This window comes from Aythya ferina (genome assembly GCF_964211825.1).
Source record: "Aythya ferina genome assembly, chromosome: 11".
NCBI lineage: Eukaryota > Metazoa > Chordata > Aves > Anseriformes > Anatidae > Aythya > Aythya ferina.
The window spans coordinates 7,656,812-7,928,240 of NC_140307.1; the positions used below are offsets into that span (position 1 = coordinate 7,656,812).

The following is a 271,429-nucleotide window of genomic DNA, read 5'->3' on the forward strand; positions in this document are numbered from 1 at the left end:
TATTTCAGTCCGATATCTCAATATGTATGGCAACAGGTAAATGAAAAGCCAATTTTAGGGTAGCTGCAAAGCAGAGACTTAATAGCTCTGATATGAGAAATTTAGGAGTAATGAATTTGTTCTTTTGAAAATAGCATCTATTTTTAGTTCTCAAAGAGGGTTGTTTTCTAGGGATCAGTGACAGGCTGTGCTGCCAAGGTGTGTAGGTTGATTTTGGAGAAGCATCCAGCCAGCTTGCATGGGGGTTGATGTCTTGCAAACTCCCGAGAGCACACTGGCACACGAGACTTCCTATTAGACTTGTGCTATAAAAGCTGTAGCTGAACTGTTCCTTTTAACAGATAGTACTAATCCAGCCAGCTAGAAGGGAGTGACAACTCTGGAGGAATCCAAGATGCCTTGGCTTCCCTTCTCAGAGGCAAACAGTGTGCTTCCCTCCTAGAGCACTGCTGCAAGCTATGCAGGGCATCTTAACAGCAGCACTGATGGGCTATTTATGTGCAAAACAAAAGAAAAGGAGGTGGGATTTTTTTTTATCTCCATTTCAAGTTCCATTGATCGTCAGCAGAATCTGTAACCTTTTAGGCCATGAACTGACTGGCAAGAGCCACAATCTCTTGTGGCTCACATGGGACTGAGATTCAAACACCCAGAATGTCACAGAATCAGATTTGGGCATCAAATCTGAGCCTCTGGCAGGGAGATGTCAAATTCTGGGCTGAGCCTCTTCTTGTTTGTTAGTTCCTGAGCTCAAAATGACAGACTGCTCCTACAGCAAACAAACTGCTGCTTCAAGAGAAGAGATCAGTGGGAGCAGTAGAGTATTGATGAGCAAAGGCTGGGAGCCTGCTCCACGATGTTTAGGTCTTTGTGATAATAATTAGATCTTAAAATGTGTCAGTTCTGCATGAGGCAAATCATCAGCGTAGGCCAGGAGCATGTTTCCATGGGAGTGTGTCTGTGTCTGTGTGATTTGCGTAAGAGCTGTCTAATACAGCTGTGACCCTGCATAGCTGTATCTCAGCTTGAAGGCTAAGGGAATGGAACAGAAATGACTGGAAAAGGAAGAACTCTTGCTACCTCATAATTTCCACTGTCTTCACCACTTTTGACTTTCATAAAACCTTCCCCCATGGAGCTGCAACCAGTGTTGCTGCTGTAAAGGCAGTAAGGAATACAGCCAGGGTCCAAGGGTATTCAGATAACAGCTTTCTTTTCCAGTCAGAAAAGCTGTTGCCTATAAATTACCATTTGAATGTTTTGAGAGAACATCTCTGCTTCTGTTTCTGCCACTTCTCCTTCAGTCTCAAAGGTTTTCATGTTCTGAGGAAGGCTGAAGCTGTTCTTGAATCTGTGTTCAAGAGGCTGAAGAGGAGAATTTGCTGACATGTTTGGTTTTCTTCTGGATCTATAGCATGAAATTGCAACTTGTATTCAAGACCACTACCATTTTACGTTTTATACTCCTCTCTTCCATTCCAGCCTTCTCACTATTGCCTACATGGAGTATATATAACCCTTTCAGCTTTTTCCCCTTTTGTTATTTCCCCATGCTTGATAGAAGTTGACTTGGAATATGTTTCTTGTCCGTTTAGAGCCTGGATGGGAGTTTGTGGAAGGACTCACATCCTGTTTTATTAGGAAATACATGTAGGTAGGAGCTTGTTGAAGACCTGGACATGGGTTCTGCACTCTGCTCCTCTGAACAGGATGATTGCTACTGCCTGAAAAATGGGGAGGATCATGCAGGGTCTGTTGCTGCTGGCTGTGAGCCCAACATTGCCAGTACTCAGGCCTGTCTCTCTTGAAGGAATCGACATTACTACCAGTCTTTATCCCCCTTTTCAAAGCCTGTAGTTTCAGACTAACCTTTCAAAGGAAAGAGCAGTGCAGTTGCTCTTGCACAGCCCCTGATCCACCAGCATGACCTCATTGAGAATTAGGTCAAAGCTAATGCAAAATAGGTGAAGCCTTGCAGAGCAGAGAATACCCAGGGGGACTCCAGACTCAGAGAGCAAACTGCTTTGTCACCATATTAAATCAAATCCACAACACAGCTAGTTTCTGCTAACATGCAGTCTGCAGAGGCTCTGGAGGATGGGGGAGTGAGGTGAGAAGGGATCTGAGGAGCTATTCATTTTATTTGTGTGCAGTAAGTCTTTTTTTCCTACCCCTGTAGGGAAAGATAAATGCATGCAGCTTCTGGAGCCTGAGGTTGCTGAATTCCACATGGATTTGAATGGTTGCATCATAATTGTGTCTTGGGAGCTCATCAGGCCTCACAACAGAAACAAACCTGATGATATGCAGTGCTGGAGAAGTCAACAGAGAAAACAAGCATCCCACAGAAACAATGGCTGTAACTTACCTGGCCACTGCCACAGCAGTGCCAGGATTACTACTTCCACATGGAAGCTGAGTCCAATATGTGTGGAGGGAACCCAGTAAGCCAGTGAGGGAAGTCCTGGAAGTCCTTTCAGCATCAGGGCTGGATGCAAAGCAGATAATCTTGTTCTGTCATTCAGAATGCCTGCTTTGTTGCTTTTATTTATGAGGGCTACTGTTTTCTCCTGGCACCCAAACTGCTTTGGAGGTTTTGCTGGTCTCCACTGACCACCAATTTCCAATACTGGAGGTAGGTGAATTTCAAAGATGAAAGGAATTACTTCGTGAGCTTATTGTGAGATGTCTCTGGCTAAAACCCTGGAAAACAATTTTCTTATGATACTAGTATTCAGTGACAGTGGACTGTTTTATGCTGCCACAGCTTCCTCCACATGCTTGTCTTTAAATGACACAGTGACACAGCTCAACTGATTGGGAGGGGGAGAGAATACAAAACAAACAAACACAAAAACACTACTGATCTACATTGCTGCTGCTGGCAAAGGCTGGTGCCCTGCATGGGGCCCCCCAAGAGGGACAAGAATCTATCTTGAGGTTGAGCCTGATTTAATTCTTCTTACAAAGCATCCTGGCAGCTCTCTACAACTGACAGATTGTTAATAAGACTTTCCCTCAATGCAAAAGGGAAAGTAATTTACATTGGCTTCACACCTCTGGCAAGCAGAAAAGATCCTGCCCCACCTTAGCATGAATGGGGAGCAGGCAGGAGAACAAGAGCAGGCAGCACAGGGGGAATGGAGGAGGGCTTGCTCCGTGCTCAAGCAAGCACAAAGAAAATGCCATTTGGAAAATTCCGATGGGTGAAAGAGCTGGGCAGAGAACCAGCGTGCTGTCCATGGCAGTGCTTCGGAGCAGCTTTCCAGCCACATCCTGAAGGATCACTCTTGCAAGGAGCAGCAGCGCTGCCTGATTTTGTTTTGCTCCATTTAGCCCAATGCTTCTGCTGACACACTGCTCACTTTGCCTTGCTACCAGCACCAAGCTGCCCTATGATTTTTTTTTATTTTTTTTTTTTATCATTTGGTTCATAATAAGCTGTTAGTTACTACAGAAGGACTGTGACACTTATTGCATGGTCAAGGCCTCTCCAAGAGGTGCAAGAATGCAATTACCCAGCCTACAACTGTCCTGCTACCTGAGCAGGCACAGCCATCCCTGAGAGGTCTGGCAAGCCAAGACTTCATCTGCATTATATTCCACCTTAAACCTGCTGTCACACTCATTCTGACTTTAGCTGAGTGCTCAGCAGCTCTCTGCTGGTGTCCTGGCCTCCAAGAGGAATCGTGGAGAGGCACTTGGCCACTTCTCCATGCTTCATGCACTGGTCCTGCTGCTCCTTAATGCACTGCCAAGGGTGGTAACAGCCCCGGGGTGTGTACTGGAATCCTCAGGTGAAAGCTTGCTAACATGGTGCCATGGCCTCCAGGGAAATGAGAAGTGGCAGGATCTGTTCTTCAAAGCCCGCTAGTCCCTGCCCTTTCTGTCACAACTGAGTTGAAGAATGGTGGGGAGGGGAGAATTGGAATTATGTCAAAACAAAGCGGGTGGTGAAAGCATCTTGTTTGCTTGTTCCCTGACCACTGGGATCATACAGAGGATTTGTTTTGCTAGTATTCTAGTGTTCTGCTCTTTCTCCTGGAGTGCTTTCTATTTCAGAAAGGATTTTAGAGTAACTGGAGAGGAAGGACACCTGGTTGCTGAGTGTTCTCAGCTGGGGCAGTGCAGGCTGGGAGACACCTGAGAGCCTTTCAGTGCCCTGGCCAACATCTGTAGAAGAAGAAAGAGGGTTTTTGTACTTTGTGTCTCTTTTTGTTTGTTTGTTTGTTTTTGTAATCCATATTGATGCTGAAAGATGCTGGACATCAGAACAGAAGAGGACCTTGTGTTGCAAGGACACCATGACCACAAGGTAGTTTTGTTTTTTGACTCCTTATTTAATCTGTCTTTAAAAGAAATCCATGTCAGAGATTGTGTTAGTGTATGAGAGCTTCAGATAATATCATGCAGTGGTTTGGCAGAAATTGGAGGTCCTACCTGAAAGCTGTGGCTGATTTGGATGTTGGTAGGGGTGAGGAACCTGCCACGGCATAGGGAAAGAAGTGTTGTGCGGTGGATGGGAAGGGTTTTGCTCCTGCAGATAATGTTTGAAGGGCACATCTTGTGGTAGGTTGTTAGACAATGCCATTGTAGAAGATTGCTCAGGAGGAAGGTACACGAGTTCTTCTAGGAAAAGTTGTTTCTAATAATCAGGACTATGAGAACTTAACCCAAATGTTAATTAGAAGAGTCACTTATTTTGATGTGAAATTGCATCCACGTCCTAGTTGAGCTGTGCTGAAGAGCAGTGTGCTTCTTCAATGGGTGCATTCTACCCCTGTTCTCTGGAGGTCTTAAACACTACCTGTCATTGTGGCAGGTAAATATGGGACCTTGCTAAAAAGGCTGAGCATTTACAACAGCCTTTACAAATGAAGGATCTTGCCTGAATGCAAGAGAGATGAAATTAAGACAAGTGCAAAGCGCTCCTTTTAGATAGGCAAAACACAATGCAAAACGGGGAATAGGTGATGAGGCAGAGGTATGGCAGGAGAGGACCTCGGGGTTGCACTGGTTCACAAGTAGAATACGAATCAACCCCGCGATGCTGCTGCAAAACAACTCTTTGTATCCAACACTGTATTAACAAGAGTGCTCTTTGCCAGATATGAGAGGCAATTATTACAATCTGCTCAGGGATGGCAGAGCTTCAGCCAAGTGTGGGTGTCTGGAACTGATGTGAAACTTTGTCTACACCCATTAAAAATTTTTGGAGGGATAGTCCAGCAGGGGGAGAGAAAAAAAAAGTGAATGATAAGAGGTTGGGCAAGCAAGTCTTATAAACAATGATTAAAGACACGGCATTTGTTTATTTTAGGAGAGAAGAGATGGAAATGGGATGCAGAAAGTTGTCTTACACATAAATAGTGCTTATAAAAAGGCTGTTGATGAGGTGTTTTCCATAGTCACTGGCGTACAAAAAAGAAATTGCTTGATTTTATAGTGAGGATGATTTAAGATGTTTAGGAAAGCCCTTCTAATTCCTGGAGGAGTAAAAGCACTAAAGCAGGCTGCATAGGGAAGCCGTAGCAATCTCTTTCTCAGTGGAGTTTAGGAGTGGGTTAGACAAACAACTATTAGGACAAATACTTTTTTAAGTATACTCGATCCTGCCTCTGATGATCCCATGAAATGCCTTTCTGCCATACATTTCTATAATTAAGCACAATATAAAAACACAGCCTCTTCCTTGAGGAGTTAAAAATCCATCTATAATTAGATAAAGTCTTTATCTTTTAATGATAAAACTAGGTTAAACGTGCCTTATGTGACAGTTCAGGTAATGTATCGTTGTGGAACAAACATCAGGAGGGAAGGAAACTCTTTAAACTAAAGAATGGCACTGGTGTAACAACATGAGTATAAAACTGGCCAGGCATAAATTAGGCAGAAAATTGAAAGAAAGTTTCAGACTGTCAGAACAACGATGTTCTAAAAAAGCCTTTCATAACGGGAATGCTGGGGGCAAAAATCAGAACGTGTTTTTTAAAATAGAGCTTGCTAAATTAATTCTGGGGATTATACAGAGCTACTGCCTGTCATAGTGGAGCCCGGGACTAGGAGATCCCTTTTGTTGCTGCATTTTGGGAGCTGAGGGGAACAGAAGTATTTTTATGCCTGTGGGGCTGTTTTTTTTTTTTTTTTTTGCTGTGTATTGACACAATTGTACCTCTTTCATCCCTGTGCTTTTTTCATGTGCAAAGCAGTTAATGATATTCCTTTTAAGAGATGAAGGTCACAGCTCAGTTTAAAATTGCATAATTGCGCTGCCATGAAGGAAGGAATTCCAACTTCTCCATCCTTCTTGAAGTGGGCTGCAAATCCTCAGGTGCTGCAAATCTTCCTGACTTTTCCAAGGCTGCAAACACTTCCTGCAGATTGCGGAGAGTGTCATTTGGGGTTAATACAAGCAGCTGGGAGAACTGCCTCAGGGAAGAGCTGAGCCACTGTAGTGTGCTAAGCTGGAGCTGGATGTTCATGTCCCAGGTGGTCACTGCTTGGCAGCTGTGGGGGGGACAAGGTGAGGTGTCAGAGTGGGGCAGGAAACTGCTGCAATGCAATGCTGTGTGCCAAATATAGCTAATAGGACAGCGCGGGCTCAGTGCCAGGAGAGGAACTGAACTTCTTTGCTGACAAATGAAACAAAGATGTGATTGGAAGTGCCATGCTTTGGAGGCATGAGCAATTTCCCTATAATCAATCATCCAAACCAAATTGTTTTCATTTTGTTGCATTATTTAGCAGCCTTTTGATGGCAGGCAATATGAGCTGGATTTTGATTTTCACCTGTTCCTTATGTTGATGTGATTTGTAGGCTTTGGCAGTGGGATGCTGGGGTGAAGGAAAGCTGAACTGGATTTCTATGTTTAAAAAAAAAAAAAAAAAAAAAAAAAAAAACAAAGAAAAACTTGTCAAAGATTATGTCTATGGTTATCAGCTAATCATTCAGACATAGACATTGTTTGTCTGCTCTCATTAGGTTTGTACAGTATCTGGCTATGCAAAGCTGACAGCGAAGCACCTACAGAAGAGGATGTCAGGAGCAAGAGGGAGGGAATGAGGAGGTGATAAGGTAGAGCTGAGTTTGATAAGAGCCTCTGGCTCCTCCAGTAATAGCAAGGAAGGTGAGACATATTAAACCTCTCAGCTCTCCTGGGTGTCGCTAGTTACATGAAGCTACTGACATGGCTAGAGACCATGCAGAAATGGATAAACAGGGCAGGAGGGCTGGTTCCTATATCCTGGGCTGACCCATGTTGAACAATTCCTATTCTTCTCCTAGGGGTAATTGCACCTCTCAGATCTCAAGGGGTTCATTTCACTTTGCCTTGGGCAATGTGTGTGAGAAGGGAGAGGAAGGGTAAGTTTGGGAAGCATGTGCTAAGGTAATTCCAGTGACTAGTTTGTTTCCTAACATGGATTCCATAGCTCAGACATTTTCCAGCATTTCGTGGTACTGGGTCAGGCTGAGAGAGCTGCTTGATGCAAATCTAATAGAGGAGAAAATTGTGGGGAGATATAGCAAGAATAATGCCTACTCTGGAGCACGTGCTTTTCATCCCTCTTGAGTCTGACGACTTCGGCCACACTTCAAGTCGCGACCTGTTTGCACCATGCTATAAGTCAGCTAGAGCCTGGTTTATAGAGGGGCACCCTGCACATGCTGAATAACACCCTGTGTCCCTAGCTGAGACAAGAAAGTCTTTTTCCTCAGGCAGGTGATTCGCTGAGCAGGACAATCTGGTGCAGTAAATTTAAAGCTGCCCTTAAGCTGTTCTGTATGCCTCAGCAGGCTGCATCCCACTTTGTAGCCAAGATGCAAATATCACTGCATGCATATCAGGCCAGGTGTGCATGACCTGTGCTGCAGCAAATGGCCTGAGACATCTGCCTAAAGATCCTGTCCAGCTGTGCAATGCTCCCCAGGGGACTCTTGGATTGGGACCTCCTGGTCCCGCAGCAGGGAGCTGGGAGGTGGCACTGCTGGAAAATCTCCACTCAGCATGTCCTAGGACTCTGGTTTTGTTGCCCATCAGGGCAGGATGCAAGACTTCTCTTCTAAAGAGAGCTTTAGGACAGACAGAATTGGAGATCAGCTTAAGGATCCATTTAGCTTTGGCTCAATAGCTTGAATATTTGTTTAAATATCACTGGTGTGTTTTGTTTTTCATTTAGCTGGCTTTCCAACACTTCCCAGCGGTGTGGCATGTGTGGGAGAGGTGATGGTGGGGTTCTTCTCGCTGTCAAATCTGAACAACGACCAGGCTGGGAGCCTGTGCAGTTAACACTGGGAATCACAAAGGCATCAGGACCTCCTAGCACGTATCTGTAAACAAGAAGGGCATGTTGACTGCATCACTGGCACAGCAGATTAGCTCTAAGTACACGCTTACCTCTCTGTGGTTTAGCCTCTTGTAAAAAAAAGTGGGGATAATGCTACTTTTCCTCCTGCCTTTGTCCATGCTGCCTGTTTGGCTGGTTGCTCACGAAACGAGGAGTATTTCTTATTTAGGATTTCTATGGTTCTTTGTACAACGCACCCCTGATCACAGCAGGGAGCTTTCAAGTGCTGCTGTGTTAGTGAGCACAGAAATGTCTGAACCTGGTGGATGCAGCAGCCTGCGTAGCACTAACGAAGGTTATAGATGAGGCATGCGCTTGTCAGGCTGTAACAGCTGAAATTCACTGTAGGAAATTCTGCTTGTAACAAAGCTCCGTTTACAGACATCCCAACAGTAAGAACCATTATTTTTCCATTGCTAATTGGTTCTCCTTGATGGAACAAATGCGTACAGGAGGTTGAATGGATGCAATGATCTTTGTCTTCTTGCTTTCCCCAAGGTGTGCTGTACTTAGCCCACATGGGTATATCTTCCCTTCTTCTTCATGTCTTTATTTTCCTTTTAAAGTGCCATTTAAATGTTGAGCAGCGCACAGCATCAAAGCGCTGCATATTTATGGACAATTCAAATGGAGTGTTTTTCTTCATTATTCAGAGGTGGTGAATTGCCCTCTCCTTTTATAGGGACTATCGAGATATAATGAAAATTTAGTCAGGGCTCTTGATGGCCACTTTGTGCAATACCAAAGGCCTTTATCTTTTCTTTCACTTCCTTCATCCTCTTTCTCCTGATCTTTAGAAAATAATAAAGCCACCTCTTGATCGTGGTGGTTGATGTTTCGAAGTTGTTTTAATTAAGCATGTTTTCCCTTCATTCCTCTCAACCCCATCTTATCAGTCCTCTCTGAGGTCAGAATTGATGGAAGCAGAAACTGCTTCAGACTTCAGGATTTATTCAGGTGAGACCAGCAGAAGCTACTGGCTCTTCAGAAAACTGCTTGTTTGCTTGGTGAGGAGTTAGAGGGCAGGAGAAAGAGCAAAAGCCCTCTAATTCATCTAAGTAGAATAAAAGTCAGTCTTCCACAGGCAAGCAAGGGATGAAGCTAGCTTAAACACTTAAATAACATTTGGAATAATGTTTGTCCGCCATTTGAAACTCTGAGCCTAGCTCTATTTTAAAAGTGCACTAAATATTTCCCTTGAGCACCATCCTTTTCCCTGAACTGTCCTCAGTGTGTCACTGCTTAATGATTCCAGCCCAGAATCTGTCTCCCTTCCTGCCCTCAAAGCCTGCCCCAGTGGTGAGGGGCGGTTTGGGGAAACACTGTAGTAATCATGAAAGGGACTTTTCATTTGTCTCTGAGCTATTGGTGAAGGCTGTTTTTTGGGTGGAGGTAACAAACAAATAGCTCTTTTTGCTTGGCCGGGCTGGTGAAAGAAGCCATGCTGTTGGTGCTTTTACTATCAAACTGTGTAAAATTATGCAGTCAATAGGTTTTTAGTGTCTCTGGGATGTGGAGAGGTTTAACCTTTTGTTTGGCTCCAATTTCACTGCTGTCCTGTTGCCTTCCTTGGTTCACAGTTTACTTTCCCTTACTTTCTTCCTGCTGGAGAGACCTGGGAAGTACCTGCTGGGGGGAGGAATGTTGTTGTTTGCTTTTGTTTTGCTTTTTTTTTTTTTTTTTTTTTGCTGTGCCTTGTTAGCACCAGTAGCATGTACCAGCTGCTTCATGAGGGTCATTAATCTCTAGAACAAAACCTTCCATGCCGCAGCAACTGTTGAACCTGAAGAGGAAAAGTGGTAGCAAAATACTCCGTACTGTCTTTCTGCTGTCATATTATCCTGTGTTTGATGGCTCTTTGCTCGCAGAAGTAGAGCAGTACTTAAACACTGAGCTCAAGTCAACCTAATGGCCTCAACCTTCACTTGAATAGGAGGGACAGAAAGCTAAGAAGTGACTCAGCATGTGCTGTACACTTATTTGTGTGTTTGCATGTGCTCAGGGAGGCTTGTTGGGTATGCAGGCAGACTAAAATTACCAGCTTTGCTCATTCCCTTTTCTTCTCCTTTTCCAGTGACTGACCCTTAGTAACCACCAGAGCCAACACGCAGGTATAGGTCCTTGAGATTCATTTCCCTTAGATGAAGGGGCAAAAAATTCCACCAGCTATGGGTGGTAGCTGTTAAAACCTGGCCACCACAATCTGAGCACCTTTGCCCCCGATGTCAGCCCGTGAATACATGGCAGAGATGGAAGGTTTAGTCATAGCAGCAGGTCTCCAAGAAACCTCATGTGGGAGAACGTTGCCTTGAGGCAGCAGACAGCATTATCAAAAGGGACGTATGCAAAAAATGGGAGTTTAATTGCAGTATTTCCCCTTTATCTTGGTGTAATTAACAAGCTGGTGTCTCTGCAGCTTTAGTTGAAGGGAACCCTTAGAAGTATGTTGTGGATGTGTTAAGGAACAGGGGAGCTGTGTTACTGGGTTAGTGTTTATGAAGTCCTAGTGGCTCCTCGCACAAAATCAGCAGACATTTCAAACTCTTGAAGAAGGATCCTTTTTTATAAAACATGACAGTGAAATCCAAGTCCTTGACACGCAGCATGGCTTAGCTGAGCATCCACTTGCAGGGAGAAATAGGCACTAACACTTCAGATGAGAGATGGACCAATATTCTCTGCATGGCTGAGGCCAGTAACTATCTGTGAACGGTGACTCACGATCCGGTCAGACGCACATCCACACAAGTGATGCCAGCAGCCTGGTCCCAGCGGGATGTACACCGAGTGGGATGAGTCAACCCTGCCGTCTGCAGTGCTGCATTCAGACTGCCCAGGAGGAGACACCTGCCGGTACCAAAAGGTGAGGGCTTGAGCTAAAATTTCCATTATGATTCAACTTAGTGTCATGTAAAAGCCTACTGGCTCTGACAACTTGTCTTGCATCTGGTGATCACAGAAGTCTGCTTGGTTTGCGCCTAGTGGCATTTTACTGAAAGACTGGGTTCTACCTCTTCCCTGTTTGTACGTCCTCGCTTTGCAGGCACGATGATGTGTAGTCACAGCAATGAGAAGAGAGCTCTGGAGTGTGAAAGCAAGCTTGGCTGAGCTTGGGTGCGAGTCGAGTTTGAGTGGGACTTATCTAAGGAGAAGGGACTGGCAATGGTTTTGAAGGCAATACACTCCAGGCCTTTTACATTTCCAGGCCTTATCGGGGATCTGGCTGTTTTATCTATAATGGCTTTTCATAAGGGATGCAGAAAGCTCCAGTATGTTACTCGTGCATCGAGTATGCAGAAATCATCCTGGTTTGTAGAATGATAGGTGGAATTGCAAAACTGAACTTAATGACTGAGTGACAGTCATCTCCACTACGTGCTCTCAATATGATATTATGAAGGATCATTTTTCTCCTGCCTGCGAGGCTGAAAGAAACCCAGGGGAGAGGATCTCTTGGGTTTATTTGCTTTGTTTTTAATTGATTTTCGAGATTAAAGCCTGAGTGAAAGTATCAGCTTGAAAGCCATGGATACAGAGAGCTGCTGTTTTTGTCAGAGGATGTGCAGAGCAAGCATATTGTCAGTCCGTCTGGGTCCTGACCTGATGCTGCTGGGACAGTGTTGGTTCATCCAAGTGATGTTGTTCTGGGTGCTGTGACACTTTTACAAGCCCAACAGGCTACAGAAGCTAAGTGCTTTAGCTAAAAAGCACTGTAAACCAGGAAAGCTCTGGTATAGGGGAGAGAGGGGGATCTGTATTTATGGCCTGATGATCTGTTCCAGGGTGTGTGGCAACTTTCTCCAGGTCTGAGAGAAGCCAAAGCTTGCTTCGTTCAGGTCTATGCTTTTTGTCCGAAGAAGGTGAGGGCACAGTTGCAGATTGTGCTCTGTAAATGGCCATCAGAAATTCTTCACCTGTAGGAATGGGTAGTTTCTTGTGAGGACAGTGATTCGTGTTCTCTGGTCTTGCTGGGCTCAGTACAAGATCTCATTCAGCATCCCCGCTGTGGCGGCACAAGGCATTAAAACCACAGAAGCCCCTTCACTGAGCTGCTGACAGGTCAAGCATTCAGTCCGATGGTTGTGCTGTTAATCTGAGATGGCAGGGGGCATACAGGCACAATTCTTTCTTTTGCATGACAGTTCCAGCCTGGGTAGCTGTCAGGGATTTTGATTAGGCTAAAGGGTGTGTGTGTGATGCTCTACGTAATTTCTTTTGGAATCTGGAAAGAAACTCTGGGTTCTCCTGTATTTTTCTGAAGGCCCTCTGCACTTTCATAATTAGAAAAGGTGCATGTGTGGATACAAATGGAAATCTTGTGCTTACAGAGCCACTGATTGCACGCTTGTAAGCATACATGCTCACCAATGCCCTAAATGCAGCCTTGCGAAATGTGGCCCTTGCCGTACTGAATTCATTCTCAACTTCTCTCATGTATCGCATTTCTCTCCTCTGCATATCTCCCAGCTGTGACACTGCTGCTGTTTTGGTGGATTGCTTCTTGTAATCTTTCTTTTTTCAAATGGTAAACTTGTTCCCGATGTAATTACTGTGATAAAGCTCTGTGGCATGACGGATCATCCTTAACAGCACTGTTGCTGTTGACTTCAGACAAGAGGATATTTTATTTCAATCCTTTCCTTTGTGGAAAATGTGGTAAACAGTAAACAAGTTTGTTTTCCCCGGCACCATCTTCCTCTGCATTAAGTCTGTCTGGCAGAGAAGATGGTCCCCAGGTCCATCTCCCACAGCCCTGAGGTTCCTGTGGGACTTCTGTGCAGCCTGGAATAATGCTGATATAATACTGCAAGGTGGGCAGCATCTTCTGCAGGAGGTGAATTTGGTCACCAGGACACATGGCCACCGTGCTGATGGCAGCCACTGATTGTCCCTCCCGTCAGTGCTCCCACTGAGGGTCAGTGCAAGCATGCTGGGCTCTGCAGTGAAACCTCCACCCAGCCCTGAAAAACAGGGCAAAAGAGGTAATATTGATTTTTTTTTCTTTTCCTCTTATAAACAGAGGAAAACAAATTTTAATCAAAACACACTTGCTGATCAGAATGCAGAAGAAGAACCTTATATGTACTCGTTGCCTGAATCCTGTTTGTCAAACTGTATGATCCAATGAATTTCTGAGTAAGGGGGAAAAATGATTTGGGGGCTAGTCTGGCAGCTCTTCTCTTCTTACAATACTCAGTGACCTATCTTGTCTTTTGCTATTAAAAAAAAATAAATAAAATCTACTCACTCTCTGAAACTCATTTTTACTATTTGCTTTCACAGTCTCAGTTGACAACTAAAAGATGTAGCAATTGCAGCTTTCCAGGTTCCATTGTACCGCATGCTGTATGCCATGGTGCCTCAGAACAATTTACAATAAATACAGGGATCCATGGGAAAGGGGGATAAAAACAGATGAGTTGTCAGCATGATATAGGAGCGGGGAATTTGCAGGGTTTCTGGAGGAACCTCACTGCAATGTATTGCTGGAACAAAGGGAGAAGATGGGATAAGAAAACAGCAGAGAGTGACAAATCCGTGGTGTGTAAAAGATTTACCTGCTTGGAGGAAGCGTTTGAAGGACACTAGGCTGTTAGAAGGACAATGGGGGAATGAGTGAGGCCAGCAGGGGTTATGCTGCTTTGCATCTGTACAGTGTGGTGTGAGATGTTTGGGTGTATACGTACAAGTCGTACGACTGCAGGTCATTTGGGGAGGCAGAATGGATGAGCTGGAGTCAGCATTGTCACCAGTTTTGAGTGTGGTGATATGAACCATGTCTGGGAACAGAAGCCGTGTTGTTTAAAGAGAAGTCAGCTCCAGAGAGTGAAATTTCCCCAGAGCCAAAGAGAAGCCAGGAGAAGGGTTTGTTGGTGCCTTTCCCTGTGACTGCTGTGGATGTTTTAGAGCTGGGGTTAGGAGCCTGAGCTGCTGTGAAGCCCAGGGAGCTGCTGGAGGCCAATTTCCATCACCTTGGTCCTTTGTGAGCCTGAGGGCTGACCTTGAGAGTTGCTATGAATCCAGATGGAGTAAGGAGAGCTGGAGTCAGGGGAGCCCTCTGGTTGTATTTCTCTGGTGACGCGGCTCTTCAGGCTCAAGGACAGTAGCTGAACATAATGTCCAAAGCCCAAACCAGTCTACAAATCCCAGTGCTGCGAACGGAGAACTTCAGAAGGGCTGCTTCCCTCATCTTATCTCTCACAGACAGTTACTGTGTTCTTGATGTAATTATAGTGATAAAACAATGTGACATAACTGCTGGCTTCTATCATGGTATCACTGCTGTTGACTTAAACGACAGGGTAATAATTTTATAAGAGACCTTTTATTTTTCTTTCCCTGGCAGCCACTAAGCATAGGAGCCGATATCTCCGATAAAGCACATTATGCACATTCCATGAGTCCTAAAACTTTTTATCGGTTTTATTTATGCGCTTTTCATCCAGGTGAAATTCTCATTTGTTCCTACAATATCTAGGCAGTGGCTCTCCCCAGCTAGCATGGGGACTGGTGTTTGCACAGCGGGACTGGAGCCGCAGCAGCAGCCAGCAGCCAGTCATGCTTGATGCTCAGAGAGGAGAGAGAAAAATACCCGTTTCTGCACAATTCCCTCACTTTTCAGATGTTGGTGCATTGCAGACATGCTGTTCCCCCCCACTCAGCTGGAGGAGATGTCCTTGTGATGGATCCTGTGAGAAAGCCTGGCTAAAAATGAGCCACATGAAGAGGATTAGAGAGTGGACTCGGGCACCTCCCTTTTTAATATATGAAAGCCCTGGCAGCATCAATCTGTTGCTTTAAATTAGCTGGAAAGCTGCAGCCTAGAGGCAGACTGTGTGAGGAAACTTTCAAGCCAATGGGAATCTAATCATATATATTTACGTCCCCACACTCCCTTGTCTCAGCTGTACGTGTATTGATGTAGCTTTCACGGGCGCACGGAGCCTTGCTGATCTATGCTGCTGTCTGACGCTGTCAGCCAAGCCTCGCTGTGCAGCACAGGCCACTGGGTAGGGAGGGACACGTGGTGCTTCTAGTCCATCTTAAAGCCCTCCAAAGCAACTACAGATACTTAGCAGTGCAATGCACAGATCTTCACAATGCCTCACAGATCCTGGAGAAGGGGCTGTTCTCCATAAACATTTCCAGGTGACATAAAGGGGCTGGATGCCTGGGGTCAGAATATCTGGTAGGACTGCTGGTGTGGCTGATATTTCCTTAACCAGCCAGTCTGGGTCTGAAAAACCCCCACAGGGCATCCCTGGGACTGGGCTGCACGGGTGGTATTTCCCTGCCCATTTTTCCTGGTTGCACTAGCCTAGGTGTATAATGCAGCAAGCAGGTGTGGCTGCTGAGAGCTGGAGCTGGGGACAGCCTTCAGAAGCTGTGCTTCACTGTGTGCAAAATCGGTTGTGCAAAACAGTAAAAATACATTTTATTTACCTGTATGGAGTTGTCAGGGAGGGTGATGAACTCAGACAATCTAGTTAGAGGTAGGCTTAGTGCTCGTTTGCAAGATTTTGGATATTCAGTTTTTTACTCTGACTTCCTTACTTTTTTTGTTCGTTACTAGACTCGAGAATATCTGGAAGAACTGATGTTTGCATTTGGTGGCAATCAAATAGAGGAAGGAATCACCCGAGAATATTAATGGGCAGCGAACCTTACAGGGTTTATAGTTTGAGCTTGTCAAAATGGCTCTGTGAGGAGTTTTGACAGTCTGCAGTTTTTGAACATGAAGAATTTTTCATTGCTTTAAACCAACCCCGAGTCTTCCATGTGAGAAACATGGGTTTTATTTTGAAGGTTCAGAATTTTCTAGGGTTTGCCTCTCCACCCAAGAAGTAAAAGAGGAGGGAAAAACCTCAAACTTGCATAGTGTAAAATCATTTTTCTGTCTTTGGTTTCTCTTGGAAAACAATACCAACAAGTTTCTGGGGGGTTAGACAGCTCTCTGGAGAGGCAAAATAGGATTTGAAAAATTTCTACCAGCTTTAATAGTTGTGGTTGGAAGCAAGCCCATGGAAGGTGAGGCCGTCATAATGTCTTTCCCATCACACAGAAGCGTACAAAAATGCCAAAGCAAACTTCCAGCAATTTCATTCCTTTTGCACTGGGAAAACATCCTTCCCCATGTTTTATCATCACCCTTAGGGGGAAAAAAAGGAGGACTCTGCCCGATGTAGGGGTGCTGGTAGCTGTGCCCTGCTCTGCACTGGGGGATTTCCTCACCAGCAGCATGTGGGGGGACCTGCACTGCTCTCTGCCTGTTCGTGCTGCTCTTCCCTGATGCTGTCTCCTGGGGCCGTCCCTAATGACAGCCTGAGAAGTTGAAACAGGCACCAGAGGTAGGAGAAGGATGTAACTGCTGTTTTAATGCCTCTTTTGTAGTCTTTTCCATCTGCATTGAAGGTGTCTGTTTAATACCAAGCGATGACTGCCCTGACTGTCGCTCTCCGGGAGATGCTGTGTTTAGGTGCCCTCCTGGGCTTTTCAGACGATCAAGCAGTGGCATATGGCTGCGATAAACAAATGCCTCTAAAAATTCTCCGCGTTGCTATTGAAGCACTGGTCCTGCTGGACGTGCGACCCGTCACACCGCAGAGCAGGGAGAGCTTTTCGCCCAGCGCTGTCACTCTCCCAGCTGGCAGCTTTTGTGTGGCTCAGAGCTGTGGTAGAGCCCCAGACAAAGGAGAAAAGGATGTTTTAATAATAACCCTTTCTGCTGCTGATGGGAGCTGCCAGAAATCACCCTGGGGCTCCAGGCTGGAAGGGGACTAGGTTTGCCCTGGCTCTTGGACTCACAGCAAGTGCTGCTCGTTGGAAGTGATGCTTGTCTGGGGATGGAAGAAGGTGGACATTGAAGAAGAGGGACAGGCCTGGGTTTTGGATTAATTAATATTGATCATAGAGGTGAGAGGGTACTGAACTTCTTTACCAGTTATCCAAATGGGCCATGATCCCCACATGGGAATGCCTGGCTGGTTGGACAGAGGGTAGATGGACAGAGACTTCTTGTCTGGGGACTTGTCTGTTGTGCAAAGGAAACACATGAGGTGGGATCCAGCTGGGGAAAATGTGGGTTTAGATGCTGGGCCATAACAAGAGCACATGGGAAGGCTTTTGTTTCTGCCTGGTTTTCTTCATTCAACATCTCACCTGTTTTCTTCTCTCTTCTCTACTGTCTCCTGGTTTCCTGTTTCTCACGTTAGTTAGCACTGCAGTTCTGAAGCCTCTCCCTCCTCTCCCCTCCCACCACCAGGACTTGTCCAAGAAAGCCCTGGAGCTCTGCATGGATTTTTGTGCTCTTCTCATCTTTGCTAGAGCCTCGGCTTGCCCGGGAGGTGGGCTGTGAAAGGACAGAACTCAGCAGTGCTTTCTTGTCCTGCCAGCGATGAATTTCCTTGTGCTTGATTTCCTCATTCTAAGGCACACATCAGCCTCAGGGCCAAGCTTTCCACTGGTGTACATGTGATAATTTTTGGAGTAAGCATTGACCATATGAGAGTGTTTAATGGCTTGTTGCAGTACTGGAAAGGGATCCCATTCCTTCTAGTCTTCCCCTTCAAAAGTCAATCTGGTCACATAGTCCTGCAGCTGAGGGGTTTGTGTGGCTCTAGGGGGGAGTGAAGGGGTCCTAGCCTGTGTATTTGTTGCATTATTTATTGCAGGCACACCTATGGGGCCATGCAGCCTCTCTACCTCTAGGTCAGGGCAATGATGTCCCAGGAAAACCACTGCGTGGAGGTCACTGAGGTACTTAGCGCTTAGGTTCTGCTCTCTTATTTATTTTCCAGATGAGTTGGTTCTGTAGCATGAGAATAAAAATATTAAAAGTGTTGAGGCACAGTGTATAGGTCGTGTTTTTACAGAAAGATCAGGTTTTGCCTTATTTGAATTCTTATTTTATTTTTAATAAAAATGAAATTCCAAATGACTTTACTTTCAAAGTGAATGTTTATTTCTTAACACTTATTTGGGGACAGTGGGTGAACATTTTGACTTTTGGAGCTTATGTGCCTTTTGATTTTTTTTCCCCAACTTCCTTCTTGGGCACTGTGTTCTTTGAAGAAAATCTCAGATTTTTCAGTGCCATCATTTTTCTGTAGATTCCATTATTATTTTTTTCATTTTTTTTTTCTCTTCATGGTGCCAAGGGAGAAAGAGAAGGGATTGCCTGTTTTAAAGTAAAATTAGTTCTGATTTCAAAATAACATTTTGTCAGTGTGGAAATGAAAAAGAAAATTTGCTTCCTTCTTTTGAGGTAGCTTTAATATTCTTTGGACAAGGGAGGAGGGAGAAGGGAGCGATGGAGTCAATCCCCTGTTTCAGCTAGTCCAAAGTAATCTCTCATTCTTATAAATATTTCAGCAGTTTTCAGTCACTCTTAAAGCATTATGTTTTGGCCAGGTAGTTCAGATTTATAAGGGATGTAACATAAATTAATTTGCAACCACAGTCATCTATATTATGTCACCTACTCAATCATAGGCACAGGAGAGATACTGACCCAGGGCTCCAGCAACTTCTTTCCAGGGCAAGTAAAAAAGTCATCTCTAAATCTTTCAAACTCCTTTCCTTTTCCTGTTGGTTGGGAGAATAACCTCATCTGTGCTGTGAGATCTCATTACGCTTCCAGGTAAGTGAAGTCTATGAAGCCAAGAGAGATGCAGTGCTTGGTCCGGTGCTTTTTATCAATTCATTTTTTATTTATTTATTTATTTTAAATAAGTAAATGAAATCAACCTCTGTGTAGAACAAGGTATAGGTAGGTAGATAGCTGGTGGAGGAGCTCAGCCGCTCATCCTTGGCTGAGGTGGTGTTGTCTGGGAGCTGGGCAGAGGGTCCTTGGGAGATGATATGGCTGATGAGTACGTGTTCTTGGAAGACTGGCACGTGTCCTGCCTGCAAACACAAAGCAAGGAGCAGTACTGTGAGCTGACCCAGCTCACAATACTTGCTGCAGACATAATGCTTGATTTACCATTTAGGTTTGTCTAGTTTTATCTTCTAGTTGCTGCTGGTTCTCGCTGTTCCTTCCTGTGTAAGCAGAAACCTGTCTAATGTTTGAGATCTTTGCTACTGGAAGTCGTTAAATTGCCGTCCCCCACGACTCACTTTTTTTGATAAAGTGACTTGTACTCCTCTTGGTCCCTCACAGCAAGGCATTTTCTCTGCTTCCTATGGTGGTTTTTGTAATTCTCTCCAGCATTATCTCCGAGTACTACTTAGGATCCTTTGAAAAATATATTTGTGAAAGCTGTTATCAGCATACTAGCATCAGTCTCACTAGTGCAGTCTGAAGTTGCAAGACAACTTCTCCATCCCTTTGCCTTTGACTAAAGACTGACTGCCTATATGATAGACACCACTGACTGTACCCTTCTCTGGGAGATCAGTTACTTCTTTATCAGAAAATAACTCTTTTTGGAGTGCTTTGCTTTCTTTGTTCTTTCTCATTGCAGAGACTCCCTCTCGCTTTTCCCTGCAGCCGTCCTCCCACAGCTGGTAGGTAGATCTGTCCTGATTTGTTTGTTCTTTGGTGCATACCTTTGTGTGTGCCTCTGTTAAAGTGTTTGGTTTGCACAGGCCCAGAGTACCAGGAGGTCTGCAAAGCTCTGTGGGACCTCCTGCTGAATTGCTGTCTGCTGCTCCGTCAGCCTTTGTGTTGCTTAGTCGCAGGAATTTTATTCTGCCTTCCTGAGCAGCACTGGAAACACTGACTGGTATCAGGTAATACCTGTCCCCCTGGAGCCCTACAACAAACAGCCTTTTTGGATGCTAATTCCCCATGCTTCCATCTGTCTAGTTCTGATTTCAGCTCTTTGACTTCTTCCCTCTTTTCTCAGTCTCAGATTGATGACTGCTTTCCAGCAGTTGTGGAAGAAGCAGGAGATGGTGTGAGAAGGTCTGGGGAATGAAAGGGGTGAATGGGAAAAATGTTGATTTTGCAGGTAGTAGGCATAGTATCTGTGTGTACACATATACATATTACAATGCGGAGCATAAAAGCATAAAGTCTCCTTTAGCACAGCCCATAATCCTATTAGAAGGACTACTCTGTTGTCCTAGGCTATCTGATCGTGGTAAGAACTCATTTAGGTCAGCTGTTTAGGAAATATACACACAAGAAAAAAAAAATTAAATAAGCCTCTTGCTGTATTTCAGAGGGATCGACGAGCTCCTTTCAGACATTCTCTGTGCTACTGATTACATCCTTGCTCTTGTAGTTTCTCTGCATCCCTCTTAAGCCCTTATGTAAATGACTTGCTTTCAGCTTTTTACTTCTGATGGCAGATGTTGGATAGACGGTGTGGTAGCTAGACCCCAGGTATTTCCAGACCTTGAAAGGATTAGAGTTTTAAATACTAAAGTACTTTGGTTTTTGCTCTCCCTCTGTGTGCTTGTGCACATTATAACTTTGAGAGTAAGGGTATGGGCAGGCCTGATTTGTGGGCAGAACTTAATGAAAGCTAAATCTTGTCTGGCAGGGCCCCAATCAGTTTAATCCCTGGTCTGCTGATTATCAGCAACGTTATAATTTAATTTGAAGCCTCTGTATTTTGAAGGTCAGTGAAGCACTCCCATGCTCTCATTTGTGGAGCACGGTGGCAGTTGGTTCAAGTGCCTGCCTTCCTCGGCACTCCAGCAGAGCCAGGTATTAAACAGAGGAATACTTAAAGCAGTTGACCAAACAAAGCAGCTGGACACAGAAACGTAATTACACAGCCAGGTAGGAAGCCCTTCACGTTAGGAAAAGCATGGTGGGAACCTTCACCTCCCAGTCTGGAATAAAGCCACATCTGTCCCAGGCTTCACATTGTATTTCACTGCCCCTATCCAAATCTTTACTGCAGAGCAGGGAGGGAGATGTGTACAAAAAAAATCTCACCTTTTGCTGCCAAAACACGGTCCAGTCACAAGGGACTCCATTCTGGTTGTTGGCTGAGTCTGCGTTGAGCAGTTGAGCTCTTTCTTTCCATCACACTGAGCTCTTTCTTTTCATCCAGAGGGACATGCTGTCAGTGCACACATACAGGTGTGAATCCCTGCATGTAAGGGATGTAGGACGTGAAGCTCTCCATCAATTGGAGGGTTCTGCCTGCAGCCCAGCAGGGCTTTGAGGAGATCCACACTGCTGTGTCTGTGCAGGAGCTCCAGATGTCTGGCAGGCCAATGTGGATTGTGTCTATCCAAGCTGCTGCACATACTGTAATCCTAATGTTTCTGCAGGAAGCAGCTAGATCAACTGTGCAACATGTGTCTGTAAGGTTGGGCCCTTCCAGAAAGCACCAGACATGGTGTGAATGTGCTACTGTGGATCAAACAGATGCTCTGCAGCAGCTCCGCTCCTCCACAGGCACTTTGCCCTTCTGAAAGTGAGCCTTGGCTTTGCCCAAAGTCTTCTCTTCTCCTGTGCTGGAATCTGAGCAACAAGATCTGAGATCTTGTTCTCTCATACTGGCCTGGGATGTTGAGATAGAAGAGTGTTTGGTGAGGTTATGGGAAGTGAAAGGCTTCCATGACCACAGAAATTAAAGTGTAACAGTAGACTTTCTTCATTGGGAGATATCAGATTATAGTGGCAGGTATTTCTCATTTGTATTGATAAGCAGGGCCCTTCCAGAAAGCCCTCAGGACATGTTGATACATTGGATGTGAAGGGGAAGGAGTGGGCTCCTACAAGCCACCATCAATTTTCTTTGACAGTTGTTAATGCTCATGGATTCTTGGATATCTGGGGAATTCTTACACCATCCTTGGTCTTGCTTTGTCGTCCAAGACAGGACAGCAATTTTTTCACCCTTTCCTTCACCTCTTCACTAAGGTCTCCTTTGCTGGATTCTGGCTCAATGATCCTTGTTAATTCATGCTCTGCCAACACTTCTTTTAGCTAACTGTGCTTTAAGAGAGGATGTTTTTACTGCCAGATACCTGCTCCCTCCTCTGCATTTCCAGTGGAGTGCTGGTGACATCCAGTGTCTAGTTTGGCTTATCACTGGCATGCGAATGTGTCCTATGCTCATATCCCCAGGGGATGATATAGATCTAAAGACTTGTTTTCCCCCTCAGCTAGTCTGTCTTTGAATGAGGAATCATGCACCATGTTGGAGGTGTTTGTGACATCTGTAATTCCACAAGAAGAAAAAGGAACCTCTGGGGCCAGAACTCCTAGGAAAAGCTGTCTTTAAAAGGAGAGGCAACTGTGTGCGAAGAGAAATGAGAACTGAGAAGCAAATCACAGCTTCCATTGGAGATAATGAGAATCTCAGATAGTAACACATGTAACTTACTGAGGCCAGAGCGGTCCCATCTCTCCGTTCCCCAGAGGGAGGCTTAGTGCTTTGTAATACTCGCAGGGTCACCGCTTTCTTCCCGTTTCTGAAAGCAGCACTGGCCCTGCAGGAAGGGGGCTGGAAAAAGGTGCACAAGAAATGCCAAGGGCCAGCAGCCCAGGCGGCTCTCCACTTGCTGCTCTGTGGCTGCCTGGGGCTCACACGGAGGGACTCTATTTTCACAGCCTGACAGGGAATGAGGACTGTCCCAAAAGCCCAGATACTGAGCTCTCAGTTGGGATTTGTGCTGGTGAGAAGGACTTTGCTGAAGCACTGCTGGTGGGAGGTCTGGTACAAGCCTGCCCCAAGTACTCCAGAGGGGTAGAGCAAGCTAAAGCCAATATTTATCCTCATCCCCACTTTCCACCCCATTTAGCTAACTGGGACAAACACAAGATTTCCTCCCATGGAGTTTCCTGAAGCTGTAGAGTCATTCCCTGAGAGAGTAAACAGAAGCCCTGGCTGCTTGGGTCATTAAACACAGGACAAAGCACAGGGGAGCGATCTGTCACTGGTGGGCTAGGAGAGAGAGCAAATGGACCTTTCCATCCCTAACTGCTGTGATTTTCTTCACTCCTCATTTCCTTTATGACATCCAGCCCTGAGTGTAGTTGCTGTTCCTGCAGCTGTGTGCCCAACCTCGGGGGCAGAACATGCTGCTGCTTTTGTTCCCAGCATCCTCACTCCCATTTCACACATCTTAGGAGAAAATAGCCTTTTCTCAGCAGGGCTCGAGAGTCCTGGCATGGTGTTGGGTGCAAGAGAAGCTTCTGAAATTCAGCTTTAGACTTCAGCAATTTACAGATACCTGAACTGTAAATGGCAGGCCTGGATGTAAAGAAATGGAAGTCTGCTGTACATTGACTAACTTGGGATGGGCTGTGCCTCTCCTTGCTTTGAAGAAAACTTGAGATGAAGGCAAGTGATTTCACCCCCGAGAGTGAAGGGGCCCTGGACTGTGCTGCTAAAACCTGTTGCAGCGGGACCTATTCTGTAGCTCCACATCCCAGGTCTCCAGGATCCATGCTGCTGCCAGAAGAGCAGAGGACTAATGCGTTAGCCTGCTCAAGACCAGAGCCAGCTGACTCCCAGCAGGATGGTTTCCCCATCTTTTAGCTCTGATGATCTTAGTTTATGCTGTTTGTTTTCCTTAATTGAATATTTTATAAATTAACATGATCTCTGCATAGTGTTTATCTTTCTCTCTGTGAGCCTTTATGGCCAAGATAGCCTGGAGTAGACTAATTAAAACACTGAACCATGACTGTACCCCCAGCCAAAGAGCAAGAAGACCATATAATGTATGTGGTGCTGATACAGATCTGGGAGCTGGCGAAGCAGAGCACCAGAAGATCTGTCCGCCCATCAGTCTTACTTAAGAAGCCTTTTCTATTCATTGCTGTGGAGGCCTGTCTCTTCTCCGCCTTAAGTGGATGGTAAGATTAGGAGCCTCTGGGTGAACATCATCCTCCCAGATACCAGTGCTGCCAACAATGCAGTCAGGTACTTCTGCAGATGTTAGTGGAAAGCGTGAGCAAAACTGCACACCGTTACTGCCTGGAAGGACTCTTTTTCTCTGCACTTTATTGGTGAGCACTGCCTTGAGAAGCAGATCAGGTTGTCTTCATTGCCCCATAAATGACATGTTCATGCTTATCTCACTAGCCAGAGACAAGCCTGAACTGCAGCTTTCCCAACCCTAGGTGCCTTGAGAGCTGCCACTGCGGGGCTGGAGGCGTAGGAGTTAATTCTCCTACATTCAGCTCGGAGGCAGTCTTAAAGGGACTTTTCAGAAGGCTGCCTCCTTCCTTTACAGGCCTTTTTTTCACTATTGTTCTCTCAAGATAAAGAACTTGGCTTGGTAACGGAGTAAGCCAAGCACTATTTTATTGCTACCAGCTGAATAGTAAAAAGCCAAGCATAACCTGTTTGCTATTGTGCAGTGGTTAAAATCCAGCTCCGTACTTTGCATTCCAAGACATTCTGCCTCATCCTTTTTCATAGATTCCCTTGCAAGCAGTAAAAATATCTTGCAAACGACTTACACCCAGCCACAGAAGCCCCCATGTAAATATGCTGGTGCTCAATTACAGAGGGGAAGTGACTGCACAGCAGCAGCTATAGGAATCTTTGTTTAATTTAAATGAAGCAATCTCTTTCCACATCCGTAAAGGCACTCTAAAGTTAACCTCAGACTGCAGGCTGGTTACCTGCACAAATGGAATCAGATCATAGCCATGTTGGTGTTAATGCCTTCGGTCTTAGCTGAACAAAAGCTTCCTCTGGGCATGGTCTTTTAAAATGTTTGTGGTTGCTGTCTGCACTCATATACATCTACAAGCATCTGGCCCCTTAGCTGTGTAACCAGAGGTAGGTTCCTGACTTGCTGGGTAGCAAAGCTCACTGGGGGAATTAGTTCTTTCCCATCTGTGGTCATTACACCATGTTACTGTGCTGAACCTTGTTGTTTTGGCAGCAAGTGCCTTCCTTTGTGGGATGGCAAAGTGTGTTCTGGAATTAAACTTGCACTGAGAACCTGCACAAACGAGACCTGGAGGAGGCTGGAAGTAGAAGCTCTGCAGGGAAACAAGGACACAGTCCTGGGCCAGCTGCCTTGAGCCTTGTTCCTGTAAGGCTGAAGTCTCATTACAGGAGGAACAGACCAAAGTTGTGATGGATGAAAGGCACCCAGTGAATTAGGGTGGTGAGAGCTGTGGTGCTTAAATTCATTCTTTGCCCTCCCCAATGTGCTTATAGTCTCTTCTGAAGACCCTCAACATAGATTGATGGGTACAAATCCTCTGCCCTGCATTATCCTCTTCTCCTTTGGCTTGATTTCCAGTACAAATGTGGCTTCTGACTCTCTTTTCCATTTACCAGGATTGACTATAAGTGAATCTTCTTGTAAGATCAGCTCCAGTCCACTTTCCTGCTTGTCCTTTCCCTCAACCATATTGCTGTTTGAGCTGAGCTTTTATTACTTCTGACAGCCAGGGTTGTAGTCTCTGCAGAATGGCTTCTCTAACACTTGCAAACTCTCTGCCAAAATTAGCTATTCACAGATTTAACCTCCAGTTCCAGACACAGATTTTCAGTATCCTTGGCCAATGCTCTTGTTCCTGCCATAGCTCACCTCATCAGCACCAGAAGCAGCCCAACTGGTCTTATTGCTTCAATCTGACCCCACTCCCTGCCTTTAAAACACAACAAACCAGAAACCTCCCCAGACACCACCAGTGCTGCCACTGATGAATGAAGCTACTGGTAAGGATTTTTATTTTTTTTTTCCTAGTAGGAGGAACTCATTGCATTTGTAGTTTTATAATTCACATAAAACAAAGTGGAAGAGCTGGAAGTATGGCTCCAAGCAGGGATTGAGCAGTTTGGCTTCTCATGGTCTGATCCCAGCAAGATGCATTTCTGACTCTCATTTTTTCTTCCAGAGACTCTGGGAACCATTGGAAAAGGGTTTGTAGGGCTGGATCCCTCCTGTGCTTGGAGGAGCACAGGAGAGGCATTCAGGATGTCTCCATAAGATGTATGGAGGTGACAACCGATGAAGCTTTCAGAGCTTATTCCACCCCAAGGTTTGGGCTGTGAGAGCTAAAGATGATGGTAAGATCCCAGGCTTTTTGGTGCTCACCGGTTCCTTATGTACATAGGGAAGGTTTGGGCAATCTTGCTGTGGCGCTGTCATTAGCACATTTTTGTTTCAAATTAATTAAAAGCAAAGATGAGATTCCCAAACTCATTTATCTTCTTAATCTTTGTTCTCCAGGGACTGACAGTGCAAAAAAAAAAAAAAAAAAAAAAACCAGCTGAGGACCCAATGTGTTCTTTAGAAAGGGATGAAACGCAGTTAATCCTGGTTATATCAAAGGAAAAGTAAATTCCCATTTGAAAAAAACTTTCCTTTTTCCCCTGTGCATTTTCCCCTCTCTCTTTTTGCATACAAGAACTTTCTTGTCCAGGCAGGTTGGGAGATATTTGTAGTCCTGATTGTTTAAATATTAATCTGTACTTTAAGATTTGTTTGTATGTGTGAAAGAGAGAGACAAGTGCGGTGGAATCTTACAAATGTGCTTTCTACCCACTGGATAGAGCTGCTGCAGAGTGTGCAGTGATGTTAGGCAAAGCCAGGGATGTGATATGCTTTGACAGGACCAGTCTATTATGGGTTTCAGAAGTACTAACCTGCAGCAGGCCCACGTTATTAGTTGGATGCATGGGGCCTGAGTTTACCTAAAATACATTCATTACTGTTCCTAACCTGGAAAAAAAAAAAAAAAAAATTCTTTTTTGAGCTGAAAGCCTTTGCAGAAGTGGTATCTGTGCTGCGTAAGGGAGGGTGCTTCGTCTGTAAAGGCAGAAAGCAGAGGGCAGGCTGAGAGGGTGGGCTTCCAGGGTGCTGGCTCTGAAGAGGCGTAGGCACATTTTATTCTGCAAGAGAAATGTGTGAGTTGAGTGGTATGTAAATCTAGATTAAAACTCTGCTTTTTCCCCCTCTCCAAATAGCCTTCCACGTAGCTGGTTATTATTTTGAAGCAATTTTGCTCTCTGATGATTCAGTGAGGGAAACTGCTGAAACAAAACAGAAGTGAATTGCAGAATAGTTAATATTGCAGAACGGTATAGGAGGCACACATCATCTCTGGTTTTTGGGTCTCAATCCTCGCTCAAGGCAGTTAACCCTCATCCAGCCAGGGAAAAGACTTGCAGCATCTGTGAACTAGCTGTTCACTCATGCTCGAGCACTGAACATGGAGGACATGTTATAAAATATTTGCAAACAAGCTCTAAGAAGTAAAAATTCATAAATGGTCTGGTGAAAACATTTGAATAATGTATAAATAAGATAGAGTGAGGACAATTTATGTAGAGGAAAAACAGGCGCAATTTTTCACTGCGCATTTATTTATCTTCCCTTAATTGGCGTTTTCCACTAAGGCAGAATATCAGGCTGGAAAAGAAAAGAAAAAAAAAAAAAAAAGAAAAAAGAGCCCCAAGACCTGAGATTTTTGATGCCATGGTAGCAGTGCTTTTGGGGACAGGGAGCTGACCAAGCCTAGTAGCACAGAGCGTGCTGCTCTGGTAACATTGGGCTGGTGCTGTGGGGTGTGCTGGAACTGCACTGGAGGATGTTTTCATAGCACCTGCCCACGGTCTGCTCAGCTACGTCCCACAGAAATCTTGCACTTTCACACACGCTTTTTGCGGGTATGCAGTTCTTCTAAGTAGACGTGAATGATGGAGGGAAGGAGCATTTTCTCAGAGAGCAGCAAGTTAATTAATGGCTCCAAAGGACGTTACTATAGCAAGGAGTTGATGCATTAGAAGTTGCTTCCAACCACTGACTGAAGGTTATATCAGTGTGCCGTGGACCTTGCATATATGCCCATGGTTTTCTTCATCTTTGGTGAACGTCTCAAGCTGAAATTGGAAGTCAGACCTTTAAAACAAGTGAGCACAGAAACCGCACTCCTGGAGCATTTGAAAGAAAACCTGCAGTTACTGCATCTGATCTGTACATCTAAATGGGTTCTGGCGAAGCCGTTAGAGCTCTGGAGAAGCCTTTCCAAATGGATATGAGTCATATACCACTTAATCATTTAGATACTAATGAAGATTGTTTGTTTGTGAGATCTTCTCCTTTTCTGTAAATTAAGTTGGCTTTTTTGGGAAAGGCAAGTGTTGGCTTTGCTGTGATATGTAGCTGGTCTGCAGCTGCTTGTTAAAACCAAGCTGTTCTTCTTTGTGTCTGTATCATTGAGAATCACCATCAGGCTTCCTGTGATGGAAGTGCCTTCCATTTAAGATGAGAAGTCATGAGGTGGAGGGGAGACTTCAAGGGGAGAGGAAAGGGAAAAGTAGAAAGGAAACGTCCTAATTTTGGCTGGGAGATGGGCTTATGCATCTGTTTGAATGAGAGCACAAATTTGCTGATCAGACTCACTGCACTAATTTAACTGCACCATTCTCCTGCTCAGCTATTGCATACTGCTGAGGGAGATGGGGAGGTATACGGGCATTGAGGAGGTGTACATCTCCTTTGCAGTGTTTGTGTTTCATTCTGCCTCATTTATGATATTTTCCTTGGAAATAAAGTTATTTCCACTGTGTAGGCTTTTGCTTTTGCTTTCTCTGTTTAACAAACATTAATTTTATACTCTGAATCCTATGGAGAATCACAGTCCACCTGAAATCAGAGATGACTTGAAAATTGTATTAATGAAGGCAATTGCCTTCCTTTTAGCTATGCAGCTAGAAATTCCAGGCAATTTCTTGATACCTGAACAAATCATGGTGCCTCATTCTACTTTATTCAAATAAAAATCAACTCCTTTTGCAATGCTAAAGAAGGTTTGGTTTACTCCCAAAAAATAAGAAGGAATAAATCTAACTAACACATAGGCTTCTGGATGGAGTAAGCTGAACTGGAAACATGCAGAAGAAGGGGAGGGCAAAGATGTGTTTAAGGCAGTGAGGTCAGCACAAAAATTGGCTGGTTGCCTCCTCCCACAGGCTTCCCCAGAAGGCAGGACTTCAGGAGAATCAGGCATACAGTAGCCACACTGCAATTAGAGGGAATCCTGTGCACCTGCTTGAGGCTCTAATGGGTGGATGACTTGTATCATGTGTCTTGGTTTTCATTTCTTGTGAGTAACATTTGCCATATGAAGGTTTTCATATCTTGGGATGAAGGCACCTGCAGTTTTAGACCTTCAGGACCTTCTGTACCTTTTATCTTCGATTTGATTTCATCTCATCTTTCTAGTAGCCTTTGATTTCCCAAGTGAATTAAAGTTCCAAATGTCATATTTCTGAGGATTGGCATAAAACGGGTTTTAAAGGGCTTATTCTGGAGCACTACGAACCACACGCATCCAGCATTGAACAGCTCCCAGATGTGGCAGCTTCATTTAATTGCTGAAATCAGAGATGTTGGGAATGGATTTCATCTGAAAGTCTGATCTCCTAAAGTAAAAGGCATAGGACAACATTTGCTCATCCCCTGGAGATGCTGCCAGAAGTCTGTCTCTGATTAGCAATGTTAATGGAGTATTAACATAAGCCATGCCAGGAAGGGAAACTGTAGAACACATTATCATCAGGAGAGCCAGCTGTGTATAGGCGTGTAAAGATGATGATGAATGTAGTTTGTGGCTTGGGAAGCCGGCTGCTGAACTGCTCCATCCCCTAATCCAGAAGAAACAAAGTGGGGTTGGACAGGCCAGCTTGCTCTTCTCCATGCCACTGCACTAAAGAGGGATGGAACAGGGAAAGAGTAGAACAGATGTTGTCTTCATAGGAACAGGGAGATGAAGGGGACTTCCCAGCTGAGTCAAGACTTCTGCTGTCACAAGTTGAATATTTTTTGGCCTAGCTCCAACTTTCAGCTGTTCAAGATCTTGCCTTTTGTTGCTTCTGTGGAAGGGTGATCCAGGGTCTAAATATTTTGATGGCTCTAAACATCTCCAGAAGTACTTTGTACTATTTATTCTAATTTTGTACGTTCTTTTCCTCCCACCCCTCCCACCCCCTTGGCTCAGAGCCTGTGAATGGTCTGAGAGCGAGGCTCAGAGGTATTGTAAAGATACTCATTTCCTTTATTCTTCGTAGGCAAATATGGGTCATACAAATCCTCACAGGCTTGCTCCACCACATCACAGAATCACAGAATGGTTTGGGTTGGAAGAGACCTTAAAACCCATCCAGTTCCAACCCCCTGCCATGGGCAGGGACAGCTCCCACTAGATCAGGTTGCCCAAAGCCCCATCCAGCCTGGCTTTGAACACCTTCAGAGATGGGGCATCCACAGCTTCCCTGGACAGCCTGTGCCTCACCACCCTCATAACAAAAATTTTTTCTTCCTTATATCTAATCTAAATTTATTCTTTTATTTTAAAGCTATTACCTCTTGTCCTATCACTACACTCTATTTCCTGCTTTCCTGTGGGTCTCCTCTAGGTACTGGAAGGCTGCTACAAGGTCTCCCCAGAGCCTTCTCTTCTCCAGGTTGAACACCCCCAATTACCTCAACCTCTCTTCACAGGAGAGGTTCCTCAGTCTTCTGATCATCCTCGTACATCTACATCCCTAACAGTCTCCGTATTGCCAGATGACACCATTTGTTTCTCTGGACTAGTGCTTGAAATCTGGAGCCTTCAAGCTGTTAAACTCAGTACATCAGCTCCATTGTTTATAAATTGTGTTTCTACTTCACCATGTGAAGAGAGCAGCGAGCTCTAGATCAGCAATACATAGAGCTCTGAAGCAAAGTACTTATGCTTTAATGTGGCAGAGCCAACAGGCACTTTGCAAGTGAGCAAGATAGTGCTAAACCCTACTGACACAAGCTTGTTTTCATGGCTTCCTGATGGAGCTACACATTTCACCCATTGACCTTTTTGACATTTTCCTGGTTTCCCTCCTGCAGGAGTACTTCAGCAGTAAAGTGCCATACTCTGCTGAACAAACTTGGCATCTCGTCAAGCTGACTTATTTGGTATGTATTTACACTTGTAGACTTTAGTACTCTCCTGGCAATTGAGCTTCCTTCCTGCCTACATAAATATGATTTCATTATTAGCTTTGTTTAGCTTTGTTTAGTTGTTGTTCTGCATCTGCGTGCTTTCCTTTTCAAAGCTGCCGAAGAGTTGCAGGTGTTGATCTTGATTTGTGCCCAAAGAATCCTGAACTCCATACCCCACCTGCTAGCTCTGATAATAAGCAGCACTCTTGACCTCTTACCTAAAACAAATCATAAAACCTCACCCTATTTTCTTTTCCTTTGAGGAGCCCATAACTTCTGTTAGAACTACAGCCTATGGTTTTGTTTCTTCTCAGAAAAAATGTATTCAGTGTCTCTCAAAGCTAATTTTCTGCCTTTTCTGTTTCCTATGTTCAGACCTGTATTTACAGAAGACAACCCAAGACAGGGAGGTTGACTTTGCACAAATGGTCCCAGAATACTTAGAATTCATCTTTTTTAAATTCTCATGAAGTGCAGGGAGAGATGTTATAAGCATAATCTGGAAAGAGATCAAAATCAAAGATGAAAACCTTATTTCCACTAGAAATGCTGTCTATTTGAGCAGGTTAGATGAAAGACGCAGGAACGTTCTCGCATGATTTGCTCATAACATTGTGCTGGCCCTCCAAAGGGCTGAGCAATCTCTGCTCCCATTGAAAGTAACATGTGTCTATGTTCATCAGGCTTTGTTGGGTACAGGCAATGGCATCCTAAATGTCTCCTAGAAGACGAGGTAACTTTGAGGAAAATTTTCCTGCATATTTCTTGGAACTAATTTCTACTTCAAATCCTAGAACGGTGTTTGAACTAAAGCATTTCTGCTAGGGGAGAAGAAAACAAAACAAAACAACAAGAACAAAAAAAAAAAAAAAAAAAAAAAAAGGCAACAGCGACACAACAACAACAAAAATTAAAAAATAAAACACCATAAATCTCACTTCACCAGGCTGGGACCTGGGTCTATAGCAGATGGAGCAGCTGCTGGAATAAGGGTAGATTTGTTTTTTTCTCCTGGGTGGGGGCTGACAGGAAAGGTTTCATGAGATGGAAGAGAGTCAAAGAAAGAAAGTGAAACCAAGCAGTCAATTTGCTAGCTGCAATCTTTGATCTGTGGCTGTCTGCAAACAGAATTGGAGCTCTGTGATTAGATGTACATGCTCATTATATGTTGTACTCTCCAAGCAGGCATTGTACATACAGCACAATGTATTCTGCTTCCTTCTGCCCAAATATCTTTTTTCATCTATATTGCATTAAGACCTTGAGGCCTATCATCGGGGAAAGAAAAAATACAATTTTCTTATTGTACAATGCATTTCATTCCCAGCTGCTGTATTAAATTTATTCTTATTTGAAGTGGTGTCTGTGAGTATAAATCATTTAAGTTTATATGTTTTTGTTGCTGCGGCAACAGTTTGACTAATTGAATTCCAAAGTGTCTCTCTCTATTTCAAAGCTATGATAAAGGGCACATACATTCTTAGCAGCAGAAGCCTGAAGCGAGAGGCAGGGGACAGACAGCCCTGACAAAATGACATGTCCTCCATCTCCCCTGCACGGGCTTACCGGTGCCACCCTTGGCAATCAGTGGGGAGGAGGGCGAGGGCTGCGGAGGAGTCACTGCTACCTGGAAGCTCCCACTGAATGCAATGCACAGAAATGCTGTCAGTGTCCTTAGCAGGATGGAGGAGGCATGGAAAAGAAGTGACTGAGGCTTTGGGAAGGTCACGATTTCTCTCTCTGTCTCACTGTTCCCTATCATTTATCAGTTCCCAATAGATCTGAAGTACTGGAGTACTTCGTGGTTTTAGACATGCCCATGTTATGTTAAGCCCATCTTCTTTCCATAGGGACATTGTTTGAGCTCCTGGGGCTTGTCTGCTAGCTGGGATCACACATGTTCCCATGGTATTTCTTGCCCCGTCAGTTTTTAGTAGGAAAATGCTCCTCATAGCTATGGCAGAGGGATAGGGAATATCCTGGGCAGCTCCAAATTTCCCCTGTGGGACTTGCAGGACAAATTCTACCCTGCTGTATGAATTTTTTCCAATTGTAAACTAGAGGTATGTGTTCCCCTAGACTGAGCCAGGAAGAGTGGAACACTAAAGATTGGCTCTTTGGAAGGGAATTTGTCCTGAGAGGATGGAAGAAAATTCCTTTCCAGGCAGAAATTTCCAGACATGAACCAGCCCCTCTGTGCTATTCCCAGCTTGTTCTGGCCACTTCTCGTAGCCTAGAGAGAGCTCGTTTTTTGTGTTAATTATGTAGGTGTTTATTACGGCCACAAAATGTTAATAGACAGCCTAATGGAAATCATGCTGGCTAATGAGGAGCTCCTGAATACCTGCTGCTTTTCTCTGGGAATAACGGCAGCCACAATTTAACAGGAAATAGCTCCCCCCACTCCTGCCCTGTGCTTTTACCTTCTGATTACATCGTGCTGTTAATTTTGTCTGGAGCTCTGCGACCTGGGGGAAGGCCAGGACCTCTCTCTTCCATCTGCCCAGAGGGGACGGAGGGGTCTGCTTCCCTCTCTGGCTTTCTAAAGGGTAATCTGTGAAGGGTTTTACAGAGCTTGAAAAGGTTATCTGCGTGTGCCTTAGCTGAGGGTGGCAGGAATGAAGTACAGGGAGCCCTGATGGACTCGCTCCTTCCTTTGCCTGCCTGCCCCTAGGGGATGCTGTCAGATGCGGGGCATATGCTGCAGACTGACAGCACTGTTGTAGGCAGCCTCAGCTGCTGTTTATTTTGGTGTGGTTTTATTCGCAGCCCCATTAGATGCTCCACCAGCCACTGCATGCTCCTGTAATCACCTCGGATAGACAAATAGCAGGAACCTGCAACAGGCACTGGAAGAGGGCAGAATGGGGTGATTCCTAGGTAGTTTGTTCAGATGGTAAGGGTTTTTTGTTTTCTTCTTTATTTGCTTTTTAATGAATTTCCAAAGATTTCTATTACATAAGTGCTTTAAATCAATAATAAAAGGAAACTTTGTCCATCAGGCTGGCTAGCCACAGCTAACGAGGTTAAAATGCAAACTGTCAGCCTCTGGTTTGTTTTGCTGATGTAGAGAAGGGAAAGGGAGCTGTCTGAGGAGGGGTGAGGCTGCAGCCTAAATGTGGGGCTCAGAAAGGAGCAGAAACAAATAACTAGTGTGGCATTTATAGAGAAAAGAGCAGGCTAAATCTGGGCTCTTGTTGAACAAGAACAGGAGCAGGCAGAAGAGTGGTGGGTGGGAGTATCAGGGTGTACGTGTACGTGCTGGGTTGGGAGGAGTGTTGCACTGGGAGGATGCTGGTGGGAAGATGCCTGTGTGGTGGGTTGGCATAGGATGTGTATTCTCATGGGGAAAAGGAGGCTTCATCCATTGGAGATACTGAAAAGCTGTATAGCTGAAGCTGTATAAAAAATAATAATAATAATAATAAAAACAAAAAAAGTAAAAAATAAGACTGTTCACCAGGCAATATAGGAACTCCCAACTGGGACAAAGTTTCACAGTTTTTCCCTTGTGGGCAGAAATTTTCTGCTTCTGTCTCTGCATGCCAAAAATAAAATATATAAAAAAATGCAGTCTCACTGCTGCTGAAAGAGCCAAACAGTTCTCTTGCAGGCCATGTTAGTGAACAGTTGTGAAAACATCACGTTTCCTTGTGAAGGTGGGATTTCTCAGTAGTGAAGAGCTGCAAATGAGGCAACTTGCAGGGGTCCATATGGAGTTGCTGATAGGAAACCAACACCAGGCTCTTGGAAGTGTTTCAGAAGGGGGCTTTCAGGAAACAGCAGAAAAGTAGTTCAAAAGGTTGGTTCTTGGTAATACATAATGCCATAAAAATTGCATCTGAACATCTTCTGTTACCTGGACACTGGTACCCGGATCCTGTCAAGTGATTTCTCCGGCATCCATTGTGCCTGCTTTGAGTATAACAGGTTGTGCAGATTATTTTATGATCAATAAATATCCAGGCAGACACTGTGAAATTCCAATCAGAAAAATTTACAGCATTAAGGCAGATATTGTATAGCAGGATATAAATAAATAGAAATTGTCAGTCAAATTCCTGGCAGCTAGAGTGTGGTGTCAGTTGCAGTAAATTAAGCGTTACTTCACAAATCACTGTTATGGTTTTGCCCAGTAAGTGTATCTGTGAAAAAGCTTTTTTTTTCAACTTGCAGTGGTAAAAAATCCTTTGCTCCTGGTTATTTCTGCATGAAACCAGTGTCAAGTCAAGGTGACAGTGGTGAATTGTGCCTTATTCCTCAATCTTGATTCCAGTCCCAAGATGTCCTCAGGGGCGTTGAGTTTAGGTGCTGAGCTCTCCAAGCAACAAAAACCAACAACACAAGGAAGTTACTGAATCCTTTTTAGGTTAAGGAGGGTGTTCTGCACTGTTGAGGGGGTTGCTTGATGTGGTGGTGTGGAGACCCACTGACAGAGGGGAGGAGCAGCGTGGACTCTGTCTTCTCTACCAGGATGAAGTGAGCTGTGAAGGCTGTACCTGGGGGCAGGTGCGAAGAATAAATCAGATCAATAGTCAGACCTTCAGTTGCTGCACTTTGGACAATATTTCACCTATGGATTATTGCATTTTGTTCTAAGTATTATACTCGTTGGCCTGACACAAGCTCTAAAGCATCATCTGGAGGTTCCTGTGCTGTCGGGATGGCTGGAAAATGTGTTAATTTTCAGCATAGACTTTTGTGAATTAAAGCCGAATGTTCAGCATGGAACAGAAAGGAGAGGAGGACCAGCTAGTGGTAGTTTTGTACTTTATTTGAGAAGAGAGAGCTACATAAACTATGTCAGGAGGGTACAGGTCTACACACAGTTTTATCAATCAATAAATGGAGTTGTCAACGTAACACTGAGGATATGATACTTTGAAGAAGACATAGACACATGACCAAGGAATATTTACAGCTCTAACATACAATATATTTATATTTGAGAGAGAGATTCGTGTGCATCTGTGCGCACAGATACCCCTGTGTACACGTGGTGCACGCACGCGCACACGTAAATAGGTATAAAAGGCTTTAAAAAAAAAAACTTACGTAATTCAAGAAATGAGTCTGCCTTTCATTTGCAGCAACTGACTATTTTTCAAGGTGGAAATGGTTCCAGTTTGTGGTGGTCTGGAGCGGAGGTTTCGCTTTGAAATCTCGGTTCTCCAGCGGTCGTTGGCTGAACCTGGAGCACGTCTTTGTGGTGTGGTGGTGGCAGGGGATGCGTGAGGTGCATGGAGGGGAGGGCAGCAGACATATGGGGAGGAGGGGGCGCATGGCCTCAGGGCTGGGGCAGTAAGGTGAAGATGAAAAAAATGACCTTTGGTGATGCAATTAAATCATCCTTTATACTAAACATAAATTATCGACACAGTTTTAAAAAAATAATTTTCTGTTTCATTTCAAGGCTGGGGGGAGAGGAAGGGACAATGCAGGGCAGAAGGGAAGGGAAGGTCTGGGGAGGGGAAATACCTCAGCACTTTAATAAAAGGTCCCTTGACCTCACTGCAAATCCTTAATTTTAAAAGTGTTCTTGTAAGTCTGACTAACACTGTATCAGTCGTCCCCTTCCATGGTGGCAGTGTACTCGATGCACGTGGCGTGGCAGGTAGAGGATGCCTCTTCCTCTGAACTGGGGCCAGTGGAGGTGGGCTGGGCAGGCAGAGGTTGTGACCACCTTGCTCTTGCCAGGTTCTCCCTTGAGGGGTAACCTGGGTTGTTCCCAGAAGGGGAGAAGGGTGAGTTGTGATTTGGAGAAGGGGAGACTGCAGGATGGAAAAGGTTGAGAACCAGCAATTCAGTTGGCAAATAGGATACAAAGGATGCCAAAAAAAAGCCCCAAACTAAGAAAACACATGGATTGGTACATGGGATAAAAATAAATAAATTAAAAAATAAATAGATAAAAAAAAATAGACCGTCAAAAAATCAATTCAGCAAGCATCACCAGAGGATTTGTTTTCTGCTCATGCAGACTTTCAGTGACATTAACAGAGATTAAAATAAGCTGGTTTAAATAATAGTAACAACAAAATCTCTACCAAAATATCTTTCCTCTGGGATCTAGCCCCATCCCCCTCTTGTTGCCAGCTCTCCTGCCAGAGTGAGCTGTGGATCAGCACCTTCTGGGGCCAAGCCTGCCTGTGTGGCCGAAGGGCAGGTCAGCTAGGTGTAGGAGCAGTTTCCTGCATGTTAAATATACCCATGGCATTTTTTAGAGAGTAGTGTTTCTCCTAGTGACAAGAGTGCCAGCATGGGAAATGCCTGAGGGTGTGTACCCTCGATTTTACCTGGGGAAACCTTGCCTCCTTACCCGACACACAAGAGGCAGAGGGAGCTGCAGCACTTGCTGAAAGCTAAATCAATGTCAGTTGTTTGCCTGCACAAAAATCCTTCATTTCTATTGAAATAACATATGTAAAGTAGCACTTTGTTAAGACAAGGTAGGGGAGAGGAAGGTTATTTAGAGTATTTATTTATTTATTTTTGTTCTGCTTTAAGCCTATCTATACGAAGCTCTCATGCAAGAAATTGCCTCCCAGTTTAGCTGAAAATTTAAAGGACACTTCTGGGAAAAAAAGAAAAAGGCAATTCTCTTTCACACAGGGAATTGGCTGGGTGTGGGGGCTGAGCAGGGCAAGTGAGGGATCTAAAACAAGACAGCCTGTTCATACTGAAACCAGAGCAATCCAAGAGCAGAATAAACCCAGTGGAAATCATAGTATTTTTAAGGGTTTGTAGCAGAAAAGGTGGGCCTTTGTTTCTCCAAACCTTCAGCACTCATTCAGATGAGTACATCATTTTGTAGTGACTGCTTCCTCACATCCATAGCACTCTCCTGGTCAGAACTCTCTACTGCCTTACCACAGTGCATATATGACTTTTACTACTCTCACTATGGCTGACCCCTTACTGAGATTTGAGTCCTTGCCTATTTGCTTCCTCTCCCAATGTCCCAGCAGGCTTCCTTTCTTCAGCACCATTTGCTCTCTGAGCCCCTTATTAAATCATCTTTGCAGTCCCCTGCAAGTTCTTCCTTCCTAGATGTCCCTAAGCATCAGAAAACTGGCCACAATTCCTTGCTTTCAGTATTGTTACTCACAAGTTTTGAGGTTCTGTGTCTCAGGCACCTCCCAGTCCTCACTTTCTCTGAGTGTCAGTCCAGATGTCCCATACTCATGACTGCAAATCACTGCTGGAGTATGTAGGGGAAAGGATATGGAGGAAGCTGTTTGTAGGAGAATATATGTGCTGGGGAGAGAGGAAGAGCCCATCTTTCTGGCTTACCTTTCTATCCTTTCTTCCTCACCTTATGTTTTTCAGGGATGGAATTGGACCTTCATGTCCCTGTGCAAAGCTTCTCTTAGTGAAATCCCAAGAATGCAGGCTGACCAAGGTGGATACTGAAGAACCTGCCTTCTCCTATACATGAGGCATAACTTATTTTCCATTCAGAGCCATGTCTGTTGATGCTTGCTCTTTCCTGCATAGCTTTTCATCTTTGGCTGACTCTTTTCTGACAGGTCTCCATTACACAGTAATGTGACTTTTTTATGGATTGATGTTGAAATGATTTTTAGGGGCTACAGTGTCATTTTTATGCCCCTTACTTTGAATTTTCCAGGAGATCTGTCTGTTGATTCGTTACAAACAGTAAATTTAGCTGATGGTCAAAGCTGGATCACATGAAATAAATACTCAATTTCTAAACTGCTAACGGTATAGTCTCTCTCTATATGTCAGGCTGTCCCAGTAGACTGGAAGATAAGAAAGTTTCACAGTCCAACTAAGAGACCGAATGTTCTCAGGTGGAACACAAGTGTGGGAAAAAAGCCAGGCAGAAGGTTTAATTCTAGCAGAAGAATTGTTCTTTTGTATCGGATTGATTGATTAGTGTTTTAACCCATCCTCCATCAATTGAAAACAGATACCAGTTGCCCATTTTGTGTAGGAGGAAGGATGGGAGGGGAGAGGGACGGGGTGAGGCTGGCGGCTGCTGTCCCTGGTGCTGATCCCAGTCAGTGGGTCCATGGAAATTCTCGTCCAGGCAGCTGGTTTTCTTGTTCTTGAGTATTGAACCAGTTTGTCCTCACTGGGAATAGTATGTGCATCGAAGAAAGAGGGGCGTTTTTTTGTTTGTTTGTTTGTTTTGTTTGTTTGTTTGTTTGTTTGTTTGTTTAAAAAAAAAGACACCATCCAGCAGGATCTGGTCTCTCTCTTCTCTTCCTCTCCCAAATCTGCCTTTTACCTTAATTTCAGATTTCAAGGAGGCCATAAGGCAGGATTTGTCTTGTATTAGCAGAAGGAGACAAAGGAAATTAAAAGTGAGGGGAGGTTTGTAGGACAGAGATCTGCTCTTGTCTTGATGGCCAATGTTCTTTGTTGCCAGGGTGAATATTCTGATTCTTTTCTCACGTACAGCGGTGGATTTTCTTGTACTATAAACCAACCAATCTCTTTTCATATGTTGTGAGTTTTTTTTGTTTTGTTTTGTTTTTTGTTTTTCTTGTAGAATTTCTCTTCTTCTCTCCTGACATCCTGTTCCTAACATTACAGCGATCATCAGTATCCATGGCCTTCACTGACTTCAGACACAGTTGTGGGTGTTCAACCCCTTCAAGGTTTAGCCGGCTGTTGCACAGGAAGGTTTAGTTACACAGCAACAACAAATCACTCCTTTTCTGATTATTTCTATTGTTTCAGTCTAGCTACATGAGAAGAAGTCTGGACTCGAACAGATCCCAGCCGGAATCAATCCCAACCATCTCTCCAGCAATCAGAACAACCTGCTGGGGGCTGAGTAACAGCTGAATTCTTGGTGAGAGAAATTACAGGCATAAAAACAAAATCAAATAGACTCCTTGTGCTCATTCAACATTTCAAGGCATATTTATAGGTACTGCTGCATGGCATCTTAAATATCTCAGTTTAAAAAGAAACTGCATTACTCCTGTTGGGGAAAATAATTTTTCTGTTCTGTCACTTTCACTGTCTTTGCCCCGATGAAAAAAAAAAAAAAGAGTAGAAATGCACTGAATTAAATACCCATTCAGACCTTGCCGTCTCCTCTTTGAACTGTCTGGATACCCCAGAGATAGATCTGTGAAGATGAGAAGATCTGAAGGTCATCCGAAGGCCATCAAAACTGGTGTAGGAACATGAGAGCTGAACAATAAGCTGCTAATTAAAAGCTGGGGTTTTCTTGCTCTATGAAGGTAGGAAGGGCTTGGTATAGGCAAAGAGGTGACCTTGCAGTCCAGCTCCTAGTTGGGTCACTTCCTTAGACTCCTGCATTGCATCCCTCTCTACCTGTTCCCAAGTCTCACTGTCAGTGGAAAGAAAAGCCCAAGAGAAATTTTACCACTGATGAAGATCCCTGCATAAGGGAGAGAAATCCACCCTATTCCACTTTTACTTTCAAGACAGAGAGACCCTAATTCTCATACTAGGTAAGCAGGAGGGAAAACCACACAAGCCACAGCTTTGAGCTCCCTGCTGAGTGCATCAAAGTAGAAACAAGTTAACAGGACAGACTGATAGACAGCTTTTCCCTCTAGCCCATCGAAATTCTTTGAAAAGGTATAAACAAAAAAATAGTGTAAAAATTGGGGAGGGTGCTTTTTTACACTTTAAGAAGGAGAATATTCTTCCAAAATGTTCACAGGACTATTGAACAATGGATCAGCTTTCGTTATAGACATCTGAGGCAGAAGGTAGATGGCTGACAAAGTTTGTGCTCTGTAATGGTCTGGGAGAAAAAAAAACATTTAGCAGATAATAGTATTTGCCTTGGGAACAGGAGTCAGGGAGCCTCAAGTGGGGAGGACTTTAGATACCGAACTAAAGCAGCAAACTTGCCATTGGTCAAGGACTTGAGGGAGCTAAACTCCTCTATCACATGCCTGAGACTCAAGTGCTCTGTAATCTCTGTGGCATAGACATCTAGGCACCATTGTGGACAGCACATGGCTGCTGAATGGTGAAAGCAGATGACTGGGCAGAGCAAAACCAGAAGGCCTCAAATCACAATCACAAAAGTCAGCTCTTGAGATTAAATTGAGATTAAATCAACCCAGCCACCAGAAGGGTGTCACACAGCATTGCAGAAACACAACTTACTACCAGACACAGGAGGGCTCTTGTAAAAAACTCCATGCTCCCACTTCCCCCATGCCCCTTCCCACCTCTGCACACACATACACACTCTTCCATATATAGCAAAAAATATCAAGGTTATGTGTTTCCTGAAATAAGGTTGACTGAATAGATACACTTACAGAGAATTCTTTGTAAAGCTATAGCAAAATGAGTAAGAGTGCATCACTACCATGGGAAATAAAAAGAAAAGTAACCCAACTGCAATTCAGCCAGAATCATTCCAAACCCCAAAGGTTGGCCTCTTTTTTTTTTTTTTTCTTTAATGTGTCTGACATTTTATGGCATCAATAATGCAAACAAAGAGGAAATCATATTTGCAGAACACTAATGCACGGATGTCTAAAGCGAAATACAATACTGATTACTTTTTAAATGAAGCCACCAGGTTTTGATGTGCTGTGGCGGTTAAATTGGTCCATCAAATTCCTTCCCCAGTCCAAAGCAACAGCTTGACCTTCTCTATAACCTTGGATAGCCTTCTCAGCTGCATTCTGATTGGGAATGGTAAATGTTAGTTTGAAGTGATCTTCCTTATGGTCCTGATTTCAGAAGTACCAGGAGCACACATCTGAAGCTGAGAGGAACGTCAGGCATGTCACCACTTCATAGTCTATTCAATGACTTTGACAAACATAACAATAAACCTACTACTAAGACCTGCTGGTGAAAGGATGGATAGGCTCTGAAAGAGATTTCCAGACGTACTAGTGAGATTTTGCCCTTATGGTTAGTGACTAATCTATTCTGCACCTGATAGCTGGTCTCTTGCTTAGACCTTTCTGCAGATGATTGCAGAGGAATGCCTGAGTTTGAAAATAAGTGTATGAATAAGAAGGTGTGGCAAAAACAAATACTTTCCTTTCCTCTTCCAGTTTTTTTAGATGTTAGTGGTTTGATTTTTTTCATGAAAAAGTGGATTTCAGAGATACATCTTGAATACCACAGGCAGGATTTTCTCTACACATAAGAGAGTGAAGAAGCTGTTGGGCTCCTGCCTCTTGCTGCTCATCCCACTCTTCCAGCAAAAGACAAAAGGGCTTGGTTCTGGCCTCCGCTTCCAACCTAACAGTGGGAGCACTGAGTTCAGGAGTCAGGAGATTTATTTTGTAATGTCCTCTGACTTGCACTGAGTGAGCAGTGTGAACTTCTTTAATTTATGCAGTTCTGGTTTGGTAGACAGAGTTAATAGTGTGCCTGTGGGCTAGTGGGTAGGGTTGGATGCCATCGACTCTCATCAGCTGGGAGTTTGTCTGCCATTCAGTCCTGGATGAGGTCTGATCAGTGCACTGTGGGGATTGCATGCTTTGGAGTTAATCAGTGCAAGCAGCTAATTGCCACTGGTTAACTAGTGCCATTTAATTAGGTCTGGGTTGTTGGATGGATTTGTGAAGGGAGCTGTTTATCACTAGCAAAAAAAGTCAGCCTTGTGATGCAAACCTCTTTAGGGAATTAAAAAAAAAAAAAAAAAAGCCAAGCTGGAGCTACTGTCACTATGGCAGGGTAGAAAATCAAAATCAGTTTCAGCAGAACTGGCCTGGATGAGGTTAGAGTCACGCTCTGCTGGGGTCAAAAATGATAGCGGCTGCTCCCCGACCCTTTCTTCTGTGCAGAAGGGTGGGACACCGTGGGCTTCAGCTGGGATTTACAGGAGATACCCCACATGCATTACAATGAGCTTTGCTGTAAAATTCACTGCACAGAGGTTAATCTAGATGTCAACATTGCCTGACAGCAGTGAAATTACTCCGGGGCAGTGCTCCTTCTGAAGTCTTAATATAACAGTCAATTCCATCCTGCCTGCAGGAAATGAAAGTTTTCTGCTTTGTGTGCGGAATCATTCGGCGCCAATTTTCTCACTGTTTGAAGTCCAAACTGTTTGTGGTCTCGGGATTCACCTCACATTAAGACTTTCGCTTCATTTAAAAACTCTGCTAGTCAAGTCCTGAGAACTGCAAGGACAGGAGCTGCATACGGAGAAAAAGAAGAGGGCAGGGGGAGAAATCTTATCTCTCCTACCACATCCAAATCAAACAGCTTCACCAGCCCTCTGTGCTCTGAACGCAGTGAATGCAGCAACTCAGCTATCTAAATATCAAGCAACAAAGATTGGGGAGGTTGGAAACCAGCAGAGAGAGAGAGAAAGCATGCGAGAAAATATCCGGACCTCCCAGAGCTATGATTTTCTTTAGAGGTATTTCAGTCCTTCCCTGCTGGGACCTTGTCCTAAGAAGCCAGTAGTTCAGCAGTTAAACACCCCGACAGAACAACTGCTCAAGTTTTTAGCTGTAGGATCAGTCACTTGTGCCGGGCGGGAGATCAGTTCCCACAGAGGATTCCTGATGGTGTGGGGAAGTGATGGTTAGATTTGTTGTGCCTCTTTTCTCCTTGGAGAGATGCTACTATTGCAGGGTTAGCAGGAAAGAGGAGAAATGTTGGTCACTCCTCCAGTCTAAAAAGACTGGTCAGATTGGGTTTGTGAGAAGTAAAGACATTGAGATGAAAACAACCTATCAGCTCACTTAGTTCAGCCCCAGAAAAAAAGAAAAAAAAAAAAAAAAAGCAGTAAGATTGTTTTCTTCTTTGGTCTCTTTGGTCTCTTATCTCTTTCCTTGGTTCAGTTTGTCATAGTTGCAGGCAATGGGCCTCCTATCACTTCTCTGAGGGAGCTGTTTCATTGCTCAGTAGTGTACTGGGAGGGAATAAGAGACATGGGAGAGCCCAAATGCTCCGGTTTTCATATTTGAGCAATGACTGACAGCTCTGTTTGTGTCATATATGACACAGCCATCCAGAATGAATGTTTGAAAAAACCTATTTTCTCCAGGCTTGAAATTCAATATCTCACTTGCAAAGGAGACACTCATTTTGGGGGACTTAACAGCTTAACAGCTACTTGAAGAAACCTTAAATGTGTACTGATGCAAGAGCCTGATGGGGAGCACCTTAGTGTTGAGCAAGTTTGGCCACTCCTGGAAAACACTGCTGAGAGGGGAAATTTCTCTTTTTATATTCTTGATACTCATTTGGAGCCTAGCTCCACTCCTATTCCTTGCCAGAAAACCAGGAAACAAGGACAGAGACGATGCACCACAAATTCAGCTACTTGCTTTGCCATTTCATTAACCACTGGGATTCAGTGGGGCAAAGGATGTGGGCACTCCCTGGAGAGGAAAATTGAGCAAGATTTAATGCACCTTTTGAAGATCACATTGCCAAATGGAACATGGTCTCCACCCAGAAATGTACATGAATGACTGATGATCAAGTGTCCAGAACTACTTACGGTTTTGTGGGCTTGCAGTGACCCAGGTCTGCATTCTTTGATCCATAGCCTGAATTCAGGGAAACTCATGCACTTGATTTTGGGGAAGTAAGAGCCCTTCATGTGGAAGGAACCAGCTCATGTAATCCTATTATAATCCTGTCTGTGGCCCAGAAAAACTTAACTTTGTCATTCCTTGTAACAGTTGTATTTTCTTATAGGGGAAAAAAAAAAAAAAAAAAAAAAAAACAACAACAAAAAAAAACTAATGAACACAAACCGTGCCTATTTTTTTCCTGCCTGGATAAATGGTCCCTTGCTTTTATTGATATATGTCTCCTTTTTAAACCAGTATTTTTCCAGTATAACGTCTTGAATTTCCTAGTGTCATAGTATGTTTCTATTTTCCTTCTTTTTTTTTTTTTATTTGCTTGTATACACTGTGGTACTTAAAATTCTATGCCACACTCCCGAAACCAGTCTCAATTTCCCAACCCAAGATCCTCACTTGCCTTCTACAACCAGCCCTTCCTTTTCCTTGGCTTTTTTATTTCCCCACATATTTTACCACCTTGTTCCGCCCACTCCTGGGGACAAGCAGACGGCTCAAAGCTAATGATGTCTCTCAACCAAGCAGCCTCTCCAAAGGCATTCCAGACTTTTCACATTTGTCTGTGCAGCACGTGCTCCCAGAGCCACCTGTCTGCAATTCAACACCCCATGGGCAGAGACACAGGCCTGAAATGAGGCAGCCCAGGCTCTTTTTCACCCCTAAAATACATGCCTCAAGGGATATTTAGATCAATATGCAATTTTTTGTGGGAGACAGGGTGGGCTTCCAATCTGTCAGATCGTTGCAAGTCTTCCCTTTTAGCCACATTTCAGCTTTCAACTTGGAAGCTGCCAGACCATGATGGAAGGAAAAATAATGGCTGGGAAAGACAAGACAGGCCACAGATGAGCCCGTAAGGCTAGAGCCAAATTTACTGCCCACACTTTGCAGCCCTGGCATCAAATTGCCATCTGTATCATGCACTAAATAGTGCCTTCCCCACCGGGACAGCATCAAGTCAGTGACACCCTTAAGGGACTGAGTTGGTGCTCACATTTGCAGTGCTCAGGAGCAGAATGCTGCTCGGATGGGCACCATGGCCTCTTGTCAGCAGTGCCCAGAGCAGCATTCCTCCCAGCTCCCTTTCAGGAAGCCCCTTCAGAAAACTGCTGATAGTGGAGGTCAGGTGCTGGGAACAAGGTCTGGCCTGCCCTGGACCTGGATGAGACCTGTTGGTGCTCCCATGCCACAGGGATTGCTCTCCTCTCTTAGCAGAGGCTGGGGCAATGGGATGTCACTATCTTGGAAATGGAGAAGGAGCACAAACTCATTTCTCTTTGCCTCCAAATGTTGCCCACACTGAGACTTATGGCACTCCGTGAGGGTTTCCCCCAAATCTGCTCTTCCTCCTCCCTTCACATGCAGTGGGGCAGTGGCAGGATCCCCTCAAGAGCCCCTCATCCCACAGGGAAGGCGCCACCATCCATGCTGATGGGCTGCTCCTCTTCTGGCCCAGGGAAGGTTCTTCTGGAAATGAGGTCTCAGGGTGTTCACCAGGAACTCGGCACAGATGCTTTCTCTCTTCCTCTCCAAAACCAGGCCTCTCTTCCCCTCCTGACCAGGCCTGTCATACCGAAAAGGGACGCAGCAGTTTCAATCACGTCTCCAAAATACAACACAGCCCCTTCTTCCCCGCCAACAAACCTCCATCCAGCACCACCAGGCCAAGGGGCACAGGGAAGCAGCAGCAGACAGGGAGATGTCACTACAGCTTGTCCTGTTCTTCTGAGCAATTGCTCACAACTGGCTTTGACAAAAGGGCCTTTTTCTGAGGCAGTCACTGCACTCAGTGGGGCTAACAGCAAAGCAGACAGCCTGAACCTTGGTCTGAGCCAGTTCACATCTTCTGGGGGCCCATCCCCTTGCCTCTTACAGGCTTATTTCTCACCACATGGCCCCGAAGCCTGGTGAGATGCTCAGCTCCTGTGCTTGCCTCACTGTCGTGACCATACAAATAGCTGGCACAAGGGACAGGGCGGTGGTGGTGGGGAGGAGAGGAAGGAGGAAAGAAGGAAGAAAGGAAGATATAGCTATTACGCATAATGGTTCTAGGGGAGTAACGGCTATGGGAACACAGTGTCTTTAGGTAATTTGTTGTGTGAAGGCCCATGAAAGTGGTAAAAAGAGAAATGAGAGCCAGAGAGGAGGGTGGACAAAATGGTGGCCTGGCACAGGCCAGCACCGTGCCTGGGAGCCACGAGAGCAGGAGGCCTTTTGGGGCATGGGGCAGGCAGCCCCAGAGAAGGGATTCCTTTTGGAGGCACTGGGCTATGAGCAGCCACCACTTCTTCTCCCTGCGTACACTCTCCAGTCCTGTCAGCCAAGCAGCCTGCATACAAAGAGAGCCATGCCAGGGCTAGCAACCCTTCAACCAGTTTTTTTCACTTCCAAAGATGAACCTTAGCTGGTGGGTGAGGAAAAAGGCTGTGTCCTTATTCCCATATGGTTACTGCCACCCATCCCCTCACCCAAGCACAAACTGAACCCATGGACACTGCTGCCACCACAAACTTCCTTGGAGAATTGTCTCCTGCCTCATTTGAAACCATAAGGTCAGAGCCATGAGTGGGAGGTAGAGAAGGGCAAGAGACGAGGAGGATGAGGAGAGGATGCAAAGCCTTCCCTTTCAGTAGCTGGCCATAACCAGGTCTCAGCCAGTCTCACCCATCTCCTCTTGCATCCTGGCCCTGAACACCACTCTGGCTTTGGGAAGGAGTCAAAATCACTTCTCTGTCTCCTCTTCCCCTATCTGCATTCCCTTCCAGACAAGCACCACATCCGAGCAGGCTATTTTTGTGCTGGCGATTGTCGCCTTCTCAAAATTGCCTTGACAATGCCTGTGGCGTCCGCTCCCTGCCTCCTGAGAGCGGCTGCCAAGCTGAGGTTCCCCCTCATCCTCCACTACTGGAGGAAAAATAAAAAAGCAACCCAGGAAGGTTTTGTTTTCTCAGCCCAGTCTGGATGGGCAGGATTCAGCGTCTGACTCAGCCGTTCCCCAGATAGGGATAATTTCCTGCTCCAGGGAGGTGGGCTGTAGGGAGGATGCTGCTGTCTCTCCCTGGCTGTCCCCAGCACCCCCTGTCGCTGCTGTCAGCCCTTTATCCTCATTGAGATGCAAGGCTGGCCACTGCGGCCATCCGCTGAGCTGTCTGCTCCTGAAGGCACCTTCCCTTCCTTCCCCCCTCCTCCCGGGGCTGCCTGTGGAGCTATTCTTCAGCCTCTGCATTTCACAACAGCTCAAAGGCAGATGCATCAATCCTTTCAGGGGATGGGGACGTGAGGAGAATGGCAAGGGGGCCGCAGGCAGGTGTTGGTAGGTTCCCAGCCATCTCACAAGCCTTGTCCCCCTCCCTTGCACCCACTGGCTTGTGCCCAAGGCTTGGACTGAGGCATGGGGCAGGGATGGGGAAGGGAAGAGGATAGGGAGGGAGAGCACTGGGATATGCTGACCCCATAGGCACGCTCAGCTGGCATGCAAGCGATTCCCAGCTGGTCTGCTCACTGCAGCCTTCCCCCGTGCATGAAACAAGGGATGCAACCCTGTCTGCTGAGGGTCTACACCAATATAGCTGTGGTGTGGACAGCTGAGGCAGGGGAACAATCCCATGGCCTCAACGAAAGTGAAGGGTGAGGAGAAAAGGCAAGGGCTGGGGTTGGGGGGGTTGTTCCTCTCATCTCTGCCAGGTGCAGAGAAGAACAGCACTCCTGTCTCACACACCAGAATGGGTTGGGATGAATCAGGAATGGTTTTTAGGATGCCCCTCAGCCCACTGGGGGGTCCCTTCGGTGCCACTGCTCTCCTGCCCCAGAGAGGGAGGGAGGGCTGGGTCCGGCCAACGCGCTGTCTGCAGGAGGGCAGCTGGTTCCTGGTGTGTGTTTTACCCGTAGGTGCCACAATCCTTTGACTGTGTGTTTGAAAGCCTTGAGTCTATACAGTTAAGAATCAGCAAATTAGAAAAATTGTCCTGAAATGTTGGAGGGAGGAAAAAAGGCAGGAAGGCAGAGAGGGGCAGGGAGGGATGGAGAAGGAGGAAAGGGCTTGGTAAAAGAGTTCATCCAGGGGCACTGCCCTGGCTTTGCGCCCATCACCTGTGGGCTGGGAAGGAGGAAGGGAGGCGAGGACAAAAAGGGAGGACTGATTTCACACATTCAGTGCATATCATACAACCGGGGCAGGGCTTTCCTCCCAGAGCTCCTACCCGGGCTGGCATCACTGCTGTAGCCAGACTAGAGCCCTGCCCAACAGCCCGAACCATACTCACAGCAGGGTTACAATTCACTGCTTCATTGCTCGGGGGAAGATACCTTCTCCTTTCTTCTTTTCTTTTCTTTTTTTTTTTTTTTTTTTTTTTAATTATATATATATAATTACTTTTTTTTTTTCTCCCATTTTTTTGTTTCTTTTTTTTTTTTTTAAGTCTTATTTTTCTGTAACAGCAGCTTCTTTCTGTATTGGTGTGGAATTTATATAGAGAGAGATATCTATAAATATATATAAGCCAAACTGCCTTACAGGTCATTTTTTTGTGGGATTTTTGTTGTTTTGCTTTCTGTTTTGTTTTGTTTTGTTTTCAGTGTTGTATGTGTAGCAGGCACTTGAGTTTATATGAAGATGTTTGCTTGGGAGCTGAGGGGCAAAGGACTGGGGAGGGGGAGAGGGAAGGAAGGACGGAAGAAAGGAGCAGGGACTTTTGACAAGTGGCCACTGCTAGCCAAGGATGTCCAGGTAGATTGGTGTGGCCTTGCCCAGAGCATGAAGAATCTTGTAGATCTCCTTGATGTTGAGCCGTTGCTGAGGTTCTCTCTGCCAGCAGCCCAACATGATGTCGTAAACCTCCTTGGGGCAGACTCGAGGTCTTTCCAAAACTCGGCCTTGGGTAATGCACTCAATGACCTGAAAGAAAGAAAAAGAAGAATAACTCAGCACGATCTGGGCAGTTTCTGGACGATGTCCTGTCCCAGATACTTCTTGGCCATTGAGGGAATGGGAATGCTGAGGAGCCTAGAGGTCCACAGATCCTCAGTGCTCATCTGTGTGTCAGAAATAATAGTTTTACAGGGAGAAGTTTGTCTCCAGAAGCAGTCTTGAAGCTCCTCAAAACTTTCCTCATTTGACACCTCCCTTCCTCACTGCACCCTTCAGGCAGGAGGTTACAAGCAAATTGCGTGATGTTTTAATTGAAGTTGTCAGGTTTTTCCTGATAGTTGAAGAATGAAAAAAAGAAAAAAAAAAACTTTACAATCCCCAAACTAAACTGATATTTTACACAGCTGAAATGTTGTTTTATTTCCCTGAAAATCAAGAGTCCTTTCCACTGCAAAGCCCAGGAGAGTTCCACGAGAGAGTTCAGCACTTCTCTTTCTACCTTCATCTCCAAGGGCAGCTTTGCTTCATTTTGACACAGAAAAGCAGTTGGAAAAATAAAAAATAAAAAAAAAAATTCATCTCAAATCACATCTGTGATGGAGAAAAAAAAAAAACTGCCGTGTTAACAGTTTGTTCTGGGTCAGGTCAGTGCTGCTAATGAGAGAAATGTGAGCTCTTGGACAGCATGAAATTCTCTTCAGAGGGATGCTAGTGGCATCCCCTATGTGTCTGTTTGAGTTTTGCTCACCGAAGGAATGGATGCAAAGGGAATGAGGGTACGAGTTGTCAGAGAGCTGCTATTACCTCCTGGCCTCCTTGGCTGGAGCCGATGAGCCCTGGCATTGCAGTGTGCGAGTGACCTGCCACGCTCTGCTGACAGTCACAGATCCCAAGCAGTGTGTTGAGGGAAGCCACCCAGCAAGGGGTGTTTGGAATTTATCAGTTATGAATAGTAATGGCCCTGCCACACAGCTCAACGGATACTTATCGCTCTGCTGTTTGCATATAAATGCAGAGGGGCGCGATTAGGATCTGCTGAAAGCAGGCCAAGGCGGATGCAGTGTGCAGAGAAGCCTGCATCAAGGCAAAGCTGTTGGCAGCATTGACATGTGAGAGGACGTAGGAGGTACAGGAGGTAAGTTATGGTTTCTGACAGGCATCCTGGACATGCAGAGGAGCCCTGCGGTGGGCCCTGTCTCTCCAGAGCAAAGGGCACAGGGCTAATGGACTGGCTGAGGCTTTCAGATTAAGTTGTTCCCTGCCTCATCCACCTGCTGTGGAAGGGTGTCCTCCAGCCTTGAACAAACCTGCTGAAAGTGCTCTGGAGGCCACGCAGGCACTGCAGAAAGGAAGGCAAACCTAAACCTTGGCAATGCCCTCACCCAGCGTGCTGCTGCTTGGCCCACCAGGCTTTATGGTGGTGGCCAGGCTGCGCTGCTCTGATGTCTCCTCGTCCAGGAGCTGGTGGAGCCATCAGTCCCCTGGGTCCTTCCCCTTCTCCATGACCAACAAAATGAGCCAAATGAGAGCTAATACAGCTCCCTCCCAGCAGGATAGCGTGGTGTGGGTGAGACTCCTTAGATCTCAGAAAGAAGTGGACACAGTGGTAGGACAGGGAATTACACAGCTCTTCCAGGAATGGTAGGAAAACCAATACCCTGCATCTGTGCAGCTCTTCACTATCCCTCCTCCTGCCTGGGGTACGTTTCTCAGCCCCACTACCCTGCAGAGGAAACTGAGGCAGAAAACACGAGGACAGCCGAGCTCTCTTTTCCAGCCTGCCTCTCACCACATGCTCATTTGTGTGTGTTTGTATTTACCCTCCCAGGGAAATGCAAGAGCAGCTCATTAAGTAGCGTGACAAATAACTTCTGTCGCTGTCTATTCCATTGTTTGTGTCTCTAAAATGTTTGCGTGTGCTACTTTGGGATATGCAGTCAGGCCCCATTGAGCACACGAATGGGCAAGTATTAGAGATGTAAAGCAACACCTTGGATTTGCCATCTCTGCAACTCACTTAATTAAGGGATCTGTATCCAGAAAGCAGAAATGCACATTTCTCATTACAAAAGGTGAAATTTCTGAAATCCATTAGATACACAGTAGGATAAAAATGTGCAAGGTTCCCACACACGGCTCTGTCAATGCATCCGGCTCCTCGTCTATAATACCCCCTGCTATTCTGAGCAAAAAATCTTCCAGTGCCTTTCTGCTGATGTGCCTCAGACCTTGGCTTTGACACTCTGCTAATCCTAGCCAGCCTTCCCTCGACTTTTTTTACAGCGCAGCCCTACACTGTTATTCAAAGAAATAACAAGGATGAACCAGCCCCTCGGGTCCCATCCTCAAGGAACAGGGGCAAACTCTATAATAGGTGTCCCCGTGGCAAACAGCCCCACAGAAGTGTGCCACATGCTTCAAACACTTTCTCACAAACTGAAGGCTGCAGTAACAGTGTCAGCTACAAAATAAGGAGAAAGAGAGCATAGGAAATGCAGGGTGACTCAATAACTTATATCTGAGCAGTAATTTGGGTATTCTGTCAGCACACAAGAGTTTATCAGGTGCGGCTGTTACAGAGCAATGTCAGGAACTCAGAGGGCAGAGACTGGGGATAACCCACTGCATGGCTTTGGCAGAGCCCTTTCATTCCTGCGTGCCTTGCTTTCCCCAGCTCTTAAATGGAGATAATGACACTTTTGCCATCTGCAGTTTCTTATCTCTGTATCTGAAAAAACAAATAATTATCACGGGTGCCGAGGAGAGGACAATCAGCGTATGGATTGCTTTGCAAGCAGTCTGGAAAGCAGGGATGGTAACAAGCAGTGTTTCCAGCTGAAGGTGTCTCAGCACTGTTGTACCTCTGTGTTTGAGAGCTGGAACCAGGGCTGCTTCCCGTACGTGAAGATCTCCCAGAGGATCACCCCGAAGCTCCAGACGTCGCTCTCCGTCGTGAACTTCCTGTACATGATGCTCTCCGGAGGCATCCAGCGGATGGGCAGCATGGTGTGTCCTCCAACCTGCGGGAGGACAAAGGCATGAGGAGATCTGAGTGAACGGAGCCCTGGGGAAGGGAGCAGCCCTTACATAAAGTGAACAAACTTAGGGCTTCCCCGCGAGCTCCATCAACAAGGAGCTGCTCAAAAGAGCTAGGTTGGATGCTGCCTCCCTGCCCGCCCAGGGGCTTACCCGCCAGTCCCACCTGGTTAATATGACGGATAGGGAGTGAAATGTATCGAGATAAATGATGTTGTCTCCTCCCAAAACAGGCTTGTAAAGAAATCAAATGACAAACTGCCAAGCACATCCTCAGACCCTACACTGGTGGTGAACCAGGAGGCAAGGCAAGGAGCAGAGCATTCGGCAAGGTGCTGGGATGAGTTTTGCAGGGCCTCAGTGCTCTGAAGCATCCTCCAGAAATACAGAGAGGGCTTTGTCCCTCCTCGGCAAGGCTTGCTAAAATCCATACACAGGCATCTGCGCATCACCTAATTACGTGGAAGATTTTTTGCACTCATAAAACTGTGCTACAGGCCTTTTCAAAGAGTGCTTTGAATATGTAAATGACTGCAGGACCGCACTGCAAAAAGGCGGTCTGTTTGTAAAGAACAGGCTCTTACAGGCAGGGATATGCCCAGTGTTTGATGGAGGCAGGAAAGCCAGCCCCTTTGGAGAGCCTGGAAATGGAAGAGCCCATGGATGAGGTCCCATCAGGGCGTGCTATGTGAGGGAAAGGCCCTCTCTCCATCACAGTCTGCCTTTCTCTAGGGCACTTGAGTCCAGCAGGTGAAAACATGCAAAGATGTCGAAAGCAGATGGATTTACCTTCAGATCCACTAGAGGTTTCTAAACAAGTGTCTCTAAGCAGGGAAAGTTTTTTTTCCTCTGTTCTGTCCTATACAAGAAGCACCATCTGTGGGGAAGCAGCTAATTGATAAGCCCAGCCGGTGCTGGGAGCAGCACAGCCACGAGGCTCCAGCACTCATTTCTGCTGAGGATAAAGCGTCCAAGGGTTTAGCAGTGATGAGAGACAGTGCTTTTGTGATGCTGCTCAGAAGTCTGCTTGTCTCATTACGGACACCAAAAAAAAGCAAGCGCTAATAACTTTGTAGCACCACAGCTGAATCAAACAGACAGAAATCTCTCTGGTCCTATGAAGGAGTGGGGGAGAGGCTTTCTAGTTTTCCTGCACGTGTGTGCCTATTCAAAATAATGAGATCGTTGTGCTTGTTTGGATGAAAACGTTTCTTGTACAAACAAAAGCTCTTCTCCAAGCTCCTGGCTTTCCAAAGCTCCCACTGGTTTCTGTGCCTGATTAAAACCAGAGTGGGGAAGGGTCAGTACAGAGACCAGCCACGTTTCTTGGAAGCAGGAGGGACAGGGTTGGTGAGCAGTGCTGGAATAGGTTGTGAAATGGGGACAGTGCCTTGCAGGCTTTCTGCATGGAAGGTGCGAGCCAGGCCCTTCTGGGGTCTGACAGAATTTGGACCTGAGCTCGCAGCATTGTGCTCAGAGGTCTGTGGACCAGCCCTTTTTCTAACTCTGAAAGTCTCTTTCTACAAAAGAGAGAAGGAGTTTAAAAAGTCTCGGGAACATCTTTCATTCCTAAGTGCAGGGATGCTCAGAACTGCGATGCGTGAAGATAAAAAGCTCCGTGCAGCTCTACACCTCCTATGCAGAGATGCCTTGGCTGGTGTGGTCTCAGCTTGCTGCTCTGCACTCCCAAGAATGTCCTCCCTTAATGGAAATGGAAATACCCTTTCCTTGGTTTGTTCCTTTGAAACCCTGTCCGCAATTTTAGCTCTTTCCTGCTTTCTCAGCTTTTACAAGTTGCTTTCCCTTTCTGTGAAGGGCTCCAAGGAAATGTTATCGACAGAACATGACATACATCAAACTTGATTGTTGCAAAAACTCTTTTGCACTAATGCTTATTTTTTTCCTCCTTTAAGTAGCTCTAGCTCTTCGGTTTTCTGGCAATCTCAAAATGATTACAGATTGCCAAGCTCTCTGCATTTGCAATGTCCTGAATCTTGCAGGATCATCTGAGATTACAGGTAGTACAATGTATTGAGCACATTTAACTCCCTTTCGAAGAAATCTTAGGGCAGTTCAGAATCTATGAACCAAACCCTCAGCTTACACAAACAGTATTAGCACTACTTCTCGAATGGGAGTGCCCTGAGTCACACCACTAGAGGATTTGGCCCCGAAAGCAGCAGAGAAGCCAGTAGACCCATTTCACTTCTAATAAACTACAGAGCAGTCAAGGTCTTTGGTCTCCTCTAGACACATCCTAGTGACAAATTGCCAGTAAAGTGACATACACAGTCAATAGTTGTCCCAAGGACGTGACGACATGATCTTGGCTTAGCTCATATGGTAGAGTCCAGTGACTGCCAAACTCTCTGTTTGGCATCTCTGCCCTCTATGTCACATGAGACATGTCTTTTACTAAAAATAAATCTGGTACTAAGTAATACATTAATTCTGGGGAGAAAACCAAGCCAAGCAACGCCCAGAACTGTGCGGATCCTGGCATATGGCTCAGCTGTGCTCATAGGTAAGAACCTCAAAGGTATTCTCTGCACCTCGCACAGAATACCACATTTTTGAGAACAAATGTTAAGTCTCGTCTGCTAGCTAACTGTATGCAGAACAAGCATCAATTAAATTGCACCACAAAATCACTCCGATGCCTAGCTTAGCACACAAAGCTGAATATTACATTTTAAAGCATTTCCTTCGACTGTCCCTTGGTGCTCTCACTGCAAACTGATTAGGATTAAAATTCCCATTTCACAGATGAGAAAACAGATGTAAGAAGGCAGGGAAAGGTCCTGCTCTGACACTGTACAGTGAGCAAACGCTAAGTTGAGCCTTCTTGGTCTGCAGTCAGCTGTACCCTGCTTTCTGCTGATGTAGCAAAATGATTTAGAGCTGAGCACAGATGGATTGAGCTACTGATGCCATAGGAAACAGAGTGTGTCCGGGATGAAGGAAATCTTTTGCATAACATGCAATGGCTGTGATCTGTGTTATGCCAGCATTCACTTGCACGTGATTGCCACGGCTGCATGCTTCATTTGCAGGACCAGCCATTGCCAAAAGCATGAAAGCAAAATGATGCTATTAAATCAGGCTAAAAACAAAACAAAACAAAACAAAACAAAAAAACTAGATGCTGTTTTTTGGTGATTTTTTTTTTTTTCCTTTTGTGGAGCCTGTTTACATGGCATGTCCTTGGCTCTGGAAGGAACTGTTACTGTGTCATTAGAATCTGAAAGTTTGCTTTGGTCAAGTCTCTGCTCACAGCAGGCTTCTGAACTAAATGACCTCACAGGACTTGTGATCTTGATGCTCACCATGAGCATGGTATTGCTGAGCCTGTTCTGAAATAGTCAGGTCATCTTCCCACCCATCTGCCTCCATCCCCCTGGGGAGCCAGGGACAGGAGACCCCAGGCCTCATTCAGGTGCACATCCCAAAGCCACTAAGGATGAAACGTCCTCCAACAGCAGCACTGCAACATCTCCCCCAGAGGCACTCCACAACCTGGAAGAGGCTTCTGCTTTCAAGTAAATATGGCAAGCAAATCCTCTGCTGTTCTTCCCCTTAAATCCTACGATGCTGCCAAGCTCACCCTTTCTCCTTGTTATTTTAATGCTTCATAGACCTGCAGACTGGCCTCTTTATCCCATTGCCATGGCTGTCTAGCTTTGCTTGACATTTTTAGCTCTCTAACTTCCTCTCCCTAGATCAACTCCTCGTGCCCACATTGACATGTTATTCCCACTGCTTTGCTCTTTCGGTTTGCAGTGCTATCCTGGTAATAAATAGAGCAATCAGTGTGTATCCTCTGAGCTGCCAAAGTTTCCTTCTTCTGTCTCCATCTCAGGGTTGCAGCATCATCCACTCATTTCCATCGCCTCCTAATGGTTACTCCCAAGGGCACGACCTGGTCTCCAGCCACATGTTTCTGATACTCCAGGGCACCAAGGCTGTGCTCTGAAGCCTCATTACACATCCAAGCCCCCAGACGGCAAGATAACCAGCCACCCCCTTTGAGCAGCTTATTGCTGTATTACAGCTGAACCTCGGGGAGCTGGGGGAGGTTCGTGAAAGGCCAGCGTTAATGGCCATTAGGGAGAGAGATAATTACTTAATGCTAGTACAGCACTTTGAAGATGTAAAGCTATATAAGTGCTATGTACAAGTAGTATTATAAGGCTCTAGGTTTGTCTGCTAGGAAGGAAAATGGGTGTCTGGGGAAAGGATTCTCCTTGTCCCAGCTTTCTGAATGACATCCAGCTGATTAGGAAGGGAAAAGATGACATGTCATCCCCGATGAGTTCGACAGTACAGCAGCAGGTAGTGGAGCAGCAGCGTTCAGCAAAGGCAGTGCAATATATCTGCAGTTTGGGCCACTTGCAGAGATAACATGAAAAATCAAAACCAGAGCAGAGCTGAAAAACCCTCGTGAGAACTTTGTGTGCGTGGGAATCCAGACCTCAAAGCTCTGAAGGCAGGCATTAGCAGGCAGCACTGCTTCCCCCCTCCTGGCCCCCACACTAGCTCCAGGGCTGTACCCCAAGGCAGCATTCAGAGGGGGGTACCGAGCCATCCACACCATGCTCACAGCTGAGGGCTGCTTCAGAGATCTCAGCTCAGAATGGAATTTGCTCTCTGGCATGCTATAAGGCTGTGTTTTAGTTTTCCTTTTGTGCAGTTGCCTTCCCAACTTTGAAGTAAAAAAGAAAAAAAAAAAAAAAAAAAAGAGAGAAAGAAAAAAAAAGTAAATAAATAAATCAGTGCATTGCTTTCCAAGGTCATTTGACATTTGTTTTCCAAGGCCATCTGACAGCTGTATTCCTGCTCTTGGCTTACTTTGGGGATGTTCTGTTCCTGCTCCTGCCTTGGGAAGTCACAGGAAACACTGCAAGGTGTCTTTGCATGGTGCAGCATTGCTTGAATGTCCCTTAAGTGTGCAGGAAGCCGAGATGTTTGAGTTTGTACAGAATCATGTAGCAGTAGTGGAGACCTTGGAACTATTTCTCTCCAGGAGAACCCACTCAACACATCACCTCTTTTTAGAGGTAGCAATAAGACATGCGTTCCCTTGGTTTCTGCTGCTGTAGGTAGGGATGACCCGGGCTCTTCTTTAATTGCAGACCTGGCTGTCATCCCAGGCTGGGCTGCACTACAACACGTGGCCTTTAGACCTCAGCTTTAGGAGCTGGGTGATCCCTCGAAGATTAACTCTGAACATTCCCCCAGCAGCCAGATGTACGGCCTCATCAGGACAAAAAAAAAAAAAAAAAAAAAAAAAAGGTAATGGAAACAAGAAGCACAAAAAGCTGCATGTTTTGGCTAAGTTGAGTTCTTGGACAAAATAAAAATAAAATTGAAAAAAAAAAAACAAAAACGTTGTAGATTGTGCCCTTGTGAGCTGCAGTTTCTCAAATGAGGTTGGGGCAGGAGAGGGTGGCTTCTCAGGGAGAAGGCAAAGGGATGTAGATGTTTGTGGGTGAAACTCTAGGAGGAAACAGTCCTTCCATAACATCAGTGCTGGATCCAGAACCACACATCCCTCTATCAGTCAGATGGGCCAGCATTTACCTGGGTGAATCCCAGGAGATCCCTGGGCACCTTGTGCAAAGCAGAGGGATCAAGAAACGCCAGCCAGATCGGGGCTTTGCTAATGATTAGCTGTCCCAGAGTTCATGGTCTTAACTGACACCTTACTGGGCTCTAAAGCCCCTAAGTAGTTTCCATCAGAGGCAGCTGCATTAAAGTGCACGTTGTGACTGGTTGTGATTCCCCAGTACTTTATCTGTAATTTCCTTTGGGTTTATTCAGGAAGGAAGGTGTTAGCTGCATCTTAGACAGCACCATTTCCAGAGTTATTCTCACCTCCAAAATCCCAAAGCTGTTCTCCTGACTCTGAAAGGCATCACGGCTGTAGCAGCCACAAGCTGAAGCCCCTGCTCCCTCCTCTTCTTAAAAATTTGTAAGATGTCCCTGCAAACTCTCTCAACCAAGGCCTTGCCTTCAAGTCTTGTACCTTTGCTGTCCCCGCCGTCACAACCAGTGCTGAAGGTGGGTTTTAATACTGTCAACAAACAGCAAAAAGCTTCTGCCAAACATTTCAACTTACTCGGCTCGTTGTGTCTTCACCATGCATCACTGCACATGTTTGTGGCACTCTCTGGGCATGGTCTGATCCTGTCCCATCCTCACCCCCTGAACACAACCATCTCTCCCAGGCCCTGGAGGTGCTGCAGTGTGGGGCTTGCAGCCTGTTCCTCTGCACATCAGTGAGTGAAGACACCTTATAGCAATCTGCAAGGGGTCTCAGAGGGTTTTGGGGGGCTTATGAGGTGAAGAGTGACCGTAGCCGTGTCTACTATGTTTATGCACCTGCACCGTGTGTCCCAGACTCACCCAAAGCAGAAGAGGTGCCTGCTGCCAGAAATTGGACTTACCCAGGGAGAGCACGGGGAAACCAACTGTCCCTGTCGCGAGGTGATGTAAGGAGCCAGATGGACTTGTTTGGGAGCAGGGAGAGCTCAGGCAGGGTTAATGCGAAACAGAGAAGGGGGTGAGACCTTCCTGCTGTCGGTTGGACTCTTTGGCAAGGGGCTGTTTGTTCCCCCCAGCTGCACATACTGTGTTTAAACATGAGCCTAAGAATAAAGCCTGCCATTGACATTGTTTTTCCTTACTTCATTTAACAAACTAGTTGCTTTATGACCTGTAATTCTGCATCACGTTGAATCAAGCAGTGTAATTTGCAAGCAGGGACGGTGGCCTTTCTCCCTGTTCCCCTCATCTCTGCTCCACCGAGTGTGTTTTAATCCCACGGTTTCCAGCATTCCTAATGAGCCATTAACAAGCTGCCAATTACTTACGCAAATGAGGGGGGGCAGACATGGAGGGGTGGCTGTAGCTAGAGGTAAATTCTGCTACCTCAAAACGGCCTGAGATAAATCACTGCTTCTCTAAGAGCTGCCTGTACCCAAGAGTCCTCTCACTTATATTATCTGCCATCTAAAAATGCCAGAGGTAATGCAGAGGATGGTTAAGAAAAGGGAAACAGAGGAGTAATTGCACATATATTTTTAATTATGTTTGCCAATAATCTATTTGGTGCGCGCCTTACTACAGATCACCACTCCCCTTTCCTTTCCAGCTCTCAAAGCAGCTAGGAGAGGGCTGCACAACCAGCCTGCAGAGGAACAAGGGCCAGTTTCTCATCTTCATGTAAAAATAAACGCTCCAAAAATAATGATCTCCATCATGAACATCAGACATGAGCTATGAGGAAGATATATTTGGGAAGAGCAACCGTACTTTGCAAAGCACTTGGAAAAGAGGTCAGTGAGGCCACCACCAGCTCCTCAAACTCTCATCCTAATAGGTGCTGCTAGAGCCTCCTGCCCCCCAGGCCAACCTACTGAAAGCTTTGTGGGGCCCAGAGTGAAGAGAACCCACATGAGGACATCTCAGACAGTTGAGGGAACTGGTAGCACTGGGATGGAGACACCAGCAGGACACCCAGTGTCTTCCCAGGAGTCCCACTGCTTGGCTGTGGCTTGGTGCTGGGTGGCTGGTCGGAGGGGTGCATGCAGACGGTGGCCTCTGCAGTGTTTTGCACCAAAGCCCCCATGTGGGCACTCTATCCAGCATAATCTGGGAAGCCACTAAACCCTTTTAAACTCCAGCCATCAGATAACCAGTTTGTCAGGCACCACATGGATTTACTGATTTTCTCCACAAGGTAGGAGACCCTGGCACCGCACCACGCTCTTTTTTAGGGCGGACATGCTCAGAGATGTGCAATACCCATGAAACAGCACAGCTATTAGCTGGTTCCAACTTCAAAGGGGATCTGTAGTCTGCAAAGACTGCGAGCACCAACAGAAATTGTCCATGACTGATCTGCATTATCATTTTGCAGTGAGCTGGTAATACTACAAGAAGTGTTTAATAGCTCAAAAGCTAATCAGATAGAGGCTAAGTTAAACCATCACGATGCAAGGAACATGTCCATCAGGATTCCACTCTTGTGGCAACACAGGGAATGAAAATCAGCTCGGTTTCTGGCTCCAGAAAGTAGGAAGAATATTTGACCAGTAAATCCTAACCTGGTGATATAAAAGCAACATCTCGACATGGCCTGAGAAATGCAGCTTAGGAAATAATACCAATAAAGCACTTGCATGTGCTATCACTCTATGCTAAAATGCTTTCAGATTGGTATCTCATAATCTCCCCTTCCATCGTTCCTCTCTGTCTGTCCTGACAGTGACTCCCCTCTGGGTACCCAATAAAGCTCCATCTTTGTCTGCAGCCAGAGCCGTCCCTGACTGACGACTCTACATGATTTAGATAAGGCTCCATTACTTAACTTCTGGATGCTGGATAATCAGTTCAACTGCCTTGGCATTAATCATAATAATATTCAAAATTCATTAGGCTAGATTGTTTGGGAATCTATTTCTTATTAATGTCAGATTCGCTGAGCATAGGCCTGGCAGCAGAGAGACACAAATTTAATACAACGCAGGGCATGGGGACTCCCAGCAGAAGCAGAGCCCCTTCCCTTACGCACAGCTGGGTGCTGAGCTGACAGCCTGTCAGCTGGGAGGGCTGGTGGATAGCAGAGAAATACCATGAGCATGCTGCCTATTGGCTCACCGAGGGGTACCTATAGAAATGTGTAGAGGGTGGAGATTTGGGGGAGTCAGATCCGCATGTAAATCTTAATAGCATCTGTTCTATCCAAAAATTGGGCAGGCAACTCGGAGATTTTTGTGCACAGTCATAGTATGGAAGCACACAAAATAGAAGTCTCTTTATGGTAGAAATCTGTTCCTTGCTTTTCTGAAAAAGTACAATATTTTAGCTTAGAGGAATGGGCTGTAGTGCTTTACCACAATGAAAAACTTTCAGCGATAAAGTAGCTGGATCATCCCTTCTAGCTGATTTCCTGTAAGCCAGCTGAGGATGGTTCCCAGTGCTGTACCTAACAGGTTTTTTTGGCCTGTTTAAACATTTTGGGTGCTGGTACTTTCCTTCTGGTACAAGTTCTCACCCTGCAGTTGAACAATGGTTGCTCAGCAGGGAAACATCACAGAAATACCAAACAGCTCCAGAAGATGCTTATGCTTTCTCTCCTAATGAAGGCAGTGCAAGCACAGATGGCATCTCACACAAACACGTTGCAAGCCATGTTAAAATAAAGAGCTCATTATCGGAGGCTGCAGTGTCACACCTACTAACGAAGTGATTAAACTCATCAGTGCCTGTGTGAAAGCTGGGCTGGCTCTGGCACTGCTGAACAGAGAGCCATGTCTCACCACAAAGGCAAACCCCAACATCCTCCCCCCCAAACACTCATGATTTCAGCCACTGCAGAGACACAGGAATCAGAAGAGGCTAATGGCTAAACTTCCAAAGTAGAGAAAGTTGCCCTGGATGTGCCCTTCCCATGCCTGCATCCAGCATCCTTGTTACAATGTGATGTGGCACACTTAGAGACCGCGCTTAGTGGGCAGGTGGAGGAGAAGAGCGCACCCACACCTGTCTAAAGCTGGGGCTTGGCTGCAGGTTCTGATGAAAAACAAGCTAAACCTGAAACTGAAGAGTCGAGCGTTTCATCCTTCTCTACTCAAGCACTTTTTCACCCGAGACTTCCCGTGCATTGAAGTTTCCTCTGCTCTTTACCAAGTTTTGCAGATGTCCTTGATTAGGACAGAGTTGCAGGAGTCCTATGCCTTTTAACCACTGAGAGTTAAAATCCTTCCTCCCTGCTTCACTTAGCCAGGAGCTTAAATAAATAAGCAAACCCACAAACACAGGAACTGGGTTGCAGATGCCATTAGAGTCTTCCAGCACTACGAGGCCATCACAGCGATCACTGGTTGCCTTCTGCTCCCCTTCCTGCAGCCAGCCAGGTGCTCCACGTCACCGAGCCCACTGGAATCATTTTACAAGCCCAGCACCTTGTAGGACACATGTGGCTGTTTTTGCCATAAGACAGGACTAGCTCCTAGATAGCCAGCTCTCTGAACAAGGCAGGTCTTCCTAGCGGAGTCTCCAGACACCAGCTCTCCATTAGGGTTAGCCACAAGAGGAAGGACGGAAAGAGAAAGTGAGCCTAAAGAAACCGCTAATGTTCTGCAGCGTCTGGTAGGATGAATGACCCCCGCAGACATATGCTGAGCAGACAGGACAGTCCTCAATTATGTCATTGCTGGAGCATTTACTTCAAGGAGAAACGTGACTGCAAACGCTGGGCTTAAAGCCCTGGCTGGTTTCGCTGCCTCTGGATAAGCTGCTGGAGCCCAAGAGCATTAGGTATGTGCATGCAGCATGCACAGGCAATGACACGCATGTCTGTGTATGAAACAGCTTTACAGATCCAGGAGAAGAGCTGGAAAAAACCTGTTAAGTTCCATTCTGCCCTCTTTCCCTTGTGAATGAGGGACCTAAAGGATTTGCTAAGGTATTGATGGGCACCAATTCAAACATCCCAGTGGGCAACCCCCAGCTTCCCTCAGGAAATCAGAAGCAAATCTTGCCTACACAATGGAAAATTCCTGCTTGCCACACTGATTTTCCCCTGCCTCATCTTCAGCATTTTATCCTTGTGCTAACTTCTACGTACTTCCCTGAACAATATTTCGTAACCTTTAGGCTCACAACTATGTAAATATTTGCAATCAGGCAGCACATCTCCCCCCTCTGATCATTGCTTAGCCAAACTATTTATGTACAGCTCGTTCCACCCTGCCTCAGAAATCAATTGCTTCCCCCTGTCTTTGTTTCGGCTTTACCTCTCCAGAAGTAGTTGACCTTATGGATACTCTTTGCGGGGCTAAGTCACAAGAATGTGGTTGTGTAATATTTAAAATGATGATTGCTGGAGAGGCACACAGGGGTTTCCGTTTTGCTCTTTGGCATGGGTTCTCCACGTGCTCACTGGGCAGCTGTCACCCCACAAGGGACCATGTGTGGTTTAAAGAGGATGGGATTTATGAGGATGAAGTGCAGCATGGCCCGGAGCAGGCACAATCTCACTTCACAGCAACATGCCGTGTATTGATCATGGCCGATTTGTGTTTGTTAACCACCCGAGAGGTGAAATGAGCTGCTGCTGGAATTTGTGCTAGATAATCAAAGGTGTTTGTCAGTCTTCAAAACACTCTGCAAGTAGGTGCTTGATTTGGGTGCACGGGGAAAAAAAAAAAAGAGGTTAGGTTCCCTAACCCCCTGGCTCCCATAGCTCCCTCACAGCCCTGCTTTCTGCCTCAGCTTCCCTGCATTTCCTAGACAAACTGCTCTGTTTTTTCCTCCCTCTTGCTGACTGAGAGGTGCTCTTGCTGCCTTCTCGTTTCACCTCCCCCAACCTGAATTTTAAGCCATTTAACAGCTTTAAATGCACCTAATAAGGTTTCAGTCTGCACTTTGCTGCTGGCCCTCGGCTTCTCTGACACTGGGAAGAAGAGAGGTTTGGAAACCTATGGTGGATTTCCCTGCGTTGGAGGTCTAATTATATGGTAACTGGTGACCCTGTAAGTACAGGGTAATCTGCTGTGTAATGCTGGAGTAAATTATCCCACTACTGCTGTCTTTTCCACTGCAGCCTTCTGCGGAGATGGAAATGCAGCCGGCTAAATGGTAATTAATCTTTGACACCCGCCCAGGCCGGTGAGGAGCAACCTGCGAGAGCCCCCGGCTCTGCAGGGCCACGGGACCTGATCAGGAGCCACTGCTGCAGTGTCTCCTGGCCCTGCTGTCACCTGGGGACCAGAGCAGGGGACACTTGGTCACCCAGGTGTCAGCTGCTGGGGGCAGTGCACGTGGGCTGTGGCTCTGGAGCTGGATGAGGCTGTCCCGCTGCCCAGGATTTAGGCATTGCTTATTCAGAGGGACTCATTCATAGTCATCTGCAGGAGGAAGAGGGCATGCATGGATGGGTTTCCTTGGCTGCTTCCTGGCTGAATTTGGCTGTGGTGGTGTCCTGAAAACACCTGGGAGGGCAGAGCCATGGCCATGTGGATGCAGGGTGGGAGCATCAGCACCCTGAGTCAGCAGGATGGGGACAAAGGTCCCAAGAGGCTCCTCCACAATGGGGTGAGCTGCCTGGGGCACTTACTTTTTCTTATCATAAGGGAGGTGGGTGTGAACAACACCACTGCCTTCCTCTGAAGCCACCCAAACCAGCTGGGCACAGACCCAAGCATTCACCCATCCCAACTCCTGGAAAACCAGAGGAGAGGTCTTCTGGCTGTCCGCCCATCAGGAGATGTTCCTCATTCTCTCCCCACCTTAATCAGCCTGCTGCTCTGGGGCTGGGGGCTGCCCGTCTGACCCCTGGGATCTTTATGGCGATGAAATATATTTGCACACCTTTTAGACCTACTGACATCCTTCCCTCCAGACCGCCTCAGGTTTTTATAGTAACCCCGGTGATGATTTTCAGGTAATAGACTAATAAAATATTTTAATTTGTTAGGAACATTAAGGTGGGCACTGTACAATTCTTATGACATTTAAGTAGTGATTAAAAAAATAATAATAAAAAAAAAAAAGGGTTTCTGAGTGAATTTCTTTTCCAAACAGGAGCACTGAAATAGAATGTCAAAAATCCCACACGCTGGTACCCAGAACGGCTCTGACACCTCCTGCTCGTGCCTGTTTCACTTGAATACCTGCCAAGTTAAATAAGCAACCATGTTTTTGTCAAGTGAGCCCTCCCCCTGAGTGTCTCCAGCAGTTTATGTTGCATCTCAGCCTGGATGTCTCCATGTGCCATTGCTTTCCATGGGCTGGCTCTGAACTAATGGGTGCTGAGTTGGCTAACTGCGTGTTTTTGCACCTCTGCCTTTCTCAGCTTGGCAACATTCACCAAGGTCCTTCCCCCCATCCCGTTGCCACTTCACTGTGCACTCTGATTGACCAACAGGACAAGAATGAGAGCAAGCCAGGGCTCTAGAGCATCCCACCATTTCCATGGCTTGCAACAAGCTGCTGCACCAGCCCCTTTCCTCTGGCTCTGCAGCAGTTGTGTGGTTTGGAGAGAATAAGGCTGCCCTAAGTGAAGCAGGGGCATTTGAGAGGACAGCTGCCCTTGTGGCAATGCGGGTGGAATTTTATTCTGGCTTTTTTTCATGGATTTTCTGTGTGCCCTTGTGCTCTGTGCTTCCCTTCCTAACCTGTAAAAAAAAGGGGCTATGCAACCCACTCACTTCACAAAACTGCTGTGCAGGTAAGGGCTTGTACAACGAAGCAAGAAATGTCATGGAAAAGCCTGCCAAGAAAGGGGAAAACAGGCAGGTGTTTAGCTCAGGGTTAGTTACACCTTGCACAAGAGACAGGGTGTTACACAACGAATATTATGTAGAAGAATAGCGAAGAAGTTCCTTTGTTCCGTGAGCGTTTCTGCCTTGTACCTCAGCTGAATCGTACAAGATTAATGGCAGGCGGTGATGTAAAGTCTGCACTACAAGGCAGAGGCAAGGCGTGTGAGCTGAGGCCTTGCCATTGTCATTACCTGACCTTGCACGCTCCCTTTTGCAACCTCAGCATTTTTTTCTCAATAGTATTTCTGGGTAGTTATTTTAAGAAAACTGTGTTAAGTTTCTTGCTTCCGTGCCAGGCACCTGCTGCGCGGCGAACGGGCCGTGACTAAGCATGGGCTGGAAATTAGAAGAATCGGCAAGTTCAAGCAACGAGATGCTGGGCCTGTCTTCCCTTAGGAGCACATTTAATAGTGCTGCTTGATTATGAAAAGATAAATCTGATGTGATTGATGCAAGAGGGGATTGGCTTTGATGATCCTGGGAATCCCTTCCTCTCCACTCCTAATGAATTTATTTTCTAAGGGCGGGGGAATGGCAGAAAACAGCAAAACACACGGATGCCTGCTGATGCTGGGGTCTCCACCCCCAGATTTATCTTCTTCCCATCACAAGAAGGGGGAACAGATCTGTCTCCAAGGTCTGCCTGTCCTGAATGTGTCAAGTGGAGGTGGAAGTAGGGATCCCCCCACTTCTCTCTTCATATTTTCCAGCTACCAAGAACATCCAAAATTCACTGTCCTTGAACCAGTACACCAAGTGTCTCAGCTCACAGGTTCCCTACATATTTCCCCTGTACTTACCCGTCTCCTGTCTTTTTTTATTTACTTATTTTTTTGGTGGATGTGTATCTCCTTGCTGAAGATGACCAGGGATCACCTTTTAAGAGTGGGGAACTGAGGCACAGAGGGACTAGCTGAATTTCCTATGGTGACAGACTACAGATGGCATATAAAAGGGGCTCACAGCCCAGTCCAAGACTGATATCACTTCTTCTCCATGCACCTAAGTGGGGTCTGCCTTTCAGAACTGGAAGAGCAGAGCAGAAAGCGTTTTTCAACAGAAGTATTCACTGGTTTGGGATCCTCTATCAAGTCAAAGGGCCTGAGCTTGGGATTTCTGAGGACACAGTGCAAGGTTGTTTCAGAAGGGATGCAGAGGGCGAGCAGTAATGTTTGTGGTTTTTTTTCCCCTCAAAGAATTATAATTCTTTAATTGCTACTTACTAATAAGTGAAAATGCTGTGATTTCTGCAGGATCAAATGGTGCAGGATAAGCTGTTTATTAATTAGCATGCTTTTAAGGCTGGGAAAAAAATAATAAAAGAAGCAACATGATTGTAGATGATAGCTATAAACATGACCCAAGCATTACCTGCCATGATATTTTAGCCAAGGGGAGGCTGTCGTGTTAGTGCTGGCCACGCGACTCTGACAGTGAATAAAAAATCTCCAAAACACTGCTATTCACAGACATGTGCTACATCTCTCTGGGGCCTGATCCTGTGAATAACACCAGGTACAGCACTTCTGCATGTCAGTGCTCCTCTAGTTTCCCCAGGGATTGCTCGGGCAACTGAGTGCTAAGCCCAGTGGTAAGTGGTTGCAGGATCAGATTCATAGTCTGCCGAGCATTTGGGATGAAAAGAGCTATAAAGAAGTCACATATTATTATGTCACATTGCAAAGGTCAAGTCCTGTATTTGTTCTGTCATAAGGGCATGATTGAAAGGCAAAAAAATAGTGTCAGGGCACAGGGGGAAATCATTTTTTAAAAGCTGCCTTCAGGCCTGAGGATACAAAATTACATCAGAGCTTAGAACTAAATTCCCATCCACACCCTGCAATTCGGTTTTGGCTCAGAAAGGCATAAACGTAACAAAATCACCTTTTGGTGGCACGTCTTCTTAGCCGCTGACATAGCCCCTGTAAAGCCGGCGAGACCTAAACTCACACTCCCTTGTGATTTGGGCAGCAGTCAGAAACTGCCAGAGCCCTGCTCCGGCACAGGTCCAGGAGGGCTCTGCAAACACACCGAGCTGCTTTACACCCCGCAGGCATTCGCTGGATCCCTGTTGCTGCTGGGGCAGGAGTGCAGTGGTTCTGGGAGGAGGCTGGGCACTGCGATAGCTGGTCCTCCATCACCTGGCCAGGAGCACACACTGGGGGGTTGGAGCCTTTAGTTCTCCCCGTCCCCAGGAATTTGTCCAAGTCATGGCTACTTTGTGAATATTTATGTGCATCTCTTAAGGCTTGCTGGCACAGGGAAACTATTGAGAAATAAACTGGGGAGCCATCACTTTCCTGCCATAACCTGTTAGGGTGCATCACACTCTGCAGACTGTCTTTGGGTGGATTAGCTCAATCCAAAACAGATTTAAGCAATGGCTCCGCAACTTTCAGGATCCACAGAACGCTTCTTTGTGCACAAGCAGCAAAACCACAATGGACAATAGAGTTCAGTATTTGCACCTCTCATTAGCTCCTGCAGCTGACCTCCAGCATGCTGCCAGCAGCAGCCTCTGGGATGCAGTGAGTGTTGGGGACCCACCATGCTGCATCCCACCTCGCTGCATCCCGAGGCTCCAGCATCCAGCACACAACACTGGGACCAGGGCTTGCCTCTGTGGGAGAGTAAAGAGGATTCACCAGCCCTCAGCTGGCTTGCATGGCTCCCATCAACCACCATCTTGGCAAACCTGAGCTTTTTTGCATTGCTGGAACATCGAACCCACGCTGATCTCCCCGTGCTGCTGCACCAAGGAGGGAGGGGAGCAGCAGTGGGGCTCTCAGTCTGCTCAGCGGCTGCTGCAGGCACCCAGCTGCTCAGGCACAGGGGCTGTGTCTAGACTAGCAAACAAAAGACATGAGGGTCGGCATGTGATGGTCCAACTGTTTAAATGGCCAGCGTTAGGTCCCCGCCAATTCAACAGCATCCAAGCAACTGCTGAGAGGACAATACAAGGCAGGAATGGTCCCTGGTAGGCAGAGCAAACACCGCCCTGCTCGGAGGTGGGAGAGGTTTGCATGGAGATAAACCACGCTGAGCATGCTGCCATCAGAACCAGAGGATGTCCCACACCATTTGCTAGTGCAGACACAGCCTGAACGCCCACAGAGGAGGACTGCACTGAGGAACTTTTGCGTTCATCCCGTTACCTCTCCATACAAGCCCCAGGGAGCTGCTGGAGTAGAGAAGCACGGACATTTCCCACCGCACACGAGAGCCCCTCGGCTACCACACGCACTAGACCCGACCTAGTCCCGAAGCTGCTCGGCCCCACGGGTGTTTCCACGGCCAAGCAGCTCCAGTCCCCCGCCTCCAGCTGCCCCAGGGGTCGGGATCCACTCACTGTTGCAGCTGCCGGCGGTGCCAGTCTCTGTCGCTGCCACGCTGCGCTGAACTGGCCCTTCGGACGCGGCCCTTCCTGACAGTGAATGGGCGAAAACAAGGGAAGGAGACAAACAAAAGAGAAGGGGAGGGTGAGAGAGGGAGGGAGGGATGGGGGGGGATGAAGCAAGGGGACAAGAAGGGAAAGGGTATGTCTTTAACCGAACCATACGTCTCGCACTGCCTGCAGCACCCCAGCTCTGCGCAGCCCTCACCAGGGGGGACACGGGGCAAGCAAACCCCCAGCCCTGGTGGCTGTTACCTGGCACCCCAAAGCATCACCTGCACCTGTGCAGAGGGAGGGCAAGGGGCGAGCACTGGTGCTGGGCAAAAGCCAAAGGGGGCTCCGGGCTCTTCAGACTTCTCCTTGGCCAGAGAAGCCCCATCCCCTGGCGACCCTGAGCCCCTCTCTGGACAGCCTGAAGGAATTTTATGGGTCCTGAGAGGTTGCTGTGGATCTAGTAGCTAAGCTTCCAGCTCCTGATCCATTGCCAGCCCTCCTGGGCATGACGCAAGGACCCATCTGTCTCTGCCAGCAGAACAAGACCCAGACCTGATGTCTGTACTCAACCAAGTTCAGGGGTAGCCAGAGAGAAAGGGCATCTTTAGCCAAATGTCCCAGTGAAGCACCTGGTACATCAGCCTGCTTTTCCCCCAAAGTCTTTGTCCCATCACTGCTGTTGCAGGTGCTCGCAAAGCTGAACCCTAGGAAGGGATAAGGGAATTGGAAAATACGATGCTACAATTTCCAGTGCATCGAGGCAGGAAAGGTTTGGGGAATGGAAGGGAGGAGAAAGGGCAAGGATCTCAGCGTGCAAATTAAAAGTAAACGATTAGCAAAAAGTCTGCTGGCTCTTTAGTAAGGTCTTTGTGTTCCCACCAGGACAAAAAGGAGGCAAAATCCCAAGATGAAAGGGCAGTTGGTGAGAGTGGTGGTTCGGGGGCAGGCTTCTGGCTGTGGTCCTTAGGAGCTCAGGCTGACAGCTGCCCAGGGAAAACCCAAAATACGGGCTTAGGGTGTGTCTGGCTAGTCATCACCCCGGGGCGCCTTCCCACCCTGCTCCAGAGGTGAAAACCGAGCTGTTAAATGTAGCTGACAGCTCATTCTGCTTGGGGAATTGCTCTGAGAATGACTGACTCGCCTCCCTTCCCAAAAAGTTGAGGTAGGAAATGGGTGGGGGAAAGGTTTAGAAAATTGTTTCATGATGGTTGTTTAAATTGCCTCTGCGTTACAGGGTTACAGTTGGGGAAAAAGAAAGAGAAATATCTATCACATAAATCCGCATCCTAAAGCCAGCTGTGGCAGAGGTATGGACATTGGAAGGAAGCAGAGCAGATGAAGTCATCAGTAGTGGAAAAAAAACATCAATATAATATAGTGCAGAACAAAGCAAATTCTACCTCAAACGCAGAGCTGAAAGAGAAACATCTTCTCCTGTCAGATCTATTACCATGCATTTATTCCAATAACAAATAACTAACCCAAAGAGTAACCCAAACCTGATTTATTTCTCCATCTAAGTAAATATGAAGAGGCAGCTGAATCTGACTCCAAAAACCACTGATCTCATATGTTTTTCTTGTATGTATTAGAAAAATTAGGAGTGGAGTTTCTGCCTTACTGCCAGGGGATGCTGGCAAAGCATCTGAGCTATAGATATTGTATCTTGTCACTAATGACTGCAGGGAACTAAAAGGGATTTGGATTTTTTTAATGCTTCACATTAATTGATAATTTGGTCTCTGAATCCACAGTGGAACACAGGATTTGCTATATTGGATCAGTCTGGTGGCCCATCAAATCTGGCGTCTTGCCTTGGTGATGCTCAGAAAAATTATCTGCCAGCATCTTTGCTTGCAAGGTGGCTGGCCATTTCTGTAAGGCCATACAGCTGAAACGGAGGAAAGGTCCTTCTGGTCTCTCTAAGACACTGAAACATGGTTTTGGCTAGGTTTATAATCATCCCTGTGTCTTTTCTTTTTTAATGCAAGGAAAAAGCTCTGTGACTACAAACATTTCCAAGAGACGTGCTGCTGTTTTTCCTCTTGGTCACCGCAGCTCAAAGAACAAGAAGGTGAACCTGTGTTTTCAGAGGGTAAATGAAAACACAACCAGGGCTGGGAGGGGGGCGAGATGCCTTGTACTGAGCAGAATGATATTGATTAGGCAGTATAAAGATTTCACTCACTAATTCCTTTAGCAATCTTATCGTGTGTTGCCCACATAATTGGATGGGGAAGAGAGAGGTGGAATCACTTAAGCGTTCAAAGCTCAATACGCACCAAGAAAAGATTCCTATTTTGTGTGTGTGTGCAATTTTGTGCATCGTTGCCCCTTGATTGTACATTGAACATGCTCTCTTTGACAGCCCAGTCCTAAACAGCCTGTTTATTAAAGACAGCTGCTTGCAAACAGGGGCTTTCTCCATCCAGCTGGCGTGGAGAAGGAGCTCTCTGTGGCTGCAAGAGAGGCAGGACTATGAAACAGGGGGGGAAATCAGGAAAGGAAAGCCCATGGGAGTTCCGGCCATGCAGGAATCAGGAGGAAAACAAAATATGTTTTCTTTCCATGTAAATATCTTAATTAAGGATTGCAATGAAGAAATTTGCTTCTTATCTTTTCTAGGGAGGTCTTCATTTTGTCTGGAAGTAAGGCTGGTCGCGTGGGGGACATTTTCAAGTTTCACTTGAAAAACCACTAAAAGTCACACAACACATCAGGAAAAGGGAATAAATAAAATACAACCCAAGTCATTTTATCCATGCTCCCCCTAAAATGGCTATAACACCTCTGACTCGGGTTCTCTCACTGCTCACCTCAGGGCTGGGGCTGCTCCCCACCTTTTCTGGCTGATCTCAAGGCTGTCCCCCAGTAAGGACACCTGAGAGTGGGGTGCTGTGGGTGGGAAGGCAGCAGAAGGCCTCTGACAAATGGGGGGCGGTGGGGAAATGGGTCCAACAACCTACAGGAGGTGAGAGTTTGGCACATCCATGCCTCCCCTAAGTGGTGATGCTTCTTCCAAAATATGGGTGATTTTTTGGTATGCTCAGAAACACACACATTGCTTGTGGTGTTCCTGGAGCTGGAATAACGCAGCTTGCTGGCATATGGTTCTCTACCTTCTTCTGCTCTAGCTACACTTTTAATCAGGCCACCTTGGTAAAAAACAGGAATCATGATCTCCTCCAGCCTGCTCCATACACAACCTTTCCTTGTTTTGGCACAAAGGAGCACATTCTGGCTGGATATCCATCATGGGAGAGTCTCTGGCTTAAGCTAGGCACCGTGCTCCTTTCCATGCCTCTCACAGTTTTTAGGCTAATGGGGTGTTCAGAGCAGGGACTGCAGGAGGAATGCAGGACGTTACAAGCAAGCAGCTTCTAGCAGGTGGATATTCACTCTTGGATGGGTCTGCTACTCAAGAAAATAGACTGCTCAAGGATGGGTGGGGTTCACAAGTTGCTTCCTTTGCCTCTCTGGGTCTGTTTGCTGTGTTTGATTACCTCTAATAGATTATTTTTCATCCACAACTCTGTTCAACCACTTTTTTAGCCCACCCTAACTGTTGGCACCTACCATCTCTTGGGACAAGGAGTCCCAGCACCTTACTACCCACTGTAGCACTTCCATTTGATCTCAATCTGCCATGAACATCACCAGCTGCCTGAGATCAGAATATATTGTCTACTGCTGTGATCCCAGCAAATGGGAGGCCAGGTGTTAAAAACCATCAAGAAGTCAAACTGCAAAGCTTCAAATTTCCCCTGCACTCTGGAGTTCAGGTCTGGTGGTTAGGAGAAAGCACACACCTCAATTCACACCTCTGAGAACTGGACTGAGCTTTGAGTTAAAGATCATAACCTTGATTAGCTCTTGGTGAGCGTGCGAGGGTTTGGGGGGGCACATGGAGGGGTTAAGTGTGAAAGTCAGCATTAGAGACAATATTAAATAAAATATATGAGCCAAATGACTTGCAGTGCAGCAGCAGCAACATATCCCAGGCAGCAGCAACGGTGAACATGGAGGTCAAGTACCGTAGCAGGGAGTTTTCATTTCCCCAAAACAAACTGCTCTTTTGTGTCTCGGCTTCAAAGAAGATGTCACTAGATTGCGAGAGCTCTTCACCTGCCACATCCCTCTCATTACTGAAATGAAATAAATGGCAACAGCATGAAAACAGCAACTCAAGCAAGAGAAAGACAGGTCAACAGTGAGGAGAAGGGAGGGGGGACAAGATGCGAGCGGAGGGCTTGGCAGGGTGGAGAATTAGGGCAATTACCATTTCTGAGAAAATGCCAGAAATACAACACAACCTAATTTCCCCAATTAATTCCTCTGCACTTGAGCTGCTTTGTGTGAAGGGCTCTTAATGTTTCAAACAGGAAGAAGGGGGAAAAATAAAGACTCTTCAACATTTGTTTTTTTTCCCTCGGTGCAGAAATGAGCAAGACTTGAGAAAAAATGTCTGTCTGAAACACAAGATGATGCTGTTACATTTTCCTTCCAGGAGATAAGGAGCTGTGCCATGAATTCAATTTGCAGAGGGTTTTATAGGAGCCACAGAGATATCAGAGAGCAGCACATTCAGTATCACACCGACTTTTCCTGAACGCAGAGCACACCAGGACAAGCACAAAGACACTTACCCCATGTACCCACATTTGAGCAGTTCCTTCACCTCCCCTCTTTCCAACCCTACTACCACTTTGGGGAAATTTGCCCTTTTGGCCCCAAACCACCAGTTGGGGCAGCTGTGAGGCACCATGCTGTGAGCCACCCGCACCTCATGGGTCATACAGGGGGTGATGGCCATGAAAACAAGCAAAAAAATAACAAATCAGGGGTTGGGGTAAGGGGACACACGGGCAAACAGAGGTTGAAAAGGGCATGTAATGTTTTCAACAGCATATGAAGGCTCCTGCACATAGCAAGACTATGGCTCTGCCTGGCTGGCCCATCTGTATCTACCTGCACCAGGGGTCTCCAGGGAACATCTCCAGGTCACTCTGAGACTTCCCTGCCCCTATTTGGGCATGACAAAGCAAGACATGCTCTCCAGAATCCCACCTGTTACAGGAGAAAATGAAAGTCCTTTTCACTTCTAAGTCCGTTCCTTACTGTACCGTATAATTACAGGCATGAAACCTTCTCAGCACCCTGGGAGAAAGGGTGGAGAGAGAGTAGCACGTTATATTTTCCACCTGGGAGAAGGGGCAGAACAGACAAAAGGTGATGCTTTCCTGCTTAGCATCTGCACAGCATTTAGCTGCTGGAAATTATCCTCTGCTGGAAGCTGAATGTGGCACACATATTAAACCCTATACACAAGACCCCACAGCACTGCCAGCACAGCTGGGGACTGAGCTTGCTCCTGTTCTCCTGCTGGCATTCCCTTTTGTAGGTGAAGAGGCCAGCCTCTCCTTTCCAGGGCTTGCTTCAGAGAGTTTGCACTGTCCACATTTGGGGGAAGAGGGTTGGGTGCTAACAGGGCTGGGCAGCAATTTCCCTCACTAGGATCAATCCCCCATGCTGTAAACATGCTGCATGAGATGGACAGCAAAGCAACAGAGTTTTGGAGGACAGGAAAGCAGTAGTTGCACAACCAAGGGACACACACACAGGCACTGAGGAGCCCTGGCATAGAGGCACAGAAAATGCAGGTGGGCAGAGCTAAACCTCTGCAGTGGGTTCAGAACTGGTGGGGACAGAGCACCGTGATCATTGAGGGACCCTCTGTCTAGGAGGGTGTTGGTCAGGCTAAATCTGCTTTCAGTGGAAGGCTTGTCTATTAGTCTTATCTGCCACGCTGAATGAGCCTCCAAAGGAGCATGATCCAGGCAGCTGCTAAACCTCAGCGATCTATTACTTGCGTGGAGACTTCGCTGGAAAAATAGCTGACTGTAGCCCAGGAAAAAAGAAAACAATTTTGATCTCCAGGGAGGAGAAATAAAGTAAGAGATGGTCTAGATGGGAGATGGTCATCAGAAGGCAGCCTGACAAGGGGCACTGCAAATTATAAAGAATATGGTTTTTATGTAGCCATTCTAAAGCGAAGAAAGAAAACATTTACCGAGTAAACCTTCATGCTTCAGAGGAGGAGACATCTGCCAGAGGAATCCTAGAGTTTTTAAAGAACACTGACCTAAGGCCAAAGTCATAGCAGAACCGTTGTTTTGGCACTGATGGTCTAAGGATGTGAGAGCCAAGGTTCATAGGAAGAGATATTAATCTTTTATTAAACCAACAGATATCACTGGAGGAAAAAAAAAAAAAAAAAAAAAAAAAAAGAGCTCGGAGAGGACTTATGTGTCTAAAATTCATTCTTTTCTTTTTTTTTTTTTCCCCTCCAACAATATCAGATGTTCCAATAAAAGATATTGCCTCTTCCTGCAACCCTTGTCTCACCCAAATCCAAAGAATGCTCCAGAGTGGTGAAGACACAGAAGTGGGGGGTGGGTTTTATTATTCTGTTTAGCTCTGCATTGCCAGAAATACAAATTTATTTTCAGAGCCATTTGCAAATCCTGCATGTGCCATTTTTTATTTTATTTTATTTTTTTTTTTTTTTGATGAGCGTGTGTCCTCTGCATGATGAACAGTGGCCTGGATATACTCAGGACAGATCTCTGGAAAAGGATTCCTAAACTCCCTAGGGGTTTTGAACCCAACACAGGATTCGGGACAGGCTGCCAGAAGGGCAGCACATAGCAGAGCTGGACAGGGGGTTGTCTTCATGAAATTTAATTCCTACATAAATCCTTCTTCTACTCAACCCGTGTCTTCACTGCCGATGTCTCACCCATGTCAGCGCATTACCTTGGAAGTTATTGAGGACTGTTGACTAGGATTTAAGACTGTGCTCTCTTCCACAGATGAAGAAATACTGTCCTATCCCTGGGCAGCTGCCAAATGACTTTGTTTTGGAATTGCATTACTCATTCTGGGGCAAGAAAGGGAAATGATCTGGACATCGCCGGAGCACAGCTCGGCGGGTGGCTCTGGGCAGGCTCCACGTGCCTGACCTTCCTAAAAAAGCCCCTACTCACATATGGTTTTGAAGGAAAAGTGAGGGAAAAAATTCCTCCCAACCCTTTTCTCTCCAATATGGGTATATTCTGCCCTGTGTTCCCATGGAGCCAAAGCTTACATGGCACATTGCACAACATGTCACAGAAGTGCTCCTTCAGCATCCCTGCCTTTTCTCTTCACAGCCCTGCTGGGTTACTTCTCCCCAGTACTTCCACCTTCCTCTGCTTTCTAATCAGATGCCATTTCACCTCTCCCCTGCCTACACCTCCACAACCATCCTCTCTCCAGCCTGTCTCACTGAAATGAGGTTTAAAGGCAGCAGCTGATGAGATTCCTCTTTGAGGCACGAGGAAAAGGACACATCTGTCTCCAGGCAGATAGAGAGGCACAGAGAGGAGAGGAAACAAGCCTCTCTGCTGCTTTTGTTACGCAAATGTTTGTTTTCTGTATCCAAATGTGTAACAGGAAATTAAGCAGTTCACCTTTGTAAAGCACTTCTGCATCCCACAAATGCAGGAGCCAGATGGTGTTTTTTCTTTGTTTTAAAAGATTAAAAATGGGAAAGAAAGGAAATGCCTAGAAGTTAATCCTCAGCCTGGAACACACTCACACATCCACATGCCCATGTCTCTGTGCTCATGGGGCCCGGAGCAGCTGGGCAGGAGCAGACAGAGGGACCCAGCAGACTGAAGTGAGGCCGTCTGCAGAGATCTCCAGACCTGTCACTTTACATCAGCCTCGAAATTGAGTCCTTCACAGTGTTCCCAGAAGATGACAAATTATGGCGTTCCACCCACCCTCCAGCTTGGGCACACTGGGATGTATTTTATAAAAATCACCTGAAACAGAACTTTGCTCCACTGGGAGCTGCAGGCTGTGTCAGCGGTAAAGGGATGTGCACAACCTCTAGGGATCCATCCTGAGAATTGTACCACATGTGGATGGGACCAGGGAGAGCACAAAAGCGTTTCAAAGTTAGCTCTTCAGCCACATCTCCACCTTCCATGGGGAAGACGCAGGAGCAGGTTGGTTCTCACATCTGAGGTCATTTGTTTTCTCTATCCATTCAAAAGCCCTCCCTTGGGGTATCTTGGTGGATTTTGTGATGGGTCTGGGTACTTGAAAGGATTGTCTAAGGAGCCTTGAAGAACCAGCTTTCACGCCAGGGGTGTTCGGAATTAAAATTGTGAGGAAGACAGAGCAGAAATGCATGATTGTGAAGCCGGATTGTTTTTCTTACCTATGTTTACAGGAGAAAATAAATGCACATACCAAAGTAAATATGGGCAATCAAACCTTAATTTGCTGGAATCCCTCTTTGGACAATAACAGAGAAAAGGTCTCCATGCGTGCAGAGCACAGAGTTTTTAAGGTACCAAAAGTCAGGGAAAGCAGAGAGAGGAAAACCAGCTGAGAACACAGGGCTGTACTGCTCTGAAGCTCAGCTGTAGCTCTGGTACACGAGTGATAACTAGTTGTTGGTTTGGCGTGCATGGCATTTGTGTGAGCAGAGAAAAGTCGACTAAGAAATAGAAAAGCCTTATGACATTGCACAAAAGAGCACGGAGCAATCATCAGCAGAGTGTTTTGCACAGACAGGATGAGGTTTGCAGGACACCATCACAGAGAAGACAAAAAATCCCACTATGGTGAGCTGGCCTATGATGTTCTTCGCAGTTCTCGCTTCCTGGGGACCCTCCCATCCTTTCTGTGGCAATAGCAGCCAATTGTCCCATTGCAGAAAGCTCTCGGTGCTGTGGGTAAACAGCTTCTCCTGGGATTGTCTCGAGCAGCAGGATATCACCTGCAGTAGGGGTTGGTCTAACATGGCTGAAGGAGAGGACCCAAGCAAGAGTGTGGATAGTCTCACAAGCTGCTTCTCCTCCTCCCCTGGGCTCTGTTTTTCCCTACTTGCTGTTTCCTGAAGTTTCTGTGGTGATGGGACCATAGCCCCAGCAGTCCTCTGAGACCTTTTCCCAGCATGGGCTTTTGTGCTGCACAGGGAATATAAATTCCTTCACTGGCAATTAAACTCAGTGATAAGGCAATGTCCTGGCCTTGGAGGGGTGATAAGTCTCAGCAGAAACTTGATCACATTTTTCTTCCTCCCCAGCTCCACTTGGCAACTGCCCATCACACACAGAAAATCTTTCCAATCAGATCAAGCCCACAGGTCAACCCTTTCTTAAGGTAGCTGATGGAAATCAGCCTCAAAGCCAGACATCCACGCTGTAATCAGAAATAAACCAGCCTTACACCAAGCACCAGGCAAGAAACCCCTGCTCTTTTCTTTGAAGAGCCCTTCCCTGCTGGCGGATGGCCCAGCCACAGATCCCTGCCCCAGTGTGCTTCCTACACTTTGCTCATCCCGGTTTCTCCTCCAGCAGAGGACGGGTGACAATGCCACTCTCTCCCTGGGGACGTTGCCATCCTGGGCTGATAGGGCAGTGCCAACGGGCACAAAGGGAGTGTGAGAGGCAAGGGGACAGAGCGAGCATAAATCACAGGAGATAAGACTGCAAAGGCATTCCTGACTCATCGAGTCAGTCCCCAGAGACTAGTGCAGGATTAGCCTCTGCACTAAGCCCGGGCGTTTTTATCTAGCTGCTTCCTGAACTTCTTTAATGACAGGCCCTCAGCAATCTACCTCTGGCAAATTATTCCATTGTCTAAATGATGTCCCTGCTGGAAAAAGTGTTTTGAGGTTGAACTTAAATTGCCTATTATTTCCTCTTCCATATTTTATGCACTTATCAGTCAGTCTTTCAGTTGCCTTTTCTCTAGGTCCCTGCATTAAGTTTCTTTAATCTAAGACAAGAGGTCACAGCCTGTAGTCTTTTAATCATCATTGTCACCTCTTTGGATTACCTTTAATTTATCAATGTCTTTGAAAAAAAAATGAGGAAGAAAATAGGAAGGAAGGAAGATCAGGATGACTTCAGAGGCATCCCAGAGGCTGTGGCTGTGTGCTGGGGTATCACAGAGCTCTGTTTGTAGGCATCTGCATGGATGTCTGAACTGCAAGCATGCCCAGGACTGAAAAGGAGTGAGAACAGTGGTTCAGGGATAAGGCACACACCGATGTACCTGATGGACACCTGTGTGCATGTTTCACTGAGGGAATAATCAAATGTGTAGCCCGAGAGCTCCACAAACTGATTTACGGTCACATTTCCTAGTCTCCCTTCTCTCTGAGCATCGCACTGCCGCTGGAGCCGCCTTACCCTGTAGTAATCAGTGCTGTAGACATCTCTTGACATCCCAAAGTCTCCAATCTTCACCAGCAGGTTGGCTCCGACCAAGCAGTTCCTGGTGGCCAGGTCTCTGTGGACAAAGTGCTGGGAGGCAAGGTACACCATTCCAGAGGCGATCTGGCTAGCGATGTGGAGCATCTGGGATAGCCCTAGCTCCCCTTTGGCTTGTCGAGGCTGCCCGTCCACGAGGATCATAGCATCTGGGCCATGTGCCCTATAGGGAGGAAGAAGCAAAAAGCATAGGGTTGGGTCTCAAAAGTGACCAGGAGATGGGGATCCCACACAGTCACTGGTGCTGCTGGGGTGGGGACGAGCCCCCAGCTCAGCAGGGGGAGGATACACACACAGCTCCAGTGGAAAAAAGAAAGGAAAGCTTAAGAGAACAGGAGGTTGGGTGAACATTTGTTGGTTGAGGATGTGCCATACATCCTTCTCCTATCTTTACTCTTTTATCTTCAACCTCTTATGGCCACAGGCTGCTGGGACAGCAGGACCTTGAGGACCTGCCATCCTTCTCTCCGACAAGACCTATGCAAAACTAATGGGCTTCCAGATACTTACATGTTCGCTCTAGTTAATTCTTACACCTTTGAAACCTTCTCAGATGTGCAGACATAACCCTCTTTTCTTCCACAGCCATCCCGTTCTTGTTGCCAACCCTCTTTATTAATCCCAAACACCCTCCTCTATTTCATCCAAACACATCACCAAACAATCTCCCCCCAGTCAATACAAAAACAACCAGAGATTACATGAAAACTTTCAGGAAAACACCAGCAGCTTCATCCCTAGAAATTATCTTTTATACCCTAAACTATCCCAGAGGTAACACAGGTGTTATAAACTGCGAAGGCACAGGTAGAGGTACAGAGGTTAGACCTGGATGCCAGCAGAAACAGAGAACATCCTGGGCAACAAAAGGAAATATTCTGCTGAACTAAGTGCATGGTAAATGCAGGACTTAAGGTCAGCCTCATCCCTGTCCTGTCCCCTTTTCTTATCCCCTCCCTCACTGAGTACCAAGCCTGTCTTGTCCTGCTCCCTCTGTGATGTCTCTTCCCCAGTGGAGCTCACCCTGCGGTGGACTCTGTGAAGGTGGAATAAAAAAAGCCCTCATATTTAGGGAAAAGGAAGAGATTTTGCTGTGACCTTCCTCCTTGTGACTAAGACGCAGCACAGCATCTCCTCTGAGGCTTTCACACTGTTCTCTTTAAAATGGTTCTTGGAGTTTCACCCCTGCCACCAGCAGTAACTCCACAGAGAGCTACCAAATTGAAATGCAGGTTCCAAACTTTCTCTCCTTCTCGATACAGGACTGAACAACCCCTGAGACCCAAACTGTTTCCCTCCTCTGCCTCCATTTCCTAATTGCTCTGTTGGGCTTATGGTGCACCAAGGAATTAGCATCCAGGCATTCAGGGTTCAACCAACAGTTGCTAAAATGCTGCTGCCTTCAGCTGCCTCCCGCTGCTCTGCCCTTGGGTACATGGCTCCGAAGGTCCCCTCCTGGTCGCAGGACAGCTGGAAGAGGAGAGCAACTCCAGAAATGAGTGCAGAGGGACCAGGAGTGTTTTGGGGAGCCACAAGTGAGTGATGCTGCAGCAAGTGAGGCATGGGCAGATAGGGAGCAGCACCGCAGGCTGCAGGGCTGGGGCTGCCCAGGGAAATTTGGAAGCTTTTGGGCATGGTGAGAGCAGCAGTGTACTGGAAGGACTGCTAAACACAAGGAGAGGCTGCAGAAATAGCTACTCAAAGGTTTTAAACAGCCCTTCCTGGGCTACAGTTTACCCCAGGAAATTACCTGGTGGTGACCACAGATATTGACAGCAGGTGAAGCTGAGCCAGGACTGAGCGGGTTAACTAAAAACTGCAAAGCAGGACAAAAATAGCTCCTAAAATTGTGCTGGCCAGTTTATACCAGTTGTGCCTTGCAGTTACACCGTATTTAGCTGCAAATGATACCTGGTGTCATTGAGGGTAAATATTCCTTGGTGAGAAGTGAAGAATATATTGCTCTCTTATTACTGCTACCTTTTTCAAATACATTAGTTGTCCCCAAAGAAGTCTGAATCTGAAGGGAACAGGTCACATGTAAAAAATGGTCAGCCAATGCCTTTATTTCCCTGGTTCTTTTTACACCCTACTATAACAGGAGATACCTGGGTATGTCTTACAAAATCCATATTCCTCCCTCCATCCCTTTTTCCATCCCACATGGGTATAGTCCAGAATAAAGAAATATCAACACACTCATGAGATTAATAGGAGGGATTTTAGTGCATTTAGTTCCATCAAAAAATCTGCAGAGAATAAGAGAGGGATCTGTCCATCTCTTTTTTGGAGCAAGGGGTTTAATTCAGCTTCACATAAAGGTCATAGGATTGGGTAGATCCCTGCCAAAGAATGGTGGTGTTTTGTTTTGTTTTTCTTTTAGGGTGTGATAGAGGCTTTTGTCAACGTGGTGAGGAAAATCACCTCTCTCTGTGCTCCCTCTGCTCCCAGGGCTCTTTCTGTCCCAAAGCAGTCTGACTGCGGGGCTGCTCCCCTGGAAGGACTGACACAAAAAGCTCAGAACTACACAATTTTTTAAACAAAAAATACTGTCTTAGGTAACAGCAAATGGCAACAACTTACTGTAGATTGCAAAGAGGACTTGTAATGGCAACATGCACATATCCCCACAACAAATTTGCTGTTGCCACAGACAGAAACACAATAAAACCTAGAAAACAAGTGACTGAAGGAAAATGAGAAAGTGATGAGAATTTTCAGTGAGCAGTTGTTGCAGACCCTCCAGCACAGACCTATGTGCTTGGGAGCCCCCAGACCACGTACACCAGCCCTAGGGATGCTGTGCTGCCTGCAGAGTAATGTCCGTATTTCTCCATGGCAGGATTTTTCAGAACAGGTTCCCGTTTCACTACCCATTTATTTATTTATTTGGTTTTTGTGCTTTTCTCTGGGAAGCTGGGTCTAAAGTCGGCCTCTTCCATTTTATAGCTTTTCCAATTTCTGCAGTTAAACTGGGAAGAGCTCACCTGAGTGTCTCTTACAGACACACCGTGCCCCTGGCTCCAGTGCCCGAGGGCAGCTGTCTGCTATGGGCTGGGTGAATCATGCCACAATAAAACCTGCTACTCGCCAAGGGGTGCTCAGCACTCCTGCATCACCCACACTCACTGACCCCTCTTGCAGCTCTCATCCCCCTGAGCTTCCCACTATTGCTGCTGTGAGCAGAGCAGGTAGCTGACCTCACAAACAAAGCCCAAGATTTTATTTCCATATAGATGTGAAGATTCCCAGTACTGGGCCAGGCCCTGGACATTTCCATGGCGGGGGTGGGATGTGGAGGTGTGGTGGTGTGTGGCTGCAGCACCAGCCTTAGGAGCACATCATTGTGTGGAGCAATTATGTGAGGCAGTGGTAGAAGGCATGAGCTGTCCCTCAGAGACAGCAGGAGAGCCAGTTTCGGGCTGGTCTCTTTGGGAGGTCAATTAGAGCAGCAAAAGAGGCCATGCCTCAGCTGTAGTATCTACCTCCTCTAAGGAGAATAAGGCTGCTGCTTCTGCCAGGAAAAAAGATGGGTCAATTTTCTTCCTTCCTAGTGAAGGACTTGAGGAACGTGGCCTCTCACGCTCTGCTGTAGAGTGGCTTCCCTCGGTCACGAGGCTGAGGCTCTGACCTTAACACTGCATCGCCAGTCTGTACTATCCAGGGCATGACACAAGGAATGAGCTATAAACTTGTATTCAATCTACCCACTACCATGCCAAAATGAGGGGGAAAACCACTGCAGGGGTGTCCCTGGCCACTGCCCTGTGGGTGCTCCAAGGGATCTGCAGACAGCTTGGCTCTGCTTGTCAGAAGAAAGAAGAAGCATTTGGCATCTTTTCCCATGGTCCTTGTGCTGAGGGTGGTTGCTTAGAAGTGAAAACCTCAGGAAATGATTTGTTTCCTTGTTTTCCTTGGTCAGAAACAGATTGTGATGATGAAAAAATAAATTCAGAGTGTATCCCAGCCCCAGATCTAGACCTGAGGTGCTCAAGCTTCTTGTTCCCACTGCAATCATGCTCCCACTTAACAGTCAAAGCAGGAAAATATCAAGGGTCCAATTTTCTAAATACTGGGAAATAAAACTACTAATTATTTCAAGAGGTAAGTACCACTCCACTTGCACGCAGGTTGCAGAGCGTAATTTCTGTATCAGGGGAGAACAGCACCACAAACATTTCCCCACTGTTGTTCCCTGCCCCTTGCCACTGGTGGATTCAGGGCATACAAACCATCTGCCTCGTGCTGATGAGATGGCTGAATGATGGCTTGGGCGGGGGGAATCTAGCAATTTGTGTCTCTCTAGAGACAGGGAGGCAATTACGGCACTTGGTCTGGCCTTGCCAGGCATCTCGAGTAGCACGGTGCCACAGGTTAGGACATTTTGTCTGATAAGATCCAGGGCATGAGCACCAGGGATGGGCTGTGCAGGCACTGCATGAGGCACCTCCAAAATTTCTCGTCACTTTTCTGAATATAGAAATAAGAATTATAAATCAGTAAATGCCCCAGATTGCAATCAGATCAAGGGCTCTGGAAAGTTTCTCTAGGGAGTATTTTGGTTGTGGTGCGATTGAAGTAGAAGCTGGGTGACATGGGGAGTCATGGCTTGTGACCTCCCAGCCTCGGGAGCTGTAGGGCATAGATACATGGGACTTTCACAGGGCAGAGAGGGACTGCAGCCCCACTTTCTGCACCTCCAGCCTTGCAGGGGTGGGAGAAGAACCATCTGGTTTCCACAGCTCACCTGGAGGACAAGCCCTGGGACTGCCCAAGAGGAAATGCTGGGGTAGGGCTATTAAAGCACCAGATCCAGTGAGGACCCCCGTCTCCTTTGAACCACCCGCTCCCATTACCCAGCCCTCCAACACCCAGATGACTGCGATGTCTCTGGAGCACCCCATCCCCTGTCCCCCTTCACATGTACCTCAGGAACTTGTTCAGGTCTCCGTGCTTCATGTACTCGAAGACCATGATGAGCGGGTCGCCGTCACCACACACGCCATAAAACTTGACGATGTGCTCGTGCTGCAGGTTGGTGAGCAGCTCTGCCTCCCTCTGGAAATCCTTGCGGGCTGCCAAGGTGGGGTCTTTCAGCGCCTGAACGAAGGGACACAGACACGCACGGGGTGGGCTCAGGCAGGGCAAAGCCTGAACAAAGTGGTTGGGGCATCGCAGAGGGGCTGATGGAAGGGGATAGAAACCACTGCCACCACCAGATGTACTGGGAGGGTGGGTAGTTGGTGCTGGTGGCACCACCTCAGCATTTTGTTCATGTATTTACCAGCCCAGCGGGTTCCCCGGCTCATTTCCCAGGAAGCAGCAAACATGCCTCAGAGGGTAATAGCTTCCAATTATTCCCAGCTTGGGCAGGATTCGTACTGGTGACCTAGGGGTGAATGGCTTCATATCTCATTATTATTAAATTCCTGAGCCAGCCAGTCCTTGCTATCCGTCTTTTATTTTGAAATAGCTGACTATACTACCTTTATTCAGAAGATGGATTTGCCTGGCTGTGCAGTTATTGTGTGGATTTTTCAAACTGCCTCTGAAGAAGGACACTGTCAAGTATTTTCTCATAATTTTTAAAATCATGTTTTTATTCCCTGCTGTTTATAACAGCTCCCCTGGCAGACCGATGCTGAAATAGGTATCCTTATGGAGAATATCTCATCTTCCACATTTGAGTGCACCAGATTGCCATCGCAGGGTAGGTTGCAGGCTCCGGGCTGTGTGCTCCAGCCCAGCATTGTAGGGCTGCTTTGAAGATGCTGTTGTGGGTGCAGCTGGTGATTGAGGAGGGTTGCACATGCTTGGGGGCTGGCTTGTCCGTGCATTATTGGGCAGTTGCATAGGACAGCTGGTTTGAAAGCAGCTTGTTGTCATCTCAGGATACCAAGGGAGGGCTCTGCCGTGAGCACTTAGCAAAAAGTTGAAGTCCAGAATGTTTGACGAGATGGGACAGCCATGAAAATCAGCTGTCTTCACAAACGTTTAAGGAAATGAAGAAGCAGCTGTAGCTTTGAGTCAAAGAATCTCAGTTATATGCTGTCCATCCTCCACTGTTCAGCACCAGGTTGGGCTTTAACCATGCAGCACGATGGGAGTCAAAAAAGACTTAAAGCAGCTTGTTCCAGTTTATCCCAGTTTCAATCTGAGTCCTCTCTCCAGGCAGCTTTGCCTGTAGCAGCCGGGGCCAGCAGGTTGCTCTCCTCTTACCTACACACACACACCTGCCCCTTTCCCCACACCTTGAATCTCCCCATGACAACAGGACAGGTGACATCAGCTGGCTCTAATTTATGAGCAAAAAGGGTTGCTGAACATCCAAAAGCTGTGTCTGGAGGAAGGGGCCCAAGCACCCTGCTAAGGCACCCCAGGCTGGTCTCTGGCTCTGCTGGGATCAGTGTCACCCTCAGCAAAGCACTGTGGCTGCTTTTTCCCATCAAGCAGCAATCCTGCGAAATTTTTACCTAAGCCTTAGGACACTCCTTCATCTCCTTCTTCTGCCCCCAACCTGCTAGACACATGGCATAATTTTATTTTAATTCTGTGTCCTCTGGGATAGCTTGACTAGAGATATTTAGATGGATGGTAGTTACACTGTGCAGATGGCAAAGCATCCATCCTTATCTCAGGCACCCAATTACTTTTAGTCATTTAATATCTTCATAATGTTGATGCTACCCTTTTTTTTTCCTTTTTTTCTTTTTTCTTTTTTTTTTTTTTTTTTTTTCCTCCAGGAAAACACTCCTCCTCCCCCATCACTCTTTTCTCCATTTTTTTTTTCCTGTAGTTGCACATAATATTTCAGGTTGCAGTGAGTTCAGGTTTCTTCTCCTTCACACACTACCATTTCCACGAGGTGTTAGGACTGTGACTTTGTAAATATCACACAGAATAAGGTATTAAAAAACATAGCTGAGGTTGCACAGCCAAGCATTTCGATGCAAAGCAAAAGGAGCTGGAACTGGTGGAACCAGGAGAGAAGATGAGGACAGGAGGAAGACGAGAGGAGGCAGAGGTCTCAGCGGAACCAGAGGCAGAAATATCTCTCCTAGAAAGGCTTGGGGTGAATTGAAATTTGTGCTTCCTTCACAAGGTTGCTACAAATTATCAGGCAGTTCTCTCACTATCTGTAGGTTGCAGCTCTTGCCACCAATTGTCAGCTCTGATGACATTGCCTGGGAATTTCTTGCTCATGTGGGATCAGGGCCAGGTCTCCCCAAGTGCCCGTGTGTTTGCTGCAGCAGCAGGGCTCAGCGTCGGTCTGGTACCTGCTGCCTGGAGCACTGGAAAAGCAGGTCAATAACTCCGTCCTCTGGCTAAGCCGACCGTTTCAGCTCAATTTCCCAAAGTCTCCATCTGCCCTCTGTGAAATGGGGATCGTACAACCCCAGCACTTGTCTGGGAGGCTACGAAAGTGAGCACTCATCTAGGGAGCTCTCAGACACGGGAGTGAGCATGACAAAGGAGAAGCCCACAGAGAAAAGAAAAAATGTGCGTTTGGAGAACATGCCCTGAATACCAGCCCTGCCAGCATTCCTGGTGCTTGACTCTGTAACCTCAACACTCTTTGCTGACTATACTTTTTGTGCACTTCTTAAGATGTTTTTAGAAGCAAGCTGAATAAAACAGGAAGATTGTCCGTGCCATCACATCAAAACTCAGCTTATTTTCAGGGCTGTAATCTTTAGATCCGCTGCAGATCTGAGTCCATTGAGCCCAGTGAGGCATGCAGCCACTTTCTTTGCCCATGTCCTGGCCCTGGGAGGGAGCCCCAGACTCAGGGTTGTGGACTCGGTTGCCCTAAAAGCAGCAAAGCAGCACGTCCTGCAGCTGCCAGAGCTGCAGTGACCATGGAGGTAGCTCTCAGCCTCTGTTGGGAACATGAGATCTTCATGAAATGCAGCCAAATCTCAACTTTATACACAAAGCCTTTCTGTTTTTCTTTCTTCTTTCTCCTAAGACTGATAATGTGGTCCAAATTAGAAGGAATTCCCCCCACTCCACTCCCCCACCCTCCCCTAAGCTGGGAAAAAGCCAGACTGCAGGGCCCCACTCTGATTCTGGGTCTTTGTGACCTGGTAGGATGAAAGGCACTCTGGAGATGTAAGCTCGTAATAGCAACTAGCAGAAACAAGTTTGGATGTTGTTTCTGTCTACATGCAAACGAAACTGAGCAGAGACCTGAGAGACGGCATCGCATAAGGGACGGCTGGCACTGATAGGCAGGTGCCAACCCTATAATCAGGCAATTAATCATGTGGGTACCTGTGCTACCCTGGTCTTAACCAGTCTCTGAGGTGGAAGGTGCAACCTTGCAGTTCGTGGCCAAAGCATGAGGGGACAAATTAGCTTAAAAAATAAATAAATAAAAGCAAAAAGGCTCAAGCTGTTGATGATTAAAACAACCCTTGGGCATTACTCTGTGTATTTGCTGCCTGGTGCCACCTGAGAGCAGAGCACACTCCTGCCATGGTCCCCTGCCCCAGAGCCATGCTGGCATGGCACAGCTCACGTGAGGAGCCCCACAAGGATGCAAAGAGCACAGAGCAAGTCAAACTGAACTAGTGCCGGCCCAAAATCACCAAGGGAAGAGCAATTTGTGGCCCCACAAACCCCACAAACTAAGCTGAGCTGGTTAATTCATCTTGCAGCAAAGCTGTCCCAGCAAACAGATCCCAGCAAATCAGTTGATTGTGCTTATGTTTCGGGTGCTTGTTTTTCCTGAGGCCTCTTCATATCTTCTGTATGTTCCACAAAAAGACAAAATCCCAGAAGAGAAGCTTCCCAGTCCCTCACAGAGGGGAGTGGGCTCCACACCACACTGCTGCAGCTGCGCGGCGCTGAAACCTCCCAGCCCAGCTCCAGCTCCGTGTCTCCTGGCCCCATCGGCAGGAAGAGGAGCTTTGGCATTGGCAAGAACAGACGATCTTGAAGCGAAACACTGAAACTTCATGTGACTAAGTGGATTTACCACAACCTCCAGCACCAGATAAATCTCCGCCTCTGGCCCCCAGCCCTCCCCTGCCTCCCTTTCCCATGCAGGCTCATCTCTGCACTCTTCTGCCATTTGCCCTCGGGATTTACCTTCACTGCCACCAGCATTTTGTCATTGGTGGGGCTGAGGTTGTAACACTCGGCCAAGAACACCTTCCCAAAGGCACCTTCTCCCAGCTCCCTCTTCAAAACGATGTCTCTCCTCTTAATGTGCTGGACATCTGTTGGAGGGAGGGGAAGGAAGAGGGAGAGGGTTGAGGGAAGAATGAATCAGGGTTAATTCAGGGAATGGAAAACAACTAATTCAATTTTCTAGCAAGCTGCAAAGGATCTGAAATTGCTTTGCAAAAATATCTACAAGGATCTTTTTACCCACCCACAGAACGCAGCCATCTCTGGGATGGAGCTAGTCTTATGCAAAACATCTGCGAGGAAAGTACTTGAGGTTTATCACGTCGTCACTGCAAGCTTGTAGCAGCCTAGTCCTCAGGGAGAGGAACCTTTGGAGTAAAATCTGCCACAAAGACCTGGATCTTTTCAGAAATAATTCATCTCCTGTGAGGCGTAGCAGAGGTCGCATACTTCTGATGCCAGGCCAGGTGAGATTAGGAGGTTGAGTTCCCAGAAGCCGTTGGATTTTGCATTTCAACAGTGATCAGTTTAAACCCAAACTCAAGCAGATTTCTGAGGCTGAATTTTGGCAAGTCAAAGAGTTCCCGAGGGGAAGAGAAGCACTGACCCCCCTGCACCTTAGGGCACTAGCAGGAGCTGGTTGGGAGCACCGAGCCCTGCCCTGTAGCAAGACCCTGACCCCGCAGCCATCTCCTGCGCAACCGTTCCCTCAGAAACCAGGTCACCACGGTATAAAGTCCCCAGCAGAACAGATGAACTCCAGCCATTAGTTTCAATGATCCTTTCCACTGACATTTAGGATGGCGAGGACTGACAGAAAATAGCAACTGAGGTTCCAGGAAGAATCAAAAGAGCAATAGCTATTCATTTAACGGGGATACAGAAGCCTATAAAGATTGGTCTGTGCCAACTGTTCACACATCAGCTAACAGGGTTGTTCATAAGGCTGGATCCACCCTGGTATTAGGCATGTACAAGGGAAAACAGCTAGAGTGAGATCTCCATAAATGCAGGGCTGTGATTAAATGTCACGGATTGCAGGGAGAGTTTGGGAGTCTCCATGCTCTCGTTTGGGGATGACACTAGGGCACGGCTACTTCCTGACAAAGCTCCAAGCACCTTTCTAGCATTGCATTGCCCATATAACTCCTCTTGAAATATGAAGAAGCATTTTTTTTTTATCCTGAAATGAACTGTGAAGGCAGATAGAGATGAACAGCCACCACAGCACTGTCTGCAAGCGTGATGTTCAAAACTTCATCCCTCTAAATCTCACTTTGCTGGAGCTAACTGCCTGCCTTTGAAGAGTGTTGTAGCACAGATCACCCGCAGCTTCGGCCTGATGGTCACAACAGGGCAGTGAGAGCTACACACTGTCCTCCAGTGCTTGGTGAGCAAAAAGATGCATTAGAGGTCTCCTCAAACCGAGGCATTAGATGGGATAATGCCTTCTTCCCATTCCCAGCCTGAGGCTTTATCTTTGCTCTGAACCACCTTTGAATCTTTTCCATCCCTTCCATGTGCCACAGGAGCTGTAGGAGTATGCACCCCTCAGCTCAGAGGCATTTCCCTTGCAGCACTGGAGATGCAAGAGATGGAGGTGACCATCAGCAAATTGGTTGCAGGGAGGCATCACTAACAGCACTCACAACCTGCCACCAGCTCCTGTCGCCCAAGTTTGATTCAGTAGGCACTGACACCGGCCCAAGAGAGCAAATGCCTCACAGCAACCTAGGTAAAACTCAATGCATCAACAAGCCAATGGCTTGGAAGAGTAACATCATAATAGCTTTCATACAATTAAGATTTCTCATTAGGAGCCCACAAGCAGGTTTAAGGAGCTGCCGTCTCTGGCTCTTTTGCTTGTTTGGGAAGATGGATGCAGCAAGATTGCATAAGCAATGGGCCTTGTAATGAACGATGCTTCTGTAGAGAATTCCCATCGACCTTTTCATTAATCGTTCAATAGACTGAAAACTGTTAGTAACCAATATTATTAATATTAGCAACATTAACGCAGAGGACGGGAGGCACATCCAAAATGACTTTGGTTTTAAATCCGTAATGACAGCCAGAGAGAACAAATCACATGTGGACTTAGCTTTCTCCACCTGTTTCCACTGGGTGTTTAAGGAATACCTTGAGAAATCTGAAATACTACATGTTGAAATGTCAAGTGATGCACTTAGGTGAGGAAAGTCCTAATCTAAGAAAAGCTCAAATGGCACAATTTACTTAACAGAGTAAGGAAAAGTGTTGTGGTTTTTGATGTTGGCTTTTTATTTGGTTTTTATTTTTTATTTTGTATGTGTGTGTGTTTTTCCTCCCTCTTTCTCTTGGCAAGCATTTCTTTAACACTCATCACTATAGTACCTAGTATTTACTGTATTGACAAACCGTGTATTTGCATTCTAGGACTCTCGATAAACAGCAATCAAGAAAGCTGCAGGGAAATGATCATGTATTAAGAGGAACCCAAGCATACTTAAAAAAAAATAAAAAAGTAGAATCCCAACAGCAATATAGCATTGCCCCTTTTGATGTGAGATAAAGTTAAAAAGGAAACTGTTGCAGAATAAGCAGTGATAGTATTGGAAATTATTAACACATCTAATAATTGGTAACATCATGAGAACTGAAGCAAACCTCTCTTTCTGAACTCCCTAGGGTCTTGCTCCAAATTTTCAGCTCCCAATTTTACTTCCCAACAACGTATTAATAAATTACGAGATGTTTCTGAGAGCCAGTGTCCAGACTGTGTAATTATGTCTACATTATTAAAATAATACCCCATCTGTCTTCAAAACCTAGATTTCATAGCAAGTTGTTAGGGTCACCTGTGAAGCTTCAGGGAAAATGCGTATGAAGAATTTAAGGGGATATTATGACAGAAGGAGATGAACCGAGGGAGAAATGCTGCTGAGGTAGCAGACTCATATAGCACTGCTGGATTTGAAGTAAACTTTGATGGTTATTTAAAAAAAAATAAAATAAAATAAAGCTCATGAAGTTAAGCAGTTAGACAGCAACTGGACAATCTTAGGGGAGAATGAGAAAACAGTTTTACTGATCGCAATTTCCCTCAACCTTGAACAGCCATAAATTTTGCTTCATAGCATTTTAGGCACAAATGGAATAATAAGTGAGTTACAATAAATTGCTTTTTCACATGCTATAGGCTTAAAATACTGAAGTTTACATCAAATTCTTCCATTAGCAGTGAGATCAGCGCTGTGATTAATCCTGCATTACTATTAAATATGGGCTTGAAGCACAAAGTGGTGAAGAACCTCCCCGGCACTGTCCGAGCGGCCGTGTTATTGCACTAACCTTGCATCTACTCTGTGCTCGTCTGCCCTGGCTGTAACTCATAAAGAAGACCGAATAGCCATGAAAGACGCTGCGCTGCAAGGGCACCTGGGAGGCTCATCTGCATAAATCTGTTTACCTCCTCCTGGAGGAAGCTGAGCCCTGTCTGATAAACAGCTGGTGTTTATTTGTTTTAGGCAGGCATCGGTGCGCTAATCTGTCTCAGCTGTGTTGCGGTCAGCCCTGCTGACAAGGTGTATGCAAACTGTCTTCCCGTAAGTACCACTCTCTTATTTTCCTCCCCCCGTACCATTAACTTATAAAAACAAGCCAACAAGACAGTTCAAAAGAAGAATCTATGCGGGAACCACAGCAAGACCCGACAGGAAAATAACCAGACTTGACAGCGTGATGGGAATTCATTCAAGGCCGTGCTGTATCTACAGGAAGGATGTGAGCACACAACACTGAAGTAATTCCAGTTTAAAATGAAACATCTTGCGGTCCTTGTTTCAGGATTACTATGCTGCTGTCTGATACAGAAGGAGAGTAGGCAGATCCTCCACCTCCCTTCTTGTCCATCAAAGTTTAACACGTGGAGAACATGTTTCGAGCCCTTGCCTCTGCTGTAGTTGTGAATAACACATGAACCGCAGCAGCAAACAGCCGACCTGCAGCTGGTTGGGAATGCCTCACAACTTCGGTTCAACGATGCTAGCACGTGGGTAAGCAAGAGGGTTAGCAAGAGGGTAAATCTGGGATGCTGCACTTGCTTTTACAAACCACCTCCAGAGCAGAAAGCTTTCTGTTTCTCTCCAAGACTCAAGGCAGAAGGGTTGCGGCTTTGGATCTGCGATGGGATCTTGCCTAACCTCCTCTGAACCTCCTGCGGAATGGCTGACTTTATCTGTGCTTAAAGTGCATTCAGTCAGAAAAGCGGCTGTCTAAAAACAGCAGCTTCTTCCTCCCTGTATTTGTTCCCGTGTGTCTCTTAGTTGCATCTGCTCCCGTTCTTGACACAAACATATTCTACTTTACTAACCTTGCAGACCCAACACAGCAAGGAATATAGGGGAGGAGAAAAGAGGGAACAAGATTAATTCTGCTTTCCTCCTCATACATCAATCTACCATGCCCTGATAGGTAGTTTCTGTACTAGCCCCTGGGAAGGAGCCTGGAAAAGCCAGAACTTTTTCACTTATACGACTGATTCAATGACTCTTCACCCATGTTTTACACCGATATTGCAGAATCTCTCTTGCTTATGCCTTGTGTCAAGGCAGAAAGACCCCAGCTGAACTTCCAAATCCCAGGTAGAGCTTATAGAGCAGATGACAGATGGTGTGCAGTGAAAACACCCTTTTTCCAATAACAGCTACATTTCAATCACATGAGAACAAATTGGGAACTTGCTCGGGCCCATTTCATGAATCTAATTTTCCAATTATTGTCTCATTTTCAAATCAGTCCTGGGGGTCAGGCAAGGAAGAGAAGGGTTCAGTGATACAGCAAATTCTGCATTTGAGATTCCCATCACAGCCAGGGTCCTTAAAACCACAGTTTGATAATATTCTTGCAACCTGCATGCGCATGATGCAGTGTTTGGACACAGACGACTACAGTGGGAGGTAAATGGATAAATCAAACTCCAAATAGAGAAAACCATAAGCAGAGACAGTACCTAAGTCACAGCAAAATGCAAAACTACTTAAGCTGGATCATCTATTCCGAATGGAACTAGATCTGAAATTAATTCCTTGCACCTCCTTTCAAACTCCTGAGCAGCAGTCTATCTGGGTGCTGTATTTCTAGAGGATTTCGTCTCCTTGGACTTTTAATTCACAAACAACACGTAGTTCTCTGGAGAAACAGAGCAAACCTATGGAAGTCTTTTCTTTTACTTTTGCAGCCCTCTTTACCAGCAGTTTTCTTTTCTATCCTAGAAATGACCAATATGAAATTTCTACCAGTTTCTTCTCCTTTACACATGGCTCCATTTTCCCTGGAGATAGCTCCTTTCCTGCACCTCTCCGTCATCAGCTCCTCCGCCTTTAGCTTTGTCACTTCATGTCATTTCTTCTCGCTTGACCTGGCTTCCTGTTTCTTCCCTTTCTACCTGTCCAGTCTCTGTTTTAATATTGACTTCTTTCATATGTGTTTTTAGGGTGTCCCAATTGGAGTCTGATCCTAGGCTCTTTGTTGTAGTGGCCTTAATTTCCATAAGCTTCTAAAGCTTCATTTGCATCAACAACACTCTATAAATGATAACAACAGTGACATTTTTCAGTAGCAGCTGAGTCATTTGCTGTAACAATTAATTTATGCCAAATAATTGTCTCTTTTTTTCCCTTTATACATAAGTTTTCCACAAAAAGGTAGCAAAGTTCTCAGTTAGTCAATATGATTCATTCACTTCTTGCCTGACACACTGCTAAAATAATTCTTATGAATAAATCCTGCATTGCTTTCCTGCTCCGTGACAATTAAAAGCAAATAAAACAAGCTCGCTATTTGCACTGGAAATTGTGTCATTAAGAGGTGTAACTACCAAACAGAGCGCCTTTCATGTCAGGCAGTCAATTGCAATCTTGATGTCAACCAAGTATCTCGAAGAGTTACCCGATGTACCTGATCAGAGCAAAGTGTGCGGATCGGGTAGGACCAGATCAAAAGCCTTGCCACTGGAGGGCTGATAAGTCATTCTCTCACAGACTTGTAGTGAGAGAGGATAATGCATAAGCTAGCTGCACAGAGTGTGGGTCTGCCTCCTGGCCTGGTGCAAATCCATCAAAGTCAAAGGACGATATTGATTTCAATTGCGGGCTGCTGTGAAGTACATGTAAACAAAGGGAGAATCGGTCCCACCTCATTTTAAAAAATGGAGAAATAAAAAGGCTGTTTCTTATCTCCATATGGACTCCAAGTAGGTAGCCCTCCACTTCTGGTGGCTCCTCTCCCAGCTCTGACATGAGCAACCTTTGGGAAAAGGCCTGGGCACACATTTTGGCAGCTCAGCGTTGTGCCCAGATGCTGGTGCTTTGCCAAGTTCCCCTGTCAAGGCATGCTCCAAGGACTCAGGTTCAGAATAGTTGTGATTATAAGCACCAAGCAGTTCTGCAAGTCCTGTTGAAAAGATCCCAAAGCCATGGAGTTTTAGCTAAAACATGTCTGGATCTCTGGGACCTCCGTGGAGCAGGTCTAGTCCTCGGCTGGACCATGTGGGCCCCAACCCACAGCTGCACCGATGTCCTTCCCCCCCTCTGCTTTGCAGGCCCTGCAAGACCACCTCGGTCACACCTTTCTCTGCACTTCTCAGGCTGTATTTCAATCTTGCTAATTCTGACAGCTCTCACAGCCATTTGTGTGTGTCCACACAGCAAAAATAGAGAGACTTTCCATCTCACATCTTCATTACTTCAGCTTCTCTCCTTTGGCCTTGATAGAAACAACCTGAAACGCAACAGATGCTCTCGCTTTCACTGTTACCCCTCTCTTTGCATCCCTCCCCAGGCTTTTCTATCTCCAGCAATCCTATAAGTGGCATTTGGCTTCACAGCTTCTCTTCAGACTTTTTCATATCTTCAATCTTACCAAGGTGCTGGCAACTTGCTTTCAGGCAGCCAGCCCCTGGTGCCTGAATACCTATTGCATTATTCATGATCATAGTCATCCATAAAGACCTTAAAAAGCACCTACATTAGGTTTCTGCAGTTCTTTGTATTTTCTTGTAATTCCCCTCATTCTCTGGGAGCAGCTGCAAGGCACCAGTGCAGATCCCAGATGAGGAGGGGACAATATTGCCCAGATGACCTGGAGCTAATGCAGTACATGCTGCTAAATGGACCTTGGCTAAAATAAAATAAAATAAAAATTAAATTAAAAATAAATACTGTGTGCCTTGATGCGTTTAGCTGGACAATCTGGGCTAAAAAAAATAATAATAATAATCCAGAATACCAGCCTGTGACGTTCAGTTTAATCAGGCTCAAGAAAATGGGAGAACAGAAGAACTACCTCTGCAGTCTGCATCTCTGATCCTTTCAAAATACCTTACATGCACCACTTCCAAGCAAACCTCTGGCAATCAGGCCATCATCAGCTCCTCTGGCCTTTGCTGTTGCGATGCCACGTGGAGAGGAAGCACTGACCCAAAGGGCTGGCTTTCACTCATCAGCTAACTCCACCAGTCCCAGCTTGAAGGAGAGCTGCTGTTCTGCCAAACAGCCCTAGAGCTGCACAGAGCGCTTTGATGAGTGGCAAGGAGCGGCTGGATGAGCCCCTGCTGGGCTGCAGTAACTGGAGCTGCTGCATCTCCGCGGCAGCACCAGCCCTGCTATCAGCCACACAGCATCAGCCAGAGCCCCCGCAGCAGCACTCTGCACATACAGTGTGCTCTGAGGTGAAGGTGAGCATCAAGGGATGGGGAGGTGTGCGTGTAGGAGCTGAGAGGAAGGTGAAACAACCACAATTTCAACCAACAGATCAATGGGTGCACGCCCAGACGCTGCCCAGTTCCCATCCTGCATTAAAAACCAATGCCTTGGTTTGGCTGTGGGTGACACAGGGTGGTGTGACATGCCTGGGGGATTTATACCCAAACCAAAGCTAACTTTCATTTTCTTCCTTTAAAAAATCTGAAAAATAATAATAATGTTAAAAATGCATTTAGCACCAACCCCACAAACGTCTTTTCAGGGAAAACTAGTCACAGCTTGAAGTATCCATCACTCCTATAAAAACAAAATGATTTCAATTTCTCATCCAGTTCAGTCCCGCAAGTCAGAGCACAAAACACTTGGTAGTTATTTTTACAAAGAGAGGAAGATAAAGCATCCCACAGCTACAGGGTGCAGAGCAGTCTCAGCTGGGATGCACAACACTTTGCAGAGTCTTACAGAAGCACAGCCACACCGTGACGATGGCATGTGATGAGATGTCACTGGGTGAGGATAGATAACCTTGGTCCCACCTCTGCAAAGCATGGGTGCAGGTTTGCCCTGCACCTGCCCATGCCTCTGTATACACTGGCTCCTCTGTAGCTCCCAAGGGAGCACAAAATGCTGCTGATGGGACTAAAACCTTATTAGCATTCCAAACTTTAAAACAGACCAAAGATTCCCATCGTCTCCTGCATCCCCTCAAATAATTTCTGGTTGACAGCAGGCTCCAAAACCAAAGTGTTAAATATACAACTGGCTTCTTCTGAGGAGCAAGACCATGCCCAGCAGGAGAAAGGTAGAAGAAGGACCAGAGTGGGCTGCAGTGGACTTTACTGGGTAAATGTCTTATGACAATGCATCAGAAAAGGGGCTTTGCATAAAGCATCATTCTCGCCGACTTGGTACACTCCAGGATCTCTCAGAAGCAGGGATCGGGATTCTTAGGAAAAGGGGTTGTGAGAGGGGAAGTGAGTCTTCCTGGCAAACATGTTTTCTTTCCACCAGCCAGGCCCCTAGGTCCCCTGCTGCCAGAGCGCTCAGAATAAAACATTAATTCAATACCACACATTTAATTACACATTATTTGAAAGTGAATTTATTTAACGGAGGAAAATAGTCTTCAGAGAGCATCTGCCTCCCTCAGACTCACGCGTCTGCTGGGAGGGGGCTTGGAGAAGAGATAGGAGGAATAATGGTTTGTTTTACATCAGCAGCTATAGCTGTTCAGCTCAGCCCTTCAAAAAGGGAGATTTTAAAGAGATAGAGTTGTGTTTTGCAGGAACTTACCGGCTGATTTGATTTTCCAGCTACTTTTCACTTGATTGGAAAGCGCTGCTGCAGACAGATACCACTTGTCTTTCTTTTTTATTATTTTCCCAGGGAAGGGAGGGATTACCGGTGGAGGGACGGAGGAGGATTGGCTGCCCCTTGAGGGACCACGCAGCAGTCAGATTTCAGGCTTAAGGCTTTAACAACACAGTAATCAGACACTTAGCAGCATCCTATTGCTGAGATGGATAATCACAATAAAGCTGGAAGCGACCAGGTCTCAGCAGCAGCTTCTCAGCTTTAAGACTGTCTCCCACCAGGAACACAGAGGCTTACCTTCTGTCCCTGAGGTGGCTTCCGAGACCCTGGGCAGTCGGCTTCCCCAGCCTGAAAAGTCACCACCACGGCTCTGCCCATGCCCCTCAGCAGGGACCAGAAGCCTCCCAGTGCCTGCTTTCAGGCATTATCAAGGCTCACCTTTCCCCAGTCAAATCTCCGCTGCAGAGAAATGGGGACTGGCTCTGGTGCCTGGCACAGGCATCCCCTCCTTGGCTGTGTATAAATCACGATGAACTGCTGCAAAGCCAGAAAAGAGCTCTTAGGTCCACATGAACCTTTTTTCTAACCCTTATCCCTGCACAGAATCTTCCTCCCACTCCTTAATTTGGGAGCAGCACGAGAAAACTCCCTCCCCTCCTCAACAGCTTTGATGAGCCAGCAATCCCCACCTGGGACGGTGATGGAGGCAATGGGACCAGCTGGTACTTACCCCTGCAGAGGGCACATCTCTGAGGGCTGGGTGTCCCAAGGTGAATATATTGCTCTTTTCAGCTTCACCAACCAAATCCTGCTGGTGCTAGCCATGCTGTAGTTTGCATTCAGACCCAGGTAGATATTGCAGCAATGGGTTCAGGATTTTAGGTTAAGCTTTTCCTTGCAACTCTGAGGATGGAAGGGTTTGGGGTACTACTGTTTCAATATTGTCCAATTTCCATGAATTTGGGGTTATAGCCACAAATGTACGCTGCTTCTGCTTAGTCTAATTCTGCTGTCACCATCTTCCTAACAACTTTTAGGCTTAACCTGCCCCACTCTAAGTGCTAAAAAATCCCTCATACAGCAGTGTCAGACATAGTGAATATAGTGAATACATTCTGTGGACTAGGCAGCTATTATAAAGGTGGCATTAAAGAAAGAGGCAGGGTTTGGAAGCAGTCCCAGGACTGATTTACAGCTGTGGTTCACGGTGCAGAACCCTCTCTGAACAGAGTGAGAGCTGGCCCCAAACTTGGGTGCAAACTGGAGTGGTATTTTTAGAAGAATCACAGTTCCTGCCAGATGTGAAAGTGAGAAAAGGTTTTCAGAAAAATCTGTCGTGACACAATTTCTGGACCAATTCAAAGCAGGTGATTTTGTGAGAGGGCCTGGTCTTCTGAGCTTTCCAACTGGAGCTCCACGCAGGTTGGAAATGCTTCTGACTGTTGTCAGCCTCACCAAAATCACAAAGGAAAAGGAAAATTTGGACAAAACATGGCATTTTCTACTTTCTGTTGTTGTGGTGGTAGATGATGTTTTCTCTGTTCTATTTATTCCTGGTAACTCTGTGTCCCTGTGTCTTTTCTTGTCCATTGCCCAGTCATTCTCCCACCAGTGGCTTCCTTTGCTGGTCATTAAATGAGGGGCTAATGCAGCCAAACCCATGAAACAAGAAAATTCCAGAAGTGAGGCCATATGGAGTGAAAACATGAGGTGCTGAAAGACAGATCTCAGGCTAAAGTTATGATTTAATTAGAAAGCCTCTTTCCAATTTGCCCAATTTCCATCTCTCTCCTTCCTTTCCCTTCCTTCTCGCCTCCTCCAACTCCCTTTCTCCTCGGGCTAACACAGGAGATGCACGCACGTCTATGGCTTGATGAGGTGTTCCCTCAGACTCATGTTTTCCTAACACCCCAAACGGACCTTGTTCTGCCTTTGTTTCTGCCTGAGGTTTCCTTGGTTTTCTCCCTACTTGTTCTGCGTGCATGACACTAACCCTTCTGCATCTTGCCAACTCCTCCTGCAGAAGGAAACCCCTGAAGGAAGAGTAATGTGAGCCATTTCTGCCTGCTGGGCTCTAAAATTTCTGTGGTTTGGGCAATTTCAGCAATTGTTATGAAGCACCGAATTATGCAGAGGAAAAAAAAAAAAAAAAAAAAAGAGAGAGAGAAGGATGGATCATACAAAAGAATTAGCTAATCTGATGGGGAGAGCAGCTTGTCCTCATTCAGTCGCACAGGTCTGAGAGGAGCTGGTGCTTCTTCTCTTTTTGTCTGTGTCTGAGTCAGTCACAGGTAGAAGTTGATGAATATCGGACTGGTGCTTTTGTGATGCTTCACACAGTGAGAATTCCCTCTGTCTTCCCATGTCCTTCTTGTTGCTGAAAAAATGAGCAGGACCTCTGAAAGGCAGAGCCTTGCCTCTGTGCGGGCTCCAAAAGTGCTCCAGGGTGGGATCCAACTTGTTTCATGGACACTGGCTGAGCAAAGAGACCACCTTGCCAATGACACCTTCCTCTCCTTGGCAGAAACAAAGTGCTCTGAAAAGCCAGGGGTCAAACAGAAGAAATTGCCTTTGGACAAGGCTTTGCACATCTCTCTGTCACCAGGAGTTCAGGACTACTTAAGGAACCACGTCTTGTTAAGGCACCACTGTTCTTTCCCTGATGCTATTGCTTTATTGTATTCCCCCCGTGCCCTGCTTTTATTATGATTACAAATGAAAATCTGTCTTGGCTTGTTGTCTCCAACACTCCCAACGCAGGGAGAAAACAGGGTAATAAAACACTGTAAATGTGTCCATTTTCTGTCTGTCATCCTTCAGTGATGCCTCATGCCATTACGAGCCAGATGGGTTGGGGTAAATTTTCACAGAAAAACATTAAAAACTTCACTGTGTGAAATAAGAAGAAAAAAAATCCTACAGTTTTCTCCTGTGCCAAAAAAATCAGCGTCTGCACCAGGGGAAAAATACCCAGTTAATTCTTCCTAAGGGCCCTGGTGAGACTCAAGAAAACATTCTGCAGTGCTGGTAGCCTCAGAAGACATGATTAATTGCAGATGGCAGAAAGGTGCATGTTCAGTTTTAACCGAACTATGCGTGAGGACTGGATGAATGCTAAGTTGGTATTCGAGACACATGGGGAAGGCAACCTACTAGGATCTTCAGCTACAAAAACAAGATTATATATATATATATATATATATATATATATCATATACGGCTTAACAGCTTAAATTTTAAACTTGTATGCTGAAGTTTTACAGCAAGACCATACTGCTAATGGAAAGGAGAAAAATGAGCAAGATTACTGGAAAAAAAAAAAAAAAAAAAAAAAAAAAAAAAAAAAAAAAAGAGGAGGGAAAGGCAAATAATGTTTTGCAGTTAGCTGAGGAAACAAAGGTATGAAAGGGATCTTTGCTGCACCCCCCAAAGCTAGCAATAGCAATCTGCAGATGAAAGTATGTGGGTGGTGCTGCAGAGCACAGAGCGGGGCATAATGGTGGAAAGATCTCTGAAATGCTATTAGTTTGTTCTCCTCACTAGCCTAGGACAGGTCTTGTTTAATCGGAAAATGGCTTGAACAAGAGTATATATGTTGCTTTCCTGAAACACCTTAATTGGAGGGCCAGCAGCAGATATTGGGATGGTAACACGGAAAAAACAGGGGCCAGTTTCCACTAATCTAATCCATCAGTCTGCCGGCAAATCCTGTTTTGTTATTGCAATCTGAGCTTGGACAGTGACCCCGAATTCAGTTTGTATTATAAAGGTCACTTTGATGTCTTTTCTTTATCAATCAGAGTTTAAATCGAGTCCCTTAACCTTTTCCCAGAGTAGAGATTTTTCAAGCTGGTAATGGGCAAACCTACACACATTGAGAGCTGAGTGCAGATGAGCACCCAGGCTTCAAACCTTCGCTCCAACTCCTTGCATCTACACTGCCAGGCTGCAGCTCTTCTGCAAACAGAGCTCACGTCAAGTCTCAGTCACAAGGTCTCCAAACCAGGAATCGGAATTGTAGAGAAAGCAGACAAAATTAAAAAATAATGAAGATAAAAATAATTACCAGGCTGTTCAAAATCATATCTTCATTTCTGGAAGGAGTTAGTGAAGGAACAGATTCCTACGCTGTCCAGCTTGCTTCATTTATCCTGTCTTCTTAGATAGCATGGCATCTCTGTTGCCTAAATTGCAGTGTCCCCAGACGTTGTCTTCCCTGGTGTGGGTACATTCCTTGTGCTGCTCGTGGTATTGCAGGAGGGTCTTAGAGCTCCTCTCTCTCCACTTCTTTTCTCTCGCTTGGCATTCCTCTCTCAAACACATCTCAAACAGCAGATTGCTGGGTGCTGTTGGGACCTTAGCAATAGTCAGAGCTGGTGAAAAATCATTCACATCCGTGGTGTTGCAGCAGGGGTGACTCTGGCTCTTGCTTTCGCTATTTCCTTGTAGGTCATTAGCAGCCGTTATGAAAAACACAGATGATTAAGGCTGACCTCCAGGACACATCACGTTCAGCCTCTTTCCAATTGGAAACACTCCTGGCAATAACAATATCTCCTTTCTGTCATTGCTCTTAGGGCAAGATTTCTTCACGGGCTCCTGTTTTAAATCCTACACCAATGTTTCTGCCCCCAATCATTAATCTCTGATGCTGATCCTTGTCAAACACTTGCTGAAAATCTGAGTGTAGGATATCTGCTCAATTTCCTATATATCCAGTGGCAGCTAGATCCTCAGGGAATCCCAGCAGATCAGGTAAGTGAGATCTCCCAGTACTTTAAGCCTCGCGTTTGACCTTTCCCAGAGTGCTGCTTTCCCAGGTGTTTTCCCACAGCATCCTTTAAGGTTTCATATTTCCAGGATTTTCCCAGAGCCCGCATTAAACTCATCAGATTGCCTCTTTTCCCCATTATGCCCACCACCTTCCAACCCTCATCAGTCTGCCCCTTTTCAGGCAGGCAAATTAAAATGTCAAAGAAGAGCTCGGTGAGTTGTGTGCATGCCCATACGTGTGGATATTATGGGATGTGCTCTCCGTATGTAGAGGATGCTCACTTTGTTCAGTGCCCTTCACCAGGTGGCCACTGGCATCTTCCTCTTCACCCTCTAAAAAATTGGATGTAATTCTGGCAGATGAAAAAATATGTAAATGTAATTATCTCTCTTTCCACTTATCACTGATATGACTGACTTTTGTTCTCTGTGGCCACTCTAAGTTCTCCATGTATCACTCCTGACATAAGCACTTGCTCCTCCGTATCATCTGGCTCACTGTCCTCCCCGAGCTGCAAGCCCATCCTCAATGTGAGAGCGGTTTTGTTGTCTCTCACAGATACTTGTGTGCAAAAAGACCTTGCTATCTGAAACACGCCCTCAGCATCCCATATGGCTCCCGCTTTCCATCACTTTGTTTTCTCCCACTTTCTTCTTCCTCCCCTCTGCCGTCCCTGTGACATTTCAGCAGTGCCCCATCATGGTGTCTCCATCTCTTCCATACCTGTGCATCTCAGTCCTTTCATCCCTTATTTCCTTTAGTTTTACTGGACTGAATGTTTAGGGCAGCCTTCCCAACTGTATCTTAAAGACCTGCGGTAAAGCCCAGCCAGCTTTCTTTGACTCATTTTGCATTCCCCATGTGGCGGCTCGCTGAAAGGCCAGTGGTTTCGTGCGGCTGCCCTTTCCGCAGACCCTCCTCAGCACTTCAGCTCTGCGGGGAATATAATCACTGCATCCTAGACGCTCTTCAATTTCAAGTGTATTTATTACAGCCGCTCAATTTCCTTTAATCTGTCATTTCTTCTTCTCCTCCCCCCGTGATTGCCTTCCTTTCACTGAAGTACAAGTGCACTGAAGGAGGCTTTTCCCTCTGACCCTCGCTGCCCTCTCCAGCCCCGTCCCTGCATCGACTCGCTACCAGTGTCCTGTGCGCTGATTATTGCTCATTACCGTACGGCTTAACGAAGATGCTGGGCCCTTTGCAAACAAGTGCAATTGCAGCAGAGAGCACGCTCCCATCGGTGACCCCTCAGGACGAATGGAGGGAGGGAAGAACCATTTTCATGCACAAATTGCCTGTATATCATAAGCACTGGGATGACAATAGGGACTGAGAAACTCTCCTGGAACAGCCAACCTTAAAGTGTGCCCATGTCTGCCAGAGTCTTGCGAAACAGTGAACTACTGGGCGCTTGAACTGTATTTTCATGATGCATACATACCCCTTAGGAAACAAGGTTGAGCATAAAACCACAAACATCCTTGCAGAGCCGGAGCTGAAGCAGCCCAAGAAGCCCCAGCTGATGTGAAAGAAACCCACATGCCTTCCTCTATGTTACACTGTGTGAGCACCCACACACACGGGGGTTTAATCGGTGTATTAATGTGTTAAAACACCGACACAAACAAACAGGGGCTGCCTTCCCAAGCTAGAAAATCCTTGAGTACACTGCAATTAACTGGGCTTGTTAAACCACTTAATAAGCAATAGATAGCATGTCTGATGCCCCCGTGCCTTGGCTCAGTGGAAAAACAAGGCATGAAGTGCTTAAATAAGAAACAAGTTCAGTTCTGAGATGAACCCGTAAGAAATATCATTTCGTTCCCTGTCAGAGAGCTTCTGCCCAGGGCAGACGCAGCTGAGACCAGTGCCTGGGTCACATCATTCTCTGGTCATGGTCCCCATGCCTGTCCCGGGTCCTGTTCCCTGCCTGGCCACGTGCTCCTACAAGAAATGCACCAGCCTGGGGACACACTGTGCCTCAGTTTCCCTTTCTGAAAATGACCACCAAAATATAGCCTCAGCCAGAACAAGTCTTTTTGATGTTTTTTATCACAAAAGTGCTCTAAACACCTTCAATAGCACAAATACAGAGGAAGGGAACAACAGAGCAGGACTGTTAAACCATGCACACATTTCTCAGCAGCCACCAACACTTTACAGACTAAAGGTAATTTCAAAGGACTCTTCTCTCTTTTGCAGACTGTCTACTCGGAGCAGTCACCCTGCACATCACTGCACACCAATTTCACACGAGAAAAAGTATCTTAGCCCTCAGCATCGAGTAGAAGGAGATGAGGGGAAATATATTTCCTTGTGCTTACCCAGGCCCTTTCCTTTCCAAATGTGGAAGCTGTTGGGCCATATCAAGCTCCCTGAAGACACGTCTGAGAAGAGGAAAGACCTGCCACGTGTTTGCTCCATGATCAGGCTGCTCCCAGGCTGTGTTGGTGGATTGCAAGGGAAAGAGGAAAAGGCAGGATTGGGAACATGGGGCAGGAGGCAGTGTGCAGGACACACAGGGGCTTTTACCTTGTCAAGCCTCGGACCTCTTTCCTTGTGATGTCTCATCTTCTGAATATTCTGGGGAAGTACAGCTGTTTCTCAACCCAGTGACTGAGGACTATCATGTGTTTAGCAACATGTTAGCCTCCAGCACGTGGATTTTGGGTGGGATTTGGGGACGCCATACAACACAGTGGTGCTACCCCAACTGCCACCAGCTCATAAAATGTCCCAAAGTAGTGAGACACAAGAAATTATACACAGAGTTTTCTGTCCAGCTACCATTACCAGGACCCACCTTGTGAACACCCTTTCCTTACTCCCTCAGGGGTTCAAGGAAAAGGGAAAACTCAGAACGAATGCAAGCAGAGCAGACGAGACCTCTCAGTGTTACTTAGCACCCCTGAATGCAGAATGGGCAGGCAATGCCTTTGTTTTATGCCGAATTCCAGCACATACCAGCACACCACCACCCACCCATGCCCCCACAGCCCAGCTGGCTCTGGGGCAGCCCCGTCTCCACTCCCCCCTGCTCCCCCCAAGCCCAGCAGCAGCTGAGAAGCAGGGCAGAGAAGTGCCCTTAAATCCAGCTCCCTGCAAGTCCACCCCGGGCCCTCCCAGCTCTGCGGCTAGTCCTAGATCCCAACTGGATTCTTCTTTTCATTCTTCTTTGTTCTGCCTCTCATTCTAGTGCTGAACCCCAGGCCCGCTGCCTCCAAGCTCCCTCCAAATGCTGCATTCATCCATTTTTAAAGGTGACCTTCCAACTTTAAAGGAAGTTTGCAAGCCTCGCTGTCTTCATTTGCCCTCTCCTTCTTTTCAACCTGCTCTGTATTATGAATTGAAAAGGGCCCAAAAGGTTTCTCTATTAAAAAATAAAATCTTTAGAAAGAGCACAGGTTTCTAAATCATTTCTCTCCCAGTTTTTGCAGCAGCCTCCCTGGGTGTCACGGCACTTGCTGCAAGCTGCCAGCTCTGCTGGTGAAACTTTCTTGGGCTCTCGGTCTCCTCCCATCCCCACATCTGCACCCCCCTGCCTCGTGCTGTCGCTGCTGTTTGGCAAAGCAGCACTCTGAAATCTGGGTAAAAATAACCTTGGAAAGGGCAGGGATGGAAACGGGGTTATTTTTAACTTGGATCATGCTAGAGACCTGGGTTAGGCTGTGGCCTCATAAGCTCTTGTGCTGGCACAAATGAAGGGCAGCAAATAAATGAAGTTCTCTTTATCTCACCTTGCTGCCAAAGCTGTGTCTTACAAGCCCTGGGGCCATATAACGATGGAAAGGGAAGATGTCTGCAGCCCTTAGCAATAACAGTATTACTCTTACCAATGAATTGGTCACAGTAATTAAATAGGCAGTAACAAAGCAATACAAGAGTTTCTTGCTGTTGTGGTACATTTTGCTATTTAATCAGGAGAGACAGGACCTGAATTTTTACTGCAATAAAACTGAGATAAGGAAAAAAAATGATTTTGTAAAATGAAAGCTCAACTTCCAGCCCTTTTCTTAGAGTATGGCTTCAAACAGAAAGCAAATATACAAACCTACCAACCAGTCCCTCTTCCACCAGAGTTTTCATCTTTTTTTTTAACTATGATACTGGTACTGTGGAGACAGACTGGTTATCTTCAATATTTCTTTTTTTTTTTTTTTTTTTGCTAAAGGGTCAGGGCACTACAAAGCAGTATCATGCAGGAACCCTGGATTCACTCATTGCCATCAGCTTCCCTCCATGAAAGCACTGATGCTTTCTGTGCTATGGACTTTTGACTGCCAGGAACGAGGCTGACCCATAGTGACCAGAAATTAGCAGGAGCCCTTATTCACATCTGCCTTGTGCCACACCAAACCTGGAAGAGCCTGCCTCAGTCAGAAAGCAGCCAGCCTCCTTCCAAACCATTCAATTGCATTTTCCCCTGTGACTGTTTGCCAGCTTCAGTGCTAACCCTTCCACCTTCCCTGACCCCAAAGCACACCTAGGGCTCTTCGTTCTCCATCAAACCCCATGTGTCCACATTGTCCCTGGCATCCCCACTGTGCTCTCACACACTCCCTAGGACACACTCTTTACTTCTTTAAAGACCAACCATCAAGCTGCACAACAAGGGAAGTAGCCGACCAGTTTCCTGCTACAATTATCTACTGAAAGTAGAAGAGTATTTCGGATTACATTATCTTTAGAAGGAGGGAGTGTTTCCCAAAGCAAAAGCAGGCTCATGAAGAGAAGGTGCTAGCGGGTCAAGATTTAGTACAATAAATAATGGAAGGTTCCTTGCCTCACACCCTCAGCCTTTCCTCAGCTCTGATGCTGGGATTCATCTTTGGGATATGAATGATTCATGGGGCCTTAAAATATATATAATCCATACCTCCTAGAACAAAGAGTCCTTATTCAGAGAGTTGTGACGGAGCAAAGAGCAGCGTGTGCAGTGCCAGCACCTGGGCTGGGATGTCCCTTGGTAGAGGACCGCCATAGCTCCCCATCTCTTTCTGGACCCAGAATATGTTCTGAGCTTGAAGCTGAATTCTGCAGGAGTCCCCAGCTTGGTCTCTATGGCACAAGAACATGCTTGCTGATGAGGGTTTCGGGAACTGCTTTCTTGACTCATGCCCAGGACCAGCCCAGGGACAGAATCTCCTCATCCATCCCCAGCAGCCAGAGCGTACAAATACTACCCATGCACTGCAAGGGATTTAAATGATTTATGCGGGATTACAGACAGGGAAGCTCTAGTGAAAACTTACCTCCATGTCACAGGCTAATAGACTGAGGGCTTCACCATCCTGACTTCTAGTTCTCTGATCAGATGATGACATTTACCAACGGTGTCTCTTCTCTTGGAAACCTAACACAACTCTTCTGCCGACAATATTTAATTCCTACTGTGCATATAAACATAGACACACACATATCCCGCACCACAAGCAGTGAGCATTGACTTACTTCTCCAGACATGAATGTTACTTCAAAGAACTGCACCAATGTCATGCCAAGGTACTCTCCTTTCCCACCCAAGTCATGGTCTTCCTCTGACTCCTTGTTGGGTAACCTAAACATGGGCCTGGGGAGGGCCTGGTGAAAGCCCCAAGCCCATGAGTGTCTGTTCTTACTCCACATCCATCATAACCACATAATGCCCACCCTGCTCTCACAGTGCCCGTGCTGCTTTTGGGGGGTCCCACAGCTTGTATCCAGCAAGCTATGGGATGCCTCCCTCCCTGTGCTGACAGCAGGCAAACCTGAGCTTCAAGGTACCAAAAGCTAAAGGCACAGACATAAAATCATTAAGATTAGGAAAGATCTCCAAGATCATCTGGTCCAACCAGGAAAGCTTGAACCATCCCCTTGAAGAATCACCAAGGTAGCCTGTTTTCAGTGGTTGTTTCAGGATCAAAGAGCCAGGCTGAATTTGTGCTGCATCTACAGTTCATCAGTACTACTTTTCCTTGCTTTTTGGAGTCTTAGCTAATTTATACCTTAGAAGGGACATTGCCAGTCCTCATCCTTTTGACCCAACAATATCTCAGTATCTTCAATGCTTGGGAGTCTTCTTTACTTCCAGGACCAACTCGCAGGAGTCCCCTCTGGTTAACAGGATTAAACTGAACTTTTCTTTTCTGGTTTCCAGCTCTTACCCAGTGCCAGATCTGTAGCATTTTCAGCCAGAAGAACCCCAACTAGTCCGTGAGCAGGGACTGACGCTTTCTCAGGTACTGTCTCATGCAGTTATCCTTTATGCATTTAGACCAGTTCCATCAAAATAATTCCTTCTAGAAGGCTGAATTCAGTGTATTGCACAAAATAGCTCCCTGGAAGGAGAAAAAAATGACACTTACCTGTCTTTAAGCGAGTCCTTTTTCACACAACATCTGTGCACTGTGAGATGTGATGGCTTTGGGGACTGTGTATCTTGCGTTGTTGTAGCAGTACTGAGCATATGACTTACGCAATCCTAAATTTGTAACCCCTCTCTGGCACCAGTCAACGAACAAATGTGTCTCAGGGAACACAAAGCAAACCCGCAGCAACATTCACCAGTCCATGGGGGACCAAACCAGGCACTACCATGCAAACAGTGACTGTGCACAGCTGCTCCTATGGTCCCCACACATCACTGGGAACTGATGCAGCAAAACCAAAATTCGGTATTGATCCATCACTTCTCTCAATTACCAGGCACCAAGGCCTCTTGAGGAGATCAACTCTTTGGCCTGGCAAGATGAGCTCACAATTGTGGCGTGTGAAATGTGCACACTGCATTATCACAATGCCACTTTACATCTCCATTATTGTCACCAGGGGCTGAATCCTTGCGGAACCAAATCCCTGGACACATGCAGAGCTTGCAAGACCATGAGCTGCTTCTCTCTTGTATAAGATGTTGCAATACTCTCCCTTGCCTCCTCAGTCTGGGCCACAGACTGCACGTATCCCTCCCTCTCCCTGACCCCAATTATCTTAATAAACAGCCTGGACACATCTCTGACTCACTTAAGATAATGATGACCTGGCCATGATTAGCTTGTTCAGACTTCCTGGCAGTTTACTGAGCCTAATGTGACTCCAGTCTGGCTCTTTCGGACTTCTCATGAAAGAGGCTGACCTCCAGCAGCAGCTGCTCTACCATTAGTGGGTGGAGACCTATACACAGATCAGGCACAGGCTGCTCCCAAAAATCAGGCTTGAGCCATGAAGGCTACTTTTTCTGAAAACAAGCTCCTAACTACCCTGGACGGCAGAGGTAGCAGTGGTTTCTCGTGCCAGCAGACCGATCTGGTAGGGTGGTACCACTCCCAAGGTATCAAATGGAAATATGGGGGCAAGGACAACCCCAAATACCATAGTACTGAAGAGCAGCTCTGCACGTTAACATTTCTGGCTGCCTGTCTGAAAGATTCATTCACCCAACCTGAGAGCAAAAGCAGCACCATTCAGCCAGTCTCACAACATGAATATATGAAGCAAGCCTGTGGAGGAAAAAGGCTAAATAATCTGAAATCATAGGCAAATCCTTACAAGAAGTCAACTCATCTGCAGGAATTGGGCATAGGTCACAAATGACTCACTAAAAGCAGAGCAAATCATTTAACCAGTGCCTGGAACAAATCCTTCTGCTTTGTATAGAACAACCAGAACTTATTCCTGCTGATTAGTCAACAGTTACACTCACAAGTTCAAAATTATTATCAAAGTTCAAATATAATTGTCTTGTACTTGCACTTTGCTTCACTGCTGGAGAAACCATCATCTTTTCTTAGCTAAGGAATCATCTTGCACTTATTTACCAAGGCTGGGAGCGTGGCTTAGGATTTTCTTAACTTTTAATTTGACAAACTCGAAGACAGAACTCCAACTCAGAACCCCAGTCTGCAAAAACCCAGTTAACACCGTTTTGCATTTCTGTACAGATTGCAATAGGAGCAGGCACTTACCAATTCTCTGGAAGCCAATTACCAAATCCCAACAAGGAAGATGGACAAACAACCCCCAAAACTGCTGTGACATATCCAAGGAGGTAAAATTCAGAACAGAAGGGTGACTTCAGGAGCCGAAGCAACCAAACTGAGTTTTCAGCAGCAGCAGAGAGGCACCGTATTTGCACCCCTCTGCCCAGCACGTGTCTTCCCCACATGTCAGCTTACAAGGGCTTGGGTGTAAGAGAGAACCAAAGAAAGCAACATGCATTTCTCAACTGTTTGGTGCTGCTTTTGAGAAATTGTACCATTAGAAGAAACACAAAGGAAGTCCCACTGGGTAAATGACCTTATTTTTACAGTTGGGCTTCCTATGTTGTTTGTTGGTGGGTCAAGATAAAGCTGGTCAGTAGGGCTAAATCGGTGTGATCCCCTGTGGTGTAGAAGTCCTGCAGCCTCCAGTACAGGACTGCATCACAACAAGCCACTGGATATGTGGGGTTGGCAACTGATGCCTTGATGCAGAGCCTGGCACACCAGGCTGCATGTTGGTTCCACTAAGGAGCCTGCCTGTCAGGAGGAGAGTGTGGGAAGACATCAGGGAAACCACAGAAAACAAAGGCAAAGCAAAATGAACCGTAACAGCAGAGGGAGATACATCGCTTTGCCAGATAAAGCACCTTTTCCATCTGTGTGCATGCTGGTCTCCCATCACAGTCTTTCCCATTCAGAGTGGATGTATGCGTTTTCCCACAGCTTCTTAAACTTCTCTGCTAAATGATCCGGGCCTAGAGGCACTGGGACATACACAGTTAACGAGGACTCTTCAGCTCGTTGCATAAATCCTACCAGAAGCACTTCAAAATGTTAAACAAAAATTAAGTCACCCAGCATTGATTTCTTGCATGCTCTCTTCCCGTTGCTCACCCAAACCTGCGTTTTTGAGCTATACTTCTGTGTCTAGGCTTCTTTATCCTCTGCTAATGCCCAGGCTTAACCCTGAGGATCTGCAGCTCACTCTGGGTACAAATTGGAGCGGAGTGGTGATGCACTACTTCAGTTTGCTGACACGGCAGAAGCACCTTCCTCCAACTGTCCACAGCTCCCAGGACTTCTGCCCTGGTGTCCTCCCCTAACAGCACGGCACAGACACATGCTGGGAAAGTCAAAGACCTGGTGGTGGGAAGACTACCACCTTCAAAAGAAGCTCCAGCCTTTGGGGAAAGAAGGGCTGACTCTTTAAAAGCACATCTAAATAACCAGAAGAGCAGTAAAGAGCATCGAGACTCATCCTGTGCAACTTGAATAAGCAGCTATGGAGACTCACAGCACTCAGCAGGGCCAACAAACCCTCATCATGACCTTCAGCATCACAAGTATCAAACACTCATCTGCATCAAGTCCAAGCCTAAGGTCCTGCCAAGCCACACAGTGCTTCCTTTGTGCAGAGAGGTATTGTGCCAGAACTATACCATGCCCATCACACTCACTCCAGGCATGGAGCTAAAAATGACTCCATCTTTCCAGATTCAAAACACAAGGAAACAAAACATCACTTCTCTGCTCATCCCATGCAGGGGTCACACTGTACAAGACCCAAGAAGACTTTTGGAAGGAGATGATATGTACCACTGCCTGCACCCTACCAAACCAGTACCCCGACTCCTTCAGTAATAAGCTGATAACTCAGGAGTCACCTGAGACAAGTTTGGAATGGAAGAGCAGAACAGCAATATCAGCTCATGATCTGGCTCTCCTGAAGAGCATGGAGCCTTCATACAAGTACTTCAGGCAACAGAGATGACCAAGAAGCAAGCACAAGGTGAAACAAGTGCCCAACCCCTCCACAACACATAACAGAACCCCAGAGCATAGTTATACTTGCTCCTTGGGAACTGAGTATCATAAGCTTCAGGGGAACTCATACCCAAGGAATCAGTTGTCCTAAAATACCAGCAGCCTATGTAATTGGTTACTCAAGCCTTTGTTCTCAGTGTTGCTGGGCTGTGAAACCTGATAATAGACCCTGGAGTGGTGGGGAAGACAAAGCAGAGCTTCCAACACCCATGTTTGCTTCCCATAGCTGAAAAAGGAGCAGGAAACAAAAAATCCAACACATCTCAGCTGGCCAGCATACGTATAAGGTTGTATACACATCAGGAGACAAACATTCATCACAGGCATTGCATAAATCCCTAAAAAGGTAAAGATCTCAGCCATCATCCATCCTGTGAACAACAACACCCCATCGCTTCTAGAGACATTCTTATCCGAAGGGAAAAACAAGCTGAAATGTACTCAGTGTCATTTTGAGATGTTTGCTTGAAATTCATGCCAGGAAGTTACAGCAACAGAAAGATGCTGGAACACGTTTTTGTCCTGCTCATCAAAATTCTCACCAACTTTCCATGACGGTTCCAGCACCATCCACCAACATCAACTCAAACAAGTCCCCAGTCTTATGCTCACCATCACCTGCAGGTTGGCACAGAAGCTTTAAGTCACAGAAATGACTTCTCCAAGTGACAATACAGACATGAGCCACAGCCTCTAAGACACATCCTTGAGCCAAGCCCTGCACACTGCAAAGCAGCTCTTCCCTACACCTGGAGCACCCAACCATCCTTATGTGAAAGCCAAGGAGAAACCAAAGCCTGCCACTCACCTGGCACCCCACTGCCTCTACATCACACACATCCATGTTAGTTTAATAGGATAATTGTCCCTAATAAAGGGACAACGCAAACAGAGGGCAACTTGCATAGCCAAGCAGCAACAGCATGTCCTGAAATGAGCACTGCAGCCACAACCTTTTAGTGTCAAGATCCCTGAGAGATAAGGCTCCTAATAAAACTCCTTCCACTGAGTGCCAAAACTTGCCTTGAAAAACCCTAACACCATCTCCCAGCAGAACTACCTTGACCATTTTGAGCTACAAAACCCAACAGGTTATCAACTGAGGTCAGCAGCAGAGATACAGGAGCAAGAGCCACACCTGAGCAATGTTCACATCACAACCGTAAATCCCACCCTCTGCACCCTCCCAAAGGTACAAACAAACCAGGCTTCCCACACGTGGATCATCTCATGAAGAAGTGATCTATAGGACGTGTCATTGTGAATGTTTATTTATTTTGTCTTCAAAGAAGAGACCTGATGCAGCTGTTTCGTTAGAAAATAAAGTGTTTATTAAGAAACTAGACATTGAACACCCCTATAGTCTCTGTGAAAAGGGACCGTCCCATTTCCCATTAGCACAGGATGATAGTTATGGCAAGATAAGAATGCTCAAAGATGGAGGAGTCTCATTGACAGAAAATGAGGTAATGATTTACAATAATTAAAAATAAAATAAAATTAAAAAGAAAAAAGAAAAAAAAAAAAAAAAACATCCTTAGACTTGCTACTTAAAGCCACCGATCGGAAACGGCCATGACTGGCTTTCGTTTTCAGCAGTAAGGAACCAGAGACTGTAACTGGTGTTAAACAAATTGAGACATCGATCACAGTGGGGAGAACTGCTTTAAATTATACTGTACGGTCTGGAGGATTTCTTCTAAGCAGAGATGGACCTGAGCTGCAAAATTCAACCCTTCCTCTGCTAGGGTGTTTGGGTATAGGCTTCTGGTTCAGGCCCACGGATGTGTCTCTACGACTGATATACACAGTTGAGAGCAGAGTCCCCTGAACAGTGCTAGGGAGAGGAGACAGTTCAGACGGACGACACATCCCCAGGTCCAGTGGGCGACTCCCAGGAGGTGGGGAATTCAGTTCAGACAAGCACCCAGTGATTCGCACGCTTTGCGAAGCTCCTCCTTACTCCGTGAATCTGCAGAATTGAGGTGTGAGTATCGAATGGCCGCGGCTCCTCTCTCGCGGTGCACCTCTCGCATTTCCAGCTCCGATGCGGGCAGGAAACATTGCTGGAGTTTGGTCGTGGTTTCTGAAGTGATCCAACCCGAACCAGGCCTCCTCGTCCTAACGCAGGTGCCCCCCTACGGCACGTCCGTTAACTTAAAGCAATCTGCCACCATTTCTCCCGTACTCTTCTATTGCACTTTACCTTTTTGAATTAGCGAACCAGGAAAAGAAGCAAGAGAATGGAACATTCCCGGGGACATCCCTATGAGAAAGCTGATTAAAAAACCTCCTGGCCATCTCCAGGGTGGTTCACGTAGGGCACGTGTAAAGGCAGGGAGAAGCAGAACATCCCATTCTGAGGCTTCTGCCCAATTCTGGTGGATAGGGACCAGGACTCTTTCCAGTGGCAGCGACCCCTCAGGGCTGGTGATTTGCAGACATCCCTGGTGTGATAAGGTCATCTCAGGCCACCGAGAAGGCAAGCACAGCTGAGTGGCTGGTGAGCAAGCTCCTGGTTCAATACTCCCCTCCGAAAAGGATCTGGCCAAACCTGAAGCTTTCGGGATTTTGTTTTTCCTCTAGAGAAAATCCTCTTTGCTTATAGGTTTTCACTGATATGTGTGAGCAAATCTGTATTTCCCTGTACACGTGACATCCAGAGAGTCCAAGGAAAACCCTGCAAGTTGCCACGAGGGCAGCTGACTTCTCTTGAGGACAGGATCAAAGGGTTTATTTTTCCATCTGAGAGGCTTTGGATGAAGTAAGACAAAAGTGGGAAGGGAGAGGGGGAGAGAATACAAATACCGGCCAGAGAACAAGATCGATATTCCTGTTTATGCCACAGAAGAAGCAACAGAATACTTATTTTTCCTCCCCTTCAGTTGGTCTGCCTCGAGCTGATCGTTCTGGGAACGTGACTGGGTTACAATTAATCTCTACTTGGGTGGAAATACAGGGGAGAGCTAAATGGGGCTGGAAAAGGCCCAGCAACTGGGACCTGCGTGCGCCTGATATGCTTTTCCACTTTGCTTACTGCCCTAGTCCTGTCAAGGACACGGACCCTCCTGCGCTATGGATTCTCCATCCATGCGGGAAGTCCAGGCACCTCCTCAGATAAAGCTCATCATTCAAGCAGCAGGGAGAGACCAGAGCACGACAATGATATAGTCAGATCCAACAAGTTGCTCTAACACACAGACAGACAGACAGACAAAAAAAAAAGCCTCCTAGAATATGTGCACTTCAAAAATAACCACATCCTCTTCCCATCAGAGAAGCAAGATTTTCTTTCCGTTATTATTCCTTCCAACATTATTTTCTGTGCAAGAACTGGGAGCGGGGCTGCCTTTTCTCTTACCAAAAGTCTTCATTCTGCTTTAGTTTCTTCCAGGCTCCCGCCTCAGCTCGCTCTGGGAGACCTCCCATCGCGGTGCCACAGTAAGAGGTGATGGCGGCATTCACTGGGTGTTGCGAAGACACAAGCTTACAAGGAAAACTCCAAGCAGGGAGGAGGACATGACTAAAGATGTCAGTTTGGTTGGCTTGGTTGGTTTTGTTTTGTGTTTTATTTTAAAGCAAAAGTACAATTATTTACTGTGTTATTAGGATGACTCCTTTCAATTGAGTTTAATTTTCTTTATTTGCTCTCATTGCTGCTGTTGTGCCTTGCAGGAATATTTAACGAACACAGCGACCATTGGAGGAAAGAACAGCCCTGTTATCTGGTGACAGAAAACCACAGTTTCAGTTGGCTTTAACGTGTGTACAGGCAGGGCTGTGGAGTCCTATTAGGAGGAGACCTCAATCCATACAGACCACGCTTACTGCTTCCCACCATTTTGAGGGCACAGCCTATAAACTTGACATCAGAACAGGGACTTTTAAGGAGTTTTTAAAAGCCATGACGTCCTTTGCTGAAATAAACACTGACATCCTCAACATAAATGCCTTGGTTAAGAGGTTTGGAATGTCCAGGGAGGCTTATTGGATTCAACATAATTTCTCTGAAACCTAAAGGGGGAAAAAAAACAGAAAAAAGAAAAAAGCAAAATAAAGTAAACGAAAAAACAAAAAAGAGCAAAACTAGAAAAAAAGAGAGAGATATCGACACACATGTAATTATTAAAAAAGAACCAAATGAATAACCAGCAAACGGCTGCAGCTAAATTAAAGCCAAAATGCCTTCTCTGGGCAGGGCTATCTCGCTCTCTCTTTCCACCAGGACCAGGCAATCACTTCACCTGGTGCATGCAGGCACGAGTGCTCTGAGGATAAGGGGCATGCAAGCAGTCTGGATGGAGAACTGGGAACAACTCTCTGCTAGAAGTTCCCACTAACCAAGGGTGGAAAAGTCCTAGTTCCTACCTAGTCCACCCTTCCTTCTAGGCAGGGAGTGAGGAAAGCAGAGGATCCTTCTTATATCTTACACTTCTCTAATTATTTATTTAGTCTGGCTTAACATTTCTGAAGCAAAAGAGTACTATTACGAGGCTGGGGAGAACTGACTCTCATAACCCATGAGACTTCCTTAGCTAGCCTCAGCTGTCCCATCTACCCTGAAACCTGGCAAGCTGGAGGCATCTTCTTCTTGGACAACCTCACATCTTTAGAACTAATTTGAAGGTATAATATTTTCCAAAAATACTGTCCAGATGAAGAGGAAAAATAAGTGGAGCAGAGAACACATGCATCCACCTTCCTTCAGCCACAGCAAACTTCGTGAGCAAAGACAATGCTTTCAAGGACAGTAATAACCATCTCTTCATAACGCTCCTGCGTTGGGATGTTATGACCAGGGACACCTACTACTAGCGTGTTTTTAGAAAACATATATTAGTATAGAAAGTCTATATTAGTATAGAAATCATTAGATGTTCTTTACTATTGAAGATGAACATTATTTGCTGAAGTTATATGCAAATATTCAGGACTTGTGAGAGAATAGTTCTCTGGGCTGGAGCGAGAAAACCTGCTGTGGAACCCTGGATAGGACCCCAGGAGGGAATCCTCCTTTGCTAAGTTCATCCCATTTTTGTGTTAAATCCTGCAAGTTTCTTGCAGAAAAGACTCATGTTTGTCTTCAGGTGTCAGCTCATCAGTTTTACATTACTTCTTCAGACACCCATTTGTATTAGTGTTTCTACAACTGAGGCCATCCCAGTGGAATGGGATGAGACATGGCAGGAACAGGCAGATGTCACTGAAGGTAGCTGTTAAAGCTGCAGTGAGGTAGCTCTTGGCTCAGGGCAGGCATGTAAAACATAACCAGTTTTTACACCAGTTTTCAAAATCCTCAATGCAAATCCATTGAGATGCCAGGCCCAAGGCACACATGGCAGCAGTCATGGTATTGCTCTAATCTGTCCCAAATTTTTATGGGCCCAAAGGGCTTTTCCAAGAAAATTAATGGGATTCCTTAGCTACGTGACTGCTCTAAAATCTGGAAAAGTTCCTGTTCCTCATATTGTCACAGGATTCTTAACAGATCAGGTAAGTTAGCCCCAGTCTGGCATTAGTAGGGCAGCACGAAGCAGCCTGGATGTCCTTGTGAATTGATTGCAATAGGAAAAGTGCCTTCCACTAGCCTAGGAATGGAAAATTAATCTAAACCAGATTTTTTTTTCTTAATATTTCTATTACTCTTCCATTTCTCTTTCATTCCTGTACTATCTTGTTCCATCAGCTCATTGACACATACCTCTTTTGATGAACCTGAGGATGCAGACAAAAGCTGTTTGCTTGGTTTGGAACTGCTTAAATTTGTTTGGGGAAAACTATCTGTTATTCTCAGTGGCCCTGATGGACTAATCCACAGGGGAGAGTAAGACAGGCTCAGCTTCAGTTCATGTGTCATGAACAAGATTCATAGGCAAATTCCAAGTGCTGAAATATCACTGGTAGTGAGAAAGAGCCTAGCTCAACTCTCAGAGCCAAAGCAGAGTTTAAAGTGCTGATGCTTTGAAAAGTGTATGTAAACTAGTCCATTTCTTATCAGAGCCACTGGGAGACAAATAAACATGGCATCCCTGAACGTCACTATTTATCCTGTTTTGTTTTTCATAATATAAATATACTTTATGGTCGCCAAAGGATAGCTGGGAAAGCCTATACTCAACAATATCAAGTATCTCAGAGGAGCACTCCTGTCTGCTTTATTTTCTTTGCATTTCTAAGCTCTGCTAAATTAAGGCAATTCCACTTCTGCTGGACCACGTGCAACAGATCTAAAAACCCACTGGGGACACACAGCCTCGGCAAAGGGACGTGTGAAAGATCAGCAAGACTTAAGGCTGGGAATGCCAAGGGCTTCGCTCTTGCTTGTCAACACTAAGCTTGGAATCCCAGCTGCAGGGACCTCTGTTAGGGCAGGGTGTTTGCAGGGTGGGACTGGGGTAGAGGTTATCCTATAACCGACATGCTGAGTAGTGAGGGACAATGAGGAATGTGGCAGGAGGATAGCCTCTATTTCTGAAGATAGGGGGCTGAATGCACATACTGATGACTTGGGAAAACAGTGAAGCATCGGTCATTTTGGCATTCTCTCCTGATTTATTAAAGTTCCCAAAGTATCTGAAAAAACAAACATGCTTCTTGCCTGACTGATCATTCCTCTTTCCTCACTGCTATCTCCCATATTGTACTGCTACCTTCACCCCCATTCTCTTGTATGGAGCAGAAACCAACAAGGCTCTTGCTACGTTTCATTATCAGATGTGAGATGGATGATGTTCACTGAGATGTCCAGGGTTAGAATGGGTGAATCTCAATAGGTTCAGAGTTTGGATTCTACAATGACAAATGTAATCTTTCCACTATCAAAGCATTTAGATCATAAAAAAGTAGCTTGGAAAATTCTTAAAGAATGGGCTTTTTTTGTTTGTTTGTTTTGCCCTTTTCTCCCTCCCCCCAAAATAACAACAACAAAAAAAGCATTCACCTTTTTGGAAGGTTGGGGAAATCTTAAAAATAATTCTTTTTGTGAAGTTTCACATTTGCCAGTGCCAGTTGAAAACTGGGAGAAAAAAAATATTATCTTTGATATTGGTTGTCGATTTGGAGGGAAACTCCTATATATAAAGCCTGAAAATAGTGAGGAGGTTAAAAAAAAAATAAAAATTAAAAAAAAAAAAAATCACCAAACAAAACAACCAAAGGAAAAAAAAAACTGACAAAAATAAAAAATAGAAAACCATTGTAGATTCAAAGCAAAAGTACTCCAAATACCTACAAAATTGGGAAGGGTCTGACAGATTAAACTTTGTGCTTGTCCCTGTTCTAGGGAGACCGCATTTTATATTAAAACTTAATGCTGTCTGTCTTTCCTAATAGTCATGGTATGGGAGTGGAGTAAATGTATGGAGAGCGTTGGAGAACAGGGGAGGAGGAATGAGCTCAGATTTGCTGTGCAGCTCTAACAGCTTGAGATGGAAAGAGCACATGGGGCATTTCTCTAAGCAGGCTGGGGGATGTGGCAATGAAAGGACAAGAAGATTGAAGGCAACCAAACCATGCAATCAGTTTTTGTCTTCAACCCTGGCCATCCACTTAGTCCTCCAGAGCCGTCTTGAGTTTCTCAACACCCTGACTGGTGAGTCTCAGACACTCCACCCCATGCACACACCCAATCCAAGGTGCTATGGACAGCACCTTGCAAGGAACACCCTGCCTGCACTGACTTACAGCAAGACTAAGGAGACAAGAGAGAAAATTTCACCTCGCCATCACTGTTTGCTTTCCAGTAAAATTGCAACTGTTCAAACATTTGCCTGAGATTGCTCCAGGCCAGATGATAAGAGCATCAGGGAATGGGGCGTGCAGAAGGCAAGAGAATGACGCAGAAACGATGCACAACTCACGGCAGCCCCATCCACCACAGCGGCAGGAGTGGGGCAGCCCAGTTTTGAAATCCATGGGTGGAAACTGCTCTTAGAAAAAAAAAAGCAGCATAAATTGCTGTGAGAATGGATGAGAAAAGTAACGGAATGTCATACAATGCCTGGCAAGAATGGATTAATTAAAAATAGCAAATTAGGGGCAACAAGCTGGCCAAACACAACACTGCTATCCAGACAGGGTGACAGAGCTTTGATGTCTCTTCTATGTTACAGCACAATTTGAGATATAAAGGAAAAGCAACAGGAGACTCCAACACCAGCGTACATTATCTTTGTCTATGCACAGATATGAAGTATGAATAGCATCAGAGGAGGCATGAAAACCATCAAGCCTGGACCACATCCAGAGCGAATGAAACAACCATCCATCTAGTGAAAGCCAGGACCGATATATCTATACCTAAGGGGAAAGCAACACAGCAATCCAGTTTTCCTGCCATGGATGGGTTCATCTGCAGGGCTCTGATACAAAATCCTTTCTCTTTCTCTCCCCCAACATATAACAGGGCAAGAAGCAGTCCAGCCTGAGGCTTTGCTTTCCACGACAAAGCAGGTCACAGCAGCCCAGCAGAGGCACACCACGAGGTTTTCCCCAGCGCTCTCAGCTGCAGACAAGCACGTCATCTCCTCTACCATCAAACAGCCTGGCCCTCCTCTCACTTACACCAGCTCGTCACTGTTGACCACAGCGAAGAACCGCAAGACATTTTAGCACACAGATGAATTTCACACCAATACGCAGACCTCAAGCAGACCTTCAAGTAGACGACAACTCTCATAAGGTTCACAGAGAGGTTCTCGGAGCTACAGATGTGCTTATGGTTGTTCATTTTCATAGAAACAGGGTCCTTATCCCCCTCCAGAGCAGCTCACTTTGTATTGTTGTTCATTTTCCAATGCTTAACCTCACAGCTTAGAGTCTCCCACTTTAGTCAGTGAGATCTCACACCACTGGAGACCTCTTGGGGATGTGCAAGATGGAGCTCTAGCTATGGTTTGTGGCACCTTCATCAACCTCAACCCAAAATCATGAGCAGAGGATTGAGGCACTGTGTATGTTTTTGAGGACATGAAAGGGAAGAGATGGGCTAAGAACAAGAGAAACAGCAGAAGCAAGTGGATCCAAAAGATCCTATTTCCACACAAGTTTCTCTTATGCTTACCTATAGTGCAGGAAGGGATAGGACAATACTGCAGACACCCAAGAGCTGAACAATGTTCCTTGAGAAAAGGGCAGTGCTCATGGCTTTCCATGCAATGAACTCTGTAGGACTGTGTAAGACTCATTAAACCCTTGGTCGGAGGAATTCCAGCATCCGTAGCATTTCTGCTGTTGCTGCCGTTAATGTGAGCCATTTCTATATTAGCTGGGATCACAAGTTTGTTTTCTCTGGAACTCCTTCATGGATGGAGGAGTTCCAAGATACTAAACGATGTAGCCTGATAGCTCAGAAGGCAGAGCTCCAAGATTCCCCAACAATTCCCCTTAGGAAAAGCCCCAAAGTGCTTACCAGGGTATAAAATTTAAAAATGTAAAATAAAATAAATACAAAAAGGAAGAAAAATATAAAATGTCTATTTAAGACAAAGTGCAAAATAAAAGGGCTATTTTTAAGCCTGCTGCAGCATCTGAGATGCCCTGTGATTTGAGCTGAAGCTACCCTCCCTGTCCAGAGGCACAGCCAATGCTTTCCCCTAGACTGCACAGAGGTGCAGCTATTTAAAGCCACTCAGAGGCCCACTGCATGATGGAAAGCAGCCAGATCAGTTGGGCCTCCTCGGTTTTGTTTTCATTAGATTGAAGCCAGAGTATGTGGAATTATTTATAAGAGGACCAGGGACGGGGGACGGGCTGGGCACCCAGCAAGTTCCACCATAACATACAGAGGTTACTCTCACCTCAGATAAATTGCACAGGGTCAGTGAAGGTTTCTGAGCAAAGAGGATGCCTTATTTTGTCCATCATGACACCCACAGCCCTGCATGGCAAAACTCTTGAGGTTTTCATGCCAGCCATGAGAGCAAGCTGCAGGAAAGTTTCCAGGTGCCTGAGAGCTTGGTGGTAGCTTACATCCTGGGTGCTATCTGGTTATTCTGCCCCTGTCCCTCTCTGTGCTTGCACCAGTACGTCACAGAGCCTTCCCCTCTATACTTCTCTCCAACTTGAGCATCAATAGAATCTCCCTAAAATCCCCATTTCTCACAGTCATGCACTTCCTCCGCCTCTGAACTCCACAAATCCCACAGGACCCAGCATCAAAGATCCCATCCCAACACGTAATACCTTATTCTCATATCACTTTGGTTTTCAAATACATTCTTTTTTTTTTCTTTCTTTTTGGCCCTCGGAGTGCTGCTGATTTAAGAGCTGCGCACCGTTTTGCAAGAGCTTCTCATTTCCACTTTGCCTGACAGGTATTCACGTCCCTCTGTTCCCCAGCCGCTTCAGATAGCAGCAGTTACCCTGAGCGTTTTACACGGAGCTATTGAAACCACCAACTACTCTGCTCAGCAATGAACATCCGCCAAGAAAGAACCTGGTCGGGCTCGTGCTCCGTAATTGCTGATTAATTCCAATTACTGTACAGCCGATCCACCGGTACCGCAGATCGCCACATCAAAGAGCCAACCCGCAAAGGAAGCCCCTAAGTTAGAGCAGCAACAGCCTCGTTACAAACTTCTTTTCAGCCGGGGAGAGCTTCATAAACATTAATTTGTTACGCCTTGCTCGTTCCCTTGGGAGACAGGAGCTGTTGTATTCATTACGCAGATGGCAGAAGTGTGGCACGGGATGGGAATGAAGTGTGTCCGAGGTCCCCAGGGGAATCGATGCCAGGGTGTGAGCACTGCACAGGGAACAGCCCCAGCTCCTGCGTCCCATCCTGTCCAAGAGACCTGGTGCCTGGAAGGGGATAGGAGAGCTTGGAAAAGCCAGATGGTCAGGACGTGAGCGCAGACACCAAAGGAGATGCATACGGTGGGTAGGAAAGCACAGAGCTCTGCAGGCTGCAGCTGGGACCAGACGGTTCCGACAATGCTCTCCTGCTCCTCGGTGAAGATGAGGCTGGCAGAGGAGCTGATCAAGGGCCAGAATAAATTCTCACTCGCTCAGGTCTCTTTAGTCTGCCATCTGCTCCAGCAATACCTGACTTCATCTGGAAAGGCCAGAGCTGCCTTCCAGGAAGCCCAGGAGCAGTACAAGCCCAAGAGCCTGACGTGTCAGGAGAAGCTTCCTTCGGGAAAGAAGATTTAATAGAGTTTGCAAATCAGGGATGGAAACTGAGGAGCGCTCGAGCTCTCAGCAGGCAAGGAGGCACAGAGCGCTACAGAGGAGTTGTAAATGGAAGAGGATGAGCTGAGGGAAAAAAAACACTGTGAGTGCAGCAGGGAGCCTCGAGGAATGAGGTTTTGTTGATTTTTTCAGCTGTTTGGATTCAGGGTTGTCTGATATTGTAGTCCTTCATCTATGTTTCTCTGGATCTCCTACTCTGCTGATTGTTCTGGAAATGAGTGCTACCACCACAACTCTTCTTTCCTTCATAATTGCCCCACTAGATGGTTCTTAAAACAAGTTGCACCAATATATCTTAGAAGAGTGTTATTAAGCTTTTGAGAGGGGAGATCCTGACTCCATAGTTTCCTTCGAGACCAGGTTTTGGTACCTGCCAACACATGGAAAGCTCTCAAACACGAAGCCCAGGGCAGTCCCAGGACTGAGCTTTCACCAGATGAAGAGGACAGCAAGCAGAGGAACAAGGCTGGTGCTAGGATTGTGCTGCTCCTAGGGAACAATTTTGGTAGCACCAACTGAAAAAGTGGCTGATATTTGTTGTGGACTTCATTCTGCAGGAGAGGAGAAAAGGCACCACTCCCACAAAACACACACAGAACTCAGCATATTTTGCAAGAGAAGGTCTGAAAAAAAAAAAAAAAAAAGAAAAAAAAAGAAAAAAAAAAGACCCTTTTCATTGCTGCCAGCAATGAGATGAGGTGGGTGGGGAGCCCCCAAACTGCCCACCCAGGGGAGCTCCTGGTGGCTGCTGTGCCAGAAGACCCTCACTCCCCCCTGCAGCAGACAAGGAGCTGTGCAGAGCAGGAAGGTCCTGTACATCACTGCAGGGCAGCAAATGAAGGCCAAACCCCAAATACACAGCGTCTGCAAAAGAGACATTTCCATTCAGAGGGAGAAAGACCAGGGTTTCTTTCTTGTAAGATTTTTCCAGCAAGCAGCCTAGCAGTGAATTTTTTGCTCTGGCAGTCAGCTCCAAGCTTAATAAACTACCTGACTGCCAGACCAGTCTTTGACCCAGTTTCATTTTGGGACTGAAACTAAGTCTCTCTCATTGAGTCACCTAAACGTACAAGGCATTTAGAGCACTGCAGCCCAATCTCATTTCACACCATATCACTCCATGTGAGCCTTTGTGTCTGTCCCACTTGTAACACGGTACATGCCAATCACATCTCAGCACGGACGAGGGACAGAGAAGGGGCTGAGCTCTCAGACCTGCAGATGGGGAGGCACTGCAATGTGGAAAACTCTGGGAATTTAACTGCCCAAACCTCATTTTCCTTCCACCAGAGGACTGCATGCTTGAGAAAAAGGGAAACAGCTGTACTTAAAAACCAAGATCTTTCTTCTTCTCCACTATCCGTTGTGCAGAAGGCAGAAGTCCTGCCTGTTATCCCTGCAGGACACGTCCTCCTCAAAGCCAGAGCTGCCAGAAAGTGCCAGAAGGAAACAGGAGCTGCCGTGTGCTCGAGGCGTGGGCTGGCCCGTGGGTAGCGTGTACGTGGAGCACGTGGCAGGGAGTGGAGGAACACAGAGCTGCGAGCACGCACGTGTGGGGCTGAGAGCACAGCGCTGCCGAGCATTTACTCTCACTTTACATTACGGGTTTAATGGCTTTTAACGGGAGACTTTGTAAGCGATCAGGAATCGGAACAAAAGGAGCTGGGGGAATAATTATTCTAACCAGGGGAGCTAAAGAACATGGCAAAATTGTGTGCTGAGCAATCGTGCTAATTAAAGGCACCCAGAAGAATCAGGATAGAAACGCCAAATGGTTTTCACTCTGCTGCCCTAATCCACTAACTGCCTCCTCGCCTTGACTCCCACCAGCTGTGGGAAGGACGGCTCTGGGTGAGTTGGCTCGTAGCAATAAAGGGACCGAGCTAAGCAAGAGCCACAGGGGACCAGTCCCCTCTGTACCAAAGGGCTGAAGCAATGCATGGCCTGCCAGATCTACCAACAGCTCCTTTGCACCGCCAGGCTGGGGGAGCAGATGCCCCTGCTGCCTCTGGCTGAGCACTGAGGTTTCAAACACACTTTGCAGAAGAAGAGCAGCTGCTGGCAAATACCAGCACAAGGCTAAGCACAAGCCACACTGACCACCCGTGTCCTTTTGTGCCAGTCTGCCCTGCAGCATGATCGCTTCTCTGTAATGGCCATGGCTTTCCAATGGATAAAGACATCTGAGCAATGGAGACCATCCTGATCTTCCAATGCTTAAAATGCCAGTCCTCTTGCTGAGTTTTCATGTGCCACGCTAACATCAGAACAGCAAGAACTAATGCTACAACATGGGAAATTTATCACCCAGAGAAAGTGGAGACTTGGAAAACGTCTACATCATAAGGAAAAGAAATGTATGTACAATTGCTCCAACAGGCTGGAGGCTTTACAGACACAAATAAAAACTTTCAGGGCCTCAGCCTGGTGAAAACCCAAGCCTGATCCCTCAGGATCTGCTGACCTGTTGGGGATGTTGGAGTGAGACCTTCAGATGCCGAGGCTGGTGTATGCAGAGCACACGACACAGCAATGAATTCCCACACTGAGCCCAAGGAACATCTCAGTCCTTTCCACCCCTCTGAGAAGATCCACCTCTGATACCTGCTCCTGGGAGATGGGAATGTTTTTTTCCCTGGTCGTGCAGACCTGGGTTTTGTTGCAGCAGTTCCCGGTGCTGGCACAGAGTATGAGTTACATGTAGGAGAGGTGGAGCAGCAGAACACCCGTGCTAACCATTGCCATCAGGTAACAGCTTACTATTTAAAAAGCAATGGTTTGTTTGTTAATCAGCGGGTCCATTAACATGGAGCAAATGCCTCTCTAATGGACACCCACAGGATCGCAGGCTGAACTATTTGTGCGCAGCATCTTTTGATTGATTCACCCTAAAGATCATCAAGTAAATGAGAGAGGATGTAATATTTCTCCAGGAAGCATTCCGCAGCGGATACATTGATTGCAACGCTCAGCCAGCTGCCGCGTGCCAGTCTCTTCTTAAAGAGACTTCGTGTTTGATTCGTTGATTAAATATTTCAGAAGTGCAAACAAATCATGGGCATTGATTAACTTTTGCCAGATGCTTGGTCCATGGAAAGCTGGTATCCTGCCAAGGAGGATGATGTGAGTGGCCAGTGCCCAGACTGTTCCCATCTCCCTACCCTCGAGCGCACAGTACAGGTTTCACGGTCCTTCCCCAGCCAAACAGGTCACTGCCATGCTTCTGCTTCTGTGCAGCCTCACCTCCTCCCACCATTAAATCCTTGGCCCAAGCCAAGGGAGCCTGCTTGGTGGCACACCAGGAGCACAGAACTGTTGACTCAAGTGTTCAACTCCACTTGTATCTTAAGCTGCAAAATCACAGTCCGTTTTGCCTGCCAAAGCCTCTCTGACTCCTGCTCTGTCACTACAGTGAATCTCTTTTTAATTGAAAGCCCAGTGAATGCCCAACTGGACAGGAAGAGGCAGGGATGCAAATGAAGACTATCCTGAGAACTAAGGAAGAAAGTCCAAAACCCACAAAAAATAGCTGCCACACCAGCACTCCCAGGTGGCAGAGGTGGTCCACAAGCCAAGAGCAAAGTACTTGCTACAATTTCCATTTTGTGAAAGTAGGTATTTCTCTTCCTTTTTTTTTTTTTTTCCCTACAGATCAAACACTGGACTGACACTTCCTTTATGAACTGCTGCAAAACCAACTTCTCCTGAAAGTGCCCTGCAAAAACACCACAATACTGCCAGTTCCTGAGCAAGCCCTGACACTGCTCACCCAGCCCCAGCCCTGATGGAGCTGTCACAGCCACCCTGGAGGAGCCCAGCAGGGCCAGGAGAGCCAGGCTGCTGCCACCACTTCAGAAATGACACGCTTCTTTTGCATGCAAATGAACCACAAATTGAGAGCAGACCCTCCTTTTTCCCCTCTGAGCTACTCATAAATGACAGAGGTGAAAGGTCTTGGAGGCAGGTGCGGCACGTGCAGGTGGAACACAGAGGTACAAAGGACTGAGCAGCTAATTGGAGGTGAAATGAGAAAGCTAAACACTCACCCGGGTCCCACGGGGAGACACAGCTAACCCTCCCCTCCGGAGATAAACTCCATCAAGAGAGAGTCCAGCCTGCTAGGATAATGACTCCTCGAGGCATATCAGAGGTGCCAGCATCTATAAATGGGGGCCTTTGCCTGCTGGAGCTTCCATCCTTTCTCCCCTTCAGTACTGGCAGGGAAAAAAAAAGAAAAAAAAAAGAAAAAAAAAAAAAAAAAAAAAAGCCTGCAGGTCCCATTCAGGCTGAACTACACGTGCCGTCGCCGTCTCACAGCCAGGCAACAAGAGGAGGGCTGCAGGTATACGCTAGGCTGGGGATGCTCAGCTCCTGCCCCCATTTCCTTTCTTTTCAAAGAAAACAAGATTGAGTTTGTATTGACTACTGAGAAAACGAGACAACATTATACAGGACACGACCCTTCACAATCAAATTAGGTCATTGCAACACCATAACCAGCACAGAATGCGTAGCTGTGATAGCGCATAGGATCAAGGAGAATGTTTTTATGCTGCAAATATTAAAAGACAAAAGGAAAATGAATCATATCAGGACATCAAACAAAACCAGAACATAAGTTTGGAGGGGCAGGAACAAGCAGCATGCCTGTCTCAAGGCTTCCCTCGCTAAACCTCCCTGTGCACCTTGCTCAGGCTGGGTTGCCACTTCTCAGAGCTTGCCATTAGAAGCACAGCAAATGCTGGCAAAGAGTTTTGCCACCTCCTGCACAGCTCCCTTGCTTCCCCTCCCCACAGAGCTGACTTTCCAAAAGAGCAAAGCCTCTACTCCCAGAGCAGCTTTCCAGCCATGGCCCCCACTCTGTCAGCAAAACAGCCAGCAGCAACACACTCCAGGTGCTGATTTCAGGAGTGTTGAGGTCTGTTCCGATAAGGGACTTAACGTCCTACATTTGCTTTAGGTCACCACTTCTGCTTCTATATATAAATTACACACGGATCATCAGAAAATAAAAACTGAAGGCATGGTCCAGCTACACAGACTTTGCCATCGTGGCTTGGCACCCAACTCCCCTCCTGCCTCCCCTGCCCAGTTTACGTGTCTCAAAATGTGCTGTCCTGAGCTCTCAGTCTCCCATAGGAAAACACTTATCCCCCAAGCCATCGCCAACAGAGGCCAATCCATAAAGCTGCTTCGACAGAGTGGGATAAGTGGGTGTAGCAGCAGTGGTATTCACTGCTACTCTGGGACTGAGAAGATCTAGATGTGGGGTCTGGGCTCCACACAAGCTGGGAGGTAAGCACTACCAACCAGGCAGGTCCAAACCCAGCTCAGCAAAATTCTCCCAGCACCTGTTCCTCCCCACTGAGTGGAGGAATATGCACTCATAGTCACCCTGCTAAGTGCAGGAGGGAGGACACAAAGCTTCCTAAAACCCGAGATTTACATACCAGTTTGTGGCAGTGGTTTCCCCACTGCGTAACGAGCACATTAACTTCAGTCAGCCTGGTTCTCCAGAGATGACGAGATGGGAAAGAATGATCGAAGTAAACTGTGATAGAGTTTTTGATTAAGAAGCTGTTGATCAATAAAAGTTATCTGCAGGGCACAGAGTGTTAATGAGCTACCATTCCTTTGTCAAAGCAACACCTGAGCCCGCACTACCTGCTCAACACAGCCCACAGAGGTCAGCAAGACTTCTCCTATTCCCCAGGAATGACAAGGTGAGAACATGGGCCACTGGGCAGGTAGAGAGACCTCAGGTCTCCTCTGTCCCCCTTGTTGTTTAAAGTGCGATGGTGTAAGAAGGAAACAATACGACTTTAGAGAGAAATTTGGCTTGAGAGGAACGAAAAAGCTTAACAACCTGATTGAAGGCTTGAGATGCTATGTTTGGTGGGTGCGCGAAAAGAAATTGAAAAGGCATTCATAACCTTCTCAAACAGCTCCATTAATTCAAAGAGGCCTTCCAGCTCTGCAGCCGTAGCACCAGCACCCAGCACATCTGCAGGGAACAGCAGCTCAGGAGCAGGAGGGAGCAGCCCGCCAGGCTACTTGTCCCTGCAAATGGTGATGTGATGCTCAAAATGAGCCACAGCACAGCCCGCAATTGCTGTCACGCTATTGTGCCCCCAGCAGTGATGTAGCTACAAAGAAGTATTAGGTGTTAATACTTATTAACGTCTTAAATTAATCCCCAAAGGTTCCAAAGCATTAACGAGTGGACTTCAGAAAGGGTTTTTCATAATAATGCAGCCACCTGTTTAATAGTACACAGCAGCAGGGCTGAGCAAGGGTTTCAGAGAGCAGGTGGAAAGAAGAGCTTCAGAATAAAGCTATAGAAAAGAGACCAGGCTTTCATGGGGAGAGACAGAGAATATCATTACGTCCACCCGAATTCAGACATATCATCGTAACTAATCATTTTACTCCTCCAGAAATATCCAGTGACCACAAGGAGCTACTACGATCCTTGTATTACATTTCTTCCTGAAGTCATCTCCTCTGACAGCCCAACAAAGCCTGCCTGCGAAAGGGATTTGTTTTCCCAGAACTCACTCAGCCTTCCCATCCTTGGAGGGTCTAGGGAGAGTTGAGGAAAAAAAATAAACTGACAGACAGGATACTCTTTCCGGAATGTCCCAAAGGAAACAGAGGGGATGAACACATTAGGATTTCTCCCCCAGTTTCTCAAATTCTCACGGAACTGGGGTTTGCAATCATCCTCTGCAGAGACCATGTCAAGTCAGATCATTAATAGTACTTGATGCCGAGTATCTTTAGTATTAAAAAGCACGGCAATTACTTAGTCCAAATCTCTATATTATTCATAAGATCCATATCTATCATGGATATAATATTTACGCTACTATGGGGAAATGTAATAAATAAGCCAATAAGCACTTCCTTCCTCCAGGTCAAGATGAAAGTCTGTATCTTGGAGAGCGATGCTGTCCTCGGGCAGCAAGGCTTGTATCCCAGGCTCCCTGCTCAGCTTCATCAGCCAGAAACTAAAGCCAAGGTAAAAAATAACTGTTTTTGTTCCCAGCCCAGCAAAACTCTGACCAAGCAGGCCAGGAGGCAATGCCTAGGTGGAATGAGGTCAGCACAGCTCCTAGGAGGTCTCCTAGGGAAGATCTTTTCAGAATTAGTTGGCAGAGAAAGCAAAACTTGTTAGGCTGTTGCATGCCCCCCATGAAAGCGGAAAGAGATTATCTACCTGGAAAGGAGAAGGGAAAGTTCAGAATCCACATTTTGTTGACTTGCTATGTACAGCTCCTAGAACTATTTTGTCCGTCTAAACTCCTGACTGCACTTGGCACCAGCCTGGCTGTGAAAGGACCTCAGGTGGTGTCTCAAACACACACCGTGGTCCAGCAGGCTGAACGTGGGGCTGGCTGCTGGCTGTCAGCAACCCAGCATGACCTTGAGCAAATCAACATCTTCCCAGCTGCTTTTCCTCACCCATAAAATGGAGATGAAGATTCTTGGCAGCCCCTTGTTGGGCTGGAAGGAGAAACGCATCTTTCCAGGAAGCAGTGGAAGAGCAGGATGCCAGGTTCCTTCTCTCCTTTAAGAACAGGGGAAAATATACCCCACCTCTCAAATATACCCCACTTCCCAAACGCTCAGCTCCCTGCTCTGCTCTCGGTGAAGTTCCCCTGACATCTGGGCTCTGCTGGGATCTGGCACGAGAACAGGACGGTCCCACCCCACCTCTGGAATGTGCCCAGGATTTATTTTTAACACTGCCCTCACTGTGAACGTTTGTGGTGGGATTCGTATGGTCTCACGCTGCTCTCTGTCTCTGCGCTGTGTGGGTAGCTAGTAGCACCAAGAGAGCAGACGGTGCCACAGCCCTCATCCCGAGCAAAGTGCTGAACGCAGGGCACCAAGCATCCCATCTCCCTCCAACGCAGAAAGGGAGCCTTGGGGAGCTGCCTCAAATGGAGCTTCTCATGCTGCCCGGGGGCAAATTTGTTCTAGAGAACGGCACACTAAACACAGCCCAGAATTAGGCTTAAAATGACAATTTCAAAATTGTGGAGCCCTCTGCCAAGCTCTTTATGTCTTTCTGGCTTTGGATTGGGAGCAATGGGGTGGAGCAGAAGCTGTGGCTGGTCCAAGGGAAGGCTTGGAGAGTGGGCTGCAGCCTTCTGCTGCATCGAGACCTCAGGTATGTTTTGAGACATCAGGTCCTTTGCTTTGTCACCCACATGGTGGCCATCGTTTCCCCCTGCTCAACGTTCCACATCAATTACAGTGCAGAGATGTAAAATGACTGATACTTTTAATACAAAGGCCCTGTCATTTATTTATTAGCTGGCGACAGGCCCCGCAGTCCAGGATGGATGCATTATAAATCAGCTGCATTTCTAACCATTAAAAATTCATCCAATTCATAATGTAGGACGCCAGTAATTTCCTTATTAGTGGTGAGTGTGAAGGATTTTTCTTTCTTCTCCCTTGGTTTTACTTCGCTTCTTTGCGTTCCCAAAGATCTTGCTCATCTGAGGATTAGCTCAGCTTAATCCTACAAAAGGGAGGTGGAGGGCTGGGGGAAGGGAGACCAGGGCTGAAGTCATTTTGTTCCAGTGTTTTCTTCTAATTGCAAATTTGCCATATAAACTTAGGAGACGTAGCTGCCTTCTCTCCTAGTCACACTTACAGGAGTCAGGAAGACTGTTCATCCTGAATTTAAGAGATGCTTTTAGGGAAACGAGTAAAATAAATCCCTTTTTTTTGGCAAAGGGGAAAAAGGAGATATAGTGGTAGGACAGGGAAGGTTAATGTTAAAGTTTTTTAAATCTATTAGCAATATAAGAGCAGGTACCAAAATGCTATAAAGTGGTATATTTTTAAAAGATCAAATGTATATATTATATAACATATATCACATAGAATATATATATAAATAAGTAGACATGTTAGCCGTTAGGCTCAGCGCTCCAAATCATTGTGAAAAATAGGTTAGTAGGGCTGCAAGGAAGGTGTGACATTTCTGCAGATGCATGACTGCTCTGAAGAACTGCTGCACCATCAGCACAAACCCAAGCTAGGAGAAAAGTCTACGCCAAGCTGCAGAGCATCGCTGGCTGGGGTACTGCACCCAGTATGGACTACGCTTAGCTGCAGACAGCAGGACAGTCCAAGCGGTGATGTGGTACATACAGGCATTTTCATGCTCTCGTTGAGTCTCTATTTCTGTCTCTTAAACAGATCTGTTCAGATAGGGGCAGGGAGAGAGGGCGTGAAGAGCATTTTCAAACAGGGTTCAGCATTAGGTAACTCGCAGCCTGGTTAGGAACAAGCGTGCAGGAATGTGAAAATGGATTATGCAATAAACCCTGCCTTAATGGGAGACAAGCCAGGGCATCGGGAGCAATCCTTACACACTGTGAATTCAGTGTACTTTTCACCTCGAGACACTTGCACACAAATCTCGCGTCAGCTCCACGTGGCAGCGGGTTTGCTGAGTTCTCAGTGTGGTTGGCTCGCATCGGTAAATCATGCCAAATTCAACAAGGCTAGTGCTTTATGCTAAACCATGGTGCACCAGGGATGCTCAAGGTCAGGCCTTCAGGAGCACACCAGGGTGCAAGTGAGAACAGCACCCACTTGTGCCACCGCTACCTCGATGCAGCGTCAGCATCCCCCGTGCCACCAGCCCTGCTGGCAGCCATCCCACTCCCCCTGAAACACCCTGCAACCAAGAATGACTATTTCTACATTTTTCTTAAATGAAGATGATCTTATTATGTGGGTCTTCCAGCAGTTTTCAGAATTGAACAAAGTATTTTGATCTGTTTAGCCCAAAATCAGCACTCAAGTTTGCTGTTTTTTACCCTCTCCTGATGGCTACACAACTTCCCTGCTGGATCCTGGGCTGTACTTTTTGTCTAATAACTTTAGTGCTGTGTGTGCTCTTGTGCAAGCCTGCCCCAATTCCTAAACATTAGCAGCTATCTTTAATCAAGACATGTAATTTAAGTGGACAATGAACAGAGAATGAGAGCTTTCAGTCTTCTAACCAGAAGACATCTCCTGTCTGACCACGGTGATTTCCCCATGCACCTCTGAGCTAGATTATAAACCTGAAAACCACTCTGGTTAGATTAAAAAGTCACAATGAGATCCTGCAGATTCTGTTTGCTCCCAGTGCCTTTCGGGGTACTCCACTGCCAGGACCACAGCAAACCACAGACCCATCCCTCTGGCCCCACCAGCACAGAGGTGCCCCAGCCTCCAGATAACTTTCCCAGCAGCCAAGCATTATAAGCCACAACAAACTCATTAAAAACAAGATAAACATTTAACTGATGGCCAAAAGAAATCAGTACCACAACTGTACCAACATGCACGTACACTCACAAGCTATTTTAAAGCAACCCACAACATAATTCACGCCATCAACGAACCATTAGGAGAACACTCTTGAAACCTCTATCGTTACCACTGGCACCAGCACTGCCTGAGATTGCCGTGCTGTACCGTGCCTCTCTCTCGCCTTTCTGGGACAAAGTACCAGGCACGAGGAGTGGTGGCTGATGAACAGAGCTCCCCTTTCTCTATCAAGGGCATCTTTATCAGGTTTAAGAGCACTGCGGGGTCAATGAGAGCACCTGGACATGGAGAAGCACTGATATCTGAAGACACAGCCATCACGTGCATGGGAGCTGAGGGATGCCACAAGGACAGTAGGAGGGTGCTGGTAGCAATGAGTGCTTGAACAAGGGACAGAGGTAATACAGACCATCAGGAGCACGTGTGTACATCCTCCCTGAGATAATGCACATCTTGGGCAGTTATGGTCCAGGCTGAGGGACTTTGAGCCCCATCACTTTGGCTGTACAGGAACAGACCGCCCATCTGATGCTAGGACAATGCTGCCAGGCAGTGAGGGCTGTGCTAGAGCTGCTCCAAACCCAAGAGAATTCAGCTCAGAGCCTCTCCTCACCTGGCTTGTTCAGTGCTTGACAGCTGACACATCACAGGCTCCCTTCCAAAATCCACCCCAGGTGGGCTAACCCTGCTTGTCGCCCCTCCAGACATTGGGATTAAAGTGTCCCAAGGAGAAGCCTTCAGGTCAGAGGAGCAAGCAGATGGTTGTGTATCAGAAAACACTGTCCCTGTCCTGCATCACTGCTTGATGTCTGTATCTGGCAGTATTTCCTCCACCAGAACAGCCTCTCTGGCGGCTGGTCAACGTCAGCAGCACAAAGCCATGCTCTGCTTGATTTAAGGACTTCTCTTCCTAATTTATCCCCACCACCAGGAAAGTCCCTGCCTGATGTACCATCACCACCACATCTTTGCTGCCAGCACCACCTCCCTGCACAGGGCTGGAGCCTGGGCAGCCACACTGATTGCAGGTGTTGCCACAAACATTTTTGGTAAGCAGATTAAAGATATACAAATGGATAATGCCAGACTTTCCAAGACAGCAGGAAAAACTCATCTCTGTGGCATCTTCATGGCAGAAAGGTTTGAGGATTGACTCCTTGAGCATAAGGTTACAATTCAAAGAATAAATGCAATAGGTAAGATGAGCTCTCTACTTCTGCTAAAGTAGATTGGGCTTCTGTGTTCTGGAAAATGGGGGTATTTCTTCCACTTGCTCTTTTTTCAGGGTTGGATGAAGTGAAGCAGAGTATAAAATAGCTACAGGTAAGTAGAAGGAAGAGCAGCTGAGCAGGCTGAAGAGAGTTGAGCAGGCTGGATCGAGTCCCACGAATGCCCCTGTTAGGTGTTGCAGCCCAGTGAAGGGGACAAGACGGTGATGCCAGTTGCAGGACAAGGTCAGTTCTCCGAGGGGTGACAGGAGCAGTTGGCTTTTGTTGCTCATGCTTTTCTTCAGGAGCCTGCAACATCTGCACTGGAAGCAGCCAGCCAGAGCATGGGGGGTTTCTGTTCAACATCCAAATCCTTTGCAGGATGTTCTTGTCAGCACCTGGGGCTCAGAGCAGTTTCTATCAAGAGCAAACATAAAACAGGAGCAAGGGAAACTTGGAGGCAGAAGGTCTTTGTGTAGACCTCCAACACACACACCTGCCAGTAGCTGAACGCTGAAGTCAGGGCTTTTCCTCAGACCTGAACCAGAAAGCCAGACTTTGGTAGTCCAAATGAGGAGATGGAGAGCTGAGCAGCAGAGCACACACAAATGAGTTTAAAACCACTCAGATTAAATTCCCCAGAAGTATCTCAGGCAGTCGGATGATGAAGGACAAGGCCATAAGGCAGCGAGGAGCCCCAGTGCAGAAGAGTCTCAGACTACGTCGGGTCCTGCTGGAGAAGAGCCTAGAGCTTTTGACTTAGAGGACAGAAAAGGAAAAGATAAGTTTGGAGAAAGAGCAGAGGCTTGTAAGGAGGCACTGAGGCCTGTACTTGGGCTCCAGGCTGGGCACAGGGCATCAGAGCCATGCTGTCACTTCACACTCAGCTCCACATTTATATTTAATGAGAATAATATTTGACAAATGCCCTTATTCCTAGGGGTTAAAAAAAAATCCATTTTCCACTACCAGTAGTTTAGGTTTTCTTTTTTAGAGAAAAGAAACAGAATACAGCTTAATTTTGTTGTTTTTGATGAAAATGGGAACACGAACTGACCAAAAATAGAAATGCTGCAGAGTTTCCAGCTTCTCATGCCCAGGATGAATAAAACACACTAGGTGAACAAAAAGAATTAACCATGGCAAGATAAATGCCACAGTTGTAAATGTCCTTGCCATTTTGTTTCCAAGTCCTATTAGAAGCAGAGGTAAGGAAATCCATTTGTTTAAAAAATATGATTTTTGAAATGACCACAATGTTCCTTTTAAACTGCATTGAAAATACAAGATAAAGACAGGGTACTGAGTGAAAGAGTGCTGATGGCGCTTTTATTGTGTGATTTGCCTTGTTTTTTTCTGAAGTACTTCTTTTTAGCCGATTACCAAGTATTTACAGTTGGTGTAATTATATCTAATTACTTAATTAGCATGAATACATGTAATTACTAACTTCAAATATGTAATTATGTCAGGGCAGCCTGTAATAAATGAGGTTGAAAAAAACCCTCATTAGGACTCTACGGAAGGACAGCTGCTCCACCCGCGTGGAGGATGCGTCGCCGTCCCGAGACCACGCCAGAAGGAAACTCAGCCCTGCAGGAGGAGAGCAGGGGAAGCATCTGCCAATGACCCCTACCCAAAACCAAGCCCCTTGCCCCAGGAGCAGAGCTTCTCAGCGCCACTGGGAGCTGAGCATCATCCCTGTGAGGCAGAAAGGGATCTGGAAGGGATCTGCCACCCAGGTTTGTTTCCTCCACTGAGATTTGGATTTTTTTCACTGATGCATGGTGTTCTCCAGACCTGGTTTGTCTGGCAAGAAATACCAGGGAGCAGAACAACGGCTTGACTGTGCCATGGCATTCGAATATGGCTTCAGAGAGCAGATCCAGGAACAAATCTGCATCTGATGCACTGTGCTAGTAATTAATTACTACTGTTAAAGTAAAACAAGCCTCCCAAATGTTTCTTCAGAAACATTACCAGTCTTTCACCACAAAGATCTCCAGCTACTCATAATTACCCATTTTGCAAATTCAAATCCTGAACATCAGGAGACAAAGCTAAGCTAAACAGCCCCTGCTTACTGCCAAGAAGCACATCTATGACGATGTTCTACCTACAGCCTGATGGCCACCTCATGAACTTATTTCAGGCCAATGCTCCCTTCTTTTTTTCCACTGACCAGGAGTTATTTGTTGTACTGAGCTGGCATTTCCTGCCCATAAGGACCAATAGCCATTTTCTGGACACAAATGTGGGTAGACTGGATCTTATTTTGTATTACCAAACCCCCTGACCTCATGACAGAATGCAGAACCACACGGCTCCATCTCCTCATCAGATGTTGTGTCCATGGTGCTTGCCTTACAACAGGCCCTGTTCTTCTCCTCTTATCTGTTTATTTCCAAATGTAGAGAGGTGCAAACTCCTCACAACCTGTCGCTTCTCCTGCCGGCATCTGCCAAGCAGACATGCCACTTGGTTGTTCTTCCACGTGCCAAAGAACAGGAGGAAAAGTCTATTTTAGGTTATTCTTCTGCAACTGTTTCGTGGTTGTTCTGTCCTCGTTGTCAGTCCTCGTTGCCCAACCTTCCAGGTGGTGCTGAGGATGGCTGAAATGAGGACTGGCTGCAAACCCTAGTGCTGCCCAGAATGTCTTAGAGTTAATGTGTGAAGATCGGGGAGCATCTTCTCAAAGAGTTGATGTTTTATCATGAGAAAATGGGATGATGTAGCTTCTTCCATGGCTCAGCCTGGAAGGGAGGAGGACACTGAGCCCAGCTCATCCCTCCTGCTCCTCTAAATCAGAAAGACATAAATTTGTGTGAAGCCCAGAAAGTGAGAGGTGGCTCCAGCACCCTTCATCCCTTCTTCTCTTCCCAGCACCTTCTTCTCCTCCCAAAGGACACATTAGCTGGTGAGGAGCCCACGGGACAGCCTCACGCAGTGGGATCAAGAGGGGCTGCAGCTCTGTGGGCAGGGAGCTGCTCGCCATATTTAAGCTGCAATTCCATTATGCAGAGCTAAGTGGCTGGGAATAAACATCCGTCATCCCTGCGTGATAAGCGATGTTTGCTAGTATAGAGGGTGACAGAAATCTATATCACATCAATGTACTATTAATACTGCATTAAGCATATAGAGTTCGCTCTCCTCATTGCAGTGCGGTAATGGGTATCGGCATGTCCTCCACCCAGACAACATCCAAGAGCACAGGGACACTTGCAGGAGGAAGGAAGGAGAAAAGCTGAGCAATGGAAGAAGAAATTGCTTGCTGAGGATGTTTTTCTCTGTTAACACTTCTGCGCAAAGGAGAGGCTGGGTGCCACGGAGCTCCTTCGCTTGAGGACGCTGCAGCCTTGCAGATGGGCTGAGGCTCTGCAGGTGACAGGAGGGAGGTGACTCCTTGCATCAGTTTGGGCTCAGCTGGACACCAAGGCCCTCCCTGGGCCAGAGGAGCTCTCCTCTCTCCAAGTGGCACCAGAAATGAAGAAATGTTTGTGTCCAAGTTCTGCACAGGGGGAAAGAAATACCCTCCAGCAAGCAAACCATGGGGAGAATGGGAGCAACAAATACTCTCCAGCTCAGGTTTAAGTTGAGCATAACACATCAGATCAAACAAAACCCTTACAGCTAAAGCTCCCCAAAGCACACTTAATTTAAAAGGTGAATTACGAAACTTTCCAGCCTCAAGGAAAGCCACCAGTAAAGTCAGAAGTTTTGTCCAAGTGAAGTCTTAGGGACTAAAATACAACGCATACCAAATTCAACTCTGCCTGAGGTCTCCAAGACTGCTTTTTTGCCTTGTGAATGGCAAGAAATTCCAAAAAAACACAAGAGTTTCCAGCCTGCCAGCATCCAGCTGTGACCTGCCTCTTGTTAGCACCCAAATGTAGCACCTGGGTGGGGAATTTGGCTCCATCAGCGCTGCCTCACAGCCCCAGGAAAGCTGGAACACAGAAGCGAGCAATTTGTCGTGGATTTCCAGGGTGTGCACAGTTATTGTTATCACTGCATTTTCCCCCTGTGGCACCTTCCACAGGAGAAAAGGCTCTGGGTGCCCCTCAAGGCACACTTTGAGATCCACAGATCCTAATCAAACAGCCCTGTAAAACTCCAAGGCCAAATCCTGCTGCAAGCAGCTTCCCCTTCAACCCATCCCAATCTGACAAGCCCCACAGGGCAAATGCTCAGGGCAAAACTCAGTCCCCTCTGGGTTTTAAGCTTGGCAGCTGCACCCTTGCAACAGCACTCACATACTGAAATGGTTGCACAGAAAGTGATCTGAGAGATAGCACAGAAAGAGAAGAAAAAAACATGGGGGGAACCCCTCCCTCCCCAAGCAATCAGGGTTTGTAAATCATTTTGAGATGAGGTGCTATAAGCAATATATAATGTATAATTAACGGCACAGCAAAACCGCGCTACCTTCAGCTTCTCCGCTCCTGCCTAATCAGCGCCCTCCTCCCCCTTCTCTGCAAACAGACCAAATTTAGTGCATTAACATGAAAATCAGAGAGAAAGCGGGGCGCGTTAATTGGATACACCCCTTCGCTCTGGCGATGGAAGAGCTGTGATAACTCACGGCACCCGAGGGGTCTGCCCCAGGGACCCCCCCACAGAGCAGAAAGCTGCGGGTCTCTCTCCTCGGGAAGGAGGAGTGATGCCAGCAGAGGGTTTTATGCTGGCTGAGCTCCTGCAGGTTGGGAGCTTGGCCTCCTCCCAGCGCTCCTGCTTCCAGAGCTTGAGTTATGCTTCCTGCGCTCATGAGTCAGCAAAGGGGAGAGAGCAGGAGGCGACTTCGGTGCAGCACTCCTTGCTGCTGGGCTGGGCCACGGGAGATGGGACAAGTTTGTTTTTTCAGTCCTTCCTTTTTTTTTTTTCTTTTTTTTTTTGCAAGCTTTTATTTATTTGCTATTAGATCCGGTTCTGCCTGGAACCAAAGAACGCCAAAGGGATGAGCAATAACAAGGGAGGAACATCGTCTGGACCTCCTGCATTGCTCAGCCTGCATCTCAGAGCTGGTAAAGAGCAGAGGAAAACTGAGCTGCCAGCTGTGAGCTGCGTGTCGGGGGGGGGGGGGGCTGCACCTCCCAGCCCACACGAGAAGCAGTTGGGAACTCCCAGCAAAACATCCTTTTACCCATTGCTTTTCTTTCACGCTCAGAATTTAGGAGCACAAAACGGAGGACCACTTTACCACCACCTGCTATCCTAATGAGCCGAGCTCACAACCCAGATTTACACCAAGAAGCTGCGAAAGCTTTAGAGAAGCCCATGAAAACAAGACAGCCAGCATCTAAGCCTCCTGTTCTCCACGCACCTGCCCCATCTATGGCCACGTGTCCTGAGCTCGTCCTCGGCCTGGCGGGGAGCCAAGGAGGCAGCCCCATGGCTGGGAAGCTGCTGGAGGAGGAAGGGGAGGCAGGTTCTTTTCCCCAGCCAGGCAGCAGGTCACCTCCATCCCCGCAGCTCCTGCTCGTGCCTTGGACCCAACAAGGCAGAGCCCGGCTTCAAATGGCGTTTTTCAGGCAAAAGGGGGGAAGGTGACTGGTGGGTGGCGGAGGGAGGGTGAAGGGAGGTGAAGGTGAGGGTGGAAAGTCTCCTTGGGAAGAACCTACATGTATGTTGTGATTTTTGAGACCTGAGATTCGCTTTGGTTTCTGGACCATACCAAGACCCATTCTCCTCAAAAAAATATATCCTTCTCTCCTTCCTCATCCTCTTAGCCTCTTCCTCCTCGCCCTCCTTCCCCCGTCCCCCCACCCATCCCCTGGCTTTTGCGTGGGCTCCAGCCGGCTCGGGCACTCACACGTGTCTGGCTTGTGGCAGTTGTGACCTTGTCGGAAGTACTGGGGGTTCTCGATGACAGGAATGCGGGTCATGCCGATCACCACCGTGTCTGGGCCAGCGTCCAAGGACGAAGGCGTCGTGATGCCGTGGTTGATGTGGTGGAGGGGACTGGCCGAATCCTCCTCGCCGCTGATCACTGCCACGGGACCTGCGAACACCAGACACATCCATCAGGCACGGCAGAGGAAAGGAGACCTAGAAGTCCTACTGACCACATGGGTACAAACTGCTATGGGTCAGCAGCAGACTCTCACCAACCTGCCCTACCATCCCTGGTGCCATTTCCAGGACCAGTTTCTCTGAACAACTCACAAGGAAGACACCAAGTTTTTTCTGCGGATTACAGGGTACCAGATTGAGCAGACCTTGCTCAGCTCGTGCTGTGTTCTGCCACAAAAATCAACATCTCCCCTCACCCTTTCCAGCTCTGAAAGGCTGAGTACCAACAGACAGGCTAGGAAACAGCCAAAATAGTCAAACCCCTGAGATGGGAGTAGCAGGAGTCTCCCAACCCTTCCCAGCCTCTGCCACCCATTCGTGGCTCTCACCAGCACAAGAGCACAGAGGAAGGTTCCCATCCAAGGAGCCCTGTGCCATGCTGAACTCCATCTCGAGGGGCACAGGCTCCAAGACCAGCAGAGAGGAGACCCCCAAGCACAGTATGGAGAAAGCAGTGCCAGAGCTGCACCCCAGCCAAATGCTGCCCTCCCAGGCTGGTCTGCAAGGCCCATAGCACCAATTCCACATCCTCATATCCCTCTTCATTTCAAGTCCTAAAACAGCAGTAGGCCCAAATGCACCCAGAACAACCTAAGATGGCCAAACCAGAGACTGCTCCATCCCCGCCAACCTTCCGACCCAGCCATGGCTCCTCACACCGAAGCGCCTGCACCCAAGAGCATCACTGCTCTAATCCTGCCCTAGCCAGGGGCAAGCTTGTTCCCAAAGGTAAAATCCATGAAGGAAAGAGCTTCCATAACTGAGAGCCAGTGCCTGCCTCTCAGACAGACCTATTTCATGATATTCAGCTATTCCTGAATTTTAGGTATATGCTTTGTTTTATTTTTAGGCCTTCTAATTTTGCTATCAGCTGCCAAGGCTGGAAAAACCTCAGGGGAAAACAGCCCTTAATATATTATTCCCAAATTCCTTCTATTCTCACACATCCCAGGGGCCCGACCTGCCAGCCCACAGCAGCTCCACAAAAACACCTTCATCCTGAGATGAAACCCTTTAATTCCTGCTTCATTTATTGGTGCTACATAAACATGGGATCCCGAGGAATGGACACTAGAGACCACGCTGCAACCAGACTTACATATTCACGGGAGGTTAAAAGCACTCAGCTAGAAATGTTCCTTTTCTCTTGCCTGGAAGCTGCTAGGGACTACCAGCAGGTCAAGCAAAGGTGCTGCATTGAGCCTTTAGACCTATTCAGGCCTTTTACCTAAGTTCTATAGAAAACACCACTCTCCCATCAGCAATCTATTTCCAATTACACAATTAGTTTATTATGCAGCACTAGCAACAAAGAGGGGAGTCTTCAAGCCATTTTCCTCTCCGGAGTCTCTGGGAGGACAGGGTGAATACTGGCTCCACGCAATCATTCTGCCTGCATTAATCTTGTCTAAAGGCTGCTCGTTTTTGAGGCATCAAGTATTGTTTGGTCTTCCAAGTGGGATATAATAAAGTTATTGTGTAATTAGCAGAGTCCTGGCAGCTGTGACAGGTGTTTTAGTCGCAAGGAAAAAAAAAAAAAAAAGTCTCTCCCTTTATTGTGAATTCCTTCTGGCAGGTTCTTGCTTTTTTTAGGTTAGGCCCTGGGCCAACATGACTTCCAGCCTGTGAGACGCACAGGCAAAACTCGGCTCTTGCCGCAAGATGCCTCTGGTGGGACTACGTAGGCTGTATTTCTCCAAGCACAAAAAGCAAAGAGGCAAGAATTGCAATTTGAAGTTTCGTTCCTTCACATTATCAATTCTTTGCGTGCGGACCCAAAGGACTGGTTCTGCATGCTCTGCGCCACCGGCTGGGCTGTGCTGGGAAGGGGCCACCTCTGCTTTTTGAGGTGCACTTCCCAAAAACAACTCATAAAAATATCTGCTGGATATGAACTGGTAACAGTGACTTGAGGAGAGACCATAAAGACCACTAAAAGCCCCAGATGATGGAAGCATCCCTCTGGTATGTGCAGGTTAGGACATGGCTAGATCGTAAGGAGTAGGGCATGACCGAGGTACTTGTGAAATTAAGCATCACCAGCAGCTACTACTACTGGATGTTCATATGGCAACTTTCATGCCAATAAACAGATCCAGTCTGATCTTCTTTATACTCTGCAGGTGTTTTGACTGGTTTTATTTTTTTTTCTCCCAGCAGCTCAGTTCTTCAGGGGAAGGCTTTCTATATGTTTTATCCCTGGTTTCAGACCCCATATTTGCACTCCTAGTCCCTAGCAAATATCAGGTACTCTGAAGTGACTCAACTAAAATCAGCAGTGCCCAGCTTGGACATCTACAAGACCTACCAATCCTCAAAAGCCTCAGAGCCAAGCTCTGATACTCCGTGACCCTCTCAGCTGGAAAAAGTGGGAAAACAAGCTGTTGCAGTCAGGACACCACACGGCTATGAAACCACACACGTTATGCCCTTGCAATAATCTATGGAGGTCTTGGAAGAAAAAATACTGAGTCCTAAGGAACATACCATGATGGATGCAATGCTCCAGATTTCAAGATTTCAGAAACGTTTCTGGTCACAGTAGGCACAGAGCTGGCACAAACCATTTGGGCAATTCCTCCCCAATATCCTCAGCAGGATGTCACTGGGTTAAAGACACAACCTAGAGCTGAGGACTTCTCCAAGTTTCCCCTATTTTTAATGAGGGTGGTGATGGGAAGGGCATGGGGGCAGAAATCAGTGCAACATTAACTCCTACAACACAATCATGGCTTCTTATCACATTCAGTCTTTCATTCCCATCTCTTTTGGGTGGTCACAGCTGAGATCCAGCTCTCTCTAAGCACACAGCCACTTTCTTGCCCCTCTAAGACTCAGAGGAGCACCAGGTTTGCTGCACTAGCCTGAGACAGACTTTAAAAACATCACCAATATCAAGCAGTCACTGATCACTTTTATAGGTTTGACTACTGCTCTGGCACTCAAATATATACTGTTATCTGTAACTCCTGGAAATAAAGCAGCTACCTGCACTTCAATTTTTTTAATCTGTCTTGGCAATATCATATATATTTTTGCTGCTAAGTAGGTAAAGAGGTTTTGTTTCTGATGTATAATGCTGATGAATGGCTTTATTTGGAAGAATTCTCACTGGCCTCAGAAGTAGATTTTCCAGGTAAGGTTAAAGAAAAAAAAAATGGAGTAAGAAAAGAGTACAGTTTTTAAGATTTAGGTTTATCTTCCACTTGACAGAGGAATGGCAGAGGACATAGGAATGAAGCCAGTTTTGTACAGTAAAAAATGCAGAATAGTGAAGGGTAGTCTTGAGGCAAGCCCTTGTATATAGTCCTATGATCTAAAAACACCATGAAATATTTTTGGAGCTCCTCTGAAATTTAAAATCTAAAGAGTGATGCAATAGATTTTGTGGTGGATAAATCAGTCTGTGCTCCAGACAAACATATTGTGGATAGTGACTATAAAAACTGTCTATTTGTTAGTATTTTAAGAAGCTTTTGTATGTTCTGAGCATCAAAAGTAGCATAGCTGTATTCTGAAAGGCTTTTGATGCTCCCCTTCCATCCAGGCAGAGATCTTGTCAGCCAGGAGCATCTCCACAGCCTTTAAGGACAGAGTTTAGCTGCTCTCCATGCTAACCACATACAGTTTTCCTGACAGAGAAGCAACGTCAGCAGCAAAGATGGAGCCACAGAGCTGCAGGAAAAGTCTGGGAAGACCTGAAGGAAACTTCAGGTCTGATTTAATTTCATGTTACCCAAAGAGGAGTGAGGCAGCTTGAAAATGCTGTTCCTATAAACATAATGAAAGACTTCACCATTCTCCCTTCCCTTCCACACACCCTCTCCACAGGCAATTCCTCTTCCCAAGAGCACATCTGCCTTGGACAACATCCACCCCAGCCTTTCCTCCACCCTCTTTTCTCCCCCAGCCTAATCAGCAATGCTCCAGTTCTTTTCCTTGCTCCATCTCCATCTTGGTATAATCATCTCTGCAAACACTGAGAAAATACCCTTCCAGACTGCCCTGAAAGCTCTGCTATTCAGAAAATCTCTCATTCCCTACTCATCACTCTTCCTTGTGGCTAAACTGGAGCTTGGCATGGTGGTTTTGTTCCCATCTGAAAGCTCTCTGAAATAGGTTATATGTTTTAGTCCATGCCCATGAATTTCCTGGCTCATTCACAGTGTTATACGGACAACTAGTTATTTAAGAAAAATAAAGCAAATAATAACAAATAGCTTAAGGACCCCCTGTTTGCATGATCATATCATAACGGTAAATTATTTATCAAGACTAAGAGCTATACTTTCTGATAAAGCACAGGCTCAGGATTATAGCATGTTTTATAAATAACCACAGATTAGAGAAGATAAGATAATGGCCACATCACACACATCCATAACATAATGAATGCTCCAAGGCAGACGGGTGAAGAACAACAAAAACTCCAGCTTGCTATCACAGTAACCTCTCCAAAGCAGCAAAAATGATGGAAGGTGTAGAAAACATGACCTCCAAGGGAAAACTGAAAGAATTATGCTTTGTGTTGAGAGAAGAAGACTAGAGGAACACGTGATAACAGCCTTCAAATATGTAAAAGGTTGCAGCAAAGAGAAATATAATAGCTGTTCTCCATGTCCACTGAGGATAAAACAAGAAATAATAGGTTTAAATTGCACTGAGGGAGATTAGGGTTTGAATGTTTTCTCTAATGCCTGGCAGCATGGATGGCTGAGCATGGGAATAGATAACCCAGGGATGTTCCAGGGGGGCTCTGCTGGCCGGGAAGGGAAAGGTTAAAGAAACTTCTCTCAAGGACAGTTTAGCTCTTGGGCCTGATGCTGCTCGGAGCTCTACTCACTTTCCATTTGCAACCAGCCTCAGCAAGGAGAGCTTCTCCCTTTTGGATGCTTCCAAAGCAACTCCAGGCTGGGGCTTCACCTTGCTTCTCCGTAGCAGCTGGAAATCAAGGATGTCTCCATGTCGTTTCACAAAGGACAACTCCATCACACACCTGGCCACGTTCTCAGCACAGGAATGGAGTTCACTTAAGCAGAAATGAGAAGGCAAGAGCTCAGGGCTGCAGGGCATCCCCCTCCCTCCACCCATGTTTCTGGGAGCTGTCACTCGGAACATAGTTTCTGATCAAAAACGATCACTGCAAGAGCTAATTGTGCCATCCGCATTTGCCTGTGTAATATAAAGGAGCCATATAATTAACCTACTTAATTAGGAACTGTATATGACCCATAACTAGAAGAAAAAAACTCTTGTAAAGTGGGTCACCATGCATTGTATAGCAGCACTGAAGCAGGACTCATTAAACCCCAATATATATTACATATAAAATCCCCTCCTCCTTTGACTTCAAACCTCTGTTGGCACTTGCACATTTCCCTGATCTTAATCTTAAATGTTATTCTTCAAAGGGACTGTATCACCGTTGAGCAAGCAGATAATCCCAAAACAGGATCTCTGCCGAGCTTTGCAATTGGGAGCTATACATCCACGTATACACGTTTATTTATAACAGACAGAAAACTAACCCAAAACTTCAGCTGCTCAGAAAAAAAAAAAAAAAAAATGTTTAAGAAATCCCAACCTTTTGCAGGAGCTGAAATCAAACAATCCCCCAGGGCTGCTCTCTGAGCCAGCAAGGGAGAGAACTGAAACTCATAAAACAATAAGTGAAAGCACAACAAATACAATTAAAACTCTAGCCATGCTCAGAGTGAGATCACATTTACTGTCTCATAAAAAGAGCCTTGTCCTGTCAGGCAAACAAAAGGAAATCAATTTCTTAATTTTTATTGGCAGATGCGGGCACGGGGCCAAGGCAGTGCTTGGTGCCTGCGTGGGACCCGCTTGGAGCCAGGCTGCCATGGGCTCCAGCCGTCCCCTGCCCTCCTGCCAGGGGAAGCAGCCACTTCTCTGTGTCCCCTGGGACGCCCGTCCCAACTGCTGGGTTGTCCTTCATGAGATGCCTCTCCCCCGAGCCGCAGCAGATCCCTAGCTCATACAGAATACCATGGTTTAACTCGAAAGCCTTGTAAGCTCTCCCTGTCCTTGCTTTATCACCATCAATTTAACCAGATTCGGGATCTTTCCTGATCAAAGAGTGCCACCAAAATGCTGCCATTGGCCAAAGACCATTTCCCTCTTCAGAGACTGAGGTTTCCTTCTGAGTTTTCCAGGTGTTTGCAGGAGGAGAGGAAGGTGCATCTTTCCTCATTTACACCAGTTACCAGCATACAGCATCGCTCCAGTCCAACTTTGGTGGAGAATCCTCAGACCTCTCCCAATCCCCCCATGTCTTTTTTTTAACCCGCCTTTCCCAGGTTTGTTTATGGAGCTTAGGTATGAATCCCCTAAGCCCTCACACTCAGGAACAAGAACATTAAGATCATATCATACGAAATATAAAGTCAATGCGTATGATGGCACAAATGCATAAATCTGGAAGAAGAAGCAACAGAAAATGCTGAGACAATCTGATAATTAAAAAGAGAGGTATTTAACAAGTCATGGCCATGTGTGACAGCAAGGCCCACCAGCAGGAAGGCAAAGCAGGAGTTTTTGCGTCTGGGCATAAAGCTCACAGTCCAGCTGTACCAAGGTGCTTCAACTCAGAGTTCACTTAACCAGGCAGGAACTGCAAAATCAGGGGGTGGGAGAACCACAGGAGTATTTTGGATCTTACAGCACAAAGACCTGCTGACTCTCCAGCCACGTAATAGGGGAAGGATGCTGGATAGTTGCTTTGTTGGCCAACAATCAAACACTTTCACCCCAGAAGCAGCAGCTCCCAGAGCAATGAAAAAGAAGAGAAACTTGCATTGGCCAGTGAAGGAGCCTGCCCTGCCTAAAAGGTGTCGGGAGAGGGGAACAAGCAGCAGAACCACAGCTAGGAGCTGACACCAACATTCCCAATGCTGGTGGGGAGGGATGGGATGGTTGTTGGGTACCACACCTGCAGTGAGACATCAAAATGAGGTCCCCAGTGCCTCACCTCCCGCATACAAAGCCATCATTTCCATCCCAACAGGCTGCATCTTGAAGCCAAAACCTCATCTTCTGCCCCCAGCTCTCCGGCTTCACCCAACCAGAGCTGAGCACCATGCTGTCTGCCCCAAATTCTCAGCTTATTGCCACTTACATTTCCCCTTCACCCTTTCCTCCCGACTGGAGCTTCACCTTTGTTATTTCCCAGCCACGTCTCCAAGCTGTCACCTCGGGGGCACCTTGAGCTCCAGCGCAGGGCTTTACGAGGTGCGAGCTGGGCAGCTGCTGGGTGAAGGCCGCAGCAGCGCCCATTAATCTCCCAGCTCACTCATCCCTATCACAGACACACCGTAAAAATGATATAAGCATTTCATTCAAACGGCACTGCAGAGGGAGTGGGGAAAAGCACAGGGCCGATTGATTTCCAGTATGTCTGCTCTTTACCTCCAGGTATAAATACAACAGCAAAATCAATCGGAATAACATCATATCAGCTCTCTAATCTCTTCTGTTTGCAAGATGCGCTTTATATACTGCAGCAGTTCCTACAGCCGACACTCTTGTCTACAGGAGGCACCTTCCCACCCCAAATCCACCCACCCGGCTCCCAGCCACTGCGGTGCCAGGCTCTGAGATCTGCAGGTCCAAGCCACGGTATAGAGAGGTCTCCCAGCTCAACGAGCCTTGTCCCCGTGAGACCAGAACCACCGAGCCCTTGCTGAGAGTTTGGGTCACATTAGAGCTCGTTAGAAGGGAAATGCTCCCTCCCTGGCATCTCTTGCTAAGTGGCTGGCTGCTCGCTCAGGGTCGATGGGCACCCAGGCGTGCTCAGATATGCTGCCAGACACAGGGACACTGAGGCTGAGGAAGCAGCATATGCTTCCCCTGTGCCCTCAGGACCCCATAGCTGTACTCATCCGAGAGCTCGCACGCGGCCCCATAACATTTCTCCTCCTCACGGGCACCCAGCAGCCGAATGACCTCGTGCAAACACCCAGGGCTGCCTGCTCAGCGCTGAGCACACGCATTTCCTTTCTGCATTTCCTATTTATCATCAGCCCAAGGCTTTTATCCTTTCTCCTGGCCCCCAGCCACTGCAGAGGGAGACTGTGACAAACTGATAAGCATTTTCCCCGAGCCCTTGCTTGGGTGAACGTGCAAACGCAGCGTGAGGCTGGAGAGGGGGCTGCCTGGGGAGGCATTGGGGGCTGTCCTCTGCAAACTTCAGCTCAGCCGAGCTTGGGGAGATGCTCCCTCTCCCACCTCAGGCCAGATCCTGGCTGAAAAGCTGCAAGATAGAGCAAAACCAAAGGTGGTTTAAGCTGCACCTTTGTCTTACACTGCAGTTGAGGCAGGAGATGGACCCCACCACAGCTCTGGGGCACTGACCTGAGCCAAGAGCCCAATGTTGCAGGAACCTCTATATCTGAGCCAGGAAATACCTCAAATGCTGAGAACCACGGATGGTCCCAGAGGCAGTAGCTCAGACCACTCCTACCCAAAGCTTTCCCTGACCTTTGCCAAGGCCCATGTCCAGCTCTAATTAAAAAACACCCTCCAAGGAGAGAAGGTGCTGTCAGAAGCATCTCCGCAGCACAAGCCAGGGCAGCAGCATGTGCTCCCCACCAGCCAGGACCACTGCACCCTAAATAAAAGCACCAGCCATGGGCACGTTCCTCATCAGCCTCCTTGATGGGCCCCCAGCTGCCTCCGTCCCCCTCCCACTGCCAGATCAGTCCTGGGCCGCCTGGATCTACTTGGAAAGCTCACCCGCCATGCAAGCAAACCGCTTGTCCTCTGGCTCCAATCTCTTACCGAGATTAGTGCCAATGGAAGTGTCACCACCAATTTCATAATATTATTGGATGGACGCAGAGCCGGGCCAAGTCCCGTATTCCTGACGGGCCATCAAAGCGGCGGGGGTGATGGGGAAGGAGCCAGGCGGCCCTGACAGGAAAGGCAAAGGCTCAGGATCAATTACCCTGACGAGGCTATCTCAGAGCCACATCGCTTCGTGCTGACACCAGCCCCTTCTCCCCGGAGCCCCGCGGCCCCCGCGCCACGGAGGCTGATTTTCTCCAGCAGTAACCAGAGCCCCTGCAAGCCCAGAAAGCTGCGCGTCCCCTCTCCAGATATCCAATTTATGAGGCTCCCGAGACACCGAGGGATTGCGCTGTCATTACAGGACATTAATTTTCAGGCCTCCCTTATTTTGGTTTAATATTCTGTCAAGATAAAAAATCACGCATTAAAAAATAAATAAACGCCCCGCTCTGCATCGCTCGGAGGTTTCAAATGGAAAGGAGTGCTCAAAATGTAAAGTACCTGGCACAACACATGCTTTGTCTTTGCTTTGTGTTTTTCTTTCCTTTTTTTTATTTTTTTCTTTTTTCCCTCTCCAAGATACTGCTTGGACCGTGAAACTGGTCAGTACCGCCATCTGGTTCTCATGCAGCAATTAGTAGTTCTCTTAATTTTTCAAACAAAAATAAGCTTTGGTTATTGGGTTTTGGTCTATTTCTGACCTTTTTATAGAGGACTTTTTATGAAAGCAGCAAGCAGTCAAGGCTGCACATGGCAATGTGATGGGTTCCCTTCCCACGGACACACCACATGCCTGCTCCCTGTCAGCAAGCAGCGACTGCTTCTGCTCAGGGTGCAAATCTATAGACTGAAACCAAACATCAGGCCCATGCTTAATTTCAGGCAACAAATAAATCCTTATGTGGTCAAAAATAATAATAAAAGCCAACCTTTGCAACCACACTTCGGTTTAGTTCATGCATGAGAGTGATGAAAATTTAAAACTTCTGCCTTGGAAGAGGCCATCTTTTTTTTTTTTTTTTTCGTTCCTCCACAGCCCTCCTTGAGATGATCTCCAGCAGTGATACCAATCTCTCAGATTTATTCTATCCCGAAATAAATAGCGCATTTCTTACAGAAACAAAACGTATTTAACGTGTATAGCAGTTTATATCCTGAATCTGCTCCTGTAATATTACAAGACTCTTATGGAATATAAAGTCTATGTCGGAAATATACACAAACAAACCAAGAAATTCTTTTTCTTCCCACCGAGTGATGGAGAGGGGATGCAGGGCTGGGGTTTGGGCAGCCCAGGTGCTCTGCAAGCAGTACCGGGAGCACAGAGTTTTACTTCAAGCCCAGGGAGCAACAATTGCTAAAGGGAAAAAATTGCTTTAAAAAAAAAAAAAAATGAAAGAGGAAAAAAGAAAAAAAAAAAAAGAAAAAAAAAAAAAGAAAAGGAGAGGAGAGGTCAGGGGGCTTGTAGGTTTTCCAGAACCTGTTGTAAATTCATGGGGTGGGGGAAAGCCCTTAACACTCTCCAGGCAAAACTGATTGGCAAAGGACCGATGCATTTTGACTTGACTGAAACCCACCACAGCATCAACACACTGCTGTTTTCCTGCCACGTCCTACTTCAAAATTTATATTCCTTGTTTGTAAAGGTGGTGGCTTTGCTTAAAAGTCACAGAAGTGGCCCCTAGGGAAAAGCTCTGAAATTACAGCTTTCTGGGAGCTGCTGGCTCATTTGCAAAGAGTATCACCAGCTCGGGGTCTCTGCCTGCCTTGCTGCGACCCTCATTGAGAGGTCCTACAAAGGAGAGGAAAGGGGAGGGGATGAAAAGCTGCAGAACAGGGAGGGGGGCACAAGACAGCTCCCCACTCCGGGAACTTGCTGCATTGTCTATCCACCAGCCCAAACAACCCCTTTAATAAATTAGAGAGCTATTCATTGAAATGGCTTCCTCTGTCCCCACGCTGCCAGTTAATCTGTAATTCAGATAGATCAGTCAGAAGGCAAGAGTCCAGCATATAAAATGATTAATTCCTCCAAGGCCCGGGGAAATTTCCCTTTATAAACAGCACAGCACTCTCCCCTCCTCAAGGCTGAGCTACAACAGGCGTGTACGCGGCTCCCGTCAGAGGTCAGCCAGGAACATCGCTCGCATTCAAACACCAGCGCTCGCAAATGCAGAGCCACGTCCCTGTGCTTGTGGTGCCAGGGCAGGGGCTCTGCCACAGCCCTCGCAGGGAGTTTGTCTTCTCACCTCCAGCACCCAGTTAGGAATGCTCTGCCTCTTGCCACCCTGCCAGCCTGACACCAAAGCCTTTCAAAACAATGTTGTTGTGTGTTTTTTTTTTTAATGCAGTGAGTGTAAATCATCCTCCCAAGCAAGCAGCCTGGGTTGCAGAAATGCAGCATCCACTGATCCCAGTAGAAAAACAAGCTGCTGGTGCCCACAGAGCTCGGGGCAGGGCACATCTCCCAGTTCCCACAACCACATCACCCCCACTTCCATCACTGTCCTTTCCAACATCAGGAGCTAACCATGGCACTGACGTGAGCAGATGTCACAGCACAAGCCTGGATGATTTGCAGGTACCAGCAGCACCCACCAGAGAAGGGGAGGGCTGAGCTTTAGGGGCGGAAGAGATCTCAAGTTGTCACCAGAAAATAGCTTCCCATGCCAGCAGGGGGTCACGGCCTGGGACACAGCAAGGGAAAGACTCAGAGGAGGCCTCTGGCTCAAAGATAGGAGTGAAGAAGCTGTGCAGATGGAGCAGCTTCAGAAAAGGAATGAAGGTGGGAGTTAACCAGATGGACACGCTGCCGCGGGCAGCAAGAAAATGGGGACAAGTCATATGAAACTCCACGTGAGACCAGGGACACCTGAACACGATGCCAGCCCCGGAGGCTGCAGAACATAAACAAGCAGCTTCCTATAGCCAGGAGAGAGGCAAGAAGAAGAGGAAAACCCCACTGAAAAGGGATTACAAAAGAAGGCAAGAGGCTGGGCATCAAAGCAGTCACCCAGCATGGGGCTGGCACAAGCAAGAGTTTGACAATGTGAAGGGACATTAAGGCAGGCTCTTCGGAGCCATGATTTTGACTCTGCTGATTTTTGCAAACTCACTTGCCAGCATTTAAAGTGTAAGAGGAGAAGAGCCATCGCCAGCCAAATCCCTGTCTCCCCGCGCATATTTCACATCCTACCCCCAGCTCCTCCGGCAGCATCCTGCAGGCAAGTGGGAGGGAAGCTGCCTCGCGTTAGCCCGCGAGCCACGAGGGCAGAGAAAGATGGGCTGCTTGGCATTTACCTCCGTGACGATGTGCTGCCTCCCTGCCCCGCACCCTGCACCCCCAGCACACATCTCTAGCTCGGTGGGTTTGGAGCTCTCGAGAGGAGACACGACAACACTTCCACGCTGGGAAGCCAGACCCGAAGACGCGCAGAGGTCGCGTGGCTCCTCCATCTGCGACACCCAGGGAGCTGCAAGGAGCAAGTTGGATAAACAGCATCCTCACCCACAGCACGGTGAGGAGGGGGAAAATAAAAAATAGTAAAAGGGAGCTTGCACGAGGCTGGCAGCTTTCTAGCAGGAGGCAGCCCATATCCACTGAGCTCCAGGCCAGGCATCGCTAGCACAAATCCCACCTCAGGCTGCCAGAGCATCCCGCAGCAGACCCTGCCAACCCCACTCCCACCTTCACCCACCAGGCTGGTAGCACCCTACAGAGCATGGTTTGAGCATGCAGGCAGTGCAGACGTGTGCCTGGAGGGCAGTACGAGGTGAGGACAGGCAGGGAAGGGAGAGCTGTGGTGGCAGAGGCACCTGGACCACAACCAAGCAGCTTTCTAGAAGCAGCTATCGCGTCTCCGCAGAAGTAGTGGAACAGAGCCACTTTTCATCCTACCTCTCAAGGAAATCATCACTGCTGCTACGCAGCCACAATTATGTCTCCAGAGCCTTTTAACGACAGCTCTTTAGGGCTGAGTGGGTTGATGGAAATCTTTTCGTGGGGCTGGCAGTGCACGGCTGGGTAGCGACACTGCCACCGACTCCGTGCCTGAGGAGGGATCACAAAATAAGAGAGGTGTTGGGGAGGAGCCCCAGGCAATGCCCAAGCAACATCTCCTGGGAGAGCCATACCTGTTCCCTTGACAGCAAACCATAGAGGCTAATTCCTTATCTTATTTTTCTAGACCTTCTGTTTAAAGCAAAACAAAACCATTAGAAATGGGGGTGCTGTCTTTTCTTTTTTCCTTCAATTTTGTGCTCCCCTTCTAGAGGCAGCCACCTCTCAGAGACGGGTGGCTGCACATCCATGTAAGCCACATTAGGAGAGTGCAGAGCAGCATAAGGCTGTCTCGTCCCCAACACTCACACCCTCCAGGTAGCCCTAAGCAATGCCAGGATCTGTGCACTGGGTAAATGAGAGCACAGGAGCACACGTTGGCCATCGCTCTCCTGTTACCTTGCCAAGCCCACGACCAGAGCAGAGGGATGCAGGAAGCTCTTACTGTGGGACCCTTGGACCTCATCGCAGAGCCCTCTCTGAGCTTGGCAGTGATGGCCGGGGGCTGCTTTATCATATCTGCCATCTGTTTGCTTGCTTTGCCATCCTCTGCTCTTGCTGGCTATGCTCAGACACTCCTACCTGTTCTCCGAAAGCTTTGCTGGGTCTCGGTAAACAAACTGCAGGCAGGGACAGGAGCGGGGAGGGCGAAGGCAGAGGAGGGAGAAAGAGGGGGGAGAGAATCAAAATTTAATTAAAGATACTTTTGCTCCAGGGCCTCTGAAAATTACAAACTCATAAATCTCTTCGTAAATGCCCCGAGCGGTTGCTATGCCAGGCCGCCTACCAGTCCCACCAGGAGGGCCATAAAGAGCGAGCATGCGGCTCGCCGGCTCCCTCCCTCCACCCTGCAACATCAGGCAACCTTGAGCAGCCTGTCAAGCCCGTGACAAGTGCTTTTGCAACCAGGAGCTATCAATCTGCAGCCCTGTTAGTGGCACAGAGAAAAGAGCCGCTCCTTTCATCTGCGGCTGTGGCACAACAAGAGGTGAGAGAAGGGAGGGATGTGGGGCAGGAAGAGTCCTGGGAAGCACCAAGTCTTGTTTTCTAAAGAAATGGCCAACAAACAAGTGTAAATCAAGACCTGGATCCATAGGGATTTCTGCTAGGCAGTGCCAATCTGAGACATTATAGTCAAAACCCCATCTTGTGATAATTCCCTAACTAATCAGCCCACTCTTTTCTTCCGTGGCTGTGACAGAACCTCACCAGAGAACACGTGCGTGCTGTCCAGCCCAATGTACTCCTCACCAGGGTGAAGAATAAAGATAGCGAGCATCTGCCACCCAACAGCAGCAGGAACAAGCTGTTTCAACACGTCCCTGGTCGGGCACGCAGCGAGGAACAGACTGAGCGTCCGGCACGTGGGGGTGTCGCACGGCTCTGCTATATTTAAACGGAGCTCTCGGTACCGCCTCTGGTTGTGCTACACACCAACACACGTTTGCCATAGGAATCACAGAATCATCGAATATCCCAAGTTGGAAAGGACCCATAAAGATCGTCGTGTCCAACTCCTAGGAGGGCTTGGAAAGAGGATTCTGGGGTATTTTTCACCCTTTACTCACAGCTTTGAAGGTAAGAGTGTGTTCTTTGCAACGTGGTCAGGTCTGAGCCTTCATCTGCTAAGTAGCCGGGTAGTGAAGTGGTAATACATTTTTGCTTGCTTTCCTTTCAAGTGGGCATCAGTGGGTGGAAATTGAAAGTTTCCCGCAGAAGGAGAGAATGGTATATAATAAAATTGTTTGCTGAGCTATATCATTGGTTAAACTGCAACCAGAAAAATAATAAAGAGGTTCGCATAAACTTTCAGGATTGCTGAACCCACCATAGGCTACACTTTGAATCATATCAGCTCCTCATTCATCCAGTAACACCTATTTTCCATTACATTGAGTCCAGTGGGATAGACCAGCGTTGGTTATATCAGGAAGCTGAGGCAGATAAAGTCCTCTGCCAGAAAGGAGAAGACAGAACTGCTCTGAAGAAGCATCGCCCACACCAGCTTTGGCTGTTTCTAGAACCAAGCTGAACGCCCAAGTCTTTCTAGGAATTGACAAAAATCCCACATCCCTCGTCCTCTCGGCAGTTTAGGTAACTACTGCGATTCTCTTTCAGGTCATGAGTGGAAGCAGAAGAGCTGAAAACTCAGGCAGGAGTATCTGCAACAGGAAAGCTTTGGGAGCCAGCCAGTTTTCCAGACCATCCCTGCCAAATCCTCCAAAGCGTGCTTTGAAACACCCAGGACGAATGTAGACTTTTTGACTCGAATTCTGAACAAGCTAAAGGAAGGATATCAACAGTCCACTCCGAGACTTTGTTTTGCGTTTCTACACCATCTGCTAAAGCATGAAACCCTGCCAGGCAGAGGCAGCAGCACAGAAGACGCCTCGTTTTCCAATGGGTATGCAAGCACTGGAGGGGTGCAGGCAGCCACCCAGGCTGGTATCCCCCAGCTCAGCACCCCTCGTCCTGCTGGGCCAGGAATGCACGGGGACAGAGCTGGAGGCAGCTCTGAGGTCGGGTGTTGTCATAAATGGGTTTGCACGGCCTTATTGAGGTCTCTCTTCCAAGGCTGCTCTCCAAATTGGCGATGTAACGCTTGGAAAGCTACAGAGTACAAAGACTGGAAATCAACCCGAGAAAAAACAGCAACTTGCCATGCAAATGAGTGCTCTGGCAGAAGCATCAGCAAAGGGGACAAAGAGTTCAGGGCAGAAACAGGGCAATATAATGAACGCATGTCTCTCCTGTTCTACAAGAGCATCCTGCTATCACCCCTATCTGTACCAGTTCTCACCCATCAATCTACATAATTATCTACAGTATCTAAGCATTTATCTACAGTGCTTATTTAACTAGGCAGCCTGTCTCCTTATTCTGTTTATCTTTTTTATAAATCAGTAACTTTTGTCTCTATTTTAAGACAATGTGGGTTTTTTTGTTTGTTTGTTTGTTTTTTTCCCAAAAAAAATCTCAAAGCAGCCCAGTTCCCAGGGAGACGGGTCCCTCCTATTGCTTCCTCGTGGCAATTCAGGGAGAGTCCTAGGGAGGTGGTGGGGTGGGATGGAGATGGGATGTATGCCCATGGGGCAGCAGTGCCTGAGGAGGAGGAGGTGTTGCATGACAATGGGCTTACACACAGGGTTCAGGCTTGGAAGTGTGGAATATGCTGCCACGGGGTATTGCTTTTTTCAGTGTAAGCCAGGATGGCAGCTGACCCAGCTTTCTCCTTCTACCTGCCTAGTTGGATCTTTCTCTTTCCCCGGCTCTCCGTACACGCAGAAATGCACCATCCTGGCAGTGCTCTGCTTTCTCCCCCACGCAGATGACTTTGCTGGGGCTGACGTGCCCAGCACCTCCAGCTTGAGCCCCTGATTTTTCTAGCAGGCTCACAGCTGATACTCTCAAATCAACATCAGAGAATCATGGCATGGAGATCAGCCCCTACCAGCATGGGTGGGGAGCACCCTCGGACCCCACAGACAAGAGAGGTGGTGCTCAGCTCCACGTCCCCCATGCTCCTTTCCCTCCTGGCATTTGTCTCCTGTTTTATCCTTGTTTTTTCTCCTTGAAGAGTGAAAAAGGCAAACAAGAGCTTATAAATTATCAATCCTTCCTGATTGATTTTGCTGAGAAAAGCACATAAAACAATCGCACAACAGAGGAGAAGAAGAATTTAGCATTTCAAGCAGGGAATGGTGATGCTGCTGAGACAGCTCTTTGTAGGCAGAGTGCTCCTGAGCTGCCCAGCAGGATCTCACGGCTCCAGCCTCATCCTCCTGCCCTTCAGAAACACACAGAGTGATGGCCCAGGGCTGACCCACAGCCCAAGAGCTTACACTGCAGTAGAGCAAGACTTCTGCTCCTTTCACCATGCCTGCATGACTCCAGTTTCCACCCGAGGAGCTGCATCACAAGCTAAGCGAGGCTGTTAGGAACAGGTACGTAAATATCAGCCTGCACCAACAAGTTGCTGCTGTGAATGGTTCGTACAACTGCAGCCCTCCCATTCACGCCTAGCTGCCTACTAGCTGATAGTTTTGAGCTATTTTCCATCTGTGATCTCTTAAAAAAAATAAAAATAATTCTGCCAAGCGCTAGCAGCTCTAGAATTTCTCCAACACCACATGCAAACTTTCTGAGTTTGAGTTTACATGGAAAATTATGATTTTCTCCAAAAATTAGCAATAACATCACCCCACTATCAGCTACCAGGCTGCATGTTTTGTGTCTCAACAGTTTCATCAAGACCACAAATGCCTCCCTACTTGCCACACATACAGCTTATAGTTTCTGTTACGGAATCAGCACAATACTGGAGCTACAATGTTTTCCAAGGCAGCTGATGAAATCACCCAGTGATTACTTGCAAGATCAGAGACAGGAGAGAGCAAAACAAACCTCCCACGTCCCTCTAGGAGCTGATATCTGGGGACTGGGTCTCTACAGCACCAGCATGTCTGTCGGGACAGATATGGGCTTGGCTGAAAGCAATAATTTAAAGGAGATGAAGAAAAAGGGAACCTAATGCAACTACCAAAAGCTTTACTTACACATTCTCCCTAGCATAAATAAATGAGCTTGAGGTCCCTGTTGTACCTTCTGCTCATAAACTGTCACCCCTCACAAGCCCCTCTCAAGTGGCTCACCAACATCTTGAGTTTTGCAGACCACCAGCCAAAAAACCAGCACTAGACCTGATGTTAAATGTGCCACACAGAAAACAAAGTTATTACCTGAGCTTTAAGGCAGCCAGCAGCCACACAGTGTTACAGCAGTGAGGGAGTCCTGTGTTTTGATATGTTTCTTTAAAAATAAAAATAAAAAATTAAAAGATGCTTGCACTCCTTCCCATCTTTTCTGTTCTGTCATCTCTGGCAACAAGAGCCCACTGTGCTAAGCAGACATACAAGCCCAGTAGCTGGATTTTGGATGAAGGAGAGTATTATTCAGTTTGCAGCAAAGATGCTCATGCATGTGCCCGTCTCAGCATCGGATTTCAAGTCGTCTGAGGTCTTTGTTTGCTTGGGTTTAATTCTGAAGAAAAGAACATTTTCCACACTGCCTAAACCTGGCTTACTTCATACCCCACTGTAAAAGGCAGGAGGAAGTTTCTGACCACACAGCAAAATATAACATATATATTTATAGATAATATTTAGAAATAAATAAAGAAGATGCTGAAAGAGGTTGTGGCTCATAGATTAGAAATTGTATTCCTTCTGTGCTGCAGTAATGATATGATTGAGATCCAATCCTAGCACTTCCTTCATGCACTAAGTCATCTTTACAGAGCTGAAGTTGTCCAAGGGAGAGGGATGACGGGGAGGGGTGCGGGCGGCTCCGACACGATGTGGTACCAAAAGGACTCTGCGTTCACCCTCTGGTCACCCGACAAAATGAGAAACTGCCTCAGGAGCTAAAGCACCCTTTCCAGGGGTTTGGCAACAACGCCTCTTTAAAACCACAGTTTCATCCCTACAAAATAAATTATGTGCGCATTTGGATCTTGTGCAGGAGCTAGAAATCCATCCATCCTTTTCAGTCTGTTATTTCCCCTCTCCCCCAGACTTACCACCTTCCTTGCAAATCTGGCTTTCATCTCTCTCTTGCTCCTATTTCCAAGCTGCGTAGGAAACCAAAAAACCATGCCAGCGCTGCTCCACCAAGTCGTATTCCTTCTGCTTCTGGCTAGATTTTCAGGATATAGTCAGAATATCCAAATTATTCCTGTTTCCTGTTCTCAGAAGTTAATTGTCTGATCCAGACGATGCTCACAGCCCAGACGAGCAGCTGGAGAACTTTCTCCCCGACTTGCTGCCCTCCTCCAGGCTTCCAACTTGCAGCAATTAAGGACAGGCTCCCTCAAAAGTGGCCCAGAGCCCAGCTAATTCCTAGGGCAGTAACACCCAAACACACATGCCAAGACAAGGGTGAGCCATGGGACAAGATGCAGAGATGTGACCACCCCAGGGCTACTCGGTCACCCTGCAGGAATGACAGGAGGACAGGGCATCAGCTCCCTGTCCCAGGAGGCTGAGCAAAGGAGATCACAAATCCCAATGTGCTCTCCCCCATCCTTGTAGGAATTGGAGGTTGCTTGGCAATAAAACACCCGTAGCAGAGATTAAAAGGCAAATAAAGGGCGTTTGCTGTCTAATGAAAGATGCGATTAACCTACAAAATCACAAATACAGGACCACTGGCACCCAAAAGGAAGTTTCTGCAGGACTCCAGCATAAGAACAAATCAGCTCAGGTCGTCTAAATCCCCCGGGGCTGCATCTGCTGGGATGTGGGACTTCCCTGCCAGAAACCTGCCCCACAGCCCTGGCGCTGCAGGCTCCTATGGGGAAGGGCTGCAGTTGGTCACAGTGTGCTACCAGCAGGGCTTCATCCCTCCCTCACCTCACCCCGAAATCATTGCATGATTACAGAAATAGCCAAAACCGGACCATTAATCCATTCCTGTAACTCAGGAGCTGGGCTCCTGGACCACAGCAAACTCCAGGCTATTTTGCAGACTCGCGCGTGTCTGTGCCAAAGCAGCAGGGCACAGCCCTGATTTGTCACATGCCCACGGGGCCAGAAGGGAGTATTTTCTTCGAGACAGTGACATCAGAGAAAAACAAGCGCTGGCCCAAGCGGCTTCACGGCCAGAGATCACCGGCTGCAGCCTGCCCAAGCCAGCGTGCCCTGGTAATCTGTCGGGGCTGCGTTAAAGCCACGCATACAGGAACAGCATATCCTCTGTGTGCAGTTCAGCCTCCTTTATCAGCCAAAGCAATGTGTTTCCAGCAGGGACAACGCAAAACGGCAGATCTAAAGCTGATTTGAGCATTGTGACTGTCACATTGCACACGGGGAGCACAGCAGGGCTTAGGGCAGGGCTGTACAAGGCTGTCGCAGCCCAGGCTGCAGGCTGGGAATGGCACTCAGGCCAAAACCTCCACAAGCTGCTTGTGCTGTCAGTCAGCACGGAAATAAATCCATGCCCCTGCCTCTATCCACACACCTTCTTTCTTCTTTTCTACCACTTGGCACTTCAAAGTCAGCCAAATTCATTAGCTTAAGTCATGTTTATGTATAAAGCGCACTAAATAGCCACCAAACAAAAGGAAAATTTTGCTCTTGGGCATAAAATACTCTCTAACCATGGCAGCTGAGTTCACAAGGAAAATAAATTCAGTAGGTCTGAGCTGGTGTATGCTACAGCCTCACATCCAGCCACAAAACACTCCTCTAGAACAAGGGCCAAGACTTGCTGTTGCTCTTTAAATGTTGGTTCCCAGGGGTGAGCATCAGTTTATTGCATGTAGGGAAGATAGGGAAAGCTTTCATTCCTGCTCAGGGATTCATTTGGCTGCGTTTCTTGTCCCATCATAAGTTATGTTTTTACTTACACTTTATTAAAGCATCCAGAGGCCTTTGGGAGCGGATGCCCAGGAATAAAAAGGAAAAAAAAAAAAAAAAAGAAAATCCCCACCAGGATCAGGATTGTACAAAATCTCCATGCAGAAGGCAGCAGACTCAAGAAAAGCTCAGCCTGATGGCACCATTTACACTGAGCCCATGACCTGCACCGACTGCCATCCCCACAGTTCTCCCAGTCCCCTCCTCCTAGCTGGTGCTGTCCCCACACCTCTGGGACCTGCCCATGGCACTGGGCAGCACACGTCCTCGTGTCTGGCTCCTCCTGCCACACCGCCAGCGTATCTTGGCTCCTTGCATACATCAGAAGCTGGTTTATGAGCTTAGATGGTTGCTTTAATGACGCTGTGAAAAAAATAATAAAATACTCTAATGCTGCTGAATGCCGCTCCCTCCTCCTGCCTCCTTTGCAAATTACCAGGATATTGTCGCTAATTATCAGGCTCAACAAGTGAAATCATGCCATTTGCTACAGACACGCCGGAGAGGTGGCAGGGGAAGGAGGTCTGGGGGCAAGGAGAAGAGGGGAGTGGGCCAGCCCCACAGGCGGGGAGCTGCGGCACAGCCCCTGGGTGCTGGTCCCGGCGTGTTTGTGTTTCGCCGTGTTTGCTTCTTTTTTTTCCCCTGATGTTTACTTCAAGCATCGCACTCTGAGGGCTTATAAAGAGGATTAAGTGGTGAGGAGGTCTCACGGAGTTAGGAGGAATTAATCAAGCGGTAATCAGAAAGGAAATTAATCTGAAGAGTTAATTAATCAGCTGAAGCAGGGAGACTGCAGCCACTCGTCCCTATCACGCCTTACAGGTTGCTAGCGCATGCGCCGGCACAACAGCAGGGAGGGGAGAACACAGCCAGGGATGGGGGTAACCCAGAGACCCCCTTACCAAGCAAAAAGCAGCAGCACAGTGAGGCTGTGAGTTTCCAGCCTCTTTTTTCAGCCTCCCACCAGGCAGGGACCTCGGGGAGAACATCTACGTGGAGGCATCATGGGGAGAGCACTGGTCACCTGCCTGCCACAGCACAGCTCAAAGGTCTCCAAATTCCCAGCTGCCCATTACATGGGCTCCTCAGTGCTCCTCTTAACTCTTGCCTTTAAAAAGGGATCTAGATATGCAAGTTTTTGATTGCTTAAATGATTCTCTGCACCCCAAATTCACCTTCCTGCATCCTCAACATTCTTTTCGCTTCTCTGTTGTTCAGCTCCTAAATATGCACCACCAGAAATCAACTCCCCTTCACTCTTGTCTATCTGGATTTTCTACGTTTAGCTTTTCTTTTTCTTAATCTCTTCTTAAAATACAGTCCCTGCAGAACCTTAATCATTTCAGTTGCTCTTCTCCGAATTCCTCCAACAAGGCAGCAGGCAGAATGTTTTGCAAATCTGCTCTTGCCCCTTCTGGGCTTCATTTTGACTAACGCATATTTCCCTTGGGATGAGACATGCCCCACACAGGCTGCTTAATCGGAGATGCTCAGAGCTCATTACAGCCTGAAGCACTTGGGGGAAAAACACTCTGCAGCTCACGGGGGTTGAAACTTCATTCAGCACAACCCATCTTTGAACTTAGGGAACCTAGGCCAGTTAGCGAAGACATCTGAAATCTCATTAACTTCACCATTATTATTATTAGACTCTTTTTATACACCGAGCAGACATTTTAATTGCCTGGATTGTCGAGAGCAGCTTCTATTGTGTGTTCTTCAGCCCGCAAGCAGAGCTTCTTGTCTCCCGCCTGCCTACGACCTGCCTGCGGGGAGCCTGGAGCTGAGCCCAGGGGCTGGGGTCATCCAGCAGCCCCACAGCAGCTCCTTCCAAGCCTTTCCTTTGGAAGCCAGCAGGAGACACCTCTCCCGACGGTCACCTTGTGATGCCTGAGAGGTCCTTACGGTGGCTGCTGCCTTCTCTGAGATGAGTGCCCCAACCCCAGCTCAGGTAGGATGTGTTATCCTGCAGATCAAGTGGCCTCCCTCCACGTCAGCAGCCCAGAGTGACAAGGGAAAAAACAGGTATGCAAAGATTTGCCCCGCAGAGCCAGAGCTCTCTCTTTAAGCAGAAGGACATCTCCTTCTGCCACAGTGGGGTATCGCAGGCGAAGTGCCCTGCCTGCTGCAGGCGGTACCACTGCCAGAGAACTGGGACACGATTAACATGCACTGCAACAGAGCGGCAGCATTAAACTTCGCAGTAGATATACAGCCTTCTCCCACCCAAACTATTTCAAAACATTAGGAAAATTGCATTTCACGGGAAAGGATCTGAGGAGCTAAAGGAATAGCTGAGAGATGGCTGGGGACATTATAGTACGAGAGGTGACAAATGACTACAGAGAAATCACTTGAAGCTTCAGCACGGCTAGAGCTCACCTGGGTGGGGACCAGCCAACCACTCATAAGCAATGCTCTCCATCGGTTGAAGGCCCTACAAAACACCTTGAGAAGCCTCAAAGGTAAACATATCCACTTCACAACTTATTTGGCTCCTCAGTTGCAACAGCCATGCAAGCTGCTGCATTCATTCCTGACATTCTCTTCCCTTTCACACCAGTATTATTTCCAAGGAAGGCAGGGAAGAGTGCCCTTCTCTCCTAGAGCGTACATCATGCTCACATAGAAAGCTCCCACACCACCCGTGGTTGTCCCTCTCCTACTTACAAGCTCATCTCTTTCTTCTTTTGATATAAAAAAGCTATTTTCATGCATACTCTAGAAGGAACAGTGGCCTTAAAACAAAACAATACCAACCAAACAAAAGCAAAAAGGAAACACCTACTGCTGTTGCATAAAGAAAAAGATAAACTTTGCAGAGCCCAGAGGCAACAACGACCTCCCCCCCATTCTTCTGGATATTCTGCCCCAGCTTCCCCTGCTCTTTTCCCACCACCCATGCCCTGCTTGACTGTAAACTGCTGGATCCATTCATTGTTACTCACTTCTGTAAATGTCTGTTATAAAAAAATGGATGTGAATAATTTATAGCCTGCCCAGCACTGCTGCGCACACACCAACAGGTATCCAAAATGCTGGTTCTGATCTGGAAAGCTCTCATTCAGGGCCTCAGACACCTCAGCAATCGATGCACCTTGGTGTGGCACCCCGAGAGCTGAGATAAAAGGGACGCCACCGCTGCTCCTCTCCACACTAATAAGGCCACAAAGCGGGCACATTAGCAGGCAGCAGCACCCCGCTTTGAAATCTGCCTCCCCTCCCGTCTCCAACAGAGACTAAGGAGTGAAGACGTAGTCCCCGGGAAGCTTGCCACTGTGTTCTGACTTTTCAGGGTGCGACGCTTTTTATTTAGGCTTTTCAGGTGGCAGTTCAAAGGAGAAGACATTAACCCCTTGTTCTGCACCCCAGCCTGCTGCAGGAGGATCCCATGGCATCACCTGCCTGGCTGCCACACGGAGCTGAATTTGGATCAATAAAAAACTAGCATAACGAAATTTCAATTGAAAGAATAAACACCGTGCACATAGGCAGGGATATGCGGGCTTGAACATACATACCCACAGATAAATGCACACCTCTCAGATGATGCTATCAAACGCATTACTCCCCAAATCCCTGCAGAGCAGCAGACCATCTCCAAAGTCATATTAGTGCAGAGATAATGCAATCCCATTACCCAGGCTCCCTCTCCCTCTCTCCGTTTCGATGTTGATGTTTGCTCTCTTAATTTTAAACACCAGCCATGTATCTTGTGGCCCAGCCTGGGACCGCTTTGCTCAAGTGGCAGTAAACACATAGCTTAATTCACTCGTTCTCCAGAAAAAAAAAAAAAAAAAAAAAAAAAAAGCTTTCCCTGCATGAAATACACACGCCCGCCAGCACGATGATCGAGGCAGGGCGCTGAAAGCTGCTGGAACTAACTCGGGCTTGGGGAGCAAGCAGACCACGCAGGGCTGTAAGCGGAAAATCTGTACACGGTGCACTTGTCAGGGCTAAAATATGCAGGTGGTCTGTAGCGGGGAGAACTGCAAACAGCTCACCTTGCAGTGTCAGGGGGCATTCGCTAATTCCCCAGGAGGGTGACAGGGTCACGGAGAGAAAAGCTGGCGGAGAAGTCTTTAGGGAGCCAGCCCCTGAGGTCACAGCATGCAAACCTCTTGGAAACCTGGCTCTGCTGCTCCGCTCCGAACTCTGAATCACTGCCGTGCTGGACACCTTCCTCCTCCGCCCTCCCCAAACTTCTCCAACCACTCTAAATCCGCCTGAAGTTCAGGCCATTACTCTCTGTCTATTCACCTCCTGAAAACATCTCTAATCTGCCTTTTGCTGCCTGCGGAAGGCTGTGATAATGTATCCTCCTTCGCAGCTCATCTTTTCCAGCTGACACGATAATAAAAAGTTTAATAATAACAAGCTCCAACAAAGAGCACAGTGAAAGAGTGCAGGAAGCACTTCTCATCGGTAGATGCTGGAGAGATCTGCCAGAAACATATACCCCTAAAGATGCTTAGCATGCACTTAGACTTTTCCCAAAACCTGTGTTTGCCCCTTCAGAGAGCTGAACAAATGGCACGTGGATGGTCAACACTTGCTCCCTGAGCCTGAGGAGAGTGTTTCAGGATGCTTTCACCCTAGGTGTGCACCACTCTCTGCATGAGCAGCTTCCACACTAGGGTCAGAGCAGGAGGCACCACCACCCTTCTGGCAGCACAGCCGGGTTGCGCCCACCCCAGTTTCTGTGTCTTGGGCATACAGACCCAGAAATTGCAGCCACTCTCTATGCATTTTCCACAGGCACCTTGAGACCCCTGGATCTTTAAGCGAAGCCCCATGAAGGGCTGTTTTAACCACACCTGACTGCCATCCCCTGGCTCACTCGCCGGTCGGTGGTGAGAGATGTGCGGCTTCAAATGCTTCTGCATTTGCCTAACAAGAAACCTGCCCCTCCTGGATGGCAGAGGAGGCAGCCTGCACTGAACAGTCTCATTAAGCCTCTGCAAAAGCTATTTCAGCATCAAACCGCTGTGTGCGAATTAACCAAGACAGACTTGCTAGCAAAGGGTAAATGAAAACCCAGCCCAGGAATGCTAACAGTCTGCGAGGCAGCCTTTCTGTTTGCATGGCCCCTGGCCCCTACATGCTCCGGATGGCTCGCTTGCTCGTGGTCACAGCTGGGAGCCTGTCTGTCCCCAGGCTTGTCTCAGTCCCAGTCTTCACACTTACACCATACAAAGTTGCTCACTTTGAGTGACTGTGAGTAAACCCTTTTTCTCTCATTAATAAACCATTTTAAGTCCCCTCCCATACTCCCATCATGTATACCTCAACACTTGTTAAACATTAAACCCAGGATTGCCAAAGGATGTTGCAGGAATTACAGTAGGATTTGTCCATTAATTCCCTTCAATACTTCCTAAACTCCCACACTTAGAGAAACGCTGGCACGTGCGTCCTTCTCAACAGGTAACCGCTAATGAAATCCTCCAGCAGCAGAGCTCAGCCCGTCGGGTAGGAGGACACCCGGGATGTTCTGCTGAGCTGGTGGGGCTTGAGGCTGCGAGCACGCTGACGAAAGCTGGAGCAGAGGCACGTCAGCGGGTCCTCACGCCTCCAGCAGCTCTCATACAGCATCCACCCACCCCACAGCCTGCGTTTCCTGCATCCACGGCACGAGAAATGGCACAACTGCAGCGTCATCTGTGCACGCGACGTGCCCCAGAAATGGGGATAAGCCACCTTGAGCAGATGAGGAAGGCTCGTTTTGTTATCCTCTAGGAGCCGATATTTACTAGCAACACTTCCCCTAGCCCACACCTTCCAGGAGATTATGTCTTAATATCCTGAGGACTTTCTCTGGTACCACGATGTGTCTGACCCCCCTGTGCCTCAACAGCTGCAGCACAAGGCAAAAACAGAGGCAGCTGCCTGCAGTGCTGCTGCTCACTCAAAACACGCTGAACAGCAGAGAACGATTACCTTTATGTTTCCATATCCTAAACTTTACTCTATCAGCACTGCAGGAAGATGCTCGGATGCCTCTGTTGAACCTGCCCTGAGCAGGATGGAGGCAGGAGGTTAACAACCAAGGGCTGCTACCCAGCTGCCCCTGAGAGCAGCACGAGTGCTAGGATGGCCTTTGACTGGCAAGGAGATGGGTTTGTGTGTTCTGCTTTGTTTTTGCTGTTACTTGATTGAGACAGTCCGATGTACCTCCTCAATAATTTAAGCTGACAGAGCTGTGTTTGACTCTGTGTTAACCAAACCTCTTTGTCTAGGCAGCATCCTAGAAGCATCCATCAGAACAAAGTATCCAGACCTGCTATTTAAGGACAAACAAATGAAACTAAAATTCAATGGCCGGCTCTCCATCTCCCACACCACTAACCAAAATGGGAAACCATTGCTACTCCTCTCTGATCTTCCCAATCCGCACCCCCAAACAGACCCAAACACTGGCCTCCCTCTCTCTCCACCACTCAGGACACCCTGAGCCCACTTAGGGAATCATTAGCGTGAATCCCAGCCAAGATTATTTATCCTTAAAGAACCTTCCTGACAGCAAATCTCACTCCAGCCCAGCTCTGCAGCTCGGCGCAGACAAATAGGCACTTAGTGCCAGCTGCTCACAGCCCCATAAAACCTCTCCCTACCTTTATTCCCCTGGGATGCCTGCACAAACTCGCACGCAACACACACGCACTCCCCACACACAAAGCACTCAAAGCTGGGTTTCTCCTCTCCATACCTGATTTGTTCAGAGTGACACGAAGCCTCAAAACGCATGCATTAGTCTGACAAGAAAGCGCCTGGGCTGCTGCGTCGCCTCACCCCTTGTCCTTCCACGTCCTCATTTGTTCTCATTTTTGGCCACAAGCTTCACGAGGAGATGCCTTTGTGTCTTCGCACACATTATAAAGTGTTGTGGTGTCTAAAACGCTCTGTAGATAGTGCTAGTGGTGCAGGGGAGCGTAAAGTTTTCAGAAGACAGGCATACTGTGGGAGAGATCTCTAATGGTAAGGCCTGATGCAGTGAAAATACATGGTTTTATGATTGGTTGAAAACCAGGATTCATCCTCAAAACAGTGTCAGGCAGCTCACGGCCTCCCTGCCTGCCTCCAGAGCAGGGTCTGAAGTCTGGTATCAAAGAAGGCTGCAGCACTGCTGGTCAGTGGAGCCAGCAGGAGTTTGAACTGAGGAATCCTCTGAAAAAGAGAGCTTACACGGCTTTCTGCAGGCTGCAGGCTAGCTGCTAAATAAATGCTTGTGCTGGTCTCATCCAAATACTAAAGGAAAAAAAAAAAAAAAAAAAAAAATGTCTGGCATGCATTCAAAGGCCCAGTAGCACGTCAGTAAAAAGACTCAATTGACGAAAATGTAATAGCACCTTTCCTCTTTTAACAAAAATAAAGCAGAAACTCATTGCTTTTTTGGCAGACGAACAAAAAGCCTACCCATACAACCGGTCCCAAAACCACAGGCTGAAACCCTGACAAAGCTTTGGCAGAAGTGCACCCGAGTGAGACGTCCTTTTCTGAAGTGTCCCTCCACCAAACGCAGGCTTCAGCCTCTCTTTTTGGTTGCATTGAAGAGGAAACCACTTTTTTTTTGGTGTGACGTTATCACATAGCGACTCCAGCAGAAGTTAAATCGATGCCTTTCCCCACACATCTCAAAAGGTAGGAAGGTGCCCTCCTTTGCCCTTTCGACATCAGTTTTAATACGCCAGGGTAGAATACACGTGCTCTGCTGATGAGGGGTTTTGGCACATGCTGACATCCCATTAACTCCAATATCATGCTAATAGACAGTAGCAGCCAAGAAGCGTTACTTGAAATCTTTAAGCAGAGAGAATAAGCCCAAATCACTCCTAAATATACCAGCAGCATAATAAACTTGGTTAGGGGCAGAAAAAAAAAAGGCAAGAAACAACCAACACATAGTGAGGACCATATGTTTTGCTCTTTAGAATTAAATGACAACATATAAAAGGGGGGAAAAAATCTAAAATCCAGCTGTCCCGAAGCAGCAGATTAGAAAGGGAATTCTGCAGACAGCCACATCTAATTGCAACTTCTATCATGACGCTTCAGATGAAGAGAGACTGAGAGCAAATAGGAGACAGATGAATTAATACTCATAAAAAGAAAAAAAAAAAAAAAAAAAAAAAAAAAAAAGAAATAATGGTTACAGTAACTAAGCAAAGTCCTACTGCAAAAATCAACAGTATTTCCTCTCCTGGTCCCACACCATAGGGATGAACCTGCAGCAGTCTATAGCAGGATACTCAGCAAAAGCACTCAGCAGCCCAAAAGGCATAAAGCGTTATTACCAGATGTTGCTACCGATTTAATTCCGAGCAGAGAAGCTCGTTGACAAGGCAGGCGTACAGTAAATCAGTAGAGAAGTTTCCCGTTTTATACGTGCATGTGTGCGCATATGCACACAACTTGCATTTGTTCTCATGGCTGCCGTGCAGAAGAAATTAAGAAGTCTAACTTTGAAATTTATAGTAAAACATCAAAGGAAATATTAAGAAAAAAAATTATTTAAGAGCCTAAATGATAGCAGGATTGAGAGGATGAAGCAGTTGGTCTATAAAAACAAATCACGCTGAACTACCTCCACAGCCTTATTTTCTCCTGATTGAATTACAAAATTAGTCAATGAAGGCTGCAATATATTTGGGCTTAGTAAAATATTTGATAGCATCTCAGGAAAAAAAAAAAAAAAACCTTACTTGAAAAATTAATTTAAATTGGCTTGGATATGAGCTCTGCCATACACCAGTGTTAATATTAACAGTAAATTTTGCTTTCTCAGCTAGAGGCGGTCTCGGTGCCCACAAAACCTCCCCAACATACAGAGTGAAGGGCAGAGGGTGGGGTGAATGCAGAGTGAGGGGCTGCAAAAATGGGGCATGGGTACAGCAAGGGTTCTGCTGGGGAGCCTCGCCACCAGGGTTGGTGTCACGTCTGGTTTTATCCGGTATCTTTAGTAATTCTTTGGAAATGAAACATATCCTGTGAATTAGCTAAGCTGTGTATATGTGTCATTTTGAGGGTGGGGGTGCGAGCTGCATAATTGCTGAAAGCACCCACTGATGGGGGCAGCAAACTGTGCAGCAAGGAGGATTCCTGCCATTGCTCTGCTGCTTGCCCACCAACCAAGTGGCACTGCAGGTACAGAAATGACATAGGCAGCACATCCCTGAGCCAGTGCACTCAGCCACAAATAAGAAAACAAAGACCAAAACTTCAAAAACATTAAAGAAAACCAAATTTTGATGCTGGAGACCTCACCCTGAGGGCTCCTGCATGCATCAGCCCCATACCCACAAGCTTCACCTGTGCAACAAGTGATGCTCACGCCAAGCCACCTCTCCTGAATCTGGCCCCAGAGCATCCTCAGCAACCAGCACAGAGCAGTCCAAGCCCACACACAGCGGGATGTTGCATTTCACATGGCTGCCTCACAGCTCCCAGCAGCCAGCCAGACAAGACAGCAAAACCACCATGCCCAGGCATCCCCAAGCCACTGCAGGCTCCCCGCACAGGGAGAAGCACGAGAACCTACTGAAAATCCAAATGGAAAAAAAAAAAATCGATTAAGGAAACTGAATATTGATCCTAGGCTGTTGTTGCCTAAAAATCATGGGGTTTTTCTTTCCTTTTTGCACTATCAGACATTTCTCCTTCTTGAAAAAATCATAGCTTAATAGGTTGGACCACGCTGATTATCACACCCTGCAACAATGAGGAAAAGACCGCATTGTTGTTAGAAGCACTTTGAAGGAAGAAATTCTCTGCTTATTGGCACAGACCTGGTAATTGTGGGAAGTTCCTGCTCTGCTTTCCTTTCCCCAGATCAGGACTGAAGCCCCGTGGGAGCACGGCAACCCCTGGGCCAGATCCAGGAGCATCCCTGCTGGCTCCCTGCCTTTAAATAAAAGCCACCAGCGGGTGCAGAGGTGCCGAGGGGCTCCCAAGCAGGAGCACGGTTGCAAGGAGAAGGGGCAGAAATCAGCCCAGGGGGACGGATCTCCGCAGCACATCTCAGCCCAAGGACAGCAGCAGCTTCACCTGCCTCCCAAGCACTGGCTCCACTTAGCGTAATGATTATTAAGCCCTGTCAGCAGATATGAAACCAATGGATGCCGCTCCACAGGCAGGCGCTTAGAAAGCCGCCGAGACGCCCCTGCTTACAGGTTTTCGTTATCCATCTGGAAAATTGCAGATGTCACAAGAGCTTTTAGAGCATCAAGATGAAATCGTCTTGTCAGCAGCAAAAAGGGGCCGGTTCCCTCGCGCCGATCCCAGCAGCTGCCTCAGTGCCGCAGGCTGTCACTGGTGCTGCGGCAGGACACCGATCCTGCTGGTGCCACCGAGCTCCTGCCCCCCAAATCTCACACTACAGGAAAGCAGGGTGAAGGAAAACAGTATTTTTCCCCTTGTACTTATTCAAAGCCTCTTTGCTGCTGATTGCATGAGGCTGGGAAAAACTTGCAGCTTGCTGGGGACGAAGCATGTGCTTGGTTACAGAAGATAGTGATGCAGGGTCCTGGCACCGGCTCCTCTTGTAGGTGATTCAGGTCAAACGAGAAGCAAGCCAAAGAGCTTTTAATCCAAAATCCGTGTAGATCCATCCATTCTCTCTGCCACAATTGTATGGTTTTGTCAACTTCTGTGGCTTTGGAAGCTGCTAAACTGCTTTGGCTCAGGTGGCTTCGAAGGCAGGTGTTACAAACCCACGTTGCCAAAAGCTGCTCCTCTCAACAGGACTCTGGTCAAAATCAACTTTTTCCCTTTCCGCAGGAAAACCTCTCACTGGTCACAAGGCGAGGTCTTTCAGCAGGATCAGACGGCACCCAGCAAAGCCACAAATCCACCCCAGCACCAGCACATGTAGGGTGCTTGGCTGCAGAGCAACAGGCCAGATGAACCAGGGCCTTCAGACATGGCTGGTGATTCTTGCAGGCACTGGGCAAAGCAAAGAAAATGAAGAAAAACTGCTCTGTAGCTAGTAGGAGCCAACAGATCAGGGCAGCAATGGAGCCACGAGATGCAGAAGATGACCATGATGAACACCAGACGACCACCATGATGAACACCAGCTCCAGGCTCTTCTCACACCTCAGGTCTGGGATCAGAGGGGAAATCCTGCAGCTGCTGCCCTCCTGAGCACTCTGAAGGCTGATGATCCACCACGGGGCTCCAGGGCCAGCAGCATCTGGGCATGGAGCAAGCGAAGGTGTCCACAAAAGGTCAGGGAAAAGAGCTTGTGGGAACTTAACAAGAAAGAGGCTCAGGGCTTCCTGGGTCATAGAAAACTGCTGAGCTGATTTTTATTTTTTTTAAACTGCTTTTAGTAGCTGCCTGAAATAGATATTTTGGTTTTGTAAAAGTAACTGAAATAGATGCTAGCTGATGGTTGGTCAGCACACTTTACAATTCCTTTATAAATAGGTTATTAGTGCTTCTGGGAGTGGGAATAACTCTTATTTCTAGGTCTAAATAATTGCTGACCTTCTAATTTCTGCTGAAGGCTTTTTAGTGCATCTCCCCAGCCCCCGTCAAGGGTGATTCCCTGCTCCTGCAGGCAGCACCAACCCATCTTCCAAAGCCTCCACCAGAATAACAAAACCTATGAAATGGGCTGTGAGTACTGACTGCAGGCAGGAGAGCCTTGGTTGAGACGAGATGCAGGAGCCTTGTCACAGCCCCCTGGGGAGGTGGCATCTCTCCAAGGTTTGTCGAGGAGCCCAGGGCCATCATGACACAGCTGCACCAGTTACCAGAGGCACGCTGAGCAGACCAAGGCACCTACTGGCTGGGGAGAGCTTCATGCTTTATCACCTTGAAGCCACCAAATAAATAAATAAATAGCACAGCTTGCACTTCAGCAGAGAATAAACAGGCATTTATAGAAAGAAGCCCCAGTGAAACCACATGCCCTTTCAATCCACTTCCCAGGCAAATAAAACCAAGCAATATTGAGTGCAAGAAGTACATCAAGGGGCTTTTAAAACAAATAGGAGAGATACCAACAAGGAAAGGCTCCAACCTGAGACAAGGCCATGGGGTTGCTCTGCTTGCACACTTCGGGGGGGGGGCGAGGAGCTCTGGTTGCACAACCAGGGTCACAGAAAGCAACAGCAATCGGTTCCAATTTCCAGTTCATTTGCATGGCTCAGTGTGCATGCCTAAGCTACCATGGTTATACACGACTTTTAATGTATGGTTGCTTCTCTCCCAGTTCTGTGCTGGCACTACTTTGTTCTTCCTTCCTCCTCCTGCTACATGACAGGAGGATGCTCTCCCAGGAGGCTGAAATGAAAGAGGCCCGACCACAGACTTCCAAGCACCTAACCCTTAAAGTCGAGCCTCTTTGAGCTGCACAGCATTTTCATTCCTATACAGCTGCAAACTAATAATCAGGGAAAAACAACTAGTGCGTGATTATTGCCGGACTCGGCCAAGGCAATGCAGGTCAGCATTAAGCCTCATCTGAAAGGTAGGTCATGTCTCTTGTATATTTTTTTTCCTCCCTCTTCAAAGCTGCAGCGATAATTGCATGCCGAAGGAGGAAAGCAAAAAAAATAGAAACAAAAAAACAAATCAACAAAAGCAAAAAGCCAAGCATCCGATATATGTTTGCAGGAGCAGGTCCTCTTGAATCAGAACCCTGGAATTGTTCTGCAATCGACTCAGCGGACAGTTACCATCTGTTTATGGAAAAAAATGTTAATAACCCCCAATCATAATCAAATAGGCAACCACTTTACTTTAAGTACCTATTAACTAATGCTAAATTACAATGGAACAGCTCTGCAAGTACTTCTGACATCCACATGCACATCAGCAGTGCCAGCACTTTGATCAGGGCTATTAGAACAGATACCGAGTGAACCGAGCACGATGCGATTCCTGAAACATCACACAAAGTGTGGGCAGTGTTTATTTACTGGTCTTTCTTTTCTCCCCCTACTTCCTTCTTGTTGGTTTTATTTTTTTTTTTCAGAAAAAATACGTAGATGCACTTGCACAGACGTACACACCACCGACCACAGCAGACCCCATGAAAGCCCCTTCCCATGTGATTTGTTTTTCTGTCCCAGGATGAGCATCTATAATAGATTCCCTGGTGCCCAGGAAGGCTCGAGGTATTTCCATCAGTGGAGCATCACCCGAGTGGTCATTCTTTATTCAGCTCCTTATTTCCATGGTGCCTGTAAAAATTAGATTTCTAAATTCTTCCTCCCTCTCCTCTGGGTGGAAGGGGCCAGCAGATCTAAAAACTGCTACAGACAAAGAGGAAAAAGCAGGAGAGCTGCACGCACACTTGCACGTGCAGGCACAGTGTGAACACACCTTATTTCTTCAGGAAATCAGATTAAAAAGCAATATATTCTTTGCTATCTGTAACAACTCTGAACCATTAGCTAGCACCGCCTCCACCAAGGAGGAAACCTCATTTAGGAAATATAAGAAGTTTTTAATCACAGAGCCTGGAAAACAGTTCATCTCAGCAAAACAAGTACTCTCATCTCTGGATTTTTTTTCTAGCTTCTTTCTCTCCATCTCTCTGCAAACACTTTTTTCTTTTTTTTTTTTTAAAAAAAAAAAAAGGTTTTGCAGCACCAGGAATACATCACACAAATATGCATGAGCACACTCTCTTTATCCCTAGATACTTGCAAATGTAACAGGAAATAGGCAAAAGCAGCGTATATTTTAGTCCATCAACCTAAGCATTTATATGGCCTCCATCACTGTGCCATCCGAACATTTTGTTAGTCCCAGGACTTCTCTCTGCCGTTGTTATTGTTTTATGAAATTTCATTTTTGTTAGTCCCAGGACTTGCGTGTGGCTTTTTTTATTGTATTATGAAATTTCATTTCCTGTCATCTGCTGGGGTGCTATTTCAACGGGAAGACTTGGGTTTATGAGGCTCCCGTTTACAAGGCTGACCCCAAAAGGTGAGGCGTAAAACCTTCCAGTGGGAGCTCCGGACATGGAGATGGAGAAACAGTGAGCGAGTGCAGGATGTTGCTGGGCTCCTTCCTCCCAGCTCTTTCACAAGAGAAGCTTCGTGTGCCCCTCTCCTGCCACCTTCACCACCCCACCAGGTGGTCCCAAGCCCCCTTGCCTACAGGAGCCACTTCACCCATCCCTATCCATGGGATGTAGGCAGTGGGCTCCGAGGGCATGCTACGAGCCAGAAGGGGATGACCACGGGCACACCATCCTCTCCCTGTCCTCCTCCAGCACACGTGCCCTGAAACAGTGATCTCCTTTTTCCACCTAACAGACCAGCCCAGGGATGCTCGCCAACCTCACGGGGTCTCCAGCCCATTAGCCCAAGCACACCTCTCTCAGCAGGCCACAAACCATCTGCTGAACATTCGGCGATGCAGAAGGGAAAAGATGTGCTCAGAGAGGCTCATGAGGTACTTTGGGTAACGTGTCCAACACGAGCACACGATGTTCTGCGTCCCTGACAAAAACAACAGGGAAAAACCTGCTCCTGCAGGCCTGCCAAGCTGGGATTTCAACAACAAGTGGCAATGTATCAGCTGGCTGGGAACAGCTCCTGATTCAGGGAGTGATACACTTTCCCACAGAGACTCAGGGTTTGGTGTTTTCTGTTTGTTTTTTTTCCTCTTAATCCATGATAACATGTTGGATGCCACACATGATGGCTCCTGCCCAGGAATTAATGGGTAACGAGTGACCCAGAGGAAAATGCCAGCTAAAAGAAGTGTCCAGTACGAGGTGTCACAATAAGGTAGGACCTGTACACAAGACCCTGGGAGAAAATCTCAGGACCACTCAGTAAAGTCATCTGATGGTTTGATAGGATCACAGAAAGGTTTGGGTGGGAAAGGACCTTAAAGACCATCCAGTTCCAAACCCCTGCCATGGAAAGGAAAAACAAGATTCTAGACTCATGGACTGGTTGGCCAGCGAGGAAAGACAGTTAGAAAGAAATTACATTTTTTAGAAATCACATTCAGGAAAAAGCAGAGGGGACCATGACATTTGTTGAGGGGGTGAGAACTCAATTGGCTGCCAGGGCATGCCACAGCCAGAACACTGCCAAATATCTCAGCCACTGCAAGGCAATGGAAGAGTGGCATGCATGGTGTGGATGAAATGCTGAGGTTTGCTAGAAAGTTTGTTGCAAGGGAGGAAGATGCAGGCTAGAGATGTAAAGCCTTGTGGCATGGCAGTTGACATTGGCCCCATAGCAAAAGAAAAAAGCAGAAACAACACTTGAAAAAAAGCAGAAGGATCAGAGGAGGTAAAGCCATCTGTGAGGAAGACTGCTCACAGGCCAGGAGGATCTGCAGCCTCCAGCAGGGAGCAGAGTTTAGGTGATATGATTAGGCTGCCTTAGCTTAGAGAAACAGAGATAACAAATTAAACACATCTTTAAAACCACAGAGATATCTCTGTAATGAGTCGCAGGTGCCATAGGCACCGGCAACATCATCAATAAAACTTTTAGGAACTCTGCAGAGCTGTGGTTTCACATCAGAGATGAAGAAACACAGCATAATGAAGAGGAAAAGAGGCTTTTCTGGTTAAATGTGTTGTTGTTTTTTTCCTCACAAGGACTGCAACACACAGGTCCGTCACAGCACACCTCTGGTTTCTGGGAACACAGCACACCCACTAACATGCATAGCCAAGCACCTCTGAACAAGTACCACATCTGTTCACGCAGACCGGTTATTCGCATCATGTTCACTCCTCTTTGCTTGTTCCATTCAGGTCAGAAGTTATTTTCCCTTTTCATATTTGTATCCCTCAGCCCCATCAGTGGCAAATGCCCAAACGCTTTAGAAGTGTTCTGACAAATCCCACCAGAAGGCACATAACATCATCTCAGTTCTACAGATGGGGAATTAGAGCAGAGGCAGAGGTTAAGACAGCTAATTGACTACGGACACTGAGTCAGGCAGCAGAAGAGCTGGGAATTGATCCCAGGAACCATGTCTTCCATTCCTTTACTCCACCCACCAGTCAGTACACCCTACCAGATGGTTCCTATCATTGGACATATGGACTAAATATTGCTAAGTTGGTGTAGAAGATTTGCTATTTAATTAAAGTCCTGTCTTCCATCTCCATAGGATGCATAGGGGAAACTCCAGCCAGAATCCCATCTGGACCCACTCAGGATACGTCTCCTTAAAGCAAACAAAGCTCCAGCCAAGCACGAGAAACATTTCCAAACCTGTCAACCTGCCCTACAACGCAGACACCAGCAAGGCCAGGCAGCAGGCTGCGACTCGGGAGCCTTGGCAGCAGCTCATGTTTGCCAGAGCCTAGCTTCAAAACAGCCCCTGCGTGAGCCACCGGCTGGGCTGGGAGGGCTCTGTCATGTGAAGGCTCCTCCTGCCTCCAGCGGGCACCACCAACGCTCCCACCTGGAGGCAGTGGGACGGTCACAGAAATCAGCTGGTAGCCAGTCATCGGCTTCCTTCTGCCACTAGCACCAGCACCACACAGCAAAACGACACGGCTGCTAGCAGGAGTGAGAGGCCAGCTCTGCACAGCAAGTAGTAGAGGCCAAAGTTACTTGAAAAAAACTCCTAAGTGGTTATTTTTAAGCAAACAAGGAAAGTTTCCAACAGAGAGACAACAGAAAGACCTTCTACATCACTGTAAGGCAGGCCAGCATTTGTTTTCCTGACACGGACCTTACAAATTTATAGCAGCACCTTGGTCCCCACTCACAATCAGGCAGAGAATTGATGCACCTGTTTTTTCTAGAAGAAAACAAAATAATTTCACATCCTTCTGTTCCCCCTCCACACCCTGCCCTCTGTGCCCAGTACAACCAGAGGGAAAACCTTTCATCAGGGCCGCAGAAAGAGACTTCATACAAGCACATCCTCCTCTGAGAGCATCTCCATTAGCAAGTGGCTGCAGGGAGCAGCCAACGTTTTTCTGGACAGCCCATGGGCTCTTTTACAAAGAAAACATTCTGCCCAACATTAATACACGTGCACACACTTCTGAACAAGCCACAGTGCATACAGAGAACCACCAGCCCACATAACTCCACTGCTCTCTTGACAAAAAAAGAGGGCTGAACAACATCCTCGGGGCAATATCCTCTTTAGAAGGTTTGCACCGATATCGACAACATAGGAATAAAGCCACAACACCTTTCCATGGGCGCTATAAGGACCTGGCAATCCTGGAAGGTGCCTCCTGCTCGAGGAAAGAGACTGCACGTACCTTTCATCCCGAACTTGGACCGCCGGCCATACTTGTTGATCATAATAAAGAGGACCACCAAGAGGACACAAGCAAAAGCCGCCAGCCCAACCGCTATGGAAACCTGGAAGGAAAAACCTGGAGTCAAGGCAGTGGAACTGGGGAGAGTAGACTGGATGTAGAGGTGCCTCCCTGCCTGTCTGTAGGCTCATACCATCTGCTGCAGCCCCACAGGCATCAGCTGTGGAGGAAAATACAACAAAAAGAGAGTCCTGATACAGACTGCAAGCACCATGGGCTGCTCGGGATCCCTTTGTCAGCAGTGCTGGTCTGGCACCAGTTCTCCCAAGCCTCTCACCCCATGTACCTGCAGGGGAGGAGGACCTCTGCTCCAGTGCCTGGCCTCTCCCCTCACCATACATCATGAGCTGTCATTTGGAGTGTCCCTATCAGGCCTTGGTGTCACAATGCTAAAGCTATACTGACCTCAGCTTGGAATATGCAGGAGCAGCAGAATATTTAGAGCAATTCTCTCCATCCAGCCATCCCTCAGGACAAAGAACAGGGGGCAAAAAACATAACCACAAAAAAGAGAACAGAAGAAAACAAGAACAACCTCCCCCCCCCAAAAAAAAAAAAAAAAAAAAAAAAAAAAAAAAAAAAACTACTTTTTTTCCCCTAAAGCCTCCAACGTTTCCTTATTTATTCTAATTTTTAGTGGTAAATATTTATGCTATAGCAATGTCCAAAGTCCTTCACTGGAACTGTGGTTCCAGTGTGTCAGTGAACAAGCAGAGAAAAGAAAACCTCCCTGCCCTACAGGGTTTACCAACTCGGGCTTATTTTAATATTTATGAATATTTATTGCTTCAAGTCTTTGCTCGAGATGCTTTCATTACATTGATGTAAACAACAATTTCGTTGGCATTTGGCCAATTGTTCTCCTGTACTGCGTCTTGCATTGCATTTAAACTTCACTTCATTTTACAAAACTGTCTACTCTAATAGAAAATGTATCATTTAACCAAAAAAGTTATTTTATTGTGCAACATTTTTCCCTGCCCTTGATACATCAGCTAAGATATTTTTAAATTTTTCATTTTACCACACATTATTTTCATCCCCCAGATTGTTTTCTCTGCTTTATATTTAATAATCAGCGCACATTATTACCCTGATCCCACTGTTCAAAGCTTCCACTTCAGCTATAGGAGCGTTTCAGTTGGATGAGAACTGAAACCAAGGGGAATTGTGTTTTGCTCATTCTGTTAACACTTCGTGGATTTCAATATCTTAAAACTTTCATATAGCTAGAACAATTATATAATGTGTTTTTTTCCAAACTTGTACACCTTTTTATTTTTTTTTCCTCTACCTGGATTCTGTAAAAGAAAGACAATGGTGAGATCTGATAAGCCATGGGTTTTCTTTCCTTTTTATTTTTGGCGTACCCTACAGAGCAGGAGGGAGGGCAAACTGGCATTGACAAATTTAAACCAAGCTAAATCCGAGTCCCTCACAGGGCTAGACTTAACAGTTCGATAATAGTATGAAACACACGGCCGGCTGTTTGTTTGTTCTCTGGGTGCTACTTTCTCAGAGCACGAATTTCTGACCTGCCAGCAGCAGTTTCACAGGATGCCTGATTTTCAAAGGGCTGCCTGGTTCCACACTGCAGACCCAGGAGGCTCACATGGTTCACATCAGAACTTTGCTTGCCCGACACAAGTCATAAAATCCTTCTGATTGTTGGTTGTCTTGAATCACAAAGGAAGAGATTTTGCCTTGCAAACATCTCAGAACAGCAGAGGTCTGTAAATACTGAGCCGTCATTAATGAGAAATACATGCAGAGCTGTTCTGGTGAGAAGAGGATGGGACTCACCCCAAAAGTGTCCTCCTCTGGTTTGTGGGTCACAGTGATGGGTGGGGTGGGACTCACTTCGTAATCACCGACTGAAACCAAAACACCAAAGAGAGGATTCAGTGAGACTCCCACAGACACTCCAACCTTACAACTGAGAAACACTGGGGTTCCTGGTCCTCTAGGGTGGGTAGCCTCCCACTGAGCCAGCTCCTAGAAATCTACTGGGTTAAGTAGGGCTAAAATATAGCAAGTTCAGCAGAACTTGGTCTAAAGAAACAATTACTTGGATCATTTTGGGAGGGGAAAAAAAAAAATAAATAAAGGGAAAAAATACATGGAGAAAACACAATGGAAATTCAGTCCCACTTCTCATCCTGTTCCATATTACACGGCACATTGAACGTGGGCCATGATACACAAGGTCCTTCTACAGGACCTCACTCACGGGAAGCAAACAGGACTCCAGAGACACCCCAGATGAACCCCCCAGTAATCTTGCTCATGTATGGAGAAGCCAGAGCTTTGTGTGACCTCAGCCTCAACTTGCTTTTGACTCACTGATTTTTCCTCCAGGAGCACATAAGAGGCAGAACAACAGGAGGGAAAGAAAATTAAAAACTCCCACAATATTCCAAGTGCAAGAAGACACTTACTTGAGACAAAGTTGTCCGTGCTCTCTGTGGAAAGGACAAAGAGAGAAGCAATACAATTAGCAGCACAGCAAAGGGAAAGCAGCCTCATTCCCAGCCCCCCCCCCCCCCCCCCCAGACACACTCTACCCACCCCAAGAGCCCAGGAAACCAAAACATTTCATTTTTTATCCTCTGGGGTAACTGTAACTGGAAATTGCAGCAGACTTGTCAGCAGAATATCCCAGGGGTCAGAACAGAGTACACAGGGGCCTCGGGCTGAGATGGGAGAAGAAGGATGCTACAGCAATGCCAAAACAGAGGACAATCAGCAGCATGTTGTGTGGGACTTCTGCTAAATGGCTCAGCTTCCAGCAAATAAGCAAAGCTCAACAGAAACCTGTGCTCAGATGGATGGAGGTGAGGGTAGAGGCAGATTTTGTCAGTCTTTACCCAGGGATAAAGTCCCACAGGGACAAGGACCAGCTCCCAGGAAGAACAGCCCAGCTCGGGGCAGGGGGTTACAGGAGACCTTTCCTGGGCTCACTCAAAAGCCTCCTGAATCACTGGTAGAAGCTAACAACGTCTGTACTGGATATGTACAGAGGCGGTGTCTATCCTAGAGCTGCTTCTTCCCCACACCAGCCCCTTGTGTCAGCCACTTGACTGCTCCAGACTATTCAGTAAAGCCCCTTCAGCTCCGAAGACAGCTGAGGGCTCCGACGATGAGGTCTAAAGCTCCCAGTGACACTCAGTTTACATAGTATGAGAACAACGTCAGCTCTCAATTCACTTGCCCATGTAAGAAATTGAGCCTGATATTAACTGGAGTTTACACAGCTTTGCTGGCAGAGGGCTCCTGGAAGGATGAGAAAAAGCTCAGGCAGAAATACGGGTGAGGTTTGGAAGGGAAGCAGGAAGCAATCCCCAGGTGACAAACATGGCTTTCCAAAACAGGGGGAAAAGAACTGAAAAAAAATATTTTTTTGTCAAGTCAAGCAGAAACAACTTGTCTTGGCTTTTTCCTAGCAAGAGAAATAATTAATTAGGAAGAAACACTTTATTTGGAGAATTCTTTTTTTTTTTTTTTTTTTTTTAATCTAACACAGACAGTCTAATCATAAAACATTCGCTGACTCTACATTTTCTTCTTTCCATTTTTCTTTGCTGGACTAAAACTCAGCGGAAACCCACAATATTTATTTTTTTTTCCCCACTTAAGCCTCCCTGTTTTGTGAAGCATAAAACATAAACAAGAAATTTCAGTCAACTTGACTTCTGTGAAAAGTTGCCAAAGAACGGAACATTCGTCAAGGGGGAGGTAGGCAGACCAACCTCTGTGGATTAAATAGGGAGATGGCAGCCTATGGTAGAGATGCCAATGACAACATGAAGTGAGATTTTTACTGGGAATGGCACAAGTTTGCTCTGGGAGCTACTGTCCTTGCTCCTAGAGCCACAACAAGGCAGAGAGACAGGTTATGGAATAACATCTCCCATCCAGTTTGTAATAAAATATTTCTCTCCCAACCCAGGCATCACAATCCAGCTTTGTACCAACTAGAGGTTGAACGTCAGGGGGTTCTAAAAAAACACTGTCATGGGTTCTTTCTCCATGCTGATAAGCCTTCCAGGTCCTGCTTTCATTAAGCGTAATAACCCCATCCTGGATAGTTTTAGCAAAATTTTTGCATGTTAGAATAGCTATAGGCAATAAGCTTCCTGAATGAATCACAATAGGGAACCTTCAATTTGAGGCATTTTCTGGAGGAATCTACCTTCAAACGGGAAATAAGCATCAGCTGCATTGAGTGTTAATGTCAGCTTTGGCAGCGGATGGAGCAACGAACTTCAAGTAAAGTAAATTACAGCCTGGATTGTGCTGACAGGGTCTACCAGGGTGAGGAACAGCCTGGGACTTTGGATCAAAAGAAATACGAGAAATGGGTCATTTCTTGCTGGAAGATGGTTCAGAGTCTGAAAGCACTCCACACCAACAACACATACAAGGTGTGGGTGACGATGCGCCAAGGGCAATGTTTTACTTATATTTCACACAAACAGATTCTCCCGGAGCCTCTGACACAAGAGGTGCTTCAGACATTAACATGCCTTCCACATCACGGCACGGCTCAGATCCGTTTCCAAAATCAGCTCTCCAGAACAGCAGATCTGCACCCTTTTCTGGAGGTCCAGCACCTACTTAGAGCTGTCCCCATTTCACAGATGGGGAAATGGAGTCACAAAGGTGGGACCTGGCAGAGCTGACACTGCAAACCCGTGCCTCACCTCACCCACCTACAGTTCATAAGCTGCTCTTCCTTCCCGACAGCAGGAAACATAAATAGGTTGGATAGCCATACAGGGCATCATCCTTGAGGCCTGAATATAAATTTTCCACTCCCATTCATATCAGCTCATTTGTTCAATTGTCAGATCTTCAAGGCAGAGATTTGGGTTTGCATTTATGATATTTGACCTGCGGGAAAATTCTGTGTACATATATGGTGTGATATAAATAATAAATGAGACTACCATTGGTATTTTTCTATATTTAGCAAACGTCCTATTTTGTTGGATTTTCTTGGGCTGCAGGGGCCAATTTAGAGCTGCCACTTTCTCATGGCATCATTCCTGAAGGCAGCAGCACACAGGGATCTTAACCCCATGATGGCCAGCGTGATGCTGCAAAGCCAGAGAGCAGACAAAAACCTTCCATTTTCCTACAGAGCAGACAAGTCGCCACAAGGTCTCCGCTGCCCCCCCAGAGCTGGATCTTCATGTCCTCAAATGCTTTTTTGCCTTTAAGCTGTAAGTCACTCGGGAGCGCGCTGGGGCATTCCAAACAATTGGTTGAGAAAGCCTAGCAAACTGATGCAAAGCAACTAATTGAGCTGTCGCCTTTTTTGTAGGCCTGTCAGCCTAGAATTGCTCGTGTCATATTTGGAAAGAAAACAATCCCGACACTGCTGCATCCAGCTACAATCATTTCTCAAATGCAAGCTGGAAGAAAAAAAAAAAAAAAAAAAAAAAAAGAAAGATCTGCATCACTTCATCACTTTAAAGGGGTTTCCTTTCTTTAGCTTATAACAACAGCCACATAGAAGAAAACTCTCTCTCCAAAAATTATCTTCTTATGGGTCCCCAGAGCTGATACAAAATCCAAAATAATTAACCAATCCTATACCCTTCTCCCACTGAAATCCCTAAAGATCTTAAATATATATATTGCAGAATATGTTACAAAACACAAGCATCTAAACAAGTTAGTCTCTCGCCTCTCAGTGCAATTTGGACTGACTTCCATCAAAGCTCCAGATCAAATTCTTCCTCTTGATACAAGCAACAAAACGTGGGATTTCCTGCTATTAAACTGCATTGCGAGCTCAATTCCTACACCAATCCACATCAGGCCTCATCGATACGTGGCTGATGAGAACCAGGACTCCCAACACAACCCCAGCCGGCAGGTTTCAGGTGAACCACGTACTCGGGGTCAAAATCTTGCAGAGATGCTGAAAACTTGACAAAAGGTAGATTTATCCCAGTGCCTCTCCTGTTATATACGTCAGTTCTCATACTCCCAGCCAGATACCAGATTAGATACCTGCACCTCTGAACTTTCAATGGAGGCTGATTCTTCTTCACCAACTTTCTTAATTTTTGTATTGATCACTACATTAAAGAGTTACAACACCAAAGCACATTTTTGTAGGAGAACAGTACTGGTCAGAAGATGCCTCCAGAGGTCACCTCTTCCAGAGAAAGGCCACCTTGGGTTGGGTTGCCCAGGCCTTCTCTATTTAGGTGTCAGGATTACTAGTGGTACCATATTAAGATTGGTCCCATATTCAGATTGGAAAAAAAAAAAAAAATGTAAAGAGATAAACTGAATATCCCACCTGGAAAAGGCTTTTCAAGGAAATGTCCCTTGATGGTTTGGTTGGCTGAACCCAGCTGGTTGGTGGCCACAATGGTGTAGTTGCCATTGTTGTAGTGAGTGGGCTTGTTGAAGAGCAGGCAACCTTCCGAGACCTCCCCTTGCTGGTAGAACTCCATGTGGATGATCTCCGTCTCCCGGAGGACCTGGCCATTGTGCAGCCAGTGGAGGGTGGGAGCTGGATTCCCATGCACTGCAAACGCAATGCAGTGCTCCAGGTGCAGCACCGGCTCCTCCAGGGTTAGGATGCGGGGGGGATCTAGCAGAGAGAAACATGGCAGGCTCACAGCAACCCAACACCCACATCAAGCCTCGTGCACCGGGGAAATTAAGATTATTGAATGTGAAGCCTCGAAAATCCCTTGTTCCTTTTATTGCTCCCATGGATGTCTGCAAAGAAGGAAGACTAAGTCATGAGAACCACTCAACACTCCCCAGCAGGAGGACCTGAACCATAACCTTGGGCTTGCAAACAGGGTTACAAATTAAACACGGGGCTGATCACTTCACCAGACAAGAAATAATGAAGCTTGGAGCTGCCTGGTCCACACGCCTATCTATGGCTGCGCTCCTTCCCCCCGGGGATCAGAGGGAGGCAGCCTGTTCCATGGAGGACACCACCACATAGTGCCATCACGGTACATGTGTGTGAGGTGCCCATGGGGGATCTTCGGTCGCAACGAGCGCTTTTGGATTTCATAAGCTGTGGAAGCAAGTATCCCCCAGTGGCTGCCGGTCCTTGAGGGTTTCAACTGCCTGAATATCCCAAAGGAGTTCCCACCCGTCGAGCACCCTCCGGGGGTGTTTTAATTAAAGCGAGGAGAGTAGGACAGAGAGAAAAGCAGACACCATTTGCAATTTATTGCATATGCATCGTCTCCCCCAACCACGGGCACCCCAACAGTTCAAATGCTGCTCTTCCACCACTTCTGAAACCCCAGTTATGACATCTACATACTAGGTCCTGAACCCCAAGACCAGCAAAGTATGGACCAGAAGAACAGAGTTTAGTGCAAAGAGCAAGGACACAGAGATGTAGGTCTTCCCTAAACCTCTCATTTACCTGAGAGCATCCAGCTGCAAAGGCAACCCACAAGGGAAAGCAGAAATCCACCAACTTTGACCCCATTTTTGGGAAAAAAGTCATGCATTTTTCAAACAGTAAAGGTGGTAGAAGAGAGCAAGGTACAGACCTGGTGGGAGCAGAGCAAAATTCTCCCCCCAGCCACCCTGAACCACATAGCCATGTCCCAGCCACCTCGCTCCATTTGCGAGCCTAGATCTGCATGTGGCTTATTCACATCTTCCTGGCAAGGATGATTCAAAACAGGCATCCACCTACACACAGAAACCCAGATCTTTTTTGGCGTGAAATTGCAGCCTGAGTGATGGGTCTGGGCAATGAGAGCAGGGGTAGCAGAAACTGTCAGCAGCTTAGAGGATTACACGGGTGAAAATAGGCACTGGCATCGTGCTGTTTAAGATGGGGAGGAAAAGCAGCTAAAACGCAGTGCAAAAAACACCCGCCTGCTGACCTCTGAGCTGATGTCAACTTTAAATACCTCCATTCTTCAGTCCATCAATACTTACTGGGAGGCAGATGAAAGAAGAAAAGCATCTGCTCTCTTCTTTCCAATCCCCTCTGACTGCCCTGTCTTTCCAGGACCTCGTGGCTCCCGCACTGAACGTGGACCACATGGGTTCACCGACACCCGCCAGAAGCACACATGGTCTCCTCTGCCTAGCAGGGCTGGGGGATTGTGGGGGCAGGTTTCCAAACTACAGATTAAGGGCAAATGTTACAGACACAGCAACGTGTAGTAAATCTCAGCTGCTTGAGAGCACAAAGCTGTGTAAACTTCCTCTTAAGGTCAGGTTTGTGTTAAGTTATATTAGAAAGCACACAGAAAGTTTCGCTACTTGCAGCTGAGAGTGAGCGGTGGAAATCTGACACGTGTGTGTTTACACGGCGCGTGCTGTTTAACTTTGTAGGAGCAGATCTAGGAAGAAGCAATAGCATCCCTGAAATTAGAGGCAAAATTTACACTGGCTTTAGCAAGGGTGACATTTAACCTCTCACACAGCATCAGGGTGAGCAACCCCGTGTTTGTAAAGAGAGTTTTAGCCCCTCTACATCTTTTCCTCAATCAGCTGGATCTGCCAAGGGACAGATGGCAAGACAACCACCACCAGCATGGTTCTGTGGATCCTGCCTGCGTAGTGCTCATTTCTGCAAGAAATTTTGCAGAGTATTGACCTTAAGAGAAACGTACAAGGACCCACCTCTGTGCTCTGCTCCTAGTTCTCGTCCAAGAAAACAGAGTACCACAGGTAGCAACTGGTTCACGCGGTTCTCAGGGCATCCCTCCCCTCCAGCCTCTATCATCAAAACCTTGCCACAGCTACTTACAGTAGACGGTGAGCAGCACGCTGGCATTGCTCATCCCCACCACGTTCTCAGCGATGCAGGTAAGCAGAAACCCGTTGTCCTCACTGGTGACATTCACCAAGGTCAGATTGATGGCGTGAACGTTGGTCCAGTTGAGGTTGGTCTATGCATCACAGAGAAGCACAGGCAAAAATCAGCCGCTGGTGGCTTCTTTCCTCCCTGCTCCTGCTCCCAGGAGGTGAGGGTCCCGGTTTCCACATAAAATGCAAGAAGGGCTTGAAAATTCAAGGACAAGTAGGACCTGGGGGAGGTGAGGCATTTCCTCACCCGATTAAGTTCACCGTTACGTATGAGAAGCACTACTGGGAGGTGAAGAGCCATAGCGCTGTAGCATTGATAAACACAGCTTGTCTCTAGAACAGCTTGCTTAGCTGCCTGCTTCAGCTACAGCTATTGCAGACACCTCTGTAAACAGGTAGTTTCATTAGAGGAGACATGAGTTAAGATTCAATTAGGGAGCACTGAGATATGAAGCTATCTCATGTTCACTTTCCTGTCGCACAGAGGGAAGTTTTTGCAATGCCCTTCAGATGCTTCCTAGGTTCTCATCTGGATAAGGTACAGCTCTCTATTTTCTTTTGGATGGGGCTGTTCCACGTTTCCCATTGCACTCTCCAACATCTACCTGAGCCCTGCCCTACACACGTGGACGTGGAGATCCCCCAGCTGCAGCCATGTTCCGATGTCCCTAATTCCCTACCTGGTGCGTGTTGATGGAGTGGAGATCTGCCACCGTCCAGTCGACGTCGGGCAGTGGCGAGCCCGAGCCGTTGCAGGTGATGACAGCATTCTCGCCTTCCCGCACCGTCAGGTTCACGTGGCTCACGCTGATCTCCGGGAGGTCTAGGAGGGCAGACACCGAGGTGCTTAGGTGTGGAGCAGCATTTGCTGCAGCTAGCTGTAGAACATGTACATGTGGACCCAAATCCTGCCAGGCTGTGTGCCAACTCAGCCCCCAGCACCTTGCAAGAAGCAGCCGGAGGCAATGGCATGGCATTCTCCTACCAAGGGAAGGAGGGAGCATGGAGACAGGAAATATTGGGAACTCTGAAGAAACACCAGCTGAACAGACCCTCCCGTTAGACTCTAATCCAAAAGTTGTGCCCAGTTCTGGTTGCCCATCCCCTCACACAACTGCCCTCCCTATCTATATTTTAGTTCCACCGAAGCTGATTTCAAGGGCAATCACTTTTGATGGCAAAGTTGCATGCACTGGGAGAGGACCCAAAGTGTCCCTACCTCTAGGGACATGGCACAGAGTACTCAACACTCCAGGCAAGGACAGCGTTCCTCTGACTTGTAATAATCAAGAGAAGACGACCAAGGATGCATCTTCATAATAACCACAGCTCTCCTAATAAAAGGTGCCCTTGTTCTTCCTCAGTGGTGGCAGCGATTCACTGATCTATGGTGGCCCTGATTTACACGCTTTCTTTGCTTGCTGCCCCAACTACCAAATATCCTTGCAACATGAAACAAGACAGAGCTGGCTGCAAGAAGGGCAAGCAGCCCTTCCATCATCCATCCATCATGCTGACCCAAAGACAGGACCCTCTGTGTTCCCAAATCATCACCCCGGTGTCCCCTCAAGTCTAATGCCACCACTGCTGGAGTCACCTCTCTTTCCATCCCTGATCCCTAAGTTGTTTGTTTTTTTTCCCTCTCTAATCCTTACAGATTATTCTTCTGATTTGGGGAGGAAATTACAGTGCTCTCTCAAATCTTTTTAGTTCATCCCCATGCAGGCACGCTTTGGCCAGTTTCCAGAGCTTAGTAAAGGGACATCGTGAACTTGGGAAAAAAAAATTAAAAATAAAAAGTCACGCAAATGAAAATGCGTGTTGTTTGTCTACTACTGCTGCAAGAAACAAACCCAAATTCCTAGAACAGAGATCAATAATCAAAGAAAGAAAACCTCTATTTTTCCTCCTTTTTTCATCCTGAGTTTGACAGCTGCTAGTGTATAGACAGTTTAATTGTTCTGTTGAAGGTACACGTCCTTCCCCTTACACTACAAGGAATGCTTTCCAGTAATAGCAACAGCAGAGCAAAAACTGATACCAGACAGGCAGCTGACGTGTGAACAAGGTGAGGGATAGCTATCGAACACGCCTCATGTTGCTCCTGGAGCCACTGGACTCTGTTAATCAGCAGGAAGCAGAAAGAGACACATGGTCACTCCTGCCTCATCCCTACAGACCTGGGCTTGCAGTTGAAAAATTAAAGCAAGGAAAATGGATAAAGACATGTATTTCCTAGGAGTGTTTCCTCTTATCAATATGCCATTTCTAGGATTTGTTAGACAGAGGAAGAACAACAAGAAACCTATCAGTTCTCACGAGCACAGCATCGCACATTGTCAAGCAGTGTCATTATAGTGAAGGAAATCCCCCAAATCCCCTGATACCTTCAGGCACTCAAACAGCAGCCCCACGTTTACCCTGATACTCTATTTTTAATCCACAAACCACTGCGATCAGCTTCAATCATCTTGTTCTCGACCACGTGGTGAGATATTATGGCATCAGCTTCCCCAAGTAAAGGGGTCAACTGGAAAGGGCAGAACAGGACAGGGCTCCCCCACGGCATGGGCTGCCCCTTACCGCACTGGGTGATGTTCATCTCCTGCAAAGGGATGACTGCTGTGTCCATGTTCATGCAGTAGAGCTCCTGGGACTGCAGGTTGGCCTCGCCCTTCTCCTGCCAGAGCTGGATCCAGCGGATGTCGCAGCTGCAGTTAAAGAAGTTCCTCTCTAGTCTCCTACGGGCGGAGAGAGAGAAACGACAGTGGGGTGGGGAAGGAGGACCAGGGAGATCTCCTGGCTCTGTGCTCCCCAAGGACAAAGGGCACCAGGGAGATGCAAAGGGCTTTTCTGAGCTGATGGAGAAACTCCTCCATGGGGTATTCTGGAGCACATGGTTCCCATCTCTTCTTGCTCCAGAGAGATGGAGGTTGTGCATCCATGTGCTCACACACACTCCTCCCTGAACAAGGTTTTACATCTTCCAGGTCAACACACATGTACTCAACATCTTTCACTGCAAGGACTGCACAGCCATGGCTCAGTCCCACAGTAATGTCACCCCGACACCTCAGGCATTCATCTCTCAGCAAAGGAGCAGGCAGCTTCACACCGCCCTAAAATACTAATCCACATCCTAAAATTCTACGTCAGTGGGAGTCCAAGACCCTGCTGGGGAAAGCACACCTCCGGCTGCACCAGCACTCAGCAAAGCTGGCAGTTTTTCTCCTTAGTAATGTGTACAAACAGAGCCTCCCAGGGCTCCAGGACATGAGCTAATGTGCAGGATATCATGCATTTTAATCAAATCAAACAGCTCTGTGCTGAGACCCTGCTGACCCGGCCGGGAGAAAAGGAAAAAAGCACTGCCTTTAATGTACTTCATTTAAAACACACTTATACGTTTTATATACGATGAATGTTTATTATTATCGATTTTCCAACCTATTAACCATTTCATTTACATTTTAAAGCCCTCCGGCTCTCTGTGTAGATGCAAGGAGGATGGGTCCCAACAGGGGGGAGACCCCGGTGCTCAGCCAGGACAGAGCTACCAACCCAGGGGGCTGTCTCAGGAGAAAGCCTGGACAAAAGCCTGCCCCCCACATTACCATGAAGCAGAAAAAAAGCAGGGAGCAGAGGATTGAGCACTGAAAAGGTGAGCTCAGTCACCCCAGAAAAGAAGGGCTTCTCCAAACATCAATCCATTGCTCCACGTAGCGTTTGGATCCCTCCCATCAGACAAGGGGAAGCTGCTTTTCTGGTCCGTTCCACGCGTTACTGCAAAATTCATGCTTGCTTTTACAAAATTAATTCCACAGACTAACAGGATTTGGAAACAGCCTTCCAAACACGCGCAGCTGCTGTTGGGTCTGTAACGGCACTGCAAAAGCAGGAGGAGAAGGGAGCTTCTGTCAGCACCCAGGGCTGTTGAACTTTAATCCTAACGGTGTCAGGTTGATCCTCCTCATAGAACAAGATGTCATCTGGTTTTTATTTTTATTTTTAGAACAAACAGAGTTAAACTTCACTTCACGCCTTTTCCTTATTGTATTGCTTCCCCTTCACAAGCACCCAAACCTTCACAAGACAGGTACGAGGCCTAGACAAGAGACTTGAAGGCCAAAGCACCACATTTAAGAGGCCAGAGCAGATTGGCACAGCGATTTGGTGGGATCCAGATGACAAGGCACACTCTCTGCACACCACAATAGGTACAGTCAGTGCCTTGCACAGGCATCACAGCTTCATTGCAGCCCCAAATCCAGAGCCCACATTGTCTTGGGGACCCCACGTCAGTGCTGGCAGCAGGGCTGGATGCTGGGCAGGAGCAGGGGACAGAGCCTCAACATCCCAGGACAGCACGTAAGCAAGCAGGAGCTCAGCTGATGTTAGATCAGGTGGCTGGACATGTACCAGGGGCCAGGCAGTGAACAGGGGGAGCTCAGAGGCAGTGGGGGTGAAATTCTGCTCTGCTACAAATATCCTCATGAAACAAGGCTGCCGGGAGAGCCGCTGTCACAGCACTTAAGGGCAGCTCTGTAAGTAAGAGAAGGCAGCCTTCCCGGCCCATTGCTAATTCATGAGGGGCCATGAATAATACAGGAGGAGCGTGCTTCAGGGCAGAATTCACCCACGACCTGCCCCAGCACCAGTGATGTAACTCGCTCTAATCGAGGCCCCCACAGGGGCTTTTGCACAAATTAACTCCCATCACTGGCTGGACGTGCCAAGTGCCACCAGCTGCTGGCATGGCACCTCAGTGTGAATGCACCATGGGCATTAAGATGTGCACACAGATGTGTGCACCATTTTTCTCTCACATACTTGCAAAAAGCACGCTTGAGGTGTGGGAGATGCCTTTCCTCCTTGCTTGGAGCCTTCCCTGCCACGATGGCTGGCTCTCCAGAGAGGTCTACAGGGATTTCAGTGCTCACTCTGCCCTGGACCTGCCCCCAAAAATGAACCCCCATCTTTCTTCTCAGACCTCATCAGTGTCCCTGCCTTGTGGCATGCATGGCTCATTAGGAGCTGCGGCCCCTTCCAGCCCTTTCTCCTGCAATTGCTCTAACACATTCGCTCTTTCCTGTTGCAGATTTAACAAAAGCTAAAAGCAAAGGCTGGTCACAGGCTGGGCTAATGAGCACACGACAGAAGTGAATGAGGATATAGCTCTCCTCAAAGAGCACGTTGGCAGGGCTTGAACCACTCAGTCACCCCCAGCCAGCTCGGTCACCTCCGTTCCAGCATACAACAGAAATGAGTAAAAGCATCCCCAGTGCCTGTGACCCTCTGCTTGCGGAGATAAGCACGCCTCCCCTTCCCTGCAAAGAGGAGAAACACCTCAAGGAGCTTCCACCACGTGCTGTAAGGCACCACCACCACCCAAAGCTGAGGGACTTCGCACACGAAGCAGGTTTTTTTTGAGCTCGGCAGCTAACAAAGACACACACCCTGTCCCCTGTCTCATCAGCTAAAACAAAGCTGTCTGCAGCTAGAGCCTCTCGGAGGGCAGCAGAGATCGCTGCCACACTTGTGCTGTCTGTTTTGATTCACATAAAGCTGCTACCGAGGTTTCTCACGCTCGCAATTAAAACACTCTCCTACCTCGAGACTCAGCCTGCTTCCCCTAGCAGGAGAACCAAAGAGCGCCCAGCGGGGAGAGAGCAAAATCTATTTTCATTTTCCATTTCTATTTATTTCCCAAAGCCTGTGCTTCTCCTGGGGGTGCAGCCAGACTTGTTGTTTCCAAAGCTCTGCCAGAAAGGGAAGGGCTCAGACAGGGAGAGATGTACGGTGTCCGAAAACTGAATTAGCTAACACTCAGAGCACGCGAGTACCAGCCATCCAGCTCCAACTCTATTACCGTGACTGTTGGTGGCAATAAGTTTTTAAGCTAGAGGCACATTAAACGTTAAGTCAGGCTCATAACAGGGATGCTGCTGTGCCCCATCCCTACCAAAGCCTCTTGCTGTAGCATTGCAAAAACCTTCTGCAAGGCTTGCTGGCGGGGACTGCTAGTGTTAGAAATGGTCTGGGCAGAGCAGGGAGATGTTCAGGACTACAGGGTTTCAGACAACCAAGGAGGTAATTGGATCCAGAGTCTTAGGTCTTTCCGGGAAGGAATTTCTTGAAATGTCAGCCTTAAGCTCTCAGAGGACATGACAAAGGAAGCCAAGGACATGACAGAGGAAGCCAGCTGTGACTTGTGGATAAGAAAGGCTCTAAGCCCAGTGTTTATGAGCTGTTGCAAGTGTCAGACACTTCCCCACGCACACGGAGCTTCAGGCTTCGCAGAGCTGTGTACACACTGGCTTCAGCCCTGCTGGTCAAGGTCAGCCCGTGCCGTGGGAATTGAGGCTGGAGTTACTGGAAACCATTCCAAGCCCTGCTTCTGGCCAGGAGGAGGAAGAGATAATATCCTTTGGAAGTGTGCCTCATTTTTGCCATCCTTTCTTCGGTGAGTCAGCAGGGGACAAGCTCAGCTCTGTTCAACAAAAAAAACTCTGCTTTAAAGAGTTATCTTTCCTAGCTCGAGATGCCTCAAAGGCAGCCTAGAGGCTGTTTTGAGCCCCAGGTTTCCAGCCACCCTCCCCTCTCATGGAGTGGCACAATCTTCACGTGGCATGAACTTGATGTTAGCCTTCTACTCTCGCCTCCACAAGGGGCTTTGTCCGGTTGCACATTCCCTGGCACTTTCCATGTCACACAGCTGTGGCTCTTCTCCCAGCACCCTGCTGGAGACGATCCTCCCATCTCTTCCCTTCCCACCCTCTCTGAGCTGCACACTGAGGTTTGGCCTTCGCTGAAGTCCTGGGCCACATGTTCCATCTCCCTCCCAAATTCTGGAAGCCTCCTTGGAGCTCACCATGCCAAGAAGCTGTCTTCTACTCACCCATCTTCTGCATTGCTAAAAAAATAAAATACAATAAAATATGATATTTCTACTTTTGCACATCCTTTACCAATTTGTCTCCAGCTTGGGGATCCATTTATCCTCATTAGCAGCTGTAGCACTCAGGACCACGTCCACTCCACGAGAGAAAATATTTCTTTATCTTAATTCCCAGCATCTTTACGTGAATGATTATTCAAAGTGCATAGCTCAAGCTACAGCTCTGTGAGGTCTTCTCTGCAAAGCTCAGCAGTTTCCTGGCCCTGGCAAGGATGCTGCAAGCACATCTCCAAGCCACATTACCACCAGCTGAAACCTTCCTCTTCTTTCCTGCTCTAGGAACCAGCATCACCACATTATCCTGGTTGTACCTGTGCTCATGTGGAAAGAGGGCCCCTGGGGACACGGAGCCGAGGGAAGATGTGATGGGAACTAGCAGTGACAAAGCAATTCTTCTGAACACCGCCGACCAGACCAGGCTGTGGCTCCTGCTCAGCAGCAGCAGGCTCTAAGCCCATACCTCTAAGCTGATCACTTGAGCCCGTGCCAGGGGGTGGTGTGCCAAGAAGCCTGTCAGAGCACGATGGCAGGAGACGTCCAGACAAGTTGGGCGCTGCCAAGCCTCTTCAAAGGAAATGCTGACACCACGCTTCGTGACAGAGCTGCTGTCCCACTCCTCTCCTCTTCCTATCAGCCAGTCCCGTGACCTCCCACGTTCCTTCCCACGTTACTTTTTTCATCAATCAGGGCTCATTATCACTGAGAAAACCGCTCTGAGCACAGCTCCGATGGGAGCCAAATTGTTCACTTCGTTTCCGTTTGCCAGGCTGCAGAGCGTTGGCCCCAAGTGACTCTGCTGACACAGAGCGAGGCCACCTCCAGCCCACCAAATTCCCTGCCAGCATCAATGGCATGGCTCAACGCAGATGCATCCTTCATCTGGTGGGGACAAGTACACTTTGCTGCCCACACAGCACCATCTCGATTCCTCTTGGGCTGGTATTGGTCTTTTAAGCCTGACTTGGAAGACCTGGGACATGCCCAAAGAAAGAAGACAGATCCAAGTGAAACAAAACCACAAAAACGAGCTATGTTGGAAGCATCCCCATCAATCCTCAGGTTCACCATTACCCCAAGCCCTGCCGGTGCCCCTCACACCCAGGACCACAGCCCCATTTGCTCCTCCACACTTCCTGGGCAGGAACCATCAATCTGAGTTTTGCCAGACAGAGCAATGACAAGAAGTAAAGGTCTAAGCATACAAATGACTCACGCTATTACACTTGAAACCTGAGCCAGGCTTTAAAGAAATATTTGGGGTTGTAATCAGCGAGAGGACAAATCCCAGATTCAGCATTTTAAGTTTGCAAGCCAGACTCCCCATCAGGGGGGCGTTTCTCTATTTCTAATATCACTATTAGTATTTTTCATTTAACAATTTGACAGAAATAAAATACACTGCAGTAACACCAGTGATAACACACTTACTCCCACTTGAAAGACTGTCTTTATTCCTTCATAAGTCACTTCTGGCTTACAGCTCTATTGATCATCAGCGAGGATGAATGGAGCTTCCCAGGATCCTCTGGGAGAAATCCTACATATATATATATATATTTAGACCCACCAAACAACTATTTCTAAAATTCAACAAAACAGGTCATCAGGGCAACGCTCCATTGATTTCACGTCCACTTTTTCCTCGAGCACAGCACTGAACGCTCCATCAATAATTCAGCAGGCTGAAGGGCTCTGCTGCCCCAGGGGAGACCCTATCTCCTCACCCACACAGGAGCTGGGAGGAACCTCAACTGCTAGAGACCGAGGGAGTCATCCAACTAAAAAGCAGGGTTGTCTTCTAAAGAATGGCCAGCAGATAAAGAAATACAGCTGGTGTCACCCTCCAATAGAGGAAGGCCAAATCTTTGGGAAGATCCACTCAAAATCTGGCCCAGTGAGTATTTCTAAGAGTATCTCTAACCTTTTCCCAGGGTCAGCCAGCCATTTACTACCCCTGGAATGACTTGTTCATCATCCTGACGTTAATTAGCCAGCCCCTGTGAAGTTAAAAGAGAAGCAGTTCTGCTCTGGTGCTCCCATAGCCAGGGAATCCTCCCAGGGAAGGTGCTGACCACTGGACTTTTAGGTAATTATTCACGGGCTTCAAAACAGCTCTATATAAAGCTCCTTCCTCCTCTCAGCCTCCCTCTTCTCCCAGGGGGTACCTCTGGGATGGGACTTACAGTTCGAAGAGCCGCAGCGTCTGGAAGAGTTGCCATGACAGGGTGGTAAGCCGGTTACCAGAGAGGTCTCTGAAAATTAACGGGAAAAAAAGAAGTCACCGTAAATAATTCCCCCTGCGCGTGGCCCTACTGCCACCACAGAGCCCGTCATCCTCTGCAGGGCTGTCAAGCAGCGTAGGACCTAGCTCTAGGTTTCCTAATGAGAGATTTTAATGAGGATGAACCTGAATGGAAGTTCTCTTTTTATTATTATTTTACCCCCAAAGGGAAAAATGGTTTGTATCCTGCTGGAGCGTTAAAATAATAATGAAAACAAAAAAGATTTGTCTGATTCTTGCCCACGAATCCGGAGCTCAACCAACCATATGCAGAAAGAACAAGCCTAATTTTGTAAGTTGAACAAAAAGTTAAGTACAAACATCGTGTTAAAAATATTAACGACCGGGTTGAAGTGACAGAATTATGATTACCCAAGGCATCATCATACAATACTTAGTGGTTGTGCATTAGAAGCATCCTATTATGGCTGTTTGCACCCAGGGGTGTCACTGCCACAGCAGCTGACAGCTCCCTGCCCCTCCCTCCATCTGCCCAAGCTTGCCAAAACATAAATCTCATCAAAATCTCAAAAACATAAACCTCATCTACCTGGGAGAGCTTCATGACCCGGCAGATATCACCTCCTTGGCTGGAGGCCAGAGAGGATAAGAGTGCAAAAGCAACCTGAGAAGTACTAAAAGCAAAAGAGAAGAGGTATTTTGGGGGGCAGGCTACGCAGGGAGAAGGCAGCCACACAAAGAGAGCCTTGGGTTGACAGCAAGGTGAGAAGGAGATAATGAAATCAGGCAGCCTTTGGGGGAGCAGAGGGAGGGTGGCCGCACATGCTGGCAAAATCCCAAATCCTCCCATGTCTGTGCGAGCATCCAGACCTCCAGGAAACACAGGAGGGGGCACTTTGCATCCTCCTTCACCGAGCGCAGTCCCATCCCCATCAGCTCCCTTCCCATCAAGTCCCACCCGCCACCACATGCCCCTGCAAAACCCCGCTCCCAAATTCCGAATTTAGGAGCTGCTGCTGCAGCTCTCACACCAAAGGCTCTTCCTGAGCCTGGCAGACACCAGCCCAAGCACCCCGAGAGCACGGTGCTGCATCATTAAATTCTGGCTCTGCCTCGCATCAGACTACCCTGCTGCGTAAAGCGCCGAAAACCACAGGTTCCTTGCTTCACATGACTGAGATCCCACCATTCCTAAGGCTTTAGACAAATTGCTTCCAGCCGCCAACAAAGTTTAGGAAGGCAGCAAAAAATAGCAAGTGATGTTAAGCAGAAGAAAAACTAAAAAAAAAAAAGTCACAAAACTCCCTCCTTTATCCACCCCGGAGCACTCAGCACCTGGGAAGTTTGCAAAGACAGATGAAAAGTAGGAGGGGAAGGAGCAGCTCGCTTCTAGAGAAAAGTGAGACAGTAAACTCCCTCCCCCTACACAGGGAGAAGAAAGAAGCGTAAAGGGGATGCAGGAGAGACAGCAAGATGTGGGAGAGAGGCAGAGATGCAGAGGAGGGAGTGAGTCTTGCTAGAATGTCCTTTCTCAAAGGTCATGTTTTGCTACATTAGGCAGAAATGTCAAGAGAAAATTGGATTCTGAAAGAGAAGAGAAAAAACAACAGGCTTTCCACGCAAATAAGGGAATCAAAAATAGCATGATCATGTTATTACAATTTAGGGCACAGAGATGGAGAAAGGAAGCGCCCTCACTAATGCAGGCAGCTTTGCCAGGCAGATGCGCTCCGCTTCTCTCCTCCGCTCTCTGCAAACCCGCTCCTAGCGCCCACCTGCCCCAAAAAGCCACAACCCACAGCGAGGGTTTAGGGGCAGTGGAGGAGCCTCTTCATGCAGACGTCTGCTCCTGCTCTGGCAGGGCTGGCAGTGCCTGATCTGACTGCAGGACAGGTCAGGAGGGATACGCCAGCAGCTCCATGTCAGGGCAGGCAGGACACAGGCAGGGAGGAGTGCGTTCGTCACCCAACAGACACACCAGACACCTTAAAATGTCAGCAAGGCCCTCGTAAAATGGCCCCTGGTATCAATGTGGAGACAGAAATGCATCGTTTAGGTTGCAAAGGCAAACACTGGAAAGGTCAGGAATGCCAGGACCGGGTGTGCAGGTGCAAAGGGTCCATCCACCAACTGCACAGACACGGAGCTGCTGCAGAAAAACCTCCCTGCATGGCCCCGATCTCTCCCCAGAATAGATCCATCCCCTGCACCGGATGGGGCAGGTTTCCTGGGGAAAATAGCGTGTGATTATGTAATTAGAGACGGTATCGCAGTACATGCACACGAGGAGATTAAATTACAGCTCCGCGGGTGAACGAAGCTCTGGCATTTTGTAACTCCTCTTCGGCACTCGCAAGGTTCCCACCGTGCTCTAACCCCAGCCATGCACACCAAGCTTCCCAGTGTTTGTAAGGCATAGGAGAGGAGGATTGGGGAAGAGCAAGACCTTCCCCATCAAGGACTAGCCCTCTCCCACCTCCAGCTGCTCACACTGCTTGGGAGGCCAGAAATCCATTATCACTTCCATGTCCCCACCATTTCCAGTGACCTGAGACCACCACCTTCCACTCTTCACTCTCCAGCCACCCCCAAACACTCCTCATCCCCAAACTCCTCATCCACGCCCAAATCTCTTATGATCTTCCCACCCTCCACATCCTCCCATTCCATCCCCAGTGTCCCAATAAGAGCTGCCCCCCACATCTCCCCCCAAAAATCCTCTACCAAACTTCTCCCTCCAAATGGATCAAGAGATCCTACGTGAGACCCTAGAGAAATAAATTTGGGTGCCACAAGGCTGGAAAGTGTGGGTGTCACATGAAACTCAGGCAAGTTACCTGGGAACACTGTAGAAGTCTCCAAGCAATACCAGAGGGATTTCTTTTCCTTTATTTTTAATTCAATTCAGTTTTGGCACACGTGTATGGGAAGAGCAAAATTAAGTCTTTCCTGCAATGCCTGCTCCTTGATGAGCAGTGTTCCCCCCTCCACAGGAGGGATGCAGGTGCTGGGACAGAAGCATCACCAGTGTTTTCTGGCTTGAGCCAAGCAGCCCATTTCCCCCATCTACCACCTGAACAGATTTTCTTTGAAACTTGAAAGGAATCATTAAAAAAAAAAAAAAATGCCTTCAGCCAGGAGCAGACACCCAACACAGAAAACTTCAGCCTGAGCAATTAAAATTTGGCAGTTGCAGGGAAGTGGAAGCAGTCGTGGAGCAGAGCGTGCCAGACAACCTTTCTAACAGGCTGTGCATCAGCTCCACCTGTAATAAAATCTGGCACATCACGAGCCGAGGAGACGCAGGGGGAGAGGAGCAAAACGCCTTCCCCACGTATTTCAAGGCGGCAAGCACGAGCGTGCCTCGGGACGGAGCTGCCATCAGCACTCCCGTAACGCCGTCAAGCTGCTGTTTTGCCGTGGGACGTGTTCTCCATCACTCACAAGACACTGCTTTCCCCAGGGCAGCCTATGTAGAAAGAGCTGCCAGGGGGCTTTTTGCCTCCCGAGGAGGTCTCAAAGCTGCAGGGAGGGACATGAAAGAGGGACCTGGACCCACACAGCCCGGAGCGAGGGGACTTTCCTGAAAATGGAAGCAGCGTGTTCTTCTTTTCCCTCAATTACCCAGCTGCCAAAAGAGTTCCCACTATTAAAGCCATTTTTATTCAGCTAAATTAAGCCGGATGCCTCATTAATGACACCAACAAGCAAGAGCCCCTGTAATTAAACTGTAAGCTATATTATATGGTTCAGCCCGACGCAGTGGCAGAAACGCTGCTGGGGAGGGACTCTCCTCGCCTGTCCCTCCTCCACTCGCCCTTATTTTCAACCTGACACATTTTCTCCTGCATGGGACAAGTCTTCCATGTATTTTAATAACAGTGCTGCTCTGGAAGTCCTGATTGCAGGATTCACTGCACGGAGCAGCTGGGGTTGGAGGAACTCAAGCAACAGCCTGGCACACATTCGAGGTGAAAAGTACCCCCTCAGCTGCCCTCCTCAGCACGGGATGTGCCAGTGGCACCACACCTGACTGCTTTGGTCCCTCCCGTGCCCTGGACACCCTATCCAGCACAGCGGGTGCTTCCCGTCATCTCACAGCTCACTGGGGATTTGGCTCAGTACTGGTGGCTGCAGGAGAGGACAAGGCTGGCAGCTGGAGGTATAGGGGTAGCTACATCCAGGCTTCATCTCTGCAGCAAGTAAGGCACTGAAGCTGGGTTTGAAACAGCAAAACACTGGAGTCATTCTGGGGCTTACTCATCTCTGACAGATCACTCCGGTGACCTCTAAAAGCAGTGCCACATGCCCCTCCTGCCCTCTCCATCACTCTCCCTCCCTTCCCTGCGTAGTAAGCAGCTTTGTTCATTAAGGAAAAAAAAAAAAAACAAACTGTCCTTTCTTAATGAATGTGCTAAAATTACCCCAGCAAGTCCCAGAAGCAGTGGAAGTATGGTCTCACCACAAATCAGGCTCTACAGACATTGGGCTCAATTGAGATCTCTGACAGCTGAGCGCCAAGCCCCAGCAGGACACACCTGAGGCAGCGCCTGTGGAAGTGCCAGATGATGCCAAGCACACCCAGAAAGTGGGGATAGGCAGGGCAGGAACTGCCCAGGCTCCAGACACAGAGGAGTAAAAAAGCTTCCAAGGCTCAATCTTCCCTTGGGAGCTCAGACACCACAACTCCCTCCTTGCTGAAGTCCACGGCACTGTGCCACACTCCATGAGGCACCTGAACTCACATGGTGCATCCCATCACATCATCTCATTCACCCCAAATTACATCTCATTCTAAGACTAGAGCCAGAATTTGCAACAGTCTCCCAAGCTCAAAGCCTCCTGCGTCAGAAGAGAGTGGAAGACCCTCGTCACGGAGGCAAGGAGAAACCCTGCCACCCCAAGCCCGTGTCCCTCCCCGCCTCCTGCTTACAAGCCCGTGATTTGCAAACCCCGAACGTCACTGAAACAGGATCGAAGGAGGTGGAGAGGGGCTGGTCCTCTGCATTGTTCTTTAAACAATAGCATTAAAAAGCAGAAGTAGCAGAGCAGGGCGAGGGCGTGCGGCACCACGCCTCCGCCGCAGCTCCGCGGCACATCTGCCTCGCCTCTCACCGCCCCTGCCAGCACCGCCAGACCTCTCCTGCTGCTGCCTCCAGACTAAGCACTTTAAAGGCCATCCCTGACCCTGTGATGCCTCCACACCCTCCAAGTCATCTCGTCAGAGGGATGTCCCAGCTGCATTCAGCTTTGTTTGGAGGCACCATCCCTCGGAGCTCGTTGTTGCGCACGGTTTTGGTTCAGCGCGCGGTGCAGATGGGAGCAGCCACCAGATGTGGGTAATAACATCCCCATGCTCTGAGGCGGATCAGATGCAGGGATCCAGCCCTCCCAACTACATTTGTTGTGTGCTGTTTACACTTGCTCTTCTCCGCAGACATCTGGGCTCTCCCAGGACTCGAGGAAAGGTTAAAAGCTAGGTCAGCCCTGCAGTCGCTTTCCCTCTGCCTGCCAGCTTCCCCGCAGGGCAGAGTCCAGCAGCAGCCACAAAACCTGCCAGGCTCCCGCTCAAGGAAAAGAAAATTAGCATGCAACAGGCAACAACCCTTCCCCCTGGCTGTCCTCCTGCCACCGAGATATCCTCAGGGATGCTCTGACCCCACCCTGCTTCTTTTCTCCCAGCCTGTAGTCCTCCTAGGCCTGGAACATAACTCTACAGTGGGTTTCTCTCCTGCTTTGACACACAGAAATAATATTGGAGATTCGTACTGATTGAGAAAAAAGGGTTGCCAGCCAACAGCTCCAGCAAGGGGCTGGGTTTATCCTGCCTGCTTGCTTCACGTTGCGTGTTTCTTCAAGACAGAAACAGCAAGCGACGGGGGAATGCCTCCTACTCACAAGTTTCCAGCAGGCCCAGAGCAAACCAGACGGCTGCAGGAGAGAAAAACCACCCCGCTGCGCTGAGACACGGCACAAGGAGACGGCACAGGATGGAAAACCCTTAACGGGCATTTCCCAGAGAGGGGCTGGGACAGCAGCAAGGGCCCTTCAGGTCCTCTGAAGAAAGGAAGGGGTACAAAAATTAATACAATCACACACCTATATCTCCCAGCAACAGCAAAACAACAGGGCATAAGGCGGGCTAAGCTCTCGGCAGACACCGCTAAATGGTTTCCAATTAATTAACTGATTACATGATAGAACAGAAGGGGATTCAAGTGAGAGCTGTTGACCTTTAAGAATAATTAATATCATCAGGATCGCAAAACTTGTCCAAGAAAAATAATTAGGAAGATTCTAATATTGCTTCCAAAGCCAGGCTGGAGGGGAAGAGGAAGGTTCTGGTTAATTTACAAGCACATTTCCCAAGTATTTCCTAGCAAACCCATTTCTCCTTTATATTTACTTCCTATAGAACTGATACAGGCATATTTTCCTCTCCTATTAAACCCCCCTCTTCTCTCCAGACCCCTTTTTCCATCATTTTTCCATACCTCACCCCATGGCCACATGGATCCAGCATGGAAAAAGGGCTGGAGAGGCCCAAAGCCTGCTGTGCAGGAGGCACAGCAGTGAGCTGCCCGGGGAAGGCCTCACGAATACCCTGCAAGGATTTTGCACAAGCAGCCAACATTTCTTGCAAGGGAAGCATGAAAAAAAATCCACAGCCTTGGAACGAAACCCACCTTCACAGCAAATAAATAAGTTTCCTTTGCTGCTTATTACCGTTCAAACTTCTGCGGCTTGACACTTCACTAAATTATAGATAAAAGGAAAAATGGTCTTCCTGGGCTCGGGAAAGGCGGCGGCTGCCAAAGAGCCGTGTTTACAGCAGCTAATGAAAAGAGAGCTGCCATTAGCCCCCGGCACTCACCCACCTCCCTGCTGGGGGCGGCGAGGTGCCCGTGTCCTCCCATCTCCTGGGAGCAGAGGCTGCACTCTGCGAGGGCGCAGAGCTGGGGAAACGGGGTTGTGCTCATGGGGGTTGGACAGGGTGCAGGGCTGGGGACTACGATCCTCCAAGGGGACCACGCTCCTCCACAGGGACCACGCTGTCTGCCAGCAGATCTGGCAGCTGCCTCTCCCCGTGCCGTGCAGAGGCTCCTGGTCGCAGCAGGAGGTGAGGCTGAGACGCTCTCGCTGCACCCCATCAGCCAAAACCTCAGCCTAGCAGACAGACAGCGCTGAGCAGAGAGCTGCCTCGCTCCAGGCTGCTGCTTCCCCCCGGGGATCCATGGGGAGCAGGTGCCTGAGAGCACACCTGAGCACGGATGTAGCGTTTTGGGGTAGAAACGTTCTTTTTTTGCAGTTGCTGAGCGCACACACAGGGGAGAATTGCGCTGAGCGGAGACTTGCCGACAGCTACACCTGAGCCTTGGTGTGATGCACCTCGTCGTGGCTCCAGGCACACCTAGCAAAGGGCAGCAGGGGGCTGTTGGTGGCTAAAGGCAGCCAGCCCCTGCTTATTACAGTGCTCACTCAGCCGTGCCAAAAGCAGAAACATGTTTTGTCCTTGGCAATTAGTTCTGTCAAAAAAAAAAAAAAAAAAAAAAACGCACTAGAATATTTTTCACGTTCTTCTCAACACATCTTGTACTTAAAGAGAAATACCTTTCCTCCACCCTTTATCTACAAATGTTGGTCACTGTCAGTATTTTTAAATGAAAAACATAATCACCACGAAGCACAGAGTGCTTCAGACTGCAGCAGGCATTCCTTCATTATTCTGCGATAGCAAATTGCCCACAATTATCAACAGGCACAACTGGATAAAACAAACATTTAACCAAGCCCCGTGAGCTGCAGCGAGGCTGGGTGAGCTCAGCCCCAGCCAGCTGCCGGGTAGCGGTGCTGCAGGATGATTCCACTCCTGCTGCAGAACAACGCCGGTGCCAGGAGCCACTGCAGTTCAGAAAGTTTATATTGCATCTGTCAAGCAGGCGTCTCGGCAGCCTCGCTTCACATGAGGGAGGGACAGAAGGATAAGGGTGGCGCTGGTGAAGGAACCAGGCTGGGCTCTCCTCGGTGGACTCACACCGGGTTGTTTTACATTGCCACCGTTCCCCTCGCTGCCCTGGGGCTGGAAAGGGAGGGAGGGGATGCGAGGGAAAAGGAAGAGGAGGCAGAGAGGCCATGCGCCAGGTTGGGGCTGAGTGGGAGGCAGGGAAGCCAGGAGGCTGAAGCTGGGAGGCCCGAAAACCTGGAGGCTGGGAGGCAGAAAGGCCCGGTTAGAGGCAGAAAAGCCCAGACACGGGCTGGAGGCTTGAAGCAGCAAGGCTCAGCCATGAGCAGGAGGATGAGGGTAGGAAGGCAGGAGGCTGGGGATGGAGGCTGGAGGAGCAGAGGGCGGCGAGGCCGGCCCTGTCCATGGTGCTGAAGCCCAGACGCGTGGAGCATGCTGCCCGGAGAGGCCGTGCAGGTACATGGCCTCATGGCTCCCTGCAGAGCAGAGGACATCCAACACACTCCCTGTTCAACCCAAGGGTCAGATCTGTCCCCCCCAGCTTCCATTCTCCAGTCACCCCCAGCTCCTGGGGAAGACAGACCTCGCGCTCCTACAGGCAGCCTCATCAACATCCCAGCCTCTCGCACCCAATAATTCACAGCTCATTCCTTCACCAATACAAGGAGGGGGGGGGGCTGGTGGGAAACTTCCCCCCTCCCTACGTTTTTCTAATAAAGTTTTATAATTCCAATAAAACACACGACTGCCTAACTTATGACATTTAAATTCTTGCCTAGTCACACACCATCATGAATTAATGTCCCATCATTCATGTCCTGTCGTGTCTTATTGCTCAAATAACATATGATTTGAATGTTTCTATTTTTCTGCCCTGGTGCTTATTGCCTGTACATCAAAAATGGAAAGTCATCCCTGCAATCAGCCTGTTAGGAAACCAGTATCATGGAAAGAGAAATCCCAGGTGAGATCATTTGTGTGGTCACGTAGCTTTCAGTCATCCTGCCATGACTGTTCTCTCCTTCTCCCAGCAGCTTCCCATGCCCTTGGGTCCTTTCTGGAGAAAGTCCTCCTCCCTGTGCAGTAACTCTTACGTTGTCCCAGGCAAATAAGACATATCTTATACCACATCTAATCAGCTGAGCCCCAGCATTTGGGGAGAAAGCAAAAGGAACAGCCAGAGGAGGTTTCTTGAGCACCTCCATTCTGCAGGGACCCCAGGAACAAAATCTGGTCATTGTCACTCCCAAGTCACCTGGGATCAGCTCATTCTGTGCAGCTGGTTTTCTCTTCTGAGAGATCAAAAGAGATGGGGTGAGGTTTAACTACAACAACTACATCTCTGCCTCAGGATTGCATCCAAGAGGAATTTTTGGCATCTCTTTGAAGGGAAGCTCACAACAAGACGTGTCAGGCTATTGTTGCACAACAAGGACTATGTGACAGAGAATGAGCACCTCCCCCCAAAAAAATGTACATTTAGAGTTCACTTTTTACCCCATCCTGAAATACTTTGCCCCAAACCTGAAATAAGGCTTGTAAAGAGACCAGAGAAAATCCCCATAACAAGAAACATCTGGGCAACCTCTTTCAGAACATCCCCAACATCGTCTGCAGCCTTTTTAAAGGGAAGAAAGGTAAAACAGAAACATTCCAGAAATGCAGTTTCCCCTTTCACACATCTGCCAGAAGACAACTGGTCAATCTTCAGAAAGGGAAATAAATGCCACCGCCACACAACACAACTAGAAACAACATTTCAACATCTCAAAGGAAGGAAGGAGAGCCAAAGCCAGAGCAATATCCTGAGAGCCCAGGTACTAGAGCGATGGGCACAACATAAGAATCTGAGCAGGCAACAAATATTTGTGATAGCATTACTATAACTCATCTTACATTGCAAACACATCCCACAATTCAAGGCTGGATATCACTAGAAAGCATACCAGGTGTTAGGCTTGCAAACAGATTGAATAAAAGTAGAGAAAGCAAATGTTGTTATTCCAGGTGGAGAATCAAGGCAGGATAAATCCTACCCAAGGATGCGCAGTACTTGAGTTAGAAAGTTTCTTTCTCAGGTCCCATTAGAGTGTATAGTACACAAACTCACTGTTCCACCTCCTATTATAATGCAATAAACCTCGTCCACAGCTCACTGAAGCAGCCTGCAGTCAGAAATCCTATACCCAGCCCTCCAAACACAGGTCAAACGATTTCAACCCAGCCTGAAGGAAAGCCACAGTCCTGCAGGGATCTGGGCTCTCCTCTGGCGTTGCATAGAATGCCTGATATAACGCAGAACCTGCCTCTGCTGCTGCAGGAAAATGAGGAGCTGCAGTTACCTGCTTATCAGTCACCTGCGGTAACAGCTGGGAATAAACACGCCATCAAACCCACCACTGGCAATTAGCATAGCTCTGAGCTCATCCAGGGTACAGAGCAGGCAGGGAGTCAGACAGGAAAGTTTATGGAAGCAGAGGAGACGCTGCTGTTTATTTTAGTGACTGCACTATAAGTGAGCCCATCATTTTATAGAAGAACTAGAGACATGGGGGAAAACGCCTCCAAGTAAATCACAGCACGGAGGCTTGCTCCAGGAAGGCATTCGGGCAGTAACATCTTTAGAGTGCAAGTTGGAATCAGATGGTAACCAGACTGTCTGCTTGGTAAGGAATAACGAAGGAACATTCAGCTAACAGAAGTGAAAGGCTATTTAATTTTTTCTCATATTACTTTTTTTTTTTTTTGCCTACAGTCATGGGAAAAAAAAAAAGTTTCCTATTTAGTCCTCTGCAAACGCAAAATATAACACAATAAATTATCAAGGAGCTGGTTTAGTTAAACACATTTTACTTCATACTCCCAGAGAGCTAAGAGCTCACATATAGTCATTTACTGTGCCCCAGCTGATACACAGGCCTTGTTAGACTGCAGTAGCTCAAGAGTACAGAAAGGAAATCATAAACAATTAACACATGACAGTTTGGATTAGGAGGAGACTGCCAAGATGAATACGAGAGCAGCGTAGTGATGAAAGGACAGAACATGGAGAAGTCATCAGGAAGACAGAGAAAGGGTAATTGTACATCCAGAACCAAGCGATGGATTGCAAGCAGCCAAGGGTGTGGAGTTGTTTACAGGAGGAGAGTAAAAAAGAGAGAATTTAACTCTGCCTCCTATCCACGAGTGGCTCTTTTAGAGGCAGGCAATAGATCATTAAACACAAAGCACGGAAAACGACCCTCAAGCCATGACTGAGAGGGAACGGTGCTATACTTGCAATGATTCAAAGTCTGATATTTTGTTTATTTCTTTATTTAGTGTAAGATCTTGATTGAGCTCCCAGACGCACAGAGCTAGGAAGGTGAACCTTGCCAGCCTTGCAAATCTGTTGCCTGCAGCCCTCGCAAGCAGGCGGGCCTCAGCTGCTGGAAGGCTTCAAGTGCTGTCCCAAAACAGCACTGAAGAACATACAGAGAAACCTGCCAACCCTGAGCCGCCTCAGCCACCTCAATTTTCAGGGGACACAGCTCAGTTTCTTTCTCAAAGCCTAAAACCATGAACACCCCTGGGAAGTCCTGTGTCAAAGCCCCAGACTACTTCTCCCACCAGGGCACCAGGTCCATGTGATGCTGCACAGCTTCAGGAGCCCAGCCATGACACCAAGGCCAACTCCACCCTCAAAGCAGCAGAGGGTTGTCAAAGGAAAAAAAATATATATATATATAAATATACACACATACACACCACTAGCAGTATGACACAGATGAAAACTTCTGGAGATCAGAGGGCCATCTAACCACATGATACTCCAAAAACAAGTGCAGCCTGCATAAAATACTCCCGAAGCCCACTCTGGCTGTACTCGAGGACTCCATTTTTAAGATGCTTGGGTGAAGACCGGAGGAGAAAGCTCTGTCCTCAATGCCATCATGCTCTGGCAGGCAGCACTGAGTGCTCTTTGACAGAAGCTGTGTCTTGGCCAGCCCACAAACCAATTTAGAGCATGTATAAACCTCCAAAGATAGCTTAAGAAGGGCTTCTAAATGCAAGCAGAAATGGCAATTATTAATTTCCTAAATAGAATCTGACTACTTAAGCTTTATTTAAAAGCGTGCCTGTCTCTATAATTACACAGCCTTAATTTGTTTTCTTTACTCCACAATAAATAAATAAGGTGCACACAATTACCCTCTGCAAACACAAGCCCGTGCCTCCTGGCTGGCTGGCCTCGCGTGCTGCTGCCCAGGAAAGCATTCAGAAGGGATCAGCCTCTTCAGGACCTCTTTCCCGGCACAGGGACACTCAGACACTGCAAACAAGTTGAATTAAATTGGCCAAACTGTTCCAGTGTTACTTACTAGGAGGACAGGCAGAGTAAGAGTATGTAGGACTTTTTCCTTAATGAGCTGTGCTGCATATAGTGACATAGTAAGTATGCATTTAGATTGTTTATGTCTCAAATTTAGGAACTATATCATCCTAAAGCCTCCCTGTACATCTCAAGCCAAAGACTGAGGCTTTCTGTCATCACTAAATACCTCCTACGCTCTTCTGCACAGCCTACTATCACTAATTTACGCTGATCTGGGCTACGAGGGCTTGGTTTTCCACAACCTAGACCTGCAGGTCCTCACATCCAGTGCATGGCGTTCCCCAGGACCCTTCCCATATTAGCCAAAAGACTGTCAAAGCTACATAGAAATAGGAACAGGAACCTGTCAATGCAACTTAGCCCAGAAAAAAAAAAAATCCAGATGTAAACTGGATGACCTTCAGTTTACATTAGATCCGCATCCACCCCATTTAACATCCAAGCAGTGCTTGTTCTAGAAGAAATCAATGGCCTCAGCCCAAGTGCCAGCAGAAGAGGTAAATCCACATTAAAACCCAGCTATATTTTGGATTAATTGTGTCTAACAGTGATCGGTTTCACAGCACTAATGTTTGGACAAGCCGTGGAGCCTTAGCGCTGCTCATTCAAGGAAAAGGATCCAAAGCTATTTCTGTGTATACACCTCTGGCTCCCTGTCACCAATTCTGGCTCCTCTACCAATTCGATTTGTTCAGCTTACATCTTACATCTGTACAGCTGATTTCAAACCTTAAAGGTCAGGAACAACCCTACCAGCCTGCACTCGGGAGCACGTGGAAATCTACCACTTAGGCAGATGAATGCTGAAAACCCCTTCATGGTTTTTCCAGTGGTCCCCCCTGACTTTGCAATGGGGAAGGGGGAATAAACAAACACACACACTGAACCTCATCCAGAACCATTATTTTAAACCCCCACAAACCCGAGCTTCTGCAATTACAGCAGGGATAAGTGATCTGCTTGTGATTGCACAGCTGGGGTCTGAAGACAAGTGCGTGCACTGAGGAAGGACCAGAAATAGAAGCTGCTGGGAGAAGGCAGAGAGATCTGGCCCATCTGAGGGGAGGAAGCCTTGATGAGAGGCACTGGGAAAAAAAGTCACTTCAGCAGGAGCCTGGGATTCAACCTAGGATGGGGAAGGATAGGGGGAAACAGCTACTGAGTCCTTGTCATTTGTACAAAAGCTTCGTGTGGAAAAATGCCTGCTGTGGTTCAGACCCAGCTTGCAGCACCCCACAAGGTCCAGCCCAGTGCTGGTCCACTTTGACAGTAAAGCCTCTGTGTTGTTTGTTGGACACGTTTGGAGTCTATAGGCTCAACTCCGCCTGCACCCCTCCAAACACTCACAGCAGTAACCCCACAAGCCTCAAGCCCAGCATCCCACAACCCATCCAGCACCGCCACCAGCAGACAACCACCCCATAAGGGGACTGGAACAGCATCCCTCGATCCTCTCAGCTACTGCACCAGTTAAAGCAGCCTGAGACATACAGCAGGGTGACATTTCCATTAATCCTTTTATCCCTGGCACCTGCGTGCAGTGGTTGCAGAGAACACCAGGACCACAGCGAGCTGACACCAAGCTGAGCAGCAGCTGGAGGGCAGCCGAGGAGGTGCCCCAATGTGCTTGCATGGTCCCATGGGCACACAGGGGGCCCCAGGTGGCACCATAGACTCAGGGTTGGAGAGCCCCAGGAAAAGGAAGCCAGCACCATGCCCCAAAGGGCTCGAGGGAGCCAAAATCCCTGCAAGACCCAGGTCTCCACCCCCAGAGACTGAGCACCCGCCACCAGGAGCAGCCACTTTGCAAATATTCACACACCAGGACCACGCTGTCGAGTGCCAGCACCAGCATCAAAACCCACTGGCAAGCACCAACCCAATAATGCACTTACTTGCCTCGAGCTTCAAAAGGCAAGGAAAGAAAGATGTTAAGAACATGATCAATCTTACGCGGCTCAAGCAGTAAACAAACACATATTTCATCACAACATACCAACCTCAGCTCCTGACACAAGATGGATATGTTTCTTTTTTTTTTTCCCCCATCTCAAAAGTAATATCAAAAGACGAAAACAAACGTTTGCTGAAAGAACAGCAACAGTTGCATGTGCACACACTTAACGACACGTTCAGACTCCAAACGAGTGTACATCTTTCTAATCTCCTATGATAACCAAACTAATTTCATCAGGAATCAAATGTTATTCATTTTTGTCTGTTATATGCATAAACAGCAACAGCACAATTGACAAACTATCCCCCAAAAATCAATTGCGAGATGTATTTTAGAGAGAACGTTTCCCAGTAACAAACATCAACAGAAAATGCAAAACAAATGCTGCAATCAAAATAATAAAGCACGGAAATGGGGAAAATCCCAGCGTTCAGCGTCAAGGAGGTTTTATTATAAGGAAATATGCACTTTTTAAACTCAAAACGGCCCCATGTTTGTTTGCAATGCCCTTAACCATTCGTGCCCTTTGGTACTGCAGATCTCCTATTTAGCAAGTACTTTACCGTCACTTAGCAACTGTAACTGCTTTTCAAAAAAAAAAAAAAAAAAAAAAAAAGCTTGGGGGGTTTTCAGTTTACTTCACCTCCAAGCAGACATCAAAAAGACAAACATACCCGGCCCTGCAGGTCGTGTCCACCTCCCCTGACCAGTAACACCCCATGCTGGTGACCCCATGCAGCCACACGCTGCCATTTTTTCCCCACTAATGTCTGTTTCTAAAAAGCAGGGAGATGCTTTTTAGATGCTCTTCATCCAGCCCATCAGCTCACGCCCAAGGCTGTGGGCTTCTCACCAACCCTTTTTCACCCCACTTTTTTCTTTTCTTTTTTAAAATCTTTATCAGAGCCAAGAAGTGGTTGATCTCGGACAGGGTTGCTTTGACAAGGTATTTTAAGCCCAGGAAGCACCATCCATGCTTGCCCAAAATTCAGGGTCTGTTTATCACCTTCGGAAAAGCAAATATATGACCAGAGGAGAAATCAGTGCCTTTAGGCTTCAGACTTGAGGAAATTCCCTGGGACACCATACGTGATGGCTAACAGTGCCCCAGGAGCTGGGCACTTGTGCAACACCCCACAAAAACACTGCTCCTGCCCTTTGGCACAAAACCTCCCCATCCCATGCTCATGGCAGATGCCAGCTTACAAACCCAATAATTAGGGGCAGAGTTGGCAACGTAAAGGCTACCTCCCAGCCCTGTCCCCTCCAGCATCCTCCCTCCTGCTGCTTTGGGGTGTTGTGGCCACAGCCTCACTGCAGGAGCAGCAGGGATGGGGACAGGGACGGGAGCAGAGCACACTCACATGTAGCGCAGGTGAGGGTTCTTCGCAAAGGCCCGGGGCTGGATATTTCGTAGTCCTGAGTTCCTGATTGTCCTGGAAAGAGATTTGAGAGAGCAGCAATGGAATTGAGGCTGAAGCCTGCTCTGAAGCCTCACGCTGTGAGTGCCAGAGGCAGCGCCCCAGTGCTGGGAGCCCTCTGGGGACACACATCTCATCCCAGCCAAGTGCAGAGGAAATTGGGCTTTGCAGTTTTGTCTGACATGGTGGCCACATAACTGAGCACCTGCTGGGCAACTCCCTTCCCCCTGCTCCACCAGTACAAGCTGGAGCAGCCCCCAGCACCTCCCACTGCTCCCAGTCTCCACCAGCAGCACTGCCTGCTGCCCCCCCCCCAGCAAACCCAGCCCCAGGGAAAACCCCTCTGCATGGAGCCCAGGAGGAAGAGGTGAGCTCAGGAGTTGTGGACATCAGAGGGGGATCCTCTTCCTATCCTGTTCTGAGGAACCAGGATTTATCAAATACCCGCTGCAGACAAAGGTATTGTGGCTGGTTTTGGGGTTCTTAGGTGGTTCTTAATGGGGTGCAGTTACTGAGTGCTGACAAATAAGCACGTTTCCTCCTGCATGTGGGCACCCTGGACCTAACATAAGCTTCCAACAAAACCCATTAGCACCCCCTGATTAACCCTGAGCAGCACTGTGCGTCCCAAGGGAGCAGCATCCAGTGGAGCCCATGGTGCTCCCAGCTCCAGACAGGTGCAGGAGGGGGATTTAAGAGACAAGGGGGTACCCAGGCTTCCCAAGCACCTAGCAAACCACTGCAGCCTCACAGATCTCAGTTTCCCCACCCGTGATGGGCAAGATGAGGCTCTCCCGACACCGGGGGGCTGTGCAGGGAGACACCATTCCCTTATTGTGCAGCCCCACCGTGACCACATCCATACAAAATGGGAACCAACAGCCCAGCATTGAAGGATCGGTGGAGACAGCTGGAAATTCACATTGTGGGACTGAAATGACTCAGAACAATGCACAAGCCCAGCACCAGAACAGCGGGGGAGAAGGGAGGTCAGGGCTGATGTGTGTTGACAGAGCTGTCAGGAGCTAGCAATCTTCCTTCTCACAGATCCAGCAAGGACCAAAAAAATCACTTCATCTCCATTTTGTGAAGTCTCACAGCAAAAACACCACAGAGCCAGCAGCTTAAGCAGGCTCCAAACACCACAGTGCAGAGATGGAGGGAAGCTGCAGCTCCTGGCTGGAGCTGTTTGCTTAGGAAATGAGGGGCTGTGCAGCACAGCTCTCCTCCCCAACATGCAAACCATACTCACAGCCTCTGGAGTCCCGTGTACAGCTCCATGTCTACGGCATTCAGCGTCTGCAAGTTCTTCCAGTTCTCTATGTGTCTGTGAAAGAGGAGGAAAAGCTCAGCCAGGGCATATCAGAGCATCTCCCTACCCAGGCAGGGCAGCACAGCACTGTGCCCCACACCTCTTCCCACCTTGCTTCAGCCAAAACCTTTAACTTACAGAAGGTCTGGGGCTTGGACACACTCTGGCTTCAGCATCCATATCCCCAGACATATGTGGTATGCATCATGCTGCCAAAATAAGCAGTTTTCTCATTCTGCTTTTATTCTGTTTTCCCAGCACTTTGGGTGAAAAAAAAAAAAATAATAACATGGTTTTACCCAGAATTTCGAGCATAGGAGGTGCAAACAATCCACTGCACATCCCTGGCAGAGTCATCGCCCCTCTCTGTGCACATCAGTGAAATAATGCCACAGCCAAGTGGCTCATGCAACACTAGTCAAAGTAAACAAAAACCTCTCTCTCTCAAAAAAAAAAAAAAAAAAAAAAAAAAAAAAAAAGGTAAAAAAAGGAAAAACACTCCTATTTATCCATTATGTCACTGGGGTGGACAAGGAGGCTCCTGGTCTTTGCTGGCTGGAAGTGCTGCTGGCAGGAGAGCACCAGAGTCAGTTTGGAAACCATGCCTTTATTATAAATTCCTCCATTGCCCGGGGTGCTGTGGCAGGTATGTTATGGAGAATGAAAACAGAAATAGATCTGTCACTGAGGGATCATTACTCAGTAAGTATTAGAGCTGGGGGAAAGGTGACAGAGCAGCAGCCCCAGAGAATGGGGTCCCTGTTATCAGGGGAACAGGAGCACAGCTGCAGCATGGCCACGGGCCCTGCTAATAAGCCACAGTGCTGCAGGGTGGGGAAGAAGCTTGGTTTTCATCAGCCAGGCCAGCTGAGGCTTTGTCCCAGACCAAACTCAGACACCAGAAAACACATTTTCAAGAAAGTCTTTCTGGGGAGCAGGTAGAGGTGAAGAGGAGAAACATTTCCAAGTGACGGAGAGGGGGTGATGCACTGAGAGCCATCGCCTGTGGTTGCAGGATCACATACAGTGGTCCAGAGGGTGACTAAGTGGAACTGGGACTTTCAGCCACTTCTGGAGCAGTCACAGAGGCCACACGTTCCTCCTCCAGCACTCATTATGTCTTGAAAAACGTGTTTGCACAGGAACAAACAGCAGTATCTAGACCGATTTGAGCCATACCCCAAATAATACCCAGCTAAAGAAAAATAAATAAAACAAAGTCTGGACTAAACCTAAATTCTGAGCATATTCCTCCTCTGCTGTCACCATCCAAGGAAAGCAGAGACCCACAAGAGTCACCTCTGCTTTCCACATGGTCCATGGCTGTCTGCATCTCCAGAACGATTAGCATAAGGACACAGCACAAACTCCCAGCTGGCTGCTGCGTGACAGCATAAGTTACGGTTCATCCTCAGTGACCTGTGCACCAGCTCGGATCGCCTGTGTCCCAGACAGAATGAGAAACAGGACTTTATCACAGCCGTTTCATGTTCCCTGCCAAAGGCCCTTGCAAGCTCTTGCAGAACAAAGCACAGACTGGGAGGCATCACTCAAGTCACTCGACAGCTCGCTGAAAGTCTCCAGAGAGAGGGCAGCTCTGCAATTTCAGGTCCTGGGGCACGAGGTTGCAGGTCTGGGTTGCTGGGGACTTGCCACAAAATATCCTGGCCACATTGGGCAAGGCTACACACACAGGTTGAAAGTGTTTCTCCAACCCAAACGAGAGTGTCCTCCAAGGAAAAAGAAGAGTGGCAGGAAGGGGAGGACATGGGTTTACCACTGGGGCACGCTGGAGCTCCAGCATCCAAGCGCTGACCTTTGGGCAGGGATGGAGCAGCCCCGAGCCAGGAGCTATGGAGCAACCACAGCTGGGGAGGAGGCAGCAGCCAGCTTGGCTCTTGTTTTATTGATTGTGTTTGCTAAAAAAAGGCAGGGTTATTTTTGACCTGACACTCAAAGCCACACACACGATTTTAGAAGACGTAGGACGAGACCTGAGCCTGTGCCCAGTGACGTGCACAGGCAGAATTTTCTGGGGACTCAACATTCAGGTTGTGGGGATATTGACAAAGCTGTAAATCTGACAGAAGCACCAACATCTTGGCCCACTCCAGACTCAAAATTAAATCTCTTTCTGTCCACAAAATGGAGCACAATAACTATGGAGTGGGAAAAGAGAGCCATAAACTGGTGTTATCCCCCATGGGACAGAATGGCCACTGCTCCCCAGGCAGTTAACCCCTACAGAAGTGACATTACACCAGGTTTAAAACACCTCCACGATTTTTGCTCCAGCCTCCCAAAATCAGCCTGTGAGCTTCACGAGCCAGATACACCCCTCAGTGTGTTGTTTAACATACACACAACACAGAGATGAAAGAAGCAACCATGGAAATAAATGCACACACACTTACATACAGGATAATCCCACAACACAGCAGCTGCTTAACATACAGCACAATAAAGGGCAATAACATCATAGTGAATTAGGTGCACAGGTCAACAAGGGACTTTGAGTCCTTTTAGCTACACAGACACTTCCCTTCATAAGGGCCCCCAGAAACAGCTCTTCTCCTTTTTTATCTGTTTTTTGAACTTAGCAGGAGTCACTTCCTAGCTCCTAGAAGTGACAAACCAGTTTTGGTTCTCAGGCCCCCCGAAGATGCACCTGAAAAAACATTTTCTTTGGTTCCTTTTTGTTTCTGAGCAAGGAGCGTAACTTTGTGCTGGTTGGATTTGCCTGAATCCACTTTAAAAAATACACAAAAATGCATCTTATTCTGTAAGTTCAAGGAGTCAAGCTGTGATTGCAAAATTGGCAGCTGTTGCACAGAAAAGCAAAACAACTAAAGAAACTCCTCTCCTAAGACATAAGTCCCTCTTCATGTCCTTCAGCCTCTCAACAAGTTCCTCCTCTTTTCCTTCCAGGGTTTTTGCGTGCCCTAGAAAGATCATGTCCTCCCAATTGCTGGCCAAACCAGAGACCTTCCCTTCTCCTCTGCCTCAGTTCATTAACCTGGCAGGAACACGTGTGCAAGGTTCAGGCCAAAAAAACAGATGTATCAACTCCCAGCCCTACCCTGCTCTCCACAGTCAGGCTTGGAGGTATGAATTACAGGCAGAGGGTTACTCCCTCCTCCCTGCAGGCTCCTCTAAACACACATCCCCGTGACATTCCCCAGTTATTACTAAGGTAAGCTGCTCTTCTGCGAGATGCAATAGCTTCATGAACAATACCCTACTCCCCAAATCCTGAACTGCTCGCCATATACACATCCACCTAGACTAATTCCCAGCCTTATTATCGAGACCATGTGGAATACATCACTGACGAAGATGACAGTGCTTGTTTTCTTGAAAGGGGAGCGAAAGGGCTGCTCATTTTAAGTGCTCACTTCCTTCTCATTCCTCATGTCTGTTTGGTGGGTCCTGGCCAAGCCCAGGTCTCCTTGCATTGCCTTTCACAGACCGAACAAAGTCCCGTTCAGTAGTAGCTGGGGTTTTGCCTTCCCAACTCATCCTGAAATGCTGCACCACAACTTCCCTGCTCTGCTCATTTCTTACCAAAATAGACTTGCAAGCATCTTAGATCCATTTTGTCTTGTGTCAAAATAGTCCTTGCTTAAGCAGCTTTTTTTTTCCTTTCCTGGCATTTACTCCTCCTTCCTCTACAAGCAAAAGCCAGACCCACCCAGCTATCACTTATAAATTACACAAGGTCAGCTCTCCTAAGGCAGCACGTCTGTACCAAGCAGTGAAGTGCAAGGCAAATTGTCTCAAGTGCCTTGAAGAGATACTGACTCAGGTCCCAGAAATGATGCAGATATATTGCTCAGACAGTCCTGGTGGCGAGGATGTTTTGCTTTTGGTTTCAGACCCGGCACACGACAGGCACTTACTCTGGGTGACCTATGCAATAAGCACCGGGCTGTAAGGGAAAGCAGCGCTGTTTTCTTCACCAGCCTGTTTAAGTCTCCATGTGCCTTCATCCCACTTGGCATTACAGGCTCTTGGTTTTGCAGCATTTCCCCTTGGCCATCCTCGCCCGCTTTGTGCCCCCACAGCCCCAGTGCTGAGCCAGCAGCAAAGCCCACGAGCCTGCTCTTGCCTTTTGTGCTGGTGTCCTCATGAAAGCAGAAGCTAACATCATCCCCAAGGAACCTCAGCACTTATCTCCTCTTGCAACGTGTCCCCCCACCTTTTCTTCTTTACCCAGCTCTTCACCTACAACAGGTGAGCTGCACTGTGCCTTCTCCAAAAATAAAAATAATTAAAAAAATAGTAACAACCCATTCCTGGCATAATGCAGCATCACATTAACCTCTCATCACAAAGTCAGCTCTTTGCCTAGGCAATCAGTCACCAGATGCAGAGCTAGCCTGACACAAGCTGGCTTTAGGACGCCTACCCTGCCCTGTATCTCAGCCTCCGTGTAAGAACAGCCTTTAATGCCCGATGAAAGCCTCGCAGAGCACCAATGTCAGACCAATGCTCGATGCACAGCATCCCCATGGGAACAGAACAGCAGTTCCCACCACTCCCCCAGAGGTGTTTGACAGCAGGGGCTGGTGTCACCATGCAGCAAGCCTGCACAGCCCCACGTGCTCCTCTTCCAGCTCAGGGCCAACGCGACGAGGGAAGTGAAAACATCATCCACAGGGATTTAAATGCAACCAGGCTCATTTTGTCCCATATGCGTGAGGCAGAGGTGAAAAGGAGCAGCTTACGCCAATTTGCCAAGTGATTAGCTCAAGGCTACTTAATGTCGCTGGCCTCCCTTCACTCTCCTCATACGACAAGGATAATATTTATCTAATCTCTCTCAGCTTTTCAAGCGCTGCGGTCAATAGCTAAAAAAGGCACTCGATAAGCACCGAGTATTATATAGCGTGTGTACACACACGCTGCCCAAATCTATATCAAGCCCAGATTGAGGAACGATGACTTTTCGTCAGGATGCCATCAGCTCCACTCACAGCCAAAGCAGATGAGGGGATTGAGCCACGCTGCACAAATGCCACATCTCATGTTGGGATGCTGGGCAGCGAACGTGGGATCACAATCCAGCAAGCAGGCAGACTCTGAGAAACACACACTGCTGTTGGAAAGGCAAGCAGAGCGTTTGACTCCTCTCTGCTAGGGCCACAGGAAAATTGGTTTGTCATCCAGGCACATTATACCTCGTGATGCCGACAGAAGAATTAGTTTTCAATTACCTGATATGCGTAGCATTATAAACAAACCACATGGCACGCCAGTGCCAAGCCATGCAAATATTTTCCCCCTGCCATCAAATTCATACAGAGAAGTCCTCTATCAACACCTTTGACCACTAAGCCCTGCCTGCTCCAGGCAGAGGTGCTGCAGAAGTCGATGGGAAGCCCCGGAGGCTGGGAAACCCCCGCCACCAGTGCCACCAACCTGGCACAGGTCCCATGCCCCGCAGCAGAGCACACCACAGCAGGAGTTTCTGGCCCCTTTTACCCACGGGGTTGAGGAAGCCATAAAGAAATCAGCCATCTTTCACAGCATCATAAGGCGCTTATCACATGCATTTAATAACCAGAGGCATGAAGGACTTGATTCTCTCAATATGGAAGTTATAAAATTGAATTGGTAACTGAGCATTAAAGGCAAGTGCAGCTGAATAAAGACTTATGAAGGCAATATTTTCCCCATTTAAAGCGTGGGCTTCCCCTTCCCAAAAGCGCACAGAGAAGTCACACAGCAGCAGACAACTTGGCATCATTAAGGATAATTTGAGGTCAGCGAGAGAAAGGGGGGAAGGAGAGAGACGCAAGCAAATCCAGCTTTGTAGAAATAATTATTAGCGTAACCCCACAGTGTAATTATGATTCGTCAAGGTAACAATCATAAAACACAGCACTGAGACACAGCTCCCTCTGCACCAGCTCTGTTCCTCTTTCCAGGGCCGCGCAGAGGTACGTGGGTGCTGTGGAGGATGCTCCTGGTTACCCTCCTGTAGGTCCAGCCATCATCAGGTTGGGCATCCAACCCAATAACCCAACCTGGGCTCTTCCAGAAAGTCTAGGCAAAAGGAAAAGCCCTAAATTCTCACTCCAAAGCCCCGTGTTTGTGCATTCAGCAACTTCCCTATGATCTCCACACGCCTCCAGCTCATCCCCAGACAGCCTCCACATCCAGCACCAGCTCTGGCTGGTGACTTATGGCGTAGACAGGACCCCTTCCAGGGACAATGTTTCAGCGTTACCGGAGGACAGCAGGCTGCCCGGACCCAGTGTGGACAGATTGCTGCAGGACACGGGAAGCAGTACGTCCCCATTATCACACACTAAAGCCAAGGTTTTTCAGCACAGGTAGAGTTATGCCCAGCCACTTGCTTTCAGGAAGGAAGAAATAGGTGCAAGGGGGGCAGTGGAGCTGAAGAAGTACTGCAGGCAGCAGGGCAATGGCCATCATCAGATATCCTCCTTAATTCCCATCATCATTACATCCCAGCTAGTGCTCAAGCAAGATCTGAGGTGTCCCAAATCCCCACAGAGTTGAAGAAACCTCATTTATCAGGGATGACCAATGGTGGAAAGGCTTCAGGAACACATCCAGGGCTGCAGCATCACCTGCATGCAGAGCAGGGAGGGGATGGTGTCCTGATCCCCTGTACGCAGCGTAGGCTCATGGCTCAGCACCTCCTGCAGGCCCTCTCCCTACCTCTTTTTTATTTATTGCCTATCCATATCCAACCCTTGCATGGTCTTGGACACCACCAGAAGGCAGAGAGCACAAGATGGGCTCATTCCCACTGATGTGCACATAAATACAGGAACACAACAACCTCAGGATGAGGCATCTGCCCAGTGCAAACAAGAGCTCACCCCCTGCCTGCAGCATCAGCTGTAGCTGTCTCTCCTTCTCCTCCAATTGACAGATTCAAAAATGATGATTTTCCCTCCAAAATACATTTATTTTATTATTCTCAGGCAGGACAGTGCACAAGAAACAACTGTGCAACCGCCTGGGAGGAGAGGGCAACCCAAGGGGAAAAAGACAGTTCCCCTGGGAGTTTTGCGCTGAGCACCAGTCCCAAGACAAGAAAGCAGCCTTTACTTTATGGGTGCAGAAAACCAAAAAAATCCCCTTTTAGGCAGCAGCTGGCTCCCCACATGCCTGCCAGGTCAAAGGAAGGGATGCTTTTATCCATAGGATTTCATAGGCAGCGATACCTAGCAGCATGCAGCATTTTGTGGTCTTTAAAGATCAAACAGCATTTTATAGAGGAAGCAGCACCCTGGTCAAAATCAGCTGCAGTAATCATATTCAGCCTTATTAAACCCTCTCTGTAACTTCAAACAGGGTCAGACTTCCTCACACTCCCACCTCCGAACAGGTCCGTGGCTGTTCAGAAATTAAAGTATATAATATACACATATAGATGTGTGTACACAAAAATTCATGTAATGAGACAGAGCTGCCAAACTCTTTCCAGAGGCAGCTGCATGCCTCCCCTGCGGAGCACGGTGCTTATACACATTAGCATGATGAAGGGATGGACCATGGGTATGGGATTGCTGCGTTCAGCTTGGCAGGAGGAACTCTTGGTGTAAGTAATGGCACCAAGCATCTTTCTTTTTTGTTTTGTTTTTTCCCCAGCTTTAGGACTACACCTCCATTAGACCTCATTAGCTCAGCCCAAAGGGGAGCACTGCCAGCCACATGCCCAGGTTACACTTCATGCTGTGCCGGAAGACAGGTAAAAAAGATGGAGAAAAGGGAGAAAATAAAATCTCCCATGGACAGGTTGAAGAACAAGGATGCAGGAGCAAGAGCCCAGTGAGAGCAGACACGAGAGCTGGGGATGGGACTGCAATCCTCCAACCAGACCCATCGCTGCCCCCAGCTCTGCCCTTGGCCGTGCACCCACACAGACCTGCAAGCACGTTTTCTGAAGGCACAGCCTCCCGGGAGTCTAAATCTGGGAACTTTTACAGCCACGTCAGCTCCATCCCAAGCCCTGGGTAAATTTAGCTGCAAGCCTTTGGGCTGCGCAGCGGACACTTCCCCCCGCTCCTCTGCCCGCAACTTGGTGTGGGAAGCAAAGCTCAGAGATGCAAACTGCAGGCATGGAAAGGTCCGTGTACTTCTGACTGCTGCTCAGGAGACAAACCCAGCACCCTCCCTCCCCTCTCAGCACCCCCATCCCACCGCATCCTCCCCTGCAGCCTGGCGCCCAGGGCTTTCCCACAGCCCCAGCACCAGGCAAGCTGCCGGCCCCGCGCGGTGGGGGCACGGCCAATGTGTCCCGGGCTGGCGTCCTGCTCCCACGAAGCGTTTGTTTTCCCAAGGAGCCTGAACTTTGATCCTCCAGCACTTTGGCTGCCCCAATGTTTACGAAGCTCGAGCGAGCGGGCAGCAATGCCCAGCTGGGCTGGCCGGGGGCCAGGCTCCCAGCCGCTCGGCTCGGGATGAGCACAGCAGCTTGGGGCTGTGAGGGACCTGCCAGGGTCCTCTCTTGGATGCTGAGCCTCCAAACCCATGGGCTGGCAGCAGCTTTCATCAGGATAACACTCTGATTCCTGCAGCCCTAGCAGGGAAAATAAAATCTCCTTTTTTTTTTTTTTTTTTTTTTTGCCTGCATACATTTCCTATGAGGGACACACCTGCCAGCAGAGGTGGACGAGTAGGAGCATTACTCAGGAGCAGGGGATGCACGCTTTGCAATAGGGTGGCAGGGCTGGAGGAGATAGCAGGTATTTAGTGGGAACACGACCGGCTCTTAACAGGAGAAGCAAGCCAACACGCCTATAAACATGACACGGGCAGGAGGAGACAGGGTGGGGAACCAAGGAGAGCAGGGAGGGAGCAGACACTTTAAAAGTTTCTCTCCCTGTGCTCCACTTTGTTCATGTAAATGTGAAAAAAGGGCTTGGGGAACACGTTACATGAGAAGACACTGACAGGCAGAGATGTTAACTGGGCTGTTGTGTCTGAGCAGACCCAGCAAGGCTGGGGACATTTTCCATCTCATACATTGATTTAGGCTGCTGTTCCTCCAGATTAAGGCACAGCTGAACTACAAAAAGCCTGCTCGCTCAGCACCTGGGGAGAGACTGGCATGCACCCAGCCATGGCTCCCAGTGGCCAGAGAGCTCTCAAACTGACCACTGAGGTTGAGCTCCTGCCACATCCCCTGCCATGAGACACAAGTACACGATACTTCACTGCTCGTCGATGAGGTTCCTACTACTGGAGTATTCCTAGAGGCTGGCATTACATGGACAGGCACAAGAACCTGCAGGAGTACTGAGGAACCCAGAGGTCACACACAGGTGTAAGTACTGAGGCAGCGAGTCCTGACAGCACTGCTCTTTCACCACCAGTGTTTATGGTGTATTTAATGCGATACCTTTCTTTTTGGCACTGGTTAGGGTCATGGAGCAATTTCTAAGTAGATCATCAGATGTCCTCATAACTGTTGTTTTTTTTTTTCCCCTCCAGATTCACTCCACCTTTGCTTCTGCCCCTCTGCAGGACCTGGAGGTCCCAGCACCAGCCCAACCTTGGAGCAAATCCCACAAGCCTGTAGGGTCAGCAGCAAAGAGAATTCCCCTCTGCATGAAAAATGAGGACCCTGTGTGCCTCCGGCCCCAGGAACAGGCTGGCTCACTCGCAGCCTGCAGCAGCTGGGGCCGAGAGCCTGTGCCATGTGCCAGGCTGGGGCTCACTGGGACAGCAGCTGGCGGGGCAGCCCTCCTGCACATCAGCTCCTTTTCCCTCTGTGGGTACTGCAGTGGGGTGGAGAAGGGCTGCTGTTGTGCTCCCCCCGCTCTGCTGCAGGGGGAACGCGGCTGGATCTCATGGTGCCTGATGCCATTGAGGCCACCCATCATCGTGCCCTTTCCCACCATCAGGCTTGCCCGGTGGCCAGCAAACTGCCCTAAACCCCACTGCTGGACCCCAAGCCACCACCTAACCACAGATACCACATTCGGGGCTGTGAGGGCATCACAGCTGCTTGGCCACAAGGACCAAAGCAACCATCAAGCCAGGGAACCCATCCCATGTGAGGGGCACCCCACATCTCAGCCTCTGACCAACAGCTTCTGCCCGGGGCAGTTTGCAGCTGGGTTGTTTTTACACTTTTTTTTTTTTTAAATAAACAAACCCAAACACATCTTTTCCCTATCTCCCCTTTGAAAAATCCTGTAGTTGCTATGGAAATGGTCTCATCAGTATGGGAGGAGCATCGCAGCGCCAGCCAAAACTCCCTGTGGCTCCCAGTTGACACCACTGCCTAGGAAGTGGTCATGCTGGAGGTGATCCCAGGGCATACCTGGGGCTGAAAGCAGCCACGGGCACCAACTGGAGAGAGATACCTATCCAGGAATCAGGGCAGGGATCTGCAGTTCACCCAGGAATGAGTGAATAAATCAAGACATGCTCACGCTGGCTAAGGGATGAGATGGGCACAGCTGTAACAAGACGCAGCCCCCGTGGCGGTGCCCTCGCTGTGAGCAGGGAGGTGGGCACGGATGGGGCAGAGCTGAGCTTGGCCTGTGCACATCTCCCAGGGGATTTCTGCCATTTGCTCTGTGCTCCAACATCCCTACCTTGCCTACTAAGCAAGCAGGGTGCAAACGGCAGCTGTCACAAGCTGCAAAGAGGGTCAGAGATCAGAGCACTGACCCCAGCACATTGCACACTTGTGTGCCCCAACACCCCCACTGCCCACACCGAGCCAGCCCCTCTCCCACCCTACAGCATCTACCGCAGACCCCTCAGATCTTATACCATGAGCAGATTCCTTCACCGAAAATCCTGGTGTGGGACCACCTGCAGCACCAGAGCTCGGGCCAGGTCCCTGTGCACCCAAGAGCTCCCGGCACAGGGATGAACGTTCACTCCTATGGCATCCCCAGAGCCCTGAACCTCTGCAGGGTGGGTTTGTTTGCCTGCTGCGTGCATGGAGAGCACGACCTCCAGTCTGAGCATGCTGCAGAAGCTCAGAGTGTCTGCTTTTCTAGACACCGGTGGGAAATGCATCTTCCCCCCAGGAGCCAAGAGCACAGCCAGCAGTGCTCTAGAGCTGGGGGTGCTATGGCTGTGTGGATACTTCTGTCACCAACCCTGGGTTTAGGGAATAAGCTGGGACCCCGCCTCCATCACCCCACTCAGCTGGGAGATGTGGGGGACATGGCTCCCTGCCCCAGCACAGGGTGCGTGCTGCCTCCAGCCACACCAAGCAGCTCTGCTCAAGGTGTGTCCGTCACCTTGTCACCAGCTGCAGCCCGCGACAAGCAGCAGCTCCCCCAGCAATGACAGCAGGACAGGCTCTCCCCTCCGTGGGGTGCTGATGCATGTCTCAGCCACCTGCCCGCAGCCAGCCTCAGGGCTTTCCCCAGCCAGCCCCACTGCAACATCACTCCACGCCTGGTATTTTAACCCCAGTGCATCCTGGTGTTGAGCTACCGAGCTGCCTGGTAGAGGGACACACAACCAAAACCTTGTCAGACCACCACGAGTGAAACTCATTTCACAGCATCACTGCACACAGGCTACAGGTGCCGAGCTGGTGCTCCCCAGTTGCGTCTCCTGGAGCAGGGTTTTTCCTACATCCATGCTGATGCTGGTCTCACCAAGCTTCTCCATTCTCCCCCAGAAGCCTTGAGGTCTGTCACACAGCACATCCCATGCAAAGGACACACACACGGGCAGTGCCACCAGGCTCCGTGGTGCTCTCTGGCGTCCATTGGGTGATGGGTGCAGGGTGGGTCCGAGCTCAGTACGAAGCACTGTCAGACCCCGCTGCTAATTTGGGCACAGAAGCCTAATTAAAGTCCTAAATAACCACTTGCATCACCAGACTGCAAGGGGCACGTCCAGCTGAGGAGCCTCGTACATCCTCAGTCTTGCCGGATCCTGAGTGCCCTCCCAGAAGAGCACACCCAAAGGAGAAGGAAGGGCTCAGCTGTTATTGAGCCACTCATCTTGGTCAGAGACGCTGCAAAAGCAGCCTGTGCTCTGTGACACACACCATCCCTTCTGGTCCAGATTTAACAGGTTCAGGACCTAAAGTACAAAGCAGCAGCCGGAACACTTCCCACCCTGATCATTTTGGGCCAAGCAGGCAATACCCCGCCTCTCTTGCTCCCTGCTGGCAGAAATTTCATCTCTCTAGCCCAGAACATTTTGCTCCACAGCTCCGGGAGCAGCTTCTGCAAGAAGTTTCATTCAAACCTGCCTTGCAAAGCAAGGAAACCACCTGCAAACGCAATGAAGAGCCCTGACCCAGCCTTGCTTGCACCAGGGACAGCAACCAGGCTGGAGCTGGGGGAGCACCAAGCCCTGTGTGGCCCTCCTAGGGCACCCAAGTGACAACAGGGTCCCCCGTGTGCCATCCTGGCTGCACCCTGAGGTTCCCAGGTGGGAGCTGCCAGCAGCACGCCGCCTCCCCTAGCAGCTCCCCGCAGCCGATACAGCGAATGAGATTACAACAAATATAAACTAATGATACAGCTGTCAAGGCAGATTAGGCTGCACAGTGTAAAAAATTGCAGGGCTGTTTAGTCACAACAATATAAGATTAATTTATCAATACAGCTTATGTGGCACTGGAGAGATAGCAAATTGAGTAAGTGAATCTTTTCTACACCTTGTGCGGGGAGGGAGGCTCGGACCCGATGGGTGCACAGGGCTGGGCGCCGCAAGGTTTTTTGGGCTGGGGATAGCCTGGGGGGGCTGCGCACCCTTATCCCAGGTGCTGGGACAGGATGTGCATGGGTGCCACGCACACACAGTTATTTACTTGCACGTTTTTAACCCACGGAGTTAACACATGCAAAAATATGCGCAGCCACCTCCACCCTTTGGAGGCTACAGCCCTGCAGGCACAGGGAAGCTTTTGGGTACCTCTCGAGGGTACCCAACACCGACAACATCCCCGGCAGGCCCGTATCCTTTCAGATCTCCCCTATGTTGCCATCTGCGGGTTAAAAATGTGCAAGTAAATAAATAGCTGCGGCGGTAATGAGCCCGGGCTTCGATCTGTGAAGGTGAGAGCGCAGCAGCAGCCGCCGCTCCGAAGGAAGCGCCCGTTTCTATAAATATTGAAATCCGGTAATTATCATCATTAGGACTGGTTGTGATTTATCCGTAGCTCAATCCCCACAAGTAAGAATGGCATTTATTTGCCACGATTAGAACAGCTAAAAATACCTCCCCAACCTCGCCTGGCCCAGCACTGTCCCCGTACCATCGCCCTCGCAATGGGCTCAGCCGTGGGGAGCAATGCAAAGAGAAGGGGGTCCTGGGGAGAGGGGGCTCTGTGCTCCCCCCAAGTGCTGTGGGACCTCAAACTGGTGCTCCTCCACCTTCCAGGAGCCATTCCCAGCTGTGCTCCACATCTCCCCACACTACATAATGTCCCCTCTAGCAGGTTGCCTCTCCTGCAAGGATGGTTTCTTTGTATTCATAGCAAAAAGTGCCAATTTTCTTGAAGCATCCCTCCCAGACACCTCTATGGATGAGTGTGTTGGAAGCCCTTGTCCTTCCTGACATCTAAGGGCAGGGATCAACCCACAAAACCCTGCAAGGAGCACTCAGCTCCCCATCCCCTGCTATCCCTCTGCCTTGGGGGCACATCCACCCCTATCCAGCCACCAACCAGAGGCTTCCCAGCCTTGTCCCCAGCGCTGCCGTGCTGTAAACGAGTACCTGGGGTGCAGGCAGCTGTAGCAGGAGGCAGCCCCGTGATGGTTTTCAGCCCAGAACATGACCCCAGCCAAGAGAATCCCCCATCAGATGGCCTAAATCACCCCAGGCCACCGCCGGCTGCTCCAGCCGAGCTCGCTCCGAGAGCGCAGATTTCCCCGAGGAAACGTGCCCGGCTCCCTCGGTCAGGGATGTTCTTTCTGACAGTCACGCCGAATATTTCCCCCGCTTCTTTGCTAATAACTGGAAAAACAGCCGTGAAATGGGCAGCCTGGCGAGCCTGCGCTGCGCGGGGGCGATGGGGACGAGGCGCGGGGCCCCAGCAGTGGTCGGTGCCAGCTCTTTGCCCCTGCCCCAAACCCACCCGGCCCCACAGCCACCACCTGCTGGTCCCCAAACCCAGCACACCTTCACCTCCAGCCTCTTCCCAGGGCAACGGGACCCCTCCAAGGGATTTTTCCCCTTCATTTAGCTCTCACTAGTTCGTCAGTACTCTCATAGGATGCTTCCAATTCACACCCCATTCCTGTTTTTTTAATTTAATTTTATTTTTTAAGCCCTTTGGTAGCTCTGCTCCCCCAGCGCCCGCTCCCCCAGCCCAGCCCGTTGCTATTTGCTTAGGGCCCTAAGCCACTTTTCAGTCCATTTGGCAGCGTCATATCCAAGGCAAACTGAACTAATTTTAAGAGTAAGATTTGGTGAGACACTATATCAAATGCTTTGCTAAATCCAAATATATTAGGATTTCCACATTCTGCTCAGCCACTAATTTTGAGATTCCATCAAAAAGAAAAAGCAATCAGGTTTGTCTGGCAAGATTTATTCTTCCTAAATCCCTGCTGTTATTGCTCATGCTTTCCTTATCCTCTAGTGCTTCACTTTTCTTAATACTGCAGGGCTGGAAGTGTTTGCTAGAAATTTATTTTTGCTATTTATATGGATTTTTAGAAATCTACCTCTGCTCTCCTCCGCTGCCCCCTGCCTTCCCCACTGCTAGCAGCATCCCCGTGCTGCCTCCACGCATCTCCTCCTCCATCCTCCTCGCAAGCCAGCGCAGGGTGGTACCGTGAGCTGGTGTTAACACACGGCTGGCCTCACTCACAGGATGCTGTGGAAAAAAATAATATGAAAGTACGATGTGTTTTTGCCAGCAGGAGAGAGGTCTAAAGGAAACACCAAGCTGGGTCAAGCCCACAGCACCACCTCACTTCTATCGAGGATTGGGCAGAATTAAGCCACAGCTGGCACCGGCGGGGATATCTCCAGCAGGAAAAACAAAATGCACAAGGGGCTGAGATCTCCTGCACTGTTTTTTGTTGTTCGTTTTTTTTTTTTTTTTTTTTTTCCTCCAGGAGCCAGGCAGATGTCTGGACTCCAACACTGCATGGCAGCCCTACCAGCTCCGTCCCCAAATGCCCCAGTGGCCCCATCCTGCTGCATGAGAGCGGGGCAGAGAGCTCATGCATCCCAGGTGAGCCTAATGAGCTCCTGCTCTTTTGGAGAAGAAAGGCAGCTCTGCTCAAGTGTAACCAGCTTCTGCTCCTCACGTGCAGCAGGGTTTGGTGTTTTGCAAACCAAGCAGCAGCCAGCAGGCAGGCCTCACGGCTCTGTGCGCCCACCTAGCAGGGCTCCTGCTCATGCAGCATCCAAAGACTCATGTGGCCACAGAAAAACAGTGGGGCTACCAGCCAGCATCGATGCGGAGCCACCAGCTCCAGCACAGCCTGCTGCACAAACGGGAACCACCAGGCTCGTGGTGTTCCCACACCAGCCTTTCTTCCCACCCCTAGGGTCAGCACCCAGCCACGGGCACAGCAAAGCTGGGCCACGAGATGACCCTGAGCTCTAGAGGGATAAACGGAGATTGTCTTTTCGCTCTGGCTATTTTTACATCCTCCAAAAATAAAGCTGTCCTGGAGGAGCAGCCCTTCCAAGGGCTGAGGTGCCCACAGTTAGGAGCCAGCAGCACCCAGCTGGCTGCAGCCCCAGGCTGGGGATGCCAGCCCCGTGCTGCCCCCCCTTTTAAGAGGGATTAACCCCCAGGGCAGCTGCCCTCCATCACCCCATCCCTGCATCCCCCCCCCCCAGCATTACTGGGGTCAGGGGGCTGCACAGGGGCTTGGGATTTACGGCTGATGCATACGGAGGATTTACAGGGAAGGGGCAGCTTCAGGGGACCCGGAGCAAAGCACCGGTGATTTATGGGGTTGGCAGCAATTTACACAGCAGGTAGCAGCAGCGAGGAGGCAAGGATTTACAGGGGCAGGAGAGAAGCCCTTTTTTATTGGTGTTTATTGGAAAACGAGGGCCTCCTTCCCCTAATTACTGTGACCCAGGGAGGGGCGCAGAAGCAGCTGGATTTACAGCGAGCCTCCCCCTTGCTCTGGAGGTCACGGGCAGGCCAGCAGCGGGGACCCTCCCATCCCAGTGTGACCACAGATGGCTTCTGCTTGGCCACAGCACCCTCAGGGGCAGCTCAGCACCTCCCTGGGCTGCCACCGCCCCACGGCAGCGCTCCAAGGCTGGGCTGAGAGCTCAGCCTCTCCAGGGAGGCTGCAGAGAGCAAGGCCTCTGACATCCCAGCACATCTCCCCTCCTGGGTCTGATCCAGCCCATCCACTCGTGGGGAGGCAGATTTCCTCCTGCAGGGCTGCCCAGGTGCCAGCACAGCGCTGCTGCTGCTCAGCACCCCAGGCTGGAGGCAGGATGGGCACGGAGACACACGGATTGTGTCTGAGCAGCTGCCAGGGGGTTAGCCTCTAGGGCTGCACGTAGCATTAAGAATATAGAAATATATAAATAAATATTGAGAAAGTCATCTCTGGTTGCTGCTTCACCACATTACAGCATCCTGCCATCAGTGCGGGACACCTGGGGAGGTGGGGCAGCCCCAACGCTGCCCTCTGCCACCGCAGGAGGCTCCACAACCAGATCCGACTTAAAATTCAGAAGCAATCCAGGAAAACCTCAAACTCCCAGCCCTCCCCTACCTCAGCTCCCAGTACAGGCTGAGGGCAGCCTCTGCAAAAGGAGCAGCCCGGAGATGCCAGCACAGCCAGCCACTGCCTGGTTTAAGGCAGACACAGGTACAGGAGGGTCCAACATCACACCCACGCAGCTCCCTCCCAGCAGGGAAAGCAACCTCCAGCAAATCCACTCAGGCATTTAATTTCGTGCTCCTTTTCTAGCCACCCTCCAGATTCCCTGTTTCACCCCAGATCTGTGCACACACCAGCAGACCACGCACCAAACTCATGCAGTATTTGCACAGGACACATGATGTTTTTCAGCACTGACTCTCTCAGCATAGGGGTGCAATAGGATTGGGTTCCTCTGGCACAGGGGGATAAAAGGTGCCAGGCATCGACCCCAAACACAGGCTAACACCGAGCCCTGCCCGGCTGGTGCTGCAGCTCCCACACCCAGCAGGCACACAGCGTCCCACGTCCCCACCAGCCCATGCCCCCACCCCCCTGCCCCAAAGTTTGACTAAAGCTCAGGAGTATCTTTGCTTTTATAAATCTCTGCCTTTTAATGATGGCTTCAAGGCTCAGAGAAAAAAAGGCCCATTAAACTCACTGAATAAGTTAATGGGGCAGAGAGAATCCATTTCAAAGCCACCCCAGGCTATTTTCCTCTGGAGCTAAAGCCTGAATAAGCAAAAAGGAAAAATTAAAACTGTACAGTGCTTTGCCAATAAATAACCCCTAGTGTAATCTGCTACAGGCAGGCCTCCATTTGCAGAGATAATAGGATGCAGATCAGCTGTAAAACACCTCCCCTTGCAGGGACCACCACCTTCTGATTGCAATTCACCGTGCACGAGGAGTCCCCACCTCCTGCCTGCCCCATTCCACCTGCCGGGGCAGGGCAAGCGCTGAATATCTTGCAAAGAAGCACCAAAATCCAGCACTTGCATCCCTAATATCTGTGCTCCAAGCACTCACCCCTGCTTGTCTGCATCTCCACCTCGTTTTTCCCAGCCATCCTGGCTGCCCATGCCCTTTCTCCCCCCCTTTCACCAGGGATGCTCTGGGCTCAGCCCTCCCCAACCAGATCCCACACACAGCTGCTCCTCCTCGAACACTTAAAACACAAGTGCCTGTCCCAGAGAGGGATTAAAAAAAAAATAAAAAAAAAAATCCCTGTTTGTAAATGTTGATCCCACTAGACGCAGTTTGTTTACTGTTTAATATTTAAAGATGCTAATTAAGTCTCTGAATAAATAAATCTATGCTACCCGCGCCTTTTGGAGCCAGGAAGCCCTCCCATGGGGCCAGGGCAGCCCAAAGCACAGCAGGGCCGGGGCAGCCAGCCCAGGGCATGCCTGAGCATCCCACCCCAGGAAGGGAGAGGCTCACATGCAGCACAGAGCAGCAGTGCCAGGTTAGGGACATCAGGGGACCCATGGCATTTGGAGGCAGAGGGATCACAGGCAAGGCAAGAGCAGGCAGGGTCACTCTGGCACAACTGGTGCCCTGCCCAGGGGACCACACAGCTTCATACCTGAGAGCTCCACTCCTCTTCCTAAGCCATCCTGCAGCCTCATGAGGAGCAGAGCATCCCCTTGCTCCCATCAGGACCTTCTCCACCCTCCCACCTGGTTCCTCTTTAGCCTCATTGGGCTCTGCCTCCCCCAGACCAGCTCCACCTGTGCCCTGCTCATTGCCATTAACCCTCTGGGCTCCCTCTTGTACACGCTGCAGCCCTTGGGTGCCTTATACACACTTCCTGAGCTCAGGTTTTGTCCCTGAGGACACCCTCCATCTCCTGTCCCAACCCAAAGCAGGGTGCTTCCCAAAAGAGCACCACATCCACCTGGCTCCACACACCCCACAGAGCCCATCCTGGGACAGCTGCAGAAAGTGTCAGAGCCCCCATGAAGCTCAAGCTGGGAAATTGTCCCCAGCACCACTCCGTTTCCCCACGCTGGCACAGCACACAGCATCCTTGACCCCGTGTCCTGATGAACTCTGCTCCCCAGGCTGCCCAGCAGCAGCCACCGAGCAACCCAAGGGCTTTCTGCTTGGTTTTGGGGGACATATTTTGGCTGCAAGAGCACATGGAGGTGGAGACAGCCAGAACTGGGACCAGTGCCTGCCCCAGCAGTGCCCAGCCACGTCCTGCAGGCAGGAGGTTTGGGGAACACGAGGAATCTGCTGGTGATGCAGCTCTGGAGATCAGCAGCACCCTTGGCACAGCGCTGTCCCCCAAACAGCCTCGTGCCCCGAGCAGGGTCCTTCATTTATTAGGGTCTCTAATGTATGCACCTGCTCAAACATTTCCACCTTAGCTTTTTTCCTTGCGGGATCCACCTGGGCAAAGCTCTGGGTTTGCTATGTAAGCGACAGCCTCGCACAGCTCAGGGGCAGGGACCCCACCCCGTTCTCATCCCATTACCCATTTCTCAGCCCCCCAGGGACGGCACAAACAGCTGGCAAAGACATCAGCGCCCCACGGCCCTCACCAAGGTCAAGGATGAGGTTGCTGGGAACATATTTCCATGCAGGAATGAAATACGAAGGGCTGGGGTATGTCCGCTTGGGGAGGGGGGGAGGCTGTAGGGTGAGGCAGGACCGCAAGGGGATGGGACAGAGGGGACAAGGGGGCTGGGGAAGACATGGAGTGGCTGTGCCAAGCCCACTGCCAGGATATTTTTGGTCAAATAAGCTGTTTTCCATCCCACGTAGGCAGGCTGAAGCTGGGAGAAGGGGAAGGTGGGGGTGACGGCGTGTGCTGGACCAGGGACAGTCCCCAGCGTCCCTGCGTCTGCTACAGCAGAGCCCTTGGTGGCAGCTGGAGAGAAGCCTGCTGCGTTCCCAGAGCTGCCTTCTCCTTCGGCTTCCCGACTGCTACATCACATGAAAACAAGCTCAAAAAGCAGCACATTTTCCTGCTGCTGCTCTTCCAGGCAAGCCAAGGCCAGAGCTGCAGGCGGGCATCACGCAGAGGGGACAGGGCAGGGACCCCGTGGGGCTGGGGCAGGGAACGGGGTGGCACGTTGGGGATGGAGATGTGCAAGCATGGAAATAAAACCTGCATCATCCCAAAACCTGCACCATCCCCAGACCCAGTCTTGACACAAGTTGGCTTCTCAACATTTTTGCATGAGTGGGGCGATGACTGCTGAGCAGCCTTCCAAGAGGCACCCAGTGGAAGATATTTTACTCCCTTTTCCTCCAAGCGGAGCCAGGCCCTGAGCCACGGAGCCAAGCACAGCTCTGAGCAGCACCCAGCACCCAGCTCCCAGCCCAGCACCCCTCCAGGCCCAGACCTCACCCCGAGGTGGTGCTGGGGACCCGTTTGTTGTTGCGTTGCGGGACCACTGGGTGTCACAGCCCTTCCACCACGTGCCCACTGCCAGCAGGGAAACAACTGGCTTATCCTTGGCCCCGCTGCCAGGGAGGAGGAGATTTCCTTTGGAAGCCCCATGCTGAGGACGCTGCAGGGTCAAGACCGGTTTCCTACCCCTGTTTCCTTTCTCCATCCCTCACCGGGCTCTTCTCAGCCTCTCTCCCTAGGGAAGGACACATGGCCTCTCTAATCCTCCAGCCTCCACCCAGCCCCTGCAGCAGGGAGTTAATTGGAGGAGCTGAGAGCATCGCACTCACCCCAAGGGCATCCAGAGACAGCTCTCAGCCTGTGCCCTCTTGGCTCTGCATCCAGGATTTCCCTGGGGATGCCTCTCTTGGCTGTTTGACACCACAGGACCGGTGGCCTTGTTTATCCCCCCTTGTGCTGGGCATCCCCCTAAGGCAGGGATGAGCAGAAGGATCTCTGTCCCTTGGTACCACTTGCACCGCTGCTCCGAGCCTCAGTTTCCCCATCAGCAATATGGGCAGAGGTTTTAAGGGCTTCTCACCCAGCAGCTGTGACAGCGGGCGGCACCCCACCCCTATCAAACCCAGCATTTCAAACACACCACCCATGGGTGGGTCGGCATCCTCCAAAAAGCTGCAAACCGCCCCAAATCCCAGCTCGGCTCTGGCCGTGCCTCCTGCAGCACCAGCACGACAGCTCCCTGTGTGCGGGGCTGCTCTGACCACGTCCTCTGGCAGCTCCGGGGGTCCTGGGGGCCGGCGACACCCCGGGGTGCTGAGCAGGGTGACCTGCCCGCAGGGATGCGAGGCTGCGGAGGCACCGGCGGCAGCCTCGCCCGAGCCGTCTCCCGCAGCCGCTTGCCCTCTAGCGGCTCAGCTGCCCTCGGAAAGCAGGAGGGAAGAGGCTGCGAGAGCGGAGGAGAGGCTGGGGAAGGAGCGTGGGGCAGAAACTCGAGTGGGCCGGGGGCTGGAGAGCATCCATGGGGATGTTCGTGCGCAATATGTGACCCTCATGCATGTCCCGCAGCAAGGAGCTGCCCCTCTGTCCCCCCCCGGCCATGCAAGGAGGGTTTTTGTGCACCCCTAAATGCAGGAGTGGGGAGAGAGAGGGGGAAACTGGGGCGGACCGGAGCCCGCAGGCTGCTGATGAGCACACCTGCTTAAAAAGCATCCACGCAACCTGCTCAAACCCCCGCTGCAGGGAGCCCAAAGCTCAAAATTACTGCTATTTGCCTGTGCCCCATAAATAACTCTGAGCAGGTGAGCTGCGAGCATCACGAGCACTCAGATTCGAGTCCTGCATCACTGAGAGCGAGCTGTGGGATCCCCGGGGACATCCAAGGGGGCTTGTCTGGGGGATTCACAGAAAAAAAACAGGGTTGCAAATGCCCCGGGCCAGATGTAACCCATCTCCAAGCCCCAAAGAGCAGCAAGGTAAAGGTTTCCTCAGTCTCTTCCCCCTAATCCTTGCTTCCCTCTCAGTGGAACACCTGCCTTAGGCCTGGAGCATCCTTCCCGGAGCATCCTCCTGGCCCAGGGAGAGGAGCCAGCAGGCAGAGCTGACCTGAAGCTCCCCAAATCCCGCAGGAGACAAGGAGATGCCACACGCACCCCAAAACCCAGCTCCTACAGCCCAAGCCCTCAGTTCAGCACAGCCAGAAAACCCTGGGGAGTCCTGGCAGGCACCAAAGTTGTCTCCTCCCAGAGAAATACTTGGCATGGGCCCTCGGCAGAGGCTGGGGCTGGGCATGGAGACATGGACAGGCTGCCCTCTGCTCCCAAAATAAAAAGGAAAAGCCTAGCTGAGACCCGATCAGCTCCTCCAGAACCCATCTCTTACAGCACATCTGTCCCTGATCCTTCTGCTCTGCCCCTGCACCGAGCCTGGCAGGCTGCAAAAGCACAGCAGGTCCCAGACATTGCCCTTGCCAGGAAAGTGCCTCCCTCCAGGACTGCTCAGCAGAAAGGCCATCAGGGCAGGGCATGGACCCAGCAAGCTTAAATGTTCCAAAAAATAGGGCAGCACCCACTTTGGACCCAATTCCTGCTGCAAGGGGCAACACCATGGAAGCCAGGATGGGTGCTCACAGCTTGAGCTGCCTCCAGGACACCAAAACCACCATCCCGAGCACCTCTGCACCTCCTTCCACCCGCACAGCCTTGGGCAGTGCCCGCCTCCCCCTCGGTGCCTTGCTCTGGGATGGCTGCTCCGTGCAGACAAGAGCTGCCCAGAACAAAGCTGGATTGAATTAGGGACCTTTCGGATGGTCTCTGCAGCAGCCAAAACCTCAGGGACGGGGAGGGACGGGGCGGCTTTGGGGAGGCAGAGCCCTTGGTCCCCGGGGAGCAGCAGCACACGAGGCACAGCGGGCGAGCTGTGGCTGGTTAAAAGGGGAGAAGCCTGCGCCCTGTTGCACAATTCAGAGCCATCCCAGCACCACCAGCTCCTGTTTGCCCATTGTACCAGCAGCAAGGGGCTGCTGCAGCCCCGTACCCCCTCCTCCGGAGCCCCCCACTCTTCCCCAGCCATCCCATGCACTAGTAGGGGCTGGCATTGCCACTCGCCCCCCCGTGCCCCGCTCTCATGCTGTCCTCCCACCCTCAGCCATGCCCATGGGATGGAGCTGACACTGCCATGGGACAGCCCAGGGGGCAAGGGTGGGGCTGCTCCTCCTGTCCCCAGGGGCAAACCCCAAGGGAGATGCTTCCCCTTGGGCCTGCGAGCAGGTGAAGCCCCAAATTCCTCCATCCCTCAATGCTCCGTGATGATCCATCTCCTCTTGGGCTGTTCTGAACTTGTCCCGTCTATCTGACGGCACCTATGAGCTGCACAGACACCCTACAGCTCTACCCACGGGGGGCATTTTACCCTAAAAAATACATTCTCCCCAGCGAGGCTGGATAACGCAGCGAGGCATCCAGGCTTTCCACGCAGGGGACACCTCCCCACCTGGAGGGAGCCCAGGGGGTGACACACACAGGCCACCGCCACCGCTGCCACCTTCCTGGCAGCCCCTCGGCAGTGCCATGGCAACAGCTGAGGAGTGGGGAGGCCCAGATGGCAAACTCCTCCGTCCCTCCTTCCCCACGCGCCGTGCCGGAGCACGCACGCCCTGCCCACGCCGCCAGGAGAGGTGGCTCCCCGGCACGCGGCACCGCAGGCGAGCCCGGCCTCCCCCAGGGCCCTGACGGGGAAATATGGCCTGGGGAGGTGGCACTGGCCCCGTGGGGCACAGCTGGGAGAAGAGAAGCCGCAGGAATCGGAGCTGAAGCCCTCTGGCACCCAGAGGTGGGGCAGCACACCGAGGGCACCCATGGGCAGGGCCACGGGTTGGGTGCCTCCTGTCCTCCTTGCTGTGGTGGTACCTGGGTTTTTTTCTGGCATGGAGGTGGTAAAAATAATCCACAGCTCCTGGTGGGGATGTATCGGGGTGGGGGGGTCATGCCCTGCACTGGGTGTGAGGTGGGTGCACCCCCTGAGGTGGACCCTTGCCAAGCTGAGCCTGTATTTTGGGCATAAATACAGCCCTGCTTGCCCCCCCCGTGTCCCATCTTTCTGTTCACCAGCAGCAGAGGGTGGAGCAGAGCCCCCCACCTCTCCCAAACCCTCCCAGGCCCCGAGCATCACCTCCCCCAGCTGTGGGGATGGGGCTAAGCCCCCTTCCTCACCCCCCAGCCCCACACACAGAGGCACCTCTGCCCACTTGCTGCCCACAAACGAGGCAAGCCGCCTAACGAAGCCGAGCCACCGGCGAGCGTGGCAAGCAGGGGAAACACCACGCAGTGCCGAGCTGAATCAGACCCATCTGCTGGAGTGATTCAGCGGCGGCCAGGCTGGGTTTGAGGCGCCGTCGCCCCAGCACTCGCTGATGGCCAGCGAGGAGAGGCCAAACATCGAGCATGGAGGGTGCTGGACCCGATGCCAGCCATGTAAGAGCATGAACCTGGTTCAGCCTGGCTCTGGGGGACTCCTCCTTCGCTAGGAAGCAGCCTCACCACCCAGAACACCCCCCTGCTCCATCAGCATCCCGCACAAACCACTGCCACCTCCCCAGGAAACGCAGACCTCCTGGGGAAAGTTGGCACTTGTGTTCGGTCTGGGCCTCTCGTGGCATTTCGGGGCTCACCCCGATCCTGCTCCCTCCTGGTCCCAGGCCCAGACCTAGGGGGAAGGTTTGGGGCCAGCAGCAGAGCAGGGGGGAGATGAAAAGGGAGCAGAGATGCAGCCAGCAAAACCCAGCACCCTGCCCTCACCCCCAGCTACGAGCAGCTCCTCTCCAGAAAAAAAAATAAAATACCCAGCATCTCTGGTTCTGGAGTTGGGTCTTTTTCTTCTGTTCTCCCTCTCCTTTTTTACAGGCTGCTTATCAGCATTTTCCAGTGTCAAAGCAGTAAAGGCATTTTCTGGGCACAAAAGGCTCACGCAATAACACCTCTCGCAGCAGTTCAGACCCGTGTGGGCACCTGACAACACGCACTCGCTGCCGAGCCTTCCCGGCCCTGGCCACCCCACAACGGGTTAAAACCAAACCACAACAAACAGCGAGCACAGGGGAAAAAATAAATAAATAAATAAATAAAATAAATAAATAAATAAAACACCGTGAGTTTCTCCGACTTCCCTAAGCATCACCCACGTCCCTCCGGCAGCGCAGAGGAAACGCTCCGGCCCCGTGGCGCTGGATAAATGTGGGGTGTTTGGAGGGTGGTGGGAGCTCCACGGTGGCTTTCCCCCATTCCTGTGGGGTGGGCACAGAGGGGTTTGCTGGCCAGGGTGAGTGGTTGTGTGCTGCAAACCTGCCTGGGCACTGCATGGACCCGTGAGGCAGCGGGGAAAGCGGCTCCAGTCATCTTTCCCCAGCAAAGGTGACGAGCAGAGCTGCGAAAGAAGCACTGCAATTACTCCATGGCTCTGCTGCAATTGCTCTGTGACCAAATAAAACAGCCTGGGGACCCGGCAGAGCACCCTCCCTCCACGCAGCCGTGCGATCGGGGTGAAAAATAAATAACTAGCCCTCCATTAGTCATTCCGAACCTTGCTGCATTTAACTGCCAGAATAAAGGATTCCACCTCTTCGCTGCTCAACTCCCACTGGCAACTTGCTCTGGGGGCTACATTTCCCTAAATGCTCACATTTCAATTAGCATTAGAATAATGAAATGGCTCGGAGTTCATCTCACCCAAAAATGTACTGGAAAATAAAGAGGCGAGATTGGAAGCGATGAGGGCTTTTCACGCAGGCACACACGCACACACACGCAGCAGGATGGATCCAGGAGGAGGAAATCTATTCCTTTCTCGACTCCACGCTGATGAGATTAACATGGGCTTTGCTAACTGCCTCTCCAAACAAGGATAATGCAACTTCAAGTTGATTTTCCAGATAAACAAGCATGCAAACAAACGCAAAGTGCTCAACTAAAAATATCTCCCGGCTCCGACGCTTCTCCCCACCACCACCCCGAGAGGAAAACACACAAACCCTGTCACAGCTCCACGGCGAGCCGCAAAATTATGACAATGCGAGTTAAATTAGCTACTTCAGGGACATCGTGCTCTGCCCTATTCCCCCCCCACACACATACCCCTCACGGAGGCGAAACCGCAGATTCCCCACATACACCCAGGCAGGGCAGAGAAGGGAACATTTTCTCTTGTGGGATGAAAAAATGACACTCTAATCAGCTCCAAAGTCTGGGAAAAAAAGAGCGAGCGGCTCAGAACTCGCTTTTCTTGCCCGATTTGGGTATGTGTGGCTGTGTGTGGCTCTGGCCGGGGTGTTCTCCCCCCTCCCTTGGCAGAAGCAAACAGTTAAAGGCGGCAGCAGCTTCAGCATCCTTGCCTGCTGCTCTCTCCTGCTAAGGAACCAAACCTCATTGACTTTATTCCTTTTAAGCTCCGGCCAAACTGTTGCTGGGCTTTTTTTTTTTTTTTTTTTTTTTCTTTTCTTTCGGTTGAAGGAAGGGAAAAGCCCGATCCTCGTCCTCCGCAGGCTGAGCTGGGGCGAGCGGAGCCAGGCAGCACCCGGGGCACCTGAGCCCAGCACCCGCAGCCCAGCCCCGCGCCCTGCCGCCGGGGAGCCCACTTACATCGAAGTGATGTTCCTTGAGATGTCCGTGATGTTGATGCTCGTGTTGCCATTGCTGCTGCCTGAATCCTGCCCTTCCAAGAGAGGGAAGAGGTTCCCATCATCCAGCTTCTTGCAATTGATGTCTGTCTTGCTGCAAAGACAATTAGCAGGGCAAGCCAGCACCGAAAGCAGATAGTCTCCCCAAATGCTCCAGAGCAAAAATACCCTCCAGAAAGTGCACTTGGTAGGGCAAAGAGAGACATCCATCTCCGATTGCTGCTGCTAAAAAAGAGGAGGAGGAGGAAAGGGGGGATGGAGGGAGGGGAAGGGGGGGAAAGGGGGGAAGGAAACAAAGACGGAGGGAGGCAAAAAAAAAAAAAAAAAAAAACGCACAACAACAAAAAACCTCAAGCGATCAGATGCAAAAATCCTCCAGCAGATGAAATCATGCTGGCAGCTGGCTCGGAGAGGCTGTAATTCCCGCTAGGGCAGCGGCAGCGGGCGGGGATGCATGCTGGCCCGGCCGCCCGCCCGCCGCTCCGGAGGATCGCAACGGAGGCTGGGGAGGCAGCCGGGGAAATAAATAAATAAGGCAAACGGTGCGAAAGTCACCAAGTCCCACCTACTGGGCAGAATTAAAATTGACACACCTGCAAAAAAAAAAAAAAAAAAAAAAAGGGGGGGGGGGGAAAAACAACGCAGCCCCACACACACACACGGACAAGGAGGGAGAGGAGGCTGGGGAGAGGAGGGGGCGACCCCCCCTTCCCATCGCTTCCCTCCCCCGGCCTGGGCAGCCCTGCTGCAGCGGGCACCAAAAAAAAAAAAATAGCAGGGGGAGGAGGAGGAGGAGGAGGAAGAGGAGGAGGAAGGCTTGCAAAGCGAGCCGGGCTCTGCGCGCTTCCCTCTCCGCAATAAAAAGGATTCCCCACCCCCCTCCCTCTCCGCCAAAATCAAGGCAGGGGAAAGGGGGGGGGGGGAGAAAGGGGAAAATCCCACCCCAGCAGGGCTGGAGCCCCAGCCAGAGGAGGAAAAGTTGCAGCTGGGGTTAAATTTGTGCCGGGGATGGGGAGGGGAGGGGGGAGCCGAGGGGCTCTGGCTTGGCTCCTGCTTTCTCAGGCTCTTTGGGAGGACGATGCTGCCTTTCGCTCGGTCCTTGGGTGTCTGCGGCCCCCCCCAACCCGGACAGATGGGTGGAGGGGAAAGGAAGACTGGACTGAACTGGAAGAGCGTAAAAGCCAGTGTGGATTACAGCAATTTTTTAAATATTTATTTATTTATTTTCTTTAGAAGATCCTAGCGAGAGGCTGATCAGACGGCTGGGTGGGAAAAAAAGAAAAAAAGGAAAAAAAAAAAAAAAAAAAAAGCGGCTGGAGAGCACCCAGGAAGGACTTTCTAGAAAACACAGACACACACACACCCCTCCGAAAGGCAGCGGGGGCTCGGTCGGGTGCCCGAGGTGCGGGCACAGCACCCAGGGCCGGGGGCTCCCATCCATCCTCCCTCCCCTGCTTCCCTCCTGCAGCAGATTCTGCAATCAGACATGCAAAAAAAAAAAAAAAAAAAAAAAAATCCTGAAAGAGGAAGACTGAAGTGTTGAAAAGGCTGAGCTCAGAGTGCCGAAATGGCATCAGGAGAGCAGTGAGTGCGAGCTGAACAGCAGAGCAAATTAAGATGCATGGTGCATTTTTGGCAAGCACAAACCCAAGCAGATCAGAGCGCTGCTTAATTTGCTCGGCTTTTCTACAGCGCTTTTCTGCATGCCTTTTTTTTTTTTTTTTTCCCCAATAGTTTCATGTCTCTGCTCCTCTGCACAGAGGCACGGCGCTAAGGGGACGGGAGAAGGGAGGAATTACAGGTGGAGGGCTCCAAATATTTCCAGGGTCTGCCTCTGCCAGGCTGCACGCCGGGAGGGGAGGCAGGCAAATCTCCGCAGGGGACTCAGCCAACACCTCCAGGCTCTGCTCTGCACCCCGAGCCGTCCTAGTCTGGTTGACGAAGCAATAGGATTTGGAAGGAAAAATTAAAATAAAGAAGGAAATAAAAGAGAAAAACTAATAAGGAAATGCAGGGGGGATTTGTCCACCTCCAGCCATGCCCACGGGAGCTGGTCCCAGCAGGGCTCGCGTGCTCCCCAATTGCATGCCCCCATATCACAGCCCTGGAAATTCCCATGTGGGGCACAAGGGATCAATCCTGCTCCTGGGGGGAAAGGCAGCTTTATGGGGTGCCCCATGGGGAGCAAGGCATCCATCCAGTGAATATATAGCGAGGTCAGAGGGCTGGTTTCTCCCCCAGCCCCACCTGCTTGGAAATTACTGAAGCAAAACACCCAGGTCCCCATGGAGGAGCCTTTGGGGACACCCCACAGCCAGCCCTGTGCAGGCTGAGCGGGGGGCTCAGCCCCTTCTGCAGGAGGTCAGGGGATGGGGATGAGGAGGGACTGGAGGAAATGTTCCTTCTGCTCCTGGGCTGACCTGGGTGGGAACAGGAGGGAAGCAGCTGTGTGTGCTGCCAAGACCCCCAGCAAAATCCTGTCCCCTGTTCCCCCAAGTCCTGTGCTACCCCTGGAGCTCGTTCTCTGCTTCCCACCTCCCTCGCACAAACAAGGCTGAGCCCAGAGGAAGCAGGAGAGGTCTCCAGTCATGTGCTCGGGGCTGTGCTGTCCTGGGAGAGATGCTGGAGCCCACCCGTGCCCTGATCCGCTGCCCCGTGCCAGGCAGACCCGCTGACGGGCAGGATTTGTGCCAAGGCACAGCTTCCTCTGCAGCAAACAGATAAAGCCTCTGCTCGTGGATGAAATGTGGCAGGGCAAAGTGGGGGAATGGAGCAGACGCTCAGAGGAGGTACCGAAAAGGAGCTCTTGGGGGTTCACAGCTCATGTTTGCCAAGCAAAACATCCCCGTCTTCCCCCAGATGGAAGGGGATGCTCGGCGAGGCCACCCCTTGCACACCTGGATCCAAAAGGGGCCGGGAGCAGTGGGGAGGTGCCAGCGGTGGGACCGTGCCACCCCTGCCTCCATCCCTCGCTCCTGCTCCTCTTGGAAGAGGGAGGCTGGAGCAGGGCGTGAGTGATGGGGCTGTCAGAGCACAGAGATGGTATCTCGAGCAGAGGCCTGGCCGTTATTGCTCTGAGGGATGCTGGCAAATTGCTCTTTCAAGAAGCATCCCCATGAAGGATGAAATCGGCGCCTCCTGCGAGAGCTCTCCCCCACGGGGACTGGGGGGGCCATGCTGCAGCTCCTTCCCCCTGGCCTTGCGGTGCCCCCAGAAGCTCACCCCAGTCCAGACAGGCTGTTTTATTTGCATTTCTGCACTTCCCACCTCCAAAGCATCGCTCTCCAGGCTAGCTTTCCTTTTGGGATGAGCTTTCCTCCCATCACTGCCGTCCCCAGGTAAATGCCACATCCCTGTGCCATGGCCACAAGGCACAGCTCTGCTCCAGGCAGCGGGCAGATGAAAGCAACAGTGCTGGGGGCAAGCCCACAAGGATCCCCGTGGTCCTCTCTGTGCTCAGTCATCACCACCCCACCGAAGCCTCCTGCCTCTGATCTCCATCCCTATTGATCTGGCAGCTCCACGCCGAGGCGCGCACCGCACTGCCTCTTACCAGAACAGCGCTCGCTTGAAATGATGAGCTGACGTTTTTCTGGCCCCCTCTCATCCAGAAGGACGTGCCCCTTTGCAGAGGTTTTGGAGATGGTTTCGGTGCCGGGTGGGTGCTGAGGGGAGAGCCCCCAGCTCACCAAATTAATGCTGGGGGTGCTGCCAGCATTCAGGGGGCACAACATCCCCCCAGCACCACTGGCTTGGGGCTGCAGGAGGGAGACATCACCCCTGTGGGGCCAAGAGGACTCTTGCCCAAGCCTCAGAAGTCCTGGGAGCATCAAAAAGTGCAGTCCTGGAGCAAATCCCCTCGCTCCCACCACCCCAGGAGCAGCTCGGGGGCAGCTCTCATCCTGCACAGCACCCAGCCTGGGAACACGCAGGGGGATGCTCATACCTGTGGGCACTGTGAGCAGTGTGACAAAAGGTTCGGTCTCCGTGGGGACCTGTCCCCAGCAGGGTGGCAGCAGATTTAGGGGTCCCAGGAGCCAATGGAGACATCGCAGCAGATGAACTCTCAGGGACTGTAAAGAAAGTATAGGGGAAAGTACCTAACCAAGGACTGCGTGCCCATATAAATGGGAACAAGAATTTCAAGGGAAAACATATACAGGGGAGGACGAAAGGAATAGCCCTGTCCCAAAGATAACAAATATTGCTGTGCTTGCATTCATGGCTCCAACCTGAACCAGATTCCCACCTAGGAAGCTCCTGAATTAATGTGTCTGGAGAGGGGAAAGGTCTGCCCGTGGCTGTGATGTCCAGGGAGGACAACGGCAACGATCAAAGAGAAAAAAAGACAGAAACAAGGGTCTTAGAAAGTGGAAGGGAAACACAGGAGCGTAATGCAGAGCAGATGATAGCTGCAGTCAGGACACCAAGGCAGCACGGCTGGGTGGACCTGGCTGGTCTCTCACCAGGAAGAAATTGGAGCAAATCCCAGGCAATTGGAAGGAATCACAGACAGCAAAGCTCCAGCATGGGGCAGACTGAAAATCCTGGGGGTCTGCTTGGAGAGGGGTGCTGGGGACACCGGGATGGGGCTGAGCACAGCTGAGTGCACGCTTCTGCTCCCCCTGCTTCCTAATGTTCGAAAAGGCTGGCAAAATTAAAGCTGTTAGAAGGATAAAGAAGGCCTGGGAAACTCACTGACATGTGATATCGCCTCAGCAAGGAGCTGAGCGAGGCTCGGAAGAAGATCAAGGAGATCAGCATCAGAAAGCACTGAGGATGAGCCACCGCCACAGCACCGCCGAGCTCCCTGGGCACACACCAGCCCCTGCTTTCTCCAGACCTTCCCATCACAGGTCCTGCAGAAGTCCCAGGACGGACGGGAGGCTGCGGGTGTGCTGGAAGCAGATAAGGAGAATTACGGTGCTGGCATTGTTCCGCTAATGACCTGCCATCTGCGTGTCTCACGGGTGCCCTGCATCCTCCGGCATCCAGGAGGGGCAGAGCTGGGATAACCCAGGAGCAGGACGTGGTGCTGGGCACCAGGTGAAGCAGCACCTGGGTGGTGCTGGGTGCTGGCTCCGGGTGCTCAGGTTAAGTCACTGCTCACTGGAGAATCGATTCCTCCTCACCCTGTGTGCTCTTCCCCGCACACGCACACAGATGTGCTCCCAGCCCCTGCTCTGGGAATAAATCGAATCGCTTTACAAAAAGCTCCCCAGCCTGTTTGTGACTTCAGCTCCAACCAATTTCCCTTCAAAGGTGACTCTCTTGACTCTGGGAAGAGGTGCCAGAGTGGGCTGAAGCAGGGAAGAAGCTAAAATAACCAGCTCTTCACAAAACAATTTACCAAAACATTTTTCTGAGGGTGCTCTGCCAGAGAGATCTGGTGAAGATGCTATTATCTGAGGCAGGGTAGGGAAAGCAGCTTCTGCCTCTGTCCAAGCCCTGATGGGGGAAGAAAACCCAGCCCCATCTCAGCATCCGGTGCCTTGATGTGCTTCCCGGTGCCGGGGAGAGGAGAGGTGCTTGCAGACCTGTCGGGCAGATGGCTGTGGCCCCAAAAGGGCATCGTTTCAAAAATCCCTGCTACCTCTCTCATCCCAAAGACAAATCCAGTCATTAGCTGCTTGAAACGGTTTCCTGGCATACCAGGGCAACTGCAAAAGCCTGAGTTTAAGACATCTCCCTACCCCGTGATGGGTACAATTAAGACTCTCAACCCACCACAGCCTCGTGGAGGAAGAACTGACCATGCCAAACCCAAAGGGACCATAACCCATGCAGCTGGGCTTAGCCAAAATACCCAAGTCAAGCAAGCAGCACCCCAAAACACCCCAAATCCCCATGTGGGGATGGCAGCAGCTGGGACTCAATAGCATAACTGTGTTTTGATCCCTCTTGCCAGACTTCCTCGGCACAGGCTGGGAGGTGATGCCACCTCGCAGGAGGGATCTCACTGCTGGAAACATCTCCTGCAGGTTCTGCTCACCTGGGGGGCCAGGGGGGCTCAGGGCTGGGGTTTGGGGCAGGTTTGGGCTCTGCAGCAAAACCCTTTGCCATCCCCATGGTGTTGGGATTAACCTGCGAGCCCCCAAGAGCTGGTGGGGATGGAGAGGTGGCTGTCCCCAAGCTGGGACAGGCTGTGGCCAGGCCAGCCTCGGATGCTGTCCCCAGCCCCCGTGGGCTTGCAGGGGGGGTGGGAGGCAGGAGCCTGGCTTGTGAGCTGTGGCGAATGTCCTGCCAAAGCGTCTGCAATAAACAAATCAATAATTAAGGGAGGATATACATTAGCCCTTGAACATGCTCCAGGTAGAGCTTATTTTAGACCTTTAGGAAAACGTGTGAGGGGAGGAGAGGTGCGGGGCTGTAAGGGGCCACAGTCTGCAGGGGGACGGGGTGGGCTTGGGGCTGGAGGTGGAGGGTTGGCAGGATGGGGCTGAGATGCAGGATGAGGGACGTGGGGGAGGCAGATGGTTGGGAAACCCATGTGGGGCCATGGAGAAGAGGGATGAAGGCAGTTGTGTAGGCAAAATGTCCCCCATCCCATGTTTTCTGGGTGAGTCCCACCACCAGCACTTCTCCTCCAATGATGGAGGTGCCCAGGGCCTGCCCCAGCTCCTGGGGGGCTGGTCACTGACTTGGGGTGGGCACTGGGTGGAAGAAGTGCTCACTCCTGCCTGGCTCCTCCAAACGTATCCCTTGCTGAAGTTCACTGCGTTCCCAAAAGCAGCCCGCCAACCTCACACCTACCTGTCTGAAGCTCAAGGTGCCAAAAAACCTCTCCTACCTCCTGCCCAACTCCATCCTACAGCCTAACAGAGCATCCTGCAGCAGAAAATGATCTCTCAGGTCATTTTGGCCATGGTGACGGACACAGAGCTCCCAGCTCCCTATGGGTTCAGCATTTCAGGGCTGTGGGGCACACCACTGGGGCTGGGAGGCAGAAGACACCAGTAAGCCCTGAAGATATAATGTCACTTTGTTCTCCACATTGGTGCCCGTATCATCACTGCCTGGCCACTTCTAACACCTATGGGGAAAAAAAGCCCAAGATCTCCCAAATAAATCTTTGTGCTACTGAAAGGGCTAAATCCCCTCAGCTTTTAGCCTGTTGCTGAGCAGTTCCCAGCACCGAGCAGTTCCCACTATCAGGGCGCTCCCCCTGCCCTTACCGAGAAAGATCTGGCTACCGTGATTTATGCCTGCCGCATATCCGAGCTGGCTTGCCCCACACCTCTGCATTCGGGCTGGAGCTGGAAGCCACGCAGGAGCATCAGCTAATGTGAAACACAACCCACCTTCTCCTCCGGGGGAGGTCCCAAGAGCCCATCTTTCCATCCTCCCCTCCCCTGGCTCAGCACCCGCTGCCAGGCGAGGCTGCGGGCTGCCACAGCCAAGCCCATCAGCAGCACCGAGCAGCACACTGCCAGCCCTGCTCTTCCCCCCGAGCTGGGGAGGCTTGGAGAGAGCTGTAGGGAGGGATGGAGGCAGAGCTCTGCCAGCCGTGGTGCTCAGCCACCCCTTGTACCGCATCCCGGGAACCCATTTTGGTCCGAAATCTCCGACACTGACGAGTTTTTCCTCCAGCAAAGAGCTTCTGCTACCAGGAGGTATCGGTGAAACACTTGTGATGCAGTTCAGCTGAGTAAAATAAATAAAAGTGACTAATGACTGATTAAATATTAAAGGATCGCTTTATTTTTGCAAATACACAGATGACTGCACACAGCTGAAATCTGGAGGTGGCCCCTACAGCTGAGGAGGCCAGGGACGGGCCGTGAAATGGCACCAGGCTTTTCCTTGCCCTGCGATGAGGAGCATCTGGACTGAGACTTCTGCTTCCCACCAGGACGGAGCTACCCATGTGCAGATTATCCAGGCAGAGCTCCTGCAACCAGGACAGAGAAGCTGAGCCTCCAGGCCACGCCGTGCCAACCAGAGCCAGTAGGATCTGCCTCGTCGTGCTGCAGGGCTCCTCTGGCTCCCCAGCCTGCCTCGCTGACACGCCAGAGCCACCTAATGAGGTTAAGACTAATATTTCCTCCCGCTGCCCATTAAAGCTGCCTGGTGGGGAGCTCCTTCTCCACCAGTCCCACCATTCTGCTGGCTCCAGCAGCTGCTGTGGCCCTCCCTTCCCCTGCCACGGGGTGGAGGAACCTCTCCTTCCCCCAGGGCACCATCACCTCGTCCCCCTGGGCACCCCGCAGGCACGCGGGCTGAGCAGCCAGCACATCTCCAGACGGCTGGGACACGTGGAAAGCACGTGCTCGCTTCCCAGGCAGTGTGTATGGGGAAGAAGAGGCACAGTTTGTTATGAAATAATTCTCTCAGCACCATCTGGTTGCTTGATCCATCCCCAAAAGCCTGCTGGAGAGGACCACGCTGACCCTAAATGCAGCTTCCTTCCAGAGAGATTGCAACTGAGTGAGAATATTTTTTCTTGGTGTTAGTTTTACTTTTTTTTTTTTTTTCCAGTAAGATGGAGTCAAAGAGGCACTGCAGCAACACATCTACACCAGCCCCAGCCTCTGGAGGACCCAGAAAAAGTTGTCCTGGGTTTTTGCCTTCCCCAGCCATCTGCAGCTGGCCATGACCACTGCCCAGGCGCGGAGAGGGAGGGCGCTCGGTGCAAGTCCTGGTTATCAGGAACTCCAAGGGAAAGGAATGAACCAGTGCCAAATGGCGAAGGATAAAATCAATATGGGGAGAGCTGTTATTTAAGCTTCTGAGCTCCAGGGTATTACAAACGTTGGAGAGCAATGAAATAAAAATGATACATAAAGTGACAACATCATCATGTCTGTATAACTGACGCCCTTAGCAGCTGTTTGGTCGGAACAACAGAAGTAAATCCAAATCTGTGCCTGCTGCCCAGGGCTGTCTGGCACTCCTAAGGGGGCACTTTGTGATCAGAGAGAGAGGAAATTACAGGGTCTTTATGCCAACTGGATCGTTTTTAACCTCCTTTGGTCAGTGTGCCCTGGAAGCCCGGAGGATCATGCCGTGAGCTCCTCACCCTACTGAGCAGCCCACGGGCTCTTCTGGAAGAGGCTGGGTCTCTTTGGAGGTGGTGGAGATCCCACAGGGAGCCCAGGAACTTTGGGTGGCAGCAGGGATCCCTGGGCACAGAACTGCCATGGCCAGGAGCTGCCCCTTGCAGGACGCCAGTCCCTGGGCTCCACACTGCACAGGTGGTGCTGGGGACAGATCCAGCAAACGCGAAACCAGGAGGGAAAATGCTAGGCTGGCTTGCGAGGTGTCCTCTTGCTGCCTTCGAGGCTTTCTGGCACCTTCTTATCACCCTTTAAAGCTTCCCACACCAGTACAAAGCAATAACGTTTTCATTTCTCTCTTCATTGGTAGAAAAGTGAGGTTTTTTATGGCTTTCTCTGCCTCTCAATCATCTCCCCTCCTATCAACCTGAGCTCTCGGTACCGACTGCCATTCCCCAAGCTTTTCCTCCTGCCAGGGCCCGTGTGGCACCTTCGCATCCCGTGGGGCATCCCATCGGAGCATCCCGGGTCCCCAGGGGAGCCAAACGGGTGCCAGGCTGGGCTGCAGGATGGTGTGGATGGGAAGCGAGCCCCAAAATTATCTCTGGGCTCTTTAGGAGGCAGAGGGACACCGCAGAGCATCCAGACCTTAAACTGCGAGAGGATGCTGCTGCTGCGCGGCGATTCCTGCTGCCACCTTAGGGAGAGCCAAAGAAATGCCAAACCCAGCTGCTCTCGCAGAGCATTCAGCATTAAAACCCAGCTCCGGCAAGGCCGAGGCAGGAGTTTAACCTCCGTGCAGTGAGAGGTGCTGAGGGATGGCGAGCATGTTAACCCCGCTCCGGGCTGCGCCCCGCAGCTGCCGCCGCATTAACCCGGCTCCGGGAAGGCTCCAGCACAGAAGCTTTTAGCACAGCCCCTGCCACACGGTATGGGCTTGCTGGAGCAGAGCAGCAGCTTCCCGCTCCCCCAGCACCACTTAACCTCCCCGAGATGCTCTGGGAGGTGCTGGCAGGCTCAGTGGGACGTGCAGGCAGCGAGAGGAGCGGTGCCAGGTCCAAATCGATGGCATGGCCAGGGGCAGCGGGGATGAGCCAGGGCTGGCCAAGGTGCATGTGCACAGGATTCTCTTTTCTTCTTTCTTGCCTGTGTTCATCACCTTGGCACGCTGCCTTGGGGACACCTGGCATGGTCTGCAGCCCTTCTCTGCCCAAAGTGCCTTCCCCAGGCTCGTGCTTCCTCCAGCCTCTCCCACCGCAGTCCCTGCAGCCCCGACACAAGCTCAATGCTGCTTGGATCCACCCCAGGGGCTGTGGTTTTCTGCCACACTCCTGCCTGCTCCCAGTTCCTAACAGCGGTGGAAATGAGGGAGGGAAAGGGGATGTTTTGGACCATGGGCTTTCTGGAAGGAGAAATGAGATGGATGGGATGGGATGGGATGGGATGGGATGGGATGGGATGGGATGGGATGGGATGGGATGGGATGGAGTAGGATGAGGAGCTCAGGTGTAAAGCTGGGAACATTTCTTGCTGATGCTTCCCTGCATTTGGGAAGAGGTAGAAGGGCCCTGCTGCAGCCACAGCCACTGCCTATCCCACAGGTACCTCCCAGCCCACCCAGCATCCCTGGATTTGAATCCTTCCCACCTCCTCTGCCGCCCCCCTGCTGGTGCGCAGCTCCCGCCCAGGACCCCCGTCAGACGCAGCGTGGAGGTGGGCGGTTACACCGCGCCTCACCCACCAGAGGTGTCAGGAGTCGGGGAAAAGAAGAAGAAAAGGGGAAAAAAATAGAAGCAGAAAAACAGCCTCTGGGTTTCTCCTCTGCGGAGCAGCACGGGAGAAAGGAAGAGCTGGGGGGTTGACGGCGGAGCTTGGTGGGTGCCAGGGGGCTGCGGGGAGCACATGGAGCAGAGCTGGAGCATCCAGAGCAGGTGGAGCAGGAGAGGCTGGGAGGGCAAAACTGAGGCAGGAGCATCTCTGCCCACAGAGCTCCCGAAACCTTTACCCAGCAGCGTGGGCTTGGCACCGGAGGGTGCCCACCTGTTGGGAGCACGGGGAACAGCCGAGGAACTCGCCAAATTGCAGGCTCCCCGTAAGCAGCAGGTTAAGGCAGGTTTCCTTGGATACAGGGAGCTTTCCAGCTGTTCTGCAAATGGCCAGGAGGAAACCCCAGCCCTGCTCTGCAGAACAGGCAGGGATTTCTGCCCCACTCCTCTGGCTACAGGGCAGCAGGGAGGGGATGCTCGGGGCCGGGTGTTGATCGCTGGCTGAGGAGCACCCACACTCGTGCCTATAAGAAGGGAGCAGGCTTCTTCTCGTGGTCTTCTGTCCTTCAAACCCATCCTGCTAGCCTGGCTTCAACACTCTGCAGGATGTCAAGAGACATAAAGCCCTGTGGGAAGGTGTGGAGCCAGCAACAGAGTCCCCAATGTCCCCAGGTGCTCTGGCAGCACCGCCGACCAAAAGGGGGTGGCTGGAGAGAGGGAGATGAAATGCAAGGCATGACTTGTTTATCTGGTACAGTGTTTTCTTCTGTTTCATTCTGCTGGTTTTCTGGGGGGGGGTTAAGCTGGAGCAATGACAATCTGCATGGGAGAGGAGCGTGCCACTCCAAGGACAGCTGTCCTGGAAATCAGAGCCCAGCTGGAATGAGATTTAGCTGGCCTTCAAAACAAGGCCAGTGTTGCTGATTTAAATGAGGATGCTTCTCTCTAGTTGGAGGGGGAAGGTCCCTGTCAGATGCACCAAGTCCTGGGACAGTGACTGAGATCCCTGCTCCTGCTCCCCCAGCCCTTTCTCATTTCTGCTGCCTCTTCCCCTTCACTTCCTCGGGTCACCATTAGGAAGATGCTCAGAGACGACACCAGCAGCAACACGAGGGAAAGCAAAGCTTCCACGTCAGTGCACATGACTTGACAATGCAAATAGCTGGGGATGCACAGTGCAGAAGTATATATTATTAAGCAGCGATAAATGAATGAGTTTCCCGCACTCGCCCAGTGGTGGGGGCAGGAGGACTCAGCAAAGACCCAGGGACCCAGCAGCCTGGACTGCTCCCTCTCTGCCTCTATCGAGTGGCTTGTTTGCCCTGGCCGTTTGAAATAGATTCAATTAAGATTCCTTGTGCATTCAGGTATAATAAAACAGGGACAATTAGACCTAATAAAACTCAGATGGTTGTGTTCGACCCTTCTTGCGCCCTCTTGTTCCTTACACAACCTCATACGAGAGGCCAGGGCATGCCTGAAGGATTCAACGTGAGGGATCGTTCAACATATCCTACCCTGGATAGCCCCAAAACCCTACAGAGGAGAAGAAAGAGACAACATGCTCCCATCCATTGACCCAGACACCAGCCCAGGTGCAGACCCTTGGATGATCAACTCATAAGGACCATCCACCACCTCGGGCCATCTCTTACAAACAAGGTCTCCTGTGCACACAGCGAAGGGAAAAAGGCTACACATCATGCTTAAGGCAGGGCTTAGGACCTGAGAAGTTAGAGGGAAGGCACTGCATTTCTTCCCCAGCACTGGATGAAGAGTGTGTGGTTATGAGCATGGCCATCAATGAACCACAAAGCCTTTTAGCATCCATTATTTGCAACTGCTGCTGAGCAAACAAATGCGACCACATCAGTCACTGGGCCCATCCCCTGCTGAGAGCAGCTCACATCAGCCATGCCTCCCCCCAAAGAGGGAAGAAAAGCTGACCCTGCGGGAGCACGGTGTGCACCCATCCCCCTTTCCTTCTGTGGGTTTGTCAAGGAGGGACGAAATGGGTTATCTCGCCTTGCCCCCTTCAAGGGGGTCTCCTTGGGCCGCATCCTCCTCCCCATGTCAGCAGAGTGACCCCCACTTGCGAGGTGGGTTTGGGAGATGTGCACAACCCCACCGTGTTCCTGTCCTGGCTTTAGCATGCCAAAAAACGGGCTGTTCCCATCGCGCTCTGCTCCCCCTGGATGTTGTGACCGAGCACAACCCTGTTTGTACCTCACAAAAGGTGGCGGAAACCCCAGCCTCCTGGAACAAGGAGTCCGAAACCAGTGCCTGCTGCTCCATGCCTGGCTGGAGTCCCTTCCCCATCCCCGTGCACACCTCAGGGGCAATTCCCCACCCGCAGCCCCGTGCCCTGCCCTGACACCGCCCTCTGCAAACCTCCCCCAGCCCTGGTGGGGTGAAAGGACGAGGCTGGGGCTCAGCCCCTTGGGGTCACAAAGGGGAGCCACTCCTGGGGACATGGGGGATTTGGCTGGGATCTCAAGGGCTGGCCACACCGAGCAGACACTGCTCTCCCTTGGCAGAACAGACAGCACAAAGCCCTACAGATTCCTCTTCCCAGCCACAGACCTGCCCTGGCCTCGGAGCCAAGGCTGATGCTTTGCCAGCACGCTGGGACCCCGTGCCCCTCCGCCTGCTTGCCTGTTTAACAGACCTCCTTATTTATTTATTTTATTGCTCTGCCTCTCTTTTCTTCCCCTCCTATTGCTCACTCTTTTCCCTTTTGTCTTTTTGGTCTTTTTTTTTTTTTATGAGTTGTGCTGCACTTCTTGGTAAAGCACTTTAATCCATTTTAATGCCCCAGTTCTGCTCCTCAGTGACAGCCTGGTGGTTAGTCTAATGCGTCCCGCTCACCTCGGGGTTACTAATGAGGTCACAGCAAAGGCAATCTCCAAACTGAATAATTCACTAATCAGATGCTGCAGACTCCAGTGGTAAAATTTATTTCTGACACCTAAACAGCAAATGGCTTTGTGGACACGCACGCACGCACGCATGCCTGCACACGCGCCTCTCCTCTTTTCCATTCTTCAGGGATATTTTTGGTAAATTGGGGCTGTGCCATACGTTTAATGATGGGTTTCACCACAGAGGAGCCCGGCTCACCCTGAGCCCAGGGCCAGGAAGATCTGCTGTGATGGGCAGCTTCGTTATCTGCTCCGTGATGGAGTGCGATGATGAGACCAGGATCTGGGGACAAAGGCGTGCCGTGGTGGAGGTTGCTGTCTGTCTTCTCCTGGCCTTTGTTTTTGGGGAGCTTCCTGGCCGACTGCTCAGAGAGGCTGGCTGCTCATCCAGACACAGGGAGAATAAGTTAAGGAGAACCTGCTAAGGAGTGCCAGGGCTAAGGGCTGCTCACCTCTGCTGCCTTGTGCTACCCAAAGAGCACGGAGTGAGTTCCCTCTTGTCCTTTTTCCATATTGAAAGCCAAGCCTGTTTTTTTTTTGGACGTGCCACCCCCAAACACCTCCAAGAGAAATGGTAGTAATAACCCAATTAATTAGTATTGGTAATAGTAAAAGTCGCAGGGAGTCATTAATAATAATTAACAGGCAGCATTCCTGGAGGAGGCAGCAGTCTGGGAAATTTTGCTCGTCTCCTGCAAAGCCTGAGAACAGGTGGCTGCTGTGGTGTGCCTGGTGGGTCCTCAGCACGGGGTGCGTGCTGGCAAAACCTCCCTGTGCCTTGGAGCTGAACCAACACTGCCTCGGCAGCCAGGAGGAGCTGGGAAGCCCTGGGAGGCTCCAGGCTGGATTCCTCAGCCCGGAGAGGTGAGGACACAGGGGAGAGAGAGGCACTGCAGGTGTGTCAGGGGTGTGGGGCACCGTCATGTTCAAGGTGGGAAATAATTAAAGCAGAGAGGATTTGAATTTGCCCAGCACACCCACACGCCTTCAGGACAGCACCCGAAGGTTTGGTTTTGCTCAGAAAGCAAACAAACAGCAAAGTCTGAGAGCGACGGTGGAGTCGGCACTCATCCTGAGCTAAGTGCTCATTTGTGACAGGACCTGTACAAATTAGCCATATGGCTTGGCACGTCCCTGCTCTCCTGGAGATCCAGGAGATGAGGGGATCCACAGAGCCTGTTCATGTCTGCTGGAGCCAGGGGCACCAAAGCTCCACACGGGGATGTCCAGCAGATCTGCTGGCCCCATCCCTGACACGAGCTGCTGCTGTGCAGGACCAAGTGGCGTTACTGAGAGCAAGCCACAGGCTCAAGGGAAGGCAGATCGGGTTCTCACAAAGCCCAGGCAGCTGCAGGCAGGGGGTTCCCTGCCCCAGACCCCCCCCAGCCGTTGCAGGGATGTGTGGACACAGAGTTGCCACCCCCTGCCTTGCAGCAGGGGTCAAGCACAGGCGAGTGAGCTCATCCTCGCCTGAGGCCGCCCTTTGATGTCCCCCCCATCCCCCTGGGGCACGGGTCACATATGGCCCAAGCACGGAGCAAACCCTAAGATGCAACATGAGCAGGGGGAGAAATTCCCTCGCTGCTTCCTTTTGGTAGCACTCTGTCGCTGACCCCTTTTTGCAGCGGCGTTTCAGCAGCACTTCTGTTTGTGGCCGGGTGTGAGGAAGCAGTAAATCCCGGTTCCAGGCTAGCACTAACACAGCGTGGAGCCAAAACGGCCTGGTGATGAAATGTCTCAGCGCAAGCAATGACCTGACGAGATGCCATCTTTTCTGGAAAAATAAAAAATAGAAAGGTCCGCCGTGAAACATCACGAGCCCCGCAGCAAGGACAGCCTGGGTCTGGCCCTGGGGAGGAGGGAAGCATGGAAAGGACAACAGGGAGCAAAATAAGGTGGGTCCAACAAGCACAACAAGGCAGCAAAAGGGAAACCTCAGGTCCTGGAGGATCCAGGAGGAGCATCCCTCACCAACTGGAGCAGGGTACCCGGGGCCAAGAGAGCCTCCTCCAAGTGCCAGGCACTGCCAGGCTCCCCGCCCCACTGCTGAGCGAGATTATGTGATAAATGATTGCATTAGTCCGGACAGCTTCTCATTTTCCTCCAATCTGGCCTGTCTGCCCTCTTAGCACGGGGCTCCTGATAGCATTTCTCCCTTCACTGACTTCATTTTTCCTGGTAGGTTGTCAAGCTGTCAGCGGGGAGGAAGACGAAGCACGGACAAGGCTGTTACCACCCGTGCGCCCGGCGTGTCCTGTGCGTCCCCAGTTCCTGCCCCAGCCAGCCGTGAGGAGGGCTCCTGGCTTGACAAGGGCTGGTTTCTCCAGGAGCAGGGATGTTCCCACCCTCTGCTCATCTTCAGAGGCTTCCCTGGGCATCATACACATCTCCAGCTCCCCTGTTGCTGCCTCTGCCTCCGAGAACACCAAGGATGCGGTGAGGTTTTGGAGAAAGTAAGGGTAGAAAGGTTTTGCAGACACTGTCTAGCTGAAGATTTGTGCATTAATAACAGTCTGGGGGGCAAAATCTAGTGGCTTCTCTGTTGGGTTATGCAGGTTATGCTTGTGAGCCCTTCTGAGATGTGCAGCCACCCCTGTCCTGGTTAATTGCTGATGGAGAGAAGCAAACTGCTGGTGGGAACCACGCCAAGCTCGTTCCTTCCCTGCACTGTCTGCCTGATGTTTCTGCTGCAAAGACAAAATGGGGAGGTTTGGGGAAAATTAGTTTTCGTTCGAGTCTGCTGGGTAATGTGCAGCTTGGCTTCCAGGCGGGCGTCCCTCCTGGCACCACGGAGCTGTAGCTGCCCGAGCCTGCCCTGGGGACCCTGCTCCAGGGCAGGCTCACGGTCAGGGTGCCACTGCTCCGACACTCGGCTCCAGTCCCACATAAATCTTAGGGGGATGCTGGGGCAGGATGGTGAGCTTGGGGGTTGGTCTGATTTGGGGACGAGACCAGAGGTGAGCTCTTGGATCTCTCCTGGGTCCCTTAAACCACAAAGGCAATGGTCCAGACATTGTTTTAGGCACCCTGTTCGCACACATGGAGGTTTTTGAAAAACCTCAATCTTTAACTTGACTTCCATATAGAATATTATCCATTTATGGCAGCATTTTAAGTCAATCCATGCTTTCTAAACATGAAAGTCTTCAAATCCAGCAGCCCCTGGGCAGAGGAGTACCACAACATGCAGAACAGGACTCGTTCCACGTGTCAGCCCTGTAAGGGATGTTCCCCAACAGCTCCCCGGAGCTGCTCGATGTTCCTCCATTTGCTGATAACGTTGGCACCTCCTGCACATGTTCAACCCTGTGATGTGCCATGAAATCCTAGGGTGGAACATCCCAGAGCACTTTGCAAACATTGACTCCCCCTGCAAGAGGGCTGGGAAAGCCCAATTATTGCTGGTATCAGAGCACCCCTTGTTTTCCATTGGCACAAAGAGAGGAGGGACTCTCATGTCTCATTTCCCCTACGAAAAGTGCTGAAATCAGTTAATATGAGGGATTTTGTCCTTTCAACGCAGAGGACAAAGTCACCTTCCCTGTGTGGGGTGGGAGCAGCTGCTGGGGATGGGCTGAGGCAGGGCAACTGCTCTGCATGCCCGTATTTTAGGATTATATAGGGTCTAGGCAAGAGGCCAGCATGTGAAAACTGGTAAAAAGCGCCAATTTTCTCTTCAGCTACCTTCACATCCCTCACTGCACCCCCTCATTAGATAGCCTGTTTAGCTATTTACTGCTAGATGGGCCTTTTTATTGAACTTGTCAATATTTGCATTTGCTCCCTCTGAAGCAGGTGAAGCTTGGATAAAGAGGCAGAAATCAGGTGGATCTGCACAATTTCCACACACCTCATCTCTCCGGCTTTGACAGATGAAATATAACTCAGGAGCAGAAAACCCTCAGCTGGGGCAAGGGTTCAGCTCAGGAGGAAGGTGCAGAGCTGGGGAAGATGTCTCAGAGATTAATTGCCAGGTGGGGGCTTTCTGAGGAGCCTGAAATTTGGGGAGACTCTGGCAGGAGATACAGAGGGTCTTGTGGGGTCCCCTCTCCTACCATGAAGGTGTTAGAACCATGGCATGGAGCTTTTATACCTTGACACCACATCTCTCCGAGAGGCTGCAAAGCCTCCCAGCTTCCCCAAACTGCATTTCTCCCCCTTGGCTCTCCGACCCATCCCCTCCTCTTTGCCCCAGACAGGCTTTTCCCTTTGGAGATGCCCCCTGTGTCCTCAGACAGCCTACCAAGACATGCCTACTGCTGGGAGGGGAGAGGGCTTCTCCGCAGGGAGCAGATCCCGTAGCTCCTGGTGCACGGCTATTTTCAGCTAATTAATCTCAGAACAAGGAGACATCAGTCACTGCGGGCGCTGACGAGGTGTCAGCCTGCTGTTGGCTGACAAGGGTTGCTTTTTCTCTCCCACTCCATGGAAACTGAGGCTTCCTTGCTGCCACCAACCCTTACCCCAAAAAAATCTCTTCTTTAGCCTTCTCTCTCAACTCTTTTAGGCCCAAAATTTCCAACCATCTCCCCACTTTTTTCTCTTCCACTGGTTCAGAGCTAGGTTGGAGGAACAGCAGGTTAAGTAAGGTGACAACTAGTTCTCTGCAGCAATAACTTCTGCTCCTGAGCCTGTCAGCACAGGGGGACAATTCTCCCCAGAGATGTCAGCTACATGACCTGCCACGTGTCCTCCACCCCTGCTGGAAGAGGTGGCAGCTCCCAGATTTATGTGCTGCTGGCTCAGACCACAAGCCCACCTCCTTCCCTCCACATCTTCCCCAGCCCTGGAGACCAACAGGACTCACCCCACCAAGACTTGCAGCCACCTGGGCACATCTGAGCAACATGGTGGCTTCTCAGTCCATCCCAAAATCTTCCTAACATGCAGGAAAAGACTTCTCCCAGCCAGGCTCCTGAAGAACCCACTTTATTTCCCATCGCAGTGCGTATTTTGGACCCTGTGGAGTCTGAGTTTAAGGAGATGCTATCATAAAAAAAGGGAAGGAAAAAGAAGAAAAAGAAGGAAGGAAGGAAGGAAGGAAGGAAGGAAGGAAGGAAGGAAGGAAGGAAGGAAGGAAGGAAGGAAGGAAGGAAGGAAGGAAGGAAGGAAGGAAGGAAGGAAGGAAGGAAGGAAGGAAGGAAGGAAGGAAGGAAGGAAGGAAGGGAAAGAAAGAGAGAGAGAGAAAGAGAAAGAGAGAAAAGAAAGAGAAAAAAAAAAGAGAAAGAGAGAAAGAGGGAAAGAGGGAAAGAGGGAAAGAAAGTTCTCAACCATTTTCTTTTAATACTTCTCTGGAAGGAGGGTTCAGCTCCCCTGGGAACGGCTGATCTGCATTTTGACAGCGACTCAGGGACACGGGGCCCAGCGGACCATGTAAGTATCAATTTTGCAGAGTGGGCAGACCGTGTGTAATTATGGACCGTGCCAGGGTTTATGGCTGGAGAGAATCTCTCCAACTGACACTAAAATGCTTATGAAGTTGTTTTGAATTTTTTCCAGGAGGAAGGGATCCAACGTGGACCATCCAGGCCCCTCTTTCTGCCCTGTCCATACACCAGACCACCACATGTATGGGCTGAGCCCTGGGGGAAGGGTAACCAGAAGGCAAAGGGCTAGAAGCTCCAGAAAAGCAGAGTAGGACCTTTGTCTCTCTTCTCTGAAACTATGTGAGAAGAACAAGAGATTGGGCTGAGACTCTCAGCAGCTCTGAATAAGAGAAGATCACAGCTCAGAGTTTGCTTTGGGCCATAGCTATCAGGTGCTGAATGTAGGCAAGGTGCTGGAGGGGCTGGAGATGAACCTCAGAACCTCCTGTTATTTCTCCTGTCTCTTTAGTATCAACACTTTTTCAGGACCAACCCGAAAACCAACAAGACAAGTGCAAATACACATCTGCTCCATGAGAAATGATGTAGAAGAGGCTCTCACACTGGTCCTCACCAGGAGACTTGATTTGGGTCCCCTGACATAGGCTGAGTCAGCCTCCATCCAGCCTGGTGAAAGCAGCATGGAGAAGGTCGGCAGCCACCTCCAGGAAATCAAAGCCCGTCCATGTCTTCAGCACCAAACCTGGCTGTATGGCCCCGTCTTCCTCCTCGCAGAAGCCCTCGTCTTTTATAAAAAGAACTTCGCCATGAATTACAGGGAACAAGCCATGTGAGACACCAGGCAGTCTCCTGAGAAACGTTTAGACTAAATCTAGGCTCTCCAGTGAGTCAGTAGCAAAGTAGGTGAGAAATAAAATGCTTTTAGGAAAAAAAAAAAAAAAAAAAAAAAGAGAGAGAGAGACATTCTGAAAGGAAAAAAGCCCTTAGAGCAGACTTTTAATAACATGGCCATAAAACAGTGGAATGAAAAAAGGACATGAAATAACAGGATTGGTGCTATATTTTTTCTAATTTCTGAATCATCTCCTCTTCTGGGGTGGATAACCAAGCATCATGGGGCTCCACCCGCGCCCACCTCACTTAGACAGAGGTTCTCCCTCCCTGCCACCTCCTTCCCCCAGCCCTCCTCCAAACCCCCCTGAGCATCCCTCCCACCCGCGGTACCTCCCCGAGCCCAGGAGGTGTCAACAAGGCGATGCTGGCCCATGGAGCAGCCACGTCCCATTCGTGCCATTCCCAGATAGCTACCTCCATGTAGACACCCTTTGTGGGAGAAGAGAGATTTCCCTTCCAAAGTAATTACTCCGCTTGGAAGCACACTAATTAGCCTGGAACAAAGTGGCTCGAGTGTCCGCATGGGGAGCTATTGTGGAATAGCTTATTCTGTCAGAGCTATTCTGGGCAATTTCCTCTCACAAACAGGCCATGAGATTTAATTTTCCTTCTCTCTGCAAACAGATGAGAGGTCTCTGCTAACCAACCCCAAATCATCCCAGCCTTCCCTGCCAGGAGCGAGCAATGGGTGCAAACTGTCCTGAATTCTCCATTCTCCTCTTCTTGGAACTCCTAAATTCCTCCTTATTTCTTTATTTCTTTATTTTTAAGGGGCGGGGAGACATAAATCAAGAAGATTTGCCTCACCACGACTCTGGACCTGCTCCAAAGGGTGATGCCTAACCCGGCATAAATTAACCCAAACAATGGCCCTTGAGGACAACGCTGTGAGCACCCAGTGAATGCACAGAGGACTTACGCAATGCGTGTTTACAAGACAAAGGAAAATGCAGAGAGAGAGGGGAAAAAAAAAAAAAAAAAAAAAAAAAAAAAAAGAGCAAAGAAAAAGAAAAAATAAGTGGTTTAGCAAAAACAAAACAGTACTCCCTCTTAACTCGGGTTACATTTTTTTCAATAAATGTGTTACACATTTCATTAGCCTAGAATTAAATTCACTTTTCCCCAGCATATGAGATGGGAATGAGGAAGATACTGGGGCAGGAGAGAAGAAAAACCCTGGGCAAAGTGGTGGAAAGCAGGCTAGACCCATCTCTAGCTGTATCCCTGGCTCAAACGTGACCTTCTTACCCAGCTTTCTGGGCATCTTCTTGACATAAGGTGTCTTCTTCATCTCCTTCTGCACACACAGGTCTTGTGGATACGGAGAGGGAGAGCAGACTGGAGGGGATGGTTTTGCTCGCACCTGATCTTCTCAACATCTGTCCCACTTTATGACAGCTCTCTTACTTAAAAATAAATCTTTGGAGAAAAAAAATAAAAAATAAAATAAAAAAAACACCACTCTGCAATTTGTTCCTCCAAGCCGGGCTGTTTTTCTGGCCCTGATTTTATCAGAGTGGAGACAGGCTGTCCTTGCAGAATGATTTTACCATCTTGAAAATGATTACAGAGCTGCACAATGCCTTCAGCTCCCCGTGTAACGATATTTTTATACGCTGCCTCGTTAGATCGCCGCCCGGGTTGAGAATGTTTTCAAACATCGTCTCTCCATGGCCGGCACACCACAGCACCGGGAACAGAGTGACAAATCGGAGGGAGTTCAGAGGGCAGCGGCAATAATCAGAAACCTGATTTACAAGGAAACGTTGAGAAAGCCGAACCCATTTTGTCTGGCGGGAGCGGGGGACTGAGCATCCACCCACAAGGAGCCGGGAGGGCAAGAGGCAGGTGCTGGGGAAGGTGGCTCCGAGCGTACAAGCAGGGGGGAAAAAAATAACAAATGAAAAGCCGTAGGTGTTTTATACATTTTGTTTTCTGCAGATCTGGTGTGTATTCGTGGAAGGATCACTGCTGGAGAGGCAGGGAAGCTAGAGCCCCTAGGGAACAGCCCTGCCGAGGTGGCGATGAAGGGCTTGGGCTCCTCTCCACCCCAAACCAGATGAGGACATCCAGCCTCCAGCACCCGACTGCAGGGCTCACCGCCACCCCTCAGAGCCACGCCGGCCCCATCGCGTGTCTGGAGGCACTGACGTTATCCCTGTAAATCGGGGACACGGCATGTCGCATGTTTTTTTTCTTTTTTTTTCCCTTTATAAATACATGTGCTGTAGCACGGCTGCACTCCGTGATCCGAGGGTGTGAGCAGCCTGTGATTAGAGGAGAGTGAAACGCTGATTGTGGGTTAATTAGCTAGGCTAATAAACTGCCTGTAGCTTCATTTGGGAGAGGAACTGTATTTCATCACACAGAAAATGGCACAGAACACGGAGAAGAAGCGTGCTTTTTCTTAGAAAGATCAAAATTCAGCTTCTGATGAGTTTTTTTCTGAAGCGGCTTTGCTTTCTTCGTGTCTTTTCTTTTTTGGTGGAGGAGAGCTGGGAAATCCCAGTGCCTTCCCAGTGGCATTTCTGCTCCCAGGTCTCGCCACAATGACCGAGCACCCTGCAAAAAGCTGTGGTGGCTTTGTTGGCTCTTCCTGATGCCATAGGTGGCACCTGAGCATCCTGACACCACTCATCCCACTGGAGCTGACTGCCACCAGCCCAAAAACATGCCAGGCAGGGACCGAATGGGGGGCAGAGGGTAATGAAACCCTCCCACGTGCCCATGTCCACCAGTGGAGGAGAAACAACCTCGCGCCCACCTCTGTTCTGGCTGCCAAGGCACCAGCATAAAAATAAATCCTCTCCTGTCACATTCCAGCATATTAATAATGACACTTAATAACTTCTGCCTAATAGCCTCCACGTTTCTGGAGGCATCTGTGACACACCGAGAACTGGACACGCTGCCTAAGCGCACGCAGCGTGGTTGCCCCATATGTCGTGCAGCTTGCATTAAAAAGGAAAAAAAAAAAAAAAAAAAAAAAAAAAAAAAAAAAAGGAGAGGGACACGCAAATGGGGAAAAATGTAATGTAACTTTTAGTTGAACTTCATGTTGCTGATAAAATCAAAATCAGGGCTGGCAGCTTTGGAGATCAAGGGTCTTCTCTTTATACTGCGGATATAAGCGCTAAATACTCATGAGCATGGGCAGATCCTCAATCTGGAGGATTTGGTGAGGGTTTGAGAGGGCTTCTCTTGGTGTGCATCGCATCGCTATCCCACAGCCATGGGTGCTGCATGTACCACGGTTGCTCAAGGATGTTCAGCTCTCATGACTGGGCCTCGACTGTGCCCAAGCCATGCCTGTGGCTTGCTCCCGTACTGACAAGAGATCTAGCCCTGAGGGCAGCTAAATAGCACCATGTTTTTTGGGACCTGGCACAGGAGGGCAGTCAGGCTGCTCAGGCATCCCAGGGGGAATGCTGGAGGCCAAGGTGCCCAAGGCAGGTGAGAAAAGGGGGTCTCCTGGGAGGGGCTCAGGTGGAGGCGGTGGCAGGGGAAGCACCTGGAAAGGTCCCCCCGGGCCTTGGGCTTCGCCCCCCCCATTTGCAGCCCCACTCCTCTTGGCTGAATTTCCACCACGGGTTGTGTTCCTGGCTCTGCTCACTGGGTAATTAAAAACACTTGTTTGAAAAATAACAAAAACAAACAAACTAGGAGTCAGTCAGCCCTCCTCGGTCAGGACTGCTCCGAAGCAACCAGCAGCTACAAGCACAGGGAGGCTCTGATTCCCAGCCCGGTTTGGGGTGAAGGAGAATCACCTTCCCCATGGAGATGAGGATGCTATTTCCATTTTTCAGGGAGTCAGAAACCCCTTCTGCATAAGTCCCTGTGCTTGTTAGAGAAGAACCAACCCAAAGTGACTCACAGGCGTGCACGTCCCGGAGGAAGGCCACCCCGTGAAACCACACTGCCATTTTCTGCCTGGCTCTGATTGCCCCAGGGGGAATTTTATCACCTAAACCCTACACATGGGCTTCAGCCACCTAAATCTCCTGCCTAGATGAGGCTATAGAAACAGGGGCGATGGAAATGGAGGAGGGGGGACAGGACGGGACGTGTTCAGACATGGTGATTCAAGATTCTTCCATCAAAACCCTTCTAATTGGGCATTTACCTAAGCTGCATTCTCCGCCACACAAAGCCATTGCTTAACACAGTGCATACAGTGAGGCAATTGCCTTTTTATTTTGCTGGTTATTATTCCTCACTGGAAACAGAAAGAAAAAGCTATCACTCTGTATTTTTTATCAGGTTTCAGCCACTCTGGCTGATGTTCAATAAAAGAAAAGCTATCTCTGTTAGAGATGAGTAGCCCTTTACAGAGCAGTCATTGCCTACAAAGTAACCTTTAAGCACCTGGCTGTCTCTTAAGTTAATGCAGGTAGAGGATGGAGAGGAAGTTACAGTCACTTCTCCCTGTTTGAAAAATGCAGCTATTCCTCCTAAAATCCAGCAGCCAGCCGCACGCGTTGATTGGTTTCGTTGATGTTGTCATTCCCAGTTTTCGTGAAATCACGGCACAAAGTGGCGTGGCGAAGCCCACACATCCCACCCAGCATCTCTGCAGCACCTGCTGCCCTCAGGGACCAGCACCAGGCTCCACGATGGCCAAGTAAAAAGGGAAATCCGTGTGTCACCCACTGCCCTGCTCCATGCACCTCCATCCCCATGGGCACTGCAGGGACAAAACCCCCATGGCTTTGCTGCCCTGGCTCTATGGAGAATGGGGAGCACTGGACATAAAACTCAGCCCGATCCATGGCTGCATCCTGCCTTAAGAGGCTCAGGATTTAAGGTCCCCCCGGCACCCACCCCGTAAGTGACAAGCAGCTGTCAGCAGCTCGCGGGGGGCTCCGGCTGCCTGCAAATTTCCGCATTAAAGCTGTAAGCTCTCATGCCTCACTTGGGACCAATAAAACAGGATAGGGTAGAGGCTGTCGTGATAAATGGGGCATAAATCACACCTCCCCCTGCCCCCTCCCCTGCCAAGGGGGGTGGTACATCAGACCCCCCCCCGGGCCCCGCTTCAGTACGCCCCGACAGGTCCTCTCCTGCCTGCGCAGTCAATTAGGACTTCATCAGAAATCAATTTGCGAGGCCCAGCTGAGATGTACCTATAGATCAGGCGATGCCAAGTGATTATTACGCTAATGGAATATTCCATTGATTAATTGAATATTTAAGTCCTGAAATGTAAGCCCCGCTGTCTTACCCACGCCTCGCTCCCGAGCTGAGCAGCTGAGACACCGCACTGGTGCGAGGAGCCAACCTCCAGCCTTGGGCTTTTTGGGGTGAAAGGCAGAGGGTTTGGTGCCGATCACACAGGGGGTGTTTTTCCCATCTGTGACAGAGTGCCCTGAGCTGTTCCTCATCCCTGGGGCAGCAAGCATCGTGCCCTGTGTTTTCTGGCACGGGGGGCTTGGGCGCCTGTCCTGACTTCTCCACGAGAACCCCGGGGGTGGCCAGGTGCCTCCTGCGGGGGGCTCCCAGGTTACTGGCTCGGTGAAACACCTGTGTAAGTGCTTTGCTGGACGAGGGCCATAATGACCGAGAGAGAGAAATGAGATAGAGACAGGGAAGGAGGGAGGGATGGGGTCAGGAAGAGGAGGAGAGGTGCACTGCAGCTGGAGGAATCATCACGGGAGGGCCAGCGGTGGGTTAAGGGATATTCCCCCTGAATTGTATTACACGGGAACTCAGCAGAGAGCTATTAACATCACGAGCAAGAGAGAGAGCTCCTGACCTCCCCACAGAGCTCCCACACCAGGCAGGGGGCTCCTTCCACAGCTTGAAGTGTGCCCATGCCCAAACCCTGTGGGTTGGCTGCTGGAAGCAGTAGCCACCCAACCCAGCAAGGTGCCCAAAAAACTGGAAAGGAGCATGTGGAGGACAAACCCTGTGCCTTGCTCCTGGCTGGAGAAGATTGGGTGACCCCTCTGCACCCCAACCTCACAGCTGCATCCCCCTCGGCATCACTGGGGCCTCCCCATCTCCCCCATTGCCCCCAAAGCGTATTGGGGTCTTTGGCCTGAGTAGTAGAACATGCCATGAGAAGCAGCATTTCCCCCCTTTATTTTTTTTTCTCTGAGCAAGAAGGTAAAAATAAATGGAGAGGAAAAACAAGTATTGATGGAACAGCTGGGAGGGAGAAGAGAGCCTTTCGTCTCGCTGAGAGCTCTGACCTTTCAGCAGGAGCTCCAAGAAGCCTCCCGGAAAGCTGCCTCGCTAACGTTTGCTGCGGGTGCAGCGCTGGGAGCTGTCAGCCCCTCGCCCAGGGGATAACACTGAGACGTTCATTAACCTGCAGTCCCCAGGTGCCCTGGAGAGCCCAGGAGCCTGGGAACTCCCTGCTGGTGAGATCAGGTTCTGAAATCCCCGTCCTCCCAGCTCATCCAGGACTCACAGTCCATCCTTGCCAGGTCCCGGCCTTGCCAGGTCCCTGTCCTGCTGACACAGAAACTGGAGGGGAGGCAGAGAATGGGCTCGTGCTGTCAGTAATGGAAGGACAAGATGCAGAACGATGGACAACCCACCTCATCTGGGTGGCCTGCGTCTCCTTTGACCTCCCCTTAAGCAGAGGGATGCAGGAGTCCCACAGCAAAGAGATTAGAGCAGAAGATGGACATGCACTGGGGGAGGCACAGCACCTCCACCTCCCGCTGTGCAGGAAGCAGAAATTCTTTGGTGAGCCCCAAAACACAGCCCCTGGGGCAGGAGGCAAGGCAGGACCAGTAGCTGGGTCAGTGCCAAATACCACAGCTGAGTGAAGTGCAGTGGTCAATGCCCACGTGCTTGTGGGGAGAAGAGAGAAAATCACCAGGACTGGATTTTCTTCCTCCAACAGGAGGCTGTACTGCCCAGCAGAGAGCCCCCCTCCTGCCCAGGGAACCTCAGCTCCAAAGCCAGAAGACGGGGAGAAAAGCAGAGGTAGCGAAACCATAGCATGAAACACAAGGAGAGTCCGGGCTAATAAATATTTCAGGCTGACAACTATTCCTATCTTCCTATCCTTGGGAGTTCATTCATCAGGCTCCCAGCATGGCCTCCACATCCCAGGACCATAAATACCAAAGCCTATTTTAACAACATCTTTTGGTGTGGCTAATACCAAAATCACACCGAACTTTTCCAGCCCAGCCTATACCCTTGGTTATTTCAGTGTAACATATAAAAGGCTATATTCAAATATTCCTCTGTTGTAATTACAGCCCCTGGCTGTGTGGAATCCACCCGTAAGCTGATTGCACCTTGTTTTGATATGATTCCAGACAATGACAACAATTTGGAGACAATGGCAGGCATTAGTACCTCAGCCATACACACAGTCCCCATTCCAAACGTCTGCTGGTGGAGGGAGAGTCTGATCCTGAATCAGGAAGAGCTGCTTGTCAGGAGCAGGACTCATGGGATTAGCTTTTGGGCAGTATTTCATAGTTTTTCCTTAAACTAGTTACGAATGGCTGGGTTGCCCCGTTGCTACCCCAGGCAGGTCAAAAGCCCCAGTCATGCACCAGGAGCTTCATGCTGAACACCTCAGCAGGAGGGAACCAGAGCCCTTCACTGAAGCACATCTCTCCCTGCCACCAATGGCACAAAATGACAAAGAGGAAACTTGTTCTGCTCCTTTCTGTCCCACAAATAAATTCAGCCCCTTACACCAGCCCCAAAGTGCAACACCCCAACACCAACCAGGCTCCTCTGCTCCTACCTCCAAGCACCATCTTGGTCTCCAGCTCTCCAGGCAGAGCCCTTGCCTACCGTGCACTCTTAAGCACCTTTCATTCATGAATTAAGTCCCTGACAGCCCATATCTCCATGATCAATATGTTTGTTTATTAGCAGCAGCTGCTGTGTTTTAGCAAAACGGGATGGCTCCAGCAGGAGCAGCGCGCTCTAACCACAGTGCAGGGCTTGGGACGGGGAGGAGAAGGACCTCCTGATGGCAAATGGGAGCCGGGCTGGATAAGATTTCACACTAATGACCCTTTAATTGAAATCACTGCTCGGGACAGATTGCTCAGCTCGGGGAGAGCTGCGCTGATGGCTCCCGCTTTGGCCACTCCTGAGACAAAGCCATTAACTCAGGAGCAGTGAACAAAAGCAAGTGAGGGGGCTATGGGGAGGCCATCCATCGCCAGCACAGTTGATCTGCGTGCCCAAGAAGCCCAGGCCAGCAGCTGGTATAAATGGAGACCTGCACAAAGGGAGGAGAGGGCGTGTGGCTTGCTGGATCTTCTGCTTTTTCTGCAGATCCGGGCTGGATGCAGCCCCTCCTTAGCCCCATGTGCTGGTCCTGTGTGCTTAGGAAAGAGAAAGAGGACATCTGGGTCTCCTCCCTGCCTCTCAGTGTGGCCGTAGCCTATGCTATGTGTTTGTTTCACCTTCCTCACAGTCTCACTTCGTGGGCATTACAAGGCAGTAATGCAATACCTGTCCACCCTAATGCATCCCAGGCGGTGAGATGGACACGGAAAAGGAGGAGCTGGGGAGAAAGGAAAATCCTGGTCCCCTTTCTTCTTCTGCAAGTGAAAAAGGAAATTCCCTCCCTGAGGTTCCTTTTCACTTCACGTCCCCTGCCATGGTAGCAGGGCAGCATCATGCAGGAACACAGGCAGGGCTGGCCCTGGCTGGACTAGAAGGGTTGGCACAGGCAAACACCCCAAAATATCCACGTGAGATTTGAGAGGCAAGGGTTTGCACCGTGCCAGCCGTGCACCTGAGCGAGAGCGCGCTGCTCCTGGGTGGCAGAGAGCTGCAGGAGCTGCTGCAGGAGCTGCCCACCGCCTCCAGCAGGGAACCTCCCTGTACCCCGCACCATTCATGCCCCAAGGTGCTGACGAAGCCAGGTTTGTCAGAAGCAGGCAGCTCTTCTGGGCCTGTTTGTTAAGTGGAAATGTTGATGTGCGACTCTTGTGATGCAAAGAGAAGTCTGAGCGCACAGAAAGGAAGGTTACGGACCTGCTCTGAATGCATTTATTATTCCCATTAATTACTATGCCTGCTAAAGAGGACCAGCTGTTCTAGGAGGCTGTGGTACCAATTTATCAGGAGAAGATTCCAACAGAAGTCACAGAGTTTTCCTCTGAACTTGGGAGGATGGAAGATGGAGGTTTTTTAATTAGAACTTGTTATTAATGGGAACGTAGCAAATTAAAAATAGTCTCCCTCCCCCCTCCCTATTATACAGAGCTCTGATCTCAATTAGAAAGATCAGGGACTAACCATTGAATGGGAATTACTGAGATGAAAACTGATTGAAAGACAAAAAGCGAAGACAGAGGCATCGCAGGGAGAGAACGGGGACGGGGAACAATGAGCGGAGGCTGGCGGAGGCTGTGTGCAGCTGACAGGGGCAGAGGCTCAGCCAAGACCTGTGGCTTTCTGCCTCCCCCTGCAGCAAGGACAGCCTCCAGGGATGGCTGTGAGCAAGAGTCCTTTGCAGCATCCCAATCCTCCTCCTCCTATCTCCCCCCACCATTGCTGTAGGACCCCTGGCTCAGTTTGGGGGCTCCGCGCCCCCACCTCTGCCCTCCTGCAAGCCATCAGCCCAGGGTCCTGCACCACCTCCCTGGGCTCATCCTGCTCTATCCCAAACCCAGCAGCCCCGAGCTCAGCAGGACACCATCCCGTTGCAGGTGCACAGCATGGGTTGGGCTGAGGCTTTGAGATCTGTTTGCTTTTACCAACCTCAGCAGTGCCAGGCTGACCAGACCCATCTCCTACATGAAAAACTCAATTAATGACTTCTTAACGAGAACCTCTGCTACTTCTCCTGGTCCTTCTCCGGACACCTGAGGACCAATGCCCCTGTCTTTCTTCCACGCCATATTCTGGGGCAGGCAGGGACCTTAGGCTGAAATTACAGCCTTGCTTACTAATTGCTGCATGTTCTCTCTCCGTAGGTATATCATTGCCAGCAATTAGTGCAAAATCCTTTCCCACTCTTGTTAAGTTCCTGTGCTGCAGTTAAATACTCCCAGATCCCATTTAAATGATTTCAAATGCAATTCATTCTGGCTCGTTAAATAATTCCACAGCAGTGTTTGTCGTCTTCTCTCTCTGTTTTCCAACAGCCACTTTCTCCCAGGAAGAGTGCGACAACTGAAGAACAGAGAGGAAAGGGAAAGAGAGAGGAAAACTGAGAAATCTGGCGTCCGTCCTCTGCACGTATATTTTCTCTTATGTTTACCCTCTCTTCTCCAGCCATGACTTTCCTGGTAGCTAGATTTTGTGGGGGTCCACATGCTGGTAACGGGCTGCTCAGGTCCAGCAGGGCTTGCCTGGAGGAGCCGTGCAGGTGGCTCTGTGGACATCTGCTGTGTTTCTCCCACTTCTCAGCCTTATCCATTCTGTCCCTCCCCTTTTCTAGCTTCCACCCCACACCCCCTGCTGCTGGCCCAGCATCCCAAGGCACTGCCCACCTCACCCAGAAGAAACCCTTCACCTGTGATACCCCATTAGTTGCAGGTGCAGTGGAGGGGAGCAGCCAGGCTGAGCTCTTTGCCTGCCATCTCCACCCGATGTGACATCCCATAGCCCTCAGTCACAGCCGTGGGGTCCTGCCCTAGGACCAGGGCTGCCCCTCGAACACAGCCCTGGTGCTGTCCTCCCCAGCACAGCCACGCTTCATCACCTTTTGCTTTAATTTCCTGGTGGCACTGCCAAGTCTCACGTGTCCGCTGCAAACTTCCCAATATTTAGTGTTTTCCTTAAATCTGCAGCTCCCCGAGACAGGTGATTCAGCAAGACTCAGCTTCCAGTTTACATGGAGAAAGAAAAAATAAAATAAAATGAAAAGTTCTAATTCTTGTTGCTTTGGGGGAGAATAAATAAAAGCTGTGAGTGGTATTTGAGCACAACCTACTAGTTACAGAGCCAGAAGGCAAGGGAAAAGAAAACAGGATTTAATGTCATTGCTTGAATTTGGAGACAAGGCTCCCAAGCTCTGAGCATCAGGGGTCAGTGCCACGGCATCGCTGTGCCCCTGTGCTTGACAGGAGGAGAAGGAGCCGGGCTGGCAACCTCAGGCTCACCAGCAGGGAACAGCACCTCGTCCATCAAGAGTATCCAAACGCCCGCTGCAATTCCAGCAGCTCCTTGTTCCCTCCTGTATCCACGTGAAATGCCTGAAAACGCTGACCTGCTCCCACCAGAGATGCTAGGGGACGCCAGCTCCGTGCGCAGCTCTCCGCAGTCCTCGAGTCCTGGGGGTCCCAGCCTGCGGAGCTGTGAAAAGGTTGCAAGCAAAGCAATTTCCTTCCTGCCACTCAGCAGTCTATTGTCGGCGATGAAAGGTGCAAGAAGAGAGTGCTGGCACCAGGAGGGCAGCTCCCGGGCTGCCTGCACAGAGACGGAGAGAAGTTCACGTGGGCAGAGGCATTCACAGGGTGCGAAACTTGGCTTTGTGTTTAACTGTGTTTGTTTGAGGGTTTCAGAATGAATTTCAGGAGCACGGATGAGCTCCTCGAGCCGCCTTGTACCCAGGGCGGAGCACGGCTTTGCT

The 271,429-nt window shown here is 48.6% G+C and overlaps 1 protein-coding gene and 1 long non-coding RNA gene across 10 annotated transcripts; one reads left to right on the top strand and one right to left on the bottom strand.

Moving 5' to 3' along the window:
• The first annotated feature begins 4,178 nt into the window (after positions 1 to 4,178).
• LOC311442777 lies at positions 4,179 to 44,856 on the top strand. Of its 2 annotated transcripts, XR_014696854.1 has the most exons (5): positions 4,179 to 4,315; positions 7,286 to 7,388; positions 10,978 to 11,209; positions 31,120 to 31,188; positions 38,545 to 44,856. It is a non-coding gene; the product is annotated as an uncharacterized lncRNA (long non-coding RNA). The 2 variants fall into 2 exon arrangements; XR_014696855.1 differs by lacking the exons at positions 7,286 to 7,388; positions 31,120 to 31,188.
• Positions 44,857 to 44,991: 135 nt separating this feature from the next.
• NTRK3 (neurotrophic receptor tyrosine kinase 3) lies at positions 44,992 to 240,297 on the bottom strand. 8 transcript variants are annotated; one of them, XR_014696952.1, is made up of 19 exons: positions 239,976 to 240,297; positions 213,820 to 213,894; positions 212,511 to 212,582; positions 196,793 to 196,861; positions 190,235 to 190,392; positions 188,332 to 188,474; positions 187,593 to 187,734; positions 185,145 to 185,441; positions 181,267 to 181,290; positions 180,632 to 180,702; positions 178,769 to 178,871; positions 141,011 to 141,199; positions 88,803 to 88,933; positions 84,637 to 84,809; positions 79,629 to 79,872; positions 69,337 to 69,411; positions 52,482 to 52,640; positions 46,398 to 49,647; positions 44,992 to 46,317 (listed from the first exon to the last, which is right to left on the bottom strand). XR_014696952.1 is itself a non-coding variant. In XM_084532680.1 (19 exons), exons 2-19 carry the CDS (start codon positions 214,053 to 214,055, stop codon positions 49,462 to 49,464), a joined length of 2,349 nt encoding a protein of 782 aa, XP_084388806.1. In that variant the 5' UTR covers positions 214,056 to 214,139; positions 232,072 to 232,141; the 3' UTR covers positions 44,992 to 49,461. The 8 variants fall into 8 exon arrangements, 7 of the variants coding, with proteins under 7 accessions (XP_084388806.1, XP_084388807.1, XP_084388803.1 ...); XM_084532680.1 differs by lacking the exon at positions 239,976 to 240,297 and adding exons at positions 214,018 to 214,139; positions 232,072 to 232,141 and having other exon boundaries at positions 44,992 to 49,647; XM_084532681.1 differs by lacking the exon at positions 239,976 to 240,297 and adding exons at positions 214,018 to 214,139; positions 218,288 to 218,417 and having other exon boundaries at positions 44,992 to 49,647.
• Positions 240,298 to 271,429: the final 31,132 nt, after the last annotated feature.

Coding starts and splice junctions, on each gene's coding strand:
- NTRK3 (XM_084532677.1), bottom strand. CDS start 240,223: ATGGATGTCTCTCTTTGCCCTACCAAGTGCACTTTCTGGAGGGTATTT. Junction 79,873..84,636: donor GACCTGAACAAGTTCCTGAG/GTACATGTGAAG, acceptor TCCTCCCTATAG/GGCACATGGCCCAGATGCTA. Junction 49,648..52,481: donor TCCAGCTCTCAAACACAGAG/GTACAACAGTGC, acceptor TCTTTCTTTCAG/GTCATTGAGTGCATTACCCA.